General features: G+C 42.2%; 3 protein-coding genes across 5 annotated transcripts; 1 reads left to right on the top strand and 2 right to left on the bottom strand.

The window, feature by feature from the left end:
• The first annotated feature begins 14,193 nt into the window (after positions 1-14,193).
• Positions 14,194-46,860, top strand: CNOT6 (CCR4-NOT transcription complex subunit 6). Of its 3 annotated transcripts, none has more exons than XM_058034677.1 (12): positions 14,194-14,347; positions 28,646-28,759; positions 31,270-31,456; positions 34,846-34,931; positions 35,897-35,986; positions 36,090-36,158; positions 37,562-37,719; positions 38,230-38,384; positions 39,329-39,483; positions 40,433-40,663; positions 41,919-42,121; positions 42,779-46,860. In XM_058034677.1, the coding sequence occupies exons 2-12, from the start codon at positions 28,648-28,650 to the stop codon at positions 42,989-42,991; spliced, it is 1,659 nt and encodes a 552-aa protein (XP_057890660.1). In that variant the 5' UTR covers positions 14,194-14,347; positions 28,646-28,647; the 3' UTR covers positions 42,992-46,860. The 3 variants fall into 3 exon arrangements, with proteins under 3 accessions (XP_057890660.1, XP_057890658.1, XP_057890659.1); XM_058034675.1 differs by having other exon boundaries at positions 14,196-14,347; positions 35,897-36,001; XM_058034676.1 differs by lacking the exon at positions 14,194-14,347 and adding an exon at positions 16,267-16,587 and having other exon boundaries at positions 35,897-36,001.
• Positions 46,861-57,588: 10,728 nt separating this feature from the next.
• LOC131089803 (uncharacterized) lies at positions 57,589-62,411 on the bottom strand. Its single transcript, XM_058034769.1, has 2 exons — positions 62,287-62,411; positions 57,589-60,547 (listed from the first exon to the last, which is right to left on the bottom strand). Exon 2 carries the CDS (start codon positions 60,543-60,545, stop codon positions 59,556-59,558), a length of 990 nt encoding a protein of 329 aa, XP_057890752.1. The 5' UTR covers positions 60,546-60,547; positions 62,287-62,411; the 3' UTR covers positions 57,589-59,555.
• A 12,070-nt stretch (positions 62,412-74,481) lies between these two features.
• Positions 74,482-241,760, bottom strand: ADAMTS2 (ADAM metallopeptidase with thrombospondin type 1 motif 2). The gene is made up of 22 exons (XM_058035093.1): positions 241,673-241,760; positions 240,941-241,123; positions 240,399-240,760; positions 179,498-179,657; positions 127,654-127,856; positions 116,675-116,758; positions 105,871-106,027; positions 104,931-105,036; positions 103,169-103,312; positions 100,503-100,635; positions 98,937-99,050; positions 91,808-91,953; positions 90,256-90,431; positions 86,298-86,431; positions 85,366-85,489; positions 84,665-84,745; positions 83,013-83,176; positions 81,716-81,875; positions 80,472-80,604; positions 77,979-78,186; positions 77,503-77,632; positions 74,482-76,492 (listed from the first exon to the last, which is right to left on the bottom strand). The coding sequence occupies exons 1-22, from the start codon at positions 241,758-241,760 to the stop codon at positions 76,296-76,298; spliced, it is 3,387 nt and encodes a 1,128-aa protein (XP_057891076.1). The 3' UTR covers positions 74,482-76,295.
• Positions 241,761-250,542: the final 8,782 nt, after the last annotated feature.

The raw sequence follows: 250,542 nt of genomic DNA, 5'->3' as shown, positions 1-250,542 counted from the left end.
GGGGATCAAGACACTAAAGCCAGGAGAGAGGCAGAGGAAGGAGCTGCCACATCAAGGAGAAAGAGCCATATCACTTCTGGAAAAGGACAATGCAGGGCTTGAACTACTTGGAAGTGAGTAGTTGTCCCTTGGAGCTGTGGTTAGTCCCTCTGGGAAGGTTCCAAAGAGAAGCAGCACATCACAGCCCCCTTTCTAATATTGATAAGTGCACATGGATCATCTGTAACACAGCCCAGTGCTGTAAGGCCAGCTATTGATTAGAGGGAAGAAACAGATCTAAATGAGCCAAGGGAGAACAGGGATGACTTTGAGCTGGAATTCAGTGCTGGTCTTTCTTCAAACCAGACCTCTGCCATCCAGGAAGCACCCAACCCTGCTCCTGCTTTCTGGGGCCAGTTACACCTACTGGAGTTCAAATATCTTTCTGTTACAGCTGATGGCTTGACCAGAGCACCTGAGTGGATACAGAAAACTCCTGAGAATTCTGTGGTTTGGGTTGTAAAGCAGGCAAAAATGATAATTGCTCAGATCCCTGTAACATTTTGAAACTACTTTTTACATATTACTAAGCTATGTATGAGGCAATGATCAGTTCTGGCTGAGAAATCTGGAATTTGTGTGTTCAGCTGTTACTTGGGATATAGGAAGGAAAACATCTGCATCAATTCAGTCACTTCTGTGAGCAACAGTGTAGATCAGACACTACAGAGCAGGCAGAACTTGTATTAAAAATCTGATGATTAGGACATATTTATGCAACATTTTTAAATATTTTAGTACATTTAAAAATATGACAAACAACTAACAAACAAAAAGCAAGTCTTTTACATCTGCCCACAGTGGTAACCAGTTGGGGCTAAACCCAGAAATATCTGGGGTTTTTTACAACTTGGTTATGTGGAACATTACTTTTTCTATACATGGCAGTGCAGCAGTTCAAAAACAAAGGTCTTTTATGGACAAGCTACAGGCCCTTCAAAACACTGCCCAACAGCTCTCTTGCCAAATGAGGAGGATTTTACACCATATAACAACATGGTGTAACGCACCCAACACACCCTGTGACGCACCAAGGAACTCTGTGTCACCAACAAAGTTACTGGAAGTGATGCTAACAGAGGTAGCTCTCTTTAAAAGTGTTTTTTCACCCTGAATTATGTGGGTTGGCTTTTTCATCTGAGCTGAAGAGGTGGTCTGAGAAGCCTCATTTGAATTCAGTCAGTCCAGCACGAAGGAAAATTTTCTTCTTTAGAAGTGTTTGAATGTTTCCATTAAATCGCTTTTTTCTCTTCTAGAGACTTTATAACCATTCAAGGCACTCCAACACCAAATTTACACACACCACCAGTCTCAGTAAGAACAACAAAATTATCCACATTTATTGTAGAAGCATTGAGCTGCTCTGTAGGGCCATGATGAGCCCATACACAGCAAGAACCAACCAGGCCCTTTGATCTGAACCTACACATCCCAGCCTTGGGGAAAGCACTGAGGCTGCAGTCTGCTTTTCAGTGATAACTGACAGAATTCAGAACTCTCCCATCCAAGAAACAGAGGGTATTTCTGCATTGGCTTTGTCACTGCTGGCTCTGGAGCTGATGTCCCCTCTGCATTCCTGCACCTGATCACCTCCACTCCCCTCTGCCCTCTGCAGCCTGGGCTGCTCCTCCTCTTCCAGCTCTTCCGTGGTGAGGAGCCAGAAGGTGACTTCACCTGCTGCACTGTGTTATTTTCTTCGTTCAGTGTGATTTTCTTCATTCACTGCTGTGCTGGAGAAACACAGTTTGTGACAGGGCCAGCGTGTTCCTTAGGGCTGTACAAGCCTACAGCATGTACACTTGAAAAATGCACATAATAAAACACCCCGAACAATCCTGACCTCTGCAAGCATCACCTCAGCGCCAGAAATACTTAAATGAGAACTGTGTAAGCTGAGAAAAACACAGGTATGTTCTGAGTCTCTTCAGGCAAAGCTCCAGCTGAGAAGCTCTTCTTTTCTATCAAGCAACACTCACAAGATCTGGGCTCTGTAGGGAAATTGGCCACAGAATCCTCTCAGAGAAAGGAAAACCTTTTCCCTCTGGCTGGACCCTACTAAACCCACACATCTATAGGAAAAGCTCTAAATACATTTTCAGCTTGCCCTTGTTCAGACCCACTTGGGAACACCTCAGATTCACTATTTCCTTAATTTAAACATTTTGCCTCTGAAAGCTGCAGACATCAAAGGTCAGCTGGGGATTCTTATCAGCTTTACCAGAGTTTTCCATGGAAATCTCCATTAGGGTGCTGTGTCTCCACCAAGCAGGGTGGAGTTGCTGTGATTACTAATGCTCTCCTCAGCCCCATCTATATCTAAGAGCAGGACACTGAGGGAGTTCCTGCCTGTCCTGGCCAGGAGCCAGAGAATTGAACCTCTGGCATCCCACAGAGCTGATGTCCAGGGAAGGACACAGCCTTCAACCTGCTCACCCACCAGTAACAACAGAAGAACTCTGTTCTGGGCCAAAATTAAATGGAACACCACTTTATTCTCTAGACATGCACATGTTGTCACTTGGGCTAGAAAACAGCACCAAATGGCAGTCAAGGGACACTTTTAAGCATTACACCATGTGAACCACCACCAAGAGGGTTGAAGTCAGAGAAAAACCTGTATCACTTGGCCTTTCAGTCTAAAAGTGCTTCTGTTCCTGAGTGAATGCCTGTGACCTGTCTCTGAGAAATTTTATTTATTTTTTTTTTAAGCCAGAACTGAGAAACAAAGTTAAAATCATTCGCATCACTAAGCAAAACCAGATTGTCCCAGTTCCACCTCCATGCTGGCGTTTATTCACAATTTGGGTTCTTTTGCTGGGAGGCCCAAGGATGTCACACAAAGGAAGGATTTTGTCCTGGACCCCTGATGCCATCACCCCAGCTATGAGAAGATGGAAGGGAGGTTGAGGTTTTAGGTTCTGTTTACAGAGCTGGGCAGGATCCTGCACATCCACATCCCTCCTCCAATTAATAGCATGTTCCCTGCTGTGCTGAAATTAAATAATAAAGAGCTGACCAGCCTGCTGGGGACATCTCTAACAACGTGAGCCATCTGCACTCCTACCATGGGTGGTTCCTCCCACGTCACCACAGTGAAGGTTACTGGCAGGACACCCAGTCTACTTCAGGACTTGTTCCCTGAGCTGTCCTATCATCCCATCCTGAAGGGAATTTTGCTTACACACTCTGATATTTCTGCAAGCACCACCCTTCTGAAGAAGCATGTTGCAATTACACGTCAGAATTTGGCTGTTTCACCAGAAATTTCTATCAGTTACTACTTCTACATTTACTTGAGAACAAATAAGTCACTGTTAGCAAACTCCCTTATTCTCTACTTCAGATGTGTCTTTCATAGGATGGTTTACTAGAGTTTTTTTTTTTTTCTTAATGTAAGCTTTACAAAAAGTAACTTTACAAAAATGCAATGTCATTGAGGAGCCATTTTTGCTATTAACAGTCACCATGTGATTTACCAGCTACTGAGACACAAAATTAATATTCACTTTTCTGGAAAAGCTGGGGTTTGGCTCAACTGCAGCTCTGGAAAGCAGGAGGACTGCAGTGCTAATTCATCTTCTAGATTATCCAGATGAAAATGAATGAGGTTTTACTGGTAAAAGTTTAATGAAACAAAAGGTTATATTGCCACATAAGGTAATAAGCTCCTGCCTGAGACAGGTTGGTACTGAAAAACAGAAGGCACAGTGACTAGAGTGCATTGAGAACCAATTTAAACTGCTCAGAAGTTCTGCAAGATGTCAAATTCTGGCCAGTTCCTGGGAAAATGGTTACTTTTTCTAAATTTAAGTTTGGAACAGAATACCAGCATGCTGCTGCAGAAGAAAAGTTCTGGTTTGTCTAAATCAAGACATAAAAGCTCAACATAATTTAATTACAATAGGCTCATAGCTCAATCCTGAGAAAACTTAAGCAGTTCAAAACAAGTGGAGCCAAGTTGAATCACATATTCCTGTGACAGTATCCAATTCCTAGAGCACTTCCTAGGGCATTTCTGCTCTCCCTGCTATAAATGAATATATACAGATAAGAGTTTAGGCACATAATATTTTTACAACAGCAGCTACACCTGCAAACACGGGCCACATGAGAGGGTTCAGCCTCCTGGCACTCCTCCCCTGGGCTGACAAGGAAACAACCCAGTGGTTATCCCAGTGGCCAAACTGCAGGTGTTGCTGTCCACATGTGGGCGTTTGTAAGGGCAGTCTGAAAGCAATTATAAACCCAGTCAAACAAGAAACCTGAGGTTAGATTGTCTTAATTTCATTTAAGGCATGTGATTGAAGCTCTGCTTTTTAGGCCATAGTAGACTGTCATAACATGTCAGTTAATTACATAAGCCCAGTTATTAAAAAACAAACAAGTTTTCACTTTTATTGGAGCTGAAATATTTCCAAAGCCAGCAGTAAACAAAGTGTCTGTATTAAATAAATCTCAGGATGAATGTGTTATTGACACATGGATTAACTGGGCTGGGTATTTCAGAACCACGTCTGTGCCTTTGCCTGTGCAGATGCTCTCACCAGGCCAACAAAAAGTATTATCTTATCACAAACCCTGCAGGAATATTTGTCCAAAGATGCTTCCATTGCTCCTGTTGCCCCTCAGCTTGCAGGGGAGAGGGATCTGTGTATTTTGCCTGCCAGCTGGAGGGTGGACTCGGCCCTGCCTGTCTGACAGGCTGCCCTGGCCACCTTCACACCTCTCAGGGGGATTTTGGGCTGGAGGAGTGCTCCTTTCAGCAGCCCTGGTGGCTGATGCAACCAGTTTAATTCACTTTAGTTCAGGTCCACAGAGTCTGCCTGAGCTCGCTGCTGCTCCCAGCCCGGTGCTCTGCTGGCTCAGCGTTACCTGTGCACTTCCACAGGGAAATGATCCAGCAAGGATTGCAGCCGAGCCAAGACAGGCTCTCTTGGTTACACTGCAAAGGAACAGAAGGAAAGTGTCTGTGGAAATGTCAGGGGCTTGGGATTTCGTGGAAAAACTGAAAAACTTGGAAGCAAGCCAGGTGCTCATCCTCTTCGGAAGCAGCCTTCCCACCCCTTCCCTTCCTAGAAAATCAGATGAAGCTTTGCAAAGCCTAATTCTTTAAAAAAAACCCAAAAGTGATGAAATGAACATGTGCTACCACCTGCTGTCCATTATTTGGAAGAGCAGGGTCCCCAGCAGGGCCTGGCACCCACGGTCTCCCCACAGCCCCAGTTCCCACCCTGGCCCCGGACCCTGAGAGCAGCTGCAGCCCATGCAGGGCCAGTCCTGGGGAGATCAGGGCACCAGTCACCCCGGAGAGAAGGCATTTTCCTGAACAAACAGCAGCATCGAGGAGAGAATTAGGAAATGAGGTTAAAGAGAATGTCAGATAGTGCCCAGGCTGGTGCAGTTTCTTGTGGTGTCAGATGCATGGACAGACATGGAGGTGCCAAGATGGAGAAAACAGCACAGACAGCTCCAGACATCCACGTCCTGGCTGCTCTCTGGGGCCCCTCAGCACCCCTGGCACACCCCTGACAGGCAGCTGCTGTCACAAACAGCCATTAAGGCCAACGATTCACCAAATAAATATGGGTTTAAATAGACCAATTCCTGTACAGGTCACTTCACTTCCACACGTCCCCACCAGGGACTGGCAACTCAAATCTGAAGCAATAAATCACCTCGGGCTGGCAAGAATAACGGCCCAGAGCTCACGAACACAAAGAATGCATTTAATCCTTTTCTGTTGCTGTGGTGAGCAAACAGAGAGTGCCCCGTGCATTAGGCAGCTCTCTGTGTTAATGTATTACCTATAATTATTTGTAGAACAGAACAGAGACCAGTGGAGTCAGTCCAGGTACTCACCACTCACTGTAGCCAAAGGCTCCCAGGAATCATCATCTTCCCAAAGTCTTGATGAAGAAAGAATTAAGAGAGTGAAAGGTTTTGGTTCTAATTGAAAAAAGAGCCACATATGTCCTGAACCTACGGTAACACATAAGATCTTACAGGGAAAAAAAGAAAAGAAAAATTTCTGGACACATCCAAAATCTTCCTTTATCCTTCTCAAGCTGTGCAGAGGCTTCTCTTTTTGCAAGGGCCCTGTGCATCAGCATTACCCATCTCAAATTATTTTTGCAACATGTCACTGGTCCATGGTGTCTCCCATGCAAAACCCTTAAAACACCTCTACAGCTAATTAACCAAGCACATTGTTTTACAAAGATTAAACAAAGGAATCCCTCACATAAAATGTTGCACAGCTGAACAGCAAACTCCAAACAGCAGCTGAGTGCAGAACACATTACAGATATGTCCCAAACAGCCAAAGTGCTCAGCTGGGCTGGCAGAGACCATCCATCAAACAATTCTGAATAAGAGATTGGGAAGAAGTTGCCTTTTCCAAGAACATGTGTCAAAATAAAGTATGGCTAAATTTAATTAATAAATGACTCAGATATAATACTCTGATCAACTGCAACAGAAGGTTGGTTTGCAGCAGATATTTCATTGGTAACTCCCCTGGACTTCCCCAGCCTGCTGCAGTTTGCTCTGAGAGGAACCCTCACCAGGTCTGTTTGGAAGGGAAATTTCCATAAGCAAGTGTACCCCAGTTCTATCTGAAACCATTTCTGTACAGCCAACATGCTGGAACAACGGAATAAAAAGGCCAATACAGCATCAATAAAAGTAGAAAGGCAAAAGGTAACCAGAAAAAAAGCAAAAAAGGCAAATAAGGTAATTCAGGCTTTACAAATATGTCAAGGGTTTTTCTCTAACTTTCCATCTGCCATGAAGACAAGAAAGAAATATTCTCTAGTAAGATAAAAATGAGCAAAGGAAGAAAACAACATGTGTGTTAAAGCCATTTTTCCAAAGCCTCAATGGCATTTCTCTGCCACAGCACTCCACATCTCTCCGTAGGCTCGAGCCAGCGAGCGGATGCTGGGTTACTTCACTCTCATAGCATGAACTCGTACTCCTTGCTATTCTCAATCTGTCACATTCAACAATCACATGTGAAAATGACTCAGGCTGCCAGTTGTCTCCGTGTTGTGCTCGTTGAGCATTTGCCAGTTCCTCAGGAGTAGGCTTGATATTGAAAGCCACACTTTGGGAAACGTGATTTAGCCTGAGCCTGCTGCATTAGGCTCAGACATTTTGGGGTTTTTTTGTCTGACAAATTTTTGTTCTCTTTTTAATCTTGCAGACCAACAGTTCTGGACACAGAGGAAACAACAGCAGGTCAGATCAGTGGCTTGTTCAGCTTGGCATTTTGTTCCTCCCGGGGGCATTTATTCGAAGTGCCTAATATTTTAGAAGGAATGGAAAAGCCCTTAGTGTACCACACCAATCATTAGCTGTAGACAGACAAATTTTCTTCCTGTCACCTGCAGTGATCACCTGGGAAGCAGGCAGTGATTTTCACCCTCTTTTTGAGCAGAAGCTGTTCCGTGGTGCAGCCTTTTAGCCAGCATGGCTGCAGACACTGAGTCACCTCGCACCCTGTGCTCCCTCAGCTCAGCGAGGTCTCCCAGTGCTTGGAAACAGAACTCTTCCAATTTCATCACCTCAGCCCCAATGCCTGCCTTCAAAGCCTTCAAAAAACAATAGAACCCCAAGGTGCTGCAGCCTCCTCTGAGTGCAGGGGCATCCTGTGGTGATCCTCTCACGCACATGGATGTGCCCACACTGCCTTGGGTGATCCTACTCCAGATGTCCCAAAGCAATGGATCTGGTCCTATAGGCAGGGAGCAACCTAATGTGTAGGTTGCTTCAAGAGAGACTGAAAAGTTTTCAAACTTAATTATTTTGGCTGTGCTGGTGTTTGACCCAATACTATGTTGTCCCCTCTCTCTGCATACTTGATATCCTAAGGAAAGCATTTTGTCAATTCAGACAATATTATTACAGAAATAGCCACACTTAACTACCAGCTAAATTTATTTGGTAATTTTGTAATTTTTTTTGCAATGAAAAAAACCCCAAGAATAGCAGGCCTATAATATCCTCAAGATTAAAGGGTACTTTATAAATTCTCTGGAGGGTCTTTTCCCAACCAGAGACCGTCCTTAGCTAAATTCTGTAGATAAATAATAACAATCTCCTATACAAAACATTCAGTAATGAGGACATTCAACGTCTTGGAAATGTGAAACACATTCCATAAAGAAGACTATGCATAATCTAATTAGAAATTTTATGAAGTTGCTCACCATTAAATAAGCAAAATTTGAGCCTAAGATTTGGCACAGTAAATAATAATATTAAGAGATTGATTCCAAAATTTTCGTGCAATCATTTTATTGTTATTCAAAGTAATTAGTCTGACTTGCTGATTTACGAAAGGTAAACAATATATCACTCATTCTGTCCCTCAAATATCAAAAGTAAGATCATAGGGATAACAAACAAAGTTTGCTACATTTCCTAATAATGTAGAAAATTGATTTTTTCTTCAGGAAGCCTCTCCAGCGTCCCCCAGTTCCACAGATAGCTGTCTGAAAGCATACGGTTTCTGTAAAGCCTGTGTGTACCATATGCACGTATCACTTCACTTGCCACTGAAACAGTTGTGTCATGGGTGGAATGTGGCAACTCTACCCACACACAGTAATGTGATACAACAGATGAAGATAGTGGAAAGCCGTGAAACTGTACGGAGAAATTTAAGTAGATTGAGTCCATCTCTACTTCAATGGGAATTAGATCAGGCCCCAAATGAGAATTTATGCATGACAGCTGGATTAACATATATATTTCCTGAAAGACAGTACCTTTATAAACTGAAGAGTTCCATAGTGTCACACTGGAGCATTAGTTCATTTTTTATTAAGAGAGAAACCATCATTTTGTAATTCACGGTAATTTCCTCCAGGACATAGGTCTCCTTAGTTATCTCTTTTGATTCCTGATCCTACTTAATTTGCAAGGGATGAGACTGTAGCAGGGACAGCTTAGTGTATATTTGAGTTATAGTCCTCATATATTCTGGTTCATGAGCAGGAAGAAGCGCGAGCACGGGAGACCCAATTAAATTAAAAGTTCCGCACTCTTCCATTTCAGAGAACGGTCAGGCGACAAATGATTACAGCATTATTGCATTTTCTTACACAAGAAAAACTGCCCGCCCTCTTTTTTTCTAATAAAAAAAGCCCCATGCCCAGTGGGCAGTGGCCTGCCTGCCTGACCCACGGTGTGAAATCCTGGCACTGTGGAAAGCTGGAGCTTCCCACCCGTCGCATGAAGCTCCATCAGCCATGCAGTGCCACGGCAGGGGGAAGCTTTACAATGCAGGAGCACAGATGGGATCAGCTTGCAAGTAAATATGTTTCTGTTGCTAGAGAAAAGCATAGAAAGCGACGATGAATAAAGATGAAAAATAAGATGCTGACAGAGGAAGAGGAAAAAGCCGCCAAAATGGGTACAAAGGGAAGAGGATCTGGTAGAAAACACCAAAGATCTGGATGGGTAGTTTGAACACTGGCTTTCCTTCCATTAAAGAGAATCCTTCCATCTTACATCAATAATGCCATTATTTGGCATTTAACCTCTCCGTTGTGACTCCATAACTGGGCATTCAGGTATTTCATAGCAATTTGCTCTATTCACTCACATACATAAAAGCTTTTGCCATGAAAGGCAAAGCCTTGTGCTCTTTTTGCAGAGCTTTGAATGCAAGCAGGAGCTCTGCCCATGTAATGAATGCAGGCAGGTCATGCCATTAACATTTTCTTTCATATTATTAACTTAGTTCTAGTATGAAAAGATGGATACATTCTTGGAGAAAGGTGACCAGGAGTTAGAGAGGCGATTCTAAGAACAAAAACATGCAAGAATCAGCCTGTGTCTAAAAAATGACAATGAGGTAAACAACATCATGGTTCAAAAATCCAGCTTCCTAACAGACTTCAGATTTTAATATTTGATTAGGACAAGTAAGAATTAATGGCATTCTTAGATCTGTTACTTCACTGCTACAGTATAGCACAAATGTACACATTAGGAAGTATTAATGACTCAATGCTCCACAGACCTGCATGCTTGAGATAGAGAAGAAGATTCAATGCACATTTTAAACTGCTGCAACCCTGACAGTTTATCAAATATCTAAATAATTGTAAGAGTCATCTAACCATAGTACACAAGCATCTCAGGTGATGGCAGAGTTATATGGTAGTATCCATAACCAGCAAAAAGGAGTTCAAAACTCTTCTCTCACTGTGGAAGTCTTCCTGCTAAAATGCAGATATTTCTAGAAAGAAAGCTTTTGATCATATTCAGTTTCTTTCAAAGTACTTATTCCACTTTTGTCTAACAATGCATATTAAAGTAATTCTAAGGCTGCAAAGCCCTTACCTACAAATTGTGCCATCCCAGGATTAAAATTCCTGAATTCGTCTCTGTTGTGGATATGCATAAGGGGAGATTTCAATTACCTTTCTACATACAGGTCTTCTGGAAACCACTGAACTCCATTCCATGCAGAGAAAAGCAGGAATATTAATTGCCTCAATGCTTTTTGTATGGAGCTTTCACTGTAGTTTTAATGCTCAATAAACATCAAAGATTTATCTTTACTATCCAGCTGTGAAAGAAGATGCTCTTACATTCACTCGGTAGATGGAGAACAGGCCATAAAACTTAAGGCTGAAATCATTAAAAATGCAATGATTTCAGAAGCACAATATGAGTGCTCCAAGTCCTCATTTTTCAGACTACCTGTCATTTTAGGCATATGCCATGTTCAGAGCAGCTATCCCACTGATCTCAGCCATGGAAGCCATGCTGCAGTTCAGATCCCTGTGTCTGTACCCACACAGAGTGAAAATGCAGACTATAATGAGGCTCTGCCCTCCTACTTGGGATCCCTCTCCATCTCCCACTTACTCCTTCTTTCCTTCTCATTATCTCCCCTGCTTTACCATAACTGTGCTCTCCTCTTAGATTCCTTTCCTGCCTCCAGTTACGTTGCTTTTGTCACATTTCCTGGGCACACAAGGTGAGGGAGAGGGTAGGACTGAACCTTTCCTTGGTCACCCCTTCTGTAACCCCAGACACAAGAGATCCCACAAGCCACAACCCCGCTGTGCCTGCTCTCCCTCAGGTTGGGGTGACCATGAGCCATGCAGGATGAAGGTCATCCTTTACTACAAAGAACTTAGAAGTCAAACAATCCTCTACTGTGCAACTGTATATAGATACTTCAAGAGTGCATCTTTACCAAATTTAGCAATTTAAATAAAGCAAAAAAGTACCATTGCTCTGCCACAAAGACAACTCTCTACCACAAGTTTCACATCCCTCTGTCAGTGCACAGAAGCACCAGAACCTTGAACCAGCTGTAAGTGTTGGTCAAATGGACCCAGTGTCCTCCCTGAGGCCTCCCAGGCACACTCCCAGCTCCACTTGGATGTGTGCATTCAGAGAGGAGATTATGGGGGGTACTGAGATTTTTTAAACTACTCACAGCAAATACCTCTATCTCCAAGTGTAAGCTGAGAAATGTTGTAGGACATTCACCTGCAAAGTGTGGGACATGCAATTGTGTGGTACAGGAGATTTGTCCCAGCTGAAGGCTTATTCCACAGTACAAAAAAAGCATTTTTGGATTAGAGTTAATGAATGAAAACTTACACTCAGAGTACAGTACATCTAATGTTGTGTTTTAAATGGTGGCCAATTTCTGCTTAACCTGGTTGTCTTTTACAGCACTCCTGTCCCAAACTCAGGACAACAGCACTCGGTGTGACTTGGCAGCTCCTGAGATGTATGGAACTGTCATGGGCAGGTAAAAGATTAATGGGAAGGGCTCTCTCTTGATTGATGAATCTGTGACCTTGAGCAACCAGAGCACTTGCACCAAGTATATCTGCCATGTGAGACAGACAAAATGAAAGAGGCTCATGTTACACTCTCAGATCTCATTAAGCACCCAGACCAGAAACACCGATACTGGCACTGGCCATCTGCTCTGCTGTTTGCCTGGTTACAGGTCTGATAACACTTTCAGGGAGCAAAAGTTAATCAGACATACAGATGAGCAATAGCACTGCTGCACAGGAAATTCAGTGGAACATAACAGTTTCTAAAAAAAAACCCCACCTGTTTTTACTTCATTCTGCTCTTTCAAACCACACAAGCTGGCGGTTAAAAAAATTGTTGACATAAAAGGCTGTAAGTTTAGGCTCTCCAAATATTGACTTTTTTATAAATAACCTGTAAAATCATAATAAAGTTCACTAACTTGAAATCTGCCAAATTGCAGTGATCTCCTGTTAATCTATACAGGATTGTTTGTAATTGCTTTTAAAATATTTTCTCTAATGTTCTCATTTGCTTATCTCAGTTATTTGAGAATTACAGTATTTTCTGCCTTGGTTCTCCACTTGCAGTGTTGCAGGCCTTTGTCAGTAGACCTTTCCATGTTTAATGTACTATTACCCCAGCATCCATCCCTGAGGAATGAAGGTTCCCTGCAAGCATTTTTCGAGAGACTTATGATCAACTGAATTTTCTTTGCTGAGCAGCAATTCCTGGAAAATCCTGCAACGTATTCAAAGGCTTTCCTACTGCTTTTGGAGAATTAGCTCTGGGCAAAATGATATAGTCTACTGAGGCCATATCTGACCCAGAAAGTATTAACTGAAGAATGTGCAGGACAGCTGCTTATCAGAAAGAAAAGACATGCAGTGCGGGAGAATGACAAGTAGAGCTACTGGAGTCAGTTGTGAATGACTGTCAGCTCTCCAGAGCCAGCCAGCTCGGGGAAGCAGATACGGCATTCTGCCGGAGCCCGTGCGCATCCGTAATGGAGCAGGCTCGGATATCTTAGCACAGGACTGCACCATGTGGAGAGGAGATAGTTTATCATCCAAGAGCATTTCAGATATATGATATGATAAGGCTGAACAGAAATCTGAAGTATAGCAGGATTATTTCCAGCCAAGTGTCAACCCTTCTGTGGAGGACGTTCTGCGAGCAGGTTTGGTCAGCAGCATGCCAGGGTCATGTTTTCCAAAGCACTGACCTCCATGGATGGGGGTGGTGCTCCTCAGAAGCTGGACCTGGCAGCATCCTCTTTCACACTGAGTTAAAAGAGAATGCCTCGCTGCACAACAGTGTGAGTGCCATTTATTTCCAGCTACATGTCCACTCATACCTAAATGCAGGCCTCAATTCCAATTCAGTTTTTCCAGACCATGAACAAGGCTCTGGGACAGTTCTGGGTATCTGGGACAATGTTTTTGTTTTCACTGTTCCTTTGGATGAAGTGGTATGTACCAAGTGCTCATTTGCTGTAGCATCATCAATGCTTCAGCATTTTAACCCTCTGAAAAACTGACAAAATCCTTATTTTGAAAGTCATTATTTAGGCATTTTGCTAGTATTACACCATGGATGGCACTTCCCCACCATGGTTTCACTTGGCATCTCTCATCATAAAGTCTTGTTGTGCAGGGACAGTAATAATAACACTTAATGAGAACGTACTTTATTTTTCTAAATATCTTGGTTTGCATCCAATAATCAGTTAATGGAGAAAATTACGCGAGCCACAATGTGAGTTTCAAGAAGGTGCTGCGGGCGATTTTGGGGGACATTTCACAGTAAACATTGTTCTGGAGTGTGTCGCAGGGAAAGATCCAAGGCACTGGTTTCCCATTAAAAACACAAACATAAAAGACATGTTGTCTTTCCTAAAAAGCGTTTGGCCTATCACCCACATCGTCTCTGAGCTCATCCACTTCAAGGCTGAGTTCCCCACTTGGCCTTTTTCAGGAGAATTTAAAAGTTCTTTTCCAAACAAGTGACTATTCCCATTCGCCTTCCTTGGGCTCCTGCTGGGAGCCCCTTCCCTGCCATGCCCCACTTGCACGGCTTTCCAGCCTCCCTCCGCAGCCCCCCCGTTACTTTCGCCCACTTTTCCCGAGCCGTACCCCCAAACCCGCTCCCAACTCCTCCCTCCGCATCCCCCCCGGCCCTGCCGCCCCTCCCCGGCCTCCCTCCGCGGCCGCGGAGCGTGCGCGCAGTGCGGGCGGCCTGGGCAGGTGGGGCGGAGAGCGGAGCGGAGCGGAGAGCAGGAGGAGGAGGAGGAGGAGGAGAGGAAGGAGGAGGAGGAGGCGGAGGAGGGGGGCCGGCCCGCCCGCAGCCGCCGCCGCCGCCAGCGCCGCCATGATGCTTGTTTGCTTTCAATGAGTGTGAGGAGGAGGCGGGGGGGAGCCGCTCTCCCGTCCGGCCCGCGGCAGGAAACAAAGAGCCAGGCAGGCGGCGGAGCGAGGGCGGCGGGGGGACGGGGATGCTGCAGCCACAGGTAGGGGCGGCCCCGGCGCCCGGCCCGGAGCGGGGGGCTCTGCCCGGGGGGGTGGGGGGGCAGCGCTGCGGGAGGAGCGCGCTGAGGGGGGACGGCGCTAGCACGGCCAGGGGGGACCCCCGGGCTCGGCGGGGAGAAGCCCCCGCGCCGCGACGTTTGGGGGTGTCAGGGGGGCCCGAGGCCCCTCTGGACGTGCGGGGGGTCCGGGGGGGGTGTGCTGGGCCTGGGCAGTCGCTGCTGCGAGGACGCCCGGAGGAGGCTCCGCGGCCGGGGAGGCGGCGGGGAACGGTGGCTTTGGAAGCGGGGGCGGCGGGGAGGGGGCTCCGCACGGTCGGGCCGAGCCCCGCGAGCGCCCACCGGCGAGCGGGAGGCAGGGAAGGAGGCTGGGAGGGAGCCGGGCCGGGCGGCGCCGCGCAGGAGCCCGGCTGTGTTTGCATCGAGAGGCAATTAAGAGAAATTAGTATAATGGCATCTGGAAGCCTGAAGTTGTTTTTTTGTTTTTGTTGTTGTTGTTATTATTATTGGTGCTGGTAGGTTTTGTTGTTTTTGTTGGCTTTTTTTGGTTTTTTTCCCTCACCGTGCAATTGAGTTTAAAATAATTTTTAACAAAAGGCCGAGGGAAATGACATCAATCGGGGGAACTGCCCGTCCACCCTCCACGCACGGCGCCCCGCGCCGCTGCCTCCCCGGAGGCCGATCCGCCTGGCTGGGCGCGCACCAAGGGGCGGCAGCGCTGCCTGTCAGCGGAGCGCTTCGCTTGCTCCGGAAGGAGCCGCGGCAGCCGCCCGCCCTCCGTCCGTCCCTCCCCGCCCCGCCGGCAGCGGGAGCCGCGGCCGCGCTGGCGCCGGGGCCGGAGCGCTGCTCGCTCGTTCCGGCGGAGGGAGCGGCGGGGCGGGCGGGAGCCCTGAGTGGCAGCAGCGGCGGCCAATGCGGAGCCGCAGGGGCTGTGAGTGACAGCGGCGGCGGCCAATGGGGAGGCGCGGGGGGCGGGCGCGCGCGGCCGCGGGACAGGCGCATGCAGGGATAAACAGAGGGAATTGGGGCGGGGGGCGGCGGGGTTGGAATCGCGATCGCGGCGGCCCCACCGTCGGTCCGTAACCGGGCGGGGCCCGAGCGGGGTCCCTGCCTCGCCTGGGGCACGGGGAATGAGCGCCTGGGCTGCCCGCCGAACCGCATCGTGCAGGGGAACGGGCGGTGGGCAGATCCCGCACCCCCCCGGTCCGTGCTGGGGCTCACAGGACAGCCTTTCCTCCTCCAGAATTTTATGGAGAGCGATAAGCCTGGGATCAGACAAGGCTTTAGAAAAGGAGATATCTAATGCACCTGTCTGTGTCTTGGTATCTATGGTGAACACGTATTTTATCAGCATTTTTTCCACAAACATTAAAAATTCATACGAAACCTATAGGTTGTAGTCCTAGGTTGGACTTGATGATCTTAGAGGTCTTCTCTAACCAGATTCTTTACTGCTTTGCTTTGTGTAATGTGAGAACTATATTCAAAACAAATTCAGTAAGCTAAAGGTTTTGTTGGCTTTTTTGTTCTGTGGGGTTTTTTTTGTTTTGTTTTTTGTTTGTTTGTTTTTTAATACAGCCATCTGTATTTCCACAAACGCATAGAAAATTGCATCACTGTAAATAGGAATTCATGGATGGTATTTGCTTTGTAACTAGAGTTGCAGATTGCCTGTTTTTTTCATTTGCTATCTAGGGCTTATTTTCATAATCTAGATTTCAGCACAGTGGGTAACTAATTCAAAATCCAAGGGATTAAGAAATACCTGTGGTATTTGTCTGGCTTAAATACAAAGATGTGCAAGTGTTGACTGGTAATTGTATTGTATCTCGCATTTCTTTTCATTCTAGAGCAGGTCTCGTAATTGGGAATTTATCAACATTTCCACTGGGGTAATTTTACAGGATTATCCGCCCTCTGTTCTTCCTGCTGGTTCATCTGGACTCTGTGGAGTTTGCTGCTAGCAATGAAGCCTTCTGTGGGGGTTTATTCATGCTATTACTGAAATGGAGCCCTTCGCATTTGGATTAACTCTTTGTTCACTTTTCACCTGAATCGCTTGGATCAGCCCATGTTTAAAAAGGATCCTACCAAGCATCTTTTCTGTTTGCATTCTGAAGTTGAACTCTGAATACAGTCTCATGTTCAGGCTGTTTACTGTGCTTGAGTTTTAGAGGAAGAATTGAAATATAAAGATAGATGAAACTGTAATACTGCGGGGGCAGGTAAATACATTTGACATTTTATCCATGAAGACTTGAAAACATGTTCTGAAGGGTCACAAATTGAATGAGCATGGTACCTTTTCAAGATAGGGCTGTACTAGATGTTAGCAAGACATTATTTTAACCAAGTGAAATGTTTGTGGTGGAAACCACTGTCTTCAAAATGGTTCCAAGACCGAGCAAACTAAAAATTCTTTCCCAACATATGAACAAAAGAATCCATATTTGAAAGTGTGGCTGTATTAAAAAATGGTTCTGTTAATCTGTTGCCAAAAAACTTAAGTATTAGTGCTCATAGCACACTGTGCCATGCTGTTTGGCTCACCACTGTGCCAAGAGTCCATGTGGTGAACCAGAATTCTTCATCCACTTGTGCAGGCCCTATTGCAGAGGCCCTGGTTCTGTTTGCTAACAGACTGGTGAATTTTAAATTATTATCTGGTTTTGTCACGTCCTTTTGGCTGTACACTTTTGTATGTGCAGTCTGAGCATTACACACCAGTCTCAAACAGGGCCACATTAGGCAAAGATGCTACACAGAAATCTTTAGGAATGAGAATGCCTTCAGTCTTCAGAATTGAAGGGATGTACAAGAATTGACACTTATTTCTATTTTCAGGAAGTGTATGTAGTATTGCAAGATTACAGTTGTGTACATTGGGCTTTAAAAAGCTGCCAGTGGCCTTAAAACACCACAAGAATATTCTCCACAGACCCAACCACCAGATTTTAGTTCTAGTTGCATGAGGCAGAGGTTGAGCCATGCCCAGCTGCATACAAAGTATCTGGGGTTTTCAATCCATATATTGAGGTTTTACACTACTTCCCATGTCAAAACACTGCCATTACTGATTCCAGTCTAAATTTAGCCTTCTCCATGGTGTAATTTTGAAAGCTTTATGCATAAATTGCTCAAGCTGAGTCACTGCAGGGTTTCATCTGTTTTGTTCCTTCTAAAGTGTTGGTGCTTCACACTTGGAAGTGTGATTATTGTACAATAGCCTGCAAGATTATTAGCATAGTGTTAAGTGACATAATTTATGTTCTTACATTGAAATTGGGCTGTACAAGTCCACTCAACAAGGGAGCCTTGGCATAAACTTGGGGACCTGCACTCTCAGTTTCTACATGGAGCAATTTCTGCAGCTGACATCTTTGAGAGTTTACAAATGCTTAGGCAGGTCCCAAAGAAAAAGCTGTTTAAATGCTTAACATGTACTTTTAGCTGCTAATTGCACTTCCAAGATGGTGCTTGTTTAAAACAAAGATTGGCAACAACTCAGTTTTTCCTTTTGTAAGACTGCAACATGAATCCTTTTGTTAATGCCTTGGAGGCCTTTTTTCTAGTGTATAAATCAAGGAGGGACTAAGAGCAGTAAATATATACAGTTTTTTATTTTAGAACTAAAATACTTGCTGTTAGGATTCCAGTTTATGCTACAGTGGCGATCTGCAGGAAGAGATTGATTTGACTTCAGATTTTTGTAGACTGGGAATGCTGTTAGTTGTTCTATGGAGGCTGCCAGCTCGACATTTGATCACAGCCTGGATATTTGGATGGCTCTCTTGTGCACCTTAGTTCATGTTCCTGGTATGCAGCCTTTATTCTGCAAGTGAAGGGGCTCCCTACCTGCAGACCTTCCTAAAGTTTTTGTTCCATTTTGTAATACCAGTGTCTCCAAAGCATCCTTTGAGCTTCCCCCTTTCTTCAGCAAGGCAGCAGTTTCAGTTGGAAAACTGGGGTTTTCCAGAACATGCTGAAGCAATTTGAGTGATGGATCCTGTCATGAAGGTGCAGCATCTCGCCATGGTTAGGAGACCAGGAATATACAATAATGTCATATCCTGCATGTTACAAATAATACACAGCTTTATTGCTTGAGCTATTTTGGAGTGTATTGATGGGTGAGATGTGGATCCTGCCCATTGATCTAACTTAAATGCCTCTCCACAAAAGTATCTCTCAGCATAAATCAGTTTGCAAAGTTAGGGATCAGGAAGAAACTTGCTCCAGAGACAGATCTTCCATGTGATTTTTGCAACAAAGGCCACGTTTAGCCAACACCTCCAAAGACAGAGGGTTTGAAACTAAACTAAAACACCACCAGGGCTGGCCATGTGCCATCTGATGTGTATCACCTGTCAGAGCAAGGAAATGGCTTCATAATGGCTGAATGTAAAAAGTACTGGGGGATTTTATGCCACACTGATCATTAATGCTTTTAAATATTGTTTTAAGGAAGTTTTAACAGTTGCTCACCCAGCAGAGGAGCTTTGTTTGACAAAGCAAAGGTCTTGTGGATTAAGAGGAATTTCAGTACAGTGTGAATCACAATTCATCTGCAGAGTCTTTTCAGGAATGGGAGCTTTTAGGAACAACTAATAAGGGTGAAGAATAATTAAAACTAGTAAGGAATCCTGTTTTGATGAGGAGCATGAAAGATCCACCTCTGGAGATTTGCAGTGGCCAGTCATGGCAGAGGTGCTTTCTGTACAGGGGACTAGATCACCTCATGGTTTCTTCTGATTTAGTAGGTCAGGACTTCTCTCTAGGGGCAGAATTTGGAAAGCTGCTACTTTGGCTGCTCATCATCCATGTCAGTACAAGCATTGCCAGAGTAATGCTCAAAACCAGCCAGGGATGTGGCTGAGCAGTGATACCTCATTATTTTAAAACCCCAACCCCCACAACCTCGAAGCCCCACTTTCTTAGCTGAGTATCATTGTTGGTTTTCAGTATTGTCTCACAAACAGCTGCATCAACGCAACTGAGAGAGGTGGTGCAGTGGAACATGGGGACAGGAAAGAGACTTGAGTTGGCTTTTTGCACAAGAGCGTGGTTGTGGAAAAACATTTTTAGGCTTGTTGGTTAAATTTGAAGTAAAACCAATCTGTGAATTATTTGCTTACTGTCAGGATGTGGCTAGATGGGTTGAGCATCAACTGTGCAATGACTTCTGTAACATCCTGACCTTCAGTTAGTTTAGCAACACTAATACTAACAAGCCTTTAGATATCTTGAAATTGTGTTCTAGTAAGGCAGAGATTTTTGGATATAGACACTGACATCTCTTGTCAAGCTCTGGTTCAGTTCTATAGCAGGAATGCTGAAAATGAGCTCATGTCCAAACTTCATTTAAAGTAACTGAGTTCTCTCTTACTCCTTAGTTCTGTTGTAAGACTAAGAAATAGTGTTTTGTGTGGTGACTTCTGGTTTTCCCCCATGGAACAACAGAAATGTGGTAAGCATTCTGCAGACACATAAAGGAAAATGTGGTAAGGAACATGTTGGTGCATGTGCCAGTGTTTAAAGTAGCTTACTGAGTTGGACCAAGATGAGAAATTTTACACTAGGTCCCCTAAACAAGAATCAGTGTTCCATGTGTTGTGAAGAATCATAACTAAATTGTCAAATATGATTGGATACAAGCAGTGGAGTGGGAGTTTTATTAAATTATTGTTTTGGAGTATAAGGCTATTATCAGCTTTTTGGAGACATTTGTAGGTGAAGCTTTTAAGCCCTGGTCTTTCTGCCTTTATAAAACCTGAAGCTAAATGTTTTACAACACAGCTCTTCCTTTTTAAAGCTGGTCTTTTAGGTTCCATCTGACTTGTACAGTACGCAGTTCTGTATGCAATGCAATTTATTTAAATTCTTAAAGTAATTAGTGAAGCTGACATCTCTTTAATATATTGGCTTTTCAGAATACACTAACAGAATGTGCAAAAAGCTGTATGCTGTGTGGTACTCATTAACCAGCCAGTGTGGTTCCAGGGGTACCAGTTAAGGTCAGGCTTTGCTTTGCAATTTGGTTTTGTGTTAGTGTTTGTTTTGTATACAGCAGCCTTTTACTAGAGTCATAATTAGATACAATTTCTGATCATTAAGAGCTATTCTAATCATCTGGACCATGTTTGCAACACTGAGAACATTTGGATATCGTGTTTCTAGTGATTATGTGTTGTGCAGGGGAAGGGGTGGGAATTTGAGAGTTTTTTATCATGGTCTGTCTTGGAGGTCTGTCTAGAAGATGGAGGCATCAAGGACCTCTGTCCTCAGTTGTTCCTTTTTTACTCTGGCCATTTTAGATTTCTCCTCTGAACCTAAACTAGTTTTTGTGGCAGCTGAACATGGAAGTGGCAATTGCCTCTTTGCATTAGTGAAATGATGGTAAACAAGTTTTTCACACCGTGCAAGCTTTAGAGGATTACATGTACACCATTAAAACATGGGGCTGCACATTGCTTATCTGTGGGAAATTGTAATAGGCAGGGCTTGGGTAGAAAAAGTACAAGTTGGGAAAATGACATCCTCCCTATGCCTGCCACTGCCAGCTGGAGCCAGCCAGTTTGCATCTCCATAAACAAGTTGTTATGAAGGACAAAGAAACCTTAATTAAATTTGAAATACCTGCAGGTCAAAATTTAATATGCTCTTCTTAAAAATATGAAATGACTGAGTTTTGAACTTACCAAAATTTAAAGCCTTTTCTACTCAGTGCTCTCTAGTCTAATGGAGTCTTCCTGATTTGAAGACAGCAAGTAAATCCTTTGACATTTATGGCCCAGTTTATCTGAACCAGGATGCTTTGCTTGGGTTTCAGGAGGGTTATGTTTCATTTTAGTCAGCTTTGGCTAGATTAAGGGGTTTGCTGAACTTTAACAGCTTTATAGATTTTTAAAAGAATATTAAAGCATTTGTCAGCTTCTGAGTTTTCTCTAGTACAACTTATATATGCAAATTCAAATAACTCATCTGATTAATAATTTTCCAGATACACTTACATGAATTCATGGATATTGAGTTAATCAGTATCTTGTATTTATTATTACACATATTCACATGCATGTTCATATCCCACAGCATTATCTCAAGTCTGAAAAAGAGGAAGGGTAACTCGTGGGTTTGTATTGGCAGTCGTGTAAAATTACAGTTTTAGAAGTCCTCAAAATAGGATGGAGAAGCATTACATCCCTGATGAAGCCATTAAATCTTACTATGCTAACAGCCACTAAATGTGATCTTAGGGAGTGAAAAAGTACTTGGAATGAATCAATTGACTTCATGTTGACTCAACAGCTTTTTTTATAATTTTAATTTAGATTATTCCAACATTGAGCTATAAATTGGGTTGAAGGGATGTTGACACCTTCCCAATGTCACAGTTGAGTCTCTTGGGAGGGGGGGAGTGTTTCAAGAGTTGTCCTGGGGCTGCTGCAGTTCTGCCTGTGCCCACAGCTGGTATGTGCCATCCCCTTCCCCACACCAGGCAAAAGGAAATTTTTAACTTAGAGCATGTGTTCTGAAAAATCCAGGTGTTGACCTTTAGCTGATTTCCCAATCAGATTTTTCCTAGCCTCATTTTTTCAATACCAAATGCTTACTGTAAAAAAAAAAAATTATTACTTGAACAGCTTTTTTCAAATAAAATGCCAAGAGTGTTTGTACTAGTCCACAAATAATAGGTGTTTACACAACAGAGTTGGTATTTGCCTTGAAGTAGCATAGTAGTAGGGAAAAAATAAATATGTGGTTTCTTGCAACACTGGTGTTTTCTTTGTATGTATTTCAATAGAGGGATCTGGTTCTTGCCTACAAAGTTAAATGTAAGGTTTTATTTCAGTAGATGTGCCAGTCCTTAAATTTCTGTTTATTCAGCCTCAGAATATTTATGACTTTAGTTCTGATGTACTATAGCATGGATTTCTCAATTCAGAGGTAGATATAATTATTTTGGATTTTTTTTTCTCTTGAGTGATGGCTCACACCTGTTTTCCTGAACTTTGGTTTATCTGCTTGTGTATTGTAGCAAAATATATTTTGCAGATATATTGCATGTTACAATACATTGTAGAAAAATACATTCTGTATAAAATACATGTAGTAACTATGTGTAACATAAATATATATTGTATACTATATTGCAACAAAGTGTGCATTATGTAGCAAGTTATGTTTCTTAGCAGAATGGTAGTTTTCTTCCACATTATGGCATGTACCTGCTAGTGGTTGGGAAATACAAAACCACAAGCATATATTAAGATTTATTTTTGAAAAAACAAAGTTTCAATTTAGTATGTTTTGAATAAGACATTTATAGAAATAAGATAACATGAAATTTGGAAGGCTTTGTAGGAACAGTATCAGGATACAAAAAAACCCATCCAATTCTCTTCTTTTGTGTCTTCGATGGGTGGGGTGATGTCAAATAATTTTAAATAAGGATTTAATTGAATTACATTAAATGTACTTCCCAGGGCACTTGAGGTTTAGCTGGGTTGCATTGGGTATTTGATTCCTTTCCTCATCATGGTATCTTGCCCATGAATATTTTTCCATCAGATTTCAGTATTGACATCACTCTCGAGTTTGTTGCCCAGGCATGGAACAGGCTGAGGATAAATTCAGTCATTGACTCAACTCATCAAGTCAAGTGTGTCAATTCTGCAGGGACTGACCTTTATCATAAACCCAGTTCAAGCTGCTGTAGCTTTTCTGTGAGGACGTGCCAGATGTTGTACCTTGTCATCCTGGCCAGGGACAGTGTTGTTGCTTATTTGCCTGTACTTCAAGCTGAAATGTAATTAAGTTCCCATAGAAATTCATGACTTGCTAAGTAAAGCACCACCAGAGAGGACAGGGAAAGCAGCAAGCTTGATTCATGTTGGAAAAGCACTTTTTAAACAAGGGGTGGTGAGTCTTTGAGTAGGAAAGGGCAAATCTGCAATTTTGTAGTAAAACTGAAATACAGCACTATGAAATTATCTTAAAGATTTTTTTGCAAAGTAGTTATCTTTTAGAGGTACTTGTATTCCCTTTGAAGAAGGTCACTGTTTGGAGTTGAAAGCAGAAATTCCTGTTAATTCTAATAAAGCTCAACAGTAAAAATTAACCCTTTCAATACAGGTTAACACGTCTGATCAGCCTATACATTGCTAAACCTGCTACAGCCTTAAGTTATCTAAAATGCAATGTACTTTGCCTTCAGTTAGGATTTCAGACTTTGTTCAGTGTTACTGTTTAACTGGGTGAAGGTAGCTGGAAGCAAGGGTTTGCTTCCTGCTATAGAAGAGATTTTGTGTCAGTGTGGCCAGAAGAGCCATTGTGGTGCTGTCCTGATTTCAACAGCTGCAAATCCACACATGCATTCCTGCTGTACAGGAATAATAACACACGAGTGCAGTCTCCCTTAAATATATATATATTTTCCTCTTTCCCCCCTTAGCCAGTTTAATTCTCTTCACCAGCTCCTTTGTTATCAGACAAAAGTCAACGCTGATGCAAGAGTGAAGTGGAAATACAGGGTCCTGGGGAGGAGGAACTGCAGCAGGACCAGCTTAGTTCTGCTTCATGCATTGTAAAACCACAGTGCAAGTGGTAGAGGGTGTGGAAGATCCTAAATTAACTTTGAATTCAAAACAGACCAGTCAATTTAAGAAACATTTATATTTGTGGGGAAGGTCATTGAAACCCATTATAAGTGAAACTTGGGATTGCATGGAAAAGAGCTTCAGGGTTAAAGGCACAAGGTTACAAAAGAATGGTCTGGGGTGAGCTTCCAGTTGGAGTTTGGAGAGAGAAAGGGGGAAAAAAAGTCTCTCATATGTGCTATTGTTTTCTTATGAAATCTTTGAGCAACTTAATAGATTGCTTTCTATCCTGCTACTTTTCAGCAGTTGAGAAGTAATTTATGTGGCAAGTAATACTGCACTGCATCAACAAATGGAAAATATTGTCCAATTGTCTTGTTACTTCTTACTTTATTAGATCTAGATTTGCATCATTTATGTACTGTTTTTAATTAAAGTAGCAAAAAGTTTCAGTAATTCTGCACTTGATCAGGTGTGGTGCTACTTTGTTTACTTTCCCCTCCTGGCTATTTCCTAATCTGCATCAGTGTGTCAGTGACAAGTAAAAGCAAGGGGAAGGAGGGGAATTCAAAAGAAGTCACTGACATGTGTTAGGAGCTTTCAGAAACAGTTGTAATGCTTCAACATTGGGATTGAATTGATATATTTCTAAAGGTACTCCCAGATTTGTAAATGGGTTTTATAGATAGTTCATTGTAACTATGGAAATAGTTATTTTGGAATAGTTGATTGGATCAGCTGAAATTACATCTGAGCACTGTGTTGCTCCTGCTTGTTCATAATTTTCTACACAATTTTAGAATTCAAGTTTTTCTAATTTAAAGATGATGTTTTAGGGGCAAACTTGACTTCTACATCCACAGTAATGGTATAAAAGATTGTACTTGGCCTACAGGAGTTGTTCAATAGTTTAGTTTTGAAATCAAGGTAATTTATCATGGTATTGTAGAAAGCATTTCAGGAAATGAAGAATTGCTGCAGTATTGGGGTGCTTAAAAGAACCCCAAAACATTAATTTCCAAGTATCTGCTCACCTACTTATTTTGTTTAAATCTTCTCATCATCTTTCAATTTCATAAAAATGGCAGAAGGGTAGAACAGAAAAAAAAGCTGTCACCTTTCCTACCCTGTCACTCAGAGCAGGCTCATTTCTCCATTTTGAAGACATTATTTGTTGGTAGTTTCCCCAGTCACCTGGAACATAGTCCAGCTTCCACTTTGCCCATGTCCATAGCCAAGGACAGTTATCATTCCAAATATCTTGTCAGGCAAAGAGCTGAACTCCCTTCGTTCTTCTATGAGGAGCAGAGTATCTAAACCACCTTGGCCTCCTGGAAATCCTCTCTAGACCATCAGCTCCTGCTGACGTGGTGCCCTCCATGGCCCTGGTGCTCTGGCTGGGAGGGCACCCCAGGGTCTGGTGGTGGCACTGTCCTTGTCCAGGACAGCCCCAGTGCCCAGGCTGGCTGTGCATGGCCTGGCTGCAGCCATGGCTGTCACCTGGAGGGACAGGCAGCGCCTGGGAGCATTGGGCTTTGTCTGCAGTGCTCTGTTCTGAGGGGAGCCAGAGCTCCATCACCCACCTACTGCAGCAGCCAGCTTTGTCAGCCCTTGACATAACAAAGTTCAGGTTTTTCCTTCTCTTCCTGGTCCCTGTCACCCTTCCCTGAAGGGGCTGTCCATCCCTGTTGTCCCTCACTCTGTCCCAGTGCCAGTCTCTCAGCACCCTGTGTACAAACAAGGGCTCAGGGCAGTGCCTGCACTGGAGGCTTGAGCTGGAATTCCTGTGTCACACCTGGGCCTTGCTTGGCTCAGTTTCTGTGGGGTAAGGGGTGTTCATTCTGCGTGACCCACAGTGGGAGTGGGCAGCCACACTCAGTACAGCTCTCAAGCTCTTCTGTTTTTACAGCTACTAAAATGACAATTTTAATCACCTGGTACAAGGTAGTAAACTATTTCATTTGCGTTCAAACATACTTAAATGCCCTTTTCATTAAATTTATGTAGTCTGGAGCATTTTCCAGGAATCCATGTCATATCTTTGTTATAAAGATTTTCTCCTTTACAAACTGATTTACTGTATGCAGTAAGAACTTAATATTAATGGTGTTTCACCATCTGTATTGGTGTAAGTGAAAATTACAGGTGGTATAAGCTCTTTTGAAAATTACCATGATGATTGTTAAGAGCTGCAGTTATCAATGTTTCTAAGGATGTTCAACACTATTTTATGGGTCTTACTAAAAATTACTTTAGTCTGACAAAACTCTATCACTTAATCTGATGTTTACCTCAGCTTTTATGTAGCAGCTTAGCAGGTGCTAAATTTGGATTTGGGGAGGTGGAGAAAGGAGACAGTAAAAGAGACTGATTTTCTTGAACTACTCCATGCTGTGAAGTTTTGAAATGCAATTGAAGGTGTTGTGCTTGTATTTTCTGCTGTACTGTGAGATACTATCCAAAATTAGCCTTCCTGTCAGTTCCTGAGACATTTTGAGTTCTGGGTGATAGATGAAGATGTGCTAATGCCTGGTATGACAGTGTCCTGGATGTGCCTGGTGCCAGTGATGCTCTTGGGCAGCAGCAGCTCCTTCAGCCAGGAGGCTCTCAAGCATTTGCTGCTTTTTTGGCACCTGGTAACCCTAAACAGCAGGGCCTCATCCTCTGAGAAATGCAGCAGTGAGGAGGGAAAACCATCAAGAGCAGGAACTTTATTATAGAGAGGGAGGGTGACTTCATTGAGATGGAGTGACTGGGAGTGCAGGATCATCAGGATCCAGTGTTAAACCCCCAAATTCTTAAATCTCTAATTGTTTTAGTGTACATTAACAAAACCCACTGGAAAAGTATGTCATCCTCTCCTAGCAGTGAGCAGTGATCCAGTGCTGGTACCAGCAAAGCTGTTAATTAGTGCATGTGATTGAGTGTGCTCTGGGGAGCGTTCGTGTTTCTGTACTGAATGAGATTTCTGTCTTTGCTATACCTGCTTCTCGAAAAATTGGAACATATTTATTAATTCAGGGAGCAGCAGGAAGAGAAAGCAGTAAATGTCTGACTAAGGTAAATGTTTCCTGACAAGCTGGAGCATTCCTACTTGGTCTTTGTGAATTATATATAATTGTGTGTAGAAATTTCAGAAGAGATGCTCTGTACATTACTCTGATATATATTTTTGCATATTTGCTGCAGGAAGAAGTTATGCTTTTACCTTTCTGGAGATTGTAATCCACTCTCCTCTCATTTAATTAGTGAAGTTTGATGAAAAAAAGTGTTACACTTGGCGATTCCCACACCCTGGGTACTCAAATGCCTTCACTCTGGAAGGAGCCTCACCCAGCTGCTATTTATAATCTGATCCTTTTACCCACAATTCACTTCTTAAAGGGGAATTTCTTTTCACTGCAGAAATCTGGTTTTGACCAGTAGTGGGAGTGGGAAAGGGAAGGAGGAGTGTGACTTAGTAAAAGAACTGTTATATTAAAGTAAGCATGTGATACCTAAAAGCTTTATTTTAATTAAGATGTATAATTATCAGAAAGTTTTGGTGGATTTCTTTTGTTTTGTTTAACACGCAGAGTAAACAGTTTTCAGTAAAATCAGTAAACAGATTATAAGTCTGGTTGACAGTCTTATTTACTAGGAGTTATTCTTTGATTTATTTTTTTTTTATATAATGACAACATTTTTCAGTTTGTCACAGGAAATGAAAAAATGAGAAAGCCTTAAAAGACTTGGTAGGAAGATGTCCTTAGAAATTGGACCAATATAGCTGCTTGCTTATTGAGTGCATTTGGGTAGTATTACCATATTGCTGTAATGTATTTTGATGGATAATTGCAAAATATTGCTTGTAATGTGTTTTTAAGTGTTATTTGAGCCAGCATTGTTTAATTTCTCTATTTCATATAAATAGATTTATAGCTTCTTTTTTGTTGGAGAGGAATGTTTGCTTCTCTGTCATGGTGCATGATTGAGTATGGTAAAAAGAACCTAGAAAAATTATTCTTATAAAGTTACCAGGAATGATGTGAAAAAGAATGAGAAGAATGAAGTTAAATTTTGGTATTAAATACCTGGTGGAAGAAAGTGATAGAAATATTTACCTTGGGTGCAATATTTTCAGGTTGCAGAGAGTAGGGTGAAGGTTGGATTAAAACCTATCACTTTTAGAGAATTGAGGATCTTTTTGAAACCTTAATTTTTTTCTTGATGCTGATTTGTGTGAAAAGCTGAGAATTGCAGTAAACCTGGAACTGATGGGTAATCAGAGTTATTAGCAAATGTGTTCTCTAGGGGTGTGAGATCTCAGTGGTCATGGTCATCCCTTTTTGAAGGTTCATTGTTGAAGAAACAAGAGGCTGCAGTGGGATGTGTTGGTTTTGAGGGACACACAACATAGCCATGGAAGGTGGTGGGACACAATTTCTAAACTGCTTTGCAGATTCTGGTAAATTTGGGGGGGGGCTAAGCTGTTGTCTGCTATTCTAGGAGTATTAGGAATCTGTTTTTCTATTTTATAGCAGTGTTTCCTATTCAGTGACATTTGTAAATTGGCACATTATCTGTAGGTTGGAGAAGTCTTTGGTACAAAAGCCTAGTATGAAATTTAACTGAAAAGGGAATTACCTTCTGAAGAATTGTCAGTATGTAATATCTCAGTTAATCCCTTGCCTTTTGGTTTCAACAGGAATGCCCAAGGAAAAGTACGATCCACCTGATCCACGGAGGATGTACACAATTATGTCCTCAGAGGAAGCAGCCAATGGAAAGAAATCACACTGGGCAGAGTTGGAAATAAGTGGTAAGGAACTGAGGCATGGTCCTGAGTTAAGAACTCCCTGCAAGTAGTGTGGGCTTGGCAAATCTGGGGTGCAGTTACCTACCTTGAAAGGAGCCAGCAGAGCACAGGGAAAGCTGGGGACGTGTGTGGGGGGAAGAGCTTGGGCTGGGACAACACAGGGAGCTGTGGGAGGGGTAAAGGTGGGGGAAGTGGGAAATCCCCATGTGTAGGAAAGTTTTCAAGGTGAGGATATGGATGTGAACTCTTGAAGTGAGTGAGAGCATGAATTAATCTCTCAACGAGAAGAAGGTGAAGTTGGGGTTGATCTGTAGTGGTATGTTCTTACTGCAGGTAATGTAACAACAAGGTATTAGTCCATGAAGCAAAAGTTTTCTGTTTAAGAGCAGTTGTAAATTTTGCTTTGCTCTTAAGAGTAAAAACAAACACCAAAGCCTCCACAATCTGTGCAAGCTTTGAGATATTGTTGTTGGACTCTTGAATCTTTTCTGAAAAGGTCAGAATTCATAAGCATGTATTTCAACTGGTCAGCCAGTCTCTTGATTTGTAGAGTAAATCCTGAGTTTCCTACAAAAAGTGTTTTAACAGGAAATTCAAGAAAATATTTTAAGAATTAAAAAAATTTGTGACATTTTAAACTTAGGCTGTAATTTTGTGTAGACACAGAGGTTCTTTAAGCAGCTGCAAAAATTGCCATGTGGGATTTAAAAATGGCTGTAGAGAAATTTGAGAAGAAGAGGAATTTATAGAAGAAAGAGTAAACAAACAGTTCTTCAAATTGTGAAGAATCTTTCCATCCAGTTCACTGAATCTGTGCCTTGCTTCCAGTACCACGTGCCTCCCCATGTGAATAGCATTCTTTGCTGAAGGTTACAGATGCAGAAACCCAGTTAAATGCTGCTTCAGGAATCAGCATTATACATCAGCATTAGGCTTGGAATCCTCTTGGACATCTGCTGCTCTGCATAGGAAGTGCATTAAGTGATGGCTCTTTCCTTTCATGCCTGGTAATCTCACTATAGACTGATTCCCGCCGAGGGAGGTGCTGCAGTGGAGAGCCTGGATCAGGGATGTTGATTGGAAATCCTTTCAGCTGCAAGGCTTTCTATGATCACAGTCACCTGTTTGCATTGGGGGTGGGGGAGAGGTGCTAATTCACTTTTAAAATGCAAAGAACTATCCATTTGTGTTTAAAACCTTTCAAAAGATTTCTTAACGAGCATTAGAGGAGCATCAATCCCTTAAGAACTGTATGCATTTGCCTTGCAAAATAAAGTGTGCAATGTTTTTTGTTTCATTAGTGTTCACACTGTCCTTTCCTTGCAAAATACTTGGTCACATAATACAGCAAGCCACAAATGTTTTAACTGATGTCATTTAAATCATGTTTTTTCATGACAGGCTTTTTTATGCTTTGTTTTGTTACAGCTCACTGGAAATTATACCAATATTAAACATTTTGTTGCCAGGGACTGAGTCCCAGATGCACATGTCTCAGTGTAACCTTCCCTGGGCACTAAATATGAATTCTTATTTTGGAGAAAATAATTTAAGGAAGGGAATTAAAAAGTGTGTGTGTTGGTATAATATTAACCAGACTATTGTTAACCTTGATGAGTCACAGTGGGCATTTTAAAGTAGTTCTGCTAACTTTTTGCCTTGGAAAAACTGGTGATGGTACTCCTAATGCTTTTGGTACAGTAAAATGATTTATGTAAATGAAAAAGGATTTCCCCTTGGAGGAAAAAACTCTTGGAGACAAGAAATATTTTGAGACCTTCTGATGATATCTCACATTCTTTGCAGGCAGCAGTGTAAAAATCTTGATTCTGTCACACAAATCCATGTTTCCACACTTCAGTTTATACAAAAATTCATACCTTTTTTAAAATATCTGGCAATAGTTGATACAGCTTTTCGTTGAATGCCAGATGGAAATCCATGTTCTCAACTAAGCATCTTAGTCACGCTAAATATAGTGTTTCTATCTGTTCTTGGCTGGATTAATGCCATAGAGTAAAGATTTTTTGGTTTGAAAGATGTGCAGAAATAAGGGATGAACCAAAGCACCGTCTTTCATCTCAGACATAAACTATAATTGAAAAAAATCTGTTTCTTACACTTCTGTTAATGATAAATTCATGGTCAGCTAGTTAATATGTTTTGTCTTGTATGGAACTAGATAAAGACAGATGTTTAAGCCTTAAATATGGATGGAGAAAAACTACCTCAAGCATCCTTGGCAATATCTTGTATTTTCTCACACAATGACAAATGTTTCATCTATAGAATTAGGGATTATGGAATTTACATTGAATAAAATAATAATAATAATAATAATAATAATAATAATAATAATAATAATAATAATAATAATAATAATAATAACAATAACCCACAAGCAAAACTCCCCCTCAAATTCCCCTGCCCCATACACACTTGAGAAATGTGCTATTATTGCCAAATCTGTGGATTTGACATGTTCTGTTTTCTCTTGTACCTTTCTTCCACAGGGAAAGTGAGAAGCTTAAGTTCATCTTTGTGGACACTGACCCATTTGACAGCTTTGCATCTCAGTGACAATTCCTTATCCCGTATTCCTTCAGACATTGCCAAGCTTCACAATCTGGTATATCTGGACTTGTCCTCTAATAAAATCCGCAGTTTACCAGCAGAGCTCGGAAACATGGTGTCACTCAGGTGTGTAAATCCTAACAGGAGTTAAAATTCTTCTTTTATTATCTTTGTGGCAACAGTTCAAATTTCAGCATAAGTAAAATCCCCTTTTCTCCCTTCTTATCTGCCTCCCTGAATACTTGCTGTGGGCTGTGCAGCTCTAGCAGTACTGGCTTTTGTGTGATCTCCTGTTCTGATGTATGACAGCACAGAATGAGCCTCAGAAGTGCTTGGTTTGATGGCAGTCACCCATTTTATATTTTTCCAAATCAGGTTTCCTATAAGGCATCTCTTTCCGGATTTTTTTACAAATATTTTATGTGGTGCTTGTTTTAAAGAGTAAGTGAAACACCAAAAAAAAAAATAAATTGCTTTTAACTCATAGTAAGGTAGTAAAAAGATCAGATTAAACATTTATAATTGTGTTAACTACAATGTTGTCCTCTTTATTGACATTCAGTAATTATATTTAACAATAGTTCTTGTTCTGTTTATTGTATAACAATTGCAACATCTAGGATCATCTAGTATGTCAGTATCATCTCCTCCCCACCTTTGCTGTGATGTAACTGCATTCCTGTGCAAACTGGGGAGGAGAAAAAAAATGCTGTAATCACAGCTTTTCAAGTTTTTTTTCCCTTCAGTTTTGCAATGCCAAGATGTACAAAGTTAGCCTGGAAGTGAAATGTGAATAATGGTGCCTATTTAGATTGCACTTAAGGCTGCAGCATTTTACTTTGTAAAAACACTGTTACATAAATATATAAATTATTTATGTAAGAGTAAATATTTACAGGCAACAGTCTTTTGCCCTTGACCCAAAGGAAGAGCCTTATCTTGGGTTTATTAGACAGTTGCCAGTAATTGCCTTCATTGCTTTTAATTTTGAAGATACTTCTGAACAGCTTTCTCAAATCCAGAAAATGCAGAGTCTGAAAGTAACAAGAATGTTATTAGAAGTAAAGGAATGATAGAGCAATGGACTGCCAGCACAGCTTTCATGAAATTGGAAGCAAAACAAGTTTGCACATAGAAATATCTGTCATTGCATTTTCCTCCCCTTTAGAAAAGTCTGCTCTGTTGGAGAGGATTAAACTAGCTGATTAAATTGGTGCTAAAAGCTCAAATTCCAGAGCAGTTCAAGCCTCAACCTTGGAGGCTGAGCAAAGGGACCTTGCTTTTTGAAGTATAATTGGCAGCTCTGTTTTGTAGCATGTTGTATAGTTGCTTTCAACTGGAGAGGAGTCTGTTCTAAGCTCTAGTTCTTTGCATTACTATTTCAATTAAAAGCAGTTATTAGTTACAGGTTTCTTCCCTTGTTTATTCAACTCCTTGGATATTGTGAGGTAGCAGCCCTAGATTTACTGGAATAGTCTCAAATTCATCTTTGTACTTGATTAGCCTCCTTTCAGTCTTTTTCTTTTTAAAACATTTTTGTAAATGTAACACTTGTGACATGGAGATAGCTTAGCAGTGCAGAGTCATCAGTAATGTCAAGTCATTATGCATTCTTCCCAACACCACTTCTGATTTATTCTGGCTGATTCTATTAAGCTTCAGCTCTTGAAAGTCCTAAGTTTCTTCTGAGCAGATGAGGGTAAATCTTGTAAATGTGAAATGTGTAGCTAAGGTCTAGGATCACATAAGCTTTCTATTTATGACCCCAACACAGCACTTGAGCCCAAATCTCTAGTTATGCATGAACCCACTGTGCTCCTCAGTAATTGCAGCTGCTCCATGTTTTTTTTTTACTGTAGTGCAAGTGAAGAAAATCCCAAAAGCACATCCTATATGTGAGAGCACATTGCAGGTCCCAGCTGGGTCAAGGTTTTGTGTTCCAGGCTGGTGTTGCTGCAGGCTCTTCCCCTGGATTCTGGGAAGTTGTTCAGACTAATGGTAATTCAACCATGGGCATTGCTGATATCCCAAGCCACAGAAATCATTTGTGCTCTCAACACTGAGAGCTGATAACAGCTCCCCCAGCTCCCACACCTGGAGCTCTGGGTTTGGTCTCTACTGTAGAGCTCTCCCAAGACTCCTTTCATCTCCCTTTTTACTGGAAGTAGTTGAAAAAAGAGATGTCAGAGCAGTAGGATTTCTGATCTTTGCAGAAAAAGGAGAGAAAAATAAACAGTGTAACATGTTATCTTGGAAAGCTCAGCTGTAAAACAGATCCTCTTGATATGCTTGAAAGAGCTGGAGTGCACCCCCAGTACATTTGCAGGTGACACAGAGCTGGGTGGAAGGGTTGATCTGCTGGAGGGCAGGAGGGCTCACAGAGGGGTCTGGACAGGCTGGGGCTGTGGGCTCAGTGCTGTGAGTTCACTCAGGGGACGTGCTGGCTCCTGCGCTTGGGTCACCGCCCAGCAGTGCTCCAGTCTGGGGGAGCAGGGTCTGGGACGCTCCCTGGTGGGGGTGTCAGCAGCAGCTGAACACGAGCCAGGTGTGCCCAGGGGGCTGAGAAAGCTGATGGCACCTGGCCTGGATCAGCAATAGTGTGGCAGCAAGACCAGGGCAGTGAGTGTCCCCCTGTGCTGACACTGCAGTCAAATCCTGGGGTCAGTTCTGGGCTGCTTAGGACAAGGAAGACACTGAAACCCTCCAATGCTGTTCTGTAGAAATCAACAAGAGTTAAATTAACTCCTGCTTCCAGGTTTCCTTTTTGTTGCCCAGAAATACTTGTCAAGTCTCTAGATACCAAGTTCTGAACACTTTTGAGCAGCAAATTTATATTGATTGATTCTATGAAATAGAATCAATCACTGATTAGTGGGGATCCATTTAGGAAAGTGAAAAGTTTATTTTTTCTGCCCAGTTTGTTGGCATATCAGAATTCAGAACATGAATTCTGCTCCTGTCTGTATATTGCTTTTGTGAGTTTCAAAGCACATATTTTGTCTTACCACTGAAATTATGAACCCAAACCAACAGAAAATTACCACTGCAAATGACTATGGTAATAAAATGACTATGTAATAAATAACTATCGTAATGCCATCACTGTAATCATACTGCCGTGATCTTGGATTTTTTAATTTGATTTCAGGGATGTAATTTCCCTTTATTTCTTAATCACAGCTGACCTGTTTCATGATCTGGTTTGTCTGAGCTGTTACTGCATCATCACTTGTAGATACTAAAGTGTTTAATTATTGCTAATGTTCACAAAATGTCTGACTGTTTAAGATAAACTCTCCAAACAGATCCTTTCCTCTGTATTTCAACATAATGTGTTTTGTCTGGTGTATGTGTCTGAGTACAGCAGGATTTCCCTAACAATTGCTGTTTAGTCTCTGAATTTTTCAATATTGTGGTTTGCTACTATATTGATTCTCTTCTAGTTCAATTTTTGTACTGCTGCAGATAAACGTTGCTCTGTTTTCAGACCCATATGATTCTTGCTCTGTCTACAGGGAACTACATTTAAATAACAACCTGTTACGAGTTTTACCTTTTGAGCTGGGAAAACTGTTCCAGTTACAGACTTTGGGTCTGAAAGGTACTGCTGTTTTTTTCTTGGTGTCTCTGCTTCTTTAGTGATACTGCTGCTGAGCTGTAATGGCTGTAGTCTGCTAGTTCAGAAAATGTTACTGATTAGCAATCCAGATGTAGCTGCTCCCTCCACATTTGTAAAAACTGTTACTTAGGGATTATTTTAAAAAATAACAGGTTTGACAGAGCAGTGCCCATAGAAAGAGGTTTCCTTTTCTTTTTGCAGACTGTGCAGAAGCTTTCTGTTGCTTACATGGGGGTTGAATGCAATTCTGCTTTAACTAAGAAATAGTCTGTGGTTAACTGTGGTACATCTCCAGCCAGAAAGGGAACATCCTTTGTACAGCTGCAGGGTTCTGTGCTGTTGGTGCAAGCAGCAATTTAAGGCTTTTCCTTTCTCCCCTCTCTCCTCTGAACTTTATGGAGTCTAGCTATAAAATTGCTGACCTTGGGGAATTTTGAGTCCCAAAATCAGAAGCACTGAGAGATATAATACCTCTATACACTCTTAAGTTTCAAAAGTCTGTTTATCTCCCCCTTAAAACTGGGCACTTGCAGTGTGTGTTGTCCATGACAGCTTCTGCAATCTGCTTATGTTTGGCAGATGGCAGAGTCTCTGCTGAGGTCTGACTGTCAGATCAGCTGCTGGGGGATGTTTCACACTGAGCAGAGGTGGCTCCTGTGTTTGTGCTCATCAGCTCTGCCTGTTGTACCACAAGTTCTTCCCTGCTCTTAGTCCAAGCACCACCTTTGGGATGCTCAGTCCCACAGCAGAATCAGCAGGGAAGGTTGTTAAACTTCACGAGGGCTGTCCACACATCCAGAGTTTTGTGGGACTGAAGACCTGAGATCTGTAATCCTGAAGTAGTTCATAGTAGATCTTGTCTCCAAGATGTCAGCTTTCAACACTGATATGCAAGTCTGCAATAGTTCTGTGTATTTTATTCAATATTCCTGTGAATTGGTTTGTAGGAAACCCACTTACACAGGATATTCTGAACCTGTATCAGGAACCAGATGGGACACGACGGCTACTGAACTATTTGCTTGATAATTTGGCAGGTACTGCAAAAAGAAGTAAGTGATCATTCTTCAAACATTTCTTTCTGCTGTGTTAAATAAATGTGATTATCACTTGTATCTCTATTTTAAAATGTTCCCATAGTTTCGACAGAACAGCCACCTCCAAGATCCTGGATTATGTTGCAAGAACCAGACCGTACAAGACCAACAGGTACTGTTACACTTCAAGATTTCTCATTTCTTCTATTTTGCTTTTAATAAAAGCTGTTGATCTTTACTGGAAAAGAAGTTAATGCTTAAATTAACCAGTCATCTCTGCAGTGCTGACCAGCCAGCTGAAGTCATTCTATCCCAGTTGGAGCACCTGTTCCAGATTTACCCATCTTTCACTCTAAAGTAATTTATTTTTAATTAACGTCCCCCTCACAGGAATTGAAACTGTTGGCCACAATTAGTTAAATGGTGGAATTATAACAGGCCTAATTTAACATTCGTTGAAGAATAAAAAAATTGAAGCATTTGAGCATGATTTCCAAAAAATGTACAATGAAGTAACCAGGGTATCATCCTTGATTCAGCATTTTTCTTGCTGTTGGGATTCAGGTCATGTTTAATTCTTTGCCTTTTTTTTTTCCTGCATAAATTGTTTAAAACACAGTTTTTTCTATTTAGCTGCACACCAGAAATCTTAGTGTATTTCTCAATTATTGCAGTGTCTTCTCTTTCAGGACTGATAATTCTCCCATTATTAAGGTGATTGCTTCAAAGATTATGATGTTAATGCAGTGTCTGTTTTGCTGTCACCTATTTATTGGTTTTCAAAATGCTAGACTTTGACCCCAATCAGACCAAGATTCTTCAGTTCTCTATATCTTCAGTGACATTGTTTCTTTTTTCTACATTTGAGAGGAGCTTCCAAGTATCTCATTGTTGTACTACAAATTCTTTAAGTGCTTTTTAAAAACAAACCAACCTATAAAACCCAACAAAACAACACCCCAAATCCATGCTGCTGGATTACCTGTCAAATTGCCCCAACCTGTCTCATTATTGCTCCTGTTTTAAATTAATACAGAGAGGAGATATTTCTTGTCCTATGCCTGAATGCCTTTTTGAGGTGGAAATATTTGAGGGGCTAATTTGCCTGCACTTATTCTTTGTGTGAAAGGATCCTCACCCTGCTATGGATCTGTTACAGTTTGTGGTGGCAATAATTAAGGTAGATTTTAAAGACACTAATTGTGGACTTGCAGACCTTTGTGTAGCTGGCAGATACAAGTGTTCAAATACTCTTACTTTGTTTTGGGTTTTTCACAGTACAGCACCACTTAGCATAAAACACATTTTTCTGCTCTTCACTGTGTTAACCATATAAAGGGGGGGTGTTTGTTTCCTAATTAAATGCTAGAAGACAGCTGCCATAAGTCCAAACATGTAATTTGTCTCCCTAGAAGAACTAACAATTTTTTTAGCACTGATACACATGCTGTGTTTTGGTTGAAACAAATGAAGCGTGAATTGATAAATTTGCAGAAGACAAAAGTCAAGAACACAATTGTATTTTTATTTTTTTTTTAAATCTGTCAGTGTGTAAGTAAAATTATTGTTCTGCAGCCTTGTTCTCTGTCATGTGTTACAACGTCCTCTGTGACAAATATGCCACCCGGCAGCTGTATGGCTATTGTCCATCCTGGGCCTTGAACTGGGAATACAGAAAAAAAGCCATTATGCAGGAAATACTGAGCTGCAATGCTGACATCATAAGTCTGCAGGTAAAAAAAATACACCATTCTTTCTTTTCCTTTTCTATTCCCATGTACGGGTTTCTTCACATTAAGTGTATTTTTAGTAAACGGTCTGTTTTCAAAACCTTCTGCAAACAAAAGAAAAAGAAGTGATGTTTAGAACATTGTTTGTTGCTTGACATCAAAAGAAGGCTCTCAGCCCCCACAGTTGGAATGGGAACCAGCAGCCCCTGATCAAAGCAGTGTTGGTGGGGGTGGCTTTGTGCCTGTGTGTGTATGTGGGGCTGTAATTGACACATTTTCAAGTAAGAGGCTTGAGATAATCATAACTCCAGGGATTACAGAAATTCATTTATATTTTCTTAAAATAAGGATATTGCTCTTGAATTTGCATTCTCTCATGTACTTAATTTTTAGATTTTTTTTTCCCCTTAAATCTAATTTGAAAGTGATTTACACTTCTGAAGAGTCTAAATAATATCTGTCTTCTATATTTTGCTAATAGTACGTTCATGCTGTGCTGCCTTAACTTTACAGGAGGTTGAAACGGAGCAGTACTACAGTTTTTTCCTGGTAGAATTGAAAGAACGTGGCTATAATGGATTCTTCAGTCCAAAATCTAGAGCTAGGACAATGTCAGAACAGGAAAGAAAACATGTTGATGGTTGTGCAATATTTTTCAAAACAGAAAAGTAAGTGATGTGGTTTGCTAAGCCTTCTGTTGTCTCTTGCTCTTTTACATAATTTTTCAGGTGGGTCTTACAAGTCACAGTTGGGCTTTAACTGTCGTTTTGTAGCCAGGCAGGGTTTTGATAAAAACCATTCCTACCCCTGGAAAGACTGGTTTATATGACAGAGATCATTCTGTGTGGGACTAGCAATAAAAATTTAACCTTGAAATATTGAGTTGAATGACATTTCATTCTGTTTGAGCAGTGCTGGTTGGGAGTTCACTGAATTATCCTTCACTTGTTGAGTGTAATAATAGAAAATGAAGGAAATAATGAAAAAATGAAGCAGATTTTCTTGCCTTTTGTGGTTTTGAGTAAAGGAATTTGTAATCCCCCAAATTGCAGAAATAAGGCCTCAGATGACATTGACTTTTTGATACATTAGCCTTTGGTAAAGCAAACAACAAGGGACCGCTGCACATTTCTGTAAAAAATCCTAATCATTTAAGAGCTGCAGCATTTACTGGTTGTGTCATATTGCACTGTACAACTTTGGATGTGTTGGTAATTATGTCCCTTCCTGCTTCCATTCCTCTGTATCCATAAGTAAATGTAGGTGCCCGGTTTGCAACCTAGTGGCTTGGAAAATTATCTACTCCCTCTCTGTCAAATCTGCATATTTGAACTAGGAACAAATGCAGAGTTAGAAACAAGCATGACTTTTCTAAAATACCTGTCTCACTTTCAACAAAATATTTTAATTGTAACCAAGATACTGTAAACTACATGAAAATTGCTGTGAAAACTGTATCACTTGATTTCAATTTAGGATTTAATGAAATTATGTGAGTGGCTGAGATTTTAACATCATAAATGTGTTTGAGCTTTAATTAAAAGAACTACTGATAACATTTCCAACTGTATCTGGCTGCTGAAAACAATTACATATGATGTTTTTCTTTCAGATTTACTTTGGTCCAAAAGCATACTGTTGAGTTCAATCAACTAGCAATGGCAAACTCAGAAGGTTCAGAGGCTATGCTGAACAGAGTTATGACAAAAGATAACATTGGAGTCGCTGTTCTGTTAGAACTGCGAAAGGAATTGATAGAAATGTCATGTAAGTCCCATTTCATTTATTTTCTAAATAGATGGTATTTTGTAAATAAAAAATTACTGTTATAATAAACAAGAGAAGCTAGGTTCTGCGCATGAATTTGGCTTTGCAGTTTGTAAGTTCAGACAAATTTATTTCCAAAAATAATTTTGGGGAAAAGTCATATTGCTTAAATAATGAGGGGTTTTTTTCCCCGCTTGTATTTTTAAGGAAAAAAAAGATATAAAAACTTGGGTGATTTTGTTGTTTGGGTTTTTTTTCTTAAAACTGTGTACAAGTATCGAAGAATCAGATGGTGTTAGTTGTGTGTTTCTGGATCATGTATCTCCATCGTTTTTACTTATTTTCTTTGCTGTCATGCCTAAATAAACTGTTCTGCCCTGTCATTCTTAATTTAGGAAATGTAAATTGGCTTTATAAGTATCACAGTGGGAGCCTACTCAACCTGTGTTATATTTATCCAAATGATATTTTATTAATTCAGATTGTAGCAAACAAGCCTTTTAAGAAACACTTCCAGCAAGAGAGGTAACTTAGAATGTGGATAACTTAGAATTCAGAGCTTGCTGCCGAATAAGATATGAACAGAGCCTGTTTGCTATCATAGCCTGAGGAAAGCTGCTGTAGTTTTTTAGAAAAACATTATTTGCTTGTAATTAGGATTATCCATGACTTATGTTAATTTTCAGTGAATACAAAAGCATTACATGTAGGAAGATAATCTGTTAATGGTCTTGAATGTGAAATATCATTCCTAATGCCTTCTATCAACTAAAACACTTGTTAAATGTAAGAGGAGTTATCTGACCCTCTTCATTCAAATGGTTTTAACCCTCTTGAACTCCATACTGGTATTTTATTTTTTTGTCCCCTTAAACATTTTTTTAAATTTTTATAATAGTATTTAATGTCGCTGACTGATTTTAAATGAATAACTGATTTTAAATTTTAGCTGGAAAGCCACATCTTGGGATGGAAAAGCAGCTAGTTCTTGTAGCTAATGCACATATGCATTGGGACCCAGATTATTCTGATGTGAAGCTGGTTCAGACTATGATGTTCCTGTCCGAGGTAAAGAACATTATTGATAAAGCTTCTCGTAGTCTCAAGCCTGGTGTTTCGGGAGAGCTTGGAACCATTCCACTTGTACTGTGTGCAGATCTCAATTCTCTACCAGACTCTGGTAAGAGTTCTATTTCTTATTCTTTAGATTGTTAAAAGTGTGTAGCAATTGTAAATTTTTCTGTTTGGAGAATGCTTTGTTTGATAATATCATTGTTTGATAATATAAGCTCTAAGGGAAGGGAAGGAGGAGAGGGAACTGTTTCATTTGTGGATGATCTTACTGCTTGTGCTGTAGTAAGTTGTATCTGATCTTTCAGAAGCATTTCCACTGTGATTTTGTTCCCTGTTTGTTCCTGTATTTTAAAATAACTTCCAAAAATAACTGGAAGCATGAGTGTGTTGCTGATAATTCTGTTTCCTTAATTTTAAGTGTGAAAAGATATTTTACCTTTAAATTTGCTACCATACAATAATTTTCTGTCATGTTTTAGAACTTCTAAAAAAAATTCAATACATCCCCTTCAGAGGGGGCCTTTCCAGAGCTCTTTATTAGCATGGGACTTTGTTTCCTGACTGGATGGCAACTTTATAAAGTGCAAGGAAAGAACACATTCAGTGGCTGCCACCTTGCTTGCTCAGGTACCCAGCTGAAGTGCTGTACTCAGGAGCCATCCTCCATCTCCATTCCTGGTCCCCTTCCTTCTGGCTCCATCTTGGCAACCCTTATCATCTCTTAGGGTTTTAAGGAGCAGTTATTGCTCAGCAGTAATGGAAATGGGATTCTTTTTGATCCAAGGGAGATCAGTATCACTAGTTGTGATTGCAATGACCAGTTCATGTGTCTGGTTGTCTTCAAAACAACTTTACTGCTTCTTTTACCTTCCAAAACTTTTAACACAGATGTTCTGAAATTGAGGCACAACCACTGTTTTCTGTGACACAAATCTAATCAATTTGGCTTTGCAGCCTCTTTAAAGTTAACTTCTTTTGAAGCAGTGTTTCAGAAGTTGACTTTTTTGCAGCACTTCAGCTGAAGAACATTAAACAGCAGGACCTGAGCATAAAAACAAGAAGAGGCAGCCAATAACTAGCATTGATAGAATTTTACTTCTGATTTTTTTTGATCTTCCCAATCTATGCCTTATTAATCTTCTCTTTTTTCCTAACCAAAGTGTGTCACTTTGTTCTAGGTGATATTTGCTCTTGATACACATTGCCCTACAGTATTTTAAAAGAACTGCTGTTGATTGTACTGTGTATTGTTAAGGTTTTGGGTACATAAAGCCTAAAGTTGCATGTCTGACTTTAAGTGCCTACACTTATTTGTTGAATGTTTGTTAATACCTTCTTGTTTGTAATGTGTCTCCTCACAGGCGTTGTTGAGTACTTGAGCACTGGTGGAGTGGAAACAAACCACAAAGATTTTAAGGAACTGAGATACAATGAAAGTCTTACTAACTTCAGCTGTAATGGAAAAAATGGGACAACAAATGGAAGAATTACACATGGTTTCAAGTTGAAGAGTGCCTATGAGAATGGTCTAATGCCTTATACAAATTACACATTTGACTTCAAGGTAAGGACTTGCTTATATTTTGGAAAGGTTTTCCATTTTCAAGTGTAACTAATGTGATTTGCTCTATGAAGTTGTTATATAAGCTAATCTGTGTAGCTAAGTTCACCAAGTTTCTACTTAAAACATAGCAAACTAGAATGTCTAGCACTTCAGTCTCCTAGAAACCATCTTATTCTTTTTAATAACTTGCAACAGGTTTGTAAGAGTTGGGGTGCTCTTAACCTTCCCTGTAAACAGAAGGAGTTTGTGTTTTGATACTCCAAGCTAAATGACAGGGGCACTTAAGCTGTCAAGTGCAAGGAAATAATCCATGTTGCTTCTGGAAAAGTCTGAGCTCTCTGTTGGGAAAACAGAGATTGTTTTTTTTTCTGTTAAAAATCAGTGAAATGTGATTTGAAGCTCTCTAGGAGGTTGGAAATTGAAACCCACAAAAGCATAGCAGAAGTGATAAAGAGTGGCCTTTTCTTTTGTTTTTCTAATCTATATTGAGCATCCCACTGGATATAGGAAGAAGAAATCTCCTAAATTGTGATGTGCTATAAAGAAGGAGTGGGATATTTCATTACTTGTAACACTGAGCTCACCTTTTGTTTGGAATAATGACTTGAGACAAGAATAAATACTGACAATAATCTTTTTTTTCCCCTCTTGTTTTAGGGTATTATTGATTACATCTTCTACTCTAAACCTCAGCTAAACATACTTGGCATTCTTGGACCTTTGGATCATCATTGGTTAATAGAGAACAATATAAGTGGTTGTCCACATCCACTCATCCCTTCTGACCACTTCTCACTTTTTGCACAACTGGAGCTTTTGCTGCCTTTCCTGCCTCCTGTAAATGGAATCCATCTCCCTGGCAGGAGGTAGTCAAATACATTTTAGAGGGCAACCTCAATCTAACTTGTACAATTGTAAAATCTGAATATAGAGGAGTGAGGTATGGCCAACAGGGATTTTTTTTCTTAATAATCTTAATCTTAAATCTAATTATTTGCTAAAGACATAGTAAAAGCCAGGTGCTATCAACAGACACAATTCTGAGCCCAATATACTTTGTATACTGTTCCACAGCGATTGGTGCATTTGCACCTTTCTTTAATACATTACAATTAACCTTCCTGTTTCTTTTCTCCAACGTGACATTTTCATGCCTTGAAATAGGGAATTGTTATACAGTGTATTCTCTTTGCACAGTTATCTGTAGCACTACTTTTTTGAGGCCAGTAGGAACATCCACAGAACATTCTCCGTACTTCACTCCCTCCTTTTTCAGACTTGTTTGTAAAATATAGAATTTGAATTTAGCCTTTATTGATTGTATATGAACAACAGAAAACCTGATTTATGAGATTTTGTACTTTAAAAAAAAAAAGAAAAATCAGATTTGGAAAATGATTGTATTGTAAACTAAGGCTAAATTTTTATCTGTTTTCATGTGTTATAAAGGCCAGCGTGTAAAAGAGGTTGTCACAGGTTTTCTCTGCTAATGATTTGCACTGTTAGGGTTTCGTTAGCCCTTTTATACTACTTTTTATGTTCAATTGAGAACGTGGCTTTCAAAATCCAAACCTGTAAAATATTAATATCTTACAGAGATAACAAAATACATTCTATTTCTGATAAAAAAAAAAGAAAGAGGCATAGAGTTCTCACAGAACAGATAAACTGAGCAGTGAATATAAGTAGACCTGTATGGATTGAAAGTTATTGCTGATGTGTACACAGTCAGACATTTTTTTCATCTCTAACTTTTGAAGTAAAATCTAGGATACTTGTGTACAGCTTCTTCATTTCTGTTTTAAATATTTGTCCTATCTCCACTGTGCCTGCTTAAATTTGTTCTCAACTAGCACTGCCTGTGCATGCAGAGAGATCCTGTGCATCCTCTTTTATTTTTTTAAATAATGTTAACACTTGTGAAAATTTTATGAAGATACTTTTGTATAAGCTGTGGCATCTTTTTTCCTTTGTGAAGCATTGAATATCACACTTTGGAACATGTTCAGGTTATGGGTACACAGTTTCTAGCTTCTAATGCCCATGCACTGCTTCTTTCAGTGTCATTGCACAGCGCTGTTTTTCCCACTAAGAACTACTATCATGTGGATTCTCTTTCATTTGTGTGTTCCTCAGTTTCTGAAAGTATAATTCCTTGAAGATAAAACCTAGCCCTACATTTTCTATTAATGAAGCAGTGTAAAATAAATGCATCTTCAATACAGGTCCCAAAGACAATTCTTCAGATCATATTTTAAAGTGACCAAGTCTTATTTTAAAGTGTCAAGCAAGACCGAAGTTATAGTGTACCCTCAGTGCCATTTGTGTCATGAAGCCAAGTATATAACAGCTTACAAATTTAACTTGTCTATTTGTATCCTAAAAGGGAGAATTCATCATCTCCTTAAACTAATACAACTTGAATAATAAATGTAAAAAAAAAAATTAATAATGGAGATAGAGCTTGGTCTTAAACAGCTTTTGTTTCAGCTGCGGGCAGGGAAGCAAAAGGACACTGAGCATTATGAGAAAACTTTCTAAATGTTGTGAATTTTTTATATATAAGAGAATTGATTGGTAATAATGATTCAAAATTTTATTGAAAAGTATCAGCACACAAGTGTGCTCAAACCGTTCTGTTTTAAGCTCAAAGAAAAATTGCAAACAGTTCGGATGTGTAAAATGTACATTTTAAAATTTCAATACGAGAAATTTTGATCTTGAATCCTTGTCTGGGACCTGATCTCTTGGGGTTATCTTGTTTTGGTTTTAGTTGTAAAAACACCAAACATGTCCAGTTTATAATCAGTACATTGAAATGCTGGTAGTATTGCTGTAGTAGATTTAATGCGTAGTGTTATTTTTTTTCTGTTTGTTTTTTGGGGTTTTTTTGTAAAGTGTGAATAAAAGGTGTTTTACTCATGTTTCCTTAATGATGTCTTGGTAATGTACATCATGACAATTTCCAGTAATGATGAGCCAATTTAGCTTGTCAGACTAAGCAAACTATTTTTGTTTTCTGATATCTGGATTGTGTAAGGAGTCCAGAAAGCTTTACAGAAGGGGAAGGGAAGCACTTACTCATTTTGTATTTTTTTAGAGGGGGATAATTTACTTTAATAGATGCTGGAGCTTGAGTGCACTTGTTAGATTCTAAAGGTTTGAGCTTTATCCAGTATGTGTTCTCCTCTATTGCTTAGTCTTAAAAAAATATTTGAATTTATGACAGCATGTGAAAATATGGCCCCTTGTGCTTTTGGAGACACAACTGTTCCTGCTTAGTCACCTTATGGTCTAAGGGTCCATTTGAATAACCATTTCCTCCAGCTTTTATAGTAGTCTATCAGGTCCTGATTGAAAACCCTCTGAATCCATTGAAGACACTCCTTTGACTTCACTGGGTTTTAACTGGACAGCAGCTGTGACTCGGGGGCTGAAGGAAGGAAGGAGAAATGTTTTGAAAATAGGGAAAGACCAGATGGCACCAAAACAGAGCTGATATAAACTTTGTCAAACAATCTCTCAAAGAAAATACATTCTTGTGTCAAACAAATCTAACTCAAAAGTCTCAGTTTCCAGCTATAACATAGAATAAGGCAATAAACCGTGTCTTCACAAAATCAAGATGTTTGCTTCATAGTTTTTAACATGAAATGGTTATTTGCAATATTTTTATTCGAGGTGGTTTTGGGTGTTGCCATAATGTACCTTCAGTGTTCTTGTTGTAAAAGCACATACAGCAAAAGTCACAGAATATCCTTGGGGTTGAAAGGATTTATTTAGGTAAGACCAGGCTTTTTTCCACTTAAAATACACTCTGCCATATCTTGTCTAGTTTTATTTACATTTACCAAGAGTTCTGGGTGTCAAAGTGTAAATTGAACTACACCCTTAACTAAAACAATTGTTTAGAGTACAAGACTAATACCACGAGTTACTGCTTTTATCATAACACAAGTAGGGGGGAAAGAGCATATAAATTGGTGTGTGTTGTAATTATTTTGTCCTTTTAGCAGCTTTAAATTAAAGATAAATTTGGCTAGCATTGGACTGAACCAATTTTTAGAACATTGTATGCATCTTTGATGTAACTTCAGCAAATCTTTCAAGGTTGTGGTTTTTTTTTTTATAGCAGGCTTACAAAATAGCTTATGCTTTGCTTTTTCAACCATGCAAAACCTGCATGAAAGACTAAATAATTGCAACACCATTGTGGGGGAGGGGGAAAAAGAAAACTAATTACACTGTAAAACTTTGAAAAGTTCAGTTAACCGCTTCAGTAGCAAAGCCTTTCTCATCCAGCCGGACACAGTATTTTTTAGTATGTTAACTGCTATTCTTTTCTTTTGGTTGCATAAATTTGTAACACTTAAGTGTCTTGGTATGTTTAAGTAGTGTCTAAAATAGAATATCTTAGTCTTTATTCACAGTACTTCTGTATAATGTGTAATGCACTGGACTAACTCTTGTTTACCATTCATGTAACAAAAACCAGCACATTATCTGCACTAAGCTCAAAGAATGTTGCATTTGTCTATAGGCAGCTCTTCAATAAGATAAATGGGAAACTGAATATGGTCTGATGGTAAACAAGGGCTTTTACTGTTCTCTTCAGTGGAACTTTCTTCTTGGTCAAATTTTAACTAGTTAGTATTATATTTATATACAGGGTCTTCTTTTTCTTTACCAATGTATTTTCCTACTCATAGCTGACCAATAAATCCAGTATCTGTTTCAAACCTTCTTGAAGTCTAATTCATATTTTAACTTGATTTGTAAAGGTCTTCCTCAAGAGTTACAGCCAAAGTGAGTGAAGTGTGTGAAGGGTATCATGGAAGCATAAGGATCTTGTTAATCCCACAGACCTTGCTGTGCTTCCTGATCTGCACACCAGAAATCTGCTCTGGTCACTTGGGGTTTGGATTGCAAAGTGAAGGCATGATCAGAAGTGCCTCCAGAGCTTGTGGAGAGCCCTGTCCAAACCTACTCGGGGCTCAGCTCCTTGTGTTCATAGCTGGCCACCCTCTGACCCTCCAGGTCAGTCTGTAGGATCAGCTGTGCAGTGGAGGTTTTGTCTCAGCCCTGTAGACCCCGCTCCTTCCTTCCTTTACTGCTCCAGAAGCACAAACACTTGGGGTCTGACAGCAGGAAGGGATTCAAATACTCAATTTACTGTGGGAGGGAAATAAAGTGAAGATTTCTTCAGCTTATTTTTCAGGAATGAGTTGCAGCAAACTCTTGTCCTTGGTTTATTTTCCTACCCTGTTGTTTCTCTGCGGGTGCTGCTGTCTCAGTGTCTGGTGCAGCCTCACCACATTTGGTGTGATGTTCCCATCACTGCCAGCAAGACACATCAGACACCTGAGCACATTTGTGTGTGTGGAGCACTGAAGCACCCAGTACCCTTCCTGGCACCACTGCCCTCCTCAGAGCCCCCGTTCTGTGTTTGGTGCTGAAATAAATGATGTAGTTCAGTGTTCCAATAAATACCACAGGCCCCACAATGTTCAGCTTGCTTGTAGGTTTAAAATGTGCTCTGTTGAAGCAGCTGTAAGTCCCCAGCAGTGAGATGGGTCGCTTGCAGACCTAGCTATGATTTCTCTTTGGTTTTGTGTCTTGGGTGAGATGTTAATTCCCAACACATTTGCAGGATTGCCACTAGATGGTGTGGGAAACACAGACTTGAGCTGCACACAGCCTGAACCTGCTTCAGTGCATGCACAAAGTGTGCCTTGTAGAGTTATTCTGAAGAATATTTATGGGAATTCAGGCCCAGGGATGAACCTTTTCTAGTGGCAGCAGCTGGTTTGGTAACTTCCATGCCAATTAATACTGGTTTTATAAATCAGCTGTTATGACAGGAATGAAAGGGACCTACTTGGTCCTTGGTGACAAAATTATTCAGTAGGAGCTTCCCTTGTTGCATTAATCAATCTATTTAAGGTTATGCTTTCAGATGAGCACAGTTGTTACATGGTTCCAGACTGGAGTTTACAAGCTCCTAAACAGAATGTGCAAACCTGACATGTAAGTATGGGGAGAGCTGTTGGTAGGGAAAGTGCCAACACTAACAGAGAGGCCAGGGTCCTTGTCACAGAATGTGGGGAGGAAACAGCACCTCTCCCTCAAAGGCAAAGGACTGAGCTGAGCCTGTGTCCTGTCGTCAGCCAGGGCAAAGAAATCTTATCTTTGCTTAACTTGGAGTAAAATAACTGGAGCTATTTTAATAGAATTGACTACACAATCTCTTCTGATCAGACCCTGGTTTTTGGTCCTTCATACCCCATATCCACTGTCTCTTCATTGATGGAAAAAAGTTGGATTTGGGCTTTCTAGGGTGAGAAGCTCCCAAATCAAAGCAGTTAACAGTGTGGCTTGTTTTTCCTACTGGCACTGGTGAGGCAGAGGAACCTTAAAAGCTGTGGAATTGAGCCCAAAGAGAAAAAGGTAAGTGGAAAGGACAAGACTCAGCCAGGTACATGAAGTGACCTCTTGGGAGAAGCCATACTTCACTAAAGGTGAGTGTTCTGGTTCTTTTCTTGCTTTCCATCCTCCTTTCCTAACCCAAAGGCAGTAATGGTTTACTCTCTCTATGTTCCCTTACTCTGTATAGAAGGCAGTAAATCTAATTAAGCTATTTATAGGGATCTTTGGTACAGTTGAATATTTTCTTATTCCAAAATAAGCCTAGTGTTCTCACAGTTTATCAGTTTTTAAAAGATAAGAAGGTACATTTGGGTGACATCTTCCTAGTGTATCAGTGGACAGCACTGATTTATTTCAAAATGCTAGATATTTATTGTAAAAAAAGCACACACTACATAAAATAAAAACATACATACCCTCCTTCTGGGTTTTAGTGACCACAGAGATTTAAGTAACACAGAGGTCACTTGATGAGTGACCTCTTTAATATAGTTTTTTTCTTTATATAGCTTTTTTTTTTTTCTTTAATATAGTTTTAAGTTTTCTCTGCAGTTTTCTGGTCTCTGGGAACATGCCAGGCTCCAGTGGTTTGTGAGAGTGCTTCATGGTGATGGGGTGCTGGGAACCAAGTCCTTGCCATGCTTGTGCACTCACCTGTGTCACGGGGTGTGTGTGCTGCCAGCCATGGAGCAGCTGCTGCAGGCTCAGAAGGATGAATTACAGGTTATTGAGCAAGGGAAACCAATGGAGATGGTGAATATTTGCCTAACTCTGAAAACTGAGCTTGAGGGGAACCTCATCCCACTCCAGAGCTCTCTGGAAGGAGGCTGCAGCCCATGGGGGTTGGTCTCTTCAGCAGCACGAGAGGAAATGGTCTGTCAGGAAAAGTTTACATTGGATTTTAGATTTCTCTAGAAATTTATTCATGGAAAGGGTAGTTAAGCATTGGAACAGGCTTCCCAGAGAAGTGATGAAGTGGCCATTCCTGGAGGGATTTAAAGGATGTTTGGCTGTGGCCCCTGGGGACAAGGTGGGCTTGGCAGTGCTGGGTTAATGGCTGCCCAGGTTTCCAGTGAATAATAACAGCAACACCCAGCAAAACTCCACAGGCACTGCCCAGGGAGACAAGATCAAATCAAACATGCTTTTTTTCCTTCAACTGCTCTTTGATTTTCAGTTTCTACTTCACGAATTTATGCTTTTTCATGTCCTTTGCAGTGTTTAAGTTGGAGTATGAGGCAGCTGAAGGTTTTCAGTGCCTTAGCTGTTCTCTGAGAGGCTGCACCCTGTGTAAGTGGGGGCTGTGCCTGCTAATGCTTGCAGGTAGTAAGCTAGGAGTATTTCTGGTGTAAATTGAGGTGGTAGACTACAGGAAGGATTGGGATTACCCTGTGTAACATTTTCTCCCCCAAGTGGAATTATTTATCCACAGATCAGTGAGGGAGGAGGAAGATGAACAAAAGGTAGAAATTTGGGTCTTGTCCCAAAATAGCCAACAGGAAATTTTCCATTGACTCCACTGGGCTTTCACAGGGAAAACACAGTCAGGAGCAGAGAAAATGAAGTTCCCCATGTGCATGTGGAAGAGCCTCTCTTCCCTGAGACCTGTCCTGACTCCCCAGAGCCCTGCAGGCACCAGGGCAGTGTCTGACCTGTGGCTCCCAACACAGGATTCACATCCCACTGAACAGAGTTTGCATTTTTGCTGGGTCCTGTGCCAAGTCTCTGGCATGGCTGTACAATTTAATTAAGCTTTCAATTTGATAGTGTGAAAACTGCAGTTTCAACTTGTTCCATCAGCCTCAGGAGTCATCCAGCCTTTCCCTTACATTTGTCCATGTACTCATGTCCTGTAGGAACTGGTGAAATGAAAAAAGAGAAGGAACCACCTGGCACTGCAACACATGTTCCTCTTTTACCTCTGTGATTCTTTGCTTGCTCTGAAAAATCTGTCCCTATATAATTATTTTTTTCTTATATGTTTGGGTAATCTTTTTCCCTAAGTAGGAATGATTCCCATCCTACAGAAAGCAGAAATAATTCCAAAAGCCAGCAACTGACTGAAAATCCTGGGTGTCTGGGTGGTGGAGCAGGTCACACCTGCAGTCCCCAGCTTGGACTCTGGGGTTGGTTCTGCTCCTTCTTGTCCTGCAGGTGAGAATCTCATCCCATGAGCTGAGGGACTTCAGCAAGGGTAAAACTGCTCTGCATTGAGAAGAAAGATTCATTTCTGTGCAGATCAGATGGTCTGAGGATGGTACAGGGCCATGGCCTTGTCCTGCTGGAGCTCCTCTCCACAGCAGGATGAGCAATGTCCCTTCAGTCTGTCAGGAGCATTGGTTCCCTGCTGTCCCCAGGACAAGGAATGCCTGTGGTGCAGTGCTTTGTTTCCACAGTGATTTTAAAGGTACTGTGCTGCTGGCCTGGAACACTCTGTACAAGGTTCTGAGAGGAAGGACTTCTTAAATACATCTGGAAATGTTCTGATCCATAAAGATCCGTGAGTCTGTCTTGTCTGTTGATGTACAATGGAGCTGAGAGACCTTGGGAGCTCCTTTGGGTCAGGATGTGCAAAAAAACACTTATCTAAAAAAAAAAAAACAAAACCAATTATGTGTGACAAACTCCTGTGTAAATGTGGTGCTTGAGACTGTTGATGAAAAAGGAAAGAATTACAGTAAAGCTAATTACAATGTTTGGTTTGATAGCTGGGGCCTCACAGCCCCCACAGGTCTCAGTCTGACAAAGTGAGTCAGGTCATATTAGCCTTTGCTATTTCTGGAAGAACAGGGAAAAGGGAAATGATAACAATATTGTTAATTTCCTTTTGAAATGAAATTGCTAGAATTAGTATTAGATACAACAAAATGTGGCAAGGTGGTTTGGGGAGGGTTTGTTTCTTTGCCAGTTTTGGGCAGCAAATACAAAAATGAGTGGCTTCAAACTGACAGAGGGCAGGGTTATATTGGGTATTAGGAAGTTATTCCCTGTGAGGCCCTGGCAAAGATTCCCAGAGAAGCTGTGGCTGCTCCATCCCTGGAAATATTCAAGGTCAGCCTGGATGGGGCTTGGAGAAAACTGCTGTAGTGGGAGATGTCCCTGCCCATGGCAGGGGGCTGGAATGAGATGATCTTTAAAGTCCAAACCATTCTATGATACTGTGAAAATTTGGAATACAATGGGCATCACAGAATTTGCCAAGCCTAAAGGGGTGACGTTTAAATGCTTTTCTTTCTGGCTTTTATCCTTTGCAATGAACTGTAGGAAGGAGGCTTCATCTTTGGGCACAAAATCCAAAGATTTCTGCTGCCTGTCTGAGATCACCAGGTAATTTTCTGCTGCCAGCATCAGCCTCAGAGGGATTTTTCTCTCAGAATGCTGTTGTTGAGGACAGTGCAGTTTAATGAAGTGAACTGATGTGCTCAGAGCAGCTGCACTGCCCTTGCTGTCACATGCAGTGCCTTGTGCCTGCTGGCCAATTGTGCCAGGAGCATTTCTGCATGTCAGAAAAATGTGCAGGGTTTATGGATGTTTGTCAGCATCTTTCTACTGAAAAATAAAGCCTAGGAAAAGGTTATACTGGGCACCCCAGCCTCCACCTTCCACCTCCATGGCAAGTCCCACCTTGGAGCACTGGTGCAGCATCTGCCAACCTGGAAAGTGAACTCTGTTCCAGAATCCTGAGGATTTTGTTCCTCTTTTCCTTGTTGCAAGACCTAACCTGTTTGGCTCTCTTTGGTGGTGGAAACCACCACTCCCATTATCCCCCTAACACTTCCCTATAATCCCACTGTTGGCTTCTGGATCCAGCTATTCACCCCACATCTTTTCCTGGTTAACACCATTGTACAGTTATATAATTAATTTGGTTAATTATGCTTAGAAGAGTTTCAGGGTGGAGACAAAAGCAGCTCATCTGCAGCCAGTTTATTGTGCGGTTCATTCCCTTCTTGAGAAATTGTTGATCTGAAGCTCAGAGGCAGCAGAGAAAGGAAACTTTCATTTTCTGCCTTGATGATGACAAGGGGAGGGTTTTGCTGAGCGCTGCAGCAAGGATCAGTTGTCACTTTGGTCTCAAGAACTTCCTAGAGCAGGCAGTGCTTTATTATTCCAGGGAAGAGAAGACACTTTGCAGTAGATCCTGCTATTTGTTGTTGCTATAAAAAGCCTGGGAAAGGGAGGTGGGGAGGAATCTGTTCTAAACCCAGCTCAGCCCTTCAGGGAAGCACAACACTTCATTTCTCTTGTATTTCTTTGACCCAGTTAGCATTGCACAAACGTTCCTGATCACAGGACTGTCTAATCCTCTCTTGGATCCTGCTGAATTTTATCTTGTTGACATCCTGCAGCAGTTAATTCCAGGAGCTGACCCTGCACGGCAAGGAGGGTGATGTTTTCTGTCTGTGTGCCCTTGCTCCAGCTCTGAGCAGAGGCTGCATGGAGGCTCAGCACAGGATCTGGCACCTGAGGCAGGGATGTCACCATCCCTCCAGGGCTGGGGCTGCCTCACCCCCCAGCACACCTGAGGGAAAGCTGAACGTTGACTGAGCAGCTCAAACATCACCAGAGCCTGGCTGTGCTTTATATCAGCTTGTGGTGCCTGAAGGAGCAGGGGCAGTGATGTTTGTGGGGAGAGCTGGGACTGAGCCAGGCTGGGAGAGCTGCTCCCCATCAGCTCCTCTGGGCAGGAGCAGGAACTCACCTGCAATATTTGTACCACCAAACTCTTCTTACCTGCAGACAGTGCCAGTCACCACCACTGGCACAGTCACCCCCAGTGCCACTTAGACCTCATCTGTCCTAAATTGGAGTCTAGATGGATGGATGTTTGGGTATTAGGAAGTTCTTCCCTGTGAGACCCTGGCAAAGATTCCCAGAGAAGCTGTGGCTGCTCCATCCCTGGAAATATTCAAGGTCAGGCTGGATGGGGTTTGGAGAAACTGCTCTAGGGGAAGATGTCCCCACCCATGTGGGGACCTGGATGTTTCTGGATCCAAAACTGACAATGATCAGGCCTGTGCTTGTATTTGCTTCCCCTAGAAACAGTTTTATTTTTTACTGTTTTGCACGGCTGGCTCTGTGAGCAAGGACCATGTGCAGGTTCCTTTGCTCTTTGTGCAAATCCAGCTCAATCTGAAGCTCCCAGATCACTCCACAGATGAGGCTGGAGTGGTTTGTGGGCTCAACATTTAGAGGTGGCCACTCTGCATTTCCACAGCCCCCAGCTCCACAGGGCCAGGCTGGCACTGCTGGGCAGCCATGAAGGGCACTTGTGAGCCAACATCACAATTTATTCTGTGCAGTTTTTGGTGTTTCTGTAGCATGACCTGAGGGGGAGTGCGAAGAACATCTGGAGCAAATTTGGTATTTCTTGTGTAATTGCTTTGGAGCCTGGACATTTGAGATGTGGCGTGTCCCTGTTCTGAAGCTGAGCTAGTGGAGCTCAGCCAGTGCTCATTGAGTGAGTTGGAACAAAACAAAAACACAAAACAATTAAGGCTGGAAAAGCCCTCTAAGATCACTGACTTCAGCCCATCACTGCCAAACCCACTGCTAAGCCATGTGGGTTCCCAGGTGTCACACCTACATGGTTTTAACACTTCAGGGACAGTGGTTCCACCATTGCCCTTGGCAGCCTGTTCCAGGGCTTGAGAACCCATCCAGAAATTGTTCCCAAAACAAAATCTATGTATCCCATCTCTCCTGGCCCAGCTTGAGGTCATTTCCTCTGGTTCTGCCACTTGTTACTTGGGAGGAGAAACCAGCACCCACCTGGCCACAGCCTCCTGTCAGAGGGTTTTAGAGCAGCCCAGCACCTCTGGTGTGAACCATGTTCTCTCTCTCCCACATACTCACCATCCAGGAAAAAACAACAAAACACTCAGCTGAGCACGGCTGACCTGCAAATGTGACATTGTGCTGGCAGATGAGATGTGGCCGTGTCCCTGCTGGCTCCCTCTGCTCTCCCCCTGCCCGACCATGGCCCTGCAGAGCAGGATTTGCTGCTCCCGAGGGACAGAGCCCCTGCAGGTGTGTGAGGCACAGGCAGGTAAAGCCTTGTCGTTCACACACAGCTTTTGCTGAGCTCACAGCAGGCTGGTGGGGCTTTCAGCTGGGTTAATTTAAAAGCAAAGTCAAGAAACAGTGGATACAATGCTAATACACACAAATAAATAAAGTAATAATTTGATTTTTCTCATCAGCTGCTATTAGAAATCTGTGCTTTGAATGCAGCACCCCATTATCCCCATTAAAAGCCCATTCCAAAGCACTTAAAGGCTCCCTTTGATTTAAATGGCATTTGGTCAAAATTTATGTAGCAACAAGCTGGTATTCTAAAAATGCCCAGTCTTTCTACAGCTCTTTGCAGCAGCCCTAGGAAGCATTGCCTCCAGGAGCATTAATTCCAGGAAGGCTGCAATTACCAGGAACAATATCTCTCTATTTACACAACATGTATTTTGCATCAGCTGTAGCTTGTGTCAAGCAAATTATATTATCCTTGAGAATCCCTGAGCATGGGGAAAGGCCACAAGCCCATGATGTGGCACTTCAGGGGTCATCCCTGCTGTCAACTGTGGCCCAAATGAGTGATGCCAGCCACAAAAACACACGTGGGCCCTGGTGAGCAAGGCAGGGCCTGAACGTTCTGTGTCTCCAAACACAAGCAGCAAAGCTTTCAGCCATCACTTCAGAGCTCTCCTCTGCTCGTGGTTACAGCTGCAAATGGAAAATACAAAACACCTTGCCATTAATCACAATGCTGATGGTTCACTCAAGGTTTCGTTCAAAGCTAAGGATTCCTGCTTAGTCACTAAATGCAGTTTAACTTCATTCTGCACCATGATAAATGAAGTAGTCTCCACTCAGGAGGGCTCAAAGTTAATTAAAATATGCCCTTAATGAGCAATTAGGCCCAAATGCAGGGGGAAAGCCTGAAGCACCCCCCACAAAGCCCCTGCTTGCAGCTGAGCCATCCTTGGGTTTTGCCTCGGGCTCAGGTCTGATCTCCTTTAAAGGTGGGAGCTTTAAGTTTTCCTTGGAGCTTTAAGAATTGGATTTTTTTTTTTTCTGAAATCAAAAGTAGCTGCTTTAATCCTAACTTTAGACTTAAAGACCTTTTTGGGAACTGATTTTGCTAGCCTTGCTCATAGCCCTCCAGCCTCTCCCTGTTTGTGTGCAGCCCTTCGATCTGCCCCCACTTGTCTCTCACATTACAACCCCTGTCTGTAATCACGCTGCACTGCTCAGATTTTGGTTTGTTTATCACCATCTCTCTTGCTGGCTGTGTGGGCACAGCATCACTCCTGGGTGGGCGAGGCTCTCTGTGCTGCAGGAGTTTCTGAGCAGCTCCTGCAGTGCACAGGTCTGATCATCACAGAGCTGTTTACTCCTCACCTTTGGTTTCAGCTCATGGCTATCTTTGTCATTTAAAGACAAGAATATAAGGAAAAAGTGGGACAGTTTCCTTTCTGCCTCACCATCTCTGGTGTGTAAATTCTGGTCATGATTTTCTGTGTCCAAACGCATTTACGGTTTGCAGCAGGGAGAGGCTGCATGACCATGCAAGCAAAATTGCCATGAATGCTCACAGTTTGCTGTGAACTGGATGTGAAGTCTGAGACTGAAAGCTGCTGGTGGGATTTGGATACCAATTCCCCATTCAAATTAATCCAAATCCCTTTGGCAGTTCTGATGATCTCAATAAATGAGATTTTTCTGCCAGTGACTTCAAATGCAGAGCCTGCCTTGAGATTGGCCATGGAAGCAGCATGGCTTTTATCTCTCTCTGTGACCTAAATTCCCAGATAAGGTTTTCTTTCTTGTCTGGAAGCACTTCTGAGCAGGCAGCAACTTGTGCAGGCTTATCCTGACCAGTGATTCCTCGGGGCTGTTCTTCAGAGAGGGAAGGAGGGGACCATTTTCTGATGGCCCAGGAGTGCACCCATGGGGAGAACAGAGAGAAAAGTGCTGTGTAACCACAGGCCACATTATCCTACCCAACAGCATCCATTGGTTTTCCTTTGGTAGGAGTGCAGGCTCCCTCAGCAGAGAGGGAGGGGGCAGAGAGGCTGTGACAGGGAGGGACAAGGCTGCCCCAGTCCCCATCCCCTCCCTGAACCAGCCCCAGGTACACCTGCAGCAGGTGGGTGATGTTGTACAGCTGCAGAACTGCCTTGTCCAGGGGACTGGTGCCTATTTAATCGTGCAGTGAGTTCACAAGGACCAAGATGGTCGTTTCTGCAGAGCTGATGGTGAAGAAGGTGAGGACTGCGCTTTTCAAAACAGGATTTAAGTGAACCTGGATAGAGAAAACCCTCCCTGTCTGCTGCCTCTGTCCTGTGTTAAACCAGCTTTTCTTTTCTTACCTGTCACAGCTTCTACTGCACAGCTGGGATTCCTCAGCCTGGGGCTCCTGGCCCTGCTGGGAGCTGCCCTGCTCATCACTGGCACCACCAGCCCCACATTTCCCTCCTCCCAACATGCCCTGCCACTTCTGTGACCCTAATTTGCCTCTTTGTCTCTTTGCCCCCATCTTTGCTGCATCCCAGCAGCTTTGGATCCTCTTGAAAATCCCAATTGCTTGAGCAGAATCTCAATATTCACTAAAGCATTCCCCAGAAAGAGCCAGTTCACTCCAAAGCTTCCCTGCTCCAAACCTGGCTGCTCCTGGAGCTACCACTGTGTTTTTGAATGGCTCCAGCTCTGAGCCCAACCCTGCCACCACCCAAGCCCCCAGAATCTGCTCCCAGTCCCACATCAGAGGAGTTGGAGGCTTTTCCCAGCGTCCTGGGCTGCATCTCTCTGCTGCTGTGCCTCTTTGCTCTGGAGACAAAAGGTGATGGGTGTCAGGGGGGCAGAGACTTGCAGGATTGTGGCAGCTGAGAGGAAATCCCAGCCCTGGGCAGCAGCTGCTGGAGGGGTGAGGTGTGAAGGCCTCTGGTGACCTGGCAGAGTGAGGAGGTGCTCGCATGGCAAGGCACAGCCCGTGTGCTGTGGATCAGCCCAGCACTGAAAATAATGCCCTGTGGAATGCAGGATGGAAACAACAACTGGATGGAAGGATTTTATTTGTTTCCTCTGTCAAAAGCAGTGATACATGCAGTTGGCACAAGACTTGTTAGGCATTAGAGTCATAAATATTCACATGGAGAGGAATTTAAATGACAGCAGAGCAGTGAGGACAAGCATTGCTTAAACCCCAGCATTTACCTGAGAAGGGAGGGGCAGGTGTGGAGGAGGCAGAGCAGGCTGGGACCTCCTGGGTTCAACTTTCTCCATCAGCTTTAATGAGTGCTGGAGCCACCTTCACTTCCATTCTTGATGTGTGGTTAGTCCAAAAACAGAGCTGAGAAGCAGCTCAGCTCCATAGCAATAATGAGTTTCAAAAGGAGAAAAAAATATTTGAGGTAAGAGATGTGAGGATGAGAAGCTCAAACACTCTCACCTTTTGATCCTTGAGCATATTTACACTCATGTTGGTGCTGAGTAGAAATTGCTTTTTCATTTAATCTGCTTGAGGGTGGTTTGGAAATCACTTGTGAGCATTTTTATAATTGCAGCTTTCCAATGCTGTTTTTCATCTTAGCTGCTGTTGAGCAAACAGCCTGGTCCCTCTGCTCTCCACTGTGCCAAAACATTTATTCCTAGTAGTAGTAATAATCAGGCTGGTACTGCTTTGCAGTTTGCTCAGCTACATCTCCTGACTGGCTACAGAGAGTGTGACACCAGTGTGACACCAGAGTGTGACACCAGACACAGGTGGGTGAGGTCGCTCTGACTGCAGGATAAAGTGCCAATGGCAGCTCCTCTGATGGAGAAGTCTCTGTGGCAGTGAGGGATGCCTGGGGATGTTCCCACTGCCCCATGCCAGGGCCTCCCAGCCCTGTGGGAATGCTTCTTGTCCTGCAGACATCCCAGGTAGCAATTCCATCAGCGTGAATTGTTTGTATGTGCTGTGTGCTGGGTGGTTGGGACATGCACATTTGCTTTTTCCGTGTTTCAGTCTCGCAGCACGAAGCAAAGCTCAGTCAACACCATCAGCATGGTGAGAATACAGGACCACAGGTATGAAGGGAAACACAAGTTACTATTTTACATTCAGGTTCTATCAGCAGCAGCCCAGCATCCCTGGGCTGCCCCTCAGCCAGGGCTGCTCTTCTGAGCCTGCAGAGCTCTGTGTGGGCTCCTGGGCCCCACACCTGAGCAGCAAAGCCCACGGGTGCCTGTGGTGAGCAGCCTGGCTGTGGCAGTGCAGAGTCCCACACGATGCCTGCTTCCAGCTGGCTCCACAGCAGCCACAGCCCCAGCACAGCAGTGCCCACCAGGGCCCCCAGCTCTCCTCCTGACAGGGCTGAGTCCAGGAGTAAAGGGACAGGGTAAGCACCAGGAAAATCCCCACCCAAGGAGTTGTAATATTCTCCACCTTGCCCTCCAGCAAATCCTCATAAAAGACTTCTTATGATTTTTAAGAGATAATTCTTTATGCTGCTGCTCTAATGGGTGACCTCTCCTGGGATCCTGGTGCTGAGGCAGGGATCTGTGATGGGTCTCCCAGTAAATGTGTGTGTCAGGGAGTGCATTTCCTACTGTCCGAGCCTTGGGCAAAGGGCTCCTTTCTGGATAGCTGTGCTCAAGTGTCAGCAACATCTGCCAGCTTGGCACTGGTACTTCAGTGTTCCCACTTCTCCAGCACAGATGGGATTTGTGCTCTCTCCAGCTCTCTCCAGCTTTTCTTCACGCTCAGGGCAGTTCTAGGCAGTAGGTGGGAGGAGATGCTTCATGAACTGTTGCCTTTCCAAAATGAGAACTGATTGCTGTTTCCTTAGCAGATGAGACCCTGAATTGTCCCTTTGCCCACGGATGAGGGATATGATGGATCACAAGAGTCTGCCTGACTCGCATGCATGTTCAAGCCATGTTTTCTGTGTGAGGACTCCAGGGAGAGCTGCTAGAGCACAGGGTTGGTTACATCTTGTGAATAAAATTATTCTAAGCAGCTACTTCTTCACACTTCAGCAATGGCTGGGAGCAAACAAGCTTTTATCTTTGCTTCTTTCCAGATGCATCTGTGCTCTGAAATCCAGTTATGGATGGTGGCTTTTTTAGGGACCTGGAAAGACTGGAAGTATCTCTGCTTAGTGGGAACATCACCCATGACATTTTTGTAACACTGAGAAGTTTTTCTTCCTTCTTTTTCATCTATGCCTGCTGTATTGAACAAATTCTGCCTTCCTACAGAGCAGGGCAGGGCTGAGTTTCCTGCCACCTTCTCTCTGGCTGAGGGTGCCAATTTCTCTTCAGTGTTAATGAACATGGGGCCATTTTCTTTCTGACTGTGGTTATTCCCTAAAACTGTTCCCTCATCCCTTCTGAGATATCTCATCTCTGAGCATACTGCTTCTTTCTGAACTGGTCTTGGGGAGGGAAGCCTTGGAAAACTGAACACTCGTGGAAAACTGGTTTTCCCTGTGCTTTTTTCTTCCAGGTTTGTGGGATGAAGGTCACCATTTGGGGCAGAAGAGTTGCACTGTGAGTAACCAGTGCTGGCACTTTCACCATTGGAAGAAGCCTTGGAGGAGCAAAGATTTCCTGCATTGGTGTAAATTTGTTCCAGGGGATCCTCTCTGGACCAAAAGTCGCTTTCTGCAGGTGGGACTTTTCCCAGTGGCACCACACTGGAGATGAAATTGGTCAATTTACATTTTGACCTTTCCTGCTGCGTCCCCACCAGCGATGGAGAACCTGACACATCCTCAAGGGTCTTCAGGGTCTTTCTGTCCTTACCCTTACGTCTGCTTTCCAGAAGGGCTGGGAAGGTGGGCCTGGCGAGGTGGCAGATGGACTGGATGTAGTCATCACTGGAGTGTGAGTCTGGGCTGGCTGCAGCACTCCCAGCACTCTTGGGGTTGCTGCTGGGCTCCTCCATCGCTTCCTCGTGGGTTTCCCGAATGGTTGGGAGAGGCTTGGAAAGGCTCAGCCTGATCCGGGGCGCCATGGCTGCAAAGAGCAGAGCAGAGCAGAGCTGATCAGCATGTGAAAACCTGCCCTGGTAGAGAAATCCTGGCCTGGCTTCTGCCTGAGCCACCTGATGTCTTCTCGAGGTAAACACGGCTGGTAGCAAAAACCGCGCTTTAAAAGTTTGCTGGCGTATCCATGGCTTCATAAAGAGCTTCATAAATGTGCCAAAGAAGCCAGGTCATTAAATGTGGCAGTAAATAGAGGGTTCATTAAGGAGATCAGCAATGGTGCTCCCTCCCTCCTTAAGCAGCTGGAGGGCATGGGGCAGAGGCATGAGCTTGTCTCACTGCCCTTGGGGGAGCGGCAAGGCACAAACTGCTCTCCTTATTTAATCTCCATGTCTGCTCGCTGTGACAGGGCTCTGACTGCACCCTTGGCCCAAGGAGCTGAACCCAGCAGGAGAGAGCTGCCCTGCCCCTGTGGGGAGCACCACCTACATAAAGCAACATTACAGTGGTCCCTTCTAGAAACTGTAGGTGAGAATGTACAGGGTCACTTTTATCACTTTTATATCTATATATCTATATATCTATATATATCTATCTATATCTATATCTATATATATAGATATAGATATAGATATATATCTATATATATATATATAAATAACATATTTATTTTATTTTTTAATGTAGTTCATAAATGTAGTTATGAAGAGGTAGGTCCTCCCCTAAGTGCTTACATAGAGTCAAAGGGATTTAATTCATATTTAATTTATATTCAAATACTCATCCTCAACTCATTTTAGGATGGATTTCCATCAAACTGCTCCTACTACTCAGTTAAATATATTGAATTACAAATTTTTCTGTATATTTTGTGCTGCAGTGTTTTCTAACTGTACTGATTTTTTATTTTTTTTTCCAAACACTTTCCTCTGTTCTTTGCTTATCTCCCCTTCTGGCAGAAATGACCACACAGCCTGGATTTTTTTTTTTTTTTTTCACTGCTTCCCCCAATGAAATTTGTATGTGACTAATCTGCAGACACAATATAGCTTTGTTGTGTGATTAAACGCAAAAGTGCTTTGCTGGCTATTTTAATGCCTTGCTTGTCATTGCTGTAAATAAATCTGGCTTTGTAGAGCCTCCCTGCAAAGCTGCAGATCACACACGGAGCACAAATGAGCAGCTCGTGCCGGGTCTGTCCCTCCCCAGGCTGCTGTGCCCTCCCTGCTTTTCCTCATGTGCTGCTGGAAAAGCCAGCCAAGCTGGGATTTGCTGCCCTGAGAGCAGGAGATGCTTGCTTTAAACCTTAGGGCCCTTTTATTATCATTTTCCTGCCTGCTCCGTTTCTCTCGTGTCTCCAAGCCTTGAAGAAAAGGCTTTTTCCTTCCTTCCCTCCCAGCCCTGGCCTGAGCCCGGCAGTGTCAGAGCCTGGGCCCGGCAATGAGAGCGAGGATGCTGCTGGCGAGGGGCGCGGGCATGTCGTGTTAAACCCGACAGCGCTAATCAGCCACTGGGTCCTGCCAACACGCCCTTCCTCCGGAAGGAAATTTAAATCACCTATTTGCAGGTAAAGAACTCTTCCGATGAAGGGATGGATCAGATCCCGCCCGGCCGCGATCGCCTTGGCCCTGGGCACCTCCTGCGGCCCCCGCGGAGCTGCACCCGCTGCCTGCAGCCCTCCCGCCGTGCCGCGAGCATCCCTGGCTGTCAGCACCCCGGGTATCCCTGGCGACCCCCGGCACACGCCCCGGCCAGGCCCGCTCCCCTTACCTGCTCTGCTGCGGTCTGCCCGGGCTGCGCGGCTCTGCCCCGCTCGCCGCTCCCCGCTCCAGCTCGGAGATGTGCTGTCTGACACCAACCCATGCGCCAGCTCCCTGCCTCAGTCAGCTGATCCCGCTGCCTGTTGTGTTGCTGCTGCTAAATATATCCCGCTGGCTGCCTGCCCTGCAGAGCCGCAGCCGCCGGGCGCCCAGGCAGGCACCGGGGCAGCCCGCGGGCACCGGCCGGGAATGGCCATCCCTCATCCCAAATCCCAAATCCCTGCGGTTTACTGCCCTCCGGGAACGGCCATCCCACATCCCAAATCCCAAATCCCTGCGGTTTATTGCCCTCCGGGAATGGCCATCCCACATCCCAAATCCCAAATCCCTGCGGTTTATTGCCCTCCGGGAATGGCCATCCCACAACCCAAATCCCACATCCCTGTGGCTCATTGCCTGCAAGGAATGGCCATCCCACATCCCGCATCCCAAATCCTGCGGCTCATCTCCCGGCCGGGAATGGCCATCCCACATCCCAAATCCCTGTGGCTCATGGCCCGGCCAGGAATGGCCATCCCACATCCCAAATCCCTGCAGCTCATCTCCCAGCTGGGAATGGCCATCCCACATGCCAAATCCCAAATACCTGCAGCTCATGGCCCGGCCGGGAATGGCCATCCCAAACCCCAAATCCCTGCGGTTCATTGCCTGGTGACCATTCCCCAGGTAAAAGGGACCGTGGGGCCGCGGCCATGCTGCAGGAGGGGAAAGGCTGCCCGTGCTCCAGGCTGGGGTGGGAAAAGAGGAGCCGTAGCTCCTTCATGCTTTAGTGCTGGAAGGGGAATCCTTAAGGTTTGGGGCTGTTTTTCCTCCTTCTCTGCCTTATTTTGTGAACAAATTTGTGCTGGTTTTCCCAAGAGGCAGTGGGTGTTTGCAGCTTCTTTAGCGCTGCTCTCTGCTCTCTTCTGTCCCTGCTTCCATTCTGCTCTGAGCGGAGCATCCCTAGGCCAAGCTGTACCTCCCTGGACGGAGCCACACATCCCTGGGCTGAGCTCTACATCCCTGGATTAGGCCCTACATCCTGGGCCAGGCTGTACCTCCCTGGGCTGAGCTGTGCACCCCTAGGCTGAGCTCTGCATCCCTGGATTGAGCTGCACACCCCCAGGCTGAGCTGTGCATCCCTGGATTGAGCTGTGCACCCCCAGGCTGAGCTCTGCATCCCTGGATTGAGCTGTGCACCCCCAGGCTGAGCTCTGCATCCCTGAATTGAGCTGTGCACCCCCAGGCTGAGCTCTGCATCCCTGGGTTGAGCTGTGCACCCCCAGGCTGAGCTCTGCATCCCTGGATTCAGCTGCACATCCACGTTACTGTGGAGGCACAGCAGCAGCCGGCCCTTCCAGGCACCTCCCAGGGCTGTGCTCCACCAACCCCCTCTCCCAGTGCTCCCAGGATCATCCCCATTTGTGTTTCTCTGAGACCACACAAGTGCATTGCAGCAAATTGCTTTGCCAGGAGGACTGGCAGCATCCGACCTTGTGGGTCCCTGGGCAGCAGGGATTTGCCTTTGTTGCCTGGCTCATTAACATGCTGCAAACTGATTGCAATTCTGGAGCAACCCCAGTGTCCCCCTCATGGCCTCTCTTGCAGCATCACATTGCGTGGGGAGATGAATTGTCATGTTGCAGCAGAACCTTCCTTCTGTATTTATTTCCCAACGCTGTCCTCAGAGGCAGCCCCAACAGCTGCTGCTCTTTCCTGGGAATAGCCATCCCACACAACACCCCTGTGTGCCCAGGCCAGGGAGTGTGACTGCATTTCTGAGCCTTGCTTCTCCCCACAACGCCTGTCCTGACCTGCTGGAGGGATGAAGAAAAAAGCAGAAATTTTTAATTAAAAATCACTACTTTAGTTTTAATGCAAATATTCTGTGTTACCAGCATTCAGGCTGGAATTGGCTTTAACAGCTGATTTAGTCACCCAAGCCCACACTCATCATTCAGGTTTTTTTTCATCTCCATTAAAAAGAAATAAGCAGCTCAGCAGACTTGTGCATCCCTTTGGGATATGGTTCCAAGCAGATTATTTTTTTTTTTTCTGGAAATAGCCATTGCTTATTATTTCAACATAACAGGTACGTAAGCTTAAGCTATTTCTCTGGACTTCTGGTGCCAAACAGCTGAATTTAGCTGAAATGACCCACAACATTTCAGGCATTAAATTCACTAACAGCAATGATCTTCAGGGATCATGCTGTAGTAACTCAGACCTTCAATTTTTCCTTCTTGCTTGCAGGAAACGTGATTACCATCTAAAGGAAAAAAACCCTCAGACATCAGCTATGCTAAACAGCTGCAGTATGGAGCTTGGGAAAAACATTTTGTGAGGAGGATCACTGAGCTGGAAACAAACTCCAAACTTGCAGATGTGCATGGATACATCCTCTTTAAAAAGAGTCTTCGAGATGGTTCCTCTGCCCTGGTGAGTCTCTCCTCCCTGCTGGAGTTACCTCCTTCTTAAAGGTATGATGCAGTGAATAGAACATGCTACATGGGAGGGACAAATATAATATATCTCTTTTTTTGTTTACCTCAACCACAGCTATTTGGTTTCTTCTTTCATCACCTGCATCCTCAAAAAATCTTAATTTAAAAGAAACAAGGTGCAACTTTGAATGCTTGCTCTAAGAATGCCATTTCTGTTATTACTGATCTGCCTATGTTTAAATTGTACCTTTGCATAGATGAATTTTTCATCATCATTTAGATTATACATGTCCCAAAGTGCCTGAACGCTGGTGTGGGTTGGTTCCTCTTGGATGTACCACACAAAGAGGTTGGAGGTCTCAGTGAGGGCAGCACTGCCATCACTTGAAAACCTTCCCCTGCCAGGGCCACATGAAACCCCCTGTCCTGCCAGCAGCCCGGGTCACTTAAAACAGGTATGTCTTTCAATAGCTGCTGTGTTTCTTTAATAAAAGATTTTTTAAAATTAAATTACAATCATCAATGGAACTTCTTGTGTTACCGGCCTCTAAATTTTCTTCTGGAGGGGCTGGAATATGTTTAGATGCCTTAAGAAATAACCCCAGAAAACAGCTTATTCTTGAATTATTTTCGGTGTTTTGGCTGGTTGGATTGATGGTGGCTCTATTTCTCCACTGCAGGCGCTGTCTGTGTTTCTGTCCTGCAGGTTCCCTCCTCCAGGCAGGGCACGATGTGGCCCTGCAGCATCTCCGCTCCATCCACCCGCGATGGGCGCTGAGCCGAGGGGATTTGACTCCCCCGGCCCTTCCCGAGCGCATCCCCCCAGACCCGGGGATTTTCCCGGCGGGGTCGCGCTCCAGCGGCCGCTCCGTGCCCGCAGTTCTTGTGCCGTGCCACCATCTAGCGGCGGCCGCACCGAGGCGAGCCGTGCCGGGAGCGCCGGGGCCGCTGGGGCTGCGCGGATCGGCTCCGTCCGGGGGATGCGGGGCACAGCGCTCTGCTGATGGAGCGGAAAACCCAGAGGTTAACCCGGATCAGGCTTCTCCCACACGTGTCATCCTTCTCTGCTCCTTCCTCTAATGAGATTTAGAAGTGCGTGATGTGGTTCTGCGGCTCCATCGCTCCGGGCCCTGCTCAGCTTTGGGAAGTGGCTAAAGGAGGAGGGACTGGGAAACGTGGCGGGGAGAGGGAAGGGGGAGAGCAAAGGTGAGCAATGAACGCACACACACACGCACAAACGCATATTCACATGCACACACACACAAACACACGTATGCAAACACGTATTCACATGGACACACACACACAATCACACACACACAAACACATATTCACATGGACACACGCACACAAACACACGTATGCAAACACATATTCACATGGACACACACACATACACATCCCTAGCGGAGTTTCCAGGCATTTCTCTCCCAGGAAGGCTCAGGAGCCTTTTTTGACCCCTGTGAGCAAAGCCCAGTGTTAAGCCAGAACACGCTGTCTGAACCCCCTGGAAATCATCCTGTGCCCCCCTCACTGTGGGAAAGGGGAGTGGAATTCGCACGGCACTTTGGAGGAGCTGCTGCCTTCTGCCTGGTGTAATTAAGAATAACCTGAAAATTGCTTTCCTGGCCTGGAATTGCAGCTCCTTGAGCTGCCTTAAAAAAAAAAAATAATCCTCAGAGCCAGATGATGGTGAAAAGGGATAAAAATGTGATGTAGGCAAGGAGAGGAAGGGAAGGCCTCCTGTGGGTGTCATCTTTTGGCATTTGAGAGAGAGAGAGCAAGACCAGGGGGAGGGAGAGGTGTTGGACATGACTGACCCCACCTTGGGTGTCCCTCGTGTCTGGGGTGTGGATGTGACACCCTTTGCCATGGACACTCTAAAAATCTCAAAATCTATGAAAGCAAAAGGCAATTAAATACAACCCTGGTCACAGCTGTAAATGCTGCATGAATTATCACATTAAAGGAGCCCCAGGTTTGGGCTTGTCCACTGTTTTATTAGGGCATTTAAATGTGTAAATGACTTTTCCAGATGGAAAGTGTTGAGGTGGCTCCTTACCTGATTAAAGAATGCTGGACTTGAATGCATAGCATGGTGCTCACTGAATAATCACAGTAAGCAGGGATCTTTCAAATCCTCAAGCAACAAACTTCAATCAGATGAGAAAGATTCAATTATGCTTTAAAGGGAACCCAGCTACATGTGTGCAGGATAAAGCAGGAGAATGTGTGCAAAAGGATTTCATGGAAAGGAGCAATTACTTCATCAATAGGACATGCAAAGCAGAATTCAGTCATCAGTCCTGAATAAAAGCCCAAATAACTGAGCCTTTTAAAGAGATGATACATGGCCCAGGATGGATTTGGGCCTCAAGCAGGTTTAAGTGAGTTTGATTAATTTCTGTGCAGTTGTCAACTGAGGTTTTGGTCCAGTGACTTCATGATATTTAGCCTTGGATAATGGATGTTGTAACAAGGATGTAGGACTTTGGCAGCAAGTGTATCCCAATCCTACTTCATTAAATTGTAGAAATTGAATTGGTTTTGAACCTGAAGATGCTGGTTCTTCCTCCTCCAGCATCTCTGCATAACATTGACTCAATGAAAAAAGCACAGGGAAAAGCCAAACACTTTTTTTTTTTTTTGCAAAAGAACACAGACATTTAAATTTAATAAATTATAAAATTAAAGATTCTAATTTGTATATACATTTTTAATATACAAGAAATGGCTATTTATTGCAATTTCTGTTAAGGCATATGTAAGTGAATGGAAGTTGCATATAGATATTCAGATGAACATAGCTAATACTGTGCATTGTAGGTGAGTAAATAAGATATTAAATGCATTATGTAATAAAATAAAAACCCCTTTGAGTACTGGTAAAGCACCGTTTCTAGAATTCTCAAAATATCTGAAAGCATTCTATGGAGGTGTTGTGAGACTCTAAATATTGAATGGATATATGGATATAAAAAGTGATGCGTTCATAATAGATAACAGAAATTTTTAAAGAAATGATGGTGAAAAAAATGGCAGATGACTGAAGCCAAAGAAACCAGAATTTGTTTGGGATTTTTTTCATGAGAAGCTGTCACTTGGATTTTAAGTTTAGACAGCCAGAAAAATGACAATTGAGAAAACTGTACCTGCATGGTGAGATCATAAATACATTGCTTTGTGGGAGCACATTACTTTATCTCTCAGATCTCTGAGATGGTCCCTGCAGGAATATATTTTTTTATAAACCTGCTTTAGTTTCTGGGGATTAGGTTACATTAAAATATTGCTTTCTGCTTGTTGTGTCTGAAAATGCAGCACCTGGGCAACAGCAAACTCGTTACAGAAGATCCACTGTGATGATGCTCTTGCCCAATTACAGCATTGTAGAGAAGGTGAAACAGTTGTCAAAGTTCAACCAAACAAAAAAATGACCAAATTTTCCACTGCATGACACAGAAATGAGATCAGCTCAGGAGAGCAAAATTGATAAAGAAATCTTTTGTCCTGGGCTGCTTTTTCTTTATCAATACAGCTCGGTGCTGTGTTTTCTAACAGAAGTGATGTACATGTTCTTGGGGAATGCTGAAAAAAACACCTTCTGAAGAACCCATGGCAGCTTGAAAAGAAGGCATCTTTTCTGGTCTGAAGAGACTTAACTTCCCCCCTTCTCATACAGGAAGAGTGTGAAGAGAAGGCAGCTGGTGGCTCCTGCTCCTCAAAGAGATGGTGCATCAGCCTCTCGATGTCTTGAGCAATGTAGACTGAAGCTGCTGCCTCAGGTAGTTTAGTGTTCTCCCCAAAAAAACAGCTAGAGAAATATTCAGTAGAATTTAAACCATTGAGAAACAAATCAAATTAAATATCTCAAAAGGTGAGACTGAGAAGGGAAACAAGCCCTTCCAAAATGCAGATGCCACCAGGCATTGCATTGGGTTTCTAATGACACAGGACCTAACATAGCCCCAGACCAGCCTTCCAGGAGGCTGTTCCTGCTCCCTGAGGCAGCAGAACTTTCCACTTTATCTGGAAAAATGCTTTTTTGAGCTGTGGGCACTGCCTCCTGTGGTTTTTCTTCACTCTGCCTATTCCAGAAGCTAGGGCAGAACAGAATCTATTAGATGAGTTACCTCAGGATTGGAGCCATGGGTCTTTAAAAACCCCTGAGGGTAAGACTGGTACCCTCCAGGCACCAAACTTTTACCTCCCCATCTATATAAATCCAAATCCAACCCTTTCTATCTTTGGGTTTGTAAAAGTTTTTCCTAAGTTTCATATGCTTGGATGAGCTTCCTAGTCTATGAAAAAAGCTGGGGGTTGTGGTTTATTTTTATTGTCTACAGAGCTAAAAGGATATTAGCTTGAAGGGGAAAAGATGAGTTTTATACTAACCACATCAGTGTAAAGGAAACGTGGAAGGCAAGAAACACTATGACTACAGGCTGGGAGCTGCAGAAGTGTCTCCCATGGCACAGCAGCTGGAATGATGTTGATTTAGACACATCTCCCTTGCTTATAAATAGAATGGTGAGTTTTTTTCCCTTCAGTGCTCATTACTACATTGCTGCTGTGCACAGATGTGACCTGACCCTACACTGTTGTTCAAACTTGTCCCATCTGTAGGCAACCACAAATCCCTTGGCACGAGGCTGCCTGGGCCTTGCCTGCACACCGTGGCTGTGTGACAGCCAGCAGGGCTGGGACAGGGGGACAGGACGCCAAGGACAAGCACCCTTTGTCTGCAGAAGAACTCCATGTCCCGGCAGTGAAAGTCTGGGGTGGAACTGCTCCCACTGTGCTGCCAAACTGCACAGCCTGAGTTTCACTCCTCCAAACCAGAACAGATTTTTGCTTGTGCTTCTTGCTGCTTCCACATCTGCAGCCACGTCTGCTTGGCCCAGGAGATGTTTTCTAACGCTCTGGACTCTTAGCAGGCCTGTTGGGCTTCCCAGCTATCCTGGTCTTCATTGTAGCTCCCATCCCTGCACTGAGCTGCTCCAAGTGTATCACTGTGGTCCTGTGTAAGAAGGGGCACACGACCCCAGCTGAAAACATTTCTTCTCTGCCTGGGCTAGTAACTCCATGGAGAATTTTTCTTAGACCAGGCTTGTGCTTCAAAAACTTCTGGCCACACTTCAGGGCAAACACAGTCCCACATGTAGGTGCTGTAAAGCCTGAGGCTCCTGCAGGCTCTAGCCTCCTTTCCAGCAGGAATGGCTCGTTTGGAAGAGGAGATTGGGCAGTTCATTCAGTCAAAGGCAGAAGGCAGATCACAGAGAGTCACACATGCTTCACCTTGCAATACCTGTGAAGCTCTTTGCCAGCAGCTGGGCCAGAGAAGAGCTCACACATTGCTGGGAATGCAGCACATCCCCAATAATTTTGTGACTCTATATATGGATTTATTGCTGGTGCTGCTTCAAACCAGGACCAGCTCAAGCTGGAGGGTGAGATCTTCCTCTCAGACTGGAAAATATGAACTTGGAGCCACCAAACCTACCTAGTGGTAAAGAGAGGATTTCAGGGAAGCCCTGGACTCTGCAGGAGATTTACCAGCAAAGAAGAAACAAATGGAAGAATCCAAGCCAGGAAAAAATCTGCTCAGATGCCACCCACAGCAGGAACCAGTCCATGCTCCCTGTCTCGGCAGAGTTAGAGCCAAGCTGAGTTCATCTTCTGTTCTCCAACCAGGAATGCAAAATGACCTATGAAAACCATGATGACCCTGAGGCGGAAAAAAGTACTCAAAGGGTTGTCAGGTTACACATCTTAAAGTTTTCTAGCAGACCTGGTGCTGTGAATACACAATATATGTGTGTGTGTGTGTGTGTTCATGTAAGGGCACAGCAAACAGTTGTTCACTTCTGCACCAATAAAGCTGTCCTAAGGAAAGGAAGATAATACAAAATTAATTCCTCAAAAATAACTGCATCCTATCTGGGGGTAAAAAAAGTTTGTCTTAACAAAGCACCAAAAAGAAAAGACAACAAGAATCCAGTCATCTTTAAGTTAAACAGAATGTGGGTAGAAAAAAAAATCAGACCAATAAAAAAAGCACCAACCAATAAGGATCACTGAGGCTGTTGCATTACAGGAACCTAAAGATTATAAAAAGTATGGATAATTGTAAACAGAAAGAATAGGATGTTTTCAGTCCAAGTTGGCCAGATCTACCCTACTAAATGTCTTGCATGTGTCCAAAAGTTTAGGAAAATCCTTTGAAATTGTTTATGGAAGTATGTAAACTACTGTTTTTCAGTTTTTAATTTACACATAAATATATGGCTACAGAGCTTTCTCTGTATTTTCTTACACAGCCCTGGCTCAGGAAGCTGCATGAGCACATGCTGAGCTGTGGCCACAGAGGCAGCTCTGCCAGGGTCAGCCAAACCAAGCCTGGCATGTGCCAGGAGCCTTCCCGAAGCTGGCTGTGCTAGTGCCAGGGCTTGTGCAAGGCACAGAAGCATCACAGGAGTGCTGACCCCCTGCTTGTCAGAGTTAAAGGGATTTGTTATCTTGGGACTGCTTTCTGCCATACTGTGTGACTCCCATTACTATTCCCAAGCAGTTTTACACAGGCATAGAAACTTTAAGGAGCCTGTAACTGAGAAACCTGCTAACCTGACCTAAGTAACATGGTTTGTTTGGATTCAGTGGGACACTGTAGGGATATTGCACTAACACTCTGCTGTACCCTGTACACCTAACCTAGCCATCAAAGTGTTCAGATTAGCACTTATGAAACAATCTGTCATTTCCATTTATAGTAGGCTTGAGAATTTGGTATCTCTGCCATAGCACCACTTCGATTTTTCCCCATTCTTAGTCTCTACGATGGCCAATACTATGATGTTGGTAACATCTCTATAAGAGAAAAATGTTGCTCGTGCCATATTTCCATTTTAGTTTATTTTCCTAAGAGTCTCTCTTTTCATTTTCTCAGCGATCAGCTCCTGAATTCTTTGATTCCTTGTCCTTTCATAAGGCCTCCTCCGTGTAATGATGTTGTGCTGGGGTACTTCGTTATCCAACCCATCAACTTTGTAGGGAACATCCACTGCATTGATTTCTGGGTGCTCCTCAGTGGCATTGGAAGGGGGTGCCCGTGTTTTGGGAAGCAGAGGAGGGCTGGTGGCAGGCTGTGTGGTGGGCACTCCCACGGAAGGGCTGAGGGTGGTCAGGAGCTCCTCCTCAATGACATTATTCTTATTTACATTGGCACTGGTAGCGTTGCCATCCTCTGTTAGGTTGCTGTACATGTTGCAGGACTTGCAACACAGCTTATGGTACCCAGGAATGGAGCAGTAACGGGAGAGAACTTCCATGCGACAAAACATTGACTTGTCTCCTTGACAATGATCTTCTGAAAGAGAAAAAGGGAACAGATAAATAAAGAGCATCTCCACATTAATCAGAAAAAGAAACACAGCTGAAGCTTGGGCAGTGGGCGGAGGGTTTGATATTTAAAGTGGGTTGGGAAACTGGCAAATGAGCCTTCTACAAGCAGAAGCAGGCTTATATTCAACCTAAAAGTCAACTCCAAGAGTTGCAAAAGCTGACCTGGACTGTATGTACCAGCCCCAGTCAAGCTCTAGACCATCACACTTGAATTTATGCCTTCACATCCTGGAAGCTCTACCCTTAAGGCCGTGAAGCCACAACAAATTGTGCTACTGTCTTGGTTTATACTTAAAACCCACTGATTGTGCTGTGCTGTTTCTAAATCTACACTGAACTCCCACAAAGTCATGAAGTTTTATATTAAGAAATCTATTTTTTCTCTATTTGCTCCTTTTAATGCTTTTCTGCAACCAAACAGTGACTAACCACAGTCAGGGGTAACATATATTTATCCAGACTGTCTCAGGAAAGTCGAGTCCTATTTTGATAATTCTCAGAATTAATCCATCTCCACTAATCGGGGTGATATTGTTGCCAGGTACCCCTACTCTGAAAATAGTGTTTTCTCAGCATGTCTCCTGTTTGAGAGAAAAGTGGTGCCATGAGGCTTTTCTACTCCTTCCTAGAAGGGAGCTGATATCTTTGAAACAACAAACTCCAGTCCAATGGAGCCAAGCCCATTAAAGACTGTGAGATTAAGTAAAAGTCCTGATTTTTGTGTCAATGACTGTAATAAAAGAGAAAGAATGATAATCTGTAAACTTTAAGCTGTCAATAGCAGTTACAATAATTTGCTCTATATGGTGTTATGGCAGATCCTTATCTTGCTGAAATGCAGGTGGCAAATTGTAGGCTGAGGCATTAAAGGTGAAGTGGTCAAAGTGTTCCTGCCTGGGAAACATAAGCAGAAGCCTACTCAGAGATTCCCCAAACCCTTGTGATTTCTGCTCAGGGGAGGCAGAGGACTGTATGCACTGGGGGGGAATGGGTGGTGGGGTCTAGTGGGCTCCTTGGAGAGAAAGCTGCCTGTCCTCTGCCCCACACAGACACCCCTCAGCTCCATCCTCTGCCTCCAGGACGAAGTAATGGAGCCAGGCACTGCAGGGAAGGAAAAATCCCAACATGCAGCCCATGCTGAGAGAAGAGTCAGAGGGTTTGTAGGAGAGGAGAGGGCTGGGGAGAAAAGCAGACTGACCAACACCTGGCATCATCACTAATAAAACATCTTCTCTGTGACCAGAGTGCTGAGACAGAGATGAAATTACTTGTCTCTCTCCCCCTGCTCTTACTACATTTCCACCTACTCTTACAGCAAAGGCTGAGTAACTCCAATTAGTTGCTTTTATTTAGAGTGCACCCGATGGGAGACAGTGCTCTCAGCCTGATCTGGAGTCACATCTCACCCTCCTGCCACAGCACTGCCTCGTGTCAGCACCCTCACAGCAAAGGAGAGAAGCAGAGCAGGTTCAGCCACAAAAGGGGATTTGGAAAGCGTAGGTGCCACCTCTCCACTCATCCTCAGTTAACAAAACAGGGCATCGTGGGTGTTTCATTGGCAAACATATCAGTCTAAAATAAACTAATAGCTGGTGCTGCTGCTCTAGAATGCTAGTGCTGGCTGAGGCAGGTGAAAACACCTCCTGTACATTGTATCTATGCTCTGATTGTTGCTTTTGTTGCAGAAAAGCAAAATTCTAGCTCCTGCTTTAGAATGGGCCAGGTATTTTTCATGTTTTTCAAATACTAAACTGAAATACTGCTGGAGATTAGAAATGACTCCTTCCTTAGGAACATAAGAGTAGTACCTTGGTTTTGGAGAGATTTTCAAATCAGCCTTTAAGAGCTGGAACTGTTCATACCTGCATGCACAGCTCCATACAAAGGCCTGAATGTGCCTATACAATTTATCTATATTTTTACATACCCCATAAGAGTCTCCTTTGAAAATTTTGCCTTGTGATGCATGACCCTTATGCATATTCCTCCAAATGGCTTCCATAATAAAAGCCAAGAGATACAATATTTGAATGCAATTTTAACGAGGCAGGTCTGTTCTTGGCTTTGTAAGAATCAGTAACAGCATCTTTAGAAAAATGCCTTTTTTCCTAACAAAAACATGCAATGTCAAGCCTAACAATACATGGAAATAAAACTGCATTATGTAATAAGTTTAGTGACACCTGATAAGTTGTATAAATAAACTCTGCTACTTCTCAATGCCAGAATAAAATTTTGATCCTCTATCCAAACCAAAATATCCAGATTTGCTGAACTTTTATTTATTTTTACTTGCAGTATGCATGACAGACTGGAAGTATATATTCAAAACATCAGTAAGAAAAAAATAAATCAGTTTCACAGTCACTTTGGTACACATTAGTCTCATAAAAAAATATTGAAAAGCAAACTGAATTGGCACATCTTTAATATTATGTTAAATACATACAAAACACTAATAAAATATCCCTGATAAACCAAAGTGCATATAGACATAGTGCACAATGCCCAGATACCTTATTGCACCATTCTCTATAGCCACCCATCTCTTGAAACATCACTAAACATTGTCTATTTAAAGGTAACAGTCATGAATATATTTATACAGTTAAACACCGATTATTTTACATAACAGTATTCAGTGCCAGATACGTGTCTTTGCTTTTTCACCTTGTCATGTAAATTGTTAACATGTTTCAGGAAATATTAACAGCAAAATTTTAATATGTGATCACATGATAATGACAAGTTTGAAGTGCTACACTGTTGACGACCCAAAGATTCAAAAATGCCACTTTTCCAAAAAATATTATCAAAGCAATAAGGTAGTAATTTGCTCCAAGACTGCAGTTTTACATTTCTACTATTGGTACTGACTGTCACAAAGAAGTTTATGACTTGTGAATTCCAAATCTTCAACACAAACACGGAAGGTGAAGCACGAATGCCAGCTAAATCTCAGTAAGTCAGGCCACAATCCTGTCTCCATGAAGATATGGATATGCACTGTGCAAATCAACCTCCAATTTAATTTACCACCTTCCAATAGTTATCGTTCAAGTAAAAACACTCCATATGAACATTAACTCAAGGTACCAGTGTACTGTTCATATTTAAAGCTGGATCTGGTAAATTAATGCCATTTACATTTCAACATTAAGGCATTTTTCTAAAATTCATCTCCTAAGCAAAAAAAGCAATAAAAATTGAGGTAATTCTGTAGTAGTTCACACTGTTATGTTTGCCAGTTGACACATCTAAGAGCACACACGCGCACACACACACACACAACCATACCAGTCAAGTCAGACATGCACATGGTGAAAAAAGACCAGAGATGTAATGAGTATAAACAGCTCCATGCTGAGCAGCTGGAGACATCGTAGTCAATGAAAACATCATATTGCCTCCGCCACATCAAGGAAAACACCACCACGCCACCTTCACCATGGACCATGCCTGCTCTGCTTTGGGTTTGCTTCTAAAGTGAAAATGAGCAAAACTGGCAAAAATTGTGCGATGGAAAAAATGAGCGCAGCTTTTCTCGAGGAAAAACCCTCCAAACGACCACCAGGAGTGTGGCCAGAGCAATGGCATCAGAGCAGCAGGGGAAGAACCGACAGAAACTCAGCTTCTGCTTCCCAGTGAGCCCTCCACGGGTCACAAACATAAAGGTGAGGGTCAGGAATAAAAAAATGAGCAGCAAGGGTGAGGAAAGCAACAGCACCACAAAGGAAAATGGAATGAAAAAATTCTTCCACTCATCAGACTACCCTGTCAGCGAACTGAAACCAGAGAGTTACGAGATTTCGGGTTTTTAGATAAAGGAGAACTTTAGCACTACAAGGTGTCATTATTGTGATGTGATCACATTCACAATAAGTTCTCAGTTTTGCTATCAAACTGAACATCAGGAACCAGTAAGAGCCTTTTTTCACCACCACCAAGCAACAAGCAAACCGATCCCAGCTCCCTTTCAGAGGACTGCAACATACTGTGGAGATCCAACTTCACACATCCAACACTTCAAGACCTCCACCACCAGTGCTACGCAAGCTCCAGAGAAGAAAGACACCGAGCACCGAGTGCCTGGTGTGAAAAAACAGATTCAGCCCAAGATTTAAACTTGGCAAAGTCAAGGGAACTTTCCGCATAGAGAGAAGAAGAGAGCAAAAGGCAAAGTCCACATTCGATGTGGCATGCATTTAAGGGCAAAGGCAGAGTTATAAATGGGTCTTTTACTTGAAGATATTTTCTGGATGGGGTAGTCTGGATCGGGTCTTGACAGCCATTGTATCATGTAGGTTTTCTTTGAAGGATCAGAAACGTTTCCTTGAATAGAGGAAAAAAAAAAAGATGCAACACAACATATGTTAGGCAGCATTAAACTGTTGTCCTGTCAGAAGGGGACAATCTCAGACAGTGAGTGGGCTCCAGTTGTGAAGGAGCCCAGAGAAGGATTACAACCAAGCTGATTTTGGGCAAAAGGAGCTGTTTGGGGAGGTTGCTACAGCTCGTGCCCAACGCTTCACAATCAACACTGAAGACAGCCCAAGGGCCAGTTCTTCAGCAGCACTTCTCATGGCAGGGTCACACATCCCCAGAGACATGCGGTCTAGTTTAGTTACAGTGCCTCATTAAAATCTTTGTATTGGAGAGTGTAATTGACAGCTTGCTTCTAATTAATTAGAAATCAAAAGCTACCCTGAGAAATACATCAGGAAAAAAAGAATATGAATGACTTAATAACAGGAATATGTGAAATGATCTCACAAATATAATTTGCAAACAGCTGAAAAGCTAACAAGGATAAAGGCCTTATTGTCCTGGATTAAGGAGGAACAAATTAATTACAGCTTCTAAAAACTGAGTTTTTAGATAACCCCTGCAGATAACTTGTGCTTGACAGAATGAAAAAGAATGGAACTGTTGGTGGAGGTGGGGAAAGCAAAGAGGCATCCTTGGTTAGCCACAGCCCAGCAGCCCCTTGCCAAGCCCCACAGGTCTCAGGGGTGCAGGGCTGGACTCAGGCACTGCTCCTCTCCCAGGGCAGCTGTTGGCTGCTGGCCACATCTGGCCATCAGCACTGTGCTGAGGTCTGCCCCAAGGTCTCAGGCTGTCCTGGGCCAAGCAGAGCTCCCCAGCAGGAGAAGAGTGCCCAAGAAGCCCATCAGCCACACAGCAGCTCCACATTTGGAATTCTACTCAAAGCAGGAACTATGGAGTAGTGCCCCTGCCCCAACAGGCATAGCACACAAGTATCAATTAAATGAAGGCATTGCAAATGATTCAATAATTATTTTTTCAACAAGTAAGAGAAGCTATAGAGGAGAAGCCCTTACTGGGACAGGGAGGTAGTCTGCAGATCCTGACGCTCTCTGGTTTGCTGTCCTTGCACAGGCCGATGACATTGTCCCTGGTGCGGCACAGGACGGGGCGGTCCTGGGTGCCATTGCCACAGCTGACAGAGCACTGAAAGGACAGGCACAGTTACACCCCAGCCACCCTCCGCAAACAACACATCAGAAATTAGCTTCTCCATTTTAAACTGTCCTTGATTCGAGCTGACATGGTACATTATTTGAACCACTACAGAAGTGAAGCGCGAGGGAGAGCCACTCACTGCTTCTTGTGGTCCACCAGTAATTGTGAAACACTCCAAGAACGAGCTGTGGTCTGAGCAATAGACAAACAACTGCACATGCCAGCCATCTATCCACAGAGCCATCTATTCACACATACAGGGATGGCATTACTCGTCATGCCCATTCCACCAGACAGAGATTAGTTTGTTTGAGACCTCCGGGAAGAGACTGACCTGTGACCAGGGTCCAATTCTCCACTGTGCCGGGCACAGCTCCCTGTTGCAGGGCCTCCTGCCCTCGGGGCGGTCGTTGTTGCAGTACTTGGTGTGCACCGAGCGGTTGGTGTTGTCGTGCAGGGGCTGGATGCAGCGCACAGACCGCACCTGGTACCCTGTCTTCCCACAGGATTTGCTGCAAGGCTCCCACTCCCCTGTAACCCAGCTGGGATGGTGAAAAGAGAGCGAGCAGAGTAAAAGTCAATCTGTTGATTTGTAATTCTTAAGCACAGGTTTAACATGATGTTAATACTAGTTCTAATATGGAGAAAATGAGACAATATGAAAAAAACATAAGCAGTTAACATGATGTTAATACCATTTCTAATATGCAGAAAATTAGAAGATATGAAAAAAAACCCCAGAAGCAGTTATGGTGAGGGTTATTTGACTGCCGCTGAAATGTCATTAATAAGACCCAGATCTTCGATATTACTCTTGCTCATTATCTCCAAAGTAAGCATTACTATTACTTTGCTGTATTTGCTGCCCTTTCCAAAAATTCACATAAAAATAGGATCACTTTTATGTCAAAAGCAGCCACCCAAGAGTGCTGCTGAGCTTCCCAGGTCTGGGTGCATGAGATGTGCTGGTCTCATAACGCAGCACAAACCAGCTGGTTGAATGAAGCCAAAACATCTGGGTGACAAATTCCTGCCTGGCCCACATCTGGGCACTCCATGGACCATATCCCTGGCCATGTTAGACTCAATCTGCTGCTGGCAAACCCAGTGCTGTGAGTGCTGAGCTTGGGCAGAATCAGGGTCCTCATCATCACGAATGTTTGGTTTGGGAGAAGGCAACACCCCACTGAAAACCAGAAAGGTCAAGTTCATAATTTCTAAATCACTTTGGCCACTGAAAAATGAAATCTACAGTTCGTAATGCGGTGTAGTTGAAACTCTCACTGATCACCCAAACTGACTCATTAATTACAGCTACAAATTGTAAAGGACTTAGAGAAGAACAGCAGGGACAGACAGCACCAAAGGAAGTTTACCTAGACTACTGAAAGTTTGGTTAAAATTAAGTGAAGACATACAGCAGTCTATAAATATTTACAGAGTGCAGACATCTGCAAGAATGAAATATTGTTCCACGTAAACAATATTCTTGGGATATTCTTCACCAAAAAATAGACATAGTCTGGAGAAACACCCTGAGCTTGAAGAAATTGTCCTGAAGTACTCATAAAATCCTGAGTTTGGAAATGGTCAAAAAATAGTACAAGGCACTGCACTACACATTCCAGTTAATCAGAAAGTAACAATTTCTCCCAACTTTCTCTTTGTAACCTACAGAAATTACACAGCTGTGAAGAAATGCAAGAGCTGTGAAGCCAGGAATCCTGAGGTGACTTCTGAGACAAAGAAGAGTTTTTCCCAGAAGTGAAGAAGCAGCATATTAGTGTAGAGAGTGTCCCAGAGCTTTGTAAAACTCCTTAATAATTGCCTCTCCTATGTACAAGAGCAAAACGCTTGGATGACATTCTATGGAAACAGAGCTAACTGAAACTTCAGGGATCCAAGTACAATTTAGGATCCTATTGAGCCTTTGTGGTACCTGGGCCCAATTATATTTGCAGCTGAAAGGAGGATACAGTCCTTTCCAGAGAGCCTGAGATATGGTTAGGTCATTACTTCAGTTTTCCAATAAATAAATGTTCAACCCTGACCCATGCAGAGTTTATGGGGCACAGTTTCTTGCCTTTTCTCTCTTTCAAATATTTTTCTTTTGAAAGGAAGTTAGGAAATATTGTGGTATGTTCTATTTATTTGCTGTGATTCCTGGAACCTACACTTGGTCCCCAGAGATAAAAGCTGGGATCAACATATTCCTTTCTTGTTGCAGTAGTAGCACAAAGAATATATTAGTCCTACATGTGGCAGGAATAACCTGCTGCCAGTCAAAAAAATCATCTGTAAAATTTGAATTAACATATTTATAACACTTTACTATGTAGAGCTATAAATGAAGGTACAACAGGCATTTCGTGCTGTACGAGGGCAGCCAGAGAAATCTAACAGGTCAAGTCTTTTCCCTGTGTTTAAATGTCCAAAAATATGCTGTGAACTTTATGAAGATTTGGATTTGAGAGACTGGACATTGACACTGGTTGTCTTCTGCAGCACTCTGTACATTTGCTTTGACATGGTTAATTCACGCTGTGTAAAATCCACTGGCATAAATTGAATTTATGTCTATTTTGTATCACCTCACGATGGCCTGAACACAAAAGTATGGATCAGGACAGCACTTATTTTCTAACCCAACTTATTTCATAAGTCCCAGGAACGAGCAATCACAGAAAGAATATTCCATGAGCAGAACAGAGCATGAGATCCTCACAGTGCTGGGCCCCTGCAATGGCCACAAAGGTGAAGCTAAAGCCACCTTGAGGCGCCAGTGCTGGCTGGGTGAGGTGGCCCTGCACCTCCAGGGGATGCTTACATGGGCTGGGAGCACTCCTGGAGGTTGCACACCCTGCGGATGGGCTTGGGCTTCTGGATGAGCTCGCAGTAGCTGCGGTGAACCATCTTGTGGTCGGTCTTCCTGCGGCAGCCGTACTTGGTGAACTGGTAGCCTGGGGAGAGACACTGCTCTTACTGCGAGGGCTGGCGCACCCCACAGGGGGCTCCAGCTGCAGAGGAGCTGCACAGATCCTGTCAAGGGCTGCAGTAGGAACTGCAGAGGAACATGCTACCAAAGGAGGGGTAAGCTGCTCTGAATAAAGACTTGCAGTGCAAATTTAACACACAAACTTGCTCATCCCCTATACTTTCCACTCCTTTAATCACAGAATCACCGGGATGGAAGAGACCTTTAAGATCATCAAGTTCAACCCAGCCTAACACCTCAACTAAACCCTGGCACCCAGTGCCACATCCAGTCTTTTTTTAAACACATCCAGGGATGGTGACTCCACCACCTCCCCGGGCAGAACATTCCAGAACTTTATCACTCTTTCAATTAAAAACCTTTTCCTAATATCCAACCTATATTTCCCTTGACACAGCTTGAGACGGTGTCCTCTGGCTCTGTCTGTTGCTGCCTGGAGAAAGAGACCAATCCCACCTGAGCACAGCCACCTTTCAGTGAGTTATAGAGAGTGATAAGGTCACCTCTGAGTCTCCTTTTCTCCTAAATTGAGGAGCCAGAACTGGACACAGCACTCAAGGTGTGACCTCACCATGAAAATGAAAAGAACACTTAAATAATGTTTAATGAAAATAACACTTAAATAATATTTAATGAAAATAACAGTCGGATCTAGCATCTCAAAAACATTCTGAAAACCTCTCCAGTGACAATCCAATGCTGCAACCTGATCATCAACCTGGGGAACAGCATCAGCCTTCACATCTGACCCCATAAAGGAATCTGACATTGCAAAAGCCACATCATTGGATGGGGATTTTCAAAGGGCTGCCCCATGGCACCCTGAGGTTCGGCACCTTCACAGCTTAGAGACACTCATCCAAATCTTATACATTTGGATGTATAATTTTTCATTTTAATTTTCATACATCAGAAATTAATCAGCCCAGATCTGCCCCTAAACTGTTTAAATCAGATTTTAACCCCATTCACTATTTATTTATCTATTACTTAAATAAAACTCCTCCCATATTCTGATCTCCTTAATGTCTCATGGCAATAAACGAATTTTGCATGATCTGAGATTTTGTTTTTACCTCCTCCACAAGGTTTTGAACACTGGGACCATTTCTTCAAAGCCCATTCATATGACAGTGAGTCCTCTTCCAAAACATTATTGTTATCTACATTCAAGGAATCTTCATGGATCATGTACTTGTAAGTCAAAGATATCTTGGCACCACCATGAGGAATCACCTAATAAGCAAAGGAGATGTAATGAAAAAAGATATGAAAGACTGATATCAGAAGCTCTGTGAGATGATGTGAAATAGTGATCATGGCTCACATACAAAAACATCCCCAGAGGGATTTCAACCTTTTAGCTGCACTCAACACATTTTTTCCCTGATGAAAAAGTATCTCCATCCTTATGACACAGAGTTTCTAAACTGCATATTAAGAAAGACTGTGGTTGATTTAGACTTATTTTCCTTGCCAGCATTGGACTGACATCATGATACTAAATTTTTTCCATATCCCATCACAAAGGAAGGAAATTTTGTACTGAAATGATAACGGATAGTTCCACTAAAAGACAAAGCAAATTCAACTGCACAAATAAGTGAAACTGGCAAAGAAAATTGCTCATATTTCTGATAAAACACAAATATTCTTATGATAGTCCTGGAATTCTGCAAAGCTTTTTACTTAATCTTGACAGAAATATAAACTATTTAGAAAGAGGTTTTGTTATCACACTGCACTAAGACAAATGCAAGAAAACAGATCTCAATTTGAGCAAAGTGCAAAATATTTGTCCTTTGGAAACATAGTATTTATTCTTCCTTTGAAGTTCAGCTGGTGTAGATCAACACATTGCAGTTGTTTTCAGAGGGATTTTAAATCAACTTACCCCTGAATTGAAGTCTATTCTTTGCTAGTTTGCAATAAAAAAAGGAATATATTTTGATGGTTTTGGGAACTGTGGAACTGTTTTGCCCTGAAAAAGGGAGCCAGGATCACAGGAATCCTGCATCTGCCTTTGCAGCATACATTTTCAAAACATGGATGGGAGAGGGAACTATTAGATCTAGCTGATATGAACCACTCTGACCTTTTTTTGATTGGTGCTCACATGTCAGATAGGATAAGTAAGCTGCAGCCTTTACTCAGTGGCTGATTGCTATGCCAGCCACAGGAAATAATCATGACAGCTGGTTGCTCAACACATAACCCTGAATTATAACAGCAATGAGCTGGAAGAAAGGAAATAAAATACATGTCCTATTGTCTTATAATTGAAGCTGATGTCTTCTGGTAGCTCACAAGAGGAATGTGAAGGACAGGCTAGCCCACTCTGGCTGTGTGGAAGGTGGCTTCCATTTGGCTTACCAGGATGATGATCCCGTGCCGCAGCGGCCCCATGGTCTGCACCGTCTCTCTGTCGTCGTCATTCCGATATTCCCACTCCACACCCATGTCAATGAAGACCTTGGAGTCTGGCACATAGTTGTCCTCACTTAGAATGAATTTCCCTGTTTCACGATTTTTAATGGCTGGGAGCAACACAAGAAAAGTAAATATAAGAGGTTTGTTTCTCATCCTCAGTTTTGTTCTGCTCGGGTCCCAGGGGACGAAGCTGAAAAGGCCAGTGTGCATTTTCCCTCTCTTCCCTCTCAGGTTTGGAAAGACTTTATCAGGTGTTTCACTGAACTGTCAATGCTTTTCTGCTCAGCTCCAGGAACATCAGTTGTCCTTTTTTTTCCTTTTTCAAAACCTTCCTTGCCAGAGAAATGAGGCCAATGCAGCTGCACCACAGGGGTCGAGCTGCCTGCTCCCATATAACAACTTCTGAATCCACTGGCCAAATCCGAGCCAATTTGAGAGCCAGTGGGGGTCCCAGAGCTATTCAACTCTTTCATATGTTATAAGGCAGCTCAGAGGGTTGTTACTGCTCCATCAGAGGAAGGCTACTGAGCTAACCCCCAGCAGGTCCCCACAGTGAGAGAGGGACACTAGAAACAGCATTAATTCTCCTGCTCAGATCCAGTCCTGACACCAGCACAGCCCTGTTAAGCTCCTGCTGCTCTGCAGACACGTGCCACTGCACACAAAGCCTGGTTCCTCTCTTCAGCTCCCACCAGTGCTCCATCCTTCACCTGGAGAGACTTCAGCCACCTTTGGATGAGGACAGGTTTTCACCTGAGATGGAACATTTGCCGTCCTCGTTAGAAGAAGCAGGGACTGTTTGTTATGTAACACCAGATTTTAACTCCATTCTCTGCCTGGCAGCTACCTGAGCATCTTGCTCCTTCAGCAGTGGCCAAGGCAGCGAGCCAGCTGTCCATGTCCTCAGCACTCACCCACCTTGGCAGAACTTTGAACAAGGGCTGCTCCCTGATCCACAGGGCCAGGCTGCCCTGGGCAGCCAGGGAAGCATTCACTGGGGATAAGTTGGGATGGTTCACACTATGGTTAGCAGATCATTCACTGTGAATCTACTTCCAATTAATAGCAGCTACCAGTCACTGCTTCCCATTGATTACAGGGCCTGGGAGGAGTGGATTTCCATTACCTCCTGAACTGCTGGATTGATTTGGCAGCCTTGTGTCAGTACTGTCAGCAGTGGGGCAGAATCTGGAACAGATCTGGATACAGCTGGGAAATTACTGAGGGTGGGAAGCATGAAAGATGCACACAAAGACCATGGAATGGTTTGGGTTGAAAGGGACTTTGAAGATCATCTACTTCCAACCCCCAAAGATAATACACTGCACCCCATAAAGCAACCCAGCGCCTCTTCCAGCAGCTTTCACACATCACATGCACATACCAACACAGAGATCTGGCTGGGACACCCTGGGATACAGCACAGGGAAATCAAATTGCCAAACAAGTTTCCTAATTTAACATACTTAGAGAAAGTACAAGGTGTGGGTGGGTAATGGGTAAACAAATGTACAAACACATTGTCAGCCTCCAGAGACAAAAATAAACACCAGAAAAAAATATTCTGACTGAAAATCTTCCTACTTTTTACTTACCAAGATGATGAGTGGTGGCATCTGTTTCCTGTATAAGTAAATGTCTTGCTCCAGCAGGAATTTCAAACATCTTAACATACCCTATATGGGGGTATTTGAAAAGACAGTTATGGATTAATATGCTACAAAATAATAAATTAATTATTAATTAATATGCCCAGGGTGGGTTTGTCTTAGGTTTTTAAATAAATCTTATTTTCTGAAAGCAAGATGTATTAAACAAGATGAAGCGAATCCAGCATTATTCCCATTTCTGTGCCAGGTGATGGAACATAACAGGGACAAAGGGCTTTGGGCCAGTACAAAGGTGCCTGAAGTATCACAACAGACTTGACTTCAGACTAAAATGGGCTTTGAGACCACACAAATGGGCTTTGAGACCTGACAGAGCCTGCTGATGGGACATTATTGCAGCACTGGAGTGACAGAGCACTGGCTGACATCAGCTGCACAAGCCCAACAAGGAGCAGGGAAACCCTCTCCCATGCATGCACAGGCCTTGGTATCAGCAGCTTTAACTGCTCACTGGACAGAAGTCTTATTTCCAAATTATAAACATATGTGGAAGTAATTCCAGATTGTTTATTGGAATTAATGACGCTGCAAATGATTTTCAATTGTTCTGGTACTTTCCATGAAACATAAGATACCAAGAAAAATACCCTGAATTCCCCAGGACAAACCACGCTGGGTGTACTGACCTTGCTTTTTTGGTATTCTTGAAAATGTTCTTTTCACCACTTTGCAGTGGGAATTATCTCCTCCACAGACACCACACTTATCTTCCTGCTTTGTGGAACCTATGACCCTGTCACACCCAACTTTCTGTGCACAAAAGAGAGAAACAGTCGTTCTTATTTATCCGCCATTCAATTCAGATAAGCCTTCACTTTTCATATTAACCCCCTGATTCTGCTTCAGTAAAGCAGCACACCTCGTAGTGTTCTCCTGGAAGATCAACACCTAAACAGATTTTAATACTTCCAGTTCCCATAGTAGCTGTCAACTGGCTGATTATATTTTCATATTATGCTTCACAGTGGTTCTCTCACTGAAGGAAAACAGCACGGTTAAAGAAAAGCCCTTAAGCCTCAGCTTATCTTAAGACAGATACTTAAATTCCAGGAGAATCTAGGCATCTATATGGGGATAAGCACCTCCACCAGTGTTTTGCCAGTCAGATACTCATTCCTTTGAAAGATGACCTGCAGCAGATCCCAACTTAGAGGAACTGTCATTGATTTTTTAAAAATAGCATGATCAAATACCAAGAGAAAGCACATCAGCCATTTCCTAACACCACTTTCCTTGAAAGCTGCTGTGTGTTCCTGTTTCATTGTACATTCCACCCCCACTAAACCCCAGCAGGGAGAGCTTTCCTTGAAAGCTAATTGTAATAGCTCATCTTAAAATACTGCATGAAATGTTTCTTGTGTAGGCAGGTGCTTTTGGAATCAAGTCACATGCATGGCAACTGTGAATATCACACATAATATTGTGACAATAATCCTAATGAAATCTCCTTATTGCCCAAAGTGTTATTATACTTAGTCATGCTCGGAGAGAAGCACTCAAGGTAGAGTTTGAGTTGTTTTCACACTGCTGAGCCGTGCAGGAGCCCCCAGGCCCTCACCAGGCAGTCTCCCCTCACACAGATGCTGTAAGCATCCTTGTAGGAGCAGCGGGTCCCGTCGTGCACCATCCTCTTCATGTAAACCACATCCCCTGTCTCCTTGGATTCGCAGTACAGGTGGCACCTCTCCTTGGCTGAAAAACAGAACAACCCAAACTGTGCACGTTCAGCCCCCAGTTTAGTTGCTGATGTTGTGAGCAGCTCTTTCAGTAGTGTTGGCTCTCCCTTTTTCCTTGCGCACATCACAGAGCCCAACGTGGTGCCCATAAATCATTGATGCTCATCCCCTTTGAAAAGCCCTGTGATCTCTTGGAAAATGCTGAATCATAAAGCATCCATGTGTCACCATTAGGAGACAGGCTTAAAAATAACACATCATTGACTTTGAGGGGAGATCTATTTAATCCTTTGCAGACGATGCAATCTGGCAGAGCTCTCCTCAGTTGCATGACTACCTGTGAGAGGTGCTGGTTTCTCCTGCACTGCACTTAAATGAAGAAAAGCCAAATTAATTTTCCCATTAAAAGCAGCTGTTTGACACTGAGTGAACCTGGCATCCAAAATTTCTTCAGAGACAGCTGGGCCATAGCGCTTCATCCTAACCACAAAGTTAATTTTCCCTCATAGTTATACTTGTATTTATGATAATTTAAACCATTAAACAAGATGAGATGTCAAAAAGATTCAGACAAAAAACATTTTTTTACTCCTAACACATGCACAAACAGACAGACAAGTGGTATTTTCTCTAATCTGTTCCAAAGAGCTAAGAACAAAAAATTAAGCTGAAAATGACTAGTCAGTGGCTGAATAAAATTGTATTCCAGTAGTGTATTTCATTTTATCCATGTCTCTTGCTGTCCTCAGCCTCATAATAGGATTCACTATGCTTTCCTTGGCACTGAAGAGCAGATGGCCTTTCTGCTAGATGAAACAAATAGAGATTCTGCTATTTTAACATGATTAAAAGTTGGAGTGCTTTTCCCACCATTTAAAACAATAACAACCTTTCCATTGTAGCAGTTCAACTGAAATAAATCTTCACAGGCCCTTTGCATTCTTCCCCTGTGCAGTTCCATGGCCTCTGCCCTCTTTTTATAAAGTCCTTGTTATTGCTGTTGATGTCCTCAAGGCCACTGGGTATTGGTACATCAGAGACCTTTGCTACTGCTCCCAAACCATGCAGAGAAGCCATGCTGACAATCCAGGGTCTAGTCTATTAAAACAGGTACTTTTTTGTGCAAATTCTTCATAGGAGACTATTAGGATCATAGTAACAACAGACCTAATGTATATTTTAGAAACATTAAGCTGTGCACAGGATGGATGTGCACACAGCACCCCTGGGTATGCAGCCACCCCACACACAGCACACATTCACTGCCTGTGATTAAATGAAAATATCAGCAGGTCTCACTGGATGCCAACAGCTCTGCACAAGGGCTTCATTTTAGAGATGGTTCTGCTCCCACTGCTCCATGGAGCAGTAAATGTGTAAGTGCTGTTAAATTAGACCCTGTATTGCAAAGAATTATTTTCTTCCTGTGCTATTCACTGGTGCTGGGCACTGCAGAGGTGCAGGAGCGTGGATATGATGGTGTGTCTGTCCAGTCCCTGCTCTCTGAGTCCTTTTCATTTAACTCAGGCTGGGAGCTCATGGCCAGAGTCCCTCCCTGCTGCCCTGGCAGATGCACAGGGAGATGCAGCAGCCTGTGAGCACAGCAGGGTGAGGACCTGGGGGCTCAGAGGGCCTGGAACAGGAGACAACGGGGCATGGGATGCTCAAGGACACACTGGGGTGTACCCCAGCTCAGTGGCTTTTCTCTGCCCACAACATGAGGCTCTCCTCTCTGTTCTTATGCCCTGCACAATGTGTCAGACACGTCTAGCTGAGCTGCCTGTGAAGTGTATGGATTTATGTCACTTCTGAGCCACAACTGCATTATCCTCACAAGTGTGTCACTGATATGCCTTATCCTTACAAAAGGGAGTTTTGAATAGATTAGAGTTGCAGCATAAGCTTGTCTCTGGCCTTATTTTCACACAAAAGCTGTTCCCTCTAATAACCCTGCACAGGTAAATGTAACTCTCAAAGTGTCTGCAGTTATACCATAGTTATATTGGAAACCAGCAGTGCCCAGGGATCAGTGTTCAGACATCAATGAGCTGGTTTCTGACCCAGAAGCCATTGAATTTAATTGAAAAAAAAAATCTGATTTGTTTCACTGGTCTTTGCAGCAGACTGCTCCAAAGGCTAAAGCATAAGCAAAGGTCCTGCAGACCACAGCCTTCATCCCTCCACCCTTTTGTGCCAGCAAAGCTATTTCATGAAATTAAGCTGTAAGGCTGTGTCTGTGCCTTTGAAAATCCCAGACTGACCAAGATGGCATGAAAAGAATGAGGGAACTCTGAGAACTATTTGGGAAGAAAGTCAGGCAAATTAATTGTAAGGAATTTGCTATTAATTTCTGGCAGAGTATCCTCTCACTGGAATGCAAAATGATTCACCCAAAGTGACCCTTCCCCTCCCAGCAAGGGCAGCTGGGCTGAGGATGGGGTGGCTGCTCAGAACCTGCCCCTTGCCAGGCCAACCCTGCCCTCAAGAATTTGCCATTCAAGTGAGGTGTTGGGGCTCAAAAACAGTGATCAGCTCACACTGCTCATTCAACAAGCTGAGACTCATTGCCCTCTGCCTCTTTGTTTGGTAAAACATCTCAGAGTGTTTTCTGGCAAGAGCAGACACGGCCCAAAGCAACCAGCTGCACTTGCACTGACAGCTAAGCTGAGGCATTAACAGGAACAGGAACATCTCTGTTCTAGGAGATGATCTCTGTCAACCTTGCTGGTCTGAGGGCCAGCACCCATCCAACCCAACAGCTGCCTCCAACAGTGCCAGCAGCATTTGGAGGAAGACACAGGAACAAACTTGAAACTTTTCTCAGAATATTCTCCCGGTTCCTCCTACACTGCAGCTTGGGGACTTCCAAAATCATGACTGGAACTTGGTGTTTAATGGCTCTTAATGGAATGTAGAACTGTCAAGAATTTTTCAAAAAAAATTCTGAAACTTTCTGGCATCAGCAGTCTTCTGTAGCAGTGAATTTCAAGATAATTAGATGCTTTGTATTAAGCCTTTCCTCTTATTTGTTTTAAATCTGCCATCTGATAATTTTATTTGATGTTCCCAGGCTCGTGTTATGAGAAACTCAATAATCATTCCACGTTCAGTCTCTTTGGGCCACTCCCAACTCTGTAACTCTATCTTTTTAATCTACATCCTTGCTTTTCCAGGGTGAAAAGTCCTGGTTTATCCAAACTCTCCTCGTCCAGAAGTCATTATTTATGTTTGCTTTATTCTGGCTGGAGTTCAGCTGTGGGTGTTTTAGCAGCCTGGGCAGCAGTGAGATGATGGGCACAACCTGAGCTGCATTGGCTGAGTATTTAAAGTGCAGGCACAACGTGCAGGTACACAGGGGCAGGTCAGTGCTCTCCATCTCTCCCTTCACAGTCACTGAACTGATCTTTTCCTAAAGTTATTCCCAGCCTTTATTTGCAGAGCCCACCATCCACACACACACACACACACACCAGTTTTTACCCACACATCCATTACTGGCATTCATTAACACCAAACTTCCTTTGCCTTCTTGTGTCCCTTAGTGTCACAAGGTCCTTCTGCAGCTCTCAGAGTGGGCCATGCTCCCATACAAAACCATTCCTTTTTATCTCATGGTAAATCCATTTAACAGCTGGCACTGAGGAACAGTGTCCAAAGTTTTTTGAAAATCCAAGTGCATTGTACAAATTGAGTCACTCATACACTGATACTGATGCCTCCAAACACCTCCTAACAGATTTAGGAGGCATGATTTCCTGAGAAGAAGTTTTACCCCTCCCTATATAATTTTTATTCATATTTGCAACTGATTTTAGTTTTCACAGGAGAGGGTCTGCTCACCATCAACATGTTCATAGGGCAGCCAGTGGTGTTTGGTGTTCTGGTACTCAAAGTAGGGGTCCCACTGCCGGCACTGCTCCTCTCTGAAGTCCTCAAAGTCCTTGGGACACTCCTGGGTGTTGCACAGCTGGAATTCATAACTCGGCCCCACACACGTGCGGCCTCCGTTGGCAGGACTGAGACAGGCAGAGAAACCCATGGTTAGTTTTGCTTTTATTTCATTAATCAAGTGTCTGTTAAATCTTTTGAGGAGCCATTTGTTTACCAATCATGTCAGCAGGCAGTTGATGAAGCTAGGCCTGTATTTCTGATACGTAAAATACGTATTTCCTTTCAAAACCCGCTGTCACTATTTAGCTGTTAAAAAGCAACTTCTGCAAGAAGAGGTTTAAACTACTTGATAAAGGCAAGAAAAGCCATTTTCTTGGTGCAGCCAGGAAAGGAAAGCACAGCAGAACTCGTTCACATTCACCCCTAATGCAGCAGCAAAGGCAGAGCAGCCCAGCCCAGCGTGTGCTCCCAGGCAGATGTGCACCAGATCCCTGGCACATCTGGCAATGCAGAGCTCAGGACCTGTAGCTGGGTTTTCATCCTCTTCCAGGAAACACAGAAAACATTTTAAATAGCACGTTAGGCTTTTCCTACATGCAAATAGGTTTTACAACCAAAGCTGTGCCCACAATTATAAAGGTCGCTTCTCTGTTGCCAAAGTAATAAAGGCTGAAAAGAGAACTGGCAAATGTTTTCTTAACAGAACAATTTCCATTGGAAAATGCTGCTTCATAAAACTCAATTAAAAAAAAAAAAAAACAAATCAAGTTCAATTGCTTTATCAACAAACCAAGAAATTCAATGTTAAAAATACTCTCTCTGTTAAAATCATTTAATCCCAAAAATTGTTTTAGTCCTTGCTGTTAAGATCTTGACATTTTGTGATACCACACTAAGATAGCAATAATTACACATTTCCTATCATATGTATATAACAATCTTTATTAACTATACTTAACTTCCACTCTTACTGAAATTGAATCATTCTACATTATCTAGATGACCCATATGTAAGTTATTAAAGCCAGACAACTCAAAATTCCTAAAATTAACTTTGAGGAAAGTTCTGATCTCAGGAGCTTTGTTCCAACTTGGAATCAAACCAGTTTTAAAATATTTTAAGATCTTCTTGTTGAAATATTCTAAAAGGTGGATTAAAGAAAACTTTTTAAAAGGTTTTTAAAAAATCCAGTCAATCACTGCTATTATTTCATACTCACATTTTAAAATGAGATATATAGGACCATAAACTTTTACTTATGCTTTACATAGTACTGTATTAGTCCTTGTAACTGCATAACCAGTTTAATGGATGGATAAACTGAGAAATAAAGATGATTCATGACTTGCTAAGGGCCAAAAGCAGAATTTCTGACAATGTATGCTATGGGTCAGGTTTAACAAGCACCACTCAGCATCCTTTCCTGCACTGCTGCCCTGGCCATGCACCGAGGATCCCTGTGCACACCAGTGAAGGCCCCCACCATGGGGTGTCACTTACTGTGGGTTGTCACACTGCCGGGTCCTGTACTTCACCCCGGTGCCACACGTGCGGGAGCAAGAGCCAAACTTGCTCCAAGCCCCCCAGTGCCCATCCTGCTTCAGGATGTCTGGTGTGAGCCAGATGCAGTGACCTTTAAAGCAGTGCTGAAAGAGAGAATCAGATGTCAGAATGATTAGATGATCAACTTACATCAGATGAGAAGCTGTTGTACCACACATTTTAATTTTCAGCACAAGTTCTGGAATTTTTTCACCTCTCCAGTAGAAAGTAGAGGGACTTGCTGTCAGATTGTGCCCATGATCCCAAACTCACTCAGATTTTACAACCTTACATGTCAGTACGCACATCTGTGCAGGCAGGTTTCAAGTCTACCAAGTTTGTTAAACTGTTGTCAGTGTTACATTTCCTCATCACCTGTCTGCAGCAGGGATATCATTTAAGGGAAATGGCAGAATCCCAAATCTAACAGTAACATCCTGCCTCCACCACTGCCTGCAGCCTCTTCAAGCAGCACTGTCAGGAGCTCTGGCCACAGCACCATCCTGCCCAGCCACTCCCAAATCCACACACATATTCCTATTATAAATGCAATGAGCAAAGTGTCAAGGAATTAAAGCAAGCTCACATTGTAGACTATTAATGCTATTAATTAAAAGCTTTTGCAGTGTCTCCCTGGAGATCTCATGGTAAACCTGACTAAAAAACCAGGAGGCATTCCTTAGGGACAGCCCTGAGCAGTCCTGCAGCTGCACAGTTCATCACGCCCTACCACACTTTCTCCTTTCTTTTACCTGGTTTTTAATCCAGTCATTGCACAGCAGTTGAAACACAAAATTTGCTACATTCCCCAAACTATTAAGGGATTTATTTTATTTCTTTAAAAGCCTTCATAACTCCAGTACTGATCATCTCTACTGTCATCTCCTGTTAAAGAAACCTGTCAATGCCTTTCCACCAATTTCTCCAGTCCCTAATCATGGAATTTTTTTCTCAGCTGAAGTCACAAAGAATTCTTCTAAAGGATCACAAGATTCTGGCCCCTTTCAGTACTATTTCTGCTTTCATAAAAGTCTACTGATGAAGTGTGGGTGCTGGAAAATATATTCCAGCAAACAAACGACTTTGCAGGAGACTGTCACAGTTTGCCTGCGTTAGCGGTTACTGCTGGGATGAGAGCTCTGGCTCAGGAGCACAGATGGCTGCAACAACAAGTGAAATCAGTCACTTACTTTCCTTAACATTCAAGTCAACAACAACATTTTACACAGCTTAACAAGCCCTGGAACGCAGGAATTTGGCAGGCTGCACAAGACAAGCATATGGCTAAATGCATGCTGCCAGCAAAAACAAAATCAGAAGATATATAACAGGAGAGTGTTCTTGAGCAGAGAGTGATTAGTGATCTGGAAGGCAAATCTAAAAGTGAAGGATAATCATTAATAATGCTGAATTTCAAGTGGGAATCATTAGAATGGTGACAAGGCAGAGCTTACTGGTTCACTAATCTGCTCAGTGACTGGCTCATATTCATGCAATTTATTTTGGGGCTGATTTGGTAGGACAAGGAGTAGAAGAGAGAGTAGAAATTAGGTTTCAACTATTTTTTTCTTTCCCATGACTTCAGATATTCAAAGTCAAAACCTATTGAAATAAATGAGGTACCACAAAGCCAATTACACCAATCCTGCTCCAGAGCTGTAATGGGCAGATTTTTCTTAGATGTTTGACAGAACAAGAGATAATTCAGCAAAGCATGAAAGAAATGCAAAATGCTAATATGCCCTTTGCTTTTTTTGGTTTAGAAGCTCAGGGCTGTACCCTTCAGGGACTGTTTACTTATGGCTTTAGAGAGGTTTGTTTGAACAAACAGTTTGAGTCGTGGGGCCCTGCACTGCCAGGGGATCATTCAGTGATGTAGGGGGAGCTGGCAGTGTCTCAGCTTGTCAATAGACATTTCAGCTGGGCTTGCTAGCAGATGTGAAGTGACAGCTCCTGATCTGTGCTTGCTCACACATCCTTTTATCAGGCTGCTGCATCTCCCAGGTGTAAGTTCCACAGCAGTGACCAAATCCCTTTCAGGAGTCATTTAGCCTATGTTCATTGTGTGATGATCCAGAATCCCGTGCTTGGACTCATGGAGGAGAGGGAGAGACGTGTGATGACACTGTGCTTCCAGCAGGATGTAGGTTTGCAACAACCTCTAATAAACCCCCCTCTGACACTGAGACTGGTCCCTGAACTGGAAGGCAAACATGGAATAATGTTATTGACTTTGCTGTGTAAAGAGAAGAGCAGCACTGATTTTTAGTGCAGGAGCTGGTCAGATGCTGATTGTTGGGAAGCTGAGGCAGAGCTATTAGGAGAGAAGCATTTGTGTAAAATGAGTCATCCCCAGCTCTGCCTTTTATTTGTGGATTAAAAGAAAGGAGCCTACAGAAAACAAAATGATTCACTAATGAATCTTACTCTCTGCACATCCGTGCAAGAAAATGCATGAGAAGGTAAAACCAGAGACAGAGCAATCTCCAGTGTAATAAAGGAAGTTAAATCCAACCCTTCCTATTGCTACTACATTAACTACATAATGAGGTGGAAAAGAGCCAATTTCAAGCACTATTCCCTTCGTAAACAGGGGGTTTCACTTAAAGAAGGAAGCATATTAAAGCAATTTTCTTTTTTAAATGAGAAAAAAATGGGTAAATGCAAATCGTTTTCTTAGTTGAAGATGACTTCTTGCAGTCTCGCCTATTTTTCTGGCAAACAGGGCAGTCCAAAACAAGTGCAATTTCCAGGAGAGGGAGCTTAAATTTCTTGCAGTAAAACATTCCACTGCTGTTTTCAGCAGTTCTTTGAAACAACTGCTGTGGATGCCAAAAGAAGAGCCAGTGTGTTCCTGTGGGCTTAACACATCTGCAAGTCAATTTTCCAAGAAAAGACTTGAAGATCTTCTGTGAGTATCTGTAACTATTTTATGTTGGGCAGCAATGGGCACTTCTCCTCACTTGATGCTCCAATATCTACCAAGTAACCCCTCATACTGCACCAAGGCTGGGGTGCTGAGTTCTCCTCACTGTCCTGGGCTCCCATCAGGAGGGGGTTACTGATTTGTTTGCATTCCCCATCACACCCAGGCTGGCCCGCTCTGCTCCATCTGTTTGAAATAATTGGTTGCAAGGGATGAACTGAAAGTTCCAACACTGAGGACTGCTCTGAGGCAGTAAAAGTTTCTTCAGCGGAGAAGCAAGTGTTCTCCATTTCTGTGGTGACTAACACAGCACACATTCACCCATCTGTCTCCTGTCTCCAAGAGAAGCTGAGGTCAGCTTTCTCAGTGGGAAATTAACTGCATTGCTTTGAGTACACATTAGTGTTTTCAGAACCCTCTTTTCTTGGTCCATCTTTCTTCTCAAAAGTATCTATTTGCTTCAATATTTAATCATTCCCTTCCTTTCCTGACAGAATAAAAGATCATTCCAAGTTTCACTTAGATAATCTCATTAGCACAGTGCAAGCAATGAGAAGACCTGCTAGGCTTGTGCTGGATCCTTGGCACAGAAGCCAAACCCCAGAGCAACATCAGCTTGGTTGGCAGGGGCAGCAACCAGGCTCTTAACCTCTCTCCAAGAAAAGAAAAAAAAGGAGGCTCAGGTGGTACAAACCTTGATGTTAGTCACTGCAGCAAGCAGATGGACTCAAACATGTGATCTCCCTGCGTGACTGACTCTGGGTTTCATTTCTACCCTGTGGAGAGCAGTTAGCTACTTCAGCTGACATAAACGTCTCCCCAGAAGAGTAATATTTTTAAAAAATGGAATAACAAAAACTGATGATAGATTTCTGAAGTTTGCCTGGATTCAGAAGCCTGAGGCTAATGGTAGAGCTGACAGAATTGTATACAAGTAAATAAATTATCAGCTGACAGCATATGTTTTCTTTCAATCTACAGAATGCTGGGCAGAGTTAAGCTTTGCACAGTTATGTCTTGTCTGCATGGTTTACTACAGCAATTTATGGAGTGTCTGTGACTCCACAGTAGGACTCTGAACCTCCATGTGTTTAACTTTACACACCAGAGTTATTTTGTGGAAGGTAATGTGACCATTGCAAGTGGCTGCATCATCAAAGTCTCACAAAACTGATAGAAACTTCCCTCTTGCTGTTGAAAACTCTATCTGGTTTTAAATAATCACGCTGGGAGCAGTATAAATTATTCTATTTCCTTTAGGATTCTGTCAAAATAGTAGTTTTCTGACTGGGAAGGTCCAGGAGAATATGTTATTTTTTTATCTTTAAACCCAGCAAATTATTAGTTTGCTGCCAATTAACATAATAGTTGCTCAGCATCTCCACTTGCGCAAGAAGACTTATTAAGAAGTTTTCAAAATGGCAGAACCTCACTCTTTTGGCAACTTACTTCATATGACCACAAGCACAGAAGAACTTACAAACATTTACATAAATATATATGTATTTACATAAGTATATATGTATTTATATATATATTTATATTTATATATATTTATATTTATATATAAAATTATCTGTACACATACATACACATGTATAAACAGCATTGGAAAGACTCATCTTCCCTTTCAAAGGGTAATGTCTGGAACATGCAGGACACAGCCTGGGTGTGCAGACACATGTCCCTTCCCATCCTGCCTGCCAAAATACGCTCCAGATTTCACACTTCCCACGTGGCTGTTCTTGCCCCTTGACCATCATTTGGGAAGGAGGCAGCTGGACTGGATTCTCCTCCATGGCATCTTGCTGGATTTGGGATCAGTTTTCAGTTATGTGAACACCAGCCCTAGGTGAGAACATCCACGCACTGCCTCCCCAGCACCACTTTCATTCCTGGCATCCCATCCCCTCAGCTGCAGCAAAGCCAGGATGTTTCTGTGACACATCAGCAGAGTTGTGATTGGTTTTGAGCTTAAAATAGGCCCTGGGAATTAGTGGTATGAAATCATGAAAACTGCAAGTCTCTAAAGTGGGAAACAAATGAATCTTTCTCAATCAACATCTTTAATTGCTTATGTTTCTGTACTTTTCTTTTCTGGCATGATTCCAAAGAAAATAGGAGATTATGTTTGAAATTATTTTCCATTTTTCTCAAGTGCTGATGAGGTATCCTGGGAGATGTACCTGAAAGGAACACAGCAACTGAGTCCCAGCTTTGGGCAATAAATGCATTTTACAGCCCCGTGCATTCAGGCAGGAGCCTCTGGTATTGTCCCAGTTGGTGAAGAGAGTGAACAGGGGAAGGCAAAATCAAGGGCAGAGATGAAAAGGAAAGGAACAGATGTAAAAGCATTGATCTGATGCACCTGTATTAAAAACACCAACATCTAATAAATACACTGGTCAAATGCTGAGCTCAGACACATAAAGTCAGCTATATAACCTCCAGAACTCATACTATTTTAAAAAACCCACACCATTTAGTTCAGACTGCTGAGCTTTATCTAATAAAATGGTTTTCATTTTACATCATTTTCTCAGGTTCTTCTGGAAGGTGGCAGCAAGTTTATTTATCAAAAAACTGGGACAGCTCCCTTGAGAATAAAACAGTCCTATCATCTACTTCAGAATGTGCACATACTCTCTTGCATCTCTGCAGAGCTCAAAAGCCTGGCTGTCTGCACAGCTTGCTGAAGCCTTGGATCCCAAGTTCCAGTCCAAAGAAAATTTTTACAGCTGAGTTGCATAATATCCTGACAAACTGTTTATAATGGAAGCACTGACAGATCCTTAACTGTAGGGTTACAAATTCCTTTTTTCTCCTCATTTCTGTTCAAGTACTAATATGAATGAAAGGTGCAGGGGAGAGGGTGATGCAACAAAATGGAATATAACTTTTTTTTTTTTCAGTTGGGGGTCATGAATATTTTTAATATAAAAATCAAAATAGAGAAAAGTGTATCCAAATAAATTCTCTAAAAATTTTGGATCGTAATCTAGTTTTTTTTTTGTTGTTGTTGTTGTTTTTTTTTTTTAATTTAATCAGAAACAAAGCTTTTGTAACAGGAATAATTTAAAGAAGAGAAAACCAGAAGGGAGTGGTTTGAAGAGAGCGTGACTTGCTGGGGAATTAATTTAACATCACTTTTCCATAAAAAAGACTTTTCAAGCCATAACAGCAGCTGCTAATATGGTTCATTTATCGCATAAATGATGTCATGCACCGGGTTGTAAAAAAACCTTTCCAAGTAGCGACATCTTCCTCTCCCCCTCAGTCACTGCATCCAAAGCCCAGGGAAGCCAGATTTTTTTCATCAGACTTCAAAGGATTTGGAGCTCAGACCCACAGTGAGCAGAGTGTGATCTCCAGGGAGGAGAACCGGGGCTGGGAGCGGCTCCAGCGCGGTGGCTGCGCGGCCGGAGCTCCTGAGCCTTTGCCACCCCACACATCCCTGCACTGCTCCTCGTGCCCCCCTGGGCTCCCATCAGACCTGCAAATCCACCTCCACACGCCTGCCCTTCTCTGCTCACAGCCCCTCTGTGCTGCCGTGTGGGTTCTCTCTAGCTGGCACTCAGCTCCCACATCCATCCCTTCCCTCTGGGAAGCTCCAGGGCCGTGGCTTGGATGTTTCTCCAGCTCCCACTGCTCTCTGTATGAGGGAGGCCAGGCAGCACCATGGCAACATTGCTGGTCCAAGCACAACACCCTGACCTCAAAAGAGTCATAGGAGAGAGGAAATTTCCTCATTTTTGGCTTTGCCACAGAGACTTGTGTGGGGCAGATCCTGCCATGACCTGCCTGAGGACGGGGTTTAATGGTCCCAGAGTGGCCATGCAGAACACACCAGCCCTCACCCCATGTCCTCCCCTCACACTGCTCAGAATCACAGAATATTCTGAGTTGGACGGGACCCACAAGGATAGGCAAGTCCAGCTCTTGAGTGAATGGCCCCTACAGGGATGAAACCCATGTGCTATTAGCACCATGCTCCAACCAGCTGAGCTAATGCTCAGTACTTCACTTGCACTCAGGAGTTTGCCCATCTTAGCAAAGATGGGTAAGGTTCTCCTCTTGCTCCTCTTGATTTTGAGGGGAACATCCCCAGCTGCACACAAACACACATGAACACACACGGGTGTGTGGGTGCACAGCTCTCACCTTCCCTGGCGCACACATGGTCCCGTCCAGCGGAGGCCCTTTCTTGGTTTTGCAGAAATAGGGGTTCTCAGGGTGGCTGCACCACAGCTGCTTGCAGGGATCAAATGTACGGAACTGGAACACACAAAAAAAATCAGAGTGGTTGATGTTTTAGAGCGCTCCCACTGGAAACTGCAACAGGAGCTGCAGATGGGGGGGTTTCTTTCCTAGGTTTAAAATTCCAGCCGTTGGTGCTGATCCCTGAGGAGTACCATGATGTCTGTGGATTGAATATTTGAGCATACAGAATCATGACTCTGAGGTGAGATCCCATCTGCATGAGATGGAATAAAGTCAAACAAAAATAGTTTTACACAAGTGACCAACCAGCTTCCTCAGGCAGTGAGACACACACTGCCTTTTCTTACAGCTTCTCCAAATGGGGCTGCTTCCTTTGGCAAACAAAGCAAAAAATCCTGGTGCACCCATGGGAAATGGAAATGAGCTGCTCAGCTCAGCTGTTGTAATCCCCTTCTTAGGGGGATGGAAATTTGAGATCAGGTCCCCAGTCCAATGAATAAATCAGCATTTTACCTACAATGCAAAGGCTTCTATAGGAGAGGATGGGAAGCACCCACCACAAAACATACTAAATCATGATGTCTGGACATGCTTTTGACTATTCTGAACAAAGAAAAATAGAAAGCCTCCATCTCCCATGCTCTGGAGGATGGCTGTAAGAAAAGATTCTCTTTGGCTGGGACATTCTTCCAAGGCAGCTTCAGAGGGAATTGAGTAAAGACACTACACTACAGCTCATGCTGTAAAGGTCCTCATCCATTATCTAGGGACACTGCTCGGCTCATATATTCCTGCAGATGGGAATGAAAGCAGAAATGTTACATGTCAGCAGCCGCCAGCAGCTGAAAACATCTCTTTCCATTTAATATTTAGTTCTACTTGAGGGGCTGGAGGTGGGAGACACAGCCCTGCTGCAGAAGACTTTATTTTCTGAGGCCAGTCCGCTGAGAATAGCAATAAACTTGCCTTGCTTTAAACTTAGACTTTGCCTCTTATTTTCCTCATACACAAGAGCCAACCGTGTCACAAGAGCCCTTACAAGTTGCTTTGCTCGCTGTGATGCCTATTTTCTCTTGCAAGGTATCAAAATACATCACACTTTCCATAAAATTGGATCATAAAAGCATGCTGCCCTGTGCTAGCACTACGAGATGTGGCAGCAAATCCATCTCCTTCACATCTGGGTGGGAGTTTTGTAGCAAAATAACCAGCTGCCAGCAAGAGGAGGCTCAATAACACAGCAAGTTTCTTTGCTTGACAACTACAGATATTTATGAAACTGCACAATAACTACTTCTGTAACCTCAGCTTAAAAAAAAAAAAAAGACCAAGAGATATTTAGAATAACATATATGACAACATTCAGTTGTTAATCCTTGCTTGCAGATAAGAAGGCAAAATATCTTTCCTTGTGGGCTTCACTACGCTGTCCCTTTTAAGGACATTTCAGAGACACTTAGAGCACTCCTGGATGAGAAACAGCAGCAGCTAAAGTTAAGTACTCACAGCTGTGCACATCATGTATCCCAGCCCGAAGTCAAATCGGCACTGCTCATTCATGGAGTAGTGAATCCCTGGCAGCTGTGGAAGGGAGGGCCAGTCGTGTTCGAAGGGATCATCCCGCAGACAATCGTAGGAGCTGCAACAGGCAACAATTACAGGAACAGATGGGGCTGTGAGGCTTGCACAGTGTTTGTGGTTTCGTTGCCTTTTTGTTCCAAACAAAATACAGCCTGCAATTTCTCAGATCCTGGTCCTGAAGAGTAGCTAATATCACAATTATGGGCACATTCACTTTAGCATGTCGTATCTACCTTCAATGGATTCTACACATCTTTTTTTGAAGCCCTTCCATTGTAATTTCCATTTAGCTTGCAGGTAAATTCCTATCCGTCTCCAGGCCCCTTATGTGAAAAGAATCAAAGGAAGAATCCACATGAGACCAGGAAGAAAAGAAAGTTTAATTAATTTTCCATTTGCGGAATTTCTCGCTGCCTGCAGCTGTCTCTCAAATGAGGTTTCAAAAGCAGAGGCCAGGGTAACCAGCCCAGAACTGAGCTTACAGCTTCCCTGTGTCCTCCCTGAGAAGCAGTGACTCATTTACAGACTTCAGCTGGGTTTGTTCCCTCTCTCTGCTTCTCCTGATCACTCCCAACTCCATCCATAGTTTAAAATAAGTTTTCTTTCTGTGTGATCAATATGGAAGTTTCTCCTCTGCTCCTAAGGAGTGAGGACAGCCTGTAGAATTACATCTGACCAAGTCACGCCAGCACAAAGGACTGATGGCAGTCCCCCCAAATGGTTAACACAGTGTAAGAACTGGTTGATTCACAACACCAGCTGGTTGATTCACAAATCCAGTCCACAGGATCTCTGAAATGTCTCCCAGTTATTCAACAGACATGAGGACACCATACACAAGCCTACCCTGGCAATCATTAAGATTGCCTTGAAGTTACCAATAGCTGAAAGGAGAATTTTGAGGTTAGATTTACTTCAAAGCAAACCATCATTCTGCTTTGTTATAAGACATTTTATAAATAGTTGTATTTAAAAGAACATAAAGCAGCCCTCTAGGCCAGATGATTTTTATTTAATGGCTAAAGCTCTGGAGGATCTTGCTAATTGAAACAATCACACTTCCTTCACAATGTTTTTATTCTTTATTGCCATGTCTAAGATATCTACAATAATAAAAATACTGACTAAAAGACTGACTCATGTTTACTTCATGTATTTTGCTGCATTTTTTCCTGCTCATTTTCAGCTTTTGCTGGTTATGGTGGTAGCTTTCCCATATTTTTTGTAAAACTTGCACATAATAAGGGGAAGGTTTTTTCTGTAAGGAGCAAAAAAAAAAAGGTCATAAACAACAGAATTTGTCAGGGAACTCTACACAGATCTAATGCCTGAAGTGTCAGGTCCAAAAAGGAAGGCAAGGGGCATGGATGAAGCTGTTTAAACAGCTTTTGCATTTAAGGTACTGAAAGAAAAACTAACAACTGAAGACCTGATTCTGGAACCATGTGTGCTCTTCAGATATCTACTAAAGTCAAGAAAAGCCCTGAGCACTTGAAGGGCAGATTTTCCTCTCTAGGCAGCACCATCTTGTCACTGACAGGTATCATAAGCAACAAAAGGCAAGACAGACACGACATTACTGGGTAGCCAAGGCAGTGCTCAGCTAGAGATTAGAGTAGGGAGGGAGGAAAGTTAGCAATGAGATTCATAACAGTGCCTTCCATCACCCCTGAGAGGACAGCAAATACACCCTCAATGTCCAGAAAACAAACAGACACAAATGAAATGAGAATAATGTAGAATGGGCTGATATTGTATTTGCAGGGTGCCCCGATGAAGGAAGCGATGATGAATCTGACTCCATGCTCTCAGAAGGCTAATTTATTGCTTTATGATACTAGGTTATATTAAAGAATACTATACTATACTATACTATACTATACTATACTATACTATACTATACTATACTAAACTAAACTAAGGAATACAGAAAGGATACTTACAGAATGCTAAAAAGATAATAATGATAACTTGTGACTCTGGAGAGAGTCCCAACACAGCTTGGCCCTGATTGGCCAATGAGTGAAAACAACCCACACCAGAAACCAATGAAACAATCACCTGTGGTAAACAATCTCCAAACACATTCCAAAGGAGCAAAACACAGGAGAATCAAATGAGATAAGAATTGTTTCTCTTTTCTCTGAAGCTTCTCAGCTTCCCAGGAGAAAAATCATGGGTGAAGGGATTTTTCAGAAAATGTGAATGTGACAGGCTGCCATCAAAGTGAAGGTGAGAGGAAGAAGTGTTCCCTCACGGAGGGCAGGGGCTGCCCAGTGGTACTCACTGGAGGCAGTGTTACTCACTGGAGGTAGCAGTACTCACTGTAGGCAGTGTTACTCCCTGGAGGCAGTGTTACTCACTGGAGGTAGCAATACTCACTGTAGGCAGTGTTACTCCCTGGAGGCAGTGTTACTCACTGTAGGCAGTGTTACTCACTGGAGGTAACGGTACTCACTGTAGGCAGTGTTACTCACTGGAGGCAGTGTTACTCACTGTAGGCAGTGTTACTCACTGGAGGTAGCGGCACTCACTGTAGGCAGTGTTACTCACTGTAGGCAGTGTTACTCACTGTAGGCAGTGTTACTCACTGGAGGTAGCGGTTCAGCTCCTGCTGGCTGCAGCGGGACCAGTGGAAGCGGTGGAAGGCTGCCTGCACCAGGGGGGCCATGATGCTGCCCAGCCGGACCTCGTCCCCGCAGCGGTTCCCTTGGCCGTCGTGCTCCATTCCTAAACTGCCCCCAACAGAGACACAGAGGTGATGTCCAGGGTGGGCTCCAAGTGCTCTCCCTCCCCGTATCACCAGGGCTTGGTGCCAGCAAGGTTCTGAACTCCCACTGCCCTTGTTCACATGAGCAAAGTCATGGGGAATAAGGGTGAGGACGGAGCTAGAGCTGGTCTGGAGTAACTCCCACATGGAAGGATTGACCCTGGAGAGTACCTTCATGTCATCAGCCTAATCCACTTTCAAAAAAAACCTAAAAATGCCTTTTGTGGGCTTTGTGCACACACACATTTGTGAATTACTACAGCTAAATGTGAATCCATTTCTGAATTACTAAGCCTGCCCACCCTCCAGGAATTCTAACAGAAACATTCCCAGGCTCTAATCTGGAGCTATTCAGGGCTTTATATAACTTCTAAAAAAATCACACCTTAGCTTGATTCAAAGTATTTTGCAACTGCAGACAATTCTTTTGCATGGAAATAAAGAAAGGCAGCACACAGAACGCTAGTTCAGACAAGCTGCTGCTGTTGCCCAGGAGCAATCCCACATTGTTTAAATGTGAAACAGCCTGGAAAGTGGTGGATGCTTTCTAGAAAATTACCCCAAATTACAGATGGTTTAAAATTTCTTTTTGGATTTATTATTAATATATTTGCTCCTTTCCTTTGTTAGAATCTTATACTGTATTTTTAATAAGCACTATTGGACTAATGTGGGCAATATCTGTCCATAGTTAAACCAAATCAACACATTGGGGCTGAATATTGAGGGACTACAAACTTTCTGCAGTCTCTTTTAAAGTCCATGCTGTGTTCTTTTCATTCCTAATTCAAAAATTCTGGAATCTAATACTATCTGAGTCTCAAATAGGTGTCTCTGTCTAACTAAGAGATATGTTTATGGTGATTTCAATAAATTTTGGCACTTCATTGTTTAAAAAAAGAGAAAGGGCCTGCAGGCTTTCACAGGAAAAACAGAATAGATGGAAACTGTTCAGAAAAAGCCTTCTGGTACCTGTTATTCTACCAAAGAGAAAATGGGAAATCAGTGGGAGTTCTCTGGAGGGAGAACAGAGAAACTAAAAAGATCTGGGAAAAGCCAAAGCTCTGACAACTGCTGCTCAGGCATTGGTTCAAATCACATCAACAGGTAAAAGGATTACATTTTTTATATGAGATATATAGAACAGTTGGAACTGCAGTGCTTGGCACCTTGCTTCTATACAGTATTGTTTCCTTTATCAGCACTAACATATACAGATTATGTGCTTATTTAGTATGGATTGCTTGCAAGAATACTGTGTTCCACTGACTCAGTGAATTCATATTTCTTTATTATGGGTACTTTTCATTTCCGCCAGGAGACTACAATACATCGTTCAATCTAGTCCCACAGCAGCCCTGGAAGATATTTTGGTATTAGTTATTTTTTCTCCATTTGAAAATCCCAAAATATAAAGCTTATTTAAGATCATAAAAAAAGCTTTGTGAGAGCTGAGACTTGAAACCAGAGCTCTAAATTCTAAATACTGTTTCTTAACAACAATTGCATCTGTTCAATGTCAACAGCATTTGTTTGTACAAAAAACCATTTAAGGCACAACACAGATGTCCAGTTGTACTCACACATGTCCAGTTTCATGAGCCACCACAAATGCAGATGAAAAACCATCTTCATGGTTGAGAGTGCAGCTCCGGACAGGATGGCACATCCCAGTGACGGGGGCATAGCCTGTGAGAAGCACCAAGGGTTTCAGAAAATGAACAAGTACAGAAAAATCAGCGTGGTGGGAAGTTCTAGGGTGAGCTCTTTCCTTTGTTGTGACTCAAGTATAGTTGAAGTGGTCCTCCCAAGACCTCTGTCCCCAGACATTTAACAATGTTCTCCTTCATCTAGGAAACAGACGAAACCAGCCTTGAACAAATGAAAACTTCCTGGCTCACCAAGAAAATTCTTGTCACCTCTTGGACTGCCCTACAGTTGCCTTTTCTAAGTGCATAAGACAACAGTGGCAAAGAAAACGCCGTGCTGCTGTATGGAGGAGCCCAAAACCACCCCTCAGGGAGCAAAGCCCCATCCCTGTGTTAACAGCAGTTCTGGCCAACTCAAAATGAATGGGAAAGGTCTGAGATTTCTCCCCTCTGGTGAAAATCCTGATCTCACAGGAGGCAGAGGTCTGAAAAATGGAAAAAGGGGACAGCGCTTGGCCCTGCTGTTCCAGTCCTCTCCATAACAACATTTTTTGCAATTTGGCTGTAACACAGCAACAGCTTTGGAACTTTTAAAACACAAAATCTATTATTTAATCTTTGGGCATTTCCAGGACTGTTTACATATGCATCCCATTTTCTTTGCTTCAGTGAGAACACAGAAATGATCCAATAGATAACCAGTAAGAAAGAATCAAATAACAAATAAAGCAGTTACAACTGAGAATGGCCCAGCACGGAGCTCTTGGGGAGAGAAAACACTGAGCACAGCTCAGCAAAAGACGTACAGTTAAACTTCACGTGGTTAGCCTGGCTCGGTAATAAATGCAAATGCAAAGCAAAGCCAGGCACACACCTTGCATGCCTGACGGACCAAAATCCTGCCTGGTGAGGAAGATGGCGTGGTCGTGGTACTCGGCGTGCCCCGTGTCAGGTTTCTGCTGCAGGTAGGCCCAGCGACACACGTTCTCCAGGCTTTGGGAGGGGTTCCCAATCTCTATCAGACTCATGGACTGCAGTCACACAGGGAAAAAATGACACCAAGAGTTATTTATTAGAAGCGTAGGCAATTTTTTTTCCCCAACTTTTTCAGGCACTTGACTAAGCATCCCATTTCCATTAAAAGTTTGTTCTTAATTAAGAGATACTTATGCTTCAGAAACAAATTTTACTGGATCAAGAAAGCAAGAAAATAGCTAAAGTTCATGGTTAGATTGTGAATTCTACATTTAATGAGATCTAAGATGTAACAAAATTTTAAAAATAGACAAGAAATGAAAAGATGGGTATTTTAATGACAAAACTGATACTGGGTTGGGCACTCATTATTTCTATGCAACCCTGGCATCAGTTTACATCTCTTTATCATCTCTTTATCATCACTTCCAGTCTGGATATACAGTTCCTGATGGAGCCCCTGTCCCTTTTGGAACCACAACAGACTCAACCAGGAGAGACTGACCCAGTGTGGGGAAGATCAATGCCTAATGGCTAAGAAAAGCCTATCACAACAACTGCAGAGAGCCAGCACCCTGTCCTGTTCAACACTGCTTTTGTCATGAAATTGAGCTGTTTAGGCTGTTCTGGCAGACCTTGGCACATTCTTGGATGCTCTGTTGGTGTAAAACCAAGTGTACTTTTTCAGCTGCACTTGAACCATTACTTCCAGAAATGGACTTTCTCAGTGACTGTCTTTTAAATTGCATTTTCTTTATCCCATTACTCATCTGAAGATCGTTCAGAAGGTAGAACACAACTTCCCACTGAGGGATGCCATTCTCCATGTAAACCACAGGTTACATGGGTGGTGAACTGACACAGCATGGCTGGCTCCAGTGAGCTGATGTGTTAGGTGAGGCGCAAAGAACAGTTCTCTTGAGCAAGGAAGAGAAAGGAGAGAAAGGTATTTAGGTATTTTAAAATCCAACTATTACATTTGCCTCTTCTTTTTTTTTTTTTAGTAGTACTTTCTTAGGAGCTCCCAGCTAATTCTGCTTGATACTGTGCACTGCTAAAACTTTAAAAAGCTTATTGTATGTGGGATACTCCAGAATGTATGACTAACTGACCTGTCCCAGGACTTCCAGGATTTGTAAGAACTACAGATGTGAACCCTGGCTTTTCATTTGCAAAAATTATATTACCATGACAACACTGTAATCATAACAAAACCCACTACAGTTTAGATGCTATACTGTACTGCAAGCATTTGTCATTCCAAAATACTTAATGTAGAGCAAAACTTAGCCTATGCCAAAAATAAGAGAGAAGTAATACAATTCATGTTTAAATACAGATGTATTTGACGTGTCCTCTAATTGAATGCATGATGGAGTACATAGAGTATTGACTACATGAAAAAGAAAATCCTCAAAGGGTTGTGGAGGAACAACTGGAATTGATAAAAGAAGTGTCTGCCAAACTGAGGTCTGATTTTGGCAAAACTAAGATATTACAATTCTGCAAATGTTCAGAAAAACAAATTTATAAACCAAATAGAGCACAGTTTGGACTCTGATACCACTGTGGAATGAAAAAGTTGTAATATAATCCTGTATTGGATCATACTGCTTCCAGCCATAATTCCCTTGGAAATTGAACTAATAACTGTATTTAAAATGGTGGGGACAGTTGTGGTGCCATTTTTGAATCTCTGTATATTTATAAGAACATACTTAAACAAACTTTGAGTTACTAATACAGGGCAAAATCCCGGCTCTCCAAGAAAAATCCTAGTCTGTTAAAAGGGTTTGACTGTTGCTGAGGTCTTTAATAACATCCATCAGTGGTAAAACAAAAACAAACAAGCAAACAAACACAAAACTTATCTATACCACCTTCACTCTTATTTCTCTAAAACTGCGCAAAAAAGATCAATTCCTTCAAGGAACTCAATAAAAGTATCTGACTGCAAGACTCAAAAGCAAAGAATGCTGCAAAATGAAGTTGAGAGACCTCTAGTTTTCTAATATTTTCTGATGTTTGCTAATACTTCCTTATTTCATAATGATCTCCTTGTGTACATTCTATCAAATGAAAAATTGCATCATTTAAGACACAATGATCAGAAAACAATGAAAACACACACCCTATCAACATATGCTTTGTTTAAGGGTATCCAATTATTTGCAAAGAACTCTTGAATTTGCATGATCAGCAAAAAAGCACAGAAAATAAAATGTCAATTATTTCCTAATAACCACTGCTTTATAGCTGCCCTCTGTCATCTCTTCCCTGCCTGCTAAACCAAACCCTTGTTGGTGTTTATCACAAAAGCAGAATGTTTGTCTCTGAATGAACCAAGGGAGCAGGTTTCAGCGCTGCTCTGATTAACATCGAGTCTGCCAGGGGCCAGAGCAGTCTGGCACAGCAGAGTAGCAGCTCCCGTGGCTCAGCCCTGCCCTGGCATTGCCACGAGTCAACAACTCCCTCACTGGATTCTGAGTCCATTCCAGGAGCAAAACCACAGGCTCAGTCCAAGAGAACCTCAATGCTTACTTATCAAAACACTGATTTTAGAGTTTGTCTTCAAGCAAATGAAGTTGGACCAAGTGGTTAACGTGGAGCATGGTGGGGTTTTTGCATCCAACACAATAGGGAGAAAGAAAAAAAACCCTTTCACATAAATGGGGAAGCTGAGAACACACAAGTCCTAGAAAACATGTTTTAGCTGACCCAACTTTTTGCCAACGACACAACTTTATCATAAACCTGAGCCTTACTGCTCTTTAAGCTGGGAAACAACATATCCAGCAAGAAGTCAATTATTTTGAGTGTCTGTGTGCTATGAATGTAAGCAACAAGTCTAGGTCCTGTAAGTAAGAAGGACTTCAAAGAGTGAGAAGAAAAACTCAGTCTGTCTGCTGAGTACTCCAAGTCCACGGAGCAAAATCATCTGGTCATTAATCCCTTGTCTTGTCTTTCCCCACTGTAATGGAGCAGCCTGAAAAGAGAAACCCACTTGATTCCTAGCAAATTTTCACCTGAACACCCACTTTCTGCAATTTGCCAAAGACTTTCAGATCAGAAAGGCTCCATCAGTGCTAACAGCAAATATTGCATGGCTGGGGAGCCATCAGGGAGTCAAGCTCACTGTGCTGTGCAACTACACTGGCTGAGACTGAAGAACCACAAACACCATGGTCCTCTCCTCAGAGCAGGCAATGTCATGGCCAGGAAAGGGAATTAGTGTTTCCCTCCAAAGAACCTCCAAGGCTCCAGTGGTCTTTGGGTCAGAGACTTCTAAGCCAGGCATGCCTTTATACAGAATTTTATCCATTTTTCCAGCTGCCTTGTCTTTACAGATAGATGCTGCTGTCCTGAAGAAAGGAGTCTGGGAGATTGTGGGACCAGGCAGAGCTTGTTAGTAGACAGGGCAGATGTCATATGTTTTACAAGGACGTTGTCCAAAAATTACTCTTGTAGAGATATCAGATAACACTTAATAATATTTTCTTTTGGAAACCAATGTGGGCTTTCATCAGAGCCCAACCCTTTATTAAATGGACAAAGCAAATAAAGGAAGAGGAACAGAGATGAGCTGCGTGCTGTAATAAGGGCTGAAAGGTAAAATCCCTCTTGTCGCACAGCAAACCGGGGGAACTGGGGGCCAGCAGGCTGCACATGGAGAAGAGGTGTAGGTGTTACTCTTGGCCAGCAAAGGGCTCACACTGCCAGCAACCCACAGGTCCTGCAGCTGGCTGGGAGCTCTGACCTGGCTGGGAAGGACCTCTTTCCAAGCAGGACAGCAGGCCCGTGGAGAGCATTACTCAGCTGATCAGCAGGAAAACTGCCAATGGAAAGAGAAACTTTCCTTCTCACAGCAAGGAAAGCAGAAATATCTGTGAACTGCTGATGGAAACAGATGGAGATGTTGGCCAAGAAGTGGAAAGGGCTCAGCTGGGAAAACATCCCCCAGGCGAGGAGATACCACAGAGGGTGACGAGGACAGTCTGCCCTACAGAACTATCTGAGGCCTTTTCTCTGGGAAACTCAACGTCTACCAATGCTGCACATTTCCCTTCCTTCTTTTTTGATTCTGCCTTCATTTTTTCTCCACTCCCTTCCTTCTTAGATGGAAGCAACAACAACAACAACAACAAAAAAAAAAAAAAAAAAAAAAAAAAAAAAAAAAAAAAAAAAAGAAGACGCCAACTGAGTTGCAGTTGCATTCATACAAAGAGGCAAAGCAGGGCAGTAAGAGGTGGTTGAAAGTCAGAGAGGTCTCTGAACCTTCTTATCCTTTGGGAAGTTATCAGTTCTCTCATATGAACACACTGAAGAACAAGTCATTCATGAAGCTGTGGAAAGTCCTTAAAATACTTGTGGAGACTGGAGATTGTGGGGCAAGGAAGAAATAAGTATTTCTTTTTTCTTTAACAATGTCAAAGTTATCTTAGAAGAAAGCTGCAAAATTAGTCTATATTCTACCCAAGCCTTTCAAGAACGTTCAAGCTGCCAGCCCATGGGAAAGACACAGAATGGCAGCTCCCCTTAAACAAACGTTTTATTTATCTGATATTTGGCAGCACTGGGTACAACTATGCAAAAGTGATGATGAGCAGGTACCTGGTGATAAGAATATAAGAAATTTAGGCTGGTCAGAAGCTTGGGACCTTTCCTAACTCATCCATTAGGTGGTGCTCCAAGAGAACCAACGGAGAAGGCTTTGCAGCTCTTCAGTAACTCCAGGAGGAGCAGAAATATTCTTAACATGACAGGCTTCAAACTATAGCAGGAAAAGTTGGACCACAGCAGTGAACACATTCAGGAAACAATTTAACATATGACTTTCCCTTCCTGAATGTGTAAAGTCTCTGCAAAACACACTGTTAACATTGCTTCTACGTGGCATTTTTATTGCTCATTGGATATTGGATTAAAACTTCTATATTCTTCTTTCATCCTGAACAAGACAAGCAAAAGATAAATAAATACAATTATTGAATGTCCATGGTAACCAAACTAACAAAAATAGCTCATTCAGCAAACTGTCATTTTGCATTCAAGGGATTTGTAAAGCTTTCTTATGGCAGCAGTTTGTAAACATTTTTCAGTATCTAATTCTGTATAAATGTAAGCAGATCAGGAGTACAAAGTACTGTTTATGCTATCAGCCAGCTCCACATTCTTCAAGGTCCCAACAAAACACACTGGGGAATTATAAACTCCAAGTGTAATATATAAATAAGGGAATTCAACAATTCTCCCAGATAAAAAACAGGAGGGGCAATATCTCTTCTCTTTATCCCCATATGAAACATGAAAACAGCGCAAAAATATGAACAGCTGCCAAAATGCTACATCATATGTAGGTCCTGGCCTTGCAACTCAGCCTGTGCAGAACTGGTTACTGGACATGGCCAAATGCTGGGGTCAACAACTCCATCTTCAGACACATCAGTAAGGTCAGGGCTTGTTGATTCCTGCTGATTCTTTCAGGTCTTCTGCATCTACCAATGTCAGTGGAAAAATAAGATACTCAACTCATTTGTGACCTAGTACAAGGAGAGGCTGGAGGAGGCTCAGGAAGATCTCAATAGATATAAAAACCTATTGGGCAGGGAATAAAGATGACTGAGGCAGTCGTCTCAGTGGGATCCAGAGAAAGGAGAAGAGGCAATAGGCAAGAAAAAAAGCATTTAGGAGTGTTACTGTAGTTTTACCATAAGAGTGGCCAAACATTGGGAAGGGTTGTCCAGAGAGGTTACTGAGTCTCTGGAAATATTCAAAACCAAGCTGGACAAAGTCCTGAACAACCTGCTCCAGGTGACCTTGCTCTGAGCAGGGCAGCTGGACTAGATGAGGTCCATTCCAAGCACAGCTGTTCCATGGCCCTAATGTGCAGCTAAAAACCTCCTTGCATTGCCAGGCACAGGTGCTCTCAGCCAGAGCCTTTGCCCTTTAGTGGGAGAGGTGGAGGTGCTCATTCCTTTCCCTCCAGGCAAACATCAGGGTCAACAGCAAAATAGTAAAGACAAACACCATATTTAAGGAATAAACCTGATCTGTGCTTCCAAAGCTGCCTTATGGGAAACAGAGATCAAGAAGAACCTGACTCAGACTGAACCAGCAATTCCATCCTGGCTGAACCAGGAACATCTCCCCTGCTTGTATCAAGCTTAGACATGAAAAGGTCAGATGGCAGAGACAAAGAGAGCATCATTTATGAAAATAACAAAGGTAAAGCCTTGTCCCCAGTGAAGGCAGCAGGAGCTCTGCTAATGTCTCAGACATACAAAATTGAAAATACCTTCTCAGTTGGACAGTCCTGTCTTATGAGGTTGCAGGCATCCATCCCATAGCACCTTCTTCTTCAACTGTTACCTCAAAGGGTTTTCTTCCCTCCCCCAGCTATTTGAGAGGCTCTCTGCTGTGGCAGTCAGGTTCCTCTTTCACTCTGACCAAGTTAACACGTGGTCAGAGTCCAGCCACTTGTTATGGTGCCAGCACTGGTTTACAGCTTATGTGGCTTTTCTCTCCCTCCTGGTTGCATTTCCAGATGCCATGGAGCACAGCCAGCATCCCTCAGCCCATCCCACCCTGCTCCAGGCTGAATACTCTTGGGCTGTGCATAGTGCCAGAGGAGAGCTCAGGGTGTCCTGCGCTGCCACACTCACATTTCCCAAGAAATAACCCTCACAAATCCTCAGGGGGCTGCATTTATTGAAACCCTGCAGTCCCTGCAAAATTCTTTCCAAGTGTTTTTTCATTAATCACTGAATTAATTACATCCATCCCAGCTAACCTGTGATTTCCTCTGTGCTGTGCAAGGGCAGCTCATCTGCACACAGAGTCACCATTGTCAGTGGACAGAGCGTGGGGCTGCAGCCAGGAATTTATGAGGTCTTATCCCCAGCCTGCCAGTGGCCTTCCGTGTGGCCTTGGAAAATAACACTTAACATCTTTGTTTTTTTAGCTGTAAAATGGGAATAATAATCTTTATTCATTCACCTCAAAGAGGCGATGAGAGGATTTTATGCAGTGCTCAGTGTTTAAATGTTTCCAAACAAATTTTAGAATAACCAGTCAGGGCTTTTAAATGCATGCTCAGCTCATCTCTTGCAACCTCCTCTGCACTTGGTGCTCGTGGTTGCTTTGCTTATTTCCCTGAGTATTCTAGAGCTAGCTGTATTATAGAGCTGTTACAACCAAAATAGGTCTAAGTGGAATAATTCGCACAAACATTGAATTATATTAATCTCAAATATACCCGCAGTTGCCAAAATTTGGAACCAATCTTCCTACTACTGAAGTCAAAAAGGCAGAAATGAGCCAGCTCATCTTTTTCCCATTTGAAGAAAAATGCACTGCATGTACCCTGTTTACTTATTTGCAGTATCCCATCCCATCAAAAAAGCCAGTGACTTTGGAAGTCAATGTCAAGAAAATAGAGAGAAATGCATTGTGGCTTCTGAAGCCAACACAGATATGGAGAAGCCTCTGCAGAACATATTTTTCTATCCTAATGATGGAATTGATAAATGAGTGGGCAGCAGCAAGGCACAGCTGAAGCCTTCACATCAGTCTGTGGTACATCATTTGCAGGAAGTACTGAGAGAAAAGTGGGGAGTCAGGGAAGGGCTGGCAGCTCCTGCAAAGTCCTGTAAATCTACCCCATCCCCAGCCCAGCCACACTGCCTGCTCCCCAAACACCACCCAGCCAGAGCCCAAGCCCGGTGCTCTTGGCAGGGCTCAACCTGCCACCCCCTCAAAGTCCTGGGATGATAACTCACACAAAGTGCTAATTCAGTAAAACCATGTCTGATCTTTTCAATTCATCCCTGAAGTAATTTCGGCATGTGATCACTAAGGAATATGTTCCATTTTTTCATCTTACACATATTAATGCTATTCCTGAAATTACCGAAACTTCTGCATGTACAGTTGCCTGTGTTTGAGAATATTAAAATATAAGTACATTTGAAAGAGTGGAGTACCTTCAAGCAAGAACCAGTGAAAGGTTGGTTGCTATGCAACTCAAGTATTGTCCATATTATTCTTATCAACAGATGACATATTGTATAAAATAATATAATCATCTGAAAAACCCACAATCCAGTAGAAGGCTGCTCAGGGGTGGAGAATTGGCAATAGCTGAGAGTGCTGTCATAAGCCTGACGTTGATGGTACATACTTCATCAATTACAGAACCATAATGTAATTATTATGATTATTTAAATGGCACCCTTGATAATATATATAAATTGCCTGCAGTGAAGCAAATGAATCTGAAGATATTAGCTCCATGCTTTCAAAAGAAATGCTTACTCAAACAAGACTGGGATAACATTTTCATGTTGTGAAGCCAACCACGCTGCTTCATTCATGCACTGCCTTAACTTGTACAAGTACCCCACTAAATGCTATGTGTTTTGAATATATATTTTCCTAAAAATTGTTAGTGCTCGTGTGTGGGACAGTAAAATATTCAAGGCTTTGTTCTATTTACTCAGAACAGGTTCAGAAAATAACAACTATATACTTCTTCTCTCTGCTTTTCCACTTGGGACAGTAATTCCATTTGGGATAATAATTTATTAACCCAAACCTATAAGGAAAATTCTCCTCACCTTCTACTCCCTGGTACTGGGACTCCTCTTATCAGGAACTTTAAAAACATGAACAGAAAAGGATATATTCTTATACAGCCATGGCATGCAGGTTCTCACATCATAAAGTAGAGGAGTTCTGGATTGATATCTTTTAAATATACTTTTTGCTGTTTTTAGAAAGCTATAGATTGGGTATATATTCATGTAAACATATAAACATAAACAAATATATATATTCATGTAAACAAGAATCAGATATGGAAATGCAAGAAAAATTATCTTTGGGACAAGCTTGTGATAGCAGAATCATTCCACTGAAACCAGCAGGACAACTCAGAAGCTAAAGCATTGTCCACTGCAGATTGTGGATGTAGAATCCAGAAGCAGAATATCCACAAGCAGATTACACAGACCTGCAAATGCTACTTCTGTGATGTGGCCAAAGAACTGCCAAAAAATGCTGGATTCTGTCCTCCACCCCAACTCTCCTCTCTAAAGAATATGAAACTGGTAACTTTCAAATTATAAATGGACAAATCTTTGCTCTTCACAAGAAAACAAAGATCCTTAAGATGGAATGATGACTGCTGTAGCCACTGTCTGCCATCTGGAAAATGGCAGAAATAACCAGAGCTCACATTGAGGCAGATCTATAGGGCTAAAGATGAATAATAATAAACACATAACAATTATGAAATACCTATGTACTAAGGACTGCAAAGAAATTACTAGCCCAGGTACTAATTCTGCTGGCTTCCACCACTATTGCAACATCAGATTTGTATGAGATTCATAAGTCAATTTGCAACCAATTTTTTGCCACTACAGCAATATCAAGGATATATATTTTGTAATTCAATGTTAGCTATACACTCCATGAAGTCTCAATCACAAAATGGCAAATATGACCTTTTTTTACATTTACTTTAGGACATACTTCTGATTAAGCTTATTCAACGTGCATAACTACATCATCATCATCACTGCAGGAAAAGCAGAGATAGATTGGTGTGTTTAGTTCTCAGATGGGGAAGATCCAATAGAAAAATTTAACCTGTACCCAGGTAATCAGTCTCCTGCAGAGGCCAGACTAAACCTGAGAGCTCCCTCATTTGAACCAGGGAGGAAAATTCTCCACTGGTGTTGAGCAGGGTAAGCTGGTGAATGCAGTGGAGCTTCACCATCTGCACTGGCTCTTTGCTGACAGCATTCCAGCAACTTCCATGAACAGACATGGAGTCATCCAGAATCCAGGGTTCCTACATGAACATGGAAATCCCAGCAATTCCAGCCGCAGGAAGGTGTATTGGATGTTAACACTCTGCCCTGAGCAGCTGGGCCTGATGCTGCATTGGAGGCACTAAAATCACATGTCCTTAACCAAAGCAGTTATCAACATACTTGAAACGTCCTGTTCTTGTTCCCATGGAATCTGATGTTGACTTGGCAGTAACAGGACACAGGTACTGAACAGATCAATACTTTTGAAACCCATTTAACATTTTGTTCCTTTTTACCCAGGTTTTGTCTGTGGAGCATCCCCTTCCACAGAAACTGAGAGAAAGAACACTTGATATTTTTAATTACAGATTTGATCTGCAGAGCTCTTGCCTTCTGGCCCCTATTCCACAGAACACCCATTTTACTTTAAGCACATGTGTAGTTCCCCTGATAATAAGCACAAGTATAAATGAGTTCTTAGAAAGCAGCCATAGCCCTCAGCATCTTGCAGAGCTGACCTTGTGTTTACTGTTACTTACACACACTTGAACCAGAACACAACTGTGTTTTCTTTAGGAACTAAAATGTTCTCTATGTTTCATGGACTATTCCAAACAAATCTGAAAAGACAGACTGCCAGAGCTAAGCAGTAACATCAAATGACACAGGGAAAACCCAGAAGAAATTGAAATTATTTGAAATGTAAAGTTTAAATGATAAACAGATATATATAAACATGAAAGTTCTTTATATTCACAGACTAACAAGGCTAATATATATGGAATAAAATACAGAACAAATACATATCCCCAGTAACTGCACTCTTCATAAAAGAATGAAGTCTATAGATATTGATATCCTCCATTTAAATTAACCTTTCCTTACCTTGCCGTAGCTCAGCAGGATTATCCTCACCAAGACAACGTTAATGTGAGCACCCAGGGACTCATCATGATAAATTTCATTAACCTGCAAAAGAGTTCAGTGCTTTAACAATGGTAACTATGAAGGCAGTGATACAGCCAGTACCTTTTATGCTCTGTCATTAGGCCAGACACCGCTTTGTGATCATATTTAAAACATTAAAAACTCCAGTAATGAGAGAGGGAATGGGTTTTTTCCAAACTCCGCTGTAACCTCCCAACAGGCCATAATTTAGGGAATCATTTAAAATAAATATATTACTCAGCGACTTCAGATTACCAGGTATCAAGTGCCAGTCTAATTGCACTTGGAGGTATGTTGGTGCACCCACACCATGCAGCTGAGCTGACCCATGTGCACCCACTGGAGCCTGGAGCATGGCAATCCAAGCAAAATCCCAAATGTCTCTCTGCTGAGCAGGACCATGCATAGGGAAGGGGATGAGTGAGCAGAGAGACAGGACCTCTCTCCCAAGAGCCATTCACTGGATCAGCTCGGCTGCACCCTGTAACTCTTCCATCTGGGACCCATCATATCACACTCTGCCAAGAGGACGTGCCTCCCCCAAAAAGCTGGTCAGGCACATGAGCTGGCTTTATTGTGTGTCAAAACTCATCAGTGTTAAACTTTGCAAGTAGAACAAAAGCTACAAAATGCCAGCAAGTTAATATTGTCTTTCTTTGTATACCAGAGCTACGTAGCTGAACACGCACATGGGGAAATCACCCCAGGAACGATGAAAAGAAAACTGTAAATATTTAGAGTAGAGAATGAAATGTGGATGAATAACAATTACTTAGGAAACACTGCTACAGGCAAGCTGGGCAAATATTAACTGTTAACGAGGCTGATTTAAGTATTCAGTGATGAAGACTGCATGAGACTTGGCCAAATGGCAGGGGTTTAGCTTTACAAATTAGAAGAGGCAGATGAGATCCCTGCAAGGCAAGTTCCTTCCCTAAAACTTCCTTCCCTTGGTAAAGGTTGCACCAAACTGAACTGTTTTTTTACTGGATGGACCTAGATTTCATTTATTCCTGCAAACTAGATTCATTACTTCAAGCTAATAAATAACTTTCGGGGAACCTTTCATTTGAAACATGGTAAATAATGTCCTGCTACTTCAATCAGCCCCAGTTTTAATGGCCCATATTTTATCTCTTCAAAAACCATTAAAATTAAATACATCAGTGTAGGTTTTGCTAAGCAATCCCCACTGACATTTTAAAGTGAATTTTAATTTGTTTCATCAGTATTTTTTGACAGAAGAGCCTTATTTTATGCCGGGTAGATATCCAAGTTTTCAACAGTCCTGAGTGTCCTGCTGAAGCACAGCTCCAGGAGGAGGCTCACACCCTCCAGGACACCTGGGGAACATTCTGGGGGATGCCTGGGATGCAGGTTGATGAGCAAGCAGATCCTTGGAATAAAATGGTGGATGAGGAGCCCATGGCTATGAGTGGCCTCAGGGGCTTCTGTTTTCCTTGCAGGGTAGAAGGAGCTGATTATGTTCAAATCTGCTTTGTGAACAATCCCTCTAGAAATCAGATCATCTATTTGCATGTTTAAATAAGACTTTAGAAGACTAACTTTATGTTCTGAAATTTTAAAAACACTCCTTCTTTTACTTTGAGGACCATTGCTCAACACAGATTTTAAAGAGGTAAGACATAAACACATTTTGCTTTTCAAAAATTCTTTCACCCAGGAAAAAGACCCTTGAATGCTGTCAAGGGAGACACGGATATTAATTTGCCTCCCTCTTTGTGTGGTGAGAAGAGAGTACTCACATCAAGGATATGAGGTTGAAATAAGCTGCAAATTACCTGTACATGAAATGAGTATTAAACAAAAAACTGCTGTGTATAGAGGACAGTAAACACAGCATGTAAATAAGTATTTAATTAGTTCATAAAGCATAATCCAAATTGGTGCACACCACTCTCTCATTAACATCCAGAATTTAACCTAAGCCTCTTTTAACAATTGTTGAGTAACCGAACAACTGTATCGCTGTTGTGTGCCAAAGGGAAACTTGGCTTGAAAACATTGATGGAACAGAATTAAAACACTGTTTGACTATTCATGCAAATGACATCTAACAAACAAACTGTGAATGAGCAGAAAAGCACAAGCACTGTAAAAAGCTGCTTGGTTCTCTCGGGATCCTGGATTTTCTGTGAGACAGCAGGCCAATTCAAAGCTCTGGGCCTTGGTTTCATTAATAAGGATGAATCCAAGCCCTCTTCACCCAGCATCTTCCTCTGACCTAAACTGTGGTTTGCTAGGAGTGTCTCACTGCACATGAATAATATGCTGAAATAGATGCTTTTCCTTATTTTCAGCACAGCCTAAATCACACCTATTTGTTGCAGGAATCTGTTAGAGATACAAGATCCAAATTAATGTTGTGCTCTCAGAGGTTCATGAAAATGCACACACTGAAAGGCCCAACACAATCCCTAGCTCAGATTCCCCACATTTCCACCTCTTATTTCAACAGGAAAGCAGAGTCAAGCTAATGCAGCTCAATGCATAGGGCAGAAGATGACCAACCAGCCTGTGCAATCAGAAAGCTCCAGGCTTGAGAGCAACTCACAACTTTGAAATTTAGTGTTTGATAGCACAGATAGCCAGGCAATGGAGATACATGTTCAGATGTCTGTGCAATAAATACACACAGCTCTGGAAAAGACTGCAAGTACTTTTCCAGCCCTGCATCTTCATGTACTTCAGCAGGACATCCTGGTTCTTACCAACAGAAGAAAAGCCAGAGTCAATCTCCTGTTGTTCTTAGATCAGTAAGTCTAAAATTAAGTTGCTGCATAGGAGGAAAAAAGTACACAGAGACCATCCCATAATCACAGCTCCTGTACTGAAGACAGTGAATGAATTAAATCGTATTAAATGTCCTACAGTGATTCAGCACTTATAGAGGGTGATGAAGAAGGCTGGGTAAATCTCAAAGAATTCAAAGCACAGTGAAATACTGTAAAGAGACTTTTATCAAGCTATTGTAGTTCACTAACTATTTTGGGATATCTTTGGTTTCTTTTTCTGGGATATTTCAAAGGAAAACACACATTTCTATTTAAAGTTTCTGTGTAGAAATCAGGCTAGCACAGATTGGTGCTACATAAGAAAAACAAAGACTTTATTTACTTTTTTTTCATCTGTCCCTCTCTGCTAATTTTATAATTCTCCTGCCTTGAGCAAGTTTCAAGTCAGCACAGTAAGCGCATAGAACACATCAAAAAGTTAAAGGCAAGCCAAGCACCAATGAGGTGCCTCATGCTTTGTAAAAGAAGCACTGGAAAGTTTTGATAACTGAGCAAAGCACTGCCTGATCCTAAAAGGGAATTTTGAAAGCTCCTGTAACACAAATAGTAATCAACAGCCTGCAGTTGTGCTAGTCTTGGTGCAGAGCAGGTTACCTGCTGGTAGAGCTGGCAGGATTTTTAGGCAAAGTCAGGTGGTTCCCTGGATCCCTAATTAAGCCAATGCACCATAGGAGAATAATCTGTGTATTTTGGCAAATCATCAGCAAACTCATCCATGCACTTTGAAAGAGTCCCCAGCCTTGCAGAGTTTGTTAGTATCTGCTCTGCAAAAGGCAGATCATTTCATCAGAACACAACTCCTGAACCATAAAGCATCGGGTCCTTCCTGAGGCAGCTCCATGGGTTGCTCCTCACGCCTGGGTGAGCGCTGCTGCCCCGGGCTCCTGGACACACACCCCAGCTGGGCATTTCACAGCTTCCACCTCGGGCACCATCAGTGTCAAACAGCTCTGACCCAGCACCAGAGGCCATCAGGGGCACATCTGACCCTTCGCAGAGGGCACAAACCAAGAGTCATCTGGTTTTGCAGCCACCACAGTTTGCTGACCCATCCAAGCTGATTAGCCCGCTCTTTGATCACCCAGCATCCTTACAAAACCACTGCTGCAGAAACTACTGATGGCTACGTGCTCCCAGGCAGAGCTGGGACCATGTGTGGATCTCTGCCAGAGCAACCCTGGAGAAGCTGGAGAGCATCAGCTCCTTCCCTGTGGGATGGCAGAGCTCCTGGCAAGCCATTGTCGGAGCCCAGCCCGAGATGCAGCTCATTCATCAGCTCATAATTATCTGCAGCAAAGCCTCGGTGCCTGGTGGGCATCCAGTGATTGTCTATTTCTGTAAGAAATGTCTGGTTTGAATTACAGGACAGCAACCAGAAATGTCATGGTGGATCCTGAGCACAAACTTCTGTAATCTGACCCTCCCAAAAGCGTTTCCCTCTCACTTTATTTTTCTGTGGTCCCGCTTCAAACACCACTGTGCTCTTCGATTTTCATCACCTTCTTTATGCTTTTGAAGATCTCAAATGAGCATTTCTGACATTCCCAAAGCTTTATCTTAATCCCACAGGAATAACATTACATCAATTCCTCTGGTGGATGTACTATGGTCCCACAGAAAGTCATGCAGCAAAATCACCCTTTCTAGTCCTTACAAGGCATTTCCTCATTTCCTCAGAGAGGAACTCTCTTTTTTTCCTGAAATCTTTATTGAGCATCACAAGGAAAAAAGAAGAATGAAAGCACACAAGACATTGAAACTTAAAGGTCAAACTGTGATCCCACATTTGGAAAACATCTATCATTCTGCTCAAAACCACATACACCGGGCACTTTTAGAAGAGCTTGGCAATGTACATTTTGAACCAGAGAGAGGAATCTCACTTTTTCTATGCAAATATGAGTCTGAGTCCTGATTTACCTTCTCTGGTGTCAGAGTCAGTAGATGTTACCAAGTCCCAGTTAGCTGCTTCTGATCAAAATGAAAAACATTCCCCAGCAGATGTGTTGGCAAGGCACTAGGTAGCTTCGTGTTACGGGCCTCTATCTCATCTTCAACTGTAACATTGGCTTTAGAAAGGTCATAGACTTTGTTTTCTGACTTCATGACTAATTTATTTTTCTTAGTTCCTCCCGCAGGCTCTTGGAACTTCTCATTCCTGCTCATAAACCACTGCTGTGAGAAGTTTCTCTAAACACTGTAAATTACCTTTGCGCCAACAGACTCAGTATTTTTCTGAATTAATGTCTCAAGATCATGTTAATAAAATCAACATCATAAAATAATTAAGTAGATGGATTTATCACTTTACTACAAGGGATAGGGGTGTGGTGTCAAAGTAATAAATATGGTGACCTCTTTAAATCTGGTTTGGTAAAAAAAAGCACCCAGAATTTGAAAGCTGATCCTAATCATCCACACTCCATCTCACAAACCACACTGTCACAACTCAGAAGTCCCTGGCTGAAACCTTTGTGGCTAAAGCTCATGTTGGTATTTGGAGTAAAGATAAAAACCATCTTTTAACAGTACCTACCCTCTACCTTCAGATGGTACCAAAACCTGTGTGACAGGGCAGCAAGGCACATTCCAGGTACCAATAATGAGCAATGCTCACCTAATTGACACAGGGAATAAAATCCCTGTGAAAATGAGCACAACCTGTAAGAGTTCTGAGAGGGTCTTTCCTGCAGGAGCCCCTGAATGCCCAAGCACAACTACAGCTTCCACTGTAGGGTGGCAATCAAGATAATGAACAAAAATAACCTCATGTAGGCCTCTTCAGACACTGTTCACACCAGTCACAGCTACTGGTTTATAATGAACAGTGGAGTTAACTCACATACATAAATTTAAACTTTCAAACAAGCTGTAATTCAGCCACAGACAGCTGAAGTCCCTCAGATGAATAGAGCTGGACTTACATATGTTATTTGTGAAACTTCTTAGAGTTAGTCCAAATTTAAAGTGCCCATATTCAAATAAACTGATTTTAAATAATGAGCATTGGAGCTTATGAATAATTTAATTTTCAAAAATCCAGTTGAATTCTACATTATTGAACTATCCTTGCTGTCTAAAAGAAATGCTTTTTAGTTTAAAAAGCATGATTCTGAAGACATGGAGCACCATTATTTCAATGTATTCAATCATCACTTTCTTTTTAGCAGCTAGAATTAGACATGCTTTCAGGTTTTTATCCAACTGTCAGTTAGAAACCGATGGCATTTCTGCCCTTTCCTCTCATTAGGGACTTGCTGTTCTGTACCTGCAAATCTTCATCCCTCATCAGCCAGAGATACGAGAGCAGAAATCTCATCTATAATAGTAGTATCATGTACATCCTATTAAAGAGGACAGATAACACATTCAGCGGCGCCTCAGGGCCACAATTTCAAAGACATGTGTAGTGCTGAAAGATGCAGGTGAAAGACTCCAGGGACTTTCCAAAGCCCCCAGCTGCATAACTCTCATTGATTTCAGTTATTCAAATGAAAAGTTGTTTAATGTATTTGTTCTGGAGTTGAAGTTTCACTTGAAGGCTGGGGGATACATAATCCCATGAGCTAATTTTTAATACTGATTCTCACTGATTTCAAAGGCAGGTAAATGACTAAATACTCAGATAAATCTGGCCCAGAGTGAGGCATAGTTCTTATTTAGAGTCTATCTCCCTTTGAAATAACAGCAATTAGGCACTTAGGTGCTTTGAGGGGATGGGCTTTAGTATCACAAATATTTTGGCCATATATACATTAAATAAGTATATATAAATATTTTAATATCAGCTCTTTTACAGTAAAGGAATGGAAAAGAATTTAAATATTTGTACCCCTGAAAATTGCTTAATCCTCAAAACTACTTTTAAGAGGGTTATGAAGCAGTGAATTTCAGCACCAGGACTGGGTACCAACAACACCCATTTCAAAATCAATTTACCCTTTAGGTTGAAAAAGCTCTTAAAGATCATGAAGTCCAACCATCAACCCCAGCACTGCCAAGGTCACCACTAAACCACACCACCAAGTGCCACATGCAAATATCTTCTAAACATCTCCAGGGATGGTGACTCCACCACTTCCCTGGGCAGCCTGTTCCAATGGTTAACAATCATGAAGAGATTTTTCCAAATATTCAATCTAAACATCTCCTGGAGCAACTTGAGGCCATGTCCAGATCCCACTGGAGAGCCTTCAGCCCTGCAGCAGATCTACACTCCTATCTACCTTGGTGTCATGAACTGGGGATTCACTCAATTCCCTAATCCAGATCACTGCTATTGAACTCTGCTAGACCTGGGGATACCACTTTGGACTGGCCACCAGCTGGATTTGGTTCCATTTACCACCACCCTTTGGATTTGACCAGCCAGCCAGATTTTTATCCTCTGATCAGTGCACCCATTCAAGCCATTCAGCTCAATGGCATCCATTCTGTGCCCTTCTCCTCCCAGAGCATCCTGCAGTGAAAACCTTTTCTTTCCCAAGCAACAAGGTAATTCTACAACTTCTAGCCTTGCACTTTTCTAGTATTTCCCAAGCAATTGTACAGGCAGATACAATTACTGGGGGGGGTTTGAGATGCTTTCTTGCAGAAATTGAATTACCTTCTATGTTCTTGAGTAACTACAGAACTACAAGATTCCACCCAAATATGTCTCCTCGGTGGAAATGCTCCTGCATGCTATAAATACAAAGTTAATTTGTGCAATGTGTGGGCTCACACTTGGAAATGCAGAGGACTGTGCAGGCCAATATCCTTCCCAGGAAAAAGCACAGCATGACGCGAAATGAAAATGGTGCAAGCGAGGGGCAGCCGAGGGTCTCCAAAGTGAAAACACTGGCATCTTTTCCAAAGGTGACTGAATGTCCCCGTGGTGCTGAGCAGAGAAAAGAGAGGAGGTCAAGAGAAACCAGAGTTTTGTCAGAGGAAATGACTAGAGGATGAAAAAGGGGAGGCATGAGGCCGAGCTCACTGCAGTGGAACGGCTGGCGCACTGTCAGACGATACGTGGCTGCAGCCCAACGTGTTAAAAATCCTCTGGCATCCATCACCATTTGTTTGGGAGTGACTTCATTTCCAAACTTTGGGATAAATATTAGCACAGCTATTCAAGATAGCCAGGACACCCAGCCCCTGTTTTTTCTCACTTCATGGCTTTTAGGTGTGGACTGTAACACATCACTTAAGCTGCACAAAACAGATTTTACTGAATTTACAGTCATTGCACTGGGCTTGGAAAAAAAAAATATATTGTTTTGATTGGGTTGGTGGTAGGGTTCCACCCAAGATCCCTGGGAAAAGTTAGTTAAGGACAACTGTTCATGCCATCACACACAAAGAGATCAAGCACAGTGGGAGAAGCAGCCATGCTGCAAGTTGCTTCTGGGAAAGTAATGTCTTGCCCCAGGAGGGACAATTCACCTAAGGTTTATTTCATTTTTGTAATCTCAGAAATTCAACTATTTGATTACCTGTTTTATCTCCAGTAAATATCTTCACTATTATTTTATTTCATTACCATGCATTCTTGATTTTATGCTTACTACCTCGTTACCATACAAAGCTAATTGATTCTATGCCTTGTTGCTACAGGAAGCTAATTGATTACATCCTAAATCCAGCAGGGTACACACAATCTGATGGTTATGAGAGGATCTCCAATTAGATTTAAAAATACAGCTGGAATTGTTTGTCACTCTTTTTCAGTGACCGTGGACCTACACATCTCATCAGAGACACACTGCACACATGTGACCCCTAGCAGCCAGGCACCCCAAGGCCTTTTATAGCGGGCTCATTTTCTAAACAAAAACCCCCAAAAATTCAAAGAGGTAGAAGAGAGGACAATGGAGGAGTCACTGTGAATCTCAGGAAAGGAGAACAAAGCCATGTTCTATACAGAATTACACCTTGCACCCATCCAGCAATGAGGGCAAGAGCTGGAGTTGCCTTGTGGAGAGGAAGGAGAGTTTCTGCATTGTGTTGTCCTTGGCAGAATCCAGGTCCCCAGCACCATCTGCAGCAATAAACCCCTCCTGCCTCTCTGTGCTGGAGCTGGAAACAGGGCTGGTTACCATCACCACCCCTCTGCTGAAATACAGAGAAAAAACTCTAGAAACCAGCTGACTTTTGAGAGAAAGAACAGGACAACACTGATGACTGCCAGCAACTTTCCAGTGCCTTTCAAGAGGCCTTGAGGATTTCAAGCAGCTCCTCGAATTTGGGCACAAGGCATGGGACACATCCTCAGTCCCCAAAAGACATGTTTCTACCTCAGAGCTCTCAGCAGAACAATTGCTGCCTGTGCCAAGAGCTGCTGTGCCCTGTGGGGATGGTTACACAGGCTGCACTTTCTAAACCACTTGCAGAGACAGGCTGCTGAAGAGCTGTTATTTCTTGCAATTTGTGTCTTGGTTTGGTTTACTAAAATTAGGAAAAAGTATATTCCAGAGCTGGAACATTTATGGCTTCTTTACCATTACTGTATATTTTAATTCTTAAAAATAGATTTAAGTGACATGATAAGTAAAGAGTCCTGTTTAATCTATTTTGGCCTGTTTGCCACATTCCTGGTTTGGCCTGTTTGACTTGTTAATTTAGAGATGCATAAAACCATCTGTTTCACTGTAGACTTTGTTTTAAGCCTCAGAGGAAACAAACCACACAAATAAATTAAATTCACTATGTCATTTCTGTTAGAATATATGCATTTACAGCCATCAGAGCAGACACCAAGTACTCCATAATTCTAATGTCAGAGCAGGTTTTTAACTATTTACAATGCTGTTATAAAAAGTCATAACTGAATTTATATCACACAAGGGATTTTCTCAAATTGTATTCCACCTCTAATTTAAAATGAAAAACAGTGATATTCTGCACATTGCTAAAAGAACGTAATAAAGAAGGAAAAAAACCAAGCTTCATAATTAAAAAAATATATCTTGGAAAAACTACATCCCAGACAAATCTACCTTACAGCCTGGATTTCTGCCTCTGTGGTTTGCAAAGTGAAAGGAGTCATCTACAGGCTCATCCTCTTGACACGACTGTAAACTTCAGCAGTCAGACTCCATTTGTCAAAAACAGAGCAGACCTACAATTTTTTTACTCAACACTATTTTACTAAGAATACACATTCACTGAGGCCAAAGCTTTTTCAGAAGTGTGTCTTTTTGAGAAAAGACTCCTGTTCCAGACGAGAAAGAGAATGAAGAAAGTCATCCCCAAATGAGGTGCCAATGAGGGGGACTACCACTGACTTCTATTTCTTTGGCAAAATAACAAAATACATTTGGATTTTTATCTGTACTACGGATGGTTTTTCAAGTCTTCATTCTTTTCCAAAAAATAGTGTCCTGGCTTACTGTCTGGGGTATTAGAGGGCTGCTGCATTGATATTTAGATATAAAAAGTGATTCTTTCAAACATAATATTCCCTAGTGTCTCCTTTCATCACTCCTACACTATATAGTCTCTTACACAGACTATGGTTATGAAGATTAAATATTTAACTAAGGAAACCTAAAGATGTCAGTCATGGAGTAAATACTAAATCAATTTAAGAAGGCTCAGAGTTACACTGCATAACATTTTACTGCAGTGTGAACAAGGAGTAGGGAGGTGGCCTGGGACCTAAAGTGGCTATTGAGAAATCAAAGAATTTAGCAGAGTAGTTTTAAAAATGTAAAAGCCAGTTGTAATTTCTGTTAGAACCTTATTTGAAGACAGCTCTCCAAACCATGTTCCTCAGCAGGAAGCTTAGCTTAAGGGAATATACAGCTGAAACATAATGACTTCCAAAAACCTGAGCCCCTGACCTTCTGTCCCACCCACCAAAGCACATAAGAAGGACTTTGAACATTTTAACAGTCCCACACTCAGCTTCTGTCTTGGCTCCTTTCTCTTTTTTTCTTTTTTTTTTTTTTGCTTTTCCCCTATTGGATTTTCTGAAAGAGGCCTGGATTTCCCCCCTAGAGTTATTTTATCTCCTGCCACGAACAAAATCTGTTACGTCTTATTCAAATGGCTTGCCCAACCTACATTCCCAGGCCTTTCAGAGCCTTCCCACAGGGCAGCGAGCGGGGCTGTACTCACAATGTTCATCAAGGTCAGCAGGTACTTCTGAACGTGTTCTTTCCCATGGAACTGCACCACTGAGTCATCCACGCCCAGGAGCACCTCGATGTTGTAGTCGTCCTCGGTGGCGTGCCGGCGGCGGCGCTGCCTCCAGCCCTGCACCTGCCCCTCAGCCAGGCCCAGGGCGCTGCCCAGAGGGTCCAGGACAGTGAGGTTGGAGCCTGGGAGCAAACACACAAAGAGTTACCAGCCAGGAGAGGTTCAGGTTTCAGCTCAGGTTCATTTGAAGTAGCAGCGTTTGTTGTGTTCTGAGCGTTGTGTAACAGCGTTGGTTTCATGAAATGTCAGTTAAAAAATGCCTAAATGAGAGAGAAATATGACCAAAATATTTTTATCTTACAAAGTAAAAGCAATACTTTCTACAAAGTAATACTGCATAGACCCCAAAGAGCAGCAGGTCATACCAATGTCTTGATGAGAAGAACAGAGCTGTTTGAGTAAAATACTTGTTGCTTAAAAGTACTTCTAACTGAAATGCATGTCCCGGGATCCCATGCTACCCAGTGTAGCCTCTATTTAGAACAATTAGAAATCTGATCTTACTGCCCACAGATTCCTATTTCCAGGTAAGTGCAGTTGCCAGTACAGCCTTTTGCCATCCACTCAGGTACCACCAAACCAGTCGCCCCAGCCTCAACCCTTTAGCTCCTTTCTGAGTTACACACATGCAATCCCACAGTAGTGACATGGATCCTATTTATCATCACAGGTCAGCACCACATTTTAGATACGAGATTAATAAATTTATAGCTACATCCACAATTTTTTTAACAGCTTTTCATCCTTCATTCCAAATTTTCCATGTCACTTTGCATTACTGCATGTCACAGGCCAGCCCACCAGGCACAACAGTTGTCTCCTTCATTACTAATGATTTCTAACAGTTCCTGTGATATGAAAAGCATGTTCCCTGACAGGATGGACATGCTTAATGTGGCACTTATCTACTAAAAATTAACATGAAAATATGGAATCTTGACATTTCATCCTACAGAATAACAATGATTATCATTCATATTATTGTTAGCATTTGCATTATAACAGACTGGAATCACCACTGAGAACTTCTTGATTTTAGGAAATGTCAGGAAAGACTCTGAGAGGTCAGCAAAAGTGCAGAGAGGGCTGTGGGTTGAGTAAAGGTCCCAATGCTTCATTCACAGAAATATAATGGGAAGCAAAGGGAGGAAGCCCAAGCCATCACCTTCAAACCAGAAATGAGAAACAGCTCTTGGAAACGTTACAAAAGTGGATTCTCCATTTCCACTTATTGAAGTTTTCACATCAAAAGTGGCTGCTTGGGAAGGGAGTGAGTCACCAGATCACTGGGCTCATTACAAGAACATCTGTGCTCTTGCCTGAACCTTGCAGCCTCAGGCTGCTGTGTCAGCAGGTCCTGGGCAATGTGCAGCCTGAGCAGAGTGCCCTCAACTCCCCACTGAGGTGACAACAACACACGGAGCTGCACAGCCTCTGGCTGCCAGGAGGGACACACACCAGGCATCCCCAGTCCCCATGGAGCACACAGGCTACCAGCCAGAGAGGCTGTGCCTTGTGTGCTGAGAAGCCGCTCTCTGCTCTCCTTGAAGAGACCTCCAGGCAAAGGACAGCTCTGAAAGACACAGCTTCCTGCAAGCTTCAAGGACACGCTTGTCCTGGGAGCCACAGCTGCAGGATCTCCTCTGCACGGCACTGGCAGAGCTGCCCTTGCTCAGTGCACAGAGAGAAGGTGCCATGTCGTGGTCCAATACCCTCATGGAGCCCCAGTGTCCTTCTCCCCAAGCAGCAGCATTTGATGTAACTAACAAGCACAACCACCACACTCTCATTGCCAGCCTCAGGGCTCCCAGCAGCTTCTGCTCCTGGGGCCACAACTTTTACAATTATTCCAGTCAGAATCCATGATTCAGCATGAGAATTCATTCCTCATGCAGACCCAGCTGTCACTCCCAGGTGTACCATGGAGGGTGAATGAGCCTGGCCTGGCAGCACTGGAGGCAGCTCCATCAGGCTCCAGCCCTGCCTGCTGGATTTCTCCACAGGAAAACTTCAGTGTTAAAATTTCCTTGCTAGTGCTCAGGAGTAATGACCAAGCCATCACTATGGGATCATGGGGCAATCATATATTCATGATCTATAAGACAAATTATAGTTACTGTAAAATATGACCATAAATCTTAAAAGCTCTACAGAAAAGTAAGCCTGGCAGGGGCTGCAGGTCATGTCTTCTCTCTGCTCTGCATAAAAAGCTAAAGCAATCAGCAGCAAGGCAAGGCTATCAGAGCTGCTACTGCAGAACAGCAGTGCTGGGCAGGGGGAGAGCCTGAACCATGCACTGAGCTTGTGAACAGCAAGCTCTGCTGCTGGGGGGCTGTTATTTGGGTGGGTGATTGGCTGTCAAGGCATCTTGAGCTTTTGTGCTTTTATTTCTCTCCCTTATGTGTCAAACTAACTCCTGACACAGTACCTTTATTCCTGCTGTGAGTAAATCAGCCAGAGGCAAAATGTGATCCTACCATCCTGCAGCAAAAACTGCCTGTCCTCCCTCTTTGCTGCTCACTTCATCACTGTCACACTGTAGTCCCTACAGTCCTGCCAACTCCTGAGAAAAGTTATCAGGAGGTTCCCTGGAAGTCATCTCCCTCCCACTAGGTGCCAACCAACCACTTCACATTTTCTTGGGAGCAAAAAAATTCCACATATACACAATTCCTTCACCCCCTCAGCTGTTCCCCTCAGGACAACACACCCAGTGTTGGGCACTGGCACCTCTGAGGCACCAACCCCATGTGCTTCCCAGCAGAGGGAAAGCCACACTGGCTCCAGCTGGTGCTGGAACCATCCCAAGACCAGAAACACAGCTCAAAACATTCACAACAGTAGCTGCAAAGATCTCTGGTTCATATCCCAACTTCCCACCCAGGGCTCCTTCCCAGAGGCTGTCCCTGGGCAGGCAGGGATGCCTCCACACACGCCTGACCACAAACCCCACTGAGCCCTCCTCCAGGGCTGCTCTGCCTCCCAGGCTCCTGGATGATCAATTGCTGGATTTGCTGGACCATGTGATGTTATTCCCATGTTGGATTTGCTCCTAAATGACAGTTACATCCAAGTGAAATTAATACCCATATCTTAGCAAAGAGGAAGAGAAACAAAGTTGCATATGTAGTAAATGAAATAGTTGTGGTGTTTTGGCATCTTAACTTTCCTTAGTCAACGTCAGCAACTTTGCTGTATCATTGTACTGCTAACAATATGCTAGAAAAGCTCAAGAGAAAGCACAAAGAACTAAATAAGACACCAAATTCGTCCTTCACGTTTTCCATATTACATTCCTTCTGATCACCCCTGCACTTTGCACAGTAACACCACAAAAGTAGTCTCAAACTGCACTGTTTTACTAAATCATCCCAAGACCTCTCCCTCAGATGTCAATTCTTGGCAACTTTTGCCAAATCAGCCACTAATCACTGGTGCCAACTTTGTTTTCAATCTCCCAAGAGGAGACACTTGGCATTTGCAGAGCCTCACACCAGCCTGTGTTGAAACCCTCTTGCTCTTGCTAGGAAAAATTCACATTTGTGAAAATTAATCACTCACAGAGAAGCTTCTATTTCTCTCTTTTGCTGCTCATTCAGAATAAATCAAATGACAGCAGCACTCTAACAGTTCAACAAAATTCCCTCAAAACCCCTATTTTTTTTCCTAAAGCCAGCTACAAACTTCACAATACTTTAAAAAACCAAAAAACCCTCAGATACTTCAGTAATTTTCTCCTACCACTGCAGACCATCTTCCAGGGAAGGAATAAAAAGTGCCCAAGTTGTCAAATAGTGTTGCCTTTGCACATCTTCAGAAGAATTCCCCATCTGCAACATTTTGGGATGACACCACCTTATTTTCTGGGAATTTTCGCCTTGCTCATGAATGTTTGATATCACGTTCTTTATGGAAACCCAATTACATGACATCTCCTGATTCTGCCTCACCCATCATGGCAGGCAAAGCTCAAACAGATGCTCTGAGTTACTGAAGCATGAACACAGTGCTGCCATAAAAACTCCCTCTCCCTGTGTTTTCTGTCACTCCCTTTAGGACATCCACCAAACCCACAGTTGCTGGCTCATGCTCTTGTTTGGTTTTTTTCATGACCTCTTTCAAAAAGGCTCAGGAAAATACAGCTGCGCCTTATGAAACAACTGGACTTTACCAGCCTTAGGGTTCCCCAATCTCACAGCAGCAATATTGTGCTAATAAAGCAGTTTCTAATATTTTATCTCCTCTTTCTGATAGGGAGAAGGGAACTTTCTGGCAAGCCCAGAGCAGAGGCCAGGATGAGCAGCTGGGAGACTGAACTGTGTGTCATGTTCGCAGCCATCATCTGCAGCTTGTCAGCACAGCAACGGGCTGGAATTTCATTTCAAACCTGAGTGTGCAGCATTCAGCCCAGGCAGCCACCATTGAAATGCAGCTGGTTTGCTTTTGTGGACACTTCATCTGTCAGCGTGGGAGCAGACGAACGCCTGAGCCGACTGCTGAGCACCTTCTCTGCAGCCACACAAGGATCAGCGCTGCTGAGCTGCTGCTTTGCCACTCATCTCCATTCCTGGGACACATTGCTGGAGGAGCTCCCAGCTCCCCATTCCGTGCTGCAAACCAGCAGTTTTGTGTTGTTGTTTTCATGTTTTTCACCCCGGTGACTCAGGCAGATGTGGAGCACAGCTGGAGCCTGCTCTGCTGGGGTGGCAAGCACATCTGTGACAGCAGAGGGGCTTGGGGCACCCAGCCCTGCTCAGCTGCACCACAGCTTGGTGGCAGCGCCACTCCAAGCCTGGGACTGCAATCCCAGCCCAGGCACGAGCCCATCCATCCCTCTGTGCTGCAGATGCAGGAGGAACAGGCTCACAGAAGCAGGCAGGGTGGACTTGCTTTAGCTCTCTGCTTCCCACTGCTCAAGTACATCTGCACCTCTGGAAAAGCACCAAGCCCTGCTGACAGCTTGACAGAAAGCTGCTCTTTTGGGAATTGCACCTTCAATCATGAGCCATCCTTCTGCAGCGCTCCCTGCCACTTGGATCCTGGGGCCTTCTCTTGTGTCAATGCTCTGTGATCAACTGACTCCCTAATTAGCCTCCAATTAGCCTGTTCATGCATTTTACCAAAACCCTCATTTGCCTTCCACGGTAGGCAAATTAAAGCCCAGCCCATGGAGGTTGGAGTCAACAATGAACAGTCATCAACCTTGGATTTTATTCCCTAGTGATTTATTCTCCCATTTTTAAGTTCCTCCACTTGGGGTTTTGTTTTTCATTACAGTTGCACACAACCATGTTGTGTTATGGTCATTTCTTAATCAATAGTTTCTCAGATTTTTATTTCTTTAAAAACTTATTTCTGATGGTTTAACAGCCATGCTCACCTTCCTCTGCTCCCTGCTTTGTTTTCCAAATGTCCTCTACTTGTCTTTCTTCTCCCCCCCTAACCATCCTGCTCAGCTACATTGGTGTTTCATAATTTATAAATCCCTCTCCCATACTGCAGTCTGAATTTGGACCCTTCTGCTATAGATCACTCATAAGAAAACTGGGTAAAGGCAGGAGGGAATTAAAATGGGAGAGAGCTTCTGTGAGGTGAAAGCAAATTGAAAACAGCCTAAACAAGAGGAAATCCATGGAGTGAACTGGGTACATGATAACCAAGTCAGCCCTGTTTAAAAGGCATCTCCAGGAGGACACCGCCTCAACGCAGTTTTAACTTGGAGCTCAATTTTTGTGGGATTCTTGTGATTTCTTGAATCACAGGTTAACAATGGCTGCTACTTGGTGAATCCTTAACCAAGAGCAACCGCTGCAGCAGAATTCTCTTGAGGAGTGGGATCAAATTCCTCTTCTCACACATTTTTACACAAACCAAAAGTAAGAGCACACCAGTAAACAAAAGACTGGGTATGCACCAGGCATCCTCTCCAACTTCGCAAATTGGTGTCCTGCCCTGATGTGCAAAGAAGCAGCATTTAAAAGGAAGATTTTAGGCTGTGTTCTTTGCTGACCATATGATCTCATTACAAGCTCCCTGCCTCTGAGTTATGGCAATGCTGTTTCTGGTCAAATCACATTTTGGCAAGAGCCTGCTCCACCTTTCATCTGGCCAGGGGGAGTTTGCCGTGACTGTTGGGGTAAGTTGGGCTGGGCTCTGCAAAAATAGGTCTCAGACTCCAGCTGCATAAGGCCAGCAGATAGAGCAGCTGAATTCCTGCTGGAATGATCTGGTCCTGCGCTAGAAATCAGGAGTTTCAAGTATTTAGCAGTATTTCATACAGACAGCAATTGTAAATTCCTTGGGGCAGAGCTATTGTCCCCCCTTTGCAGAGTGAATGCACATTCTTGCAAACACACAGGCAAAAGCAATGTTCTTTTTTTCCTTGTCACTTTTGCAACAGCACAGTGACTTTGAAACTTGGGACATGCTCAAGTGCCTTCCTGAATCATAAAATCACAAAATTGTTTGGGTTGGAAGGAACCTTAAAGCTCATCCCATTCTATCCCCCTGCCATGGGCAGGGACACCTTCCACTGTCCCAGGTTGCTCCAAGCCCTGTCCAATGTCCACCCTGGCCTTGGACACCTCCAGGCTGCACTGGGCACCCTGTGCCAGGATCTCACCACCCACAGGGAAGAATTTCTTCTCAATATGCAATCTATACCTAGATCAGAGAATCAGGATTATAAAAAAAACAAAGATGAACCCACCAAAGTTAAAAGAAAAAAAAAAAAGTCTTTCCAAAGGATAAACCAATTAGTGCAGTGAAAATGGCCCGGTGGACACAGTAGCGAGTGGACAGGCCAGAGGCACAAAGAATATCCACAGTTAGGTGTTGCCAGGGAGATTTTTTTCTGGCTTATCACAAGAGAAAAGATATCACAATACTAAAAAGAGAAGTTGAATACTAAATTGATCTCATCAGGGCCAGAGTCACACAAAGAGTAACACAAAGATAAGAGATAATTGCACTGTTAGAAGATTAAATGAGAGCAAGGTAATAGAATACCCCAGGCTAATTTTTTTTTTTTTCAAATGGTGAAACATAGTGCGTTAAAATTTTAACTTTCGTCTTACAACATAATAGTCAAAAAGAGGAAATGAAAGAAATGGCAAACCAGCCAGGAAACCAGTCTGTGTGACCTGGTTGAAATGGAGCTCTCTGGGATCCAAATACAAAATTTTTCCAACAGCAAAACTTATCCTTTGGAAAATTTTCAGCTATCAGCCGTACTAATGCAAACACAGGCTTCACAGTTTAGCACCAAATAATGCAGGAGCAAGAAGTCCAAACTCAGTGCTTAAAAGTAAGCTCAAAAAGGGGCAAAGAAAGCTACTCTAGAAAACTAATTTAGAAGCCAACTTTTAAGTTTCACTGACTTAATTGATTGCATCTGAGAAGTGCTATCTGGCAAATATTTTGGCGAGTCATTGTACGCTGGCCTGTGTTGCAGAGCCTGTGACTTGCAGAACAAGGTGCCTGATTTACCACACCCCAGCCACTCTGAGAGCCCCCATCTGGCCTGGGACAAGGGCTCCATCCCTCCCAAGGCCTGCCGTGCTCCCTGTGCCTGGCAGAGCAGGATTTGCTCTGCATGGATCACAGAGAGCCACAGAGGGAGCTCAGCGTGCTCAATCTCATTTGCAGCTAATGCATAATTAATTAAACTGCAGATTCAGCCACGTCTCCACACAGGCACTGGGCACAGAGCCACAGCTCCACAGAGTTCTGTGAGCCCCAAAGACCCCACCTGAAGCCCCAAAGGCAAAGGATCAGGAGCTGACCACAACTCACTTTTCCCAAGCAGGCTTTAACCCAGTGTTTATGGGCTGTGTGGCTCCAAGTCTGCCACCAAGACACTCAGATGCCCAATCCATATTCCAAGCATGATTAAATTACAGCAAATTAGCACATTAAGTAAGCTGCCAAGCTGACCCCATGGCTTTGTAGGTGGCATGTCTAACAATCCCACTTGCATTTTTAACAGAATGAATGCCAAGCTGAGGTACAGGACCTGAATAACAACAGATTACATGGGATGGCAGTTGTCTTTCCATAACCCAAGTATTCCCTAAGAAAGGGAAATGAAGTTTAATTACAGTTCAAGAAAATAACATTATAAAACACACAGGTAACGGAAGTCAAATTTCTAGCCAGGGCAGGAAGGTGAGATGAGGGAGAAAAGGCAAAGAAATACATAAAAAAAACCATACATCATTGGAAATATTACTGAAAAATAATGACTGAGGCAAATATGTATCTTTCCTATGCTTTTTAGCCATAACCTCAACATTCCAAAGTAGAATTTGGCAACATTCCAAAGTAGAATTATTCCATCCTTTTAAATGGCCAGCACTTTTCTCAGTTATAAAGTCTCACAAAATTGTAAATTATACAATTGAATGTTCTCAATGTCAAGTAGAATATAAAACTCATCAGTGTAAACAATGTACAGCAAAAATGACAATGCAAACAGCTCCTGTTTCCTACATAATCATAATGATCTTTTAATTAGACAGAGTAAACATTCTGCTCATTTCACCTTGTGAAGAAAAGCACAGGAAGGAGAAAATCTTCCCAAATTCTAAGGTAAAACAAGTCTCATTTTGCAATATCAGTGAGTTCAACAGACTTCTTGCACATCTCAAAAAATTTGCCATAAAACAGCAGCATAAAAGAAGGTAAACTGAGTATTTCAAAAAGAAAACCTCATCCAGATAGGCTGAGCAAAAGCAGGGCAACACACAATGCCTTGGCTACTTCTGCTAGCAGGATTTAACACTGAGAGAGAAAGAGTTATAATTTTACCTATGTTTTGAAAATATCCTTGTTGCTAAATCTGCCTGGACCTTCTGCACCAACAAACTCAGCTGCAATTGATTAGAGAGTGCAGGAAAGACAAAACTCACTTGGAGGATGCAGGAGTTTCTTAAACTTCAAAATGACAGTACAAACTCCTGAAAGAGAGAATCAGCCTCTGCTCTAGGGAAAGCGCAGGCGGTTTAGTCCCAAGGCAGTTCAAAATCAAGGGCAAAGGCTTCTTTTGTTATTTGTACAAGAGCTCTCAATCTGTCAGGCCCTACAAAAGGCAAACAGTGAAATGCTGCCCTTCTGTTGTGGTGGGTGGGTGGGAGATGGGTCCTGGCAATGACAGCAGAGAAGAGATGCTTTAAACGGGCAGTCCTGTTCATGAGCATGGGCTGGGGCTGGAGGGAGGGGAAAAGAAAGTGGGGAGGAAGGAAAGCAGATGAATGGGTGTGAGGATAACAAAACCCTCCGGGGAAAAGGCAGATTTAGAGGCAGAAGTTGTGAGGACACAAATGCAAAAGAAGAAAGCGAAAAGAAATCACTGTTGGTTTTCCTGATGCAGTTCCCCACTGGCCCTAGGAAAGCAAAGCCAGGGCTTCCTCCCACATCCCACTCCCCATCCCTGAAAGCTGTGTCCTGGGAAAGCCCCTGAGCTCCAGGGAACACAAGGTCAAATGCCAAGGTATGCCAGGCAAACCATCTCCCCAGCACCTGCAGGCAGGGCTTTAATGTTCCTTTCTCAAGATAAATTTAGCATTAATATCTGGGAGCTTTAGAGGGATTAGAACAGGTCAGCATGCATTTATTTCATTTTCTGGCAGATCCAAAATATTTTTAATTCCTTTCAGGTCAAATGGACTCAAATACTGAACTTTTTTTAATGTGAACATACAAAACACTTCAGTTCATCTGAAATCCAGTTTTACTCATTTGATATGAAATCAAGCACTTCAAGTCTCAATGCAGAGAATAATTTAAAATTATAAAATAACTCAAGGGAAAGACGGGAGATGGTTTGTTTGGAATGCACTGCCATGAAATCCCTTACATTTTCAGGATTTTTCCTTTTTTATCAAGGTGAAATTCAGTGAAAAATTCCGGATTTTTTATCACTAATAAAAATTTCACCCAACTCAACTCTAAGTGCCAAGACTAAAAGGAATTTCCATTTCCTCTCTCCACCATCTACCCCCCTTCCTCCAAAGGAATGATCATCATTTCAGGACCTCTGTATTTTTGTTGGGCTATTCACATATTATTGATAAACAAGCTGTACTCAGCACTGACTGGCTTGTCCTCTGAATTGGCTTGTAGCCTAATCAAGCTCAGGCCATTTTTCTGCTAAATGAGATGTAGTTGGTAAGATGTAGTGCTCCTTGGCAGGCAGCAGACAACTCTCCTATAGGGACAAATCAAACCCACCTCAAAATAAAAGCCTTTCAAGAATTAGGTAGCAAGGAATTTATCTCCTGAATTAAAGATATCATCTTTGTGCAAATAAGGCTTAAAGTGGTCAGAAACTGCATTTGTATTCCCTTTGCAGTGTGCTATAAAATTGCTTTAATAGTAATGAATGCTCTGCTCTTTCTACAGAGAATGAAATGAGACTTTGAAAAGAAAATGCACAATGGGCAGTAAGAAGGGCTGGGAAGCATCTTATTTTTATATATATATACAGAAGCAAACATATGTACGTATACACACACACATATGTAGATATACTTACATGTAATAATGCTAAAATAAGAGAACTATATATTTTAACAAAGGTGGCTGGAGGGTTGATGGATGGACAACTCTCTTGATAGCTAACATTTCTATTAGAAATGTTTTTAAATTAAATCAAATATTAGAAAACCATCAAAAACAATAGAAAATTGAGATATTAAATTTTTTTAAACTCAAATTCACTTTAAATAGTTTTAACCAAATTGGAAGCTAAGAGGACTAGGCAAGTCAATGGATGTTAGAGAAACAGTGGATGCTGTTAAGGATAAAAGTAGACAGCTGTTCCAAAGCTCCAAGGCAAGATTTTGCCTCTGGAACTGGAACAGTATTTAAAGACCATTTAGCCTCCAGCCTGTTACTCTTGCATAGTAAGAAATGGAAATGTTAAAGCTAACACCAAAAAACAAAAATCCTTTCAAATTTCCTTAAAAAGCAGTTGCTAAAGTAACCAAGAAGTTTACTGAGAGCAATGCTGACATACATGATAAAGGCTTCGAGTAATTAACACATTCTCTCTAAAACTGGCAAAAACAGAGTCACTCCAGATCTGAGTTCCTGCAATGAATTTTGGGTTTTAGCTGAATACTGGACTGGATTAATTGAACTCTATCACCTGTTTCCACCTAGTTAAGAACTGGCTAACCAAGCCACTCCAAGTTTACCTGATTGTAAAGGTACCTGTGGTCAGTTGAACGAAAATCACAGGGGAAAAAAACAGAAATACAAAAAACCTTCCACAAAGCATCAGCTGCAACACCAGAGTTTATGTTCCATTTTGGGAATCGAGAGGTAAAAAGATATATTCATCATATATTCATCTGAGTATATTCATCTTCTTTATTCTTCCAGAAACCTAAATGTTTAGGTAATAGATCATACAAAATCTGATAATACTAATTATTATTGCATTGTGCTAATAGAAGTAATAACGTGGTTCCCTCATTTGAAGTCAGAATAGACTCCACTTTCAGTTCTTGTTGAACAAGACAATATTATTTCTTCAGTTTCAACATAGAAATCCTTTATATTTTCCCATTACTCCAAAAAGAAAAGTCTACAAAGATAAACAGCAAAGTTAACACTAACTGAACTTACTTTAAAGGAATAAAGTGACATTTGTAGCAAAGGGGAAGGAAGGCTGGAGGGAAAAGTAACATTTTTTGACAGCTGAAGAAGGCACATGTTGGGTGTCAGGGTCTGTCTCTTGGGATTATTGTTCCCCAAGAGCAACTTCCTGCCTGTCTCCTCAGCAACACAAGTCCCACAAATACAGTCTCCTTCAGTTCACCTATTGTACCTGTTCAACCAGATCTGAGACCACAAAGCAGTGCTGGAAAAAAAAAAAAAAAAAAGAATGTTTTTGAAAAGTCATACAAAACAGCATTTACTTGTCCAACAACAGTGCTACTCAGTTATGAAATAAGACATGAAAGTACCACAGTCAATAACGACTCCTCTTTGCCGTGGTGCCCTGGAAGCCCCCATGAGTCCTCAACAATTACTTTGGGCTTGCAGGACTCTGAATGATCTTGTGCTGCGTGGGAGCTGGACATGTATTTATTGAAGCTGACACTAATCAATACCCATCACTTTCTCACCGGTTTCAACTTTATTAGAAAAAGGACAGCAGCAGCTGCTGCTGCCCCAGTGAGCCTCAGACGAAAGCCGAGGGTTGGTGGCATCCAGCTGCTCTCAGTGCCTGGTTCTCCAGGCTCTTCTAGTGAGCTCCAGGCTGCCTTTCAGTGCAAAGCTTTCCATTCGACCTTTCCCATATTTCTCTTAGGATCAGAGAATTTTAATGTATTACTTTTTCGCTCTTTCGAATCTATTTCTGGCTAAACTTCCCTAAAATTTCTGAAGCATTCGGAAAGGTTTCTTACATTCTGGTTGTAGTCCAAGGTGCCTTGGTTCCAAATACTGCAGTGCAGCTGGGCAACTCTTACATTTTGCTGAATAACTGGTTTGCCAAAAAACAAAGTTGTGATTGTTTTGAAATTCTTTTCAAAAAAAAGAAATCAATCACAGGGGGTTTTAGGGATTAAAAAAAAATAATGGACTAAGGACCCACATTTCATTTTGGTGAACATTTATTTCACAATGTGAAAGTGCCCAACCAGCTCAGGCTACAGCAGAGAGGAGGACGCAAAATCACGGAATAATTTTGGATGCAAAGAAATTTTAAATGTCATCTAGTCCAACCCCCCTGTGATGGGCAGAGACATCATCAATTAGCTGCTCAAAACCTCATCCAGACTGACCTTGAGTTGTTTCTCAGGATGGGGCATCTACCTGGGACAGTCAACCTTGCCAGCACAGGGGTGTTCATCTTCCAGTGACAGGAGCCTTTGGGAATTCAACCAGGAATATGAGGGAGATCCTCAACCCTTCCAGTGAGAGCTTGATTTGGTTTTTTGGTGGTTGTTTTTGGTGGGTTTTTTCGGGTTTTTTTGGTTTTTTTTCAGAGATTGCCTCATTTTAAGTTTTGAGCTTTTAGCCTTGACCTTGACTTCTTGACCATTTGAATGGGAGATTGTTGTCCAACGTTAGCAATGGATCTTAGCCTGGCTAAAAATCAGAAAATACCAATTCTGAGCAACCAGCTTGTGGAGGAAGAGGAGAGGGGAGGAACCCACACCAAATAAACCCAACTGCAATGAAAGCAATTACAATATGTAAAAAGGGGAACAAAGCAGTTTGTGAAGGGAAAAATCTTTAAAAGTTTTTGGGGTTTTTTCCTCACAAAGTGAGAGTGTCAAATTGTGGTATGAAATCAGGGCAGCAACCACTGCCCATTGCATGGGTTTTAGCTGTCTCTTCTGACCAAAGGTCAGCTCAGCAGCAAGGTTTTTATGTCTGGGGGAGATAAATATTCTTGGAAAATTCCACTAAAGTTATGGTTTAAAAATTCATCTGGAAAGCCAAGAAATGCCGTGGGAGACAAAAGAGAACACCAGTATTTGGATCACCTAAAGTACAAGGAAAGTCAGGAAAGAACAAATTGTCTGAAGCATTAACCTGCCAGGATTATATCTTAACGTCACAAATTTCAGATCCATTTGAAGTCTCACAACAGAGAAACTAAAGCCACTGATTGAACTTCCTTGTGAAAAGATTTTTAAAAACCCAAAACCTATAGAGTGCAGCATGTGGCCTTGCCTATATGTCCTGAATTCACCCAGGGAAACCAACTCCTCTTGCAGAACCCCTCAGTTGCCATTAGTCAGGGAAAACAGAGGGTAAAATAAAAGTACTTTCTCATCCAGCTGCAAAAGCAGCTCTTGTGTCTTTGTTTCCCAGCCTTCCACACGTGGATATAGCTCAATCCAGACATCACTTACAGCGATCAACCTCAGCAAGGCCAAAACATGCCCAGGGGCCTGTGAGCCACATCCTGCCCTGCTGGTGTCAGCACTTAACTTCAACAGGGACAAGTTTCCACCTTCTCCCTCCTTGCAACTCAGAATAACCTCCAGAAAACCACCCCCTTCCCCAAAGGCAAGTCATGGCAAAACCCCAACAGGTTCTGTAGATAACTATCTGAGCAAGGAAAGGTTCATGCCAAAAAGCATGTGGGAGAGGGAAGAAGGGTTGTTTAGCTTTGGAGAGAAGATTGCTTTGTTTGGCAGATACTTGTAGAGCATAACCATGGAGCCAGAGGGTTTTGGGAAGAGGCATTTTAATGCCATTTTAATGTGCTTTCAAGTGCTGGACCACTGATGGAAACACTGGTGAAGAACGGCAAGAAGCAAGGCTGGCAGAGCCAAGCTGAGCCATTTGATGTACGTGGGACCACCAAGCTCAGCTGGCACCAGCAAAGCCTTCCTCCAGCCCCTGCCTTCCTGACACACCTTGGAATAATGCCCATGTAAGCAATACCAGCTCTCAGCTTTTGAAGTTTCCCCAGATTTATGGATGCATGGGAGAGCAAGAGGCCAAGACAAGAATAGACACCTAGGAGCTTCCAGTGCTTCCCCTTGGCACCTTGTGAGGGAAGGGAAAGAGGCTGGGAAGGCACATCCAGGGGCTGAACTTGGGCCAGGGCAGGTAAAGCAGGGCCAGCACTTTCACCAGGCTCTGAACTCTGCCCCTGCCAGACCTGCTCCCACTGGAAATCCTGCAGGGCAGAGAGTGCCCCTCACCAGAGCTGGGATTTCCAGCCCAGGTTGGGCATCCTGTATAATTCTCATGTAAAGCAGCTGATAGCAACAGGCCCTTTTCTCCCTGGGGCCAAATGCTTTCCAAAACTTCTGTAAATCTCTTAACGTGAAGCTACCCCAGCTCCATAATTATGGATGTAGCAGAAGGAACAGACAAGCTGAATTAGGCTTCCAATTGCATGTCTAATTTATGTACAACTGCGGCAATTATAGATGCAAATTAAATAACTGTGCAGAAAATGGGTTTTATTAGCCATAACTAAAACCCAATAAAACTCAGTAACTCATGCACATCTCTGTACTGAATATGCCTCTTCAGAATGTCAATTGGAAATGTGAGAAAAGACCAGGATTTTCTATTTCCTAATCTGAACAAAAGGAAAAAAAGTATGAACTGTCAGAGCAAGTCTTTCTACCACAATAAAACAAACAGGAGACCTAATTGGCAATTTCGGAGCAACACATTGTTTTACAGCCAGCAGTTCTATGCAGTTTTTAAACACATTATTTATACTCAATCTTTCATGCCTGACATGGCTGAGAAAAGTCTCATCTAATAAAACCATATGCTAAATGGAACTCAGTTGCACAAGAGGCCTGTTCTGACTGCCTGGCAGGCTGGGATTTAAAAGTTTAAACTCTAAGCTGAGTTCTTGTGCTTGACTTTGCAGCCTTTCTGAGATTTGGGAAGGTGGGGACTTCTTAGCATCACATCAACTGGGTCCAAGGCTGTGAAAAGCCTCTCTGGATGATTTAATGCTGAAACCTCTCAAATCTTCTGTCATTCAGACTTAGCATGAGAGCTGTCATGTCCAAGGAGCCAGCGCTTACCTGTCAATTTGTTTAAAAGCAATAAAAAAATTGTTCCCATTAAATCAAGATTAATCTTCCTGCACAGTTCTTACACAATTCCCTGCTATGTGTGATTAAACAATATATATATAACACAAACACCTGGACAAAAGTTTATATATATCACAGTGTGTCTGCCCTGTTTGTTTGCATCATTCCTGGTTTTGCAGAGGACGGGGGATTTTTCTGCCTGGTTGCATTGCACACATGGAAGTTGGTAACTGGGAATGACCATTGGCCTCACCTCAGGATGCCAGGGGGGCTCCAGTACCCCTGCAGGTCAGAGCAGACCATCAATGCACAGCCAGGATCTCCCCCTGGAGCAGAGGTAATTCCCACACCCATCCATCCTTCCCCATCTGGCTGTAGGCAGAGGCTTAGGAAGGCTCTGTTCTCCCAGGACACACATCCCAGGTGGGGTGGGATTGCCAGGTCCCTTCCCCAGGGCACTCTGGCAGCCACAGGCGGGGCCAGGAGGAGGCTCAAACACCCAGCTCCTGTCAGGGATGGGCAGCAGACACCAGGAGTGGAGCAGGCAGAGTGCCATGGACCAAGGGACCCTTTGTCCCCTTGTCCCAGATTCCACTGAAGGTGGCTTCCACGGGCACCCTCCTCTTCCACAGACATCCATGGGCACTCCCCACATCCTCAGCTGTCCCGCTCCATGATGGAGCACTTCCAACACAATATCCTCTCCAGTGCACACAGCAACACATGTGGCATTTATCACAGAAGATCAGCAGGAGCACTGGTTGTTCCTAGACCACTTCCCAATGGACCTGGTCCTGGATTCAGTGTCCTACCAGTCATGAGCCTCTCCTGCCAGGCCACACCATGGACACTCATTCTGGATGCAGAAACTTCAGCATTTAAATACACCACAAGCACTGACTTCCCCTTATCTCTTGTGGCAGTTATATCCTCAAACAACTCCAGCAAATTACTTAAACATGACTTCCCTTGCCTGAATGTCTGCCAGGTAGTCTTAATTAAACTGTGTGTTCCCACATACACTCTCCACAACACCCTAAGGGAGGTTTCCAAGATTTCCTCATTTTGTGTATTCCCTTGAATCATCTATCATTAAACAGCAATAATGATAAGCAAAATGAAAAAGACAAGAATAGTTTTGTATCTGCAGAAAGATAATGCACCAAAAATAACTAACTAGAAACCAGTTATTAGAGGGGTCACCGTGCCTCTCCCAAACACAGATCCTGAGATGCTGAGCACTTCCCTACAGCTACTGAAGAATAAACTTTTCAAACCTCATGGTGATGAACACAGAGTAAAATTCATGTACAGGTACAGATCAGGTCTTACCATAAGGATAATCTAAGCTGCTGAAAGAGAAGAAGGATTTTTCTTATAATTCAAATAGGAGAAGAATTTACATGGAATCATCTTCAGCTTTCTTAACCAAGAGATTCATATCTAACACATTATCATTTGATAATTAATTTTTTATGCTGCAAATCTAGATGCAGATGTTACAGATTCCATTAAAAGCTTTAAAAACCCCAACCCTCAGTGAGCCCACTGCTCTCGCAAACCTTGTCCCTCCTCTTAAATCAATGTTAGATCTGCAGGAGCATCCTGAGGCCACCAACTGCAAACAGCTCTGCAACAGAGCAGAGGGCAGGCAGGGCTTAGCACAGCCAGCCTTAGCACTCCAAGCAAACACCTTCTCTTCTGGAAATGGAGATTTCATAACCCTGGGAACAGCCAAAGGACAGAGAACGAACCACACTCTCCAAACCTCCAGCTGACAGTCACATCAGTGGGGCTGTAGCACAGCAGGAGCAGCACCCTGGGCCCCAGGAGCCTGTGACAGTGTGTGACATCCAGAGAAGGTGAGTAAGGTAATGTAAGGCACAGGTTTACTAATCCTGTCGAGAAAAAAAATCAGTTTAAGCAGATTTAGGATTTACACTTATCCCATGCCTGATTTAAAAAGATATTTTAAGGTATCATGCATTTGTTTCTAGATGTATTTTGTAGCTGACCCATTTCCCTTCATAATTAATTGGGGTCTTATTTTACTCCAGGATCAAGATAGGGAAAAATGACCTGGGTTGCATCCGGACTGACGTAACAAGGTTGCTTAAATTCTGGGTACAAGGTTGTTGTTGCTGATGAGTGGAGGAGGAAAGAAATCACCTTGATTTTGTGACCTAAGCTTGACTTCACATAGGTCAGTGCTCAAAGAAATGCTCTATTTCCAACAGTGCAGTGAAATCTGGCAGCATTTCACAGCAATGCATATGGAAGTCCACAATGTCATCCCTGCAAAGTCATCTTTCAAAGTCACCCACAGCTGCACCATGCCACCAAAAATTCCTCCACTGCAACCTAGACCAGGTTATGTCAGGCACATAAAAACAAAGCTGGGATTTTACAGTAGAAGCTGAATATTTTGAAAAAATTAAAAATAATAGTAAAAACAACTCCCAACAACCTTTTAATCAAAACAAATATTTTAAGAAGTCAAGAAACTACCTGCTCTTACACCTGCTGCTGCTGGTCAATTGGCTGAGCACCCCGATATGAGGTGCAGGGTTAGGATGCTGGGAAAGGAGATGAAGCAAATGATGGAGAAATGGGAGGAGGAGAGTTACCCACATCAGCAAACTTTGCCTTCTTAAAATAGATGAAAAAAACAGGGGATAAGGAGCAAAAGATCTAAGAAGAGGGCAGTTACAGTCATTCACAGTGCTCTAGCGAGCAGGAAGCTCTGTGTGAGATAAATGACTCCTACCACAGGAAATACACAGGTACATCCATTTCTGATTTGGACCTTGCATGTGCAGCTGGTGTGAAACCACAGCCAGGAGTGGCCCTTGACAGCCGTGGTTTGTGGGCTGTGCTTCCACAGGGGCAGGATGCAGACGCTGCAGCCAGCAGACCTGCTGGGATCTGCCTGCCAGACATCATTGTCTTGCATTGCATACAGTGCATCTGTGTTAAAATTTAATGAAGACCTGGGTACAGCTATCAATAAGGATGGACAAAAGTGAGTCCTGTGTGCAGGAGGTCTCTGTGCAGCTGAGGAGAAGAGTCACTTTCAGGCTTGCAGGCACAACACCACACATGGGGACTTTGCTAGTGCAGCATCCCCAAGAGTCAGCACATCATCAGATGCCATCGATCCCTGCCAGGTTATGCAAGGTCTAGAGCACACTGCCTACAGAAACTTGACAAAGTAGGGATCCTTTTAGTACTTAACCTGAGATTTTGCTAAGATTCGTTTAATCTGTGCTCTTAAAGTACATTTAAAAAAGCAAAATTAATCAATAATTCCACCATTAAATTGCATTACTTTGCATAAGTAATTTGGGACAATACATTAAGTAAATGAATGAATAATCCTTGAAATCTACATTCAGTAGGACAACAGCTTTAATAGCAAATCTCTGCTGGAAGGAAAACTAGCTATTCAGATGACTAAATCTACAAGGCAATTTAGGAAAAAAAAATCAGTTTCATATTGGAAGCAAGTAGATTAACTTTAACAGACACCAGCATAGCAATTTATAGTTATTACAATTTTTTTGACAACATAAATCTCCAATTTCAGCAGCCAGAGTAGGTGAAGCTTTAAGAACAAAGAGCTCATTGATTCAGTATGTCTGTGCAGTTTAATTCTGAGAAATCGATCATTGTGCATTTCCTCCAACACTTTTTTTTTTTGTAGCATCCTCCTAAAAAATTTATTATTATTGCTTATTGCTAAAATAGAAACGGTGATCCCACCACTCACAGCCCTAGTAAATCATAGTTTAATGCTGCATGGCTGCCCTGCTTATATAAAGGGATAGCTCAGTTTATTATGAAAAAATTTGTTATTAAATGTTTCTCAGTTGTGTTTATAATCGTGGCTATTATTTTAAGAAATCTGTTTTCTTTGACTATATTTCCCTCGCCCACCCTATGTCATGTCAAGATCTTGGAATCACCTCTAAGGAAAAGGGTCACTTTTGGTTTATGAAGTATCCCTAGGCAAAAGCCAGAAGATATAAACATGAATTTTTCATTATATTAATTGTCCTAGTTTAACTATGCTACATGACTCTTCAAGATAACCGATACAGAATTTTAATTGTGTGTGAAATATTCAGTCTTCGTAAGCCTCCTTCCTAACCTTTTTTATACTGGAGGGAGCCTCTGCCAACAAACACTGCCTCTTAGCTAATGCTCAACTTTCTCTGTAATTCACTTTCCTGACCTTTTATTTTGACATTTTCACCTCATATATTAATTTCTGCCTGCACTGAATACTGCAGCATTATAATTACTTACATATAAACCTTTCATCACATCTTTCTTTGGATTTTGTTAGAAAATGCTGCATATCAAATAACAGCAAATTTCAGGATAATCAGCTGGCCTTTCAGCAGAACAGGGAGATGGCAGCAGGAGGAGATGATCCCACCTAAGAGCTTTTTGCGCCTCCAAGGCTGGGTCAGAAGAGTCTTCTGCTTTGAGAGAGCAACACAGAGCACCCAAAAGAGAAGAACCTGCCTTTCCAGACCTCCCAGGGGCCCTGTGGATGCATCCTCAGCCTCGTCCTTGCTCAGATTTAGGGCAGCAATAAATTAGGCAGGACACTGAGCACCCTTCCAAGCACATCCCTGGAACCCCCACTGCCTCATTCAACCTTCAGACAAGCTTGAGGATTACCCTTCTCATCCATCACTCTGTATTGTTGGCAATCCAAACCACATTTTCCAGGGAGTTTATTACCCACATTAAAAAAAAAAAAAAAAAAAAAAAAACCAAGGGAAAAACAAACAAACAAACCAAACACAAAACAAAGAACCCATGCAGGTTTTACTGTATATTTTGTCTAGAGCACATTCACACACCATTGCAAAAAGGTAAGGTGCAGTGGCACGCTGCATGTGGTCACATTCCACTGAGAGTTTTTCTCATCTGGTTTCCACACTAGTAACAAGGAAAATGCACAAGGCATGGTTCAGGTGATCAGCTTTAGCAAGATGGTGTCCATTGGACCTGACACCTCCTAAATGCAGCCCAGTGACCCTCCTGAGGCTCTTCCACAGTGAAGACAGCACAGAGCAAACAGGTGTTTGTGCCTCCCTGCAGGGATCACACGTCCCCAACAGAGCCTGCCCTGCCTCACCCATGTCCAGCTGGCAACAGGCACAGGCTTCAGCAGCTGTTCTCCATGGCATTTCTGACTCCCCAGGATACAGATGTGATTCTCCAAAATGCCCGAGTGACTGCAATATCCCACAGTGACTTCCACACACCCTCGTGGATTTCAGCCCTCCTGTATCTTGCTGGCTCCTCTTCCCAACACAGTGTGTCAAGCATCTTTCCAGGGACAGCCCAATGCTGGGATGACAACCCTTGAAAAGCAAGAGCATGATTTAATTTCTCAAAACCCCAGCCTAACTTTTTTCAGCTTCTGTTCCATCAGATGTCATAAAAAATATTTAAATTCATTCCCCAGCAGCTGCCTTTAGAAAGTGTCTTGGATGTGACTGCTTTAAATACAATTCCAGACTTTTTTTAGGGTTTTCATCTTTTAATTGCACTGAAGGAATCTTAGGACCTTCACAGCTGTCACAAATTTTTGATACATAGACAGAAGAGATTTTCAAATAACGTGTGCAGGCAGAACAGATGTTCTTGCATTGTTCTTCCAGCTTCCATCAGCCAAGGCCCTTAGTTCTGTTATTTACCATGGAGACCAGTGAAAAACTAATCCAAATATGTGGGTGAATTGAAGTAACCTTGTCAATAGTTCTGAGAAGTGGGTATGTGCTCAGCTGATCAAGAGAGACAGAAAAACATGCCAAAGCCATTTCAAACATCATGCAGTGTGAGCTGCAGGCACACTGAAACGGTGCATCAGTGATAAATCTCCACAATTCTGCTATCCAGCCTTTTATTTTACTAGCTAATAAAAATATAACTCCTGTTTGCAGGCAGGAACAGCTGGGTATCCTTTAGGTAGAGGTTTAAGTCATCTTCTAGTATCCTGAACATTAAACAGACTGAGACCCCCAGTGAGATATTCAATGTGCAGGAGAAAATGGCACAACAGAGGAAAAAAAAGGTGCAACAGATTATGTTTGTGCTGCCATATATTAAATACATTTTCTGGAGTAGAAAAGCATGTAGGAGCAACACCAGAGATACTATTGGGCCGCTCAGTCTTTCCTATAAGGCATTTCATAATTCTCTTCCTTCCCCTTATCAAGGTCCTGTCTTGCAGCACAGAGTTTAGTGTCAGTTCAAACCTCCACTCCAAAATGTGAAAGCACATTTTCAACTCCAGAAAATACTGAGATACTTTCTCACTAACTAAGAATGCCACAATTTCATCCTAATCTTTGCAAGATAACCAAAATGCAACTAGGAACATAAGCAATACTGAGCAGACATCATCTGTGCCAGAGATAACCATGTTGCTGAGAGGACTGGGAGGTATTTATCCCATATTTTTGCTTTCCAAGACCTCCAGAGCAGTGTTTTGTCATTACACTTGGAGAGATCATTAGCTCAACCAACATGCAGCTTCACTGGTCTCAAAATGAAAAGAGAAGTCAGCCCAAAACCCCAAACACAGTTTTTGCTTTTGACTTGCTAGGAAGAAGCAGAGAGCTCACAATCGTTGTCCCACTATTTTTTAAATACCATTTCAAATCTCTCTGTGCAGATTATTTCAAAGCTTGATCCCAGCTCACCGCAGAGCGATGCTCTTGTGGAACTCCTGGTAATGGGAAAAGAGCAGGCAGCACAATGGCTATTTATCAGAGCACATTGTAGGAGAGAAGTCTGTGCCCATAAAAGCACAGCCAGGTCCCTTGGGCCCATCCAGACACCAGCACTGCTATTTAATGCTGGAAGCTGGAGGAACATTCAGAATCCTGGAATGCAAGTCAGTAAATTGAACAAGTGAAGTTTCTTTCTTCTTTAACCCATTGCAAGGAATTTTCAGCAAAGTTCTGAAACTCAGATAGTATGGATGCTTTATGCCCAGCACAACCAAATGGTAAGAAACTTTCCCAGGCTTGGGAAAGGCAGAATGAAGTTGTATTGGGGTTTGCTATGTGTGTTCAGTGAGTACCTGCACAGTCTGAGGGATGTTTCAGATGGCTCCAGCCATCTTCTTGTGAAGGATGTCCTGCCTGCACTTACACAACTTAATCACTAGGAATACCATCCTGCTCTGAGAACATAGATGCAAATCTATTTTTTTTACTTAAAATTCTAAGTTTAAAAAAATAAATTAATTCTTCCTTTCTATTTTTATGTCTTTGCTTGCTAGGATTTCTCTCACTGTAGTCTCAATGTTGGGTATACCTCATTTTTGTTACTCCTAAATTAGGGATAATTTCATCATCTAAATGTATCATCTTTTTAAATTACTCCCAACTGTAATTTCAATATTCATAGCCATCCTTGGCAATATGCCATTACCAATCAAAAATTATTCTGATTCTTTTCTATCAAGGTTAGGAGTAACTGAAGGCAGATAAATTGGTGTTAAGGAAAACAAAGGTTAAACTTATCAAACTTATAATGCAGAAAGATGCTGTCTGCATGGCTAATCAGACACTATTTAAAACCAGGAATATATCCTGTGCTATCCCAAACCCATATATTAACTAAAAATTGGCTGAGTAATAACATAAGCATTTGTTATATTTAGTGTAGGAATGGCCCCCAGTTAAATGCAGTAACAGAGATTGTATTCTGCAGAGAGGGTCACGAGCCCTGGGAGAGGCACACACAGAGCCAGCACCATAAAGCAAAACTGTCTGCAAGAAAGTTTGGTAATCTCTGCTATGGGACATTTCCATTAAAACATGCTTCATAAAGCCACAGGTTCGTTCTGCCAAACCCAGGCAGTGAGACCATGCAAGACCTCAGTCTCTGTTTAATGAGCATTTCAACAAAACCTGCATTTACCCAAAGACCAACAGCAAGTCATGTTCTGCACCATTTCCCAAGCCAGATACCTGAATCCAAACCTATGAGCCCACAAACTTTTCTTTACTTTGCTATACAAGCAGGGGATAAATTCTTCTAAAACCTGAGGACTCATGTAGCAGTTAGAGCATTCCAAAAGCAACTGGATTTTATATTCATAATAATATTCAAAAACATCTTTAACACTGCCTTTATAGTAGGAGATGGCATAAGTTTAAGAGAAAAAATTGAGATAAGAATAAACAAGACAGAAGAGAAGGCTAAGGCCACTTATTACAAATACACAAAAGAAATATCACTACAACACCTCAAAATGATAGATTACTTTTCTTTCAGCAGACCCCAAAGGTCAGAGGATTTGAATGACTTTGGAAAAAAGAACACATTAAGTCTGAAGCTGAAAATCCGCTGCAGAGAACGTCTAGACAGCAAGTCTTGAATCTCACTCCTAAATCAACTGAGCTGCAGCTCAGCCGTCCCTGCCGCGCTGGGTGAGGGAAAAGTCTTGGTGAGGAGCAGCCCTCAAAACCACAAAGGTGAGCTCTGAGGGCCTGGGATCCTGCCCTGAGAGCAGGGCCAGCCCATCCCACCCTGCACAGAGGTGCTCTGTGTGAACAGTTCTGGATCAGGGTGGGTTTTTAAGGAGTCAGAAATGTTCTGCCTGAGCTTCCAGGTGGATTTAACAACCACATCTGCAGCAGCAGCACTGAGAACAGGAGCAGCAGCCAAATTTTTAATCTACAGCTCTCAAAATACTTACAAAAGAGACTTTTATTGTTACACCATGGTTCAGAGAGGGAAAATGCAGCTCTGGGAGGGGAAGTGACTGATGGAGAGCAGACAGTACCACCACAACATCCCGCCTGCACCCCTTTGCTCTCTGGAGGTGCCCACCAGCTATTCTGCACCTTTAATAACAGCAAATCTTCCAACTCTCATTCTTTTCAGGTATGCTCTGACCGCAGGCATAAGAAAACTTAGGATCATCAGAAGTTTAGTGTCTGTTTTTCCCCACAGAAAAGAATATGAAACTCCTTCCATAATTTCTTATTCCACTGTCAGTCTGGATCTCCTTCAAAGACTCAGCTACAGCACTGGGCTATATTTTGTATACCAGAGGGTAAAAGCTGTAAATTTATTCACTTTGGGTGCTGTCTTCTTCAAATATAATTTATCAGACCCAGCTCACTGTGAGGAATATTATGCAGAGGAGGAAGAGTGATAAATGCCATTAGTGATTGGCCTGAGAACACGCAGGATGGAGCAATGGGATAATGAATAGTGGGGGACTCCTACCTCCTGGTCATGGCTGCAGATCATTAGACAAAGATATTTTTTTATGCTACAACAGGTTCAGACACATTCCATTCTTCTGTTTAATCCATGGAAAAGAGATTTAGCTGAGAAACAGATATACAATAATTAAAAAATAACAGAGAAACTTCCTTTAATCTGCCTTTTTAAAATTTATTTCTCTTCCATTCATTCCTTCGCTTATTTTTCCTCCTCTCCCACCCAAAACGTCCTTTTTTGTTGTTTTTGGGTTTTATTTCCCCCAGATAGAGACGGAAAGAAGTCATACCATCATGACTGTGCCTTAATCTTTGCCAGTCCTTGGTCTGATTCTGTCTAATTTCAGAAAAGATCCTGGAGCTAATAAACAATTATACCACAGCAGAAAGCCACCTTTGGAAGATGAATTGCAGAAAGAATTAAGCAGCAATTTTTTTTTACCTTTTTCTTTTTTTTTTTGGCTAAGCAGACAGAAATCGCAAAAATATTTTGAACAGTCTAATGGCTTTGGGATTCACGGGGTGAGACTTATGAATTTGGTAGCAACTGCATGCAAATATCAGTAGTTTCATACAGCCATTCCACTGAGGAGAAAATTTTAAAAAATCTTGAAGAATAAACGGGGAGAGAAAGGAACGAAGGGGTGGTGCAGAAATGGAAATGTCAGAGAATGTCGCAGACAGAGGGTAGGTATGGGAATTACAGATCCAGAGCAAATCTGCTGGAGATGTTAAGAGCTGGCAAAAGATCAAAGTGATAAGGAGAAGGAATGGAAATAACCTTTAATTCTGTGCCTATAAGAGGATGTCAAGAAAACATTGCAGCAAAGGCCAGCCAAGGTAACATGGAAAGGGGCCTAGTCATGCGCTGGGAGCTCTGCTCATCTCAGTCCAAACGTACAGCTTTTGTCCCACTTTAAAACCATTCTCCTAAAAACACAGCACAGAGAAGCTCTGAAACAAAGCTGAAATACTTTGAGGGTATTTAGAAAACCAAGGCTATAACTGCAGTTTTGTGACTCTTTGGACATCCCAGCTCTGCAAAGCTGCATTTTCCATGCTCCTCTTCCAGACATGGCAATGAGGCAATTCCACTTCCCCTAAGTGCCATCACCATGTTTAATTAGGGGACAGAGCAGAGACACAAATGACAAATGGACCTTTGCTCCCAGCACTCTGTTCCCCTCCTGGAGACATTTGGATTTCCACTGTACCCTGCCCTGAATGACTGCTCTGGGCTTACTAAGAAGAGAAGTAATGAGCAGATGTCTCCTCTTTGGAAATCTCATCACTGCTGCTTTCTCCAGAGCAGGTACAACCTGCCCAGGTGCTCCCAGTGCAGGTTGTACAGCCCAAATCCCCTTCCTGGAGCCCACACAGGCTCAGCCAAACACTTATCTACTTGTCGCCAAAGCTTTGCTAGAGTACTCTAAACTTAAGATTTTCCTGAATGTCATCCCTGATCCAAACATGTTTTTGGCTTTTGAACACCTGTTTATACCTTCCTCATCCTCATCCCAAAGTGCCAAAACACTGCCAGAAAAGGGCTGAAGATACTACAGCTTGTTTCCAATCTAAAAACGCCAGAGAAATCTGAACTCCACCACAGTAACAAAACCAGCTTTGCACAACTTGAGATCCTGAAAAAACTTGGCTAAAACCTGGAGAACTGCTCAGCTTTTGAGCAGCATCCGAATTGAACCACAGGGAAAAACTGAGGTTCGTTCATCACTAATTAAGGGCTTAACTGACATTACCAATGCTTAGCATATGTTCCTCCCTATTAGCTTCCAAGAACAACAACAGGCACGCAAGATTATTTTGAGCTGGAGTTGAAATAAGGTGAAACATACCTTAGGCCAACAAAGTTTTCCAGAAGGAACAAACATTTTGTTTATTCTGAAGTCAATTCTAAGACACAAAGTATTTACCCAACTTCAGCAAACACAGCTATGGATCAGCCCCATTTCCAGCAAACTGAAGTCAGTTTTATTCTTAATTCTTCATTTCAGCAATTTCAGTTTGCTATATAAACCTGAGCGGTAATAAACCATATCATATTAAGGCTCATTACATTAAATTAGCACATTTTTTGAAGTTGAAAAGTTTTTCTATGGATATTTGTACAGATTCTCCTGGTTACAACAGGGTTGATATCTTGTGTGTCTGCATGATGTTTTCTCTAATGCACAGGGATACAATATCCAACATACAATATGTGCAATATATATTTGTGACAATATCCAACACACAATATGTGCAACATATATTTGTGACAATATCCAACACACAATATGTGCAACATATATTTGTGATGGGAACTACCCACACTGAGCCCTATCAAAGACCTCAAAAAGGCTAAAGTGAGGCTATGTGGAGCACAGAACTTGCAGCACAGAAGAAGTTTAATCCTAAAATGGATTTCTTTCCATGTTATGGTTTTAAACTACACAGTGCTCACTTACATTCTTATCTGCAGGCACATATGGAGTTCCAGAAAACTTGCTATGATGCTTTTATATTTAAAAGTTTATATGGTCAGAGGCTCGGATGTCATTATTCATGAGTAAATAAAATTTCAGAACTGCAAGGCACTATGGAAAATGTCAAAGGCAGTTCATCTCATTTCCATATAAGATTTTACCCTCATCATTTCGTCAACATCATTTAATGTTATTGTTTGCTATACAGAGGAAAAAAAATATCACTTCCATATTTAAAATGGAACACTCAATTAATAAAGCAGCATATTTATTTATTACAATTTAAAAATCAATCTGGCTCTTACTAAAGCTAGCAGAAAATACCATTGATTCCACTGGGAAATGGGTCAGGCCTTCAAATATAGGCCAAAAGAATAAGGTTTCCTGTAAATGTAGAATAGATTATAGCACTGAAAGGCCCAAAGTCATCACATCCCGGCTCTCCTACAAATACTGGGTGGAGGTACAGGAGTTTTCTCTCATTTGGCTCTGGCTCAGTTCAGTGCAAGGGGAAGGGCTCACCCAATGGCTTTTGTAACACAACCCAGATTTGGTACATGCACCTGAACTGAAAGCAAGTGAAAACATTGTCATTTTCTTCAGGGATCAAAATTTCCATCTATTTACTTTTCTGTGTCCTGTCACATGACAGTTTAATACTTCAGGGCTGAACTCCTGCCAGCTCTCCCTTCCTACCAGCACTGGTAGCTTTTGCTAGAAAACCAGTATCACTGGCTTAAATAAACAGCTGGCAGCAGGCAGATTTCCACCCACTGTGAAAAGGTCAAATGCATCCCAGACTATTTTTAGTGTGTATTTAGGGCCCATTCAAGCTTGATTTATGCCTTCTTTTAATTCAGAGAGTACAGAATAATATAAAGTTGCAATACTTTAAGACTCGTTAAGGAAACATGTAAATGGAAACCTAATGACCTTTCAGTGAACCAAGATTGATTTCAGTATGATTAGCAACAGAAATGAAAATTCATTTTCTTGCAATAAAGGACAGTTGACTTCATCATTATGTTAGAAATTAGTCTTAAACCAATTATGTTGTGAAAGCATTGCTAGTGTTTTACACTGTCTGGTGAAGTAGTTTTATCTGTCAAAATCCAAACACAAGCTAATTGGGATGTTCTCAGTCTCCAAGTGCTTTTTGGTGCCTAAAATGTCTTCAGGAAGCCTGACTTCTCAAGCAAGCATGGATCAGCAATTTTTGAAAACAAGGCCTTTGCAAAAGTATAAAAAGTGTAACTTAGCAGGTACCTTAAAAATGTAGGTCACCTGTTAAACTCAGTGGAAAAATAATCAGGATGCTTGTTCTCTTCAAGCTACTGAAACTGGCTATGAAATTTGATTTCCCTTCTATAGATTGCCAAAGTCAACTGTCTGTGTAAGAGATGCTCTGTTTTGATGTTGCTTCTGTGTGGAAAGATGATGTGCTAAGAACAGCTGAAGGAAACTCAAATACATCTGCAAATACATCCAGGGCAGAGCCCTTCATGAGAAGTGCTGTGAAGGGGCTTCCAGCACGATTCCAGGGGCTGGAGGGAGAAAAAGAAGCTGTGCAAAAAAGTCCTCCCTCTCATCAGGGCCTAAAAAATCAACCAGGAAATGTCTTTGTCTATTGAGGCATAAGAAAGTTTTGCTTCTCATCAAACACATTTCAAAGTAATGTAGAATAGGGAAAAAAAATAGTTGTACTCTGTAGTGGGAAGGTGCAGAAAAATTAGGATTTAGATTTAGTCCTTGAATACCAATTGTCACAGCAAGAATTTAGCAGCCACAAGTGACCATAATGAAGAGAAAAAAAAACAGTTATTTACTACTTCTCCTGGTCATCAGTTTGTGCATTTAGCTCTCCCTGAAGATGATGGATGGATGGATGGATGGATGGATGGATGGATGGATGGATGGATGGATGGATGGATGGATGGACACACAGGAAACACTCTTTCACACATCCAGAGAAACAAATGCCAACAACCTAAAAATCTGTCACTGGAGACTTTACCTGTCTCCCAGAAACTGTAATTGCTTTCTTAGTATCACTAATGAACTGAATCTCTGTAACCTACATTCAAGCTGTCAAATCTTGCATCCCACTAAGAGTCACAAAAGCCAACATATCTCTTTGCTCTGCATAAAACATACACTATTTTCACTAATTAAACTGTGGGATATAGAGGCAATTTAGCTGTCTATTCATTTCTTAGACATATGCTGCTTTACTTGAAAATATTTTTTAACTGAAAAATCTGGGTTAACTTTAGAAAAACGACCATGAGAGCAGGTTGGTAAATTTATATGATGGAATACAGATAAGATTTTAAAATAAAATAGAATTTCTAGCAATGAACAAAAAGTGTTATTTATTAAATTTTGTTTTCCCATATCCACATGAAGCATAGCTCTACTGCCCTCCCATCCTGCCAAACATCCTTCTACCACTGGCATCTTTACAGGTAAATACAAGGAACATTTGGAAAGGTACCTTCTTGCCCATATAAGCTCTAAGAATTCCTCAATATTATCTCTGGGAATTAAGAAACTGAAAATTTTTAACTCAGCAAATAAGATTGGGTGGTTTGCCCTTATTCCTTTCAGGAGAGTAATAATTTCTGCTTGACTTCTCAGTCTTTTTGCTACATCCACAGCCTTTGCTCAGTAGCTCCAGGAAACTGGCCTTTGAGTTGAAATCCTGCACAAACCTCATGCACCCACCCCAGTGAGAAATCTTTTTTATAGTTTCATGTTTGTGTATTTGTTGCACACCCTCAAGAACCATCCACTCAGTACATCCAGTAGGAAGGTCAAGTCAGCTGTGTACAGTTTAGGAAAGCTTAGCCTCTCATGAGCTCCTTTCCATCCTGGAACCTGCTGTACCAGAGGTCTGTCCTATAAAAACACTGCACAGATGCAGTGGAATTTCCCTGACACACCCAGCTCATGGCTGTTGTTATCCTCACAACACCCTGAATCTCTCACACACCTTCCCCTGCAGACAACTCAAACTAGGTCACTATCCATGGGCTGAGTCATCGTGCCCAGCTGGAGCCTCTGATGCAGCTGGCTGTTCAGGAATCTGCTCACCTGAGATTCTCTAAACAGTCAACAAACATAAAAAGGCATCTCCTGACAGTGATTCAGAAAAAGACACCAACAAAATGCTCCAAATCCTTTTCCAGAGGAAAGCAGTGATTGTCACCCAGATTTCTAGAAAATTATGAGGGCAAAAGAAAAACTCTGTGACTAAATATTTTAATGCACATCCTTTGATATTACATTTTGAAGAGCAACATTTTTTGAAATGAGAAAAATCAGTCAAAGAAGCCCAGACATTTATAATATGACATTTGCAATACCACTTATCCATAGCATAACTAGAGATTATTTAGGCTTTCTCCAGCAGTCTGGTGCTAGAGAAGACCAATGATTTCACTGAGCTGTGGATGAACTCCCACTGGAAGTACCTCAGGAATCAATCACTGCCCAGCAATCCATCAGAAAACACAATGAATTATAGCAATGGGAAACAAAATTTACAGATGATCCTTTCAGCTCTCTAATACCGAAAAATAGAAATCCCATGTTTAAATAGCATTTCTAAGGCATCGATGTCAAAGGTTTTCTCAGCTACAAAGGTTGCTTACTGAAAATGCTTTAATAATGCTCATGTGACCCTAACCCTGAACCCCAGCCTTTATGTATTATGACGCAAATTTTAGATCTTCACATACTTCTATTTCCATTGAACCCTTGACCTCTCCTGAATCATGTCTATGCATGGTTATTGCAAGAAATAACCACGCATAGACATTATTCAGAAGAGGACAGCAAATAGTTTTCCATGGAATATCTTTGATCACATGTTGCAAAAAATGAGAGGCATGTTGGGGAGTGTCTAAGGAAGGGATACAAAGAGATGTGCTGGAGAAGCAAACTCCCCTCTATCACACGCATCACAAAGATTTTCCTGTGCGGGTACCACTGAGTAAGTGCTGTAGCCATCTGGCTTGAAACATCGGCCTTGGATTTTCAAAATACTCAAGTTTTACAATCTGCAGCTGGGCATTACAGTTGCTCAGTGTGTTCTGTTTAAAGCACTCAAAAAAAAGGTGCCTCAAATCAGCCAGTCAGAACACAAGGGGAGTTCCAGCTCCAACCACTGGTTACTTGGTTCTCTCTTCAGCAAGATGCAGAAAAAACACTCTCTTCCTGTGGAGGGCCATAAAAACAGATTCATTAGTGGCTGTGAAACATCTACTTAGAGCATCAGAGAAAAACCCTGGAGAAAGTTCAGTCATCAGAGCAGGGTTGAAGGGAAACCCTGGAGAGCAAACAGAAAACAAAACCCAAAGTAGCTTCTCTGTGGAGAGCCTTTTTTAGCCTGTTCATCAAGCATGGCCTGAGCAGCAGTGCCAAAAGCCAGGCTGGCCCAGGCCTCAGCCCTGGCAGACACCTGACCCAAAAACCTTCAGCCCAAACCAGGGAGGCTTGGCAGATTTTTAGCAAAACTAAATCCGAGTTCAATAATAGGAAGCACCATGTAAACTCGGCGATAGCTGACACTACCCACTCTGCTTACAACTCTGCCATGTCTCCAGATAAACCGCCAGCTTCCAGCTGCCCACACGGAGATTCATTGAGGCGCTCGCAGGAAAGAACCGCGCTGCTTTGTTCGGGGGAAAGTGTGAAATTTATCATATGCCTTTTATTTTTTGCTTTCCCTTTTCCCCTTACTTCAGACTGACAAGTGCAAATTAAAATTTCACACCCAGCCTCATACAGGGAGCATGAAATTCTGATTTGGAGGATTTAGGTAGATTTCTCCAGGATTACATGGATGGCAGCTGCCCAAGTCGGTGCCACTGGGCCTGTCCTGGCCAGCCTGCCCTGCCCTTGGGCAAAACCTTCTTGGTGCAAATGTTTAAAGAGGAGGCAATGCAGATGTGGCACTAAGAGAGCTACTGAATATGCATCTTCTTTATTATTGATAAAAACAAAATATATTTCTACTGGGAAGTACTCTCAGAGGGATGGAGGCTGTACTCTATGCAGAGATGTCTGGTTCTCAGTGTCACTGCAACAAAGGCACTTACATGGCTCTATTACAGATACCTGACTTACAGATAACCACAAGATTCTCATTTAAACATCTAAAGCTTAATGCATTATTAACATTGAACACAGATTTTTACTATGCCATTTCTAGGAACAAGAAAGGATTTATTATTTTGGATAAAACATTTTTTAGATAATACCCATCCTTTGAAGGTTATTGACATTTATGATGTAATAAATCACAATTTAATAAATCAAAGACTGCAATGAACTGATGAGCAAACCATTTAAAGAAGTAGGTTGGCTATATTGGGTAGGAATTTTATGGCACCAGTTCCTGTTTTAGTTAGTATAGACCACGGCACAGACATTCAATGAGCTACTTTTCTCTTTGCAGAGAACCACATTCTCCCCATTTTTTGTGATGATCTAGCACATAGAAAAGAAAAGGGTGGGGCTAGAGTCAACTCTCAGTTGTGCTGGTGGATATTTAGGGCAATCTCAATAAACTCAATGTCCTTGAAGAGTTCAGGACCATCACCAGTGTAATTGAAAGAAGTTAATGACTCCAACTGTTAAAAAGCCTCCATACAACAAGTCCTAGGAATCCAACACTGGCATTATTAAGGTTTTGGTAGTCATTACATTTGATTAACTCTGAAACCTTTTTCTAATTCAAAGTCAGGATGTGATGGCATTCCAACACCACACAGCCACAACACTTCTGGAAAAGCATCCTTTACAGAAAACAACTACACCCAGTGTCAAAACAGCACTGCAGGATTAACAGCGGCCTCCACACTTGAACATTATTTTGTCCCAGTTTTGAATCCATAAAAAACAACTCCGCTCAGTCAGGATGTTTTAATCACTGAGACTTATTTGGGAATACAAATGTATGAATAAGAGTCATTCCTCCATCCAACACCACCAAACCACAGCAGAACATGAACTCTGCTCAAGGACACACTTTTACTCAGCTGAGGACTCTGCTGCCAAGCTGCCTACCCATTGCTATATTTTTCTTGTTTTAAGGGTGTGGAAATCTTTGTGCATTTTAAGGCATCCTTCTGGTTTATTGTCATAGATCACTTACCTTCTGAGTGATAATCATCAGTACCAGCACCAGTGGGGGTACTGGGATAAAGGTGCCTTATCCCAAGCAGAGTTTGTCTTCCCCCAGAAGTAGGTTACACAACAACACCAGCGAGGTTGCATCATTTTAACTACAGGAGGTTACATTAGTACGATTTCTGTATTTACATAAAGATGAAGAAAAAACATAATGATCTACAGGAACTAAAAAGTACATCTTGATTGAAAGATGGCTGAGACAACCTGATAACAGCTTATATGTCTACAAAACACTGGCACATGGAAGAGAAGGAATTTTTTTTAAGAAGAAAGTGGGGGAGGGTTAGCTACAAAGGATAGATTGTGAAAAATTATTAAACTTAGACCCAAGAAAACATTTTTAAGCAGTGAGATCATTTAGACTACAATGTAGGCTCCAAGTGCAAATTGTTGAATTTCTTCCTCTGGAATTCTGCTAAATGAGTTTGAACAATGCACAGGAGGGAGTGGTGGGACGGGGGCTCAGGCACCAAAGGACCAAGGAGATCATTTCCGTAGCAGACAGAGGATACTGACACTGCTGCACAAGTGACTGCAGGGATCTGGAATATCTGGCTTCTGAAGCTAAATGAACAATAAACAACTCACATTCTAACTGCATTTCTGGGGCTTTGCTTGCGCTGAGGAATCATCCATCAATGGAAGGCAGGGCGGCGCGGGGAGAGACAGATGTGAGGAGATCAGGGTGGGCTGTGAGCGCTGCAGAGTGTCCCTCCACAGGGAATCTTGTGGGCTACACAGAAATTAACTACATTTCCTGCCCGCTTGGCCAGAGGGAGTGGATAGGCCGAATAAAGAGTAACAGCCTCTTAAAGACGAGTAAAATTTGAGAATACTGCAGTTAAGAAACAGATTGGAAATATCAAGTCAAAACAGGGCTTTGATTTTAATACAGGAAACCATTATCAAACACTCATAGCAAGAACAAAAATACAGTCAGCACCAAATAATAACAAGGCAAATGGCTTACACCAAACAGTCTCCATTTCATGTAGACAAAGGTTAATATGTATGAATTTGTCTAAGCAAGAACTTAGAGCGTTGGTGATACACCATTTGCACCAAATCTGTAACTTTATTTTTAATTTTTTTTCCTTCATGAATTAGACACTACTTGGAAAATTCAAGCTACATTTCAATCCTGCTTTGATAAGGAAGGCTATAAAATCAAAATAGGCTCTGATTTTGGCCAAAATTTTTCTGTATTTTTCCAGAAGGGAAAAAAACAAAACCAGAAAGAGAAAAAAATAAGATATACCTTTGTGGGTGGCCTCCTGCAAAACTGGCAGAAGAAACCCACTGCTTTCCAGTTTCACTTCTATATTCAGACATGTTTGCATAACTTTTGCATTTGGAAAGGATCTTTCATATTTCAGGGAAAGATGGTTCTAGTAAGAAAAAAATTCTTTACCCAATAACAACTTCCTTTTGTCTTCTTCATTCTAAGTTTAGCAAAGAACGCTTCATCTTGTTCAACAGCACAATCCAAAACCCACTGAAACTTGATTCTTATCAAGCACAATGCTAACAAAGCCCTTGGGAACAGTACATGCTTGAGACCAAGGTTTTGACTTTATTTTGTTCATCCAGGCTTTCTCCTGCTTCTGCTCTTTATCTTCCAGAAATTTCACCCAGGTGGACCTAGAGAACACTGTTGGCCTCACTTTTCTAAATGTCCAGATGCCTGACCAAGCTAGTGGTGTTTTGAACCACTCCTGAAGGAAAAGCACTGGCCATAAGGTAATTAGCTCTAGAAGCCAAATAAATCTGGTACAGCTGCAAGGTACTGGAACAAGTGAGCCACACACATACCCAGTAAATTGGGGACATTTTTCAGCATTGTCTCACATGTTAAGAGCATGCTCTGAAATCTCCTGAGCACGTGCAGCAAGCAGGATGTAACTGGTATGCACTGGGATTACAACATGTAGGTGGACCTGTGCTGCAGGACATGCAGCACACCGAGTCCCAGTCTTGCATATTAAATCCCACACAACTTGGATACTGCAGATCCACTCTGGTCAAAGCACACACAGATCCCTTTTTGGAAAATCCTGACAGAATGATGATCCACAGAGCCTGACAGATTTGTCCAAGTCCTATTAAAAAATCCATCAAAAAAATCAGGTGACACTGAAATTTTTCATGCAACTCAATCATTTAGCCATAAGCATATAGACTTCTTGCAAGATACAGCTAAATCAGCAAAGAACAACACTTCAGATTGGAAGGCAGATTGGAAGATTTGAGTATCTTGACACTGCCTAATTAAGCTATGCTGCTTTTCACACCAGAGCTGCAGGCAGAAGGTAAAACATATTGCAAGCATACAGTTCTCTGTACAAGCAGACACTAAATGGCACTCCTGCCTTGCTTCCTCACTCCTCTCCGTGCCATCCCACCTAGCCTGGTGCTGGCAGGGAAGCACTGCACGGGGCATGCACCAGAGCTGCTCTTCCCCAGGGATCAGGGGAGCTGTGCTGCTCTCCTCGCCCAGCCTGCCAACAGAGCCCCAGGGCACCACACGGCCACGCTCTAAGCACAGGAGATTCCTCCTTGCAAAGGGCAAGAGCCTGGAGCAAAGGAAGCACCTGCAGCTGTGGAGTGTCTTTAGACCCCTCTGCAAAGGGAGAGCAGATTCCAGCTGGATTTCCACAGCAGCCTCCTCTTCCAGCCTGAGGTCAGCACTTCCAAGGGAAGGAAATTCACCCCAAGCTCTTGGCAGTGTTTCTGAAACATCCTGTTAAGCACTTTGTGGGTGTTTTTCAAGAGCCAAACGTGGAATGAAATGAAGTCCAAGGGTTTACACTGTCATTAAGATGACTGTGAGAGAGAGAAACAAGAGGGGAGCAGTTAATGGGAATGCAGGGGTCAGACCAGGAACTTCAAAGTCTGTAGGAGCCTTATTGATTCTCCCTTCAGATCCTGAAACCAATAAAATTATCTTCTTGAGATCCTTTCTATAAAGGCTGAAGACAGTGATTTCTCCTGGGTATCTGAACAACTTTAAGCTTGTTTTTAAAAACTTGAACTATTTACTTTTATCATGAAGGAAGTGAGAAGGGTATTTGCACATGACAATGACTTCTGGAAGAATGTGGAGAGACCAATAGTGCAGGATGTTTTTGGTGTTAGTGCCCAGGAAATGTGTTTCTATCCTTTTTAATATATCAGAATATGTGCTTTTCTTGGATTTAATGAATATTTTGGGATTTTGGGAGCAAGGTTTTGTGTTTCAAGCCAAATTTGCCCATGAATGAGAAATTCTTCTAAATGCTAACACTGTATCAAATTCTTCCAACAATTTCACAATAAATTGGGAGAACAAAAAAGTGAGACAGTAAAAGGCCTCATGCAACATGACATCTTGGCATAAAGGGGTCAAAATACTGAGAGGGCATGATGGGTTCTGAGGAAAAAATGTAAATGAGAAGCCTGAAAGACACTGGGACATCTGAGAAACATAGGAATCACCAAGACATCACCTGGAGACCTAAATTGGACCAATTGTGGTTAAAAAAATAAAGAAAAAAAATGGCTCACGTGGATAAGGAAGAAAAGGAAAGAAAGAGGAAAGACCAGTAACAACAGAGTTGTGAGTCAAAATTTTAGACTTCTTGCTGTTACACTGTAGAGCTGAAATAATTTTGATGAATTGAAGAAACATACAGAAGCACAGCCCAATGTGAATTCAATCAATTATTGAAATCAGTTGAGCAGTTGTCAGAAAATTGCAGTAGAGGGATGAAAATATACTTCCACATGCACAAAAAGGAGTTATTTTTTGAAAGTACTACAGGAAAAGAAGGCACGACGAATTTCCTGGAAATTGGATTAAAAACAAAGTATGAATGGAATCATGAGAATGAGCACAGTGAAGTGCATATCTAAAGAGAGAGCTGTACAAAGAAAATTCAGAAAATTATTTAATTGGAAACCACAAGGAGGAATGGAAGTGCAATTGTCACTGACAGAGTTTAACAAAATTCGACCCCACCTCTGAATGCATCTAACAAAGGCTGGAGGAAGGAGCACCTGACCAGGTGAGAGAAGAAAGTGCTCATTAAAACAAAAAGGAGCAGCACTGAAATCCCATGACAAATAACCTGGTCACTTTTGATCTGGAAGTTTCTTATCTGGTTCATTAATGACAAATTGGCTGAACTGGCTGAAACTAATGATGTGTTGCTTGATATAAGGGAGGGTTTTGACAAAGCATAAGTGGGGAGGAAAAAACCCATCTCCTGAAGGCTGAGATGTTAAAGGCAGGAAAATCCTGCCTGAATTCTGAGCAAATGAGATGAATGTGTATGACATAGTCACAGGTCTTTGTCTGTGTCCTAAATGGTGAAGGCACATCTGCTGCAACTGGGAAGCAGCACAAAGCACACAACCTCTGCAAGCTGCACAGTGGGAAACCAGGGGAAAATAAATATATTTTCAAAGGGGCTCTGATAATTTTTCATGAACAATGAAAGATGTTGCTGTCTCTCAACAGGCATAAAAGGAATGTTAGAGAGCAAGCACCTGTGCAGTGTAACTTCATTAGGAATGCCTGGATCCATTCCATCATGTCCATATATACACTCAATCATTAGCAATATACAGGTCATGTTTTCAATGCTCAGTTCTCAACATAGCTTCAAGTTACAAAATCTCAAAGTAAATCATGAAACCAGAAGGTGCAAAATAATCTAAACAGCAGCAAAGACACTTTGCAGTTCAGGCAAATTCAGACAGGCAGTTTCCCACAGCCTTGTACTGGGTCTGCCCCCAATAAACTCACTGGGAATTTTTCCATTAAAATCAGTGTGAACAGGATCAAGTGCATGGCTTGGCTGAACCCTATCCACTTGCCAACCAGTAATTTATTATTACAAAGGCAGTTCCCAGAAATACATTCTCATAGGGTCTGTGAGAATTAGCTATCACATAGCACGCCTTGCCTACGGGGATTTTGAAGGACACACTGTAATTTATTGGTGGGAGTAGAGTTCCATCTCACATTGCAAACAGTCCAAATTTTCCTTTAAAAAACTTTAAAAACCTGAAATAATCTTAAGGAAGCAATGTGGCTTCCTAGCAAAGGGGATTCTTTCCTCCAAAGGTTCTTGGAAATGCCTCTGCCGTCACTTCAGAGACAATCAGGCTTTCCAGCTGTCTGACCCGAGACCCACAAGGTCTGTAAATCCTACCAGTGCCATCAATCTGATCTGCTGCAAATCTCCAGACACCAGAGACACACCAGTTTCCTTGCAAGGAACGCTCTGCCCTTTGCCAGCGCTTTTCTCCAGGGTTTCAGCAGCACAAAAGAACATCTAATTCTCCTCAGGACTTCTGGTAAGAGGCTCCCATGTGGAACAGTGGGCAATCCATCATTATGGAGCAGTAAACACCTCCTCAGAGGTCTAGGGCTTAACTAATTCTGGCCATGTGCCCTTCCCACCCATATCCCACCACCGTCACCAATGACCAGTGGAACAGAAGCACCAAGGGCCAACTCAGGCTCCCCAAAGTCTGTTAGCACCTGGAATTAAAGGATAATAGGAGTTGCTACAATGTTTTGGCAATCATCCCACCTCTATTCCACACCAAGCCACAAATACAAACCAGACCCACAGCCAAAAAATGGCAGCAATTGATCCCTTGGGGCTGGAATGTGATGTTACTCACCACCAGTGGAGTCTTAAACAAAACTTCCACATAACTTTCAAGCACAGATTTTATTCCAAAGCCTGTGTTTTCTTGTCTGCATTTTGTTGCTATGCTGTTGCCTGCACATTTTGCAGGCATGGTAGATTTTGCCAGTCTTCCAAAAATATTCTGCTTCAGTAATATATGACCTGCAGGTTAATATCTGAAATGCTACAATGGGTTGCCATGGAAATGTCAATACCATCCATTTCTCTGCACACATTTAATTGGGATATCCTAGAAAAATACCTAGAAATTTAGTTATTTTATTCAAGTCATCTTACAGTGACTCAAAATCGGATTTTCCCCTTTTCATACATTTTACTCCATTGAAGTTGGAGCAGCTTTTTTGGGCTTCCTAGGACATTTAATACCCTTAGCTGGAGACTTTGGGCTGCTTTTTTGTAACCATTTCATAGTTTAACAAGCCTCCAGGGGCTCTGCTTAAAGAAAAACACAGCAAAAAATACTTCAGCTTGTGAGTAGAATATGAAGTTAACATGTATGAATTTCAGCCTGTTCTTTAGTCAACAATTTCTTAAGAGGAACTGGGAAAAGGCTACATTGAACTGGCAAAAAGGACAGCCAGCAAGTCTGTGAACAAGGACTCAAGCAGAGATTTAATCTATGGCTTTGGACAATATAATATTTTAAGCTCAGGCCCCTGAAAGGTCTGATTCCTCAACCTCAAGAAATATATTTTTTTATGTATTGAAGAAAGAATCTGCTTTAAAAGCCACATAACAAATAGATACAAGCCCCAAATATCTAGGGTTTGGCATCCCCAGTTTCATTGTGAATAAAATGTAAACGAGAGCTCTGTAAAATGAGATCCAAACTTCTGCCCTGCTCCACAGGGAAAAAGGCATGCACGACTGCAATGTGTTCATTACTATATATAACAGGGTCTCTCTAAAAATGGAAAACCCTAGAAAGAAAGAAACCCAGTATGATGAATGAACTCTGAACACTATGATCTAGCAAAGCTCAATTAGACAAACAGAATTGCTGCCCACTCAGCAGCAACAAAACACAGCTCACAAGAGGTAATTGTCAGGGCTTGCTAATTTCATATATTTTAATAGTCAGGCAAGGCCAGCTTCTCATGTCACTGTTTAGATACTGTTGCTGCCACTCACAGCAGATGCTTTCCCACAAAGTGACCTGGGTTTGCTGGTCTGTGGATGAACAGAGTTTCCAAAATGTCATGACTTCTCACATCCAAAGACCATTCAAAAACCTGCATCACTAAAACCAGAGCAGTCATTTATTCCTAAAATACTTCACAAAAGAAAAAAAAAAAAAAGAGAGAGAGAGACAGAAAAAAGAAAAAATGGTTTCTATTTCTTTAAAAGTTATAAAAAAGCCCTGCAGCAGCAAGGTAAAATTTCCTGTCAAGCATGCAAGGTGGTTTTTGAAGGAGGTGCAGGGATGGGCATTTTGAACGCAGCTGCTTCAGGCACAAAACATTTTTTAGTGTCTCTCACCATTCACTATCTGCAAACACCTTCAACAACTACAGTATGCCTCCACAGGTACCACAGGAAAATAGATCTCCTTGACAAGCAAATAGACATGGTCACAAAGTGCACAGACACCTGATGAGATTACAAGTTTAAAAAATTCCTACAGGTGGCAGTTCATGGAAACCACCATTAGGCTTGCCTTTTCAGGTTACTCTTAGACTGAGCATGTCTTATGTGCAACTCTCTCTCTGGGTAAAAGAATCCTTCCTCAAATGTTCTGTAAATAATCACTGCAATGTTTACAAAGCTATGATTGTTGAAGCAATGCTAAAATATTAGTGTTACCAGGAAAAAAAAACCAACCCATGTCTCTTAAAATTGACAGTCTGTATTGACCAAACTCTGCAAAATGGAGCAGAGCCTAGGGAAATGAATTTTGATCCAAGGACAACTGTCTGGAGCCCAGCAGTGCTACAGAAGGGGATCCTGAGCACCGTGAGTCTCCTGCAGCAGGGCAGCAGTGAGGGACTGTGGGGCTGAACCACCAGGGCTGTGGCTCCCAGCTCCTCCCCGGCTCTGAGGGATTTCTGGGCACCCTTCCTCACACACCCACCGGGCAACGCCGCAAAGGGCTGCTGAGAAACCTCCCCTGAAGAGCTGCCTACCTGTGGAACTGCCAGCTCTGAAGTGGAAATGAAACCCCTCCCCTAACCCCCTCAGCATCCAGATTGTGATTAATAATTTTTCCCCTTGAAAGCAGCACACGTTGACGGCCAGCCGAGCCCTGCCAGATGGTCCAAGCACACACACAGAGCTGGAACAAGGAAGAGACTTCTCAAAAACTCATAGATAAAAGGAACAGCAAAGATGCATCTCAGGCTTTTAATCAAAGAACCTGCTGACAAATGAAATACACAGTATTTAACCCATTAACAAGCATTGCAGTTCCATGAGCTGAGCAACAATATCACACAGAACATTAAGAACCTGTTGGTCTGCAGGAGACTTCACCTTTTGCACGGGAATGGGACGAGTGGACGCCAGAACCAGGTGCCACTCTCTGAGGGTCTCTTTGCAGAAATGCAGCCAGTGGAGCACAGGGTCTCCATGGGTATTGAGGAAAGCAATGCAGTGATTAAATTGCTTGCCTTGGCTCTGTTGGAACCCCCAACAGCTTCCAGCTGGTGGCTGCATCCCTTCCAGCAACGAGGCTCAGGTAGCAGCAGCTGGCAAGAGGCTGTGGCCAGTGAGAGAGGGGACTGTCATTAGCAGGGTGTTACACTGCTTTAAACCCATCACCAGACCATGCCTTTGCTCTCACTGCAATAGTAAAGTTTCAGTAATGGAGTATCAGGACACAGGTGTGTGCAGGCAGTGTTGCAGGGATCGAGAGAACACCTCTATATTAACAAATAGCCATTGTTTGGCTTGAAAATTCATCATGGTCCAAGCCAGTACTGCTGACAGACCATTTGTAATCTAATATGCAAATGTTAAGTAAAACTACTCCCAAGGTTTATATTCAAATGAGCAAAGACATTTAAATTCAAACTACTAGCAAACATGTATGTGGGACTTTATGATCTACACAGTTTGGGATAAAGTATTTAGGAAAATAATTATGAATCATTTGTAACACAATCATTTAGAAAAAGCAGAGTTTGCACTCATAGTTTGCAGTAACAGTTTCTGTTACTGCTTTATCCCACTTACGCACTGTTTTGAAACAGTGTTTCTGCTCAATGGAAAAGCACAAATTTTCAAGAAGAAATTCATTCACTACTGTTACCAAACTGCAGATCCAAAGCAGCTGTAATCAAAAACTGGGCTAATTCCTCCTGGGCTAAGACATTCTTGCCTTTTAGAATTTCAGGAAAGCACAGGGGAAAAGAACCTTGCACTAGCTGAAAGGAAAGTTAACACTGCTGTTGCTTGTTCTTCAAATGAAAGTTATTTTTACCTAAAAAGTTCAAGCAGCCCCAAGCACTTCTTAGAGAACTCAAAACACAAAAAGCACCAAAAAAAATAAGGAAGAGTCACAAAATGGTTATGGAAAGCTATTACACAACACAGGCTTTAGCTCTAAACCAAGGCTGGGTAGACCAGGCACCTCCTTCATACCAACCACAGGGTTACCACAGGTGCAGTGCCCACCTCCTGCAGGGTGTAACACATGCTTGGCTAAAGCATAAACATCCAAGAAGCACGAGCTTCCCTGCTCGTCCCTGCACTGGCACACACCAGGGGCAGGGTCTGCATCCTCCCCTCAGCCTGGCTACAAAGGGCAGGAGTGCTCTGTGTCCTGCAGTCCCCAGCAGCAGGGCCTGCCCTGCCCAGCTCCCCCAGCACTGCTGGGTCTCTCTGACCCAACAGGACCTGTGGCTGCAAGGGGGAGGCAGGACAAGCAGGAGTCCTGACTCTGGCTCTAGGGCAGGCGGGAGAGCAGCTTTTAGAGGGAACAGTGCATAATGCAGTGTTTAAATACATTATATAATGCAGAACTCAGCATATACAGAGTCAGCTAAACAAACAGCCCTTTAGCTCAGGCAGTGGCTTTTGCTTTGGAGGTGCCCAATGATGTCAGGCTGAAGGACCAGCTCTGGGCACTGAAAGGTTCTCCTTTAAACCAGCATTGAGTTCATGAGCAACACAGGGGTGTATGGAAGTGTTTGGTGGCAGCCATGAAAATCAGTGCAGAGTAAGACCAAGCTATTTCTTTCTCATTCTCCAGCTGGGCTCACACCACCATAAATGCAGAGACCCTTCCAGTGCCCCTTCTGCAAGCACCAAGATAACAGCACCACACAGCACTGCTGCTCTGACCAGCCCTTGAGGAGCACATCTCACAGAGCTGAGAATAGTCAGAACCAGCTGCAATACATTTTTAATCCTTGGACCACTTCTCAAGGCCTCACATGTGGCTCTCCTGTTGTGAGAAATGATAGAAATGTAGATATTTGAAGGATATGCATCTCTCTTGAAGCTCTGGGCTTGCCCATCACTTTCACTTGATGATGTCTTTCAGCCTCATCAAACCACTGCATCATCATCATCATAATCATGGACAGCAGATGAAATTTATGTCACACTTTTTGTCAGAAAGCATTTTAAACTGAAAACACTTATCGGCATTTTCTACTTAGAGCTTATTTTAGTGGTGCCTACCAGATGCTATTTTGTGTATTGTTATCAAACACAGAGTTTGAATCCCATGTACAAAACAGCAAACACTACATGCTACCCATATTTTCGAATTCTCACCCTCAGAATCCATTTCCTAAACAGAGATACGGGTTGCAGAACACTTTCAGTTTGTCAGGACAGAATATTAAGGTCTTTCTGTGAACAAGTTTCTCCCTCTTTGAGCCTGGCAGGACCCGCTGGATCCTCGCCATCCTCTGTTTTTCTCAGCAGGTTGGACAACACGAACACAGCTTGTAAATAAACAAACCACAACAGGATGACACTTCACAGAAAAACACACCAGTAAATGTGAAATTGCAAAAACCTTGTGGGCGTGCACATGCATTTTCATAAGGCAAACCTCCCCACACGCCTGTGGGCGGCTGCACACCCTCACACATGAGAGCTCTGGCTGGGCTCCTGCAGGCAGAGTCTGACTTCCCAACTGCTGCTCCAGTGAACTCTGCCCTTCCACAGGGCTCCTGCCAGCAAGACACGGGGTCAGCTTGCAGTGAAAACAAGGTTTATGTCACCCTCGTCCACAAGGCAAATATTTTGATCTCTCTTTCCTCCCAGGAGACTGAAAGGCTAAATCCATTAAGGATTGTGAGATCAATGGATATTAGAAGGAAGTTCACAAAAATGAACTTTACTGAAACCTGCTGAAAGTGTTTTGTCTTTATAAGCAAGTGTTGACTAAATCTAAACACAAATAAGTGATTAATCAACCTCTGTTTCACACTCCCCCAAAGCTGAATTTAGGATGTGAAAGAAGGATAGAAGGATTAGCTGATACAAGGATGTGAAAAATAAAATGAGTGCTTTCTCAATATTTTCATCAGAGCTGATCACAAAAATTTTACAGGAGTATTCGTATGAGACCTGGAAACTTGTTTTATAGGCCAATATCAGCTTTAGTATCATTTTTTTATATTTAGCAACATTTGGTAATATTCAACTCCAGCTATAAGCTGTTCACAGCAATCATTTTGGAGACCCTTACAGAGCTTGAATTTAGCAGAGGAGCTAAAATGAACTCATCAGTTAAGAATTAAATTAATTTTATTTTTATATTAGCTGCCAATACAGGCAAATCAGTGATATTTAAACAAGTACAAATAATTAAGTCATTCACCCTTAATCAATGCATATCTGAATGGAAGTAACTTGCTCCTGTAACTTGCCTCATAACCACAACAGAAACCCATTCAGAATAAAAAATCCATTTAGCCTAAAGGTATGTACCTGAATCCCACTGAAATCAATTTGATTTAAGTACCTGCTCAAAGCTGAGCCTGCACTGAAGTGTTTCCTCAAAGTCTACACAGATCCCAAGCTGCCTAATGAGAAAGGCAGGGACAAATACAGAAACTGAGCTTCTTCACATACTGTTGTTATGTTCCTGTATTCCAGGAAGACAATAATAGTTTAGCAACAGTTTATTACAGCTTGGTGGGGTGTGTGGGAGAGGGAGATGACAGCTCAGTGCCAGGGACCTGGAGTGGAGCTGGGCCAGGTGGCAGCTCTGCTCCAGCTCCAGGCCACCCCAACAATTTTTACCTCTGTACCAGAGGATTTGTGTTCCTGGTGAAACAAAATGGTGCTGCAACAACTACAGATTTGATATCATGAAGAAATAATAATGAGAAACTATTTCATGAACATTCAATAATTCTGGAAGTGATTTAGAGCACCTGGAAAAAGGAGATGTTTAATTAAAAGAAAAAATCCTTTGAAGATGGAATATACTTCCCAAAGCACTCCAAAATTCAAAAAAAGCACACTGCAAAGGTAGCCCACACAGCTTTGCCTGGTCCTGATATGCATATTGCACACCACGCATCAGGAGCTACATGAGCACATCCCCATCAAAAAACTGATCAAAATTACTGATATTGAGAAAAAATCAATTCAATTCATTTCATAATAATTTTATTTCCAGGCAGAATGAAACTGACAACCCCAGAAGCACTGGGAGGTTTGACTTTTTATGTGACACCATTCTGTGGCCCAGAATGATGGCCACCCACTGAGGAAGTCCACAGCAGAAAACTCCATCAACTCTGGAGAAAAATAGGCTATTCCTGGCATTTCCCATCCAGTACATTTAAGAGCATTGTTCATTAGCCTTCACCTGCTCATCCCACATGATTTACTGCACAACTGTAAAAGTATAAACCTTTAGATTTTTCCCCAAAATTACTGCAAGGATCTCATTTTCCTAGCAAAGAACTGCCTGATCAGCTGTAATGCAGATGGCTGTGAAGGGTGACATCCCATGGCCTAAGATCATTTTCCCTGGGGATTTGTTTTTCCCATGAGTGCTAAACCTTGTTTCTGTATCAAAAGCTGTTTTGCCACTGAATTCTCAATCTTCCTCTTCCCAGAAATCCCCATGAATCTGCAATGTGGAATTCAGAGAAAACCCAAGACAGGAGAGAAAGACAGATGTATTTATCATGCACAGATGATGTAGGAAGGAGACAAAAAATATTGTCATCAGAGTCTTACTGACTGCAAAATAAGGGAGCAGTAATTAATCAGCAAGAGTGCAAGCTGAGAGGAAATATTGATTGGATTTGGAGAAACTTCAGTTTCCTGAAGAAACTGTTCCCCTGCAAAGGTAACCAGGAAAGTTTGTGTAAATTAGAATGGCAGCAGGCCAGCCAGCAGCCAGTCTGAGCCATTTCAGGCAATCCAGAAAAATATACACCAGATGCACGTTGGTTTCTAAAGAGTAATTTAAATACATTAGTAAATCAATGGCATTGACAGTTTGATGGACTATGATGGAGGAGTCTTCCTCTGAAATGTCATCTCCAAAACCTGCAAAGCTCTGGCAACTTTGTTACAACTTTATCATATTTTTGACTTTCATCTTTTCAAAAAGCTTCCCAAGTGGAGTTGTTTCAGCTTAATTTTACATTGATTTCTCCCCTGCTGACAGGCCCCTAACATTTAGGGCTCCTAAATGTCAAAGAGAGGAAGGCCAGGAGATGCCAGTGAGAGGACTGAGGACCAGCTCTGCTCTGATGAAGTTTGGGTCTGTCAGAAAGAGGCTGGCTACCACTATTGACTAGAAGCAGTAAATTATTTCTGTATTTTATCTGACTGGCATGTGCTTATAGCCAGGGGGATGATTTTACCTCAATGTAAAAATAAAACTAAATAATTGAAAAATTTACTAAAAAGGTAATAAAAAAATCGTGGGGTTTGCCCCAGGAGGAACATCAGAGGGTCACAATAAATGATCACATCATTCAGCACCGAGGCACAACTCCTCTGCAGCTCTGACCTCCAGCAACCCCAGGTTTTGCCATGGGAAGGGGTCACAAATCTCCAGCAGAGCTGTGGGTTTGCCCACCCTGTCAGCCCAGAGCTGTTTGTGATGGGACTTGTGTCAGACTCCGCTTGGCCATTCCAAGGGATTTAATTGGCACTTACAGAAACAAAACCTTTCTGGTTTAAGCACATTTGGGGAGTTACCTTACTGTCTTCATCAGTAATAAACTGTTCCTGACTAAGGTCATCTTTCATCTGCAGAGTAAATAAAACTGTCACTAAAGCTGAGTTTCTGTTTCTCATCAATCATACAATACAATAAAACTCAGAGCACAGTACTTAAACGACATTTTTTAGAGAAAAGGCAAACCTTAAGGACGTTTTAGTATAATCATTTCCTTTCAGCTGATCAACATAACAGACACAGTAATTTAGGTGGAGAAATGTGATATTAAAGCTTACAAACCTAATAATCAGATTGCCTTTAGAGGCAAAAATCAAGCTAGCTTTCCAGGTCTCACCATAGCCATTAATTAAATACTTAGCACCTCTTCAGTTAACATTCAAGGAACATTTAAGCAAAAACCCAGCAGTTTCAAGAAAAAACAACCCACTCTAGCTTATCTTTTTAATTCCAGTTCTATTATGTAGGTAGTTTTATTGCTATCAAGGAACATTTCTCATGTTTGTAAGAAGGAATTCAACTGGAAATATTAAAATATGTTCAACATGATGCTTATTTTTATCTAAAGGAAGATAAATTATTCTATGTATGCAAGCACTAAAAGCAGTTGCCAGAGAAAATAGGATTTATTCTCACCACACCTGCAATATTTCAGCCACTACAGGAAAATATTTCTCTTTCTGAAACAATTAGCCTAATTTGTAGTGAGCTCACACAGACTTTCACAGTACTACTCTGCTGAAGATTATTACTTGCCTAAAATATGATGCTTACATTTTTCCAGTACATTAACAAATAGCACTGTTTGAAAGAAGACCAGGCAGAAATATTACACCCCATACTCTGTGATTCTCCCAAACCCCAGATAATCCCACACCAGTCAAAACAAATGATTCAGGTTGCCAAAACAAGTAGTTACATTTCCCAATCTTCTGATAACGTTTTACGTAAATGCAGAAGCGAATCTGGCACAGTCTGGAACCAGGTCAGGGCAGACCTCTCCCAGCACATTCCACTTCTCAAAACCCAGCACGTCAGCAGAGCCTTCACAACACAAGATGCACACCTTGATCTCTGCAGGGCTTAGGAGGTTGTGGGGTTTGCTTGTTTACAATTTTCAGACAGATGGAATCTCGGTTTTCTCTAATTATAATATAAAAGATAGATAACAGTGCATGGAAAATGCTGGAAAAACCCTGCTGTCAGGTCCATCTCATCACATCTGTTCACATAATTTAGAATTTATTTACATTGTGTGGAAAATGCAATTTTAAATTTTTTGGTTTTAGGTTTTTTGAATCCTCACTCCCAAGCAGTCAATGGATCTTCCTTTACTCCTGGCTGTCTTTTGGGGTGTTCAGCTGTCCCCCAGCCTCAGGGACCTTTGTGTCATTGCCCTGCAGCCCCGTGCTGGAGCTCTCTGCCAGGGCAGCTGTGGGAGATGCACATTGCCTGGGGGCATTTACTTCAACAAACCACCCTCCAAAACAGCTGCTTTTAGTAGAAAATCCCAAACCCTTGTGCCTTGTGAGGCCCAGAGTGGCCACTGCCCGCTGCACACCCAAGACCTTGAAATGGTGGCTGATCCTCTCAGCTCCAAGTTCATGGAGTTTTCAATTCCTTCACCTCCTGTTTCGCTGAGGAGAGAACAGCTTGTCCTATTTCTTGTGAAAAGAGTGCCAAAGATAGGAATATTTATAAGGAATTTGTATCTATCTATCCAAACCAAAACATTCAAAAATCATGACTCACAATCCCCTCCCAAATCATGGGATTAAATTAACATATCATGGGATTTTAAAAGATGCTGTTTTAAAAATTATGGAATACTTAAAATTTGTTTGTCACGCATTACCTTAAAATATTTACATAGCCAGAAACTACACATTTTTATCAACAGTTAAAAGAAGCAGAAGCTTACCTAGGGAAAAAAAATCATCACATATTCATAAGATTCCTGGAGGCTGGACCTTTAAAAATAGTCCAAGTGTTACAATTCATCACATGTAAATTTATGGGATTTGGCAACAATGCACTTGTCTCCAGGGATATTGGAAAGAAGGGGAGTGCTCTTGGTTAACCTTTTTTTTTTAATAGATACAGCATGCTGAAAGTGCCCTACTAAGTATTTCCTAACTCAGCCCATCAATCAGTTTAGAACACTGGAAACACACAGCTGAGTGTGCTTATCAATGCCCAATCACTAAATATTTTGGTGTTTGTTAACCAAAACTCAATACATTCTGGAAAAAGACCAAGTGGAAAATAAAATTGCAATTTGTGAAAGTACATCCTGTCCATGCCTTTTGCCTAGAGCAATCAGAGGTGGGAAGCCAGATTTAATAAAAAAAAAAAAGTAGAGAACAAACCATTTTCAAGTGGTTGTTCACTATTTTTTTATTGAAGGCAAAGACAATTTCATGGAAAAAAATCCCCTTTACCCTACAGTTTTTATTTTTACTAATTTTTGGTAACAGTGGGGTTTTTTTCCAAAATAAAAACTAAGTTTCCAAATCAAAAGGTGATGGTGTAGAAGGGAAGATTATTGCCCTTAGCATTCTTTCCTCAGTTTAAAAATTTGAAATATCACAACCATTCCTACCTGTCCCCACACCTGCTGTACCAGACAAGGTCACTGCTACTTCTCAGCCCAGACTCCCTTTTGCTTTTCAATCCCACAGTGCTGGCTGGTGGCTGTGATTGCTTCGTGCCTTTTTACCACAGTTTGCAAACTGCAGCCCCGGCACAGGGGAGGTGACAGACACCGAGTCTGGTGGCATCAGACACGGCGTGTGGCTTTGCTGCATCTCAGAGCCTCCTCCAGCAGGTACCAGGTGCCAGTGACTGAGCTGATCTACAGTTTGTGCTTTTCTGTGTACCACACTCCTACTCCTGAGGAATATTTACCATCCAAAACCAAAAATACTGCCATAAGGTGTGAACAACATCAAGTCTCTTTTGTTTAAGAGGAAACACAGCGAGCGGCTGGTATTTTCCAACATGCAATAATTTTATAAACATTCGCTAATAGAGCAACTTCCACCATACCTGCCATCCAGCCCTTCTGGGGATTGTGGTATTCAGACTCCTGCAGTACCCAGATCTGCTCCACAGTGAGTACAAAGGCAACAGAGAACAACTCACCAAAGCTCTGTGTCAGTCACAAAATTCATAGGTCATTTCCAAAGTGGAGGAAAAAAAATTGGTTGAATGATATTGCTTGCTTTCTTTTTAATCCTTGTTCCAATCTGAACAGTGAGAAATTTATATTGTTCCTGGGGCCCAAATTTCAGTGCCTCATCCCTATGGCCTTCTGTTTCTTCATTCCTATACTTGAAACCCCACTATACTGAAATAAGATAATACTAGGGTATGAGTGACAAACAACCCTGCAGTTTGGTACACACATTTGGAAAAAAATGTAGCTATTTTGTTGTTTCCACTCAAATGACCCAGTTAATTTCAGTGTTAACATCAGCTGTCAAAACATCCTCTTAGCATATTTGCATCCCTTATTTATTCAGAAAAAAAAGGTGCAATAACCAGGCAGTTATCAGAGAAACAGAAAACACTACACAGAATGGATGTTTATATTTAATTCTTGTTATTCCATCACTGTCTATCACATACTTAGTACATTATATTCCACACTTGGCAACACACAAATAAATCCAGAAAGTTTGTGTTCATGCTGGAGATACCCTTATTTTCCTTTTGGGACTAATGCAGCCCAGTGAAGACACTGTCAATAAAGCCCATGTACCGTGCCAGCCTCAGTGTCTTGCTTGCAGCCGTCCAATACAACCTTTGCAAAGCCAGCACTGCCACCTGTCCCAGCAGCCACAGCCACCTCTGCACTGATGTCACCCACCATCCCCTTCCTCTGCTCTGGCCCAGGGCTTGGGGGGACACACAACTTCATGTTGGCCATCCATCACTGGAGCCAAGGAATCTCCTCAAGGCAAAGACAGTGCCACCATCCCAGAGATGGTTTTGGCTGCCGCAATGTTTGCTTAGCCCATAGGAAGCGTTCAACACGTTCCCTACTTTTCCCTCCTTGGAGAGAGAGTGTGGATGCCGTGGGACAGAGAGAGAGAAACGGCAAGCGTTTCTCATGGCGGCTTGTGAGAAGTTTTAGGGAGCTAGAAATATGTGATAACTTGTTGACTCTTAATTTGCAGGTGGTGTTTTTCTACTTTATTTTTCAAGGACAGTGTGTGAGAAAGATGTTTCTGTTAGTTAGCCAATAGAATAGAATCTATCGTGCTGCTCTATAAAAATCGCGTGGTTCTTTTGAATAAAACCTTCTTTGCCTTTTCTATGATTCTACCTCTCGCCTGTTCCTGCCCCGACCTCGGCGCAAGAGTGACAGGAGAGCACATTTCCACTTTGAAAGACAAAAAATGCCACAGGTAGCAGGTGACATTGGCTCCGTGCCTTCAGCTGCACCTCATCCCAGAGCGCGCCTTACCTCTGTACACGCTATCCACGTCCTCACCAGGAAGCTGCTTCCTGGCAGCTGCTCTGCGATAGACCACGTGTGTTCTGCCTCCCTCCTCCTCCTCCTCCTGGGCTCCCCTCTCCAGAGGCTCGATGAAGAACTCGTCCTCGTCCGTGCGGATCATGCCAGCCTGCAGCACAGGGCAGAGATGGAGCACTTTGCATTACTGCGCGTACAGCAGGCACTGCCAGCAAACAGTTACAATATGCTTAAGCACACTTTAGTGCTCTCTAGAGAGCAATTAGGATGCAGAGAGGAAACCAGGTGAATTCTTTATTAGAGCAAAACAAAGCATTGTTTTCCCAGCTTGACAAGAAAGGACAAAAGGTACAATTCTGAACCAAAAGGATTTCTCCTTGAGCCACACGAGCCAAGTACAGGGCTAAGAATCTATCTGGGAAATCACCCTCTCCATTAAAAAACACCTACAATGGAAGTTACTATGACCTTAGCTATCCATCAGGCCCAGACCACTCCAGTGTTTACTATTTCTGCTAAATAAAGGAGCAGATCAGTGCCATAAGCTGATGTGCACTTCAACAGTCAAAAGTTGTAGAGTCAGCCTTTCTGTCCAGAAGCAAGATAGAAAATACTGCATCTTACTTTCAGGCAGCTAAGCTTTGTGATTATTTCCCCTGTGACACAAAGCCAACAAAATAACCTTTCAAGAATTAGCTACAACTAGTTTGAGTGTCAGTAGTGCATTGTTAAAAAATAACCCAACTTATTCAGACTGGACCAGATACCCTGGTATGAAAATAGAAATTTGCACTTCTACAAAGCACACCAAAGGAACATCATCCAAACAATTCTCATTGTGTTCAGGGGAAACCCTTATAAAGACTGAAAACTTTAAAAAAGGAAAGGACTTTTTGTCATCTTTATGCAAGTGAAACAACTTGGGCACCTGGATCACCTGGGTTTGTCTCCTCTTGCAGTCCTGCCCAACTGCAGGAGGTCACAGCAGCCAAAGGCTGCTTGCAGAGATGGTTGGCTTGAATCAATTTTTTCTGCATGTTTGCACATCTGTGTTTGAGAACTTCAGCTAATGAACTCGCAGCTTGCAGACAGTCTTACTATTAACACGAATGAAATTGGTCCAGATCCAGCCTCCAGAAGCTCCTTCATCACATTCTTTCCCACTCTGCCCAGAGACAATCCTGGAGACACTGCAGTCTATAATTTGTACTGTGACACTCTCTATATTGCTGTCTGAGCTTCTGGGAGCTGAATCCCCTGTTCAGTGAAGCCTTACCTCAAGCTTCCAGGAGAACCAGTTTGGCTCCCTTGAACCCAGTATCCTCACTTGAAACAAGCACATCTAAACACACTTATCATATTCCAGCACCAAAGTTCTCATACAGCACATATTTTTCTTCTACAAGCAACAAACTACATTCCTACTGCTATAAATACAGTATGTTCACTGGTTCCCTCCTTGGAAAAATGTCAGGTTCATTTGTCATGTCTTAACTTACATTAGGCAAGATTTCCAGTCCCAGAATTCGTATATATAATGTATACAAAAACAGATTGGAGAGGAAGGATTAAAGAAGCAAAATTTTATCAAAGCAATTTAAGCTGATGCCATCCTGCCTGTATAGAGGCAACTGAATTTGAAAATCCTGTTTCTTCTTAACTAATTTAGATTCTACATCAGACACAGAAAAGGTGAAACAAGCTCAGCAGCTCAAGGAAGTCAAGACAACCAAGAAAATTAGTGCTGAACCCGAAGAGACAGCAACTGATCTTTTACTGAAAAGGGAAATACATGAAAAATTCAGACTTGATGCTACTCTCCTTTTAATGTTATTCTAACTACATAACACAGTTCTTCTGGATATTAAATATTATATCCAGAAATTTGGAACTCTTTTTATGATAAACGCACAACTAAACATCAAGAAGGAAAAAGCGTTTGCAAGTTCAACAGCACAGGGTACAATGCAGATGCCATACTACACCCAAGAGAAATACACTGAGAGCTTGACTGTCATGTGAAAAATATGTCATTTTGGTTTTTGCAAGTGAAAAAAGCACCATGGTGGTGCACATGTTCTTATGTATTTTTGGATACATTAAGCCTAATATTAACTAAGCAGCTAATGCCAGACCATAGCTTGGGATGCAGACCATAATTCAGGATACAGAGGGAAATGCTGCTGTACACTGTGTGCAGCAGAGAGTACTGATGGGAGTTTGGAGGAATTTAGATCTTCTAAGAAAATTTACAAAGCAACAACGTCTGCAATCAGTAGTTGAACTGACTGGACAGAGGAGCAGCTCTTATAGGTGAACTTTAGCTTCCAGGGTATGATGGCCTTTTGGAAATGAAAACTGTTGGTCACAGTGAATTCTCCTCTCTGAGAAGATGAAGGTGACACCCTGGGACAGGCTGTAAGACTGAACAGAAAGAGGTATTTGAATGCTGGATCCCAAGACATAAAACAGTGCTTAAACACTGACATTTCCTGCAGGTCATTGTGCCTGGTATTGGCCCTTTTTTGTGCAGAGAAATTCATGTGGCACTGGAAGCTGTCAAAGAGCAGGACAACATCAGGTGCTCTCATTCCTCACTCTGCTTCTTGGATGGACATGACACCACTCTGCACATCCCCACCTTCAAACACAGAATCATATAATCTCCTGAATTGGAAGGGCCCCCAAGTACCATTAAAGACCAACTCCTGGCTGCATTGCTGAATGTTCTTTTTTTCATTTCAGTCTTGGTCTACACTGAAATTTCTCTTTTAGTGCAGAAAAATTCAACAATTATTTTTGATCGGAATTATTAGGAAAAAATGTGTGTTTGAACTGTAAAATTTTTATATTTTTAGATATGCTGCATGTCCCACACAGTCTTTCATTTAGCCAACATATTGTCATGAAATAAAATAAAGTAAGAAAGATAAGAATATCTGTTTCAAACTTTAAGAAGAAAATTCATGTAGATGGAAACGCAGAGTTCCTACAGCAATCCACAGTTCAAATCATCTGCCTAATAATATAACCACAACTATAAATGATTCATTAAGAAATATGTGGGGCTCCTGAAAGTCTCCACCACACATTTCCTTACTGCTTTGAGCAAGACATTTAACCTCTTTACTTCCATTTCTCCACCTCTGAACCAGCATAACAACAGTCTTGCAGGATAATTGCACGGCCTGATTTGGGGTTTTTTTTGGTCAAATGCTTTGAACATGGAAAGCTCAAGATGAATTGCCTAATGCATTTTTTTCTGTTACTACTCAGAACACCCTCAAAAAGCCACCACGAAAGGGAGATTGCTTTTAGTCATCAACTCAACACCAGTGCTGTGCACAGCCAAGCAAGCAATAGGGCAGCAAACAAGTCAGCAGAGGCTTGCCCACATCCTTCACCTTCACCCTCCACCAGTCCTGCCCTTTTCCACAGCTTCCATCAGCCCTGTGCCAGCCCATCATGCCAAGACCACTGTCAGACAACCACCAAGTTTGTGATGACAACAGAAAGCCTTCAGGTTGCTGCAATTTCCTGGAGAATGCCTAAGATAGAAATGTTTATTGTTTGAGCACACCTGTGCCTTCCCTTCACCTGGAAGGGCTTCAGAAAATCCTTGCACAGTCATCTTCTGCACATTTACTCCACAAGATGTGAAAACAGATTTAAGCCTTCCAATTGCCCGTTTCCCCAAAAGTTCTGAAGAGAATCACAGTAGGTGCTTCCACAAACTAAGAGCTTAAAAGTACCTGTTATTGTAGTTTTTTTCTATCCTATACTGCTCACCACCCATCCCAGGAATATTGTACTTCCAGGCATTATGGATTAGCAGTGACCACCCTGCTCTACCACCCTGCAGCCACATACACACTGTGCAATCCATAACCAGGCATGGAATTGTGCATGTCCATGGAAAGGAAATCCAATTCTGGAAAAATTGCTAAGATCTTACCTCTTCCTCTCCTCTTCTGGGACTTTTAACTTGAAACTAAGCTGAATATAGGAATATTGATGATGGCAGGTGGGATTGTGTCCTGTGACTAATGAAAATATAAATTAATAGAAAAAGTGTTTGCCTTTGAAATGCACCAAATTGTAGCAAAGAGCCTACAATATCCCACTATTTCCCAAAGCGGGACATCCCCAGGCCTTCCTTGCAAGGGCTTTTAGATCCCAGCTGCAAATTACTCAAGTCAAGCACTGCTTGGCACTCATTAATATGCATTAAAGACTAGAGCAGAAAACACTTAATCAAAAGGAAACGGCAGTTCATAGAATCAAAACCTCTGCTAAGGTTGGCAAGGCAGTTATTTAGAAGTGAAAGCCACACAGAAAAAAAAAAATCACATGGAAGACTGAGAATGAATGTCCTGTCTAATTATGACACAAATTACACTGATAAGCCACAAAGAGTCCATTTGTGGATCACACGGAGTTGGGGTCTAGAGTTCCACTCCTCATCTCTTTTGAGGGTAACAGGGCTCCTGTGCATCCCTGGAGACCTCCTCCCAAGGATTTCAAGGATCACAGGATCTACATGTACTGGCAATGTCACAGCCTCATGGGCTTTCTGCCCAGGTCAGTGACACCGATCCCATCCCACACGATGGAGATCTCCTCCCCAGCCCAGGAGACCTGCCAGAGCTTTGCCACCACACCACAGAGCTCAGCAGAACAGCAGGTTTCTTCTCCCATCTCCTCAACACCCCCAGCCCCTCCTGCATTTCCTAAAGACATTCTTCAGAAGCCTAATTTGACAGAAAAACTGCCTGGCATATTTAGATCTACAGAAAACTCCAGGTTTTGGAGCCTTAGCTCCTGTGGATAATTAAATGTCTCTCTGGCTCTGCACTTGGTGAGCGACTTAATTGTCTCCTCATTGCATTCAGATCACAGCTCCTGGTTCTGGGCTGTAATGAAGTAACCCATCCAGCGGCTGCTTCAGGACTCCAGATCCTCAGCCCATCCTGAAAACAGGAGTTTTAATTAATGTTCATTTTCTTCCTCATTAGTACAGATTTACAAAGCTTCTCATTGCCATAAAAGGGCAGATTTACGTCCCAGTCTCCAAGCACATGATACAGATAGGAAGATAAATGCAAACAAAGCTGAAATTAGTATTTTTTTTAAATCCACGTAACTGGTTAATTAATTAAATCAGTAACCCAGAAAAACAGTATTTCAGAAACTCTTAGAAATAGCATTTCTGTAAATAAAGATCTAATTTTTTTGAGTATTTGATTCTGAAAGAGGTAAGTAGCCAAATTACATACCTGCACATGAACAAATCCCAAATACAGTCTTGAAATACAGGCTATTTTCTTGAGACAAAAGTGACTCACAAACTCTCAGATATTTACCCTCGGTGCCTGGGTTATGAGCTTGCACTCCCTGCAATGCCAATGAACACTCCAGATGGAAACTGGCAATATGGGATTCTCCCAACAATCAATTCACAGAGAATCTGAGAAAGACTTGCATTTAAACGTAGAGTTGCCAAAAATACTCTGTAGATAACTTGAAAGGGAAAATATTTATATTTTCAGGGCAAGATATTGGACAAAGTCTTATGCCATGTTTATATCAATGTGCTTTTACCTAAAACCGCATTTCTCTATATTTGAACAAAGTGGCATTAGCAGAGCAGAGAATTTGCAAGCAAATCCCTTCCATGATCCTTGTCTAGGTCTTGGAGCCACAGGAACATGATTTTTTCAGACAACAACAGATGTGTCCTCCCAACAGGAAAGCCAAGTACAGAAATACTCTTTGCTCAGTTACAGTGGAATGGACCTGGTGCACCAGGAGCTCCAGTGACTGGAGCAAGTGCACCCAGGAAGTCTGAGGCAGAGCTATGGACATGACACAGACCTTCCAAACCCCTCCCTGCGATCTCTCTGTATTTTCTCTTGTGCAATGTGTTCATTCCCAATCACACAGTACATTGATTCAGAAATAGATGAGTTTGGAATTTTACTTCCATTCAGCTTAATTCATGTAGATAATGCAAAAAAAAAAAAAAAAAAAAAAAAAAAAAAAACCAAAACCTTCCTATGTCATATTTGCATTTGATTCTTTGAGAATATTCCAAAATTCACATAGTGAAGCATTGCAGAAGAATTGTTCAGTGCTGCAAATTCATCCTCCTTGACAGTGAAAGGAAGTTCTGAAGGAATTGTGGCAAATATTTGGAACACACTGGCACTTACTGTGCTGCATACCCCTGCTGCCCTCAATCTACACTGATCTATTCAGGCCCAGACTGGGTGGGGAAGAAAGTTTCTAACTAATCATATATACTTTTGTTACTTTTAGTATTTTTCAGCTTTTTTTTTTAATTGGTTTGCAGTTAAGTCATGTTATTTTCACATATTTTCAAAAAAAAAAAAAAGGGGGTGAATAATTATTGGTACACATAAGAATTACACAGCCAGACTGACAGAGAGGCAGAGCCTTCTGGGTCACCCTATGGAAGCTGTGTGTCCCTTAGGGTCCCCATTTATTCCCTGCATGTGGGTAAGGTCACATTTTCAGTGCACTTTGAGATCCACTAATGAATAGCACCATACAGGAATTACTGCTACTGAGAGCTCTTTCATGACAGGCTGCTTTCTACAGTCCTTGTTGCTCAAGGGAGGATGGGTATCCATCCATTCATGCATCTACAGACTTCCACTGCTACCAAAAATAAAATTTTGTTCCCAGAGCCCAGCTTAGTCACTACACAATTGCAGGTGTGATTGATAACAGCAGGGGGACAAATCTGAGCCAATATAACCTGGAGTTAAGAGAGCTGCATTAGTTTATAGCAGATGGGAATTTGGACCCAAATCTTGCAGTTTTATGGTATAATTCATTTTAGGAACTCAAAAGGGTTTTCTGTGGTTTTAAGGGACACAATAGTGAGACAGACTGCGTCTCATTCTCAGTGAAGCATCGAGAAAACAGACACAAAGTGATTTCACAAAGCAATGCCAGCAGATTTCCAGACAAAGGTCCTGGCCAAAGGGCCTGGCTTTCACCAGTGAGCAATGCTAAAAACACTGCTTTCAACTTCTCTGCCTTTACAAGAAAATTACCAAATTCTCACCTCTGTCACTCAGCACCTGCCCAGGGCCAGCAGCAGCAGCAGACCAGGCACAGCCCCAAGAATTTCCCTGCAATAAATCTCCTGCCTCTGTCCCCCACGACCTGCCCTGTCCTAGCAGGCACTCACCTGTGAATCCTCAGAGAACCCAAGAGATAAATCTCACTTTCAACAAGTTGGGGTAATACACAGACCCAGAACTTTCAGTATTTGCCACAGATACTCCTTTTGCAGAGCACAGCCTGCAAAAGTAGAAAGGGCTCTGGAGCAGGCAAATTCAGAGCAGATCCCCCTGCAGCCGTACAGGGAATAGCCTGGCACCTCTGCCAGGTTGGCTCCCACCTTTCAGATACCCCCACCAGCCTCATCCCCAAAAGTGCTTCAATTGTGTAGCTTTTCAGAGACAAGCAGCTCCTTTAGCTAAAATAATGCATAAGCAAGAATATTTTGGAAATTCTCTAGGCTTGGTGCCCACAGGTATGTGTAATTCCGAGTGGGAAAGAGGTGAGTTATTAAATAGCTGTTAAGAATGAAAATGATAAATGTGGCGGATCTTGCAGACTCAGGGGATTGTAAACTTGATTGCTGTTGTTGCAAGCAGGGAATAGTAATTGCAGTGCCCTGAAACAGAGTTTCTCAACTTTAATCTTTCAGAGAGGAAAAGCATGAATATCAAGTCCATGAATTTGCTAACAGCAAGATTCAAAAAGATTAACTTTCCCAATTTTGACACACAGAACCATTTGAAATAAGGCATTTCTGAGGACACTGACAAAACACATAGTTGAGTCCTACCCTCAGCAATAAAACTTAATTGACATTCTGCAAGAAAACAAAACAAGTCCAACTGGAAAGCTCCTCAGCTCAAACCCTCACAAAATGGGACAGTTACTACACAAATTTATTTTCAAAAATATATTTGCTTAAGGCACAAATCACCACCCACTTAAGTCAATGGGTGTCACATTCATAAGTCTCAAGGTCAGAATTCATAAATGGATTTGTAAATACTAAAGCAGTTTAGTCTCATATTCTATATAAGACAGGTCATAGACTTTTTATCAAAGCATCACTGCAGCCTCCCAAAAACTGTCTGCAGCAGGGCTGGAACACATCCACTAATGGGTAGGAAACAGAGTCCAGGGCTTTGCTATGGTAAACAAGATAAAAAGATCCAGACCACAGAAAACTGCAGAAAAAGGATTACTGTATTAAAAAAATTTTTTAAAGTTTACTATATTAAATTAATCTGAGTTGAAACCGAGCATTTAAAGTAATTCCAAATTATCCTGGGGAAGTCCTGACTCTTTGCTTAGGAGGATGTTCTGCAGCAGCACTGCACATCCAGAGGAGCCTGTGAACTGCAGGGCAGCAGGAGCCAGCCCTGGCCTGGCCATTCCCATCTCCTGCTCCTCCCGGTGCCCACACAGCCACACCGTGGGCAAGTTTGGGGAGCTCACCCCAAAATCCCCACCCTGGGAACCTCCTTGGAGAGCTCAGTGCCCCTGGGCTGCAGCCTCTGACATTTGCTACCACAAGGAAAGACCCTCAGCAGGTAAAAACTCCCAGCTGGGAGAGAGCATCTTATCTCACACACACTTCATACTGCTCCATGCAAAATCTCATAACCCAAAGCCAGCCACAGGTCTGATTTGTGGCTTGGAAATCAGACAGGGTCCTTCTCTGCTAAAAGCCAGCTTTACTCTAACAGGATGCCCATAAGGGTGCAGGAAAACAAAAGTAACAAAAGCTTGTTGCAAATGGGGCTTGTTTTTCTTTCCACATCCTATAGCCAGGCTTATTTTAACCTTCTTTCTCTTGCCCTGTGTTGGAGAAATGGACCTGGAAAGCAGTTTTTCAAATGAGAGCATGAAAACCTAATGAGAGATGAGCTTTCAATTTTATACTGCACTCAGCTGTAGGCTCCCAGTACAAGATGTCAACAAAGTGCAAGATACAGTACAAAAACTAAAATAATTAATCCCTGGAGGAACAGGCTTATTAAGAAGGATTAAATCAAAGAATTAATGTGCACTATTTGTCTGTGTGACAAAGACGAAGGGAGGCATATGATAACTCTCCAAGATCTGAAAGCATAGAAAGAATAAGAATTGCTGATGAGAAAAGCTTGGACATACCAGGAAACAAACAAAAAAATAAACTCTGACAAGAAATTTTAGCCTGCTATATTATAGTAGTCTTATGCAAAAACCACCTCAAAACTTGTCCTTAAAATTACTTAAACACCTTATTTTTCACACTGCACTAGTACCTACAGTTCAAGGACCAAGGTTTAGGCATTGCACAATAACAAAGAAATTTTAGCAGACTTCTGCAGAGAAAAAAATAAAGAACATCAGCTGAGTCCAAAACAGGCTCAGGGAGCTCAGCAGTACCTGGTGATCTACATTCTTGGAAAAGAAAAATCAAACATGAGTTAGGCTCAGACACTGAAGACAATCACCTGCTACTGCAGTTGAAGGTAGATTGGCAATAATGTTTTATTTTGGAAAAGCACCTATACTCTTAGGCAAAAGTTAAAAGAAAATTGTCTGTTTTCCAAAAAAAAAAATATATAAATTAATGTCCAACAGGACTCAGGTAGCTGGAAGTTGGACACAACATAACATTGAGCCAAATGGAGCCTGTAAAGGAACATAAGAGAGTATGGAAACTAAAGGCAAAGCAAGAAGCATAAGTCAGCCTGTAAATCTTTCAGAACTACTAGAAATCAAATTACACACCATATGTCAGTGGGCTAATGTATTCACACCAGTAGAGCTGGGTTAGCACCACCACACATTCTGGTAGGTTTACAACTGGTGTGTGTTTATTTGGACAATACTATTACTATAGAAGATATTAAGGAAGCTCTTCAAGAGGTGGGGTGGTTTCCATAATTTACACATCTACTATAAAATGATGTGGCTTTCTTACTTACAGTTGCCTTTAAAATCTCATGGGATTGTTTTATAATGAAACAGACATTATTAATTAAGATTACTAGGGAGAGAGAAAAAAAAAATCAAACATTTGTAGTTCTTGAGACAATAACAGTGCTTAAAAACTTCTCAAAGTCAGTTGTCCAAGTACAGTCACAAGAACTACCAGCTTGGAATAAGGGTCAGAGGAAATATTCTAGTAAGGGTGCCAGTTATCTACCTCTATAAATGCAAAAATCATTATCAGTTTTCAAAAAAAATTATAAGATAATCTGTATCTATCCCCCCACTGGCTCTAAAGTCAATTATTGCAATTGTGTCTTCAGGTCCTGTCTAGAGGAGGACCAAATATCCAGCCCGGGGCAAAGCAGCCAAGGGCACCAAGGGTGCTACTGGGGTACCCAGCAGTGATGTGGGGGCATCCAGGGCCTGACTGGAAACATCCCTCACCCAGCAAACAGAGATTCCAACCAGCCCATGCTCATCCCAGACCAGACGGGTGAATTGGCACACTGGTGGGGAGTTGTGGACGTGTGACCACTGAGCTTCACAATGAATTTCCAAATGTGTTTGAAAAATTACAAAGAGGTCAACACAGTCCTTGCACTTCCACTTGGAATTTGCTGCTAACTACACAATTTAGATTAGAGATAGCAGAAGCCCAAGAGACAGAACTCAGGAAGATCAAGGAATGAATGCACAGGAACCTGTCAAATGGAAGATAACACTGACAAAAAACTAAAATGCTTTGTTAGAAACATTTAACCAACCTACACACAAGTCCTAAATTAGCTACTTCCAACTCACGTGAGGGATGGACAACTATTGCAAACAAGTTCAATAAATATTTCCCTTCACTTCACTCTACAAACTCAATCAGCACCAAAACAGGAAAAAAGTGTGTTTAAATACAGGATAAAAAAAGACAAGACAGATGGCATTGTTTTGTTGTTACACAAGTCAGTCCTATAGCTGCACTGAAAACACTGGATGCAGGACGCCTGCAAATACAACCTAACTGAAATGTTTCAAAGTTGTTGAATGGGAATGACCAGGATCTCAAACCCATCCTCATTTCAGCAGGGAGACTGAAAACATTAAATATTTGTTTTAACATGAATAAGAAGGACAGAGAAACACAATTAATGGTGTAATAAGGACTACCTGAAAGTCATATCTTCATTTCACAATAGAGTATCAATTAGATTAAATATTCTTTCCCCCATCTCCTTTTACCTAAAACAAATCACAGAGTAACTCTACAGGTTTTTATTCTCCAGCTGACATTTTATAGCAAATTAAAGACCTTTAATACAAACAGTGAGGAGCCTCAGAAGCTCCCGGGTGCCCCAGAAAGAACAGAAGCAGGTCTGGACTTCTTGATTTTGGACTCCTGCCAGACCAAAAGACTTTATTAAATGAAAATGCCCAGAGGATCCTAAAGAGAACATCTCTTTTAGTTTATTTGTTTAACTAGCGATATTGCTTCATATTTATGGGCTGAGTTTGTGCTAGTAGCTTTTTGTTTTTACAAGTCAGTGTTCCAGATGACCCAGGTTTCACAGGACTTACACCCACTGTGACAGTTTTACAACCTGTTGTATCTGCCCCACACAACACAGTCAAAGCCAAGCTGCTCTTTTGGTAACACTGTCAGGTTTCCAGCTCTCCTTCAACAGGTTTCAAATTCTATTTAGGTCCCTCATCTCTATGGTAACTGCCAACTCCACGGAGCCTCTCAGCACCGTGCTGGAGGAAAGCAATCCCCCGTTCCTCACTGGGGAAATGAGAGGAGGGCAAGCTGGATGACTTGCCCAAGGACATGTAGGAACTCTGTGGCAGACATGGGAAATCAAATGTCCTGAAGACCAAGTCCAGAGCATGATCCACAAGGTGCCCTTTTCACTCCCACCAGCAAAATCTCTCACTTCAGGCAGCTCTCAGCATCAGAGTCACTTCTAACCAGATCATGGCTCTCAGTTTAAATGCAGGAGAGGTGTGGGATCTCATTACCTGCTGTTCCTGTTCTACTGCAAGTCGTTGGTCAACCAGTGACCCTCTCTGCCAACTGTTCACCACCAGTCCCGACTGGCCATGGCACTGCAACAAGGAGCTTCACACAATCAGACTGTCATGGGATTCATCTGAACTCTGGGGAAGCAGGAATTTCACAAAACTATTAAGGTTGTTTTAAAAAGTTTTCCAGATTTTATCATTTTTCACACAGTCTGCAATTCTCCTTCCTGGCTTTTGAAAAAGGACACACAGCTGTGCTTTGGATCACAGCTGTGACTTCTGGCAGCAGGCAGGGGAGGCCCAGGGCTGGGCTGGGGTAGCAGTGTCACCCTGAGCTACCTGGGGCTTCTCATCAGCCAGGAGAGACCAGTCCCCCTTGCTGGCCTGGAGAGTGAGGTGCTGTGGGCTCCTGCACTGTCACAGCATTTCTGAGCTGTGAAATACCCTCTGCGTCTGCTCTCCTGAGTAGAATCACTGGGAAAAATTTACCTCATGTATGAAAGGCAGTGGGGAACATACATGATGAAAAATCCAATAAATGTTGTGTTTTCCTGCACTTGAAGTCAGTTTTCTTTTTTGTGTTTGCTCCTTCGAGTGTTTGTTTTGTTGTATTTGGTCTGTTTTGGCGTTATCCAGGCTCCTACCAATCCTCAATTTTCACATCCATCTTTTCCACAGATCCTGAGAATATTCTCTGCCTTTTCCAAAGAGCTCACTGGGTTTTGTGTCTCTGCAGAACAGATGGCACAACACTCAGATCTGCTTTAATAACTGAACCAATGCAGTCTCTTTGTTCTGCTCTGCTCACAGCTGCTGGGTGAGCTGTACCTCTGCAGGCCAAGGACAGGGATGCTGTGGCCATTGGCTGGCAGTGGGCAGGACCAGGCACTCTCCAGACCCCCTGGACCCAAACTGGCATGGATGGGCACGGTCATGGCATCTCCCAGCTGGCAGCACAAGGATCAAACACCAACAGGCACCTTCCTCCCAGGTCCTCACGAAAAACAAACCTTGAGAAAGCATTAAAGTGCAAGGGGAGGTAGGGAGAACTAGAAGAACAAAAGAACAAGATATGCTGACTCTCCCAGAAGAGCCTGAGGATAAGTACTGTCATTTTAAACCATATTTCAACTTCTTAAGCAGCCTCCCATCAGTCAGAATTACAGTTTGTGGAAGGAACCTGTCCCATCTTGGAAAGCCAGAGGCCACATAGCCTCGTGACAGCAGGCTGGGATCACACAGCTTCTGAGCAGAGCCAAGCAGTGACAATTAACCCCTGGCTTGCCAAGAGCTCTGCAGTGTTGGCAGACACAGGGAGCCATCCCTGGAAGCTGTGCCTGGTGTTTAAACACTCTTTAAACAGCCTGCTGAGGCCAGGCCACTTCATGCTGCAGACAGGACCAACACCTTCCTCAGGTGGGCTCTCCTGTGCACAAAGTGCCAACTCCAGGTTAGTGGCACAGATTTCTTCTGGGCACAAATGGCCTCAAAAGAAAGATGACGATGAGTTCACACTTCCAACTGATCTCATCAGCAACCAGAGGTGTGTTTGAAGGAGCCTTTCCTCCTCTTCCACAAACTCACCATCCAATTTTAGAGCGACGCAGGGAAATATTTCAGGCCACTTCAATTCAGTAAGGAATTTTCAGATATACATTTTTGGTGTCCACTTGGGCTAATACTCAATAGAAACATGATAAATTACCATGGAGAAGGAGATGTCATTTTTCAACCCATGGAGATAATCCTAGAGGAGGAAGAGAGGAAGTATAAGGAAGTAATGAGCTCTGAGGCCTTGCTTTGGGAAAAAAAGCCTGTGTAGAAGAAAGGGATCAATAAAACACCTGTGTGTTCCCAGAGCTCAGACTCCTCCTAGATTTACATTGGACTGGTGATCCTCAAAGCATTACATTTGGGATATCTTTGCTTTATCAGCCAATACAAATACAGACAAAACTTTGTATGTATCGACACATCCTCAGTTATAAACACATCACTGTGTTCATGGGAACCAAATTATTTTGGCATGAACCAACTCTTTCATCCACTCACCAACGCCTACATTCATCCACAAGTGTGGTGTATTTGTAATTGGTCACTAAAGGTAGTGACACTCATAATAGCTCTGACAGAAACGGTATTTGGGATCTACTTCCTACCCTGGGCAAAGAGGAGGTAGAAATGAGAGCAGAGTAGTAAAGGCCAACATTTTTCTACAAGATTTAATGGTTTCTCTTAGAGAGTTTATGCTGATTTTTTATAGTTTATTGGAAGAAAAGGAAAAAAGTCATTTTATTTCAGTCTCAGAGGAATTGAAAACTACTTTTTTATTTGACTCTCTCCAAGTCTCTTTATGTATCCCTCAAGAATGAACAAAAGTTTGCTTTTTTCCACATCTTGTGGAGATTTTTTTAAATTAGCATAATGCTTTAAAATTAATTGCATTTTTAAAATAAGAATAACTTCAGCTTTCTTGCAGGCAGCCAGTGTAACACACGATTATGCAAACCACAACCAATATTTTGGTGCCAAAAATATAGCTCAGCAGAGAGATGTATAAATACTGGCCAAACCTTGGAAAGTTCGAGTTACAGAAGTAGATAACAGAGCTCTCCTTTCAGCAGCTATTCAAATTTCCTTCCTTTTTAACTCCTTGGAAAGGAATCAATTAAAAACCAAACATTAGTACAACTTCTACACCATTTTTTTATTGCTTCTATCTCATGGGATAAACTAAATCACACCTCAAAAATTGCCCTTAACATCTCCTTTCAAAAAGCAATGTCATTCACTATGGCCAGAGCTCTCTGTGCTCAGCTCCTGGGGCTATAAAAGCAAAACCTCAAAAACAATAAAATTCAGGTAGCAGAAACTGGGCTCTGGACTCTGTTCCTCTCCAAGAGTTGCACAAGACTCTGCAGCAACCAAGACATTTGGCACACATGAAAGTGTGGGCAAACAGAGGGGTTTCCTATTTTACAAGTGATTCATAGGAGAGAAATTGCTGAAAGACCCACTTACTTTCAAATTTGTTTTTGCTCTCTGCAAGGCAAACTTGGGCATTTATAGATTTCTTCACAGATCAGTACTTGTACAAATTTTATAGAGGGCTAAAATTAACATGCAGGTATTCATAACTACTTACTAATACTACTTTAAAGAGATCTGAAATATAATCAAATATTTGTATGCATTAAAAAGTAGCTTTCAAACATAAACCTGATCTTTCTTCAGTGAAGCACACAGGCAAAGACCAGCCAGGTACCTGGCATGTATGTCCAAAACAATGGCCAGGGCCTGATACTGGGAGGCCCCTGAGAATGTCACAAGAATTTCACAGGGAAAAAAATCATTACATTAGAATGTAAGTACAGCACAGCCCATGTGATTGCATTATCTAATGTGACTACAGCATTTCTCAAAAGCATTGGATTCGTATGGAAAACACATGGATAGAGAAACCTTGAAACAAGCTTCTCCATCTGTCACCTTTCCCTCCCATAAGTGCTGTCTCACTGAGCAGTCAGGCTTAGCCTCCACTCTTCTCAGCAAGGAAAGGACTAGCCATACTCTAAATTCTCACTGGAAATGCCTACCTTAGAATAGTTGCCACTCTTAATATCAGAATCCATGGCTGCAGCACTGTGCTTAAAAAAGCACATCCCTCCATGCAGGGCATACCTATGGGGACCTGGTCTCATTCTCCCGCTCTATAGAAGACAATGGGTCAGTTAATGGGCTGGGTTTTTTTCCATTTGTTCTCTACTGCTCTATTCTGCATCTTTTTAGTGAAGCACTATGTCCTATTGAGTTAATGCTCACTAATAATACACATAGGTTTATTGGGATTTGGTTTTCCTCTTTCCCTTGACCCAAGTATAAAGAACTGCACACTGAAAAAATATATGAATATTTGGAGGGGTTGTCTTTGTATGCATTTCAAACAGCACATTGTGCCTCCCCTACACACTGCTTTTAGGAATGTGTAATGTCAAATCTAAACAGGTTATGTTCATCTCATCTATTATTAACTAAGAATCTTCTGTACAGATTTCAGTATATGTTTACTCTGTGAAAACCTACACAGTACAATCTACAGCTAAGAGCAATAGTAGACACCTACAGAGTCAGAGAAAAAGGAGGACGAATTCTGCAAAGCAAATGTACAAATCTAAATAGATCCTATTATATTGTTCAGACTCTGTGGAAAAGGGAGAACAAATATTGAACAGTATTATCATTTATTTCAGCTGAAGTCACGCAGGAATAAAGAGGCATTGTGTAAATATATAACCCACAAATTGCTGATAATCAAACTACAGCCCTGCATACAAGGATTAGATACAAAAAACAAACCAGGAGTGGGGTAAACACCAGGTAATCAGAAAGAATTAGGGTCTGCCAATACACAGCAGCTGGAGAGCTTGGGAGAGCCCAAGCCAAGAGCAGTGCTGCTGTTTGCACATGAAATCACAGAATCATCTAGGTTGGAAAATACCTTTAAGATCATCGAGTCCAACCCTCAAACACAGGATCCAAAGCACACAGCCCCAGGGGCTGACTCCATATGGGAGGCACATGTCAGGCTGAGGGCATAAAACCATGCAAGAAATGATGAAAAAGCAGCACAGGTTACAACAGATTGCCAGAGTTATCAATTCAAATGCGACAAACGATCCCTGTGGGCAATACTATTTCAAGAAGTGTCTACCTGGCAGGGGAGCAGCTGACTCCAGGAGCGTGGGCTGCCAGCCTGTGCTTTCCTGAAGTTGCACTTTCAGGACTCCTCCGGCAACTTGGGAAAAATTACACACATTTCTTCAAGTTCTTAAAGGATTTTAAATTGCATTTATAATGACAATTTGATCATTGAGATGGACTAGAAAGAGAGGCAGCAAAACAGAATGTTTGACAAGGGCGGCTTCACTTCCCAGCCCAGCACAGAGTGGTGAAGTGCAGCTTGAGCCACTGCAGCCAGCAAACCTGGCACAGGGAACACACAGCAGCTTGTCAAATAAGCAGCAGTGTACATGTCTAATGACTTTAATTTTGTATTTTGGAATCTGGTGCATTCATAAAGCTTGGCATGATGGGACAAGGAAGTTTGGAGCAATTTCTGCACATCAGTGTTACATTAGCTCCCAGTTAAGAAAAAGTGTAAAGATATACAATTTTCATTAGCTGACAAGATTTGTAAAAATTATGGGCAAGATAGTTGAAGGAATTAATTCTTGCTACTGTGCAACTGAGTCCATGTTTTTAAAACAGCTAAAAGAAAAAATAAGAATAAGAATTAAAAAAAAAAAACACACAAACTAATCTACTTACAGACAATTTTACACTCTCTGAGCCTGACATGGATTTGTTCTGACCCATTATTAGAAGCAGAATAACCCACAAAAAGTCAGAGTTCTTCTTTATTCTTCAAGCTTAGCCCTGAAAAGTCAACACTAGAATCTGATCACATTGCCATGATGGAGATAGCCTTTGTATTGGTTACTCCAAAAATCAGAAGTTCAGTTTCAAAGTATGTAGAAGACAAAAAAATGTGACAGCCTATTTTTAATAATGTAACTGCTTCATCTCTTATAATGAAATAATTTTTTGGCAGAACAGCTGGCTGAAACATGAAATTCTGGCAATACAATATTTCCATAAACTTATGAATCAGAATACTCTGGAATTTTAATCAATCCTTTCAACAAAGCAAAACTTAGCAAGTTATGATAATCTAATTTTAAAAAATTAAAATAAATCCTGGAATTTCTGCATTCAGTGTAACACATGAGCTTCTAAACATCAACACCTCACAACAAACCTCTTGTAAATGAGTTACAAAGTAAGGATTACTGACAGAACTTATTTGGTGTATAATTTTAATTAACAACTTAATTCAAGTAAGCCATGCTTTATTCCCAGGCAATTCAAAACAGAAAGAGGTGACATTCATAAAATAAATTACTCTTTATGAATTATTCACCCAGTTCTAATATCTTTTTCAGACTTTCCAATCTGTTCACTAAACCCTACTGTGAAAAGCTCAATACCATATTCATTAAAATAAACTTAACTGAACCCTGAAGGAAAGCACACACAGATTGGTCATTACAACCAACTGTTCTGCATCTGAAATTCCTGGTTTACACAAATGCAGAATGTGTTCTCTTACCTGCATTTTAAAAGACACTTCAACACCTGGATTACAAGTGCTATCCTTAAAAAGAAATTAAAGATATCTGGGCATGACCCACTGACCTACTTCCTAGACAATCACAGGCAGACTTAGAAGATGTTGGCTCTGTCCTGTGGTGGTTGGATGTCATAAAACTCAGGATGAAGCCCCAGTCACAGACCTGGTCCCTTGCCATGTGAAGGAACATGCTTAAGGTAAGGTGAGTCACAGACTGAGAATAAACTTTACATATCCTGACTTTCCCCCTGCACTGAATCATCACTTGAGTCTGTCCAAGAGCAGGAGAGGGGTACAGGCTCCTGAAACAGCAGCTCTTGGTCCACACTGCCAGGATGCAATCCCAGACCCTTTAGTGACTCATGACCTCAAATCCTGCGACACACAAACTCAGCACACTCATTGACCTTTGCTGGGGAGCACAGTGCGGTGATGAATGAAGAACTGGAGCTGCTGCCGTCTGCATTACTCACCATGGAGAGTTCACTTCTCCCATATTAGTAAATACAAAAATATGCAGTTTTATCATCAGCCAAATAGCCAGGCTGTGGTCCACAGAGGATAATCTGGCAGCCATTGCTGCAAGGTTTCTCCATTTGGTTTGCTATTACGTTAAATAAGATGTCTCAGATCTCTCTCATAACAGTCATCTGGTGTGTTATCTCTCATGTATATGAGGAGGGCTGTTTTCCCGAAAGCTAGTGTATCATTGTAACCAGCATATGTCAGGGAATTGCAGATCAGCACATTACAGAGCCCTGCTGTAGTCCCAGCCCTGAGAGCAAATGCAGCAGCACACCAGAGGACAGGACCATGCATCAGAGGCCCTGCTCTGGGCACACAGAGATCCCAAATGCCAGGCAGCACTGAGGGAAGGAGAGCCACAATGCAAATCTAATATTTACATCCTTTCCCACAATCTTAGCCAAATTGTCAATGGTCTGTTGGCAGCTCAAGTAAATATGGAAGTATTCAAAAGCAGGGAAAGGATCACAATTTTGCATTAGAGGACAATAAACAAGAGCAGCCAGGACAGAGTGATGCACCTCAGAGCAACTTCTGTTCCTGTGACCAGGGAGAAGCCTGTGCTCACTGAGGAGGGTCTTGGTGCTGATATGCAAAGGGAATGGAGGAACAGAGAATAGTAGAGGCAGGGTGGCCCTTTGAAAGACTATTAAGGGTGTCCCATTCCCTTTCTGAGAAATATGTCAGTATTAAACAAACTAGCTCTGTTCTCAACTCCTCTGTTCTAATTTGCAGTGTCTGAATTCTCCAGAAATCCCAATGAAGTTGCTGCTTCTTATTTTTGAAGGAAAATCTAAATCTTACATAGGTGTTTCTGAGCAAATTTAGGGCTTGAGAGGGTGAGGGAAAATGTTCTTTTCAGAGGGAAAATGGACTAAAAATTTCCAACTAACCCTAATGGATCTACAGCTGTGTTCCCTCTGCTACATCACCACCCTGACCCTATGCAGCCAGAGCCTCCTCTTTGCATCCAAGAAACATGACTAACATGCTAGTAACCTGATAACTCAAAATGCTGGACAGTGACCTCTCATTTCCACTCCGTACCAGCCTAAAACCCCAGAAAACATTTTCCTTGGAATGCCAGATGACCTGCAGATAAAAAACACTTAAGATAAATCCTCTATTTGCTGTGAGCAGGAAGGAAGATGGAAGGGGATGACCCACAACTTAAAACACCAGAGGGAAGCAAGAAAGAAAGAAAGAAAGAAAAGAAGCAAAGGCAGAATGGGAGAGAAAGCAGAACCTGCAGTAAATGGCATAAAGGTCCAAAAGAAAAGGAGCAGAACAGGGTTTCAACTGAAATGTCACAAGCAGTTTGTTAAGCAGCTGCCACCAGTGAATTTTTAGAAACGAGAAATTTATATCACAGGAAATAAAGGTGATGGAAATTGATCATGCCAAGAACATAATTCAAAGTTTCTTTCTCACCATATACATACCTGGAATTATTTCTTATAAATTTTATGTCTTTAAAGGAGAGAGAGCCAAGCCCACCTCACTATTCTCAGAGATCACAGCAATAACATCCATCAAGAATGACCCACAGCAAGGGAACACTCATGTGCAGTTCAACAGCTGCACATTGTTTCAAAGATGAACAGAAACAGACAAAATGCATTTTGTGCTATTTTAATATCTACATATTTAAACATATCTAGTAGGTAAAGGAAATCGAAATCCAAAGTGCTAGCAGACTGCCAAAACCAAAAGAAAAACCCCATGGTGTTGCTGTTGGCTCCAAAGAAAATGGTTTGTCCCTTCTTCCAAGAATTTTAAAAGTTAGTGATAGAAAGCAAAAGGAGGAGAGAAAAACATAGATCTAAAAAGAAGAAAATTACCATGTAAATGGAAACTACATACTGGGTCCCATATGTGTATCACATTCTTCTACTCATGATGTGCATCAGCCCTGTAATTCACAATTTCAGGTCAATACTCTCCACTGGCACTGTCCTCTCTAACACACACCTACTCTGAGCATTAACACACTCTGTGGTTTATTTTTGTTTGTGTAGGGGTAAAGGGAAGGACCATCTCTAAGCAGAAGTCAACTTACTTCATTATTAGAACATGAGTTCCATGGGGAGCTTCACAGATCAGAGACAAAGTTCTGATCTCCTCTCTGGAAATGAGTTTTTCACTACCTGAAGGAGCAGGTGGGGAAGGCTTTGAACCAAGAGGAGCCTCTTGAGGCTGTGATCAAGGAGGAGAGAGGTGAGGGGCTGGTTCTCAGCCATCGTTGACATCTGTGCCAGCGTTTTTTGTAAACCAGATTACTTAGAAAGAGGACATTCCACTCCACTATGTAGATGTTGCTGCAACTGATTTAAAAACAGGATTGTGGGCACCAATCGGGAAAGCAGATCTCAAAACACATGAAAGGGGAAAATGTGGATGATGAGATCTGCATTTGAGACATGTTTAAAGTGGTTGAAGCAATTTGGAAAGAAATCTTAGCTTTGCAGGCTCCCTACTAGATAAAGAGGCGTTCACGCTCCAAAGCCAGAAAGATGAGCAGAAAAAGCAGAAGTAAATGAATCAACCAGTTCCACAAAGTTGATGCACATGAATTAAAGCTCACTAAGTGCTGGGGATTATGCTCATCTGAAAGAGGAATCTGTTTGTCATAACTTAATCCTACCCAGACGAACATTCAGCAACTACACTCACTTCACTGCCAGAAAAGACCATTCTGGCAGAGGCTTGAGATGCTCTAGCTAAGTCACAGTAACTTCACAATTTCAGAGAGTTTTGACCAAATTTTTGTGTTCTTCAAATAAACCATGCTCAAGCATTGTTAAAAATATGTTAAGTGTATTATACCCAATAAATAAGTAATCATATTTTAGGGAAAATAAGCAACCACTCACAGCTTCAGAGTGGGATGACTTTACACCTGCTATTAATCTTCGTGTACTTGTGGCTGAGACCTTTGGCTTTGGCCATTTTCAAGGCAGAAAAACCTGATTAATGGGAAAACAGCAGGTAACTGATATGATAAAACACTTATTCCTGACAGACAGAAACAACACAATCACATTTACATCCAGTGCAACCCAACTCCCCCTGCCCTCCTCAGAAGTGCAATACAATCACAGCTCCTGCTCCACAGCTGTGTTTCCTCAAGGAAGAAGAGAAGGATCAAGAATGTGAACACAGAGAATTCCCATTGGTAGAAAGACAACAAAAACAAGATTGTACAGTCTGTGAATTCAGACTGATAATCTAAGTTTTTTGCCGCCACTTTTCCTCTCATTGCACCACCAAAATTAAATGAACCTGGAACAAGTTATAAATCAGCCTTTACAAAAATAGGATTTGTTGTCTTTAAATTTAAGAGTTCTGCCATCCTGCAACTCATGACTTCTGCAGCCTTTGCACTTTAAGGGACATTAATTCAAATGAATACAGTAGCAGACCACTGCCATATATTACACTCTGTTTTTACAGATGTACATAGTTTTCCAATTGAAAGATAAAATAATGCAAACCTAGGCAGGGGAATAAGGCATGCAGGCAGAGTCAGTGTACAGGTATGAAATACAAAGCAGGACTGGCAGGCTGACAAGACATTGCTATTCTCTAGGAAAATCTAAATTATTAAGTGGGTAAAGTGTGCTGCTCAAGAACATCCAAATGGCCAAACACAGCTTCCTGTTTACATAAATTAATAGGAGATTAGTCCTTTCCAAGCTTTGAGTTCAGCAAGTGACGTGTAAATTCCATGTGACTCACAAATCCTTTGCACATGGCCCAAGTGCACATGGGATTTTCCATCCTGAGCCAGCACTTGAGTCCAACATTTTCCTGTAATGTTGATTTCTGGGAATGAAGATAGAAACTCTAAGATCTTTTTTCAGTCCATCCTTCTAAAGACATGCAGTAACTTTGTTTTTCAGGAGCAAGCCTGGTAAAAATGCAGACCAGATGGACATGCATGGCTGTTGTGAGCCCTCCAAAGGAACACACACTATCTTCTCTGTCTGAGGCCAATGTCCTGAAATACAATGCCTGTATTTCTCCTGAAGAATGGTGAGTGATCTTACCCACTTCATTCCCAACATAAGGGTTAGAATAAAAGTCCTCTGCAGATGCCAAGTAGTCTACAGGGTGACCACAAGATGGTAAGAAAGATGGAAAGCTAATTCTTATCATGTTGGGAATTGCATCTGTTTTCCTCAAGGGGAATATTCAAATCCACCTCCACTGGATTTTCAAGCCTCGTGCATGCCACAATAAACCAGTAAGCTCTGAAGAGCTGATGGCTTTGTTTCCCCCTGAGGCCAAGTGCTTCCACTACAAAGAGGGACTGATGGCTGCCCCACTGCCAGGGTGGGAAAGGCACACTCCCAGCAAGGGCGGGCATCACACTCGCTCCACGCTAATTGGAAGAATCATCTGCTGCCTGTTTCAGCCGGCCTTGCAACCTCTTCACACACAGTCCAAACACTCCTCGTGGGAAAGCTGGCAAAAGCCCCAGAGAATTACAAAATGATGAATTTTGCTTGGACAAGAGATTGCCAGAGTTAATTATGAACCATTATTTAGACATATTGGTGAGGAAGACATAACAATTCTCAACACTCAGACTTATTATGAGGCCTGCCAAATTCCTGCCTCTGGGTTCAACGCTGCACGTAGACCAAGACATTCCTTCAGAAATTGGCATTGATGAAATTTTATGAATAAGCAAAACATCCCATTAGCAAGGGGTCTCTGAACACCCATTAGTCAGAGCAGCAATAAAAGCAAGGGATGGAGCAGCCTACATGGTCACCCTGTCCCAATAACATGGATCATGAGAAATGGATTTGCAGCCACTGAAAGACCCAAGAATGTTGATAGCTTGGGAACAGGCTGAAATTTTGCCCTGTTAAGTAGAAAGTCTGGGGAAATGAATTTTCACATTGCCAAGAAATCAAATCAAATTTAATTTCCCATCTTGGGCTTTTTTGAATCTTCTCAACTTCTTGCAAATCATTCATTATGCCAAGAAAATATCTTAAAAATATCACAACGAACACAAATCCCATACTGCTAAGGCAAATGGGGAGTTAGAAAAAGAAAACATTTTCTCCAGTGTCTGAAAAGCTTTGGTGCCAACTAAGAGGAGATGGGAGAAGTATCATAATAAGAAACTGAGAATTTAATACATGGAGACTGATGAGATATTTGGACAATATAATATAGGAAAGCTATGAGAACTGCATTAACAGCAAAGCTCCAAGCCACTCCTAACTGCAATAATGAGATGTGCTGATGGAATTGTGGAGAAATGTGAGAGTTTTTTCATAAAATATGATGCATAACAGCAAATGTCTCTCCTCACTGGGCCAAAATAGACACAGAGATTCTCTGTCTAAATAGAGGATGATAAAGATATGATAGCAGTGTTTTTGAGCCTACTGATTGCCTGTGAAGCTCCAAGGATCCCCAGTTGCAATAAGAACCAATATTCTCTGTACTTTGAGACTCCCAAATAAAAGTCCAATATCCTGTTTCCAAAGGTGTCCTGTAATTCCTTCCTAAGAAATTATGTAAGATTAAGTGGTATTAAACATCATCCCTCCTGCAAACTTGCAAGCCAGTGATGCTCTCCAGAATATACCTCCTACCTCCTGCAAAGTGCTTGTCTGGGATTTCCTGCAGCAGTGCTGGTGAATGGATACTTCCAGCCCTTAATCAATTTTCCTTCTGTGAATCTCCGATGATTTTTGAACTCTTGCAGCACTTTACCATCCACAGCAAAGCGTACCATGGCTTTATTGTGCTGAGCTCACTTCCTTGAGCTTGTCTGAAACTGCTTTCTTTGAGTTTTACTTGATGTCTCTTAGTTGTTACATAGGAAGAGACATGGGACCTTCTCCTGCTCACTCAGGATTTTATAGATCTTGATATTTCAGTATCACTTTCCATCTCCTCCACCTGGAATTGTTGTGTCCTTTGCAACACTCTTTGTACTGCCCTTGGAGACAGGCCCATGGCAGTGCCCATTCCACTCTCAGGCCCAAGAACAGCTTCATTTGGTTCCCACACTGCCATAAAAACACTCTAGTCCTCCAGAGACTCAGATGAGGAAGAGGTTTGTGGAAATGCTACATATTACCACTGCAATTCACTGGCTGCTCTTCTCTACATTTTCAGTTCTCTAATAGTACCATATTCCATTGCTTTGTTCTATATTGTTTTGGTATTACACATCATACCTCCTGCAAACTTATCACAGAGGTCCCATCTAAAGGTTTAGTCTCAATTCAAAGTTAAGCTCCAATCTGAATATAAGATTTGCAAGTTATAATTCAAGGTGACAGAACACAATTGTTGATGAAAAGTGACAGACAGCAAAATTAGCGGTTTATCCTTACACAACCGCAGCCTCTGCTATCCCAGTGAAGTCTGTTTTCTACCACTGTAAAGTTCAAGCAATTCATGCTTAGAGGAAAGAACTCATTTCACAATTTTATCACTGTTGTTATGATACCAGCAGGGGTTTCTTTTAAAGCCTGCTCTGGCAGGAGCATAACTCCCTGTGATTCTCTCTCTGCATTTAAAACAAAACAGCTCAAACTGTTGTGGTTGCAGAGAAACGTTTGAACTTTAACACAATCTTAAAAGCTCAGGGGAGGTGGCAGATATAAACCCAAATATGATGAGAAATTAAACAACAAATCTGGGGATTTTTCACCAAATCTCATTTTCTGAACAACTGGATTTAGTACATGAACCTCCCTCTACTCTCTACAGATTATCTGTCTGTTTCCTAACGCCGTGCCTGCAGCTCATGCAAGTTTAAAACAGGTTCCTTGGTATTCATTTCACCATGAAGTTCAGCTCAGGCTCATCAGTCTTTTTGAGATGAGGGAGGCTGCAGTTACAGGTGGTTTTGGAGGGGTTTTGGCTTCTCCTTCAAGCTCTTGCTGTCTCAGTAACTGCATGTGGTCTACACAAGCTGCAATCACACCTTTGACTCAAGGGACACAAACCTAAATTGAGTTCAGAAGGAGTCCAGGTGGGATTTAGCAGCTCAGAGCTTCACTCTGCTGCTTTCCACTGTTCAGAGTACAACTGAAACATCTTTTTCATTCTGCACAACACACTAAGTTACAAAATAATACTCACATACTCCAAATTCATGTTGCAGTTTGTATCCAACTTCCATGTATTTATGTCTGTTTATATTAAATCATTGCATATTTTAAGCCTTTACATAAGATGGGAACCTAAAAATGGTAAATGCCGCTCCAGGAAATTGGTATTCACTCACAGTTTGTTTACACTTGATTCAGAACTTCTTTTCAAAAGCTTCTCTGAATTATTATTAGCAGCTTTTACACAACTCTGAAAACATACAGATCATTTTACACGTAGTATGAAGAACACTCTCTGTCCTGAAAACTTAATCATAGACTGAGTTAAACTGGAGTCAGATTTCACAATCATCTTCTCAATCTGAGAATATAAATGGCAATGTTTGTAAGTATAAATATAAATGGCAATTGTCCTTGCCATGGCAGGGGGTTGGAACTAGATGATCTCTAAGGTCCCTTCCAACCCAAACCATTCTATGATTCATTCCATGAATGTGCCCTCATTTGAACAAAATGGCTTAGAAGTCAGCTAAATACATGTTTGGCTGAAACAAGCAGGCATTTATCTGACAATCTTGGCATGTACAAAAGTTATTTACAGCTAATGAGAAAAATGGGGAGTTTGAAGATACAGCGCGTCAAACATTGAACATTATAAAACTGTTCTACAATTGTCCTAGGCATGATCAGTGGAGACTCTCTAGCTGCATTGTGTCCAGCTCTGGGACCTCATCCTACCCATCCCCTTTAATGTGTTTGTGGCCTTGGTCAACTCTGAGCCTGTTGATACTTCCAAGATTCCCTCAGCCCCACATTCAAGCCTCTGGTTTCCAACCGTGTCTGAACATGTCCCCAAACACTACTGGGAAATCTCCTCAGAAGTTTCCAGGTAGCTCTCTCAGGAAATATTCCAGCTGTGAAACAGCAAATTGTTTATTTTTCATTTTCCCCCTTTCTTTTTTTTTAATAGAAACACATTAAGTTGCTCCCACATTGGTTATTTTAGTTGTCTCTCATTTGTAGCTGCAATGAATCGGCAGAAGACAACTCTGCCAAGCTCCCTTTCTCACATCAAGCTTTTACATCTAGATGTTCCTCTAAAAACAAAGGTGCTTTTTTCCCCCCTCTCAATGACCAGGCGGCTCAGACACCAGAAATCCATGAGGGAACCACAGGCTACAACCATCTCTCTCCATCCATTCCCAGAGCCCAGAGTTGACATGGAAGTGTTTCCATGGGATGGCAAGGAGAAATTGGTATTTGGAAAGGGAAGTCTACAATTTTCCAACTTTAAAGCTTGTCTGGTCCTTCTGAAGGAGAATGTCACATTCATGGGGTTACAGGGTAGGAGAGGATAAGGACAGGAATGCTGTTTCATGAAGACCTTCTGATGGCACAAGAGGAGGTGTTCTCCCATCCATCTTCCAGAAAAGTCAGCACTGACACTCCTACGAGTTCCTGCTTCGGTTTGAGTCTCAACACTTCATCACTTGAAGTAGCTTAGTAACTGCACAAGTTGCAGCCAAAGCATTCCAGGCCTCTGAGTGTCCAGCTATCACTTGTGATCCCTGACAGTTGCTAGACATTTCCATGAAAGTCTGAAAGTAAAAGAAAGAAAAAAGCCCCAAAACCCCATACACTCATGCCTTAAGAACCAGCCAAAATCCTGAGACAAGCAGTACCCCATTTATCTGGAGAACCTGACATCCACTCCTGACATGTAAAGCTGTACCTTCTAATCTAGCCAATTTGTAAAACTACAGGAATTCATTCCAGTGCTGCACAGCAGGCACGCTCCAGCAGAAAATCAATTCCAATGAGCAAAGACTGTGGAAAGCACAGAATACTTATTTTAGTATTTGGGGAAAGCTGAGGTGGTTATTAATTTTTGTTTTACCATTATTATCAATATATTTTCCAATGCATACATCTAACAATTTCCAGAGAAACAGGGCATCAGATGAGGCAGAAATTATCTTCCTACTTATAAGCTTGTTGGGTTTAGTGCTATTGTGACCCTCTTCAAAATGTATTACAGATCCCAATGGATGATGGACTGCAGAGAGAAAAAGACACTTTTTCAGTGCATTCACAAAACCACACAATCCTAGACACAGAGCCTAACTTAGTGGTCTTTTCTGAGACCTATCCAAGCATGAAGCCATTCCACTCTTAAGTCAGGTTAACACGTCACTATTTCTCAAAATTTTACAAGGAAATTTTAAGCTTAAAACAGGCCAGATCAGAATCACAAATCCCCAAACTCCAGATCCTGAAAGCAACTAAAACCCTGTCAGACTGACCTTGAACCCTGTCATTCTCACCTTGAGCTCACAATGGGAACCAAAATACTTGCTCAAAAGCAGATGGTATTCTCTACCCCACTAAATATTTAAACCACATATTATTGTGGAATCTTTTGTCCATCCACAGCAAACAAACTCAGGAGAAAATTCTGACACTTCCTAAATATTTGCTGTCAGGAAGAAAAGTGCCACTGTCCATTGATGGGCTCTTAAAAAAGCAGAGTTTTGGGACATTTGACTGCTCACTGGAAGAATCGAGCAGGGTCGAGCCCAGAGCCATGGTGGGAGCAGACACTGCAGATCACACTGAAGGAATTCTACAGCCCCTACTGATTATTCAAATTACAGCAGCCCTTTGAGGAACTGAGAATTAACCACAGTGCTTGCTCCTCCAGTTCCCAGTGGGACCAGGGTATGGTACAGAATAGACTCCCAGAGCTAAAATCAATTATTGAAGTTTTTGAAATCCGTTGCCTTTTTAATTTTACGTAACTGTAAATTCACTCTCCTGGTTTTCTCCAAAGCCCCATAGGATCAAGTTTCAGTTCCTGTCTTTAAACTTACATGTTCATATTCATACAGTGGACTTTTAAAAAGAAATAAACAAAAAAGCAATCACTTGTAAACAACAACTTAGTGCAGCCAAAAAGGTATGCTCCGCATCAAGAGACAAAAAAAGAATGTGAAAAACTAAAAAGATATCTTTTTTATTATTTTTTTACATTATTCTGTATTTGGGGGTGGAACAGCAGGATTGAGCCAGATTGCTTTAAATTGGCTTTACTGCAACACATCCCCAGGAGGATTTAAACCCAGAAAATGAGAGCAGAAGCCTTGGTGTTCAGCCCATGAGCTGTCTGGATCAAAGGTTACAGAAGAAGTCATAAAGCCACATAATCATTTGTACTTTGACATGTAGGACTTCTCCTAGAGCAGGTTCTGCCCAAATTCTCTGCAAAATAACTGCTAGCAGTAATGATATCTATAAACTGTGTTCACAAGGCAGTGATATGGCAGGGTTTTGAGTTCTTCAAAGGGATTAGTGAATTTCACGCTTGTCAGAAAGCAGATAAATCTTAATATTCCCCTTTGTTTTGCAACCAAATAATGACTGTTTAAGAATAGTTCTTATTCCTTAATTCTTCGTTTGAGTAATGGAATATTTTATGCAGATGAAATTTGTCCCTGTCTGTGACCCCTGCGTATTTTAATAGAATATTTAATTATAGGCCAATAATTTCAGCATACCACAATGAGTTGATTTCACAATTCCCATTTTTATTGCAATTCCAACCAGTTATTTTTCACACACACTTGCTGACAAGGCTGCAGCTCCAAAGACTCCATCAAATACACCTGCCAAGTCACAACAATTGCAAGCAGTGAGAACTACATTAAACATCCTGTTTATAGCATTAAGTGTATATGTTTAATGGAGCCCAAATGGCAAAGCCTCATGTCTCCCACACCTTTCCCTGTAAAGTAAGGTAAGTGTTAGAAGTAGTTTGCTTGTCTGGAAGGGAAACATGCATTTTTCTACAGCTGCTTATCTCAATTCAAGTTTCAGCCTTAAGGGGTAAATAGTGTGAGGATTTAAGAATAAATCTCAGTGAAACACATGGAAGATTTACTACAGACAATTTGAAAATGTAAAATGGGAAAAACGTTTTGACAGAAAATTATTTAGGTCACTGGGATAATTTATTGTCAAGTGCCCTAGAATTTATAATGCCACTAGCTCACTATAGTATTTATATATATGCATTAGCACTTACATTACACATCATGATTCTGACACATGCACTTCACAAACACTTTTATATCAATAAACATCTTTATATTGAGAAGACATTTTTTCCTGTGTTTTTAAGGGCCAAAAATTTTGACTCCTTTTCCCCACATCATCTCTAGTACTGATGAGTGAAACCACAACAGTTTCATTACCACTTTGTAAAATTAATTGCATAACCCTTCCACATAGAAAAGGTCTGACATTCTGCAGAGTTTTTAATTCTCCTCATGTCTTTCTACCTGCTGACTACACCAAACATTTTCATTCCTCAGTACCACTTCCATCTTATTCAAAGGTATTTTAAGATCTGAACTGAAAATCCTGCCCTCTGCTTCCCAGTCCCATTGCCAATCAGCTCCAGACTCCTCTAGCAGAAAGAGAATTTTGTTCCATATTTTTTGTATTAACATCTTTGGGATTTTGGAATGCTTCACACTTCCTAAAATCAGATCCAATGTCAACATTCATACCTTTGGAGACTAAGGAAATTCCTGTGGCCTGATCCATGCTACTCAAGTGTTGTGCTGAGAGGTTAGCAATCTACTTGAAGCCACAAATTAGGGTGAGAATCCTTCAGGAACTCTAACAATAGTCTGGATTGCTGTTAAAAGAGCATTTGCTGGTAAGTTAGCTGCAAAAAAGAAGTTGATCAGTAAAGTTACTTACTAAATGCTTTGCAGAAATTTATTACCATTTTCAGCTGTTTCCCAAAAGCTCTAGTAATGAACAAAAGATTCTCATATCCTCCCTCTTTTGCCCTTGAATTTACTAATTATTCCCAGCTTCCTAAGAAGTACCTTCTTGAATGGAAAGACCACCAGGCAATCACTTCTTCTGCATGTTCACTTTCATTATCTGCAACTTTCCATGATGTGTGTCAACTATTCCATTGCCTTTGGATATCTCTTCTTTGCTAATTTCCTAACAATGAGCTACATGTAGGGAAACTTCTCTTTCTCTTGGACTCCAGCAATGCACAGTGGCTGCAAAATCAACACAGCACTGGGAACAGCACGATTCGGTTTCTGCAGTTTCTGAATTAGCAGGAAGCTCATGACGACTTGTAGCTACACGTCTATGAGACAGAACTCTATCCTCTAACTCAACCAGCTTCCTAAACAGACACCAGATTGTAAAATGGGCCCTTAGATTCCTTGTGTTCATGTAACAATTTCACTGATCACAACAGAGTTAGTGTCACCTCCCATCAGTGCACAGCAATGAGTTGTACCTTCCAATATCTCCATCGTAAAACACTGAAGACCATTTTCAGAATAAAATTGGTTAATATATGTATCACAAAATTAATTTCCTTGAATTATTCCATTTACTTCAGAAATCTACAGTAAAAAAAATTATTGGCATTGTCCCACACTATTTGTAATCTTCACGGTCATAACACACAGTGATCGTAGAAACTGGCAGAACTGCTATGGAGACTTCTGCTCTTGGTGAATATTCTGTTTAGAGGGCAGCGTAGTGTAACTGCAAGACAAAACCCTGGCTTTGTCCTAGCCCTGCCACTGACCCATCTGTGTAATTGCCACAGATTGCTGGTTTGTGAAATGGAGATGGGAAAGGGACAACCTCGCACGTGCGCGGCACCCGCACCAGCGGCAGAAGGCACACGGCAGTTCAGGAGGTTTCTTCCACTCCATGCTCTTAAAAATCCTTAATTTACATTAAGTTCTTTGAGGTCCTCAAATAATTGAGGCTCTTTTCATAGAGCACTTTGCATCAATTCCCTATGGGGCTTAAAGGGGAAGGAAATAATTCTTGGAAATTGGAACATAATCTGACCAATGTTCTTACTATTTTAACATTATCCAGATTTACCTTCTTCAAAGTAGATCAATAAAATATGTGTTCTATTGCAGTGGAAATGTGTAGGCATACAAAACAAACTGTAACCTAAGTTCTAAAAACAAATCAAAACCCAAATCCCAGGCGGATTTATCCATATCTGCAGCCTATCATTAGTCCACACACCACTTCCAACCTGTTCACAAGCCTTTACCAACATGAGTAGCTTCCACTGAAGTTCGATCACAGTAAGCTGAGCTACACTGAGAAGTTACAAATTAAAGAAACTGGTAAATATTATCCTTCAGATGCTCTCCTATAAAAGCCAGGCCCATTTGCAGCTTTGGTCAATCCAGTTCCAGAAGCTGTAGCAGGTCACAAGGAAACTTCCATTGCACAGAGCAATGTCACGCTGGTGACACCAAACACCAGAGTACATTCTGTGCATGGCAAGTAATCTGGACAGAGTGAATGTCAGCATTGGGATATGTCATTTGGCTGTGACAGCAGTTATTTCAAAATTCAGGAGCAAAGGAAAATATCTCAAGATTAAAATCTTGGCAGGTATAATAAAATAGATAAATAAAATAGGTTGTGAAATCTCAGATCATGAACCTTACTAATAGATTAGGTTCTTACAACTGGATTACAAGTAAGCATTTAAAAAGCATGTCTTTGAGGGGAAGAGGAGTTATTCTCTTTTTTTTTTTTTTTTGAAGGAGGATCAAAGGAGGAGGATCAGGATGAAAAACTGCCTGCAAATCTCAGTACAACAGGAAAGAAAGAAAGAAGAAAAACCTCACATAAAGCCTAGAATAAAATGGATAAGTGGACAGAAAAGAATCCCTCCCTCTTTCATCATCTTCTCTTAAGTTTCAGGCAGAATTTCTCTTAAATTGTAGGCTTGGAGCAGTGAAAAAAGAAATGGGGCATTCGTAATCACAATGGAAGCAAGAGAATATATCAAAACAGCTCTGGGCACAAATGCATTACCAGGGACAGCAAGCCCACTGCCTAAGCCTGCCTCCACAACTCCCTGCCCTGGCCATAAATTAGCCTTAACATAATGGGAAGCATCATCATCACAGAAGAGGTAGACCTTGCCTCTGGGACCCAAACAGCAAAATACACCAGGAGGAGAGAGGAGAAGAAATTGCAGCACCAATCTCCAGTGATGCTCTGCTTCAGGTGTCCGAGCTGGGACTCTCCAGCTCCGTCTGTTACTGGCACAGATGCTCCACGTGGCCCCTGGCAAGGAGAGGGACACAGGGATTTGGCAGTGCCTCATGGTGGTCTTTTTAATATCTCTTAAAGCCTTTCTGAAATCTTTTTTCAAACTACAGCAGAGCAAGGGATGAAGTTTTCATCATTTCATCAAGATCAAAGGTGAAGGTAAAGGAGCATGTGGGTCCTGAGGGACCTGTGTTCCCCACCATGGCAGTCAGCTATTGTCATAAGACATGGTTCTGTATTTTATTCAGACAGTTTTGCTTAACAGAATAAGCTAAGATGCATCATCTCATTTTCATAAGAGGCCTCAGGGAACAGAGTAAAAACACCCATCCTGAACAAGTAAGAACATTTAAATATAAAAGTATGAGGGGAAAAAAGGTAGAGCAGAATGCAGAACACTGTCCAGCTACAGAGACTAATGAATGATGACCCAAGTTCATTTACCATCATCTAACTGAACTTCCCTAGTGTAAGCAGGGCTTGGGATAAATTGGGACATTTATTTCAGCTGACAGGACCAGAGTAAACAAGTAGATGCTTTTTAATTTCTCCTCTTAGTTAGGGGGCCATAAAAAGTCCAGGGAAAAGAAACTACATAGAAGATTTAGATTGGCACAAGAAATTTAATGTTGCCATCTGAGTGAAGGTTTGCCTTAAGAAAAGGAAAGAAGCTTTTTAAGTTCAGAATGGTTCATCCTTAAAGAAAAGAACAACTTTTACTATTGTACATATTCCTGCTCTCTTTTCTGCATTCATGCTGGTGTCCTGAGCATCCCTTTTTCTCTCTTCACCAAAGCAGCAGTGGTTTAAAATCCTATTGCATCTTGTGAGGAAAACAAAACAAAACAAAACAAACACCATCACCACTAGTTAAACTAAAACTGGAACACTGAGATCTGCGTGTAAGTTTGGCTCTTCAAATCCCTCACTAAACACTTAAAAGTGACCTAATTTTAAACATTCAACTTCATTTCATTCCATTTAAATTACAGAGCCATAGTACTGACTGCAGCTGCCTGTATCATTAACCCAAGGAAAGTGCAGCTCTGATATCACATCTGAAGCAGCATTTCTAATTCAATTAAAGAAGGGGTTAAGAACACCTTGGGTACTTTATCCCTGTGTAAAATAACACCACCCTGTCTCACACAGAAAGGATACACCAAGGAAAACCAGTTATCAGAATGCCATGCATGAATCCGTCTGCTCAGTAGGAACATGGAGAAGAGTCTATGCCATCGTCATTTAAGAAAATTAAGCAGTGCTGTGACTCGTGTGTAATGTAACCAGGACTTTACACACAGCATCAATTTGTGCTATCTATAGGAAATGTTCCCTTTATGGAGGATAATGCCTTGGCTCTCATAAGTTATATCAGTTTTTCATCAAATTTTATCTCACTTTTTATTGCTGTTGTTTAAACCTTTAGGGCATCAAAGTTTTTCCAAAACCTTTCCCTGATACAGAAGCCTTAGGAGTCTGCTGTATATACTACTTTCCTTGCAGCTATCTCTGTTGAAGACTTTTTTTAATTACAAAATGGCTTTTGGAAGGCACAGGAGTGGTTCAGCAAATTACTGCCTAGAGCACAGTATAAAACCCAACGCCAACAAGGGGGCACGTTCAGAATTTCAGTCTTGAAGGTCAGAAATACCAACTGTAATGAAAGATGGTTCAATTTCAAAGTGCTAAATGACAGCTGTGGTCCAGAGATTTTTTTGTCAGATGTGCAGGAAGGCAGAATCATAAAGAGGAGAAATTGGTGCATACACATCTGGTAGAACAGCATCCAGTGATTTCCTAGGGCATAATAAGGTTTTAAAAGGTAAGTTTCAAAAAGGCAGGTTTCAAAAATGAACAAAAAAATATATCAATGCATATGAAACTTCTTTATAAGCAGCTAAAAAATTCACTGTCTTGTTCTTGGATCCAGTCCATAGCCTGGAGACAGCTGTGGAATGCCTCACTCAACATGAGTGATCAAGGTCTGAAGAGCTGAGTAAGAGAAGAACAGGAACTCTGCATAGAGCAACCCTTCATATACATAGATTCAAATTTCATTTCTTATATGAGAGGAGGGGGAAGAGCTCTCTCGCTTTGTAAGAATCTTTGAGTCAAAGATACATACTATTATTAAGAGTTACAGTAATGCACTTGATTGAGCCTGCAGCATTCTAGTCATCACAAAAAATAAGTAAAAAAAAAAAACAGTGGAAATTCTGGAACTTTATAGTGCAAGGTATATACTGTTTTTCAGACTTTTTCCCTGATCATTTCTGATCATGACCAGATGTATGAAGAATCTCTGATAAGTGCAAAGCAATATTTTCAAATTAAAAGTCATGTTTTCATTCTAGATACAACTCAACATATATTTTGCATTAAGAAATGCTGCCAAATTTTATCACTTAATTTGAAAAAATCCTCGTTTTCCTTAGTGTGCAAATTGCTACATTCCAAGCACATCCTACACAGCCTGGCCAAATTAACATATTCTAATAAAGCTTAGCAGATATCCATTTCACTTGTCCTACAAGTCAATATGACAAGGAGGAATGTTGCTTATGATGCTATTAGAAATATTTAGAAAAGAAAGTACAAAACATGGACATGAATAACTCAGTGATAAGGACTTGTCTATTTTTCTTCTCCCAAATTATATCCTCACTGATTCATTCCATTCTTTAATATCAAAGCCTATTGTCCAACAGGTCATGTGTAATTTCTGCCTTTTAATTGCAAGTTCATCCCTTGCATTTTCAGTCCATACTTTCTCAGAGAGTTCAGCTCCAGTCTTTCCTCACCCTGGTTTACTTAGTTGCATAATAGAACCTTATTAAAGATTACAGTCTGCTGCAAATGGCTTTCTTCTGCCTGGAACTACAGAAAGAACTGAACTAAGGCAGGCAGCATTTCAACAATAAGTCAGACTAATTCCAGCAAGGCAAACTAAATAATTTTCTGTCCCAATTACTTTGGATAATCTTGAATTTAGTCTTATGCCATCTCTCTATGCAGTATTTTGCCATGAACTGGAGAATTGCTAATGCACCCTGACCTGCTTAATTGGAAGCTGAAGCATAATTGATATCAAAACAGATATCAGAGGAAAACGTTAGCCAGTTCAACAAATTTCCCATGCCCAAAAACTTCAGCTGACTCATTAAGAAATTACTGTAAGAAATGAGATATGGAAGAGCAGTGACATCCTAATTAACAGAACAGGAAGCACATAATCAGCAGGAGAACTGTTCTGTGTAGTGGGTGCACTGTGAGATTTTTCAAGTAAATAAGGGAAATGCTGTGTGCCCAAACTCACATTTCCCTGCATTGATGGTGCAGTATTCTCAATAGCACAAACTACTGGGAGTTTAAATAAATCTGTCCAGCAGTCAAGTCTTAGTAATCTGCCTATCAAAAATAGATCAGTTTAAAAGATATTTGAAATCTTAACCTTATCTCTTGAGATTATATCCACCTCCTGTCTGTTTCATTTATTTAAAAAAATACTTTTGCTCCATTGCAGAAAAATGCATTTTAACCAGATATAGGCCAAGACTAAAAGATTTCTTCCAAGTCCTTAACAATTCAGGTGGGGCACCCATCCAAATCTGCTTTGGATGCAAGTCAGATGCAAAACTGGAGAAAAACTGTTCTCTTGTTCCAGTTCAAATATGGACAAAATCTCAAAATCTGTCTTGAGACAATGAACATGTGCCTCAGATGAAACATAATTAAAAATACTGTTCTCCTTCATATCCTGTTTTAATTCTTTGTAGACAGTCCCGCTTTGCCCTCTCGCACCATTTCACCCAGCCCTGCTGATGGTCCATGTGACTGCGGCAAAGCCATCTCCTCTTCCCAGCTACAGACTTTCCAGAACTTTCTCCTGTTCCAACCCAAATTTAACACTTCACCAAAATATGGTGTGATCCCTTCCATTTCCAAAGTAGATTCCCGCAGATTAATACACATGGATTTATGAATCAACACACAGGAGGTTTAATGTGAGAAGTTCCTCCCTTTCTGTAACCACACTCCATATTCTCAGGTACAGGAACTATATTGGAATAGAGTTATATCCAGTCATTAATTAAAGCCTTAATCCATCCCACAGGAAACTAGCAGAGGATTTATTTTCTGCAAAACCCTGCTATAAGAAAGGCTGATCTACACTTACCACGTGTTTAAAATCAGCAGTTTTTCCTCCCTCATTAACCCTCCTTCATTTTCACTTCCACCTCATAAAAATCACTTGCAAAAACCTCAGAAATACCAGATTAATAAAAACAAAAAAAAATCTGACTTGCACAGGGTTTCTTACATCATGACCACCTTCCTCACCCCAGCAGCTGCCTGGGAGCCTGAGCAGAGCAGACCGCACGTGGGTGATGCCAGACACCTCCTGCTTCCCCCAGCTCCCAGCCCAGCCCAGCTCCAGGAGTGGGGCAGGTAAAGGACACAGAATAACATTATTCCTCACCCAAATATATGAGCTGTGCACAAAATCACCCATGAGCACCTTGCTATTTGGGTGGCAACTAACCTCTCCTGTAATGTTAGAGGAAAAATGGGTAAGTTCAATTCCTTAAAAGCTTAAGAGTTCAGCATAACATATAAGGAACAATTTTTTTCCCCTACAACAATCTGCTCTTTGGCACTGCCTCAGAATACTTTACTGCCACGTCTTACTTCAAAATGGGAGGATGCCAAGAATGAGATAAGTGCAGACATCCATGACTGGGAAACACAAGTAAAAGGCCTTCTCCAGAGCCAATTACAGCCTTTGACACACAAGCACTTTAAAAAAAAAAAAAAAACTTACACTAAACAAAGTAAAAGCAACCGTAAATTTCTCTCTCTTTCTGTATTCAAGTAGAAACTTGGAAACTCAGCGTTCATTTCTTTAGATTAAAAGGCTCTTGTTCTTTCTTAATTAAAAGCTTAAAAATATCCAGTCAAATTGAAACAAAGCATTTGTTTTTTCAGAACACAAATCTTCATCCTCAAAAAAATACAAATGCCCACATTATTTCATTAAGAAGAGATTATTCTTTATCAGCTATTCAATGAATGGAAACCCAGATTATAGCTGAGACTTGCATGAGATATAACTGCTGTAGTGGCCAGATTTGTCTCCTGACAGTTCCATTTGGCTTTTGTCTTCCTTAAATGTCTGATAGCACTTTACCATATAATTTTATCAGCAGTTTTTTCCACTACTAAATATTGTAGTCAAGATGACCAAAAAAAAAGGCAATGTGACCACAGTCTTCATTTGAACCCTTTTAGTTTGGCATATTTCCTTTTGGAAAAGGAAGAGCTAACTTAAGTCAATTAGGGAAAACGTGGTATGAATACTTTATAAACCATCAGGAAAAAAAAACCTGAGTGAAATTAAATAAGCCACAGCAAGTAATTGGCTATTTAGATTCAGCTCCATACACACTTAAGCCTATCAAGTATCCCAAGCTGACCCATTCTGCATCCACCATTCTTGCCTGATTAGAAAAATCCAGGTGCATGAAGCCAGAAGTGAGCAGGGGAAAGTCCATATAACAGAATGACAATACCAAGGTATGAAATGATTTTCACTCAAATGAAAAGAGCTCTGAAATCTCTAAAATCAAGCAAGTTCATGAGCGAATAGCTTTCCACCAGCCAGACCAAATGAAACTGAAAATTACCTTCAAATAACAGTAGAAATGTGCTTTAGCTCCTCTTTCTCTTGCCTGACCTGTTCACATTGCCTCATCCAAGAGCTCTAGCAACTTCTAAGTCCAGGCTCCCACTTTTCCTTTTTTTTGCTAAGTACAGTGATGCTCACCACTGCTATTGCAGAGGACAGATATAGATAATTTAAATATATATATGTTTTTAAAGCATTAAAAACAAACCCCAGACAAACCATTTTTGAAGGAGTTGGGGCCAAATCCAGAAGAGAATAGTGAAGCCCAGCACGGGACCTCCCTTCCTCAGGAGCCTATGAAGGAGAACCAACAAAAGCCAACAGTTCAGAAGCTCAGCTGTGTGGGGTTACATATCCAGAGACATTCACCCACCAAAGAGACAGGTGGGTTCTGCAAAGCCCCAGCCCCAGTGAGTTAGATACTTAAACCCCAAGAGGTCAAGAGAATTAAGACCAGAGCTCAGGTGAATGTGGAAGTGTCACTAGGTACCAAGCTTCTTTTTAGTTCCCTGTATAAATCTACAAAAACTCAAAATCCACCACAACTTTGAGAATCAGTGGAAGTTTCAAACTCCTGCTTTTCTGAGAGGGATGATTTGGGTCTCAGCTACTTTCTTGGGCTAGCTGCAGTGCAACTTTGTGTGATTTTGTGATTTGTGCTGTCCAAGAGATCAATCAGCAGCATCATAAACATTCTTGGTGATATTAGAAATAAAAGGCAAAGAACCATAGCAATATTTTTGTGAGCATGTGCAAAAACACTCCAGAAGAAGCTAAGGCAGAGCCCTCACAGCTGCTGCAGCATTGGCACAGCAATGGGAAAGGGGCAGGAGCCCTGATGAGAGGGAGAATCCGAAAAATGATTGAATTGGTTTTATTCAAAGTTTCCACACAGAGGAGAATTTACCTTTGGCCTAAAACCAGGAATAAAAAACTCAGTCCAAAAAGAATGCTTTGGCCAGGGCCAAGTACAACTTGAAAAGGGGGCTTCTTGTGAGAGCTGAAGCACTGTGGTTTGTCTGGCATCTGCTATCACATGTTTTGCATTTTCCTTTCTTAATGACATTATGCTCTCTGTAAGTACTAGGAGTAACACAGATTTACTTATTTTACCCATTTTCCCATATGTTCTAGAGGTGCACTACCATCATTTGCCAATTTATTATATTTTGTAAGTATTTAAGGGATTTTGAATATACAATAGTCTAAACTATTCAGCCCAAATTTAATTTCATCATGTTTTATGTTCATTTTCTGTGAGTTCCACAAAAAGAGTCAATTGTCTTTTGCAAAAGGTGGTACTTGGACCAATATACAGTATGTTTCAAGCACACTGAAATATAATGATATACACAGACTACTCCAAGAAACCTCCCTTTTCCAATATTTTCCATAAATCTTAAACCAGAAACTGAAAAGAAGAGGTTTTTGTTTTTTTTCCTAAAGGAAAGAGCAATATGTACTTGGTAAGGTCTATGCAAAAGATAAAAATAAAGATTATACAAAAAGAAAAAACCTGATGCCTGAAAAAAAGAAAATTATTCTTAAATTAACTTTCATCTGTTGGCTTTTAATTGTACTGGCCTGAATAAATGAATAATTCTCAATTTCAAAATTGGTGCAACCACTTCATTATGAAGGTAACATAATGCTACAGTCACTTTTTGTTGGACTCAGCCAAGCTGACCTCTCTCAAGCCTTCAGCATTGCCACTTGCACTGATTTCCTACAAATGGGAAAGAGAGGGATGCTTCACCACCTCTTCCACACATGGGTCATGTCTGTGGTCTGGGGGAGATTAAAGAAGGGAGATCAAGCAGCCACGGAGGCAGGAGGCTGCATGTGCCACATTGGGTCCACGTTCTCTTTATGATCCAGAAAAGGCCTCTCAACCACCCCCAGCTTTACCCTCTCCTTGTGTGGGGAGGCTGATCCAGCGCCCTTGGAGGAGCTGCCAGAAGGCAGAAGGAGCCCAGGGAGCTGCAGCTCATCAGCAGCTCAGAGGGCGACAGCTCCAGCAAGGGAGAGGGGCAGCAGACACAAATGTTGGGACATTGAAGTCCCAAATTTCCCTCTCTCAGAAGCAGTGGGTGATGCTGTATTCAGTTTGGGCCTCAACATGCAGAAGAAAACAAAATCAGAGGGAGAATCAAGGAAGGGACAAACACTTTAAAACTGTTCATGTAAGAACAGCTCTGGAGAACAGTAGCATTCCTTACAAATCAGGGGCATAAAATGGCAATACTGAAACTTAGTAATTCCCTCAGCAATAACAGAACTTTGCCAGTCTTCCAAAGAGGATTTGAAGATGGCATTTATTGTTTTACACTTCAGTGAACAAAAGATGCAGAAAACTAACAGAAGAGAGTAACAAATGTATTTACACAGCTAGAATTTCAAGAGGAGCAGCTGTATTTTGAAAGGAAGGAAAGGTCACTTTCTTCTCTGAAACTGGATTTAAGGAGCACAGAAAACACCAAGTTTTAGGTTATTTATCTTAAAGATTTGTCTGATTCAGAAGCAAAACAGAAATTCTTTATCTGAAAATTAATGCCTGCAAAGTGACCAGAAGGCTTCAATTTTTTTTCCAAAAAGAGATTTTTTTTAATATTAATTATCTCATTTCCTGATTAGCAAACTAAAAGTATGAAGTTGTTTTCCCTCTGGCTATAACCCAGCTAGATCAAAGCACTGGCCCAAGAACATACTGTACCAGATCAGTTATGGAGAAAGTCCACAAGAAATTCAAGCATCTCTACTCCTCATCTCTCCTGATAATCACCCCAGAATATAAACATGGGCTCCTCATGCCCCATACTGACAGATATGTGCCTAGATGGTTTTATAACTGGTTTTTGTTGCACTTATTACTTCAGCACAAACAGTATCTGCAGAGTTCATGCCCAGTCCTAGAAAAATCACTGAGTTCATGCCACTGTCACTTCTCTTGCCAGGTCTCACAGGGAGAGGTTTATTCCATACCTGGAAGAAGCATCCTCTCTGATGAATACCAGAGGGCCACAGCTCCCCTAGAACTGTGAGGGCCAGTGAGGGGCACAGGGACACCTTCAGCAGGTCCCTAAGAGTTAAACATCACCATGATATCTATTTTAGTGAAGACAGAGGAAAGAATCTACACCCACATCTTTTGAATGCACAGAGTCATCAATAAAAAGAGTCTCCTGCTCCAAGCCATAAAGTCATAAATCAAGACAAAACAAGCCATTGACCTGTTTTTAGTCTTATGTGCAGATGCACCACTGCAGTGAGGGTTTAAGGCCATGACAAGTCCTGCTGCATAAATCAGCTCTCTCCTACACAATGGTGTGAAGGATAAATCCAAATCCACTCTGACAGCCAAAACAGGGCAGTGGTACTGTGGTGGGGGGCCACTGGCTGCATGCCAGATGCCCACCAAAGCCAGTCCACCACTCCCCTCCTGAGATGGACAGAGGAAACAAAATATAACAAAATATTCTAGGCTGAGATAAGGTCAGGGAGAGGTCATTCACCAATTACTGCCACAGGCAAAACTCAACTTGGGGAAAATTAATTTAATTTATTACCAATCAAATCACAGTATAGTAACGAGAAATAAAACCAAATCTTAAAACCACCTTGCACCTCATCCCCCTGTTCTTCCCAAGCTCAGTTTCACTCCTGAATTCTCTGCCTCCTTCCCCACAGTGGTGCCGTGGGATGGGGAATGGGGGCTGCGGTCAGTTCATCACACACTGTCTGTGCTTTCCCTCCTCAGGGGGAGGACTCCTCACACTCTTGCCCAGCTCCATGTGGGCTCCTCCTTGGGCTGCAGGGGGATCTCTGCTCCCCCGTGTTCCTCCATGGGCTGCATGGGCACCTCCAGCCCCACCATGGGGAATCTCTGCTCCAGCACCTGCAGCACCTCCTCCCTTTCTGCTGCACTGACCCTGGGGTCTGCAGAGCTGTTCTCTCACATATTCTCACTCCTCTGACACAGCTGCAAGTTCCCTTTCCCTTCTTCTTCAACATGTTATGAGGCACTGCCACCATCACTGATGGGCCCAGCCCTGGCCAGCAGCGAGTCCCTTTTGGAGCCAGTGGCGCTGGGGGACATGGGGGGGATTTTAGCAGCTGCCCACAGAAGCCACCACTCTAGTCCCCACACACACATACCAAAACCTGGCCTCACCAACCTGATGCTAATGTTCCTCTCTGTTTGGGAAAGTGGAGCTATCCTGTAGGAAGGTGTTTGTATAAATACCACAAGGACTGAGAAGTGATTATTATCTTCCAAAAAGCAGTGTTAATACAGTCTTTAAAAAGAGATCAATGGGCATTTTTGTATTAGTCACATTTTTGGCAGCTCATCCATATCTGCAAATATATATTTTAGAAGATCAAGTCAGCAGCCAACCCATGCTACAGTCAGAAAAAGGAAGACAGTAAAAGCACATATCATCCAATTATATTAGTGCCCCCTCCTAGAGAATGTTTTACAGTCATGTCTGGCTAGTCAAACCAATTTCTCTTTACTGCTTACTGGAACACCATCTCTTCTATTTCCTCCAAACTGACTAGGGCTTTTCTGTACTCCAGTTCTTTTATTTCATAAATGTTTTGCAAATACACTCTCACTTGGATTAGGCTGCACTTAACCTGCACTTACCATTCCCTGGGTTTAAAATGAAAAGCATCAGAGCAACAGAGGGAGATCTGGTGTACATCACTGTCCAAAGCCTGTGTGTGTCCAGGGTCAAGAACAACTCTGCTGAACACAGAACAGAGAAGCAGGTGCACCTGACAAAAGTCAGACAGCCCAAAAACACACAGTGCAGAGAATCAGACACAGAACCCCCTGACAAAGAGTCCTGGGGGAAAAGCCAGGCTTTGAGTGAGTTGTTGACCTTGGAGCTGGGAGCAGGAATCTGTGTCCCATTGCCTGAGCTCAGTGAGAACTCAAAAAACTTCCTTATTCTTTGTAAGCAAGCGGGAGGTACAAAGAATATCTGAGTCCATCACCTTTCCCTAACTTCAGCTGTCTGCAAGAACCTTCCAGTTTTTGGCAAATCTCACTCATGTCCAAAGAGGCTGCAGTACATGCAAATGCTTTATAGTTTAAAATGTCGTATGTTGATGCTGACAAGTTCAAGACATGAGAAGAGGTTGCTATGGAAACACATGCAGTATTGCCTGGAACATAAGGCAACATTTTGCATTAGGAATTTTTTAAAAAATCAACCTTGGACCAACAAATTAGTTGGTTGCCAAATTAGGTTTAGGATTGGGAAAAATCAGTTTGTCATTTGCTCTCAGACAGAAATATTTTTGTTTAGAAACAATAAAGCTAAATGTAATGGAAGCATTTCCATTATACTTTGGATTATTTTCCTTGTCTCAGAGCAAAAAAGTAATTTCATATTGAAAGAGTTTCTTTTGAAGCAAATCCATCTCTATATTCCCATGTGCTGGAGTCTCCATCTAATTTTCTTTCTATAATTAATGAAATCACTTTAATGAATGGTTATGTTCTTTGAAAGGTTAAACCTTTAACTCTTACATAACCTTACTTGCCTGTGTACCCACAACAGAACAAATATGGGAGTAGAACTGATCAGAAGAGAGCAGGATTGCACCCTTGGGCAGTCTGGCAGTTCTCAGTTGTTTCCTGAGCCCTGTTTTATAACCATGTCACTATGGCAAGGTGACACCTGCCCTTCTGGGGTATTGCTGTGCAGTGGCATCTTTCAATGCCAATCTCTTCTGCTTCATTCCCTGCCCTCCCAACAAGCACAAGAACAATTCTGAATTCCCCAAATAACAGTTTTACTCTGCAGACCTCACAAAAAGCCCGATTCTAAAACACAATTCCTACACACCCATGTACTCAAGGGGAATAAAAACCCTCTCCACTTAATCTTTCTTACATAAAGCATAAAACCTTTTGTTTTTCCTTCTGAAAACTTTCTATGAGTTATCCGCTGGATTTGAAAGAGAAGATTTATAAAAAGGGGACACAGGGTTCTACTTCTGACACTTTATTTTTGGAAGCACAGAAGAGCATTTGAGCTGCTGGGCCTCAGACTGACTCTTTCATCTTTTCCTATTTTGAGTATTCTAGAAAATTTCAGTCTACTAGAACATTTATTTGTTTGGGCATTTCTGCCATCACAGAATTGAAAAATGGACTAATCTACAATTCAACCTAAATTACACTCCAGACTGCAGCTGCAGCTGACAAGACCTCATGATTTTTGCAAGGAGAAGGCCAAAATACACTTATAAACACAGAAGATGGGGTCATGGTATCAGCATGGCATGATCAACATTTTTGCCTGATAACTTTAGTAAAAATCTAAACCAAATTACAGACATATTTTCTTCATAAATACCTGAGCAATGAAGGTGGGAAAACCTCTTTTTTGCTAAGTTTAAGAGAGAGGGTGCTAGGAAATCTGATGACAAGCATCTGAAATTGAAAAAACCTTTTGAACAGGCTTAAGAGCACTGTCCTTCAACAAATGCAGCAGGAGGCAAACAATGCCAGCAAATTGTTTTTAGAAAACATCTCATTTAGGGTTGTGCTGTCAAAGACACCTAAGGAGAACTGACAGCCAAACACAGATGGGCTCCTCATGTCCTCAAAACCTCGGCTTACATGGTTACAGCTGAATCCCAACACATCCAGCTTGTTTCAAACGAGGGGTGTTTTCCAGCCATCCCACTGTCACAGGGAAATTCCTGGAAATGCTTTTTATGAGTGCAGACCTCCTGTCTCAGCAGGCTGTAGGCTACTGAATTCAAGGGCCACTGCTGCCACCCAGGCTCAGTGGGTCACAGCAAGAGGAATGAGGAACAGCAGTTCTGAGTTTTAAATGCCAGATCCTTTTAACATCCATCCAGCAGCCCCTATAAATTCATTTATTACTGTATTTTTAAGCTGTCTGTACATGGTTGGGTTTTGGCCAGTTCCAGAACAGCCTTTTTTAATTTTATTTTTTAAATAAAACCCATTTTTTATGCAGATCTTCCAGACACATAAGATATTAACTTTTACTTTACCTTCTACTTGCAACATCAATAACAGTGAAAAGCTGTTTCTCTTTTCTTTGGAATCTAGTAAATCTCTGTTCCTTAAGAAGCTTACAAGAATACTCAGACAAAGTAAGTGCAAATTATTAGTACCCAATTTCAATGTTGTTTAAAGTATAACTTTTTCTTCTGTCACACTTCACTTCCCTTTTTTTCTTATTATTACCTTGAATAAGGTAATATTTATTGACTAAATGTGTCTATGAAAACTTGCAAATAGGCAGGATAAATGTAAGGATCTTTATAAATTCATTTCTCTTAAAAATACACTATGTATTTGTGTCAGAAGGACTGAGGCAGAGAAATATGGAAAAGCTCATCTGTAAAGATGCTGAGACTTTGGCTGCAGTTCACTCAACTTCACAGGGCTCATCACAACAGTATTTGGCTCTCCTCTCTTCTGTTTTCTTCACTACTAATGGATACTTTACTATTTAATTAGTGCAGCATGATCCAAATCCCATCAAAGTCAATAAAACTCTTTTCATTTACGTTAACGGGCTTTGGACCAACTCCTGGTTTAATACCAGAATCAAATAAAACACCCCTAGGAAAAGGACAGATATACCAAGCTTACACTTTAAAGTACAATCTTAAAACCTTCCTAAGGTTTTTACCCGCTTTAAAGTAAATCTCATTATTGAACACCTTACAAAACCAGCTGGACAGCTCTTTTTTTGCCAGTGTGATTAAAGTGTCAGAAGGCATCTAAAATTGTGCAGAGCTTCACTGTGAAAAACCTTCCCATGGCAGAGGGTGAGGCCTTCCTGAAGCTTTTCCTGGGGCTCCTGTGCTGGACAAGGACAGGAGGGTTCACCCTGGGAGGACAGACCTGGCAACAGAACTGTTTAAAAGCTCCTGCCCCGAACTCTTGTTCTTTCTCTAGCACCACCACCGTTGTGCCAGCGCTGAGTCTGTTGGGCTGCTCTACAGGAAATTTCACCAATGTCCTTCAGCCACTGAGGCTGTTTGGGCAGAGACATCCCCACCTGAGCAGGTGGCACCAGGACAGCCAGGGCCCAGCTGAGGGGAGCTCTGTTCAGCAGAGACCTCAGTTCTAGTGCAGCACAGCTGACCCTCCATAACCACTTTAATCAAACCAGCAGGAGAGAGCACCAGCTATTTTTGTCACACAGAGGAGAGAGGAGCCTTCCTGCTCTTAGACTATACCCCAGTCACTGCAGAAAGCAATGAACCATAAAGCAAGCAAAATGACACTATGTAAACAGGGAGATTAAACCTTCTCCTGATACTTTTGACCCGTTTTGGCAATACCAAGCAAGCCACACAAAGCCACCACATCATTTCTAGCATAACAGCCTGCTTTAATTGACTGGCACATTAAACATCAAAGTTCTGTGTGAAGTTTGACCACAGAAATCACATTCAGAAATCACATCCAACCAATGCTGACTCAGCAGCAGAGCCACTGGATCCTTTTTTTAAATTCTCAAGAGCCCAAACAAAAAACCCAAACTTGTGCTGTTGGTTTTAATGTGTTTTTTGCATTTCACACGACTCCAACCTGGCAGCACAGTAGGCTGTGGGACAAATTTCCTTGAAAACAACTTTGGCAGAATGTTAACAGAGAAAGAAGGAAATTGAGGGCGAGGATGAGAGGTGCTTCAGCCCCTTCTGGGCTGGAGCTGTGACCCTTCCCATGGAATCAATCACAGCAGCTCTGGAGGGGACTGTCCTACAGCACACCAGGACACGTTGGTGATGTGGGCACAAGTCTCCAGCTCCCTGCTCCCATCACCCAGTGCCTCTGGGCAGCCCTGACTCACCTTGTACTGACACCTGCACTGGGTTGGAAGGTGCAGGAACGTCCATTGGTTCTCCATGGAGTCAGATTCCAGCCCTGCCCTGCAAACTTGCACTGAGGATAAATGGGAACATCTCTTCTTGCTTCATTGTCTCTTCTAGAGCTACTCACTAAAGGAGAATATTCACTGAGCCAGGATGCTGTTGTGAATTGCCAGGAAATACAGTGTTTTCTGCTCCTTCCTGCTGCATGGGCCACTCACAAGCTATTCTCACCACCTCAGCACTCCAGTGCCAGTGCTCAGCACCTTGCCCTGCTGATACTGATTAGATGTCTCCAACTGCTCTTTCTTTTGGCCTTCTCTCTGACACATCCCTTCCTCTCCCCCAAATCTCACACAGAGGCAGTCATCTCACAGCTCTGAGCACTACACTTCTCCACAGGAACCACAGTGCATTTTTCCCCAGTGAAGGAACTCTTTCCAGCTCATGAAAAGGAGAGCAGAACTGCCCAGCAGCCCAGCAGCAGCCAGAGGGGAGGGAGGTAGACTTCCAAACAATCTGTGCAGCTTTGGAACTCAAACCCATTCGCTGTGGTGGAGCAAATTCACCAGCTCTTGGCAGCCATTTCAAAGATGGCCATTTGCTCCACGTTCCTCAGCAAAGGAGGGATGCTGACAAGGTCCTTGGCTCTGTGAAGGTGAGGAGTGAGAAGCTACAGGCTCAACCATCCCCTAGAACCAGCTCCAGGAGGACAACATTACAAGGTGAAAGCTGCCTCCACACAGAGCAGAAAACACAAGTATTAGGGCTAATCTAGCCAGCACACCGTGAGATATAGAGGATTAGATTTGACCTGATAGGTCTCTGACGTCAGTGAAAAGTGGTCTTAATATAAACAAATATAAAATGAAAAAGGAAAAAAACCGATGCATTCCCACAGTGGTATAGCTAGAATCTAGTGTGGAACTTGCAAGCAGTGATTCAATACTCCAAAAATTATAACCTTGTGTTAAAGACTGCATGGAGTTCATTCTGGAAGTGCACTATAAAAGTGTTATCTAAACACAAATAGTTCTTAAACCCACAAGTCAAAGCAAACACCTCTTCAAATCACCCAAAGGGAACCCAAAATTGCCAGAAGCAGCTAAATCCTTCAAAGACCTAAGTATATCCATCACAGATGAATTTCACATCACTAGCATTGCATTTATTCAACAGTTTTCCTAGTCCTGTCATGATTTCTACAGGCTTGCATAATAACATGAAAATGTCACAAAAATTATATCAGAATGGCAATCCAGAGGCAGGGAGCCACAAGGTCCTTGGTGAGCTTTGTGTGACAAGAAGAGGTGCCTGGAGCTGTGTCTTTAACTCATCTGCCCATTCGAGAACAAGGACCCTTCAAAGTTCCTGGGATTCCAAGTCTCCCTTTCCAGTGCACTTTGCCATTTCCAAAAAACAAACCCTAAATACATTACTTAGTGGAATCTCATGAAAACATATGCACATTCCCAGATCTTGTGTGTCCTGCTGGCTCCCAAGAAGGAGTGTATCTCTTTTCAAACCATGGGAGCCTGTAACCCAGACTGTCAGAGGAGGGCATATCTCCACATGAGTGTGAAAACATCTAATTACATAAGGCCAGGTCCTCAGCTAATGCAAAGTGACAGAGCTCCCAGAAATCCGTGGAGATATGATGATGCAGATTAACAGAAGTTTGGCTCATTATAATTCAATGGACCCAACTTCTAATTTTCCCATCTAGTGACAGATTGTTGGAATCCTGACCACCAGAACCTCAGAGTGCAATGGGAAGTTGAAAGGAGATGATAGCATCAGGGAAAGTAAACTCCAGTTTGGCTGAAAGCATATTTATGACCTAGGAGTTTCAATTAGCTGTTGCTGAGTTATCACAAAAGTCTGTTGAACAGATGTGCAATTAGTGTTTTTCTCATGTTGTTCTCTCTTGTGACTTGAGATGGGTATTTTTTGTTGGGGGTTGTATTTGGCGTTTGGGTGGGGTTTTTTGCAAGTGATGCTAGTTTTATTGAGGTCAAAACTAACATCTTAGGCAGAGAAAGCTCTTCCCACCACCCCAGCAGTGCAGAAGCAGAGGCAGTGTCAGCAGGAAAATCTTTCTCCTTTCTGGACTCATCTTCACAGGAATATGGAGACAGAAAAGCTGTCAGAATGAGCCTGCAAATTCAAGGCAGCTGGAATTGCCTCATCCTCCTGGCATGGACTGGAGGGTTTCTCCTGATCCCTCCCCCTTGCTTAATGCATCACCTCTTCTGTGGTGGGGATGTGGTGTGAGGCAGAAGGGGAAGAAGGTTCAGCAGAGCTATTTCAGGGTTAGAGGCACACAGTTCTGCCCTGTTCCCTCCAGCACACAGGATATAAACAGCCATGGGAAAAGCTGCACTAGAGCTGCTCACACTCACCTCTCTCCCCACACCACTGCACCAGGGGACAGAGAACAAGGTGAAAGACAAGGTTATGATGTGGAATACTCCATGGCCTGCTTTTTGTCCCAAATACTCTGCTAATCAACCTGTCCACACAAAGCCAAACGGAGCCGGTGAAACTAAACACATTCACTTCAGCAGCTTTGGAACCATCCCAAAAAACAGTTACTTGCCATGGGACCTTATGCAAAATTATGCTGGATCATGACACAAACATTGACAGAAATCTGGGTTTTTCCTGTGTGATTTTCTGTTTAGATAAATGCAAGCTTACACTGTATTTTCATAGATTCAGCACTTTTATTCTATTTTATAAGATGTGTATGATTACTGTTGGGCTTAATTTGACTGCAGTGAACTAAGCACTTTATTTTCACAGAAATTCATTACACTCTCCTACTGAGGAGATTAAATTAATTCAAAACATCTTGTAAATGGTCTTGTCTTTCCTTGCTTGTCTATTGCTTATCCAGACTGAGTTTCACATTACTGTGAAAGAAGAATAAATCATCCTTTGATTAATCCCATTTTTACACTTGCTGCTTATGTCAGCCTTACCTGCTGTAGTTTTGCAAACAAATTTAATATTGACAGACACCTCTTAGCACTTATTTGGGAATTAAATATTTTGGTTTACTGATGAATGGTGGATTTGCAATTTCTACAATGAAACCTAAAACTATTCAAAAACTCTGATTTCAAGCTTGGTTATTAATCTGAAATCAATCCAAATTCATCTCTAAATTTTCTTTAACCCTGAGGTATCTAGTGGTATTGAACAAAAGTGGCATAAAATTTCTGCTTTTGGGATTTGGGGTGAGGCTTTTTGCTGATTACAACAGGTAAAAGATTGTGACCCTATGTATGTTCATGGTGCTTTACAGAGAGTGTTTTGAAGTCTGAAAGACACCATTTTATCCAGCTATTGCTCTAGGTATATAAAAACTTTTAGACATTTTCAGCCTTGTAAGCTTCAAAGCCTGTCATCCTCCAATATAACTCCTGTCACATGAGAGTGTTGGCACGTGAAAGACTCTCAGTGAGCCCAGCTCAGCTGTCTTCGTGGTCAAGTAGTGATTTATTTCTCAAAGACTGTTTCTTAAGTACATTCTGGTTTGCAGAATGCTTTCTGAACAACATCTCTCACATTCCTTCCACAGCTCCTCTCCTTGTAGGAAGGGGAAAGCCTTGAAATTTTAACACTCTGAAAAATGAAGAAGTATATTCTTCTGCATATGAGTTGGATGAACATGAATTACCCAAAAGCCATGATTTAAAACAAATAAACCCACTATAAAAACAGTAACCACAGCCTGTGCTGCCACCTACCCTTGGTTAATCTCTGTGTTTTCTGTGGGCTTTTTCCAAAGTGTGGGCTCTGTCCTGCAGGGGATGTGATGGCCATGGGCACCAGCCTGGCACCAGCCTTGGGAGTCCCACACTTCACCAGGGGAGAAATGCAAGATGCAGCTGCTTAGGGCAGGTACTGGATGTTAGTTCTGCCCTTTGCATATGAGGGAAAGAGCAGAGAAATGAGAATCACAGAACCATGGAATCATTTAGGTTGGAAGAGACTTAGAAGATCTTTAAGTCCAGCCATTAACACAGGAATGTTAAGTCCACACTAAACCATGGCCCCAGGTGCCACATCTGTACCTCCCTGAGCTGCCTGTTCCAAGGTTTGACAGCCCTTTTGGTGAAGAAGTTTTTCCTAGCATCTAATCTAAAAATTCAGCAAGTGCTTTCCCCTCTTCCTTTCTAAATTCAATCATTTTACTGTATTTGAATTGAAATGTAAATGGTGCATTACTATGCTTAGCTCTTGAAACAGTTTTACTCCCAAGAAAGTAAGCCTTTCTTTCCTGTTGGACTCGATGTATTATTTTGACTTTCTCCCTTCTATACTCTACAATACTCATTAAATCATGCCAAAAAAGCTCATGTTCAGAAACAAAACTTGAAAGAGAAATCCCTCCCACGGACCAAACTGTGCAAGAGTAGCCCTGAGTCTGCAGTGCCCATCCTGGAGTGTGGTGTGAAGGTGGTGGATGGGTTTGCCTGAGGGGGCTGATGAGTGTCCAGAGCTGCACTGGACATGCTGGAAGCTGCTGCTGCAGCCCCCAGGGCACAGAGGGACAAGGAGGGGTGAAAGAGGGACTGCCCACAACCTTGGGAAGCAGGCACAGCAGCAGGCTGAGAGAGCTGCACTCAGGGCTCCTGAAGAAATTTGCTGCATCATCCACAAAATTCAATGTCCCCTGCCATTTCATGGACTGCTTCTTGTCAGGATTGTAAGTGATGGGGTAAAGGAAAAGAGCTGCTGGCCAACCTGCTCATTAGCCAGCCTGCTCATTAGCCAGCCTGCTCATTAACCATGCAGGTTCTTCTCCACACATCCACTTCATTATTCTTACAGTGGCAGTAAATCAGAAAACACACCAATAAAGGCTTTAAGACTCACATCAAGGTGTGGCTCTGTGCTACCCTAAACCTCAGGTAGATAGTCTGATTTCATGTTTTTCAAAAAAGAGATGAGATGTTCACCATATGCCAGGTATTTCTTTCCAGCTTTCTTACCTCAAAAAACTGTAAAAATCATTCACGTTCATTGCAGGGCAATAACAGCAACCTATAGTCCACACACTTAGTGAATAGAAATAACTTAAATGCATAAATTAGCTGTATGTAGTTACAGGTAGAAGGAGCTCTCCTTACCCACAGATACCAGTGATGTCCACTGATTTTCTCATTACAGGGTTAGTAGGCTTCACACTTAATTTCAGTGGAAAATAGATTGTAATTTGTCCCCTGAGGTGCACGAGGCTAGAGGTTAAATGCTGGGAAAAAGCAGTCTGACCATATAATGAAATTCAAACACAGAGGTGGCAACTATAGGAAAAGCTAAAGGGAATTACAGTAGCAAAGAAGTTAAAGTTGCTGTATTTATAGCTCACCACATTAAAAGAGAAGTGGCAACATTGTACTTTGCAGGTGGAAGAGTCAGAAAGTACCAGGGACATTAGACAATTCCAACCTCTGAATTCTCCACAGAAAGCTGCACAAGTGAGGAATTAATAGTGTCTTTATTTTGAAGAGAAGGGTCACAAATGCAGCAATAAGCAGGAAAAATACTAAATTTTACATAAGCCCATTTAAAAGGAATAAAAAATATATATAAACTTGATGGTTAACACTGAAAAACTTCAACACACTTGGGATGCCAAGTACAAAAAGTAACAGCAAGTTGTACAAATGGGACTTCCATTTCAGCAAGGGAAAGTTCTGGAAAACAAACAGAAGGGGCATGAAGGAGGGGGGAAAGCAAGTGTATAAATCAGTGGTGAGGGCAGGTTCTCTCTGTGGCATTAGAGAGGATAAAATGATGCTGAAATTGCCATGGTCAGTAAATGAACCTCCCCCACCTGGGGGCAGCCAGCCCACAGAACCCACAGCAATGCACAAAGTCTCACAGAGGCACACACAGGACAAAACACACAAGGTGTAAAGAGAAACTCATCTGTACTGTAAAGTGACACCTTCAAAACAACATACTTGGGATGATTTTCACTGGCCAGGGGATTTTTGGGACTTCAAGAAAGAGAACTGGCATCTCTGTCTTTTCCTTGAGGGAAACACTTTAAAACGCTTTCTTTAAACAAAAAAACAGTTACTTAAGAAAAAGCAGAAACATTAATGCTGAGGTTCACACTTGCAACTCCAAGAACTCCAGATCTGAAGAAAGTACCAGACGTTTTGAGACCTGGGAATAACTGAGAAGATCTATAACAGAAGCTGTGATTTAGATATGAGGAAGCAACGTGCTCTTCTGCACTTGAAGAGGACACTCTTCTTTTCAATGTTACAGTTTAATAGAACAGAGCTGAAAATAGCGTGTGAAATGTGGGCCTTTCATTTGCAGACTATTAAAGCTGGGAACCCGCTGTGTCAAGACTCTGCAAACAAAGATGAATTTAAAACACACTCAGATAAAGGGGCCAAAGGAACCAGATGTGATGTGTTAGAGAACTTACTGAAACTTTGGAAGAAAGAAAGCAATAAAGGGACAAGGTGATCCGAAAAGGAGGGTGTGCACATCAGAGCAAGGTTGTGCAACCCCCTGCAAGACACTCAAGACCTGCTCCCTGGCTCTGTTCTAATCAGACCCAGTATGACAAATGTCCTGGTGTGCCATTAAGTAATGGCATGACCTGCTTACAAAGCAACAGTCACCATAAATAAAAAGTACTCCAAAGTAGGTCGAATACAACACCAGTGTGATCTCTGGAGAAAAGGTCCTGTTCCATACAACAGCTGGAATTCTGGTTGATCCAAAATAATCTTTTTTAACCTTCTGTAGCAAAAACTAAACATGGAGCTAACCTGAAATGTGGCAATGCCTTGCCATTTGCAGGAGCCTTGAATTCTCAGGGAACAGCCTACCCACATTGTGAAGAAGCAGCAAGCTGGGAGGTAACGGAGCTAATAGCACTTTTTGAGGGCCACACCTCTGGAAGCTAAAAGGGACAGACTTCTCAAAATAGATGTTCTGCTTACTCCAGAAATTAATTATGACCTTATCAAAATTAGTTCCTATATTTGGGTCTTTCAAGATGGGAAGTAGGAGACACTATAGGCCCCTTTCCTTGGATATATAGAGTTTAATATTCTGGCTGGAAAATTAGTTTTTGTGTGGTCAAAGGGCATAGTACAGCTGAGACTCTACTACAATGAGGACAATGCAACACAAGGTCAAATAGGACATAGATACTTATATTTTATCCAAAAGCCTACAACATACCACAAAGATACCAGTTTTGATTGCCTGAGGATACTCTGTCCAGATGGTGTCCACCTGTATGATGTAGGAAATTACTTGCTCTGCTCTCAGATAAAATGTAGGTGAGATAATCCATGCACAGAAGATGCAAAGAAAAAAAACAAAAAACCACAGTATTTACTGATGACAGAGTCTCTTTTAAGGACAGCAGAGGATAATTTACTCCAGTCAGAGGCTGAATCATAGTGTTTACACTCTTCATCTTTCACACTGTAACTTTTAAAAGGGAAAGCCTATGCAATTTACACAGCAGAAGGGACTGTCCAACTAGGCTCATGTTGGCCAGGGAAATGAACAGCAGAAACCAGAGAATGGGTTACAAAGCAAAGTCTCTGTCCTGTGAAAACATGGACATGCTGGAGTGTTAGGCATCAAAAGAGCTCCATTGCTTTGCCAGGCAACACAGGTCTTTTAAATGATGTGTGCAGAGGGGGATGTGCAGTCGGGCCCTGATTGTGCAAGAATTCACATCCAGGCTTGGGAAAAGCCCAGCTGAATCCAGCTGAATTCAAAATTCCCTTGAAAAAGGGTTAATGGTGATCCCACTGATCATCTGCAGAGGAAGGACTGCTGTTTCCTTAATGAGAATGGCTTTTACATTTTGTTCTATACTGTGTCATAGAACCTATTTGCACTTCTTCTGCTACTGTATTACAGTTCTACTTATCAAAAAAACCCACAGTGAATTTTGCCATTACATTAAAAAATGGAGAAAGAAAAAAAAAAATAAAAAACCCACGCAGATGGTGACTTTGGTTTGATTTTGGTTTAATTTAATGAGAAAATGCTCCCAAATGAAAAGATCATATGAGCCCAAATATCTCCTTAAAATGGATCCAACCCCATCATATTGTAAATGCTAAGAATTTAGCATACAGAAAAGGAATTACTGGAATTATTTGTAGCATGCATCTGTTTTAACTGTCAGGCACTAGGCCTGACCAGACTTTGAAGATAATATTGTGCTACCTTGAGCTCTGCTTTTTTACTACATCACAAACCAGTGTAATCCAAAAACCAGATCAAAAAGAAACACGACTAAATTATAAATCCATATGAAAGCAGGAGATGGATGTCTAAAAGGAAAAATAACACAGTTACATAAGCATGTCTGCCTTCTCCTGGTATATTCATTGTGAGTAGTTCCTTCACCCTCTTATCCAGGTAAATTACGTGTTCCACCTAAGGTGAGTTAGATTCACCTTCAACTCTGTGGACAGTTCCAAGAAAACACCTCTGTCAGGACAGTACATAACAATATAACCTTAAAATTCACTTACTTCAAAGGGATCAAACTCATGCTCAGAGTGAAGAAGAACTATACTGAACAATGCTAGACTTCACAAAGTGACTAAATCCCTTTAGGAATGCAGGGAAAGTGGCAGGAGGAAGGGGAGAAAGGTGAGCATTTCACATGGGTAGCTGTCATTGCTCTCAGGAAACATCATTGACTGGATCTGAACATGAGATTCTACATTTCCACTTTAGAAATTAGATTATATGAATACAACCCTGTAAAATAAAAACAGAGGAAAAAAGTTTAGTTCTCGGATTTAAAACAGGAAAGAAAATACTCATAACATAAATAATACCTAACAACATCTTGGGACAACTGGCAGATATGCACTTGCATTGACACCAGCCAGCTCCTGAGGATCCATGACTGGTTAGGAAAGGGAAATGCATCACCACAAACCCACCCAGGTGAGCCCAGGGCTACAGATACCGCAGCATCGGGCATGAGTCGAGAAAGCACTGCTGGTGTCCCAAGCATTTCTAGAAGAAACAGAGCCTGGGCAAGCAGCCAGCCAGCCAGCAGGCTGCTCAAAAACAGTTTGGGAGGGTTAGCAAGAGCACAGGAAAGACTGAAACGTTGTAGAGCAAACCCTGCCTGGTTCATCACGAGAAGAAACAAGTCATCTGTACTTGTAAGGTGTCACTCTTGGTACCCCCAGCCATGTAACGCTTACAGCTCGTTTAGAAAACGAACAAGCAGAGATGGCTTGAAAAGCTCAGTTTCTATTTATCTTCTTCTAATAACTTTTCAATTTAGTGACAATACTGTGAAATTTTTGGACAGCTGATCTTTTAGCTTTAAAAAAGGAAGAGGATTATACTGATGGAGCCAAACTAGGACACCATGATGTGTTACTGAGACTGATGTTCCTTCCTTTGCTTCCATGGATGCAGCCAGATCACATTGATTGTTCATCATGGAGTAGTGATCCTCAGTCTTCTCAGTCCTGTCAGTACATCTGACTCTGCACTGCAGCCTAAGTTAATCATGTGTTCATTATCCACTTCAGATGTGCTGTGGATATTGTGTTTTTCCTGTCTAAGTACACATTCTAGCTCATAAACTACAAATCTCATGAGGAGACCGGGAGGGACTTTGTGTCTCTGAATTTCCACAACCAAATAGAAGACATTTTTGGCACATCTGCCTCAAGCACTGCAGAAATATTTATCAAAAATCTAGATGTGTAAAGAGTTCTACAACGGCACGTTCATTTGCTGAGGTGAAAAAAGACAGTTCCCATAGTTACAAAATAATCTGGAAGGATTATCATAATCCTAGCTTTTTCTTGTTTTATAGCACTTTTTACAGCCTTCCACCACTCTCCTTCACAACCCTTGGAAAGGACAGCCAGCTCCCTCATCCTCTGCATCCACAAGTAAGAATCTGGCCAAGGACCAAGAACATACTCAAAGCACAATGCCTTCCACCACAGCCTGCAGGCCATGGAGAGCTGACCATGCTTGCTGTGCCCACTGAGTGGAGAAATAGTTTGGATGCTGTCAGGCCAACCAAGATGATAACAAGTTATCCCAAGTGTTTTTATCTTAAGTGGGAAAGCTTTCACAGTACTTTTTTTTTTAATATGGTAAAAATCACATTCATAATTCAGAAAGCTGTTAAAAATCTATTGATTAGCTTTAACTTTCATTTTCATCCACAACTTTTAATGACCCGCTCCAGCTCTGACAACACACCTAGATTGCATACTTCAGAAGTTCTCTTCATCTGCCTCAGATTTGATTTCTAGATCAATAAATTTTCTGTTGAATTCTGATACAGAAAACCGTGAGTACCCAAACTAATGAGAATCTCTTTGGTCAGGGCAGCAGATCTTCATCATACAGTACAGTTCAAAAGCCCCTTCACAAATCTACTATTTTCACGTAAATTCCTTCCAACAACTTCTCATTTGGCAATACCAATTCCACCAGCCAGATTCTTCTAAAACAATAACTGGAAAATAAGACATAGTTGGTAGTACAGTGCAAACCAAAAGGGCTGTTCAAAGGAGAAAACATCAGAAGTTGGCAAGGTGGCAGATGCATCTGCTGACTTAAACCAGATTCAGTCAACAAAAATTTGCAATGAAAAAATCAAAGTAGGACACTTCAAGTTCAGTATTGTTTCAGCCCTGATGGCTGATGCAAAAGTCAGAAGACCACAAGAAGATGTCAAACCACCTTCAAAAGCAAGCACTTCAATAATAAATACTAGGAATTGAATTAATCAAGTTTACAATGTAAAATTCTAACACCTGTCAGTTGACAGCTCAGTTGTAAGGGAGATCCACCATCCTTATCTCCAGAATAACCTAGAAAATGTAGTGGAAATACTCAGGCCAACTGAAGAAAACTAGGTGTGAAGTAAAAACCAGACATAGAAAAACAGTTGACAATAGCTTTGTCCATGACTTTATTCACATCCAAACGTCAATAAACCCAAGAAAAGCATACAGCCCAGTGGTCCCTAAGTATGTCTTGCTGGCAACTCATTGCTCCAAGGACTCTTCAGTACTCCTTGCAAAAAATAAGAAATAAAGGGAGAGACAATCACAAGTAGTATTACCTTCTGTGGTTACTTGCTTATTATTTCTGTCCACACAGCAGTGGCTTTTGGAGAAACATTGGTATAATTCCTTTGAGTTTGTGTAATTCTATTGATAATCTGTTTTATACACTCACCCCACAAGAAAGAAAGAAACTGAGATGGAGGGAAAGGGTAGAGATGGAACATGGTACCCAAGGGACTGGAGTTCAATTTGTTGTTCCAAAACAGATTTACTGCACAATCTCAGGTAATCTTTACAGCCTAAAGGTATTGAGGCAATGCTTCCTGCAGGAAGGCTTCAGTGACCTGGGCAAAAAAAATACATCTCTGCACTGCTACATCTACCATGTACATACACCCAGGAGGAAGCAGTAATCCATTTCCAAATGTATTAGCATAACTACAGAAGTTGTAATTCCATGTGAAAATCATTCAGATTAGAATGTGGCACCTCCCAGCCCAGACCAACTCTACAGTTTTTTCTAATGGAAACAAGAACACTGGAAAAGGCAGGCACATGGGTTGGGCATACAGGTTGAAAACTACAATTCCTTTGGTAGTTTTCTGGATTCCAGTCTTTTATGAGTGCATTTATTATTGCATTGAGGCCTGGCTTCACGCCTTTGTATTTGAGACGTAACAAATGTGAAAAAAAGCAGTAATTTATAAAGACTTTCATTTATATCTTCATTTTATAAACCATTCTCATTCTTTGTCATTTTAACATGCAACATGAGACCTTGGATCTTTAGAGTCTCATCCAAAGTTTGGCTTTAATTCCTGTTCTGTTTTATCATAACTCTTTTGTCTAAATATAAGGAGCCCACATTCAGGCAAACACTGGAAGAAAGCAAGAACAAGCTCCCCCCCTGCCCTTACAGTCAACACCTGTGCTGAGGAAAAGAACACAAGGTGAGGAGTAGCCATCAACAAGATCTTCCTCCACCTTTCAGCACAGATGAACAAGAAAGAAGAGCTTTTGCTCTGCCCCAGTTTTAAAAGTAAATCTTGAGCAAGTAAATTTGCCTTACACAAAATGATCTCTGCTAGACACAAGGAGAGCACAGAACTTTTGCTTCCCCCCCGAGGCAGAACTGCAGGCTCACACTCTGCTCTCTGAATGGCTCTTCTTGCTCAGTCCTGGTGCTTTGCTTACCCTCAGCCAGCTGTCCACATCAAACAACTGCAGCATTAAAACCTGCTTCTCAAAACAGGAATGCACATGGCTAGGAGAAACCACAGGAAAGGAAAGACTAAGGGGAAAAGTATTTGATTCCCTTCCATTCTCAGATAGCCAACATACTATCTCCATACATGTCATCTTCTTGGCACAGCAAATGAACAACTTCCTATGACTAAATAAATAGAAATACAACTGACTCCTACTGGCTTTTTATGCAGAGGCAGAATGCATTACAATTAAGCAATCTCAAAATTACAAACTCTAAAGGCTAGAGCAAGGAAATACAGGCTGGATAAACTGGTCATTATAAAAGAAAATATAGCCCCTTTCTCACTAAACAAATTGCTGTGCAGTAATTACTGTCCAAATGACAGTGTGACAGTTTAGGATGTCAGGGACAAACAGTGATAATCTGAGTGCAGAACATGCACTCCAGAACAGAAAGCTGCAGCCAGTTTTAAAGCACACAGCTTTGACAAATGTATCACAGGGGGCTGTTTTGCTCGTAAAACTCAAAGTCTTCTGCAACTTTTCATCAATCACTTGATTAGGCAATGAAACTCACCAAGTGAAATATCCAAGCAAACAGACTCTGAATAAATTTAAATTTTCCAGGACAAAACCATATTTTACCTATCAAATGTGTTTCCAAGGTAATCCAGCCCATTATTTGGGATTAACTCTTTCTAACACTTACCCTTGCAGGCTGTAAGTGAGAAGTGGAAGCGGATGCTGAGAACTTGCCACTTAACCTTCTGCTTTAGAGCATCAGAGCCCTCAAGTAACTTTACCACAAATCAGCATAAATGCTGGTTTCAGCTGCTCTGTTCCAGAGTAGCTACCTCAGAGCATGTGCTCAAACTTCTAGTGCCACTGTCTGTAAAGCAGCGCTTGGTGCAGCACAGCTATTCCCACACAAGGGAACATTAGTTAATTTGCATTCACAGTTACCATATGAGGTGCGAGTTTCTGACAGTCCACACATTTTATATTTAAAGACTGTAGGAAATTAATTATCTTTGATATAATAACAAAAGTAACTTACCAGTCCATCGCAATTGCTGATAGCAACAGAAGCGTTTGGCAGATCAGTGATATCCCCAACATAGAGGCAATTCCCATAGAGAGGTTCAATATGAGTCTCCTCAGAGTCCTCCTGCCACTCAACTGTTGCTCCAGGGGCCACGAGCCTGGAGTTTGGCCGCAACCTGAAGTGAAACTCTCTTCCAAAAACAGTGACATTGTAAAATATCTGCTCATTTGCAGCTTCACGTTGCAAGTCCTCCACAGCTCTCCTGAAGCGTGCTTTTGGTGGTCCAGACACCAAGTGGGATAGGAACCTGCCCTCTGAATCGGTGCTTGTGGGGATGACAAGGCTGTACTCCTCTATATTCCTCAGGATTGAATCTTTACAGGGAGAAAGCAAGAGAGGGCAGAGATACTAGAACTAAACATATCCTCATGCCGCGGGATTTTTATTCCATATTCATTAGCACAGCAGACACTTACATAAGGCAGATGGACACTGCACTCTTTGCAGGCACTTGGCTCACCTGCATGAAGTGTGCAGAGTTCACTCAAACTTGCCTTTTCTTCCCCAAAATACCAGACGGCAGAGTGAGCCTCCCCACCCCGCCAGGACCCCGCACTCTGCCCTTGCAGCGAGGTCCCGCTCCCCTTTGCCCGCCCAGCCCGGACCCCGCACCCCTGCACGCCCATTTAGTGACCGGGTCGCCTCGGGGACTTTGGGGGTTTCCCGGGTGGCCAGCGCTGAAGAAAGGGCGTTGATTCACTTCGGGACTGCTCGCAGGGGCAGGGGCTGGGTTTGCAGGTGGTAAGCCTGCAAGGCAAAGGCACGTCCCCCAAACTACCCCCGGTGCGGCGGGTTTGAGTCGAGCGGTGATGGGGACGCCGCGGGCAGCGACCGGGAGCGGTCTCAGCGGGGAGCCCGGGAGTTTCGGACGGAGGAGATGCCCGGGCAAGAGGAAGAGGAGGCAGAGGAGCTGCCATGTGTTTCAGCCCGCACGGGGAGCCCCAGGCACCGCTCCCTGCCCGCCGGGGCTCGCCCGCTCGGCTGCGGGCAGCGCTGTCACTGCCGGGCGCTCCCGGCTCCCTTCCCCGCCTGCGGCGCGGCTGCCCGGTCCCCGTCCCCGCCTGCCGCTCGCAGGAAACAACTCGAAACCCGGCAAAAGTAGCCGCAGAAGAAGTTCAAGGGGAGCCGAAAGCCCCGGGCGGCGAGCCGCTACTTGGGACGGGCGGGCTGCGGGCACCGGCGGGGCAGGGCGAGCAGCCCCGAAGGCGTCCCGGCGGAGACCTTACCTCTGTCCCCGGGGCGCCGCAGGGCGCCGGCGGGCAGGGCGAGCGCGCAGCAGAGCAGGAGGCAGGCGATGCCAGCGGGAGGGTCCATCGCGGCGGTCCCGGCCCGACGCGGGGGCCGGCGCCCGGGCTGCCCGCAGCCGGGGCGGGCCAGGCGGCAGCCCCGCTCCGCTCCGCTCCGCTCAGCGCTGCCCCGCGCCCCGCCGCCCGCGCATTCGCCCAGCCGCAGCCGCAGCGGCAGTGGCGGCCGCTCTCCCGGCTCGCAGCGAAGCAGAGACACCAGGAGGCGGCGGGGGTATAGTACTGGAAGCACAGGGCGTGCGGAGTGAAGTCAGGCTGATTGACAGAGGCGCTGCCACACGGCACAGCCCGGCCGCGGGGAGCGGGGACGGGACCGCCCGCCCCGCCGGGGCAGCCCCGCGCCGCCCCCGCCGAGCTCCGGGCAGCCCCGGCCGGCAGCGCCCGCCCCGCGCCGCGCCCCGCTCCGGGACGGGCCCGGCGGCGGCCACGGGAGTTGGCAGAACGCGGGGGAAGAGAAAAGAAACGCCCCGCGCCGGGCTCGGGAGCCCCCGGGAACCGGGGCAGAGTCCCGCGGGCTGCGCCGTCCCTGCTGTGCATCCATATGGAAACGACCAGAGACAGGCGAGGCTGACAAACTTAAGGCACCTCGGCCTGAGTTGTGTTGCACTCCTGGTTTACAGTTGACAGCAGGGACCCAAATGGAAAAAGTGCCACCAGCAGAGGCAAATTACGGTCAGAGATCTTCATCTGATCCAATAAATTACTCTAAGCAGCCATTTCACAGGAAAAATTGCCAGGGCTATTTGCTAATAAGACTGAAATCGCTTCCTGCAATCTTATATTTAATATCTGCAACTGGAGAGATAGACCTTGAAAGTCTTTAGGAATACTATAAATACAATATAGAAGAAGGATTTTTAAATAATTAAAAAATCAAGAGTGGCCTTTATGGTAAAAAACAAGTTATATTTGTTTCCATATGGCCAGGAAAAATGCCATACTGCTTATTCCTTTCAAATAATGTGTATATTTACTCAGCTTTTACATTGCTGGGATCATCTGCTGTTTTCACCTCTTCGCTCTTTAACCTTGCAGAATCCTATTAGCCCTTCTTGTGCTCCTGCTGGCCCTGCCAGCCCACAGCTCTACCTACCCCAGGCTGATTCTCACCGTATCTGCATGTGTTAGACCTCTCTGGAAAGCTGCAGGCAATGACTTCCTGCAGGAAGCTGGTCTTCTGCCAAGGAATTTTCCTGGGTATCCTTGAATATTCTTGCTCCTCTATGACTAAGGGTCCAGCTATTACCTTCCACCCCTGTATTATGGATACAAATGAAGGGTATAGAAGAAAAATAACAGCAAGCTAGTCCTGCTCCCTGCTCATGAAGAGGGCTTATGGACCCCAACCCCAATCAGTTGTGGCAGTATATGATTTCTGCTTGCTTGGTTTGATGTTCTGGTTTGGCTTTCCCATTCTTTAGGTTAAGGATAAAAAGCAAAAGATTATTCTGAATTATGAGGTAGAATTGCATTCAAACATTCCTTTTCTTATCTTTTCAAATGACCCCTATTTGGAATTGCTGTCTACACCAGGCTTCTCCCAGTTCTTCCTTTTGGTTTGTTCTTATGTTGCTTTTTTTTGTTGTTGTTGTTGGGTGGGGTTTTTTGTTTGGTTGGTTTGGGTTTGGGTCCATATTGAGCAGCTTCTCTTACTTAAAATCTCATATGCTTTCATCAGTACACAGCTGGTAAAGTTCCAACTTCATTTTTATTGGACTTGTATTTTAAGCTGATGATGTGGCTTTTTTATGTTTCATCCATCCCATCCTGCTCAAATTGAAATAACTTCTGCACATAAACTTGAAAGGGAGAGGGGTTGGCCCTCTACATTTGAAAACAAAGTTCTTATTTGTATATAATTCATTTAAAACAAAAAAAGTGACAGAGTAGATTATACAAACACAAAACAACCCAGCCATTAGTTCTACTAATTAAGATGGATTTTTACTCTTAAAAATACTGGAGGTTAGAAAATATGCTTTAATATGGATAACAGCTGTACTGCAGAGCAATGATGTAAACAAAAAGAATCAGTAACTGCCTTCATGCAGTTTATTTCCATAGAGAAACCAAGTTCTGTGTGCCCATGTTGTTACCTTATCACATGGAGACAACAGCTCCAGGGGCTCCAGGGCTTTGGGTGACTGTTTTACAACCTCCTTTAAAATTAAAAAAAAAAAACTAAAACTGACAACCAGTGTCAAACAAGAGAGCCAGATCTGCAGTTGGTAAAAGCTTCCAGTGCACTCGCTGGAATAAATCCTGATCCCCACGGAAGCCAGGGAGAGTTTTGCCATTGACTCCAGCAGAGCCAAGATTTTCTGCAGTAGATTCTCAGAGAGATTTAGACCAACTGAGGATGTGCCACATGGCACAGCAATGGGCCTGTTATCCTTCCACAGGAAAAATGGATGCATGTTTGACCCTGAGGAGGTGTCCACAGCATGCCAACCACCACAGAGCCCAGAGGAGTGAAATTCAAGAAGAGTCCTTACATCCCTGCCATTACACCACTGTAGCAGAGAAATTCAGGGAGATATCCTCCTCAAAACTAATTCTCCATTTCCTAAACTGGGCTTCTTCTCACAGACAGATGAGGCTGTGGTATGGGTTTCCTTAGTGGGGCATTGCCATGGCTGTGTCCATGGCTTCTATACATTTTACAATCAACTAGAAAAAAGTCAGCATGGAATGTATGGGCTGCTGCATTAATTGTAGTCCACAACTCTCTAAATTAATTGGTGGGAATAAAGTCAGACCATATTTATTTCACTGGAATGAAGGGAGAAGGACCAGATACTGCAACTGTGCTTGGATGGTTCGATCTGAGAGCACGGCTGAGCTCTGCCAGCTGTGACTACAGTCACACAGATGTTTGCCTTCACTGGATACAGGCATACAGAAAGGAGAAAATTATGCTCTCTGTGTCCTGAATGAATGCCCACACTGAAGGAAAGGTGTTCTAGCAGCTGAAATACCTGAATTAGTTTCAAACTAGCCAGCAGAGGTATGAACAGCCCTGTAACTGAACTGATATGGGGCTCAGCACAGACTGAGGAGTATTATTGAATTTACAGATTTTCTAATCCACACCAAGTTTGTGCTATCTGTTCCTGTTCCAGCCAGGGTGCATCTGCAAAAACTGCAGCCAGACCTCCCCTTGGAGATGTTCTCACAACATTTAATTTTGCTTAGGAAAATGAATAGATCCTAAGCTTAATCACCAGTGCTGCTCTGAAGGTGTTTTAAACACATATAACTGCACATTGCAATGAGAAATATTCTGTATCTGGAATTTTTAAGATCTCTTGCTGGTTTCAAGGGAAAATCACTCTTTTCCTCTTTTTAGTGGGGCTGTGAGGGGAGATGCTGGACTGCAGCACTGTGACTTCTGCAAAGGGCACACCAACACCTAAGCAGGTAACTTTGAGTCTGCTTATGGCTCAAAGCAGTCCAAGCCCCCAGGTGAGATATTCCCCAAAAGGGGAATTTTCATTCCCAACCTCCTGATGGGGAAGATGGTACCTGTCTGCACAAGGACTGCATTTTTCCTGTGTTTCTCAAGCAGATGATTGTCTTTGCTCTCACCCTTGACTGCCATGCACACTTGGTGGCTATGCAATGTTATAAAGCTTAATAAAAAGGAAGAAAAATTAAAACAGCGTGCCAGTTTATGTCCTTCACACTTGACATTTCCAGGCTTCATATTGTTTGAACCCTTTTGCCATTATGTGGCACTATGATGTACTACCTAGGGAAAAAAAGATGTGTTTAATGCTGATTTGGAAGCAGTGCAAGCTAAAGAGCAGTAATTAAGATTGGAACAGTCCTACCTTCCCCTTCCTTTATTTTATTAGGGTAACAAAACAGTCTATCACACAAAAAATAGACCAATGGAACTATTAATAAATTATCAAATTATTCAGCTCTTGCTAATAATTTCACTTCCACTTTTTTTTAAGAAAGTGACAAAGAAATATACTAAGATAAGTGAAGTGAAAATTAACCAAATTAAAGCAGTAATACCCAGGCCAGTCCCTTGGATTGTTGGAGTAAGAAATCAGGTAATATTACAGAAGATATTAACACTTTTAACTAAAATCCTCCTTTAACAGAAAGCTAATGATGAAGGTATAAAAGCAGGGCATCCCCTCTGCCTGTCCATCCTGAGCTTTCTCAGACCCAGCTCCTAAGCCCTTCCCAGACATTCTCAGTGTGCCCAGGCTCCTCAGGAGCCTTGGTGATTCTGCTGAGCCAGGAGCAGCAAGGGACACACCCCAGAATTTCAGGGACTTTACTTAGAAAAGCCTGGGCAGTTTTACATCCTGAAGCTGTCATTGTTGGACAGTGGGACTTAACTCTCACTTCAGCTGTTGAAGATTCAAGTGTCCGTTCTTCCAAGACAGAGCAGAGCAGCAATTCCTCCCAGCCCTGTTCCATGTGCCACTGCTGGGTACAGCAGTACAAAGGTTCTGCTGGCTGCAACCCTCTCAGGCCAAGAGATGAACCTGTGAGATGCTGCTCACACAGGGACCAGCTGTGGGTACCTTCCTAGGTCTGTGTTCAATGATAACACAGGCTCAAATTCCTTCTGTGCTGGGCCAGAGCCACAGCCTTGCTCCTGAACTGTCCACACACACAAGTTTGCACTCAGATCCAGGGAAGGAAGTAACAGAACTGCAGGGACAGATCCAAGTTTCCTTCAGCATCTTAAGTATTTGGTTCAGTCACTTTGTCCTGATTTTGTGGCCCATGTAGATGTTCCATCTTAATTCCCCTTTATGTATTATGCTGACAGAGAAAATGCAAAATTTCATTGTTACCACTTCTTCCACTAATCATCTGTATTTACCAGCTAGTTGTCTTTTGATAAATATTAAAATCTCTCCCCTATGTTTTCACCTTGATTCTTTCTGTTCAGATTTATTGCCTCACTATTAATATTCCAGCCATGTGATTTATCCCAGCATGTTCCCGGAATACTTGCCTTCTCTATATAAATATTTGAATGATCCTAATTTCAACTAATTAGTACTGGGACATTTGATTTCCCTCTTGAAGAATTCTCATTTGCTACTAACCAGTTCCTTTCCACTATAAGAGACACCTATTTTGAGGGGAGAGAATAGAGGTACTGAATGAACCAAACATTTTTTCAATATTGTTCTACCCTTCTTTGTATTGTTCATGTCAATCTGATGCCAAAATAACTCTCCTAGGTCAGAAATCTCAAAAACATCAAGTACACAGGGAGTGACAATAAAGCATTCCTATCCTGACTATCAATATGTTTCCAACCTTACACCAAGACAGGCCTTATTTAATATCTTATTATGCCACAAACTGGGACAATTCACTAAGTTCAAATTTGTGGAAGATCTTGGAAATATAATAAAGTTTGATGGCCCTCAGATCTGTAACTTCCTCTGTCAGCTTTACCTATAAAGGAAGTTTAGACCCCAAACAAAGGTTTGGGGTTTTTTTTCCCAGTGCAAATATATATATATATATATAAAATTATTTTTGCACATATATATGCAAAGCCATATATAATTTTCCCTGAAAAATATTTAGCAAGTTTGGCCTAAATATATTGGCTTTGTGCACCATGACTTCTTAAAAAGAGAAGGATCAACACCTTCCAGGAGAAACATTTCTGCAAGAAAAACATGCTTCTAGTCAATGTTCTAACTTATTGTGGAGAAACAATTTCGATGGAGCAGTTTCAACCAACCATACTTACAAATTTTTCTGCTAGAAAGAAATAATTTCAGAAGCATTTCAGCCATGCAGATTTCTTCACTCTCCAGAAAAACCACACCACTCATTTTCACTGATTCACCCACTGCTTCTATTAATCGGTCACTTGTTCAGTCTAAGCGTTGTTTCAGTGAGTAAAGATACACATAAAGAGCATATATTAAGAAACAAAGCAAAAGTATTCCTAATAACTAGTAGCAAATGCCTCTGAAATATTTATTTTAAAATCCGAGTACAACCAGAACACAAGATTATTCCTAAAAAAGAGAAAATTTAAAAATTAAGACTTATCAAGATCTTCAGACTCAATTCTTTCTTCAAATAAAACAAATTTTACTTTCCAGCTGCCTGCTTCACAGCTGCAACTCTGATAATAGGACATCTTAGTAATTTATATCTTCACTAAAAACAAATACCCATTTAAAATAGACCGGGACATTTTCCAGTTTCAGAATCATTATTTGTGTATTTATATTGAAGTAGTGCCTAGAAGGCCCAGCTGAGACTGTGGTCTATTGAGTTAGTAAGACAGTGAAGAAAGTGACCTCCCTTAGTACAAAATTCAATATAGCAGTTTAGTGAAACGAGTACAAAAATAAGGATTTCCATCCCAAAAATCCTGACAGTTTGGATAATATTTTAAAAAATCATCTCTGCAGTCTTTATCTATTACTCGTAGGCACACTTTTCAAATAGTATTTATTCTTTACATTTACAAACAGTTTATCTGAATAATTTTATCCTTTAACAACAGAAGTCTTAGGCTAATTCCCTTCTCACCGCCTACTCCATCTCCTCGAGAGATGCCGCGCGTTTGCAACTTACCCTTTTTTATTTTTTTCCCCCTTAATCATGCTTGCTGGGAGCCATAAAGCTGAAAGGGAGAAAACCGTAAATAATTGCATCTTCAGAGATGACTTTAAGCTTTAAGCAGTGGCAGAAATACTGAATTCCTATGCTCCACCACGCTTCATCAGAGAAGGCCTTACAAATTAGGGTAAGGAAAGCTTGCTACCACCCAGGACCCTATATTTTAAGAGGTTTTTCATCAGTCACAGAAATGATAGACTTTCTGTAGCTGCTGTTTCAGTATATAAGTAACACAGAAGGAAAAGCACAGCAGATTACTGGGATCCTATCCAATGTGGAATATCTGCAGCCTCAAGTCAAACAAGCTCAGAAGGTTCATGGAATTTGACTCAGTGAGAACTGCCAACTCAGGAGGAAGGTCACAATCACAGTGCCTGAAGGATAAAGGAAAACAGTTCTCAGACTGTTAGGAAATGGGAAGCTTTTGGGAATGTGCATTTTCTACCTTAGAAAAAAAAGAGTTATGTTAAGATTGTGAATTTTGCACTTCCTCTAGCTCCAGTCTCCAAGCCTGTCAAATGATGTGGCACTGCACATGGAAGCTCTACCTAATCCTTCACTCATTCACATGAGGAAATGAGGGCAGGAATTATTTAGGAACATTTAAAAGCAAGCCACTTGCATCATTTGTCACTAAGAAAAATTTGAGAAAAGGACTAAGAATAGAATAATTTCTATTCACCTTTATCATGCAGGAATTGAATTCCATCCCTGTCTTCTATTTAATCCCCAAACAGAACTTACTTGAGTGTGAGCTGGCACTCCTAAGAGTGAACTATAAATTGTGTCACACTAACATCAAAGGAAAACAGCACAGAAAAATCTCCAGTAAGCCCAGGGCTATTATTGAAACACATGCAGTAAAACAACCAAATGTTTCTGGCTGTTCTTCAGCTTATTCTTCAAGTGACATGTCAGGGTCTAGCCTAATATGAAGAGCTTTAACTTGGGTAAGCCTGCTCTATGTTACACAAAAAGAATTGTTGCCTCAGAAAGTCCAGTTTAGTGGAAATAATAGAGCAAGCTCACAGAAATGGAAATTAAAGGAAAGCATAATAAGAAATAATTTTCACCTGAAAATTCAAAGCTGCAGAAAGCTGGCTTGGTGCAATAAGTGCAAATCACACATTAGGCATTTCAGTGCCCCAAGGCAACAATGGGAAAATCTTGATGTTTTTAATGACCTTCTTAATTTCATAAATGTAATAAAATCACTTTCAAATGGATATCTTATGTTTAGCAAATTTATAACTGGCTTTTGCTCCACTTTCAACCAATGGTTGAGAAGTAGACTGCAGCGCTCAGGCCATGACCTGAAAGCTTGTTAGCAGCCTTCCTTGTTCTTTGGTCCTTTGTATTGATTTCAGAGTATCACAGGGAGTATCTTATGATTGTTCCTGTCCTTTATAGACATATAAATCAAGAGTAAATTCACTGAACTAAGAGCTGTGACCCTCATGTGAAATGGATGTTAATACAATCAAGATCACCTACTGACAACGTGGTTTTGAATCATTTCAGCCTGCTGTGCTTACAGCATCCCTGTCTCTAACTTGTAGTTTTGGGCAATTATTCAAGGTGCATTTCATATTCAAACAGCAAAGAATCCCTAAACACAGAAGGAAGTGAAAAACATGAAGTAACCAACTGCAGTGGAGTTTTTTATTGACCTGTTTTTATGCTCACAATAGTGATGTGATACTACATAAGGGATACTGCATCAATGATCAAAGTGCATGAGCTTTGCATTCCCTAACAACTATCTCCATCTGAAATAACTTCTGGATTCTGTCTTCTTTAGGCACTGCTGTACATGGATTGCTGGACTTTAAAAGGGGTCAGTGTATCTTGTCTATGTCATAGATGAGTTCTTTAAAAGCAGAAACAACTCTAGTTTCTGATCTGTGTTCAGGAGTGCAAGGCCTTTCATTTCTCCAAAGCATTTATGGAAGCAGCATGATTACCTGCAGAACCCCCTGCAGCTTTCTCCAGCTCGAAGGCATGTTGTGGTTGAGTGGACAGAACCCTCAGACACCAGAATTAGCTGGGCCTTTCCCTTTGCATATTTGCTTCCAGCATTCCTGTTCGCAAATGTTGAAGATTGTGGCACTCAGTTCTGCCAGGGCAATGCCCAAGTACGAACAAGATCAAACCCTTCCAGT

Source organism: Melospiza georgiana, chromosome 15 (genome assembly GCF_028018845.1).
Source record: "Melospiza georgiana isolate bMelGeo1 chromosome 15, bMelGeo1.pri, whole genome shotgun sequence".
Classification (NCBI taxonomy): domain Eukaryota; kingdom Metazoa; phylum Chordata; class Aves; order Passeriformes; family Passerellidae; genus Melospiza; species Melospiza georgiana.
Note: the sequence above shows the minus strand (reverse complement) of the source record. Positions and strands in the feature narration are given on the sequence as shown.

Bases quoted from the DNA above. Each gene is read 5' to 3' on its own strand.
- ADAMTS2 (XM_058035093.1), bottom strand. From the start codon at position 241,760: ATGGACCCTCCCGCTGGCATCGCCTGCCTCCTGCTCTGCTGCGCGCTC. The intron at 90,432-91,807 runs GTAAGTGACACC...TGCCTGTCTCAG, and splicing joins CGGCAGTGTGACAACCCACA to TCCTGCCAACGGAGGCCGCA. The intron at 85,490-86,297 runs GTGAGGGCCTGG...TTTTGTGCACAG, and splicing joins GTGTGAGGGGAGACTGCCTG to AAAGTTGGGTGTGACAGGGT.
- CNOT6 (XM_058034675.1), top strand. From the start codon at position 28,648: ATGCCCAAGGAAAAGTACGATCCACCTGATCCACGGAGGATGTACACA. The intron at 34,932-35,896 runs GTACTGCTGTTT...ATTGGTTTGTAG, and splicing joins ACAGACTTTGGGTCTGAAAG to GAAACCCACTTACACAGGAT. The intron at 36,159-37,561 runs GTACTGTTACAC...ATTGTTCTGCAG, and splicing joins AGACCGTACAAGACCAACAG to CCTTGTTCTCTGTCATGTGT.
- LOC131089803 (XM_058034769.1), bottom strand. From the start codon at position 60,545: ATGGCGCCCCGGATCAGGCTGAGCCTTTCCAAGCCTCTCCCAACCATT.